At 36.8% G+C, this 266,797-nt stretch overlaps 12 protein-coding genes and 3 long non-coding RNA genes across 50 annotated transcripts; 4 read left to right on the top strand and 11 right to left on the bottom strand.

Moving 5' to 3' along the window:
• Window positions 1-3,297: 3,297 nt before the first annotated feature.
• Window positions 3,298-17,867, bottom strand: LOC111611209 (butyrophilin-like protein 8). The gene is made up of 9 exons (XM_023347074.1): window positions 17,792-17,867; window positions 16,477-16,544; window positions 11,825-11,880; window positions 11,350-11,712; window positions 5,801-5,842; window positions 5,208-5,318; window positions 4,719-4,772; window positions 3,700-3,824; window positions 3,298-3,338 (listed from the first exon to the last, which is right to left on the bottom strand). Exons 3-8 carry the CDS (start codon window positions 11,877-11,879, stop codon window positions 3,742-3,744), a joined length of 708 nt encoding a protein of 235 aa, XP_023202842.1. The 5' UTR covers window position 11,880; window positions 16,477-16,544; window positions 17,792-17,867; the 3' UTR covers window positions 3,298-3,338; window positions 3,700-3,741.
• Window positions 17,868-24,300: 6,433 nt separating this feature from the next.
• Window positions 24,301-64,868, bottom strand: LOC111611164 (zinc finger protein 883-like). 3 transcript variants are annotated; one of them, XM_023346888.1, is made up of 13 exons: window positions 64,753-64,868; window positions 64,545-64,655; window positions 62,454-62,543; window positions 62,234-62,356; window positions 60,014-60,136; window positions 52,298-52,387; window positions 52,042-52,200; window positions 49,875-49,909; window positions 49,763-49,838; window positions 47,696-47,785; window positions 47,476-47,598; window positions 32,348-32,458; window positions 24,301-26,717 (listed from the first exon to the last, which is right to left on the bottom strand). In XM_023346888.1, exons 2-13 carry the CDS (start codon window positions 64,630-64,632, stop codon window positions 24,385-24,387), a joined length of 3,441 nt encoding a protein of 1,146 aa, XP_023202656.1. In that variant the 5' UTR covers window positions 64,633-64,655; window positions 64,753-64,868; the 3' UTR covers window positions 24,301-24,384. The 3 variants fall into 3 exon arrangements, with proteins under 3 accessions (XP_023202656.1, XP_023202657.1, XP_023202658.1); XM_023346889.1 differs by lacking the exons at window positions 24,301-26,717; window positions 32,348-32,458 and adding an exon at window positions 34,316-38,929; XM_023346890.1 differs by lacking the exons at window positions 24,301-26,717; window positions 32,348-32,458; window positions 47,476-47,598; ... (3 more) ...; window positions 52,042-52,200; window positions 52,298-52,387 and adding an exon at window positions 55,767-57,605.
• Window positions 64,869-66,694: 1,826 nt separating this feature from the next.
• Window positions 66,695-73,398, bottom strand: LOC111611179 (zinc finger protein OZF-like). The gene is made up of 2 exons (XM_023346961.1): window positions 73,059-73,398; window positions 66,695-70,357 (listed from the first exon to the last, which is right to left on the bottom strand). The coding sequence occupies exons 1-2, from the start codon at window positions 73,120-73,122 to the stop codon at window positions 68,766-68,768; spliced, it is 1,656 nt and encodes a 551-aa protein (XP_023202729.1). The 5' UTR covers window positions 73,123-73,398; the 3' UTR covers window positions 66,695-68,765.
• Window positions 73,399-74,659: 1,261 nt separating this feature from the next.
• LOC106700307 lies at window positions 74,660-81,547 on the bottom strand. 2 transcript variants are annotated; one of them, XM_023347084.1, is made up of 11 exons: window positions 81,396-81,547; window positions 80,193-80,255; window positions 80,056-80,111; window positions 79,581-79,943; window positions 78,004-78,663; window positions 77,122-77,268; window positions 76,149-76,233; window positions 75,706-76,044; window positions 75,529-75,618; window positions 75,210-75,320; window positions 74,660-75,123 (listed from the first exon to the last, which is right to left on the bottom strand). In XM_023347084.1, the coding sequence occupies exons 7-11, from the start codon at window positions 76,192-76,194 to the stop codon at window positions 75,035-75,037; spliced, it is 675 nt and encodes a 224-aa protein (XP_023202852.1). In that variant the 5' UTR covers window positions 76,195-76,233; window positions 77,122-77,268; window positions 78,004-78,663; window positions 79,581-79,943; window positions 80,056-80,111; window positions 80,193-80,255; window positions 81,396-81,547; the 3' UTR covers window positions 74,660-75,034. The 2 variants fall into 2 exon arrangements, with proteins under 2 accessions (XP_023202852.1, XP_023202853.1); XM_023347085.1 differs by having other exon boundaries at window positions 79,581-79,940.
• A 3,331-nt stretch (window positions 81,548-84,878) lies between these two features.
• LOC111611213 lies at window positions 84,879-94,447 on the top strand. 2 transcript variants are annotated; one of them, XM_023347088.1, is made up of 7 exons: window positions 84,879-84,957; window positions 87,746-87,801; window positions 87,917-88,279; window positions 91,679-91,717; window positions 92,145-92,243; window positions 92,678-92,730; window positions 93,623-94,447. In XM_023347088.1, exons 1-7 carry the CDS (start codon window positions 84,929-84,931, stop codon window positions 93,647-93,649), a joined length of 666 nt encoding a protein of 221 aa, XP_023202856.1. In that variant the 5' UTR covers window positions 84,879-84,928; the 3' UTR covers window positions 93,650-94,447. The 2 variants fall into 2 exon arrangements, with proteins under 2 accessions (XP_023202856.1, XP_023202855.1); XM_023347087.1 differs by having other exon boundaries at window positions 87,914-88,279.
• Window positions 94,448-106,437: 11,990 nt separating this feature from the next.
• Window positions 106,438-205,806, top strand: LOC111611189. Of its 5 annotated transcripts, none has more exons than XM_023347008.1 (6): window positions 106,438-106,480; window positions 110,388-110,455; window positions 201,399-201,454; window positions 201,567-201,929; window positions 204,179-204,541; window positions 204,829-205,806. In XM_023347008.1, exons 3-6 carry the CDS (start codon window positions 201,400-201,402, stop codon window positions 204,990-204,992), a joined length of 945 nt encoding a protein of 314 aa, XP_023202776.1. In that variant the 5' UTR covers window positions 106,438-106,480; window positions 110,388-110,455; window position 201,399; the 3' UTR covers window positions 204,993-205,806. The 5 variants fall into 5 exon arrangements, with proteins under 5 accessions (XP_023202776.1, XP_023202775.1, XP_023202774.1 ...); XM_023347007.1 differs by lacking the exon at window positions 106,438-106,480 and adding an exon at window positions 108,985-109,074 and having other exon boundaries at window positions 201,570-201,929; XM_023347006.1 differs by lacking the exon at window positions 106,438-106,480 and adding an exon at window positions 108,985-109,074.
• LOC111611207 lies at window positions 116,854-122,870 on the bottom strand. Of its 9 annotated transcripts, none has more exons than XM_023347068.1 (5): window positions 119,094-119,202; window positions 118,914-119,026; window positions 117,854-117,909; window positions 117,379-117,741; window positions 116,854-117,221 (listed from the first exon to the last, which is right to left on the bottom strand). In XM_023347068.1, the coding sequence occupies exons 3-5, from the start codon at window positions 117,906-117,908 to the stop codon at window positions 116,989-116,991; spliced, it is 651 nt and encodes a 216-aa protein (XP_023202836.1). In that variant the 5' UTR covers window position 117,909; window positions 118,914-119,026; window positions 119,094-119,202; the 3' UTR covers window positions 116,854-116,988. The 9 variants fall into 9 exon arrangements, with proteins under 9 accessions (XP_023202836.1, XP_023202837.1, XP_023202839.1 ...); XM_023347069.1 differs by having other exon boundaries at window positions 118,914-119,021; XM_023347071.1 differs by lacking the exons at window positions 118,914-119,026; window positions 119,094-119,202 and adding an exon at window positions 122,111-122,870.
• On the bottom strand, window positions 151,783-156,824 carry LOC111611204 (programmed cell death 1 ligand 1-like). 10 transcript variants are annotated; one of them, XM_023347050.1, is made up of 5 exons: window positions 155,666-156,823; window positions 155,485-155,597; window positions 154,425-154,480; window positions 153,950-154,312; window positions 151,783-153,529 (listed from the first exon to the last, which is right to left on the bottom strand). In XM_023347050.1, exons 3-5 carry the CDS (start codon window positions 154,477-154,479, stop codon window positions 153,270-153,272), a joined length of 678 nt encoding a protein of 225 aa, XP_023202818.1. In that variant the 5' UTR covers window position 154,480; window positions 155,485-155,597; window positions 155,666-156,823; the 3' UTR covers window positions 151,783-153,269. The 10 variants fall into 10 exon arrangements, 8 of the variants coding, with proteins under 8 accessions (XP_023202818.1, XP_023202819.1, XP_023202820.1 ...); XM_023347051.1 differs by having other exon boundaries at window positions 155,485-155,592; XR_002753931.1 differs by lacking the exons at window positions 155,485-155,597; window positions 155,666-156,823 and having other exon boundaries at window positions 151,783-152,719; window positions 152,797-153,529; window positions 154,425-154,668.
• On the bottom strand, window positions 167,870-172,720 carry LOC111611217. The gene is made up of 3 exons (XR_002753936.1): window positions 172,630-172,720; window positions 168,094-168,149; window positions 167,870-167,981 (listed from the first exon to the last, which is right to left on the bottom strand). It is a non-coding gene; the product is annotated as an uncharacterized LOC111611217 (long non-coding RNA).
• Window positions 178,619-182,413, top strand: LOC111611215 (programmed cell death 1 ligand 1-like). Its single transcript, XM_023347090.1, has 3 exons — window positions 178,619-178,875; window positions 181,322-181,684; window positions 181,975-182,413. The coding sequence occupies exons 1-3, from the start codon at window positions 178,809-178,811 to the stop codon at window positions 182,145-182,147; spliced, it is 603 nt and encodes a 200-aa protein (XP_023202858.1). The 5' UTR covers window positions 178,619-178,808; the 3' UTR covers window positions 182,148-182,413.
• LOC111611205 lies at window positions 183,974-188,155 on the bottom strand. Of its 8 annotated transcripts, none has more exons than XR_002753932.1 (4): window positions 186,940-187,213; window positions 186,465-186,827; window positions 185,071-186,047; window positions 183,974-184,993 (listed from the first exon to the last, which is right to left on the bottom strand). XR_002753932.1 is itself a non-coding variant. In XM_023347059.1 (4 exons), the coding sequence occupies exons 2-4, from the start codon at window positions 186,992-186,994 to the stop codon at window positions 185,791-185,793; spliced, it is 672 nt and encodes a 223-aa protein (XP_023202827.1). In that variant the 5' UTR covers window position 186,995; window positions 188,000-188,155; the 3' UTR covers window positions 183,974-185,790. The 8 variants fall into 8 exon arrangements, 7 of the variants coding, with proteins under 7 accessions (XP_023202827.1, XP_023202823.1, XP_023202828.1 ...); XM_023347059.1 differs by adding an exon at window positions 188,000-188,155 and having other exon boundaries at window positions 183,974-186,047; window positions 186,465-186,824; window positions 186,940-186,995; XM_023347058.1 differs by adding an exon at window positions 188,000-188,155 and having other exon boundaries at window positions 183,975-186,047; window positions 186,940-186,995.
• LOC111611221 lies at window positions 191,292-192,637 on the bottom strand. Its single transcript, XR_002753940.1, has 4 exons — window positions 192,546-192,637; window positions 192,050-192,076; window positions 191,494-191,549; window positions 191,292-191,381 (listed from the first exon to the last, which is right to left on the bottom strand). It is a non-coding gene; the product is annotated as an uncharacterized LOC111611221 (long non-coding RNA).
• Window positions 205,807-211,082: 5,276 nt separating the features above from the next.
• On the bottom strand, window positions 211,083-212,631 carry LOC111611218. The gene is made up of 4 exons (XR_002753937.1): window positions 212,551-212,631; window positions 211,851-211,877; window positions 211,295-211,350; window positions 211,083-211,182 (listed from the first exon to the last, which is right to left on the bottom strand). It is a non-coding gene; the product is annotated as an uncharacterized LOC111611218 (long non-coding RNA).
• Window positions 212,632-224,434: 11,803 nt separating this feature from the next.
• On the bottom strand, window positions 224,435-245,380 carry LOC111611190. The gene is made up of 6 exons (XM_023347011.1): window positions 245,328-245,380; window positions 242,651-242,706; window positions 242,444-242,538; window positions 226,138-226,405; window positions 225,155-225,517; window positions 224,435-224,864 (listed from the first exon to the last, which is right to left on the bottom strand). The coding sequence occupies exons 2-6, from the start codon at window positions 242,703-242,705 to the stop codon at window positions 224,644-224,646; spliced, it is 1,002 nt and encodes a 333-aa protein (XP_023202779.1). The 5' UTR covers window position 242,706; window positions 245,328-245,380; the 3' UTR covers window positions 224,435-224,643.
• Window positions 245,381-250,947: 5,567 nt separating this feature from the next.
• On the top strand, window positions 250,948-256,103 carry LOC111611211 (butyrophilin-like protein 8). Of its 4 annotated transcripts, none has more exons than XM_023347081.1 (5): window positions 250,948-251,200; window positions 252,205-252,260; window positions 252,376-252,735; window positions 254,983-255,344; window positions 255,635-256,103. In XM_023347081.1, exons 2-4 carry the CDS (start codon window positions 252,206-252,208, stop codon window positions 255,183-255,185), a joined length of 618 nt encoding a protein of 205 aa, XP_023202849.1. In that variant the 5' UTR covers window positions 250,948-251,200; window position 252,205; the 3' UTR covers window positions 255,186-255,344; window positions 255,635-256,103. The 4 variants fall into 4 exon arrangements, with proteins under 4 accessions (XP_023202849.1, XP_023202848.1, XP_023202847.1 ...); XM_023347080.1 differs by having other exon boundaries at window positions 250,954-251,200; window positions 252,373-252,735; XM_023347079.1 differs by lacking the exon at window positions 250,948-251,200 and having other exon boundaries at window positions 252,111-252,260.
• The last annotated feature ends 10,694 nt before the right edge of the window (window positions 256,104-266,797 follow it).

Genomic DNA, 266,797 nt, shown 5'->3' with positions numbered 1-266,797 from the left:
AGAAACCGTCCTGGAGGATTTGGACAGTCTAGATACTAAAACCATGCAGGACGGTAAAAAGAAAAAGTCTAAAATTTCATTCTGGAAAAAAGTACGAAACTTTCTGCGATGGAAGAAGCCAAAAAGAAACAAACGAGTGAAAACAATCAAGAACGTGTCTAAAGTTCTTGATTTTGATATTTAGAGAAGGAGAAAGACGTGCAGGAGATGAACCGAGGACTGGAATCAAACACATGGAGGTTGTAGCCTCTGTGAACGGGCGCCATGCCACGCTCCTCAAGACCAAATTTAAAAAGTTTTTCCCCATCGCAACTAGAAAATAGATCCCTTCCCAACCAATTGGAAAAAACGTGGGCAGCACGGTGGTGCAGCGGTTAGCGCTGCGTCTTCACACAAACCATCTGTGTGGAGTTTGCATGTTCTCCCCGTGTTGCGTGGGTTTTCTCCGGGTGCTCCGGTTTCCCCCCCACATCTCCTAAAACAGTAGGTCAGGTCAGTTGGTCACTGTAATTGCCCCCAAAAGACTTAAGAAACTCCAAACACATGTGCAGCTTTAGTGTTAAACTTGTCAAATTAATTGGATTAGCCGTACGTTAGCCCTTTTCCCCTTCGCTGTTTTAGCGCCGCAGCACTGGGCTCAATTTTTATAGCAACGTATTGATTTAAGAATTAAAATGTTTTCTTTTAATAGTAATGATTTCTGTTCATTTTCACTGTACTTGTGCTTTTATGGTTTGTCCTTTAGTTTACCTTTTCTACACACTTTGTATATTAAATTGCACTGAATTGTAGCTTTTAAACTGTTTAAGCCTGTATTTTAAAAAGATTAGCAAAGGATCATGCAGTGGCTGTTTTAGTGCGACTGTGGCTCGGTGGTAGAGTGGTGTTTTTTTTAAAAACTACAAAGATACATTTCACCTCACAACTGGACCAAAGGTCAGAATTTGCTTCCCACCACATTGAGTTTGTTTCCTCATCTTAAAAAACAACTTTCTTCCTCTGTCTCATTTTCTCTCTGTCTTACATAATTAACATGTTACTTCATATTTACACACACACACACACCACACATTTACACGTCCCCTCCATGGGCTGCCACCTTATCGTGGTGGGGGGGGTTTGAGTGTCCCAGTGATCCTAGGAGTCTTGCTGTCGGGGCTTCATGCCTCTGGTTGGGCCACCCACTGCAGACAGGTCCAAGGTGAGGAACCAGACCAAGTGCAGCCCAAAGATCCCTTATGATGAAAACGACCATTGGAAACAGTGGTTCTGCTCGCCCGTACATGAGGTCCCACCCTGGAGCTAGGCCTGGGGGTGGGGCACGTTGGGGAGCCCCTGGTGGCCGGGCTTTAACCCATAGAGCCCGGCCGGGCTCAGCCCGAAAAGAGCCCATGGGTTCGGCTAGAAATAGTCGGACTCGGGGCGTGCTGTGGTGGCGCAGGGGGTTAGCATGCACCATGTTTGGAGGCCTTAGTCCTGGAAATGGACGTTGAGGGTTCGACGACCCTTGCTGCATGTCTTTCCCCCTCTCCTCGCCCTCATTTCCACTCAAAGGAGAAACCATTGAGTGGAAATGAGTCTGGATGGAAAATGTCTTTATGCCATCAGTTTGGAGCAAATGTCAGAGTTTCTCTGGATTCAGATTCTCTGATTCTTTCGTTGTTTATTCTGAACATCTTTACTGAACGTCTCTGAGGATTCAGTCACATTTAATCACAGGCTGACCTGAACATCCAACACTGTATTAACTCTTTATTTCCTCATCCTGGATCCAGATGTTGAACCTGAAGCTGCTTCGATTGGAGGAGAAATCCTCAGAAGAAGGAGAATAAAAAGTTTGATGTGAAGCGGCAGAGTGAAACACAGAGGAAGAGGAGGAGCTGCTGTGCTCAGGTGGAGACATATAATAAATAGATAATAATAATAATAAAATCTGGAGACAATTTAGAAACAAACATCAGAGATGTTTTATAATCCACCAGTATGAACCGCCTTCATGCTTCAGCTTTTTTATTCTCAACAGGATCTGAAAGGAGCAAAAACACAACTTAGAAGCTGAATGTGTGGTTTTGTCTACATGGTGGCGCTCTAAGCTCTGACTAAAAGCTGCTCAGCAGTGAAAGTTAGTATTTCTGTGGCACCCGAGTGGTGTACCTACGTGGTGAACGATTAGGACTGATCTGTGTCTCCTTGGGGCCAAACAAACTGGTCCAAGCAGTGACCTCTGTGGTACTCCATGTCTAGCTGTGGTTTGTGAGGAAATAATTTATTCAAACTGCAATTTTTCAAATATAAATATAAATTAAACTTGCCTGGTGCTGTTTGCTCGATCCCTACAGCACAAAGCATAAAGAGATTGTTGTGATATACTGGATCAAAACCAGTACACAAGTCTGTACTGGACAGTCACAAAGATCTAACAGAACCAGTACTGTCCATTATCTTGGGTCAGAGTATCATTGGTGTTTTTGTGTTCTGAAACGGGCCTACAGTGGCACAAAACTAGTGCAAGGAAAATTAAAATAGATTCACAGATAGATCAACACAAGTACATGCAGCTTCAGTGTTTTGGTTTGTTTTTTGTTTGGATCTGGCTGCAGGCTGGCTTTGACAAAATGGCCGCTCTGCTTCCTGCTTCATCTTAAACTCTGTGGTTACATTTGTACAGGCAAAGCATTTCAGATCTGTGAGAATATATTGAATTGGGTTTGAATAATATATTTGAAAGAAATGCAACAATATTTTTAAAGGGATTTTATTCTCAAGAATCAAAATTTCTCAGCTCATATTTTACAACATGCAAAAACATTTATTATCGTAATACAACAGACAATGTTTTAGTGTTTTAGAAAGCATTAGAAACAAAAAAGAAAAATACCAATCATTTCTCTAATATATATACTGTATATATACAGTATATGTATTGTTTTAGATGAACATGTGTGACGTAGTGTTACCTAGTGTGACGAAGCTACCAGTCAGTTTTCAGAAGCACATGCTCACACTGTGTTTCATACCACTATACAAACTTATTAATACTTGAACTAATTCTCAATTTATTTTCCTGGAAGATGATTATTTTACTAGTTTAGCATTTTAGTTAGTTAGTCTAACAAACTTAGAAAAAAGGAGCAGATTACATAAAGTGACTCTAAATTTAAATGTCCCAGATCAAACAGATCCAAATGTCCAGCGCGACCCACATTTGGAGGCCTTGAGTCCTCGATGCGACCGTTGCGGGTTCGACTCCCGGACCCGACGACGTTTGCCGCATGTCTTCCCCCCTCTCCTGTCAGCCTACTGTCATTTAAGGGACACTAGAGCCCACAAAAGACCCCCTGGAGGGGTAAAAAAAAAGAAAAAAAGTGTGGGCATTAAAAATAAGATTCACTGACAGAAATTAAATTAAAAACCTTTTGTAGGAACAAGCTGGGGATCCAGTCTGTCAACTTTTGAATATATTAAAAAATACTTTTCAAGACAAACCAGTTTTCAAAAGCTGAGTAAGAGACTCTAAACTACAGAAACAGTTATGGACATAAAATGTTCTTTTTTAACTTACATGATTCTTCATCCTGTTTTTATCTCAAGAAAAGATTATTAAATCTTTGATCTAATATGAAGATTTGCTTTTGGGTTTAATGCATACAGTTTTTTTCATTATTATTCACAGTTCTATACATGTAACAGTTTTCATACCAACAAGTGATATGAAGGAGATTTCAGGTCAGAATGATGAATTCAGACACTTTGGTTTGGTTGTTCCAGGTCCTGTAAAGGTTTTTCTTCAGCTTCATCTCCTTGGTTACCATTTCCTCTGCGATCTATGAAACACAAAACAAAATGTTTTCAATAAAATCATCTTCTTCTGACTGTTTGATATCCCAAAGTAACATTATTATTAAGATGGCTTGAATAAAAACAGAATTCTGTCATTTTTAGTTTTTCAAAAGAAAATTATCATCAATCAGCAAAAAATAAAGTAAAGCAGTAAAGTTTTGACTTTTTCTGAAATTATTTCTTTTATTTGTTTCCAGATGCTTGTTGACAAAAATGAGACAATCCAGAAACCAAAGCATATTAAAATAAAAATGTAAACATTGTCATATTAAATTGAATATGTAATGAATATTCAGATGAGGCTTGTCAGATTAAAAGAACCTTTTAAATAAAACTTTCATTAAGGTAGAAGAGACGTCTTTCATTAAGCTCTAGTTTCTTTTTTTAATTGGTCTGATGTAATTATAATATTAAACATGTTTTAATTGGCTATAAGCTTCTCTGTTGAAGAAAACACAACAAGGAAGAGAAAATCTGAGTTATGTGTTTGCAATTTTTAATAGATTTATTTATAGCATTTTATGGATGAATGTTGTTGGATTTTGTTTTCTTGATTCTTGGCTGTTTTTCTTTAGTGTTGTCCAGATCCGGGGCCACAGGTTGGTCACCTCTGGTCTAAACCTGCATATCACTGTTCAGGTCAGTGGGAAAGCTGGTGAGCCATGAGTAAACCAGTCAGGTCACCAGTTCATTGCTGCTACATCAAATTATCTAGTCAGTCAGATTCAGTCACCAACAAGGAAGTTCAGTTTCCTGGTTTGATGCTCAGCTGTGATGTTCAGTGACTGCAGTCCTGCTTAGTTTATCAATGAGCAGGAAAATAAAAAAGTAAATATTTAACATAAGTTAATTATTACATAATTGTTCCATTTCCATACCTCCATCATTTCTCCCTTGTTCATTTTGAGACTTGTTGTTCCAGCATGGAAAAACTGTACACAACAGAAATTAGACAACAGTGAATATTTAGCTTAACAATATAAATGAGTGACAATATTTAATTCTCCTTAACAGTTTTTGTCTGGTAAAAATGTTTCATCAACCTGGGCAGGCAGAAAGGCTACAATAAACAACAAAGACCTAAAACAGAAAAAAGTTACTCATAATAATTTGGTTTCTTGTTTTTCTTTTCTTTTCAGACAAACACCAACAGATATTGATAAATATGTGAAAACTGCATAACTTTTCTTATACATGTTTATCTAGACAGCTCCATGTTTCTGAGTTTTACTTCTCTTCAGCTTCAGATCAGTTTTTGCAAACTATTAAAAACTATAATTTTCTATCAATTGGAAATATGCATTTATGGAGAGAATCATTAATTCACCGAAATCCTGCAAGACTTACAAAGACAATGACTGACTTACTTTGTTCACCTCTGTAGCGACGTACAACACAGTATGTGATGAAGATGAGGATGATGAGTGCTCCAACAACAACACCAACAACAACACCACCAATAACTCCAGGATCAGGTCCTGTAACAAAAAAAACAGGTTTTTAAAATTCCGCTTTTGAATATTTTGAATTCAATTTTGCATATTTTTGTTTTATTAATGAGATCAAAGTTGTGATTTATCCACAAGTAAAATACTAATTTATTCAAGACAGTTATTCACTTATTGTCTGAGTAAAGATAGAAACATTGATTGACTGAAGTTATTTAAAGTATTTCCAGTCATGCTGACCTCTCAAAGCGCTCCACACTGCAGACACATTCACCCATTCTCTCTCTCTAACACACACACACACACACACACACAGTTATACACCAACATGCAGATCAAAAGGTATTTAGCAGTTATCTGCTTTGCCCAACTGCACATCAACATGTGACAATAGGAAAAGCTAGAAGACAAATATTCAACTCAAAGAGCCAAAATCGCTGCAGATAACAAAGAAAGTCTAAAACTAAGTCAGAGTTCCAGTAACCACTGGTTATCTAGTTAAACATATTTACCTCCAGGAACAGGAAAGTTGCCTTGGGCTCCATTTTTACCTGCTGAGGAATTACATTGAGTGTTATAGACATCAATACATTTATCTGGTTTGTCTTAAATTATCTTAAATTATCAAGGATTCTTGTTATTTGTTGATGAATGTATTTTATTCAGTTATTCAAACTTTTCAGTTGGTTTAAATCCTTTTATAATTTAATTATTTAATCATCTTAGAGATATAATATGTTTTTTCTAAAAAAAAAAAAGAAACATCTTATTTCTAAAAACTATCACTATGTCCTGACAGCATAACATGAGACACTCTGTGAAAACATCCAGCTCCACTGCTCTATGGTCCTACTACGATCTGCAGAAATACACTGCTCTGTCAGAAACAACCAATCAGAGCCATGAGGAAGGTTATAGCGCTAACAATCACTTTGTGTATACGCTGCACAAACCCTCCTACTTTCTCTCTGCTTTGTTACAGCTGGTTCACCACAGGGATGCTTGATATGAAAGCTCAGCTAGTTAGCATGACTATCGATGATGGTGGATAAACTGTTTCTGTAACAATAAGGATCGCACCAACCCACTACAGATCGGTGCTGCCTGTGGTGCTACTGTCACGACTTCCCACAGACAGACACCTGATGGATTCCAGTTTCACCAGTGGACTATAGGAACTGCATCCCCAGCATTCATAGCTTAATGTGGTTTAAGTGTCTGAATAACTTGATTCCTATCAAGTCATAAAACAGGCAGAAGACAAATGCTGTTGACTTTAATTAACAATTAATCAAAGTTTATGTTTGGCCTCATTTTTTCACCCATTTGGTGGAAAAATGTCACCACTAAAATTTTACATATTCCACCAAAAATGGGTAAAATCTTTGGGGACAAAATACCTTTGGATGTAGTTTTACTCTATCATGCTATTTACTTTTATTTGAGTAAAATGTCTTGCTACTCCACCCTTTGAGTAACTTCACTAAATGAAATCAAACATGTTTTAACCAAAAACACAACAGACAGACCTAAAGGCCTTAAGCCTGCATTAGTATAAAAGGTTTTTTTCTTTAAAATACTCAATACTTAATATATACATTTGAACATGGCCTCATATTCTTGTCTGTCTGATGACACTTTAAAAATATTAAAATCAGGTGGACAGTAACTTGGTACTTTAGTCGCATTGTTACAAAATACTGTTTAACTTTTACTTAATTAAAGCTTAATACATTTCTTGGACAGTTAATTTTTACTTCTACTTGAGTAAAGATTGGTGAGATGCACAAAACGAGCGCAAACACAAAAACTATAGCATGAAACTCATAGCATGAAATGTAGCAGTAATACAACAATAAAGATTATTTTATGCACTTTTACAAAGTAAACTTGCTATTTCCTTTAAATCTTTATTTGAAATGTTAAGATTTCTGTGTTGTACCACAGAAATCTTAACTTGCTTGAAAAGGAGTAGGAAGAAATAAGAAACTTATGAACTTCTACCCCAAAAACTCATACAATATTTTCAGATGGATCCTCATTAATAAATAAATAAAATAAACAGGTTAATTAATTTTTATTTGGGTTTAGATATGTCTAAATCCAAACATCCATAGCCACACATTCATATGTTTCAGCCTCAATGTACACATTAGTGCTAACTCTCTCTCATATTTCTACATCTTGTGAAAATGACCTACTTATTTACTTTTAAATTGTAATAAATTTTGACTTTGTTTTAACTCCTCATTTAACTTGTTCATAACTTTACCCCATGAATTGAAATAAAAAAGCTTTTTCTACAAATCCTTAAGTTTGAGTTCCCCCTTAAGTACCGGTAATATCCCCATCTCTTTCAGAAAACAGGCTCTCTATGAGCTCAGGCTGAACTTTATTAGATGTGTGAGGGACCAGTTGCTGGGGACTTTAGACCAAGGAATCCCCCAAAACCCTCTTCCATTAAAATATGATTCTATTTTCTTTCCTATGAATATTTTGTTTTGCTATTATAAAGCTCTGTGTTTCATTGTCCATGTTAAGCTGAACATTCATATATATGGTGGTAATTATTCTGGCTGAGAGTGAAAAGAGTTTAGAAAGGGATCAGTTTTGAACAGGCGCTTAGGGCAGCCTTGGGTCCTAAGTTTCTGTGCTGAAGAAGCTCAGTAGAACATAGCAGCCATAGTTTGACGCACGTCGGATTTATGAATGTTGTTTGTATTTTCAGTAAAAAATGAAACTAAAAAAAATTTACAAAAACCGCATGTCTCGACATCACTATTGTTTGAGTGGGCAACAGATGCCTTAAACATGATTTGAGTCATTTTAAATTAAAGCTCTTCAAATTTAAGGATTCTAGATTTTAATACTAACGGGTTTGTTTGCTCATAATAACCAACATTATGGATGATTCTAACGGCTCGTTTCTGTAGGATATTTAGTGGCTGTAAAGAGCTTTTGCAATAATTCCCCACACCTCTGAACAATATGTTAAATATGGCAAAATCAGACAGTTATATAGAATAACTCTACATTATATTATTCTGTTATTCAGAACATGTCTAGCTTTAGCCAGGATTGATTTGCTCCTGCTTAGTTTATTCTGTAAATGTTTAATATGATATTTAGACTTAGACTTAGACTTAGACTGACTTTATTGTCATTTTGCATGCACAGGGTTTATACAGAACGAAATTTCGTTGCATACGGCTCAGGACAATGTTTTGAGCTTCCAATGTTGTGAGGTTACTCCAGAATAAAATAAAATACAGTATAAAATATGAATATAAATATAAATATAGAATATAAAGTGCAGTAATGACAGTAAAATATAAGTTATTTAGCTCTGTACATGTGCAAGGTATAAAGTGGAGACCAGATTTTAAGTGCAGTCCAGTTAAGAGTTCAGCAGTCTGATGGCAAGTAGGAAAAAGCTGTTTCGGAACCTGGTGGACCTGCACCGGATGCTGCGGAACCTCTTTCTAGAGGGCAGCAGGGAGAACAGTCCATGGTGGGGGTGTGAGGGGTCACTGATGATGTTTCGGCCTCGGGACACGCAGCACTGGGATGAAATGTCCTGAATGGAGGGAAGGGGGGCCCCGATGATCCTCTCTGCTGTCCGCACCACTCTCCTCACGTTCTTCCAGTCGGAGGCGCTGCAGCCTCCACACCACACAGAGAGACAGCTGGTCAGAATGCTCTCTGTGGTGCTTCTGTAGAACGTCTTGAGGATGGGCGGGGGCAGGTGTGCTCTTCTCATCCTCCGCAGGAATACAAGCGTTTCTGTGCTCTCTTGACCAGAGACGTGGTGTTCACAGTCCAGGTGAGGTCGTTAGTGATGTGCACCCCCAGGAATTTGGTGCTGCTGACCACCTCCACAGCCAAGCTGTTGATGAGCAGCGGAGCGTGGCTGGGCCGGTTCTTCCTGAAGTCGACAATCATCTCCTTCGTCTTGTCAACGTTCAGGATCAGGCTGTTGTCTCTGCACCAGTCCACCAGCTGCTCCACCTCCTCTCTGTAGTCCAGGTCGTTGTCGTCTCTGATGAGGCCCACCACCGTTGTGTCGTCCGCGAACTTCACGATGTGGTTGGTGGCGAACCTGGGGGCACAGTCGTGTGTCATCAGAGTGAACAGCAGAGGGCTCAGGACGCAGCCCTGAGGGGAGCCTGTGCTGAGGGTGATGACATCGGAGGTGTGTTGTCCGATCCGGAGTGACTGAGGTCTGTCGGTGAGGAAGTCTAGCAGCCAGTTGCGCAGGGGGGTGCTGAAGCCCAGGTGTCCCAGTTTTCCTGCCTGTGGGATGATTGTGTTGAACGCTGAGCTGAAGTCCAGGAACAACATCCGCACATGAGTGTTCTTCTCCTCCAGGTGAGCCAGGCTCAGGTGTAGGGCGGAGGAGATAGCGTCCTCAGTGGAGCGGTTTCGGCGGTAGGCAAACTGGAACGGGTCGAATGTGGAGGGGAGTCTGGAGACGATGTGTTCTTTTACCAGCCTTTCAAAGCACTTCATCATGATGGGAGTCAGTGCCACAGGCCGGTAATCGTTGAAAGAGGTGACTTGAGGTTTCTTCGGCACCGGAATGATGGAGGCAGTTTTGAGACAGGCTGGCACTGTGGCTTGGTCCAGTGAGGTGTTAAAAATGTCTGTTAGGACACCAGCCAGCTGACCTGCACATTCCCTGAACACCCGCCCAGGTATGTTGTCGGGGCCTGGGGCCTTCCGTGGGTTGACTCTTTTCAGAGTCTTCAACACATCGGCTGTGTCCAGGCAGAGTGCCTCTTCTTCCTGGTGGGGAACAGTTTTCTTTGCCGGAGTACTGTTCAGTGCCTCGAACCTCCCAAAGAAGTTATTGAGTCCATTTAGAAAGTCAGCATCAACTTCACCCACTGGGGGGGAGGATGGATTGTAATCTGTGATCGCCTTTATGCCTTGCCACATACCTCTGGTGTTGCTGGTGTCGTGGAAGAACTCCTGTATTTTTCGACTGTGGGTTCGCTTTGCTAACCTGATAGCACGGTTCAAGTTGGCTCTCGCTGTCCTCAGTGCCTCCTTGTCGCCAGACTTGAAGGCTGAGTTCCGTGCTTTTAGCATTTCACGTACCTCCTTAGTCATCCAGGGTTTTTGGTTGGCCTGGGTGATAATGTTCTTAGTGATGCTGACGTCCTCTGTGCACTTGTTGATGTAGGCTGACACCGTCATGGCGTACTCATCGATGTTGATCTGGTCGTTGTAAGTCGTTCCAACTGACTTTGTCATCTATTATTACACTGAGAAACTTATTAACATAAAGCCTGTCTAGAGTTACACCTTCTATCTGAACTAGAATTTTAGTATTTTTGTAGCAGTTTCCAAAAACCATGATTTTAGTCTTGTCCAAATTTAGTGATAATTTGTTATTGTCAAACCATTTCTTTAATTTACTGATTTCTATGGAAAGAAGTTGTAAGTTTTCACCAGAGACTAGAATATTTGTGTCGTCAGCAAATTACACAAATTTAATACATTAGACATTTTGCTTATGTCATTTATATACAAATTAAATAAAACTGGTCTCAGTACTGACCCTTGAGGTACTCCACACAAAAAAGTAGTTCTGGACTGGACTACAATTTCTGGGTCCTCTAACCAGAGCTGGCCCGAGGTAATGGACCGAGAGGGTCAGAACCCTCATAGCTAAATATGTTTCTGATGATGACATATGCTGGCACAGAAACTGTAACTAATTTATCCCTTGAACCAATTAAATGTTTTAACTTCACAGTTTCACTTTAATAATGAAATAAAATTAAGATGTTGAACTTTTGTCTTCAGCAGTATTGTGATAGAATCACAGTTTTCATCTATTAGATCAGCTGACTTCCCAGGTGAATTTGATCTAGAATCACCACTCTATGGTGAGGTCAACTTACTGACCTCTAGTGCTTAGAGATGTGATCAAACATAAGCTTTAATAAAGAGAGGCTAAAGCATTTCACTAATAAACAGTTTCTATTTATACTCAACAAAGACCTAAAAAGTTAAAAGAAAGTTAAAAAAAAAAAACTCTGACCAAATAACTCACCAGTAACGTAAAGTCGACAGATAGCATTGTTGAATCCATCTTCAGTTTTTACTTCACACACATACAGACCAGAGTCTTCAGTCCTCAGTCTGGACACATGGAGTCTGATTCGTCCTTCTCTGATGATGTTTTTGTCAATCTGGACTCGTCCTGAAAACTGTTCATCCTGAGAATCTGGAATCTCAACACCTTCATGGACCTGATAGAGAACTAGTTCTTCATGAGAAGTTAACAAGCTGCAGTAGATGAACAGTTCCCTCCAGGATCCCTGAGTCTTGGTGGTGAAGGTCCACTCCAGAGTGATGCTGTGGTTCTCCTCTGCCTGATAGCTGCTCTGGGTCACACTGACTTCAAATGTTGCTGCTGAGGAGACAGAGAGGGAAAGAGAGGAGCAGACACACTGAGAACTGGAACATGGGAGTCTTTCAGCTCCATCTAGAGAGCTTTCTGTCACAAAGACAAGATGGAGACTGACCACAGAGACATGAGCTGAGGATGAGGAGCAGCAAGATCCTGGAGATCATCTTCATCCTGAGAGAGGAGGAGGAGGAGAGGCAGCAGAACATCAGGAACATCATCACTAACAATACAAGGAACAACTGGATTCATAACTCAGCCTGACTTCATTTAGATCATACTTATCTCATGGCATAAACAAATAAAGATCAGTAGCTGTTCTATTACAGGATTTTATCAATCACAGCACAGATCATCTCTCTCCTCTAAAACATTTGCTGGTCTTTCTTTTTGTCTTCTTGTCGATGCATTCCTCCTCTGGGATCCAGCAGGGTCAGCAGGGTCAGCAGAGGAACTGAGTAACGGTTTACATCAGGGGTGTCAAACTCAATTTCACCAAGGGCCACTTCAGCATATTGGCCACCCTCAACGGGCCACATTGACGGTATAAATCAGGAATGCCCAAGTGCAGTCCTCCAGACTGCAACTTTTAGATGCGTCCCTGCTAAAACATACCCCAGACAAAAAGTTGACTTCCCTCATTAGCAGCAACTCAGTTCTGTAGAGGCCTATGAATGAGTCAATGATCCAGGTGTGTTAGAGAAAGAACGCATCTAAAGTTGCAGAGTGATTGGTCTGGAAAACTAGACTTGGGCAACCCTAGCATAAATGTATGAAAATACAATGTTAAAAATAAATTAAACAACACCTTATATTGTTAAATAACTGATTTTATGTATTCAAGTTTTAAATATTACATTTGAGTTTACATGGATGTAAAATTACTGCTCAGTTTAAAAATTACAATATTTTTAAACTGCTCAGCTAAACTTCGCTCTTTAGCTTGTTAGCTTGTCGATGTTTCAGTTTTATTCGCTGGGAAAATTATTCTTTGTCTGCTTTAAAGATAAGCAGACAAAGAATAAAAACAAGTTTTGATATTAACTCTCAACTTCATTCACAAAACTTTTTCGTTATTTATTACACAACGAACATGTATTTCACATAAGAACCAAACAATGAGGTGATGTTGCCTGTAATTGAACACAAAGCTGATCCTCTTCACCCTGTCACCAACTCACACACATCCTCATTGTGTTGTGTTGTGTAAATAAACACAACACAAGCAAAATCAATAAACTATATGCATATTCCAGTATGCTGAGTTTTGGTTTTACATTCATTCTATTTAAATGTAGTTTGTTTGTGCTTACTAATGTTTTCTGGCCGGATGTCTGGCACCGTTTTCCCCTGGTCAGTTCGTCCATGTCCGGTTTTAGTTCTATTCTGTGGCAATCCGCAAAACGGCGTGTAGGTTTTCGTCAGTAATGCGCGATCTGTGCTTGGTCTTGTTTAAATTCATTATTGAAAACACAGATAGGTGCTTCCAGACATGGACAAAACACGAGCTGCGTGGAGTCGAAGCTGTGGCATCAAATCAGGGGCAGTAGACGGTAAAAATCCTCGATTGAAACATCACGGGACTTCGCTCTTTAGCTTGTTAGCTTGTCGATGTTTCAGTTTTATTCGCTGGGAAAATTAATAATCAGCTTGAGGTGACTCTGCTGCACTCTAGTGGCGAGAAGCCGTAATGTTGGCTGGTAAGAATCGGACGGCATTATGGGAGATGTAGTTTGTAGTCAATTCGTGCTCAAAACCTATTTTAAGTCAATCAATGGGGCTGTAAAACGGTGGTGGGGGGAGAGGGCCACATAAAATGACGTAGCGGGCCACATGTGGCCCGCGGGCCTTGAGATTGACACATGTGGTTTACATGAAGGCAATTCCTAACTCTCTTCATTGATGACGTGAGAGACGGGGCCTCCCTTTCTGTCTCCTCTCCAGGGGCCTCATGTATAAAAGTGCTCAGTTTTCACAAAACATTTGCGGACAAATTTAGAAAAGTGCAGCGCAGAAAATAATTCTGGTGTATAAAGCCATATGGACGCACATTCCTGCGGACCTTTCGTTTATAAATCCCAATTTGCGGAAAATAGAGCGCAGCTACTGCTCCGCCCTGTTGCCACCCATAAATACATATATAGATTAGTATAAATGCCCAGAAGGCTGTCACCATGTGTCCCAGTAACCGTGACAACAGTCCTTGCTTGTAGCAATATAAGCATTTATAATACTGATAATTATATATTTTATTTAATAGGTGCTGTCAAGGCACATAAGGCCACTTCACAAAAAATAAAAGTAATAAATTTTAAAGACAATATTCCAAATAGGAAAATATTTATGCAAACTTTCACACCACCTTCCTTTTTATACATGCTGACTTGTGCTTACATATGGTTTATTTATATATGAGGCCCCAGTTTCTAGAGTTTCAATGTTTCTAGAGGTCATCCAAGGTCAACCAGCCTCCCCACCTTCATAAAATCAAACAAAATTGGTGTCAATCAACTCGGCTACGTTTGTGCAGCAAAAACTGATATTCATTGACCTTTGATGACCTCTAGAAACATTTCTTTATATCTTTAAAATGATAGCAGCACAAATGAAAAATGTTGCTGCACAAACCAGCACAAACGTTTGACACCAATTTTTTCTGATTTGAAGAAGGTGGGGGGCCAACTTCAGGTCTGTGATGAAGTAGTTCTGTTAATCTGACGCATCATCACACCTCCACCACCGTGCCTCACACTGGGAGGGGTTGGGCTGCTGAGGATTTTTACTGCCTGTTTCCTTTAGGAAACTGTCAAGGAAACCAAGATCATCCCATTTCCCCATGCTGAAGATTTAAGTTTTACAGTAATAATAAATAAAGTTATCTTTAAAATGAATCACTTAAGTGACATCTAGGCCCAACAGTAGACTTAAATGTCAATAAAATAAATCTGCTTTGTGTTGTTTTTGTCTCCTGCAAACTTTGCTTTAATTCTACGTCTTTTTTCTATCTAATCATAATAAATCATAGTCAGTCAGAAAGAGTCATGAAACAGGAAGAGCAGGTTTCCTGGACAAAGAGGAAGTAACTTGAAATGGTGTAAAAAGCTGTAACTGCAATTAAACATCACTGATATGTTGGAGGTAGATGGTAGGTGAAAGGGTTAAGGGAAAAAGGGGAACTAACAGGAGAGCAGAAATGATCAACGCCTTATTTGGAAGCAGGTTATTGAACAACGTAAACGTTTCAGAGAAAAGGTTGTGCAGGCAATGGACATAGCAGGTTGATCAACCCTGAGACATTAGCACAGACATCAGGACATAATGTCTGTAAGACAGTGATGGATATGAGATCATCTGTCCAAGCAGACAGCCAATGAAACAAGCACAGCAACAGTACTAGCCAATGCAAACGCACCAAAAGGGGGATAAACCCTATAAAAGGTGGGAGCAAAAGAGGAATCTTTGGTAGGATCCTCCAGGCAGCTGCGAGCCAAGATCGAGATGGACAAAGAACTCTGCAGCTGAAGAAGAGCCGGGGCCACAGAGCTGAAGACTGTCCTGCACATGGGGACCAACCGGTCAGGCCCACAACCTGTGGCTTCAAATCGCACTTCTCTCATCAGCTGGGTTCAGACCCCAAAGACAAAGGCAAAGAAGAAGAACTGGTGCCTTCCTTCCTGCCAGCACCAAGTCCTGTGTGACCTCAGCATCCATGCGGAGAAGAAGCTCATCAGACCTACAGAGATCCCTGCCTTCATCGATCAACTTCCTCCTCCTGCTGCAGCACCTTCATCATCATCAGGCCAGGTCTGGGGTTCGAAATGCCAAACAAAGGTTCCCTTTTTTAGTTCTCAGTGTTTCTCAGTATTAGGGAAAGACAGACTAGATGATTGATTTTACTTATTTGATTATTTCTGAATTAAGCTGTAGTGACCCTTGCAAAAATGCCTTACTAATAAAATATTTAGCATAAAGAAAATCTAAAAGATGTTGTGGACATTCAGTTAATGAGTCACCTTAAAGTTCTTTGATTGTTGTAAAATATCTCTGATGTTTGATTCTGGAGAGGAAAAAGTGGAAAATGTTTTTAGGTTGCTGGTAGCCCAAATGTAAAACAACATCCTTGGGACTCGCCGAGTCACTAAAACCTACCTGGTTCAATAACAAGAGCAAGTTGTAATTTAGAGAAGGAGCGACCGTTAACAGGTGTGCTCTGTGAAACTAGTTGGCTGCAGGCTGATCAGTCTGGCTAATTCACAGGGGGAAGAAGGGTGGGACACCTGGATGTAGGCCGTCAGGAACCAGGCGAATCATTTCTCTAAACCAGTTTAAACAAAGTTTACTTCAGTTCTGGACAGGGTAAATCCCAGCAGATTTAGGAAACTCAATTAACCCGTTAGATGGAGAGCTGGTAGAATATGGCATGAGCAGCAGTGATGTGTCCAGTTCCTGTCCCCAGTGGACGGCTGTCCTGCATGTTTAGCTGGGTTTGGGTTCATCTTAAAATTAAACCTTAAATATCCAGGATTTGATGTTTCAGACGCTGACGGACGATTTAAAACATTTTCTCATGAAGCTTCAGGTAAAATTTTATTTCACGGCTCAGATGAAAAGTTCTGATCAAAAAACTGACAGGAAATAGATCCAGTGATATCAGATCTGCTAACTTAGAGTGTAATTATTCCTAAGGAAACCTGAGACGTCCTTCATGCTCTGAGTTAAAGTTCAGTTTAAAACATTCAGTCATATTTTCAGATAAAATCAGATTCTCACCCAGAGCAGCAGAACACAGAATCAGAACCAGCAGGAGAGAGGAGGTGGTCCAGTTCAGCATTGATGCTCTGTTAGAAATAATAAAACACATTAATTATAGACATTATTTCTCCAAGTCATCACATGCAGAGAACCGAAAATTGTACTCAAGTAGCAGTAGCACTACTTCAACATATTTTTACTCAAGAAAAAGTAAAATAGTATTTGGTAAAAACTCAACTCAAGTACTGAGAAACTGATCAAATTATCAATCATTTAATATTTTAAAATTACATCGTCAGACAGACCAAAATATAAAGTTTTGTGGAACTTTTGGTGTTTTAAGGACAAAAATGACAATAATTTATATAAGAAACAATAAAATAACAAAATTAGGTAATATATATATATATATATTTTTTCCAAATCAGTTTCTTTCCATAAAAAACTTATGAAACTTTAACAAAAACTGCAGGTGTGTGTCTGTGTTTGAATTCTTGGTTAAAACATGTTTGGTTTTCATTCAGTGGGTAGAAAATCCAGAGATTTTACTCAAGTTAGAAACATTTCAGAATAAAATTACTCAAGTAAAAATGATGGCGAAGTAATAAAAACTCCTAAAAGTACATTTGTTCTAAAAAGTTACTCAAGTTAATGTAACAAGTTACTATTCACTCTGATCACATGATAATTATAGAGGTGTAGTCATTTCAATATGGCATCCAGATGAAGAACAAAATGGAGGATTATAAAATGTTTCACTTAGACTGATCTGATCTGCAGATTCTTAATTAGTTTAGCTTAAAGTTTAGTTTTAGTTTAAAAACTCATGCAGAAAACAAACGAGAAGCTGGTAATTAGTATAAAACTTTTAGTTTCAGTTTAGTTTCAGACCGAAACATCTTTGTTAACTGGGCGTTTCTGTAATAATCGCTGTTACACAGAAACGGACGTTTTTTCAGCAAACATGACGCATAGAGAAGAAAATATGCATATATACATAGTAAATATTTAATAATTAAAAGCTGAAATGACCTTTGCACCGAAATCTTCATGAAAAAAAAGCAGCGCAGTCACGTAAAATAGGCCCGCATTACGAAAATCAACACATGGCGAGAAATTCAGCTTTTAGTCAAAACCTCTACAGAGTTTATAGCGTTGTTATTAATATAAAGACATGTTATGTAATAAGAAAAGAGCGAAACAAACTTGAACAGAAACATGAAGAATTGTACTAATATTGCTGCTAAAACTTTGTTCCACCGTCAACTAAACCTTCCTTTAATGTGTGAATTTTCTAAACTATTTAAATCTGCAAACATGAATAAAAACGGACCTTTTCAGATCTTCTGTGTTGAAGATCAGAGAAGAAAATGTTCCCGAAATTCCTGTTTCCGGAAGAGGTTGAGGAAACCAGTGATGGGATTTTCGGCTCCTTTCGAGATGCGGCTCTAATGGCTCTTCTTACTGTGGAGAGCCGGCTCTTTCGGCTCCCAAACGGCTCCCCATATATATTTTTGACATTATTAATTAATTAATTAATAGCTTAAACCTAATTTTATAATATTTTGTTTCATTATTGACATTGTTAAGCTCTTATGATGAGTAAAAATGCCGCATAACAATGCTTTATAAATAAACCTTTTATTATAACCAATTAAATGATCACAAAATAGCACCACTTCCACAAAAATAACTTAAAATAAATTAAATTTTAATAGGTATCATAGTAATATTATAGTAAAGTTCAATGAGATGATGTTTGAACACTGTACCTCTCTGCGCTGACCTCCACTGTGACCTGGTCCAAGGGCTCCAGGACACTGCAGGCCTCTTGCAGAGCCTCCCACTCCTCTTGGCTGAGAGGAGCCACAGGTGCATTGATCACTGCCAGTGTTGCGATAACCACATCCTTTGATTCAAGCATTCGCTGGATCATATGGAATGTAGAATTCCAGCAGGTGACACACTCCTGTTTGAGCTTAAGCTCTGCCATAGACATCTGCCGCTGGGTGGATTTAAGTTTTTGGGTGGCTGCTGTGCTTCGGTGGAAAAATTCCACTATTGCCTTCACTTTGTCCACAGTGGGCTTCATAGCCCTCAGAGCATTTCTCACAGATAGATTAATGGTGTGTGGCAGGCATGGATGGTGTGTCCATTTCAACAGCTGGATGGCTCTTGTAATGTTGGCTGCATTGTCTGTGACACAACACACAACTTTGTTTTCCACCCCCCACTCTCTTGCCACTCGGAGGAGCTCTTCTGCCAGGTTTTCGGATGTGTGCCCGTCACTAAACTCAAAACAGTCCAGCAGAGATGACACCATACTGTAGTTTTCAATGAAATGGCAGGTGACAGACATAAATGATGTGGTGGCGCGGGATGTCCAGCAGTCAGTGGTCAAGCATACAGCTGAGGCTCTCTTCACCCTTTCTTGCAGGGAGGCCCGTGCTGCATCATATACGCCTGGGATTATTTTCTGTGACAGGGTTTTTCGGCTGGGGAGGGCATACATGGGATTGAGGGCATGGCAGTAACTCCTAAATCCGACATCCTCTACTATGGAAAAGGGCTGGAAATCACGTGCCACCATCTTGGCAAGCTCCTCATCGATTGCGCTCTGTCTTGCTGGAGTTAGAGACTTCTGCAGGAACTGCTTCATAGAGCTCTGGGTTGTGGATGCAGGAAGGTGGGATCCAGGCTGGGATGTAGGAATGGGGGCAGACATTGTTGCCGAAGGAGCAGTTGATGTTCTTGCACCTGAAGAAGCAGCTGCAGTAGTTGTTGCACTCGCGCTGTCAGAAGGTTGCGGTTCCCTTTCTGGCCTCGACTCCTCCAGCAATACCGATGCGTGTGATGTCCGCATGTGCCTGTGCAGGTTGTTTGTCCAGCCTGCACAATAGGAAATGCTGTCTTTGCACAGTCTGCACTCTGCCCTGGAGCTTGATGTAGCATTAAAATGAGTCCAAATCTTGCTCCGTTTTCTGTCACTCATTTATTTTCACCTATTCAGTTTTCACACTGACTCCCCTTCTTTCTGTGCTTCTTGACCGCTGACTGAGTGTCTGTACATAAACACCTGCCGACGAACGCTATACAGCTTGGCCAACTGCCAGCCGTTTCCACAAAAAAAGTGGAGGTAAACTTTTTTTTTCAGTGTTTTCCCGCCACATTATTAATTGAAACTGTGTGTGATTGGTCAGATGTGTGGAGCACACGCTTGACAAGAGGGCAGTGGACCGACCGAGGGAAAAAACTCTCTGCTCTAGCAGAAGAGCAAAACACGCAAGGAGAGGGAGAAGGGGGGGAGAGACAGCGAGGCACCGCAGGACAAAAAAAAACGATGTGGGGAAAAACTATCGGCTCTGGCACTTGCAGAGCACAAGCACAACGACAGGGAGGCAGAGAGACAGCGATATACTGTAGGAAAAAACCCGGCTCCCAAACAGGATCCTAAAACGGCTCCCATTGTGGAGCCGGTTCCAATCGTTCACTTCAAAGAGCCGGCTCTTAGAGCCGGATCGTTAGCGACCGACACATCACTAGAGGAGACCATTGCTACGTCATCATTCCTCCTGTTTCTCTTAAAGGAGCCGTAGATGATCAACCACCTGTTTATTCCACGGAATCGGTTTCTGTAGTTCGCTGAATTATTTTTAATCATAACAAATTATTATACGTTGGGGAAGGGGGGGGGGGCACTAAAAGCGGGGAAACTCCATACATTTGCGCTTTGGCATGTTGTTGGCGTACTGACAGCCACGCTATTTATCTTCTGATAAAGAACATGGCTGCCCGCACTGACGCGGCTCAGGGATTACGTCACACGCAGCGCCGTGCCCTAGTGCCTGTAAATTTAATGGTCCAATGAAGGAAATTTAAAAAAACAGGACATTTCCTCACTTTCTAAAAAAAACCCGGGACGCCCGGGAAATACGGACGTTTGGTCACCCTAATATAAAATATATCAATAAAGCTGATCTTAAATAAAATACAGAACTTTATTAGATCCAAAGCCAACAGAATGCAGAATGTCTGTCTTGTAATCAGTAGTAAATACAACATGTAAAAATATCTAAATACAAAAGTAGCAATAAACCACAAACAGTTTATTATTCATTTAAAGATAAACTATATTAACAGATCATTGGCCTTTTCTGCAGAAAAAGTCATTCAGGACAGGATGGGGAGATATGTCTTGGTGCTGGGCCGGATGTGGGAGGAGGAGATATCTATTTTAAATCTTTTTGCTCCTAACGAATGTGACGAATCCTTATTTAAGGAAATAGCTAATATAATTGCAGAGAACGCTAAAGGCATTGAAATAATTGGAGGAGACTTTAACGCAGTACAGGATGGCAAAATGGATAGGAAGCCAGCAGAGATAGGGGGACAGAGCAGAAAAACAAAAATACTTAAAAATATGATAACTGAACTGGGACTGGGGGATCCATGGAGATCTAAAAACCCAAGCAAAAAGGATTTCACTTTCTTTTCGAAAATTCATAATAGCTATTCAAGGATCGACTTCTTCTGCACACCTCAAAAATACTTTTATAAAGTAATTGACTGTAGTATTGAATCAATAACTCTGAGTGATCATGCTCCAGTTACCCTACAATTAAACTTAAGTAAAGATACCCCCTTTAGATACTGGAGACTAAACGTATCATTGCTCACTAATACATCAGTGATTCAGGAACTGAAACAACATTTGACTGAATATTTAGAAATAAATGATAATGGATCAGTAACTCCACCTATGATGTGGAGTGGAGCTAAGGCAGTATTAAGAGGAAAAATGATACAGATATCTTCCAGACTTAAGAAACAACGCATGGAAGAACAAACAAGGCTTAAAAATAAAATAAAACAACTAGAAATTGAACATCAGCATAAAGGAGGAGATGACGTTCTAAAGGAACTAAAAGAGATTAGAAAAGAGCTTGATGAAGTTCTTACATACAAAGCGGAGGGAACACTGAGGTTCTCCAAACAAAAGTTCTATAAGATGGGAAATAGAGCCAGCAGATTGTTGTCCTTCCAGCTTCAAAAAACACAATCAGACAGAATAATACACAAAATTATAGATCCCTCACTTAAAACAACCTTATTCCGCCTGATAGAAATTGCCAACGCCTTTGCATCCTTTTATAAAAACTTATATCAGGAACCAAACCAAATCAACAACGAAGTAGAACACCAAATTGAGATGTATCTTACTAGGCTAACACTTCCTACTCTATCTGAAGAGGAAGCAGCTGATATGATATCAGATGTAAGAGAAACAGAAGTACAGGAAGCAATTAACAAATTGAAAAATAATAAATCTCCAGGGACTGATGGACTCCCGGGGGAATTCTATAAATGCTTCAAAAACATCCTATCACCAATACTAACTAAAATCTTTAACTATGCACTTAAAAAAGGTGAAATCTCAAACTCCTGGTCTGAGGCCATCATCTCAGTTATTCATAAGGAAGGGAAAGACGCAACAATTTGTGAGGGATACAGACCGATTAGCCTGTTATGCAGAGATCTAAAATTATTAACTAGTATTCTAAGTAAAAGGATACAGAAATATATTAAAAAATTAATTCATCCAGATCAGACGGGTTTCATCCCAAACCGACATAGTGTTAATAACATAAGAAGAACCCTGAATATTATAACACAAGCCAAAGAAACCAACCAAGAATCCATGCTAATTAGTTTTGATGAACAAAAAGCATTTGATACAGTTAACTGGCAATTCCTATATAATACATTGTTAATTATGGGTTTTCACCCACAATTCGTGGACTGGATTAAAATAATATATACGAATCCTAAATCACGGGTTAGAGTTAATGGATTTTGCTCCAATTTTTTTATGCCTGAGTTCGTCAAGGAGATTGCCTTAGCCCCCTACTCTTTGCATTAAACATTGAACCTCTGGCGGCAGCGATTAGAAGGAACAAGTATATTAACAAGTATATTAAAGACATGTGGGCCCCGATGACCACAGGCACCACTGTGGTCTTCACCTTCCAGGCCCTCTCCAGTTCCTCCCTGAGGCCCTGGTATTTCTCTAGTTTCTTGTGCTCCTTTTTCCTGATGTTGCAGTCGCTTGGTATTGCTACATCTACCACAACAGCTTTCCTCTGTTGTTTATCCACTATGACAATGTCTGGTTGGTTCGCCATTACCATTTTGTCTGTCTGGATCTGGAAGTCCCACAGGATCTTAGCACGCCCCACGTTTGGAGGCCTTGGTCCTCGACGCGGACGTCGCAGGTTCGACTCCTGGTCCCGACGACCTTTGCCGCATGTCTTCTCACCCTCCTTCCTGTCTGCATACTGTCTAAAAAATACGAGCCACTAGCGCCGCAAAAACTCTTCGGAGAAAAAAATTGAAAAAAAAAAAATTCACCACCTTTATTGTAGGTAACAGAATTTCTACCTGACAATGCAAAACATTTGTAGCTGATTTCAATTATGGAAGAATCTGTGGGCTGTATAATATCCTTATACACAAAAGTAATGTATTTTTAAAATAATACCCACTTGTCCCCTCTTTGTGTTCTGTTTTTGTAAATGGTAAAGAGGAGGAATTTTGTAATGGATCACAGACTGGAACTGTGACCTTGGGGTGAAATCAAGCTTTTGTAATCTTCTCAATGCTTCAAAAACAAAGAATTACAAATAAAAAACAAACAGTTTTTGCTAGTTACATCTATAACTGAAATTTAATCTATATAAGAAATACATTTACTAACATCATAAATACTAAACAAATTTTCAAATACAGATAAATAAAAAAACACAAATGGGTAAAAATACATTTATTTGTCATTATTTGTTATATGTGTCTAGAGCACATATAACAAGAATAAAGTTCATGCAGATCTTTCATAAAAAAGGAAAAACATCTCAGGTTTCATCATAACTTATCAAACCTTCTGCCTGCTTTGTTGTCATCATATAATCAACAGTATTTCCAAAATCAGAAACTGAAGAGTAAATACTGAAAAACTAAAGCATATATAGAAAAAAACAACAAAAAAACATCCTTTCTGACAGACAATTAAATTGCAACCTAACAGTGAATATAGAAACAGCAACAATAGACTTTGAGAAATATTTAATTTAGGTGTAAAAACAATACAGTAATAATACTGTAGACTGTTTAGGTTTTATACATTTTAATAAAAATATTGTCATGCCAAAGTCACCGTGTTGTTCACGCTGCAATGCATTCTGGGTAAATGATGTACAGTGGTCCAACTGCCCAGCTATGTCCAGCCAAAACAGCGATGAGCAACGTCTTTTTAAACCCATCAAACGAAAAAATGGCAAATTCCATGAAAAATATAACAAAAGATGAACATTTTTGAAGTAATTATGAATTTTGGCGTACAGCAAACAGGAATTTTTTAGTTAAAAGAAAAATTATTATATATTTAGGCCATGTTCAATTGATCGTGGATCTTTTTAAGAAACAAACCAATAATATCTCACTAGACAAAAACATTAAAAACTTTGTAAGACTTAACATGTCACTTAAAAACCCTTTTACATAAAAAAGATAAAACTGAAAGAATAAAGTGAAAGTTGCACATTTTAGATAAACGTCCTTTTTGAGATGCTTTCTTCTTTACGATGCTACGCTATAAAAATGTGATCCAGCTGTAATTACTCTGCTTCAAAACAATGAGTTACTGAAAATCTTGGTACGTGAGGTTCCGATTATGCAGTTCCATCTGCACGAGTCCCCATGTTAAAAGTTAACTGGCAATTTGGAAGGAAGCCATTTCCACAGGTTGGACATAAGAAACACCACATGTATGAGTTGTCATGTGAACAAATAAATTGTATTTTCGACAGAAACCTTTTCCATATATCCCACACAAGAAAAGCTTTTCACCTGTAAGATTCCTGATGTGACTAGTTAAATTGCTTTTCTGACTGAAACGTTTTCCACAAGTTCTACATGAGAAAGATTCTCACCTGTATGAGTCCTCATGTGTCTAGTTAAACTGCTGTTTTGACAGAAACTTTTTTCACAAGTCCTACATGAGAAAGGCTTCTCACCTGTATGAACCCTCATGTGTATAGTTAAATTTCTTAGTTGACGGAAACTTTTTCCACAAGTCTTACATGAGAAAGGCTTCACACCTGTGTGAGTGCTTAAGTGCCTAGTTAAATTGCCTTTATGATGGAAACTTTTTCCACAAGTTCTACATGAGAAAGGTTTCTCGCCTGTATGAACCCTCATGTGACTAGTTAAACTGCTTTTATGATGGAAACCTTTTCCACAAGTTCTACATGAGAAAGGTTTCTCACCTGTATGAACCCTCATGTGAATAGTTAAACTGCTTTGGTGACGGAATTCTTTCCCACAACTCCCACATGAAAAACTCTTCTCATCTGTATGAGACCACATGTGACTAATTAAACTGCTTTTTTGACAAAAACATTTTCCACAGGTCCCACAGGAGAAAGGCTTCTCATCTGTGTGTGTCCTCTTGTGACTAGTTAAATTGCTTTTATGACTGAAACATTTTCCACAAGTTCTACATGAGAAAGGCTTCTCACCTGTATGAACCCTCATGTGAATAAGTAAACTGCTTTTTTGACAGAAACTTTTTTCACAAGTTCTACATGAGAAAGGCTTCTCACCTGTATGAGTCCTCATGTGTCTAGTTAAAGCTGTTTTTTGACGGAAGGTTTTTCCACAAGTCCTACATGAGAAAGCCTTTTTACCTGTGTGAGTGCTCAAGTGACTAGTTAAATTGCTTTGTTGACTGAAACGTTTTCCACAAGTCCTGCATGAGAAAGGTTTCTCACCTGTATGAGTCCTCATGTGACTAGTTAAACTGCTTCCATCATGGAAACCTTTTCCACAAGTTCTACATGAGAAAGGGTTCTCACCAGTATGAACCCTCATGTGAATAGTTAAACTGCTTTGATGGCGGAAATTTTTTCCACAACTCCCACATGAGAATATCTCCTCATCTGTATGAGTCCACATGTGACTAATTAAACTGCTTTTTTGACGAAAACCTTTTCCACAGGTCCTACATGAGAAAGGTTTCTCATCTGTGTGAGTCCTCTTGTGACTAATTAAATTGCTTTTTTGACAAAAACTTTTCCCACAAGTCCCACATGAGAATGGTTTCTCATCTGTATGAATCCTTATGTGACTAATTAAATTGCTTTTTTGGTGGAAACTTTTTCCACAAGTCCCACATGAGAAAGGCTTCTCATTTGTATGAATCCTCATGTGAATAATTAAACTGCTTTTATGACAAAAACTTTTCCCACAACTCCAACATGTGAAAGGCTTCTCATGTGTATGAACCCTTTTGTGACTAGTTAAATTTCTTTTTTGAAAGAAACTTTTCCCACAAGTCTCACACGAGAAAGGTTTCTCACTTCTATGAATTTTCATGTGACTAGTTAAACTGCTTTTACATTGGAAACTTATTCTGCAGGTCACACATGAGAAAGGGTTCTTACTTGTGTGGATAATCATGTGACGAAGTAAGTTTGATCTGCGTGTGAAACTTTTTCCACAGGTTGAACATGCGAAAGGGTTCTTACTTGTGTGGATAATCATGTGACGAAGTAAGTTTGATCTGCGTGTGAAACATTTTCCACAGGTTGAACATGTGAAAGGGTTCTTGTCAGTGTGAGTTGTCATGTGTGTCATCAACAAACTGCTTTGAGAAAAGGTTTCATCACAGATTTTACAAGAATATAGTTTTTGTTGTGGGTGAGCCTTCTTGTATGTTTTTTGTTTTGAACTTTCAGTTTGACCTTTCTGCAGTTTGGTTTTCTCATATTTCTCCTTTTGTTTCTGTTCTTTGTTTCTCTTTTTCCCTAGATCGTCAGAATCGCTTCCTTCCTGATCTTGGTTCTCATCCTCAGCAGAGTCATGAGAGATGAGTTGGTTCCTCTGTGGTTCTGTTTCATTGTGGATTATTTGCACATTAAGAGGATTCACCAAAATGTCATCAGTCTCCTGTTTCAGCACAAGATGCTCTTCATCCTGACTGATGCAGAGTTGCTTCTCTTCCTCTTTGAGCTGTTGATGTTCTGGTTCTTGTAGCTCCTGTTTTATCTCCTGAGGTTCTGGTTCCTGTTTTATCTGCAGAGGTTCTGGTTCCTGTTTTATCTGCAGAGGTTCTGGTTCCTCTTGTTTTAAAGTGAAGATCCCCTCCTGGTTGCTGAGGTCATTGAAAATCCCGTCGTCTTCACACACAGAACAATGTCGGAGATCTGGACCAAAACACAAAACAAAAACTTTTAATATCGAGTCAAACAATGAACCCTTCACTTAAATCCCTTGATGCAACTAATCAGCTTTTTCTTAATTATTCTAAAATTATAAATTTTTATGTGTGAAAATCAGTCAAAACGTATTACGGACATTTTTTCCAATGTTGTCTGGCATTTAGCAAATAAATGATTTTGGTAATTCTGAGTTCAGGTCCAATTTATCTTCTGATCATGAGGAAAAAATTTTATTGTGTTTTTTTAAAAAAAAAATCCTATACATGTATCTCAATTTAACTCTACATTTGGAAAAATAACTTGATAAAAGTGATTCTTCTAATGAACTAGATGTCAGTCAAAACATGTCCTGGACATCCAGGTGAGCAAACAAAATGCCAATATGTTAACTGAGTGGCTCCCTGACAAATATTCACACAGCAGCTCGACTCAGTCCATATCAATCCTCCTTTGCATTAGCAGCAGTTCTTTGTTACTGGAACCTCAATCGACCTTCAGACCTCAGCATCGCTCTGCTGTACGTTGAGACCGCTGTGCACTGCAACCTCAACTCCAAACCGGTCCATCAGTTCTGCATGTGACCATCAGGCACATTATGTCCAGTCAGGCTCAGCTTATCTCCACTGAGAAGCAGGGTTTCCCCCACTGTCTTACCTTTAGCTGCCAGGCTAAGTGTTGCTGATTTATGTTCTTGGGAAAAAAAGTAAAAGAAAAATTGCTTAACTTTTTTTCCCCCTTCTTAATAAACCGGACTGCAAACGTCTCTGTTGTTTTGAGCGTTTCACTGGCGGAGCAGAAATATTCCTAAGATATTAGTTTATAGTTGGTGCATTTAAACTTCCACAAAGCCGGCTATCAGTCAAACTTCTCTCACAGCAGAGCAAAAGGGGACAGTGGCTAATTTTTAGACCTTTGCAAAGGTAGAGAGAACATTGGTGGATAAGATCAGCTTCACATTCAAGTATTGGCTGATCACCAATTCCCCACAATTAAGGAAATCAGGGCCGATTTATTGGTGCACTCTTATTTTCCAGACACCAAAAAACATTAACTTATTGCCAAAAACGGCTGGGTGGTTTTCTAAGCATTTGGGCTGCTTTGAGAGGCAAAAGAAACTCAAAAAGAAGCACAAAAAAAATATTCAAAATGTGAATTGTCCATCACAATTCCCATTTTAATACAATGTTTTGTTGCTCCAGGGAAACTCAGATCTATTCAGATTCTGACAGTGAGGACAACTTTTGCTGTGGCAGCTGAAGGAGGAACAGCTTGTCCTGCTCTCTTGTCCTTACTGATAACTTTGCCTGAGATATTTTTAAAATGACAGTTTTTATAGTTATATTTACATTTTCGACATCACAACTGGATTACTACAAACTTAAGGACTGGGGGATTTTCTTACTTTTATTTTTACCTTACTTTTCTTCAGCTCCAAGTTGAACCAGGACAAAATGCCTCCGGCCGACCCCAAGGACATTAGCAGTATTATACAACGACTTCAGCTTATAGAAATGAAGATTAAACTGCTGGAGGTGAACTTTGAGATGAATGCTACCTGTGAAAATGAGACAACTCTTCCTCAAATCAATGGGGAGGTCGTTCGCCCCGCATCTCCAAAACCAGAACCAAACGAGGAGAAGCAGCTTTCAGCTTCTATGCACCACAAATTTGGAACAAACTTCCAGAAAACTGTAAAACAGCTGAAACACTGACTTCCTTTAAATCTCCATTAAAAACCCACCTGTTTAGGATTTGTTGTGATTTAAACTCGACGGACCAAAAACGTGTGAGCGCACGAACAGGAAATCAGCCAACACAGAATAACCAGAGTTTACTTTTTTTTATTCTTTTTTAGCGCTAAAAAAGAATGAGACGCTTACCCTTACAGGCTAATTTGTTGTAAAATGAATATGACCGAATTTACACAGCATCTGATCAAAAACGGAAGAATCATTGCTTATATCTAAAAGTACGCCCAGTGGTTGCCTGATGTCGTACGTCAGCTAAAGTTGCTATTTCTACAAAGGCCTTTGTGTAAAAGTGAAGAATTCCATGTGTGTAACAAACTGTGTCCTTGATAAGGGTCTCAACAGACTGCAGATCCAATGAGGCGACTACAGGGAGAAGCCCTCACCTGGACGAATCAGCGTGGCCGGCTCTGAGCCGAAACCCACCTTCAACCTCAACACCTGCTCCACCAAAGAAAAACAAACAAGCAGCTGCAACCAAAACGGTTCCACCGACCCCGCTCCCAAGGACAGAGCGACCAGCCAGAGCCTCAAAACATTCTGACTCTGTGGGAATCCCACTGAAAAATAGATTTTCTGTTCTCCAGCCTGAGCCTCTGAGTGAAACCTCGCCTTCAAACATCAACAATGAGGCAAGACCAACACATCCACCCCCCAAAGCTCCAAAGGACAAAGCGGCTACCAGGAAAACGAAAGGTATGCCAAAAGTGCTTATTGTTGGAGATGAGGCAGTAAATGGAATCTGTCACGTTTGTAATCCCAAGAAAACAAGAGTGATTTCTTTTCCTGGTGACACTGTATCTGATTTAACTCGTAAAGTTCTTTCGCTAACCGCTGATCAGCCAGATATTGAGTCTTTAGTTGTGCATGTTGGAGCCAACGATGTGGCAAAGCAGAAATCTGAGATTCTGAAAAAGGACTTTAATATTCTTCTAAACACTATGGGAAAATTAAAAATGAAGTTATTTCTCAGTGGTCCAATTCCATCACCTCAATGGGGAGACGAAAAACACTCCAGGCTGGACATGATAAACAAACGGCTGATTAAAAGCTGCTCTGCCAGCTCAGTGACCTTCATCGATAACCTCTGGATCTATTGGCAGCGCTTTCACCTCTTTGGAAGAAGTGGACGCAATCTTAATAAACATGGGATAAAGTTGCTCACTGCAAATCTTTTTCATTTTATCAACAAGGACAGCAACGTGATCATCGCTTCAGAAGAACAGGCTCCAGGATTTCTGACTAGGAAGAAACCCTTTTCTCTTATCAGGAACAAAAACAAGCTGATACATCGACTGGAGACGGAGCGACTGGTTCCCTTCCTCCTCCTCCCCTCCCTCTCTGCTCACCCACTCATTCACAGGATTCACAAGATACACATGAAGAAATGTCTTCTGGACCGGAGTTTATTATATTTACAGATGGAATGAATCAACAGGTTGTACTTGGGACGTCTCTCCTTAGCGCTCACATAGCAGACCTCACTTCATTTAAGCCACCTGACTCTAACTTCCCAGAGGATCCATCACTCTGCGTTTCTGAGGTCTGAGGCCGGGGTCCAGACTTTATCTTTACACCCTTCTTGCTCCAGAATGTGTCTGGCCCCCGGCACTGCAGAACAGGACATTACCTGTCCGGATCACTACAAGAAAATTTACAAGAAACAGAAACATAAAATACAGCTGCTTTAATTCAAACATCAGACTGATCCCCTGCCTAAAGGAACCTCAGACTGAAGAACTCTTGGCCTCCAAGTCACTTAAACTCGCTCTTTTAAATACCAGATCTCTCTGTGCTAAAGCTCTATCAATTAATGATTTCATCACTGAGCATAATATCGATGTTATGTTTCTGACAGAAACATGGTTGAATGATAATAATGAATCGATCGTACTAATTGAATCTGCGCCTCCTAAGTACAATTTCTTCAGTGAGAATAGAAAACACAAAAAAGGAGGAGGCGTGGCTTCAATATTTAAGAAAACCATAAACTGTAGTAAAATCTCTTTGGGTCACTTCACCTCTTTTGAGTATCTTGGAATTGAGGTTAAAGGCCACAAACGAACTTTGACTGTAACTTTAAACAAAACTCCAACATTTGTGGAAAATTTCTTTACTGACTTGAATGAACTTCTATCTCTTATATGTATTGATTATGATTGTTTAATAATTGTTGGTGATTTCAACATTCATGTTGACAACCCCCAAGACAGAGGGGCAAAAAAAGCTTGCTAATATTTTAGAGACTTTTGGTCTAACACAACATGTCAAACAAGCAACACACACTCAAGAACACTGTTGACCATGAGGAACGATCTAGAGTTATAGATCTAGAGTCAATGCACAGCTTCAGTTATTACAACTAAAAACCAGCGATCAGCCCGAAACCTGGGAGTAGTGATGGACTCTGACCTGAACCTCCAGAGCCACATAAAGACAGTTACAAAGTCGGCCTTCTATCACCTGAAGAACATTTCCAGGATTAAAGGACTAATGTCTCAGCAAGATCTAGAGAAACTCATCCATGCGTTCATCTTCAGTCGTATTGATTATTGCAACAGCGTCTTCACAGGTCTGTCCAACAAATCAATCAAACAGCTGCAGCTGATCCAGAATGCTGCTGCTGGCATTCTGACTAAAACCAGGAAGATAGAGCACATAACACCAGTTTTAAAGTCCCTCCACTGGCTCCCTGTAGCTCAAAGAATAGACTTTAAAATACTGTTGTTAGTTTATAAATCACTGAATGGCTTAGCACCACAATACATTAAAGATCTGCTGTTGTTGTATCAACCTTCCAGAACCTCTCAGGTCTTCTGGTTCTGCTCTGCATCCCCAGAACCAGAACCAAACGAGGAGAAGCAGCTTTCAGCATCTATGCACCACAAATTTGGAACAAACTTCCAGAAAACTGTAAAACAGCTGAAACACTGACTTCTTTTAAATCTAGACTAAAAACTCACCTGTTTAGGATTGTATTTGAAACGTAATCAATAACAAATTTATTGATGGAACTTTATTTAATGTCGTGTTTTGATTGTTGATTCTATGTTGCTTTGTGTTTCTGTGTTTGATATGATGTAAAGCACTTTGAAATGCTTTGATAGTGAAATGTGCTATACAAATAAAATGTGATTGATTGATTGATTGATTGATTGACAAGAAAAGCCACAGATCCAGAAAAATAAATTCTCTGGAGACTTTATGTCTCCATTTACTTGTAAAATGTTTATCTGCTGGTTTCTCAGCTCTGCAAACCCCATAGACAGAACAATGGTGTTGCTTATCGTTTGGGTTTGAATTGTGAGTAGTCGGAAACAAAAAGTGGGATAACTCAACTTTACTTTGACTAGTCATAATTTGATTATATGAAGTATGTGCTTTAGATAGTAATACACTATAGATATCTTGAATTGAAACCACCATATACATTAATGGTAAATCTGATGTCATTTATTCTAGTCAGGATGTAATTAAATATACCTCAAAGACATATTATGTCTGGTCAAAAACATAATTATATTTTTTAAACATTTCTAGTCAGAAACTAATTTCAGATATACAGAATGAAAGTTTGGTAAACCCATTTATTAACAGAACGGCCTGCCATAGAAACGCTGATGCATTTATGGAATAATAATATTAATAATAATAATAATAATATTTTTTGGAATCGACCTGCTCTCCCGAACCTCCCGAAGTCCAACCAGCGCTCTGTTTCTGTCTTATCAGTTAATTTATTTCTGTAAAACATTCATCCTAATTCGGTTTCAAACATTGTTTCCTTTAATCTGTCTCCTGTATTTCCTCCAGCTTTTGTCCGTTTCGCGCCTCATGTCATCAGTAAACCGTGAAGGCGTTTCGTACCTGTCCGGTGTAAGATGATCCTCGGTATCCGGCTGAAATCCATCAGTCTGCGCTGATCCTCCATCTCTTCCTCCATCTCTTCCTCCATCTTGACGTTGATTTCTTTCCACTCTGTGAATGTTTTTTCAGCAGGAGTTAACATTTCGTTAATAAAATCTCTCTGATGCGGAACTGACGACATTTTTACTTTAAACACTCAGATATTTACCTAAAACTAGCGACGTTCTTTCTGTGCCTAGGCTTCGAAGCGTGTCAGGAGAAAACCAGGATTTTTGTGAAGAGTGAATCGAGGCTTTTGCTGTTGGAGCAGGATGTGACGTTTGAAGCTGTACCACGTGACTGAGTCTTCTTCTTCTTGGATTTATTGGCAGTTGGCAACAAACTTTTAGTAGCTTTACCGCCACTTACTGGTATGGAGTGTGGTTCGTAATGGTCTATATATATATATATATATATATATATATATATATATATATATATATATATATATATATATATATATATATATATATATATATATATATATATATATATATATATAAACTACTACTACTACTGTTAATAATAATAAATAAATAAATCAATCCTACCTATACATATAAATATTTATACCTATCTATACTCATACACACACATGCATACATACTTATATATAACTTTATATTCTACCCACCTATATCATGCACAGATTCACAAACACACCTGCCATAATCAAATTCTATGAATTAATTTAGTTTTCTTTAGAAATTGAATAACTATTTTTATATGTTTACTCCCCAAATTCTTCCTCAGAATATCTAATAAATTAATCTTTCCTTTAATACATTCAAACTCTCTCCTCATATTTGTTCTCTCTCTTTCATACTTATGGCATTCCAATATAACATGTTCTATTGTTTCATATTTTTCACAGTAATCACATTTGCCAGTAGTATGCTTTTGTATTTTAAATAGTGTATAATTAAGTCCTGTATGTCCAAGTCTTAACCTTGTTATCACTCTTTCCTCCTTTCTATTTCATCTTCCATTTCTTCTTTCTCCTACCATCTTCTGAATTTTATAAAACCATCTTCCTGTTTTTCCTTCATCCCACCTTTTTTGCCATTTTTCCATCAGTTTTTCTTTAACAACGCTCTTTCCCTCGGATTTACTTGTTTTAACTGTAAAACTAATATTATTCTGACTTGCCCAATCCAAAAAACTTATTAAATCACGGCTCTATATAAAGGAACTATGACTACAAAATACAGTAAACTTCATATGTGAAAACAAAATAGGAAAAGTAAAATGAAACCGCAGAAGAAGAATGGCATGGTTATTGCTCGACTGCTTGGAAATGTATAAATTTATATTCATGGAGAATTTAACTTGATTATATTTTTCATAACACCAAAACAAAAAAATGTGTTGAACCAGGAGAAGCCGAAGTCCTGGAGACAATGTGGAAACACAGAACACAACCACTGGCATATACTTTGGGACTGTACAGTTATAAGACAATATTGGACAGAAATACACACAAATATTGAAAATATCTCTAATACAAGAATATCTTTTAAATTCACCACCTTTATTGTGGGTAACAGAATTTCTACCTGACAATGCAAAACATCTGTATCAGATTTCAATTATGGAAGAGTCTGTGGGCTGTATAATTTCCTTATACATAAAAGTAATGTATTTTCAAAATAATACCCACTTGTCCCCTATTTGTGTTCTGTTTTTGTAAATGGTAAAGAGGAGGAATTTTGTAATGGATCACAGACTGGAACTGTGACCTTGAGGTAAAATCAAGCTTTTGTAATCTTCTCAATGCTTCAAAAACATAAAATTACAAATAAAAAACAAACAGTTTTTGCTAGTTACATTTATAACTGAAATTTAATCTATATAACCAATACATTTACTAACACCATAAATACTAAACAAATTCTCAAATACGGATAAATAAAAAAACACAAATGGGTAAAAATACATTTATTTGTCATTATTTGTTGTCATTATATGAGCACATATAACAAGAATAAAGTTCATGCAGATCTTTCATAAAAAAAGGAAAAACATCTCAGGTTTCATCATAACTTATCAAACCTTCTGCCTGCTTTGTTGTCATCATATAATCAACAGTATTTCCAAAATCAGAACCTGAAGAGTAAATACTGAAAAACTAAAGCATATGTAACGGTTGTGGAACAGGGAGTCAGGACCACCTCGGAACCAGGTTTCAGGATAATTTTATTCCTGTTCAAAACAAGAACATTTTAATCACAGCAGCTCCTGGGCTCCGGCTTCTCCAAACACCCTCTCCCCAGCGCAGCTTGGCGCGAATTGAGGAGGGCAGCGGGAACACACAGGATGTAGCGCACAAACAGGAAGTAAGAAAATAAAAGCTTCCCCACCAAAACAAAATACAATTAAAAACAAAGGAAAACCAATATTCATAGATGAGGATGGCCTTTTATACACTAGGGGCCAAAAATGAAAGCAAGATAAAACAGAAATAATATATTACAGACATGTCAATTCAAAGAAAATTAGTTTTGAGAAGGTTCATAAAGAAAAATAAAATAAATAGATAAAATTAATTCTGCTACATAATTACATTACATGCTACACATATATAGATAAAAAAAAAAAAAAAACATCCTTTCTGACACAATTAAATTGCAACCTAACAGTGAATATAGAAACAGCAACAATAGACTTTGAGAAATATTTATTTTAGGTGTAAAAACAATACAGTAATAATACTGTAGACCGGCGGTTTTCAAAGTGTGAGGCGCGCCTCCCCTAGGGGGCGCCAGAGCACTTTAGGGGAGGCGCGGTGCAAGGGAAAAAATAAACCGGAAAAGAAGCTTAACCGGATTCGCGCATCAAAAGCACAAGCACATTGTTCCCACTAAAACTAAGGTGAGCTGAACAGTAATGTTGCCAATGTGTTGCCATGTCGCCAATTTAGTTAAAATCATAAATAAAATGAGTTACACATGATTCAGGACCGTGATAGAAAAAGAAAGGGTGCGCATAGCGTGCGTAATTGTTTTTTCTTTTGTATGCCTCCGCTCTTTCATACTGCACGCTCTTTTAGCTCGAGATAAATTGTTTAGATGAGCCACAAAAAGAGCTCCACGATTTTGCAACTGTTTAGGTTTTTGATTTATTTTTTAATTTCAAGGAAATGTGCAACATTTACAGATGTGTTCCAAAGAACACATCTGTACACTGTTGGTATCTCAAACATTAAACTCAGAATCTCAGATGTAACGTTTGTTTGAGAAAACGGTTGAAACATGAGTTTGGGGTTGTTCTTATCATTGGAAAAATGAAAAAAGGGCGTATTTGCCATACAAAGGCCCTGATAAAATAATTAAAATGGGAGGAAATGTTTTAAAATGTTCATGTGTTAAATTTCATTCAGATAAAGTGTCATTTTAAAAGATGAGATGGTTCTAAAATAAAAGCAATTAGAAGGTGTTTTGTAGTGGCATTTGTTTGTCTGTGGGTTGATTATTGGGGGAGGGGGGCGCGCAGCAGGCATTGTGCTCCTTGGAGGGGGGCTCACCCTTTCATACTTTGAAAACCCCTGCTGTAGACTGTTTAGGTTTTATACATTTTAATAAAAATATTGTCACGCCAAAGTCACCATGTTGTTCATGCTGCAATGCATTCTGGGTAAATGATGTACAGTGGTCCAACTGCCCAGCTATGTCCAGCCAAAACAGCGATGAGCAACGTCTTTTTAAACCCATCAAACGAAAAAATGGCAAATTCCATGAAAAATATAACAAAAGATGAACATTTTTGAAGTAATTATGAGTTTTGGCGTACAGCAAACAGGAATTTTTTAGTTAAAAGGAAATTTATTATATATTTAGGCCATGTTCAATTGATCGTGGATCCTTTTAAGAAACAAACCAATAATATCTCACTAGACAAAAACATTAAAAACTTTGTAAGACTTAATATGTCACTTAAAAACCCTTTTACATAAAAAAGATAAAACTGAAAGAATAAAGTGAAAGTTGCACATTTTAGATAAACGTCCTTTTTGAGATGCTTTCTTCTTTACGCTGCTACGCTATAAAAATGTGATCCAGCTGTAATTACTCTGCTTCAAAACAATGAGTTACTGAAAATCTTGGTACGTGAGGTTCCGATTATGCAGTTCCATCTGCACGAGTCCCCATGTTAAAAGTTAACTGGCAATTTGGAAGGAAGCCATTTCCACAGGTTGGACATAAGAAACACCACATGTATGAGTTGTCATGTGAACAAATAAATTGTCTTTTCGACAGAAACCTTTTCCACATATCCCACACAAGTAAAGCTTTTCACCTGTATGAGTCCTCATGTGACTAGTTAAATTGCCTTTTTGACTGAAACGTTTTCCACAAGTTCTACATGAGAAAGGCTTCACAACTGCGTGAGTGCTCATGTGATTAGTTAAACTGCTTTTTTGACAGAAACTTTTTCCACAAGTTCTACATGAGAAAGATTTCTCACTTGTATGAGTCCTCATGTGACTAGTTAAACTGCTGTTTTGACAGAAACTTTTTCCACAAGTCCTACATGAGAAAGGCTTCACTACTGCGTGAGTGCTCAAGTGCTTAGTTAAATTGCCTTTTTGACGGAAACTTTTACCACAAGTTCTACATGAGAAAGGCTTCTCACCTGTATGAACCGTCATGTGACTAGTTAAACTGCTTTTTTGACAGAAACTTTTTTCACAAGTCCTACATGAGAAAGGCTTCTCACCTGTATGAGCCCTCATGTGACTAGTTAAACTGATTTTATGACGGAAACTTTTTCCACAAGTTCTACATGAGAAAGGTTTCTCATCTGTGTGAATATTCGTGTGCCTAGTTAAATTGCTTTTATGACTGAAACCTTTTCCACAAGTTCTACATGAGAAAGGCTTCTCACCTGTATGAACCGTCATGTGAATAGTTAAACTGTTTTTTTGACAGAAACTTCTTTCACAAGTCCTACATGAGAAAGGCTTCTCACCTGTATGAATCCTGATGTGTCGAGTTAAATATCTTTTTTGACGGAAATTTTTTCCACAAGTTCTACATGAGAAAGGTTTCTCACCAGTATGAACCCTCATGTGAATAGTTAAACTGCTTTGGTGACGGAAATTTTTTCCACAACTCCCACATGAAAAGCTCTTCTCATCTGTATGAGACCACATGTGATGAACTAAACTGCTTTTTTGACAAAAACCTTTTCCACAGGTCCCACATGAGAAAGGCTTCTCATCTGTGTGAGACCACATGTGACAAATTAAACTGCTTTTATGACGAAAACTTTTTCCACAGGTCCCACATGAGAAAGGCTTCTCATCTGTGTGAGACCACATGTGACAAATTAAACTGCTTTTATGACGAAAACTTTTTCCACAAGTCCCACATGAGAATGGTTTCTCATCTGTATGAGTCCTTATGTGACTAATTAAACTGCTTTTTTGACAGAAACTTTTTTCACAAGTCCTACATGAGAAAGGCTTCTCACCTGTATGAATCATCATGTGTCTAGTTAAATTGCTTTTTTGACAAAAACTTTTTCCACAAGTCCTACATGAGAAATCCTTTTTACCTGTGTGAGTGCTCAAGTGACTAATTAAACTGCGTTTCTGACGAAAAACTTTTCCACAAGTCCCACATGAGAAAGGCTTCTCATTTATATGAATCCTCATGTGAATAATTAAACTGCTTTTATGACAAAAACTTTTCCCACAACTCCAACATGTGAAAGGCTTCTCATGTGTATGAACCCTTTTGTGACTAGTTAAATTTCTTTTTTGAAAGAAACTTTTCCCACAAGTCCCACACGAGAAAGGTTTCTCACTTCTATGAATTTTCATGTGACTAGTTAAACTGCTTTTACATTGGAAACTTATTCCGCAGGTCACACATGAGAAAGGGTTCTTACTTGTGTGGATAATCATGTGACGAAGTAAGTTTGACCTGCGTGTGAAACTTTTTCCACAGGTTGAACATGTGAAAGGGTTCTTGTCAGTGTGAGTTGTCATGTGTGTCATCAACAAACTGCTTTGAGAAAAGGCTTCATCACAGATTTTACAAGAATATAGTTTTTGTTGTGTGTGAGCTTTCTTGTATGTTTTTTGTTTTGAACTTTCAGTTTGACCTTTCTGCAGTTTGGTTTTCTCATATTTCTCCTTTTGTTTCTGTTCTTTGTTTCTCTTTTTCCCTAGATCGTCAGAATTGCTTCCATCCCCATCTTGGTTCTCATCCTCAGCAGAGTCATGAGAGATGAGTTGGTTCCTCTGTGGTTCTGTTTCATTGTGGATTATTTGCACATTATAAGGAATCACCAAAATGTCATCAGTCTCCTGTTTCAGCACAAGATGCTCTTCATCCTGACTGATGCAGAGTTGCTTCTCTTCCTCTTTGTACTCTTGATGTTGTGGTTCTTCTTGCTCCTGTTTTATCTCCAGAGGTTCTGGTTCCTGTTTTATCTGCAGAGGTTCTGGTTCCTCTTGTTTTAAAGTGAAGATCCCCTCCTGGTTGCTGAGTTCATTGAAAATCCCGTCGTCTTCACACACAGAACAATGTCGAAGATCTGGACCAAAACACAAAACAAAAACTTTAAATTTTGAGACAAACAATGAACCCTTCACTTAAATCCCTTGATGCAACTAATCAGCTTTTTCTTAATTATTCTAAAATTATAAATTTTTATGTGTGAAAATCAGTCAAAACGTATTACGGACATTTTTTCCAATGTTGTCTGGCATTTAGCAAATAAATGATTTTGGTAATTCTGAGTTCAGGTCCAATTTATCTTCTGATCATGAGGAAAAAATTTTATTGTGTTTTAAAAAAAAAAAATCCTACACATGTATCTCAATTTAACTCTACATTTGGAAAAATAACTTGATAAAAGTGATTCTTCTAATGAACTAGATGTCAGTCAAAACATGTCATGGACATCCAGGTGAGCAAACAAAATGCCAATATGTTAACTGAGTGGCTCCCTGACAGATATTCACACAGCAGCTCGACTCAGTCCATATCAATCCTCCTTTGCATTAGCAGCAGTTCTTTGTTACTGGAACCTCAATCGACCTTCAGACCTCAGCATCGCTCTGCTGTACGTTGAGACCGCTGTGCACTGCAACCTCAACTCCAAACCGGTCCATCAGTTCTGCATGTGACCATCAGGCACATTATGTCCAGTCAGGATCAGCTTATCTCCACTGAGAAGCAGGGTTTCCCCCACTGTCTTACCTTTAGCTGCCAGGCTAAGTGTTGCTGATTTATGTTCTTGGGAAAAAAAGTAAAAGAAAAATTGCTTAACTTTTTTTCCCCCTTCTTAATAAACCGGACTGCAAACGTCTCTGTTGTTTTGAGCGTTTCACTGGCGGAGCAGAAATATTCCTAAGATATTAGTTTATAGTTGGTGCATTTAAACTTCCACAAAGCCGGCTATCAGTCAAACTTCTCTCACAGCAGAGCAAAAGGGGACAGTGGCTAATTTTTAGACCTTTGCAAAGGTAGAGAGAACATTGGTGGATAAGATCAGCTTCACATTCAAGTATTGGCTGATCACCAATTCCCCACAATTAAGGAAATCAGGGCCGATTTATTGGTGCACTCTTATTTTCCAGACACCAAAAAACATTAACTTATTGCCAAAAACGGCTGGGTGGTTTTCTAAGCATTTGGGCTGCTTTGAGAGGCAAAAGAAACTCAAAAAGAAGCACAAAAAAAATATTCAAAATGTGAATCGTCCATCACAATTCCCATTTTAATAAAATGTTTTGTTGCTCCAGGGAAACTCAGATCTATTCAGATTCTGACAGTGAGGACAACTTTTGCTGTGGCAGCTGAAGGAGGAACAGCTTGTCCTGCTCTCTTGTCCTTACTGATAACTTTGCCTGAGATATTTTTAAAATGACAGTTTTTATAGTTATATTTACATTTTCGACATCACAACTGGATTACTACAAACTTAAGGACTGGGGGATTTTCTTACTTTTATTTTTACCTTACTTTTCTTCATCTCCAAGTTGAACCAGGACAAAATGCCTCCAGCCGACCCCAAGGACATTAGCAGTATTATACAACGACTTCAGCTTATAGAAATGAAGATTAAACTGCTGGAGGTGAACTTTGAGATCAATGCTACCTGTGAAAATGAAACAACTCTTCCTCAAATCAATGGGGAGGTCGTTCGCCCCGCATCTCCAAAACCCAGAACCAAACGAGGAGAAGCAGCTTTCAGCTTCTATGCACCACAAATTTGGAACAAACTTCCAGAAAACTGTAAAACAGCTGAAACACTGACTTCCTTTAAATCTCGATTAAAAACCCACCTGTTTAGGATTTGTTGTGATTTAAACTCGACGGACCAAAAACATGTGAGCGCACGAACAGGAAATCAGCCAACACAGAATAACCAGAGTTTACTTTTTTTATTCTTTTTTAGCGCTAAAAAAGAAAGAGACGCTTACCCTTACAGGCTAATTTGTTGTAAAATGAATATGACCGAATTTACACAGCATCTGATCAAAAACGGAAGAATCATTGCTTATATCTAAAAATACGCCCAGTGGTTGCCTGATGACGTACGTCAGCTAAAGTTGCTATTTCTACAAAGGCCTTTGTGTAAAAGTGAAGAATTCCATGTGTGTAACAAACTGTGTCCTTGATAAGGGTCTCAACAGACTGCAGATCCAATGAGGCGACTGACAGGGAGAAGCCCTCACCTGGACGAATCAGCGTGGCCGGCTCTGAGCCGAAACCCACCTTCAACCTCAACACCTGCTCCACCAAAGAAAAACAAACAAGCAGCTGCAACCAAAACGGTTCCACCGACCCCGCTCCCAAGGACAGAGCGACCAGCCCGGGCCTCAAAACATTCTGACTCTGTGGGAATCCCACTGAAAAATAGATTTTCTGTTCTCCAGCCTGAGCCTCTGAGTGAAACCTCGCCTTCAAACATCAACAATGAGGCAAGTCTAACACATCCACCCCCCAAAGCTCCAAAGGACAAAGCGGCTACCAGGAAAATGAAAGATATGCCAGAAGTGCTTATTGTTGGAGATGAGGCAGTAAATGGAATCTGTCACGTTTGTAATCCCAAGAAAACGAGAGTGATTTCTTTTCCTGGTGACACTGTATCTGATTTAACTCGTAAAGTTCTTTCGCTAACCGCTGATCAGCCAGATATTGAGTCCTTAGTTGTGCATGTTGGAGCCAATGATGTGGCAAAGCAGAAATCTGAGATTCTGAAAAAGGACTTTAATATTCTTCTAAACACTATGGGAAAATTAAAAATGAAGTTATTTCTCAGTGGTCCAATTCCATCACCTCAATGGGGAGACGAAAAACACTCCAGGCTGGACATGATAAACAAACGGCTGATTAAAAGCTGCTCTGCCAGCTCAGTGACCTTCATCGATAACCTCTGGATCTATTGGCAGCGCTTTCACCTCTTTGGAAGAGGCGGACGCAATCTTAATAAACATGGGATAAAGTTGCTCACTGCAAATCTTTTTCACTTTATCAACAAGGACAGCAACGTGAACATCGCTTCAGAAGAACAGGCTCCAGGATTTCTGACTAGGAAGAAACCCTTTTCTCTTATCAGGCAAAAACAGCTGATATAACATCGACTGGAGACGGAGCGACTGGTTCCCTTCCTCCTCCTCCCCTCCCTCTCTGCTCACCCACTCATTCACAGGATTCACAAGATACACATGGAGAAATGTCTTCTGGACCGGAGTTTCTTAAATTTACAGATGGAATGAATCAACAGGTTGTACTTGGGACGTCTCTCCTTAGCGCTCACATAGCAGACCTCACTTCATTTAAGCCACCTAACTAACGTCCCAGAGGATCCATCACTCTGCGTTTCTGAGGTCTGAGGCCGGGGTCCAGACTTTATCTTTACACCCTTCTTGCTCCAGAATGTGTCTGGCCCCCGGCACTGCAGAACAGGACATTACCTGTCCGGATCACTACAAGAAAATTTACAAGAAACAGAAACATAAAATATAGGGGACCTAATTCAAACATCAGACTGATCCCCTGCCTAAAGGAACCTCAGACTGAAGAACTCTTGGCCTCCAAGTCACTTAAACTAGCTCTTTTAAATACCAGATCTCTCTGTGCTAAAGCTCTATTAATTAATGATTTCATCACTGAGCATAATATCGATGTTATGTTTCTGACAGAAACATGGTTGAATGATAATAATGAATCGATCGTACTAATTGAATCTGCGCCTCCTAAGTACAATTTCTTCAGTGAGAATAGAAAACACAAAAAAGGAGGAGGCGTGGCTTCAATATTTAAGAAAACCATAAACTGTAGTAAAATCTCTTTGGGTCACTTCACCTCTTTTGAGTATCTTGGAATTGAGGTTAAAGGCCACAAACGAACTTTGACTGTAACTCTATACAAAACTCCAACATTTGTGGAAAATTTCTTTACTGACTTTTGGTCTAACACAACATGTCAAACAAGCAACACACACTCAAGGACACACACTGGACCTGGTTATCAGTAAGGGTGTGAATATTGCCAATGTCTCTGTAACTGATGTCGCCCTGTCGGATCACTTCCTGTTATCTTTGAAAGTTCTTTATCTTTAACCCACTTGGACAAACAGCAACCATCACAAAACGTTCTCTCACTGAAAACACAGCAGAAACTTTTAATCAAATCTACTCTTCTTCCTCACCCTTAAGCTGTAATGATGTAGATAAGTTGGTAAATGATTTTCAGTCTAAAGTTTCAGATATTATTGATTCCATTGTCCCAATTAAAATGAAGGTTGTGTCTGATAAAAAGAAATCTCCATGGAGAAATGCACAAACAGTTAGATCTGCAAGACAACTCTGCCGTAGGGCAGAACGAAAACGGCGTAAAACTCAACTCCACGTTCATTGTGACATCTATAAAGAAAAACTACGTAACTGTCATTTAACACTAAAACATGCAAGAGAGGCTTTCTTTGCAGATGTCACAAACAAAAACATTAACAATGCTCGAGCTTTATTTGCAACAGTTGACAGAATCACAAACCCTCCTGTGACATTACCGCCTGAATTCCAATGTATTGCCGCCTGCAACCAGTTTTCCAGCTTCTTTTCAGAGAAAATTGAAAAAATCAGATTATTAATCTGTACATCCACTATAAAGTCAGTACCAATGCTGAGCCCAAACAAAACAAATACAGGAAAAATGACCCAATTCCAACTACTTAATTATAAAACCTTAGAGGAAATTATAAGTCAACTAAGCTCCAGTTCCTGCTGTCTGGATGTCCTAGATCTATAACTCTAGAATATTTCTTTAAGAAAGTCCTGCCTGTTATTGCTGCTGATCTGATCCAGATAGTAAACTCATCGCTCTCATCAGGCGTTTTCCCCCAGGCTTTGAAAACAGCAGTAATCAAACCACTGATAAAAAAGAACATTCTGGACAAATCACTAATGCAGAATTACAGGCCGACCTTTGACCTCTGATTCATCAGCAAATTATTGAAAAAGCTGTTAAAACAATTAACTAGCTTCCTAATGATAACCAACCTCTTTGACTCCTTCCAGTCTGGTTTCCATGGTTTCCACAGCACAGAGACCGCCCTCGTAAAAATGTTCAATGACATCCATATAAATACAGACTGTGGCAGAACCACAGTGCTGGTTCTGTTGGACCTCAGTGCAGTTTTTGACACTGTTGACCATGACATATTACTGAATCGACTGGAGAGTTGGGTCAGACTCTCCGGTCCAGTGCTTAACTGGTTTAAATCCTACATAAAGAACAGGGATTTCTTTGTTTCAATTGGAAACTTCTCATCAAAGAGGTCAAAGGTCACATGTGGGGTACCCCAAGGTTCAATCCTAGGACCCCTTTTATTCAATATTTATCTGCTCCCACTAGCTCAGGTTATAACAGGAAATAATATTAGCTACCATAACTATGCAGATGACACACAGCTCTACATTACGATGTCACCAGGTGACCTTTGACCCCATCCAATCACTGAACAGATGCTTAGAGCAGATAAATGTGTGGATGTGCCAAAACTTTCTCCAGCTGAACAGAAACAAAGCTGAAGTTATTATTTTTGGACCTAAAGAGGAACGATCTAGAGTTATAGATCTAGAGTTGTAGAGCTAGAGTTATAGATCTAGAGTCAATGCACAGCTTCAGTTATTACAACTGAAAACCAGCGATCAGGCCCAAAACCTGGGAGTAGTGATGGACTCTGACCTGAACCTCCAGAGCCACATAAAGACAGTTACAAAGTCGGCCTTCTATCACCTGAAGAACATTTCCAGGATTAAAGGACTAATGTCTCAGCCAGATCTAGAGAAACTCATCCATGCGTTCATCTTCAGTCGTATTGATTATTGCAACAGCGTCTTCACAGGTCTGTCCAACAAATCAATCAAACAGCTGCAGCTGATCCAGAATGCTGCTGCTGGCGTTCTGACTAAAACCAGGAAGATAGAGCACATAACACCAGTTTTAAAGTCCCTCCACTGGCTCCCTGTAGCTCAAAGAATAGACTTTAAAATACTGTTGTTAGTTTATAAATCACTGAACGGCTTAGCACCACAATACATTAAACATCTGCTGTTGTTGTATCAACCTTCCAGAACCTCTCAGGTTCTGGTTCTGCTCTGCATCCCCAGAACCAGAACCAAACGAGGAGAAGCAGCTTTCAGCATCTATGCACCACAAATTTGGAACAAACTTCCAGAAAACTGTAAAACAGCTGAAACACTGACTTCTTTTAAATCTAGACTAAAAACTCACCTGTTTAGGATTGTATTTGAAACGTAATCAATAACAAATTTATTGATGGAACTTTATTTAATGTCGTGTTTTGATTGTTGATTCTATGTTGCTTTGTGTTTCTGTGTTTGATATGATGTAAAGCACTTTGAAATGCTTTGATAGTGAAATGTGCTATACAAATAAAATGTGATTGATTGATTGATTGACAAGAAAAGCCACAGATCCAGAAAAATAAATTCTCTGGAGACTTTGTGTCTCCATTTACTTGTAACATGTTTATCTGCTGGTTTCTCAGCTCTGCAAACCCCATAGACGGAACAATGGTGTTGCTTATCGTTTGGGTTTGAATTGTGAGTAGTCGGAAACAAAAAGTGGGATAACTCAACTTTACTTTGGCTAGTCATAATTTGATTATATGAAATATGTGCTTTAGATAGTAAAACACTATATATATCTTGACTTGAAACCACCATATACATTAATGGTAAATCTGATGTCATTTATTCTAGTCAGGATGTAATTAAATATACTAGGGCTGAAACGATTCATCGAGTAACACGATTACAAAAAATCCTCGAGGAAATTTATCTGCCTCAAAGCTTCGCTAAATTTATTGTATTGTAATAAGCAATGCTGTTAAATACGCAGCACACTGGTCTAGCCGGAGGGTTTTTGTGTTGCACAACGCTACCACTTCCGTTAGCGCCTGGAGCACATGTGCTAAGTTTGTAGCTATGGAGGGAACCGGAGAATGCTCAGAAGGAGAACCCCGAAAGCGACAAAAAATGTCAAAAGTTTGGGAACATTTTAGGCTAAACAGAAAGGACAACACAGCGCAATGCATCCACTGCAAAGTAGAATTGGCGTACCACAACAGCACGACATCAATGTTGCAGCATCTGAAGAGAAAACACTTGCTACATGCATCCAACTCGTACACGGTTGCCAACAGGTAACGTTTATGTTCTCTTTGCTAACTACGTTGTGTGATAATCTGCCATGTTATAGATGTAAATTGAAGCACATTATTTTGCTAACGTTACATCAAAACATAGCGGTTACTTAACCGGGTGTAGTGTAAATTGTATGTGAGGGTGGAACTGAGAGAAATTATGCAGCACTTAATGTAAGTTTGTTAATAAAAATACGCAGCAACAGATTACAGGCATAAGCTGAAAAGCATTTATTTATTGGTGTCTTTCCATCCTGAAAAGTTACAGTCTTTTCTTCTTGCTACTGTTATGTATGAATTAGAAATTTTTGATTAATATTTTTGTAGTAATTCTATATTTGTTTATACCTAAGCAATCAAGAATAAATAATAGCATCGTTTTAATAAAAATAGCAACATTTTTGCATTTTATCATGACTAGTTAAAGCTGCAGAACTCTGTACAAACTCAAACCTTTACATTTTGAGTAAGTTTATTTTTTTCCTAACATATAGATTACATTCTGTTTTCCAATACATAAAAAAACATTTCACTGCATTTAGATTTTTCTGTGATGGTTAAAAATAATGCTTTTAATTAAAGCATCCTCAAAATTGCGTTATCAATAAAATGTTAGAGTTAAATGAGTTGTTTACTTAGTTCTTTTACGTGTATGTGTATTACTCACTGAAGATAAATACATAAACTAAAAGCTGGAGTATAGACATTTTGATAAGCATATTTGTGAGCCTGCCACTTTATTATTTGAATATAATTTAATATCTTAGTATAACTTTTCTTCAGGTTAAAGCAAACTACTGTTACAAGTAAACTTTCTAAACTACAAACATTTAACTGTTAGGGATGCTCAAAAAGGAGATATTGGACTGATCTGGACTAACTGGTGTTATTGCAGATTTGTCAATAGTTTATTTTATAAATTTTTTTTATCCGATTACTAGATTAATCGTAAGAATAATCGATAGATTACTCGATTACTAAAATATTCATTTACAACAGCCCCAAAATATACCTCAAAGACATATTTTGTCTGGTCAAAAACATAATTATATTGTTTAAACATTTCTAGTCGGAAACTAATTTCAGATATACAGAATGAAAGTTTGGTAAACTCATTTATTAACAGAACGGCCTGCCATAGAAAACGCTGATGCATTTATGGAATAATAATATTAATAATAATAATAATAATATTTTTTGGAATCGACCTGCTCTCCCGAACCTCCCGAAGTCCAACCAGCGCTCTGTTTCTGTCTTATCAGTTAATTTATTTCTGTAAAACATTCATCCTAATTCGGTTTCAAACATTGTTTCCTTTAATCTGTCTCCTGTATTTCCTCCAGCTTTTGTCCGTTTCGCGCCTCATGTCATCAGTAAACCGTGAAGGTGTTTCGTACCTGTCCGGTGTAAGATGATCCTCGGTATCCGGCTGAAATCCATCAGTCTGCGCTGATCCTCCTTCTCTTCCTCCATCTCTTCCTCCATCTCTTCCTCCATCTTGACGTTGATTTCTTTCCACTCTGTGAATGTTTTTTCAGCAGGAGTTAACATCTCGTTAATAAAATCTCTCTGATGCGGAACTGACGACATTTTTACTTTAAACACTCAGATATTTACCTAAAACTAGCGACGTTCTTTCTGTGCTGAGGTTTCGAAGCGTGTCAGGAGAAAACCAGGATTTTTGTGAAGAGTGAATCGAGGCTTTTGCTGTTGGAGCAGGATGTGACGTTTGAAGCTGTACCACGTGACTGAGTCTTCTTCTTCTAGGATTTATTGGCGGTTGGCAACAAACTTTTAGTAGCATTACCGCCACTTACTGGTATGGAGTGTGGTTCGTAATGGTCTATCTATTTATGTATATAAAAACTACTACTATTACTACCAATAATAATAATAAATAAATCAATCCTACCTATACATATAAATATTTATACCTATCTATACTCACACACACACACACATGCATACATACTTATATATAACTTTATATTCTACCCACCTATATCATGCACAGATTCACAAACACACCTACCATAATCAAATTCTATGAATTAATTTAGTTTTCTTTAGAAATTGAATAACTATTTTTATATGTTTACTCCACAAATTCTTCCTCAGAATATCTAATAAATTAATCTTTCCTTTAATACATTCAAACTCTCTCCTCATATTTGTTCTCTCTCTTTCATACTTATGGCATTCCAATATAACATGTTCTATTGTTTCATATTTTTCACAGTAATCACATTTGCCAGTAGTATGCTGTTGTATTTTAAATAGTGTATAACTAAGTCCTGTATGTCCAAGTCTTAACCTTGTTATCACTCTTTCCTCCTTTCTAGTTCGTCTTCCATTTCTTCTTTCTCCTACCATCCTCTGAATTTTATAAAACCATCTTCCGGTTTTTTCTTCATCCCACCTTTTTTGCCATTTTTCCATCAGTTTTTCTTTAACAACGCTCTTTCCCTCGGATTTACTTGTTTTAACTGTAAAACTAATATTATTCTGAATTGCCCTCTTTGCCATTTTATCTGCCTTCTGGTTTCCTTCTACTCCAGTCTGTGCTGGAACCCATATAAATATAACTATCAAACCCATATTTTTTATTCTGAATAATGTATGAAGTATTTCTAATAAAATGTCCATCCTACTATCTGATTGATTATATTTTAAACTTAATAAAGCAGATTTTGAATCTGAACAAATTACTGTTTTAATGGTTTTATGTCTTCTACCCATTGTAAAGCTAATAATAAACTGATAATCCATCTGTAATTTGTTTTCCTATTTTTATATTGAATTCTGGTACTACAAAAGCTATTCCTATTTTTCCAGTTATTTTTGATGTAAAGCACTTTGAAATGCCTTGATAGTGAAATGTGCTATACAAATAAAATGTGATTGATTGATTGATTGATTGATTGATTGATTGATTGATTGATTGATTGATTGATTGATTGATTGATTGACAAGAAAAGCCACAGATCCAGAAAAATAAATTCTCTGGAGACTTTGTGTCTCCATTTACTTGTAAAATGTTTATTTGCTGGTTTCTCAGCTCTGCAAACCCCATAGACAGAACAATGGTGTTGCTTATCGTTTGGGTTTGAATTGTGAGTAGTTGGAAACAAAAAGTGGGATAACTCAACTTTACTTTGACTAGTCATAATTTGATTATATGAAGTATGTGCTTCAGATAGTAAAACACTATAGATATCTTGAATTGAAACCACCATATATATTAATGGTAAATCTGATGTCATTTATTCTAGTCAGGATGTAATTAAATATACCTCAAAGACATATTTTGTCTGGTCAAAAACATAATTATATTGTTTAAACATTTCTAGTCGGAAACTAATTTCAGATATACAGAATGAAAGTTTGGTAAACCCATTTATTAACAGAACGGCCTGCCATAGAAAACGCTGATGCATTTATGGAATAATAATATTAATAATAATGATAATAATAATAATATTTTTTGGAATCGACCTGCTCTCCCGAACCTCCCGAAGTCCAACCAGCGCTCTGTTTCTGTCTTATCAGTTAATTTATTTCTGTAAAACATTCATCCTAATTCGGTTTCAAACATTGTTTCCTTTAATCTGTCTCCTGTATTTCCTCCAGCTTTTGTCCGTTTCGCGTCTCATATCATCAGTAAACCGTGAAGGTGTTTCGTACCTGTCCGGTGTAAGATGATCCTCGGTATCTGGCTGAAATCCATCAGTCTGCGCTGATCCTCCATCTCTTCCTCCATCTCTTCCTCCTTCTCTTCCTTCATCTCTTCCTCCATCTCTTCCTCCATCTTGACGTTGATTTCTTTCCACTCTGTGAATGTTTTTTCATCAGGAGTTAACATCTCGTTAATAAAATCTCTCTGATGCGGAACTGACGACATTTTTACTGTAAACACTCAGATATTTACCTAAAACTAGCGACGTTCTTTCTGTGCTGAGGTTTCGAAGCGTGTGAGGAGAAAACCAGGATTTTTGTGAAGAGTGAATCGAGGCTTTTGTTGTTGGAGCAGGATGTGACGTTTGAAGCTGTACCACGTGACTGAGTCTTCTTCTTCTAGGATTTATTGGCGGTTGTCAACAAACTTTTAGTAGCATTACCGCCACTTACTGGTATGGAGTGTGGTTCGTAATGGTCTATCTATTTATATATATAAAAACTACTACTACTAATAATAATAAATAAATCAATCCTACCTATACATATAAATATTTATACCTATCTATACTCACACACACACACACATACATACTTATATATAACTTTATATTCTACCCACCTATATCATGCACAGATTCACAAACACACCTACCATAATCAAATTCTATGAATTAATTTAGTTTTCTTTAGAAATTGAATAACTATTTTTTTTGTTTACTCCCCAAATTCTTCCTCAGAATATCTAATAAATTAATCTTTCCTTTAATACATTCAAACTCTCTCCTCATATTTGTTCTCTCTCTTTCATACTTATGGCATTCCAATATAACATGTTCTATTGTTTCATATTTTTCACAGTAATCACATTTGCCAGTAGTATGCTTTTGTATTTTAAATAGTGTATAACTAAGTCCTGTATGTCCAAGTCTTAACCTTGTTATCACTCTTTCCTCCTTTCTAGTTCGTCTTCCATTTCTTCTTTCTCCTACCATCCTCTGAATTTTATAAAACCATCTTCCGGTTTTTCCTTCATCCCACCTTTTTTGCCATTTTTCCATCAGTTTTTCTTTAACAACGCTCTTTCCCTCGGATTTACTTGTTTTAACTGTAAAACTGATATTTTTCTGAATTGCCCTCTTTGCCATTTTATCTGCCTTCTGGTTTCCTTCTACTCCAGTCTGTGCTGGAACCCATATAAATATAACTATCAAACCCATATTTTTTATTCTGAATAATGTATGAAGTATTTCTAATAAAATGTCCATCCTACTATCTGATTGATTATATTTTAAACTTAATAAAGCAGATTTTGAATCTGAACAAATTACTGTTTTTAATGGTTTTATGTCTTCTACCCATTGTAAAGCTAATAAACTGATAATCCATCTGTAATTCGTTTTCCTATTTTTATATTGAATTCTGGTACTACAAAAGCTATTCCTATTTTTCCAGTTATTTTTGATGTAAAGCACTTTGAAATGCCTTGATAGTGAAATGTGCTATACAAATAAAATGTGATTGATTGATTGATTGATTGATTGATTGATTGATTGATTGATTGATTGATTGACAAGAAAAGCCACAGATCCAGAAAAATAAATTCTCTGGAGACTTTGTGTCTCCATTTACTTGTAAAATGTTTATCTGCTGGTTTCTCAGCTCTGCAAACCCCATAGACAGAACAATGGTGTTGCTTATCGTTTGGGTTTGAATTGTGAGTAGTTGGAAACAAAAAGTGGGATAACTCAACTTTACTTTGACTAGTCATAATTTGATTATATGAAATATGTGCTTCAGATAGTAATACACTATAGATATCTTGAATTGAAACCGCCATATATATTAATGGTAAATCTGATGTCATTTATTCTAGTCAGGATGTAATTAAATATACCTCAAAGACATATTTTGTCTGGTCAAAACCATAATTATATTGTTTAAACATTTCTAGTCGGAAACTAATTTCAGATATACAGAATGAAAGTTTGGTAAACCCATTTATTAACAGAACGGCCTGCCATAGAAAACGCTGATGCATTTATGGAATAATAATATTAATAATAATAATAATAATAATAATATTTTTTGGAATCGACCTGCTCTCCCGAACCTCCCGAAGTCCAACCAGCGCTCTGTTTCTGTCTTATCAGTTAATTTATTTCTGTAAAACATTCATCCTAATTCGGTTTCAAACATTGTTTCCTTTAATCTGTCTCCTGTATTTCCTCCAGCTTTTGTCCGTTTCGCGCCTCATATCATCAGTAAAACGCGAAGGTGTTTCGTACCTGTCCGGTGTAAGATGATCCTCGGTATCCGGCTGAAATCCATCAGTCTGCGCTGATCCTCCATCTCTTCCTCCATCTCTTCCTCCATCTCTTCCTCCTTCTCTTCCTCCATCTCTTCCTCCATCTCTTCCTCCATCTTGACGTTGATTTCTTTCCACTCTGTGAATGTTTTTTCATCAGGAGTTAACATCTCGTTAATAAAATCTCTCTGATGCTGAACTGACGACATTTTTACTGTAAACACTCAGATATTTACCTAAAACTAGCGACGTTCTTTCTGTGCTGAGGTTTCGAAGCGTGTGAGGAGAAAACCAGGATTTTTGTGAAGAGTGAATCGAGGCTTTTGCTGTTGGAGCAGGATGTGACGTTTGAAGCTGTACCACGTGACTGAGTCTTCTTCTTCTAGGATTTATTGGCGGTTGTCAACAAACTTTTAGTAGCATTACCGCCACTTACTGGTATGGAGTGTGGTTCGTAATGGTCTATCTATTTATATATATAAAAACTACTACTACTATTACTACCAATAATAATAATAAATCAATCAATCCTACCTATACATATAAATATTTATACCTATCTATACTCATACACACACATACATACTTATATATACAGTAACTTTATATTCTACCCACCTATATCATGCACAGATTCACAAACACACCTACCATAATCAAATTCTATGAATTAATTTAGTTTTCTTTAGAAATTGAATAACTATTTTTATATTTTTACTCCCCAAATTCTTCCTCAGAATATCTAATAAATTAATTCTTTTCTTTAATACATTCAAACTCTCTCCTCATATTTGTTCTCTCTCTTTCATACTTATGGCATTCCAATATAACATGTTCTATTGTTTCATATTTTTCACAGTAATCACATTTGCCAGTAGTATGCTTTTGTATTTTAAAAAGTGTATAATTAAGTCCTGTATGTCCAAGTCTTAACCTTGTTATCACTCTTTCCTCCTTTCTATTTCATCTTCCTCCTACCATCCTCTGAATTTTATAAAACCATCTTCCTGTTTTTCCTTCATCCCACCTTTTTTGCCATTTTTCCATCAGTTTTTCTTTAACAACGCTCTTTCCCTCGGATTTACTTGTTTTAACTGTAAAACTAATATTTTTCTGAATTGCCCTCTTTGCCATTTTATCTGCCTTCTGGTTTCCTTCTACTCCAGTATGTGCTGGAACCCATATAAATATAATTATCAAACCCATATTTTTTATTCTGAATAATGTATGAAGTATTTCTAATAAAATGTCTATCCTACTATCTGATTGATTATATTTTAAACTTAATAAAGCAGATTTTGAATCTGAACAAATTACTGTTTTTAATGGTTTTATGTCTTCTACCCATTGTAAAGCTAATAAACTGATAATCCATCTGTAATTCGTTTTCCTATTTTTATATTGAATTCTGGTACTACAAAAGCTAAAGAGAGCAGAAAGTGCCACATTTAAAGAGTCATTTCTAATCTGCACACATTAAAGCCTTGATAAACATCTGTAATAAAAACTCTAATGCTCGATGGAAGGACATTGAATTAGCTCTTCTGCAGACAATCTCCTGGAATAAAGATTTAGTACAGATTCAACTCAAAACTGAAAATCTTTGGATAAAATCCCAATTAAAAATATGGATAGAAGTTAAACAGGAATATAAACTACATGATAACCTGATAATTATAAGATGTTGTGCTTATAACCTCAATTTTAAACCAAATTAAACAGATACCGGATTCCCTAATTGGTCATCCCAAGGTATAGCAATACATTTATCAATAATGGATAAAACAAGTTATAACTAGGAAAAACAGGATTTTTATCACAAAACTATTAGCAGGAGTCAGTGCTTAATGAAATACTAATGGCATATCAGGCAAAATCCAAAAAACTTATTAAATCACGGCTTTATATAAAGGAACTATGACTACAAAATACAGTAAACTTCATATGTGAAAACAAAATGGGAAAATTAAAATGAAAACCGCAGAAGAAGAATGGCATGGCTTTTGCTCGACTGCTTGGAAATGTATAAATTTATATTCATGGAGAATTTAACTTGATTATATTTTTCATAACACCAAAACAAAAAAATGTGTTGAACCAGGAGAAGCCGAAGTCCTGGAGACAATGTGGAAACACAGAACACAACCACTGGCATATACTTTGGGACTGTACAGTTATAAGACAATATTGGACAGAAATACACACAAATATTGAAAATATCTCTAATACAAGAATATCTTTTAAATTCACCACCTTTATTGTGGGTAACAGAATTTCTACCTGACAATGAAAAACATCTGTATCAGATTTCAATTATGGAAGAGTCTGTGGGCTGTATAATATCCTTATACATAAAAGTAATGTATTTTCAAAATAATACCCACTTGTCCCCTCTTTGTATTCTGTTTTTGTAAATGGTAAAGAGGAGGAATTTTGTAATTGATCACAGACTGGAACTGTGACCTTGAGGTGAAATCAAGCTTTTGTAATCTTCTCAATGCTTCAAAAACAAAGAATTACAAATAAAAAACAAACAGTTTTTGCTAGTTACATCTATAACTGAAATTTAATCTATATAACCAATACATTTACTAACATCATAAATACTAAACAAATTTTCAAATACAGATAAATAAAAAAACACAAATGGGTAAAAATACATTTACTCATATGTGTAAATCAGTAAATTTACACATATGAGTTTGTTATATGTGTCTAGAGCACATATAAGAAGAATAAAGTTCATGTAGATCTTTCATAAAAAAAGGAAAAACATCTCAGGTTTCATCATAACTTATCAAACCTTCTGCCTGCTTTGTTGTCATCATATAATCAACAGTATTTCCAAAATCAGAACCTGAAGAGTAAATACTGAAAAACTAAAGCATATATAGATAAAAATAATAATAAAAAAAAAACATCATTCCTGACAGACAATTAAATTGCAACCTAACAGTGAATATAGAAACAGCAACAATAGACTTTGAGAAATATTTAATTTAGGTGTAAAAACAATACAGTAATGATACTGTAGACTGTTTAGGTTTTATACATTTTAATAAAAATATTGTCACGCCAAAGTCACTGTGTTGTTCATGCTGCAATGCATTCTGGGTAAATGATGTACAGTGGTCCAACTGCCCAGCTATGTCCAGCCAAAACAGCGATGAGCAACGTCTTTTTAAACCCATCAAACAAAAAAATGGCAAATTCAATGAAAAATATAACAAAAGATAAAAATTTTTGAAGTAATTATGAGTTTTGGCGTACAACAGAGGAATTTTTTAGTTAAAAGGAAAATTATTATATATTTAGGCCATGTTCAATTGATCGTGGATCCTTTTAAGAAACAAACCAATAATATCTCACTAGACAAAAACATTAAAAGCTTTGTAAGACTTAATATGTCACTTAAAAACCCTTCTACATAAAAAAGATAAAACTGAAAGAATAAAGTGAAAGTTGCACATTTTAGATAAACGTCCTTTTTGAGATGCTTTCTTCTTTACGCTGCTGCGCTATAAAAATGTGATCCAGCTGTAATTACTCTGCTTCCAAACAATGAGTTACTGAAAATCTTGGTACTTGAGGTTCCGATTATGCAGTTCCATCTGCACGAGTCCCCATGTTAAAAGTTAACTGGCAATTTGGAAGGAAGCCTTTTCCACAGGTTGGACATAAGAAACACCACATGTATGAGTTGTCATGTGAACAGATAAATTGTCTTTTCGACAGAAACCTTTTCCACATATCCCACACAAGAAAAGCTTTTCACCTGTATGAGTGCTCAAGTGCGTAGTTAAATTGCTTTTTTGACTGAAACGTTTTCCACAAGTTCTACATGAGAAAGATTCTCACCTGTATGAACCCTCATGTGTCTAGTTAAACTATTTAGATGACGGAAACTTTTTCCACAAGTTCTACATGAGAAAGATTTCTCATCTGTATGAGTCCTCATGTGACTAGTTAAACTGCTTTTATGACGGAAACTTTTTCCACAAGTTCTACATGAAAAAGGTTTCTCATCTGTGTGAGTCCTCTTGTGCCTAATTAAAGCGCTTATATGACTGAAACGTTTTCCACAAGTTCTACATGAGAAAGGCTTCTCACCTGTATGAACCCTCATGTGAATAAGTAAACTGCTTTGGTGACAGAAACTTCTTTCACAAGTCCTACATGAGAAAGGCTTCTCACCTGTATGAATCCTCATGTGTCTAGTTAAATAGCTTTTTTGACAAAAACTTTTTCCACAGGTCCTACATGAGAAATCCTTTTTACCTGTGTGAATCCTCATGTGACTAGTTAAATTGCTTGTTTGACGGAAACTTTTTCCACAAGTCCTGCATGAGAAAGGCTTCTCACCTGTATGAGTCCTCATGTGACTAATTAAAGTGCTTTTTTGACAGAAACTTTTTTCACAAGTCCTACATGAGAAAGGCTTCTCACCTGTATGAATCCTCATGTGTCTAGTTAAATTGCTTTTTTGACAAAAACTTTTTCCACAAGTCCTACATGAGAAATCCTTTTTACCTGTGTGAATCCTCAAGTGACTAATTAAACTGCTTTTAGGACAAAAACTATTTCCACAAGTCCCACATGAGAAAGGTTTCTCACTTCTATGAATTTTCATGTGACTAGTTAAACTGCTTTTATGACAAAAACTTTTTCCACAACTCCAACATGTGAAAGGCTTCTCATGTGTATAAACCCTTTTGTGACTAGTTAAATTTCTTTTTTGATAGAAACTTTTCCCACAAGTCCCACACGAGAAAGGTTTCTCACTTCTATGAATTTTCATGTGACTAGTTAAACTGCTTTTACATTGGAAACTTATTCTGCAGGTCACACATGAGAAAGGGTTCTTACTTGTGTGGATAATCATGTGACGAAGTAAGTTTGACCTGCGTGTGAAACTTTTTCCACAGGTTGAACATGTGAAAGGGTTCTTGTCAGTGTGAGTTGTCATGTGTGTCATCAACAAACTGCTTTGAGAAAAGGCTTCATCACAGATTTTACAAGAATATAGTTTTTGTTGTGTGTGAGCTTTCTTGTATGTTTTTTGTTTGGAACTTTCAGTTTGACCTTTCTGCAGTTTGGTTTTCTCATATTTCTCCTTTTGTTTCTGTTCTTTGTTTCTCTTTTTCCCTAGATCGTCAGAATTGCTTCCTTCCCCATCTTGGCTCTCATCCTCAGCAGAGTCATGAGAGATGAGGTGGTTCCTCTGTGGTTCTGTTTCATTGTGGATTATTTGCACATTAAAAGGAATCACCAAAATGTCATCAGTCTCCTGTTTCAGCACAAGATGCTCTTCATCCTGACTGATGCAGAGTTGCTTCTCTTCCTCTTTGAGCTGTTGATGTTCTGGTTCTTGTAGCTCCTGTTTTATCTCCAGAGGATCTGGTTCCTGTTTTATCTGCAGAGGTTCTGGTTCCTGTTTTATCTGCAGAGGTTCTGGTTCCTCTTGTTTTAAAGTGAAGTTCCCCTCCTGGTTGCTGAGGTCATTGAAAATCCCGTCGTCTTTACACACAGAACAATGTCGGAGATCTGGACCAAAACACAAAACAAAAACTTTAAATTTTGAGTCAAACAATGAACCCTTCACTTAAATCCCTTGATGCAACTAATCAGCTTTTTCTTAATTATTCTAAAATTATACATTTTTATGTGTGAAAATCAGTCAAACGTATTACGGACATTTTTTCCAATGTTGTCTGGCATTTAGCAAATAAATGATTTTGGTAATTCTGAGTTCAGGTCCAATTTATCTTCTGATCATGAGGAAAAAAATTTATTGTGTTTTTAAAAAGAAATCCTACACATGTATCTCAATTTAACTCTACGTTTGGAAAAATAACTTAACAAAAGTGATTCTTCTAATGAACTAGATATCAGTCAAAACATGTCATGGACATCCAGGTGAGCAAACAAAATGCCAATATGTTAACTGAGTGGCTCCCTGACAAATATTCACACAGCAGCTCGACTCAGTCCATATCAATCCTCCTTTGCATTAGCAGCAGTTCTTTGTTACTGGAACCTCAATCGACCTTCAGACCTCAGCATCGCTCTGCTGTACGTTGAGACCGCTGTGCACTGCAACCTCAACTCCAAACCGGTCCATCAGTTCTGCATGTGACCATCAGGCACATTATGTCCAGTCAGGCTCAGCTTATCTCCACTGAGAAGCAGGGTTTCCCCCACTGTATTACCTTTAGCTGCCAGGCTAAGTGTTGCTGATTTATGTTCTTGGGAAAAAAAGTAAAAGAAAAATTGCTTAACTTTTTTTCCCCATTCTTAAACCGGACTGCAAACGTCTCTGTTGTTTTGAGCGTTTCACTGGCGGAGCAGAAATATTCCTAAGATATTAGTTTATAGTTGGTGCATTTAAACTTCCACAAAGCCGGCAGTCAGTCAAACTTCTCTCACAGCAGAGCAAAAGGGGACAATGGCTAATTTTTAGACCTTTGCAAAGGTAGAGAGAACATTGGTGGATAAGATCAGCTTCATATTCAAGTATTGGCTGATCACCAATTCCCCATAATTAAGGAAATCAGGGCCGATTTATTGGTGCACTCTTATTTTCCAGACACCAAAAAACATTAACTTATTGCCAAAAATGGCTGGGTGGTTTTCTAAACATTTGGGCTGCTTACATGTTTACATTTTCGACATCACTACTGGATTACTACAAACTTAAGGACTGGGGGATTTTCTTACTTTTATTTTTACCTTACTTTTCTTCATCTCCAAGTTGAACCAGGGCAAAATGCCTCCGGCCGACCCCAAGGACATTAGCAGTATTATACAACGACTTCAGCTTACAGAAATGAAGATTAAACTGCTGGAGGTGAACTTTGAGATCAATGCTACCTGTGGAAATGAGACAACTCTTCCTCAAATCAATGGAGAGGTCGTTCGCCCCGCATCCCCAGAACCAGAACCAAACGAGGAAAAGCAGCTTTCAGCATCTATGCACCACAAATTTGGAACAAACTTCCAGAAAACTGTGAAACAGCTGAAACACTGACTTTTTTAAAATCTCGACTAAAAACCCACCTGTTTAGAATTGTATTTGAAACGTAATCAATTATAAATTTATTGATGGAACTTTATTAATGTTGTGTTTTGATTGTTGATTCTATGTTGCTTTGTGTTTCTGTGTTTGATATGATGTAAAGCACTTTGAAATGTCTTGATGCTGAAATGTGCTATACAAATAAAATGTGATTGATTGATTGATTGACAAGAAAAGCCACAGATCCAGAAAAATAAATTCTCTGGAGACTTTGTGTCTCCATTTACTTGTAAAATGTTTATCTGCTGGTTTCTCAGCTCTGCAAACCCCATAGACAGAACAATGGTGTTGCTTATCGTTTGGGTTTGAATTGTGAGTAGTTGGAAACAAAAAGTGGGATAACTCAACTTTACTTTGACTAGTCATAATTTGATTATATGAAATATGTGCTTCAGATAGTAATACACTATAGATATCTTGAATTGAAACCACCATATATATTAATGGTAAATCTGATGTCATTTATTCTAGTCAGGATGTAATTAAATATACCTCAAAGACATATTTTGTCTGGTCAAAAACATAATTATATTGTTTAAACATTTCTAGTCGGAAACTAATTTCAGATATACAGAATGAAAGTTTGGTAAACCCATTTATTAACAGAACGGCCTGCCATAGAAAACGCTGATGCATTTATGGAATAATAATATTAATATTAATAATAATAATATTTTTTGGAATCGACCTGCTCTCCCGAACCTCCCGAAGTCCAACCAGCGCTCTGTTTCTGTCTTATCAGTTAATTTATTTCTGTAAAACATTCATCCTAATTCGGTTTCAAACATTGTTTCCTTTAATCTGTCTCCTGTATTTCCTCCAGCTTTTGTCCGTTTCGCGCCTCATGTCATCAGTAAACCGTGAAGGTGTTTCGTACCTGTCCGGTGTAAGATGATCCTCGGTATCTGGCTGAAATCCATCAGTCTGCGCTGATCCTCCATCTCTTCCTCCATCTCTTCCTCCATCTCTTCCTCCATCTTGACGTTGATTTCTTTCCACCCTGTGAATGTTTTTTCAGCAGGAGTTAACATCTCGTTAATAAAATCTCTCTGATGCGGAACTGACGACATTTTTACTTTAAACACTCAGATATTTACGTAAAACTAGCGACGTTCTTTCTGTGCCGAGGCTTCGAAGCGTGTCAGGAGAAAACCAGGATTTTTGTGAAGAGTGAATCGAGGCTTTTGCTGTTGGAGCAGGATGTGACGTTTGAAGCTGTACCACGTGACTGAGTCTTCTTCTTCTTGGATTTATTGGCGGTTGGCAACAAACTTTTAGTAGCATTACCGCCACTTACTGGTATGGAGTGTGGTTCGTAATGGTCTATCTATTTATATATATAAAAACTACTACTACTATTACTACCAATAATAATAATAAATAAATCAATCCTACCTATACATATAAATATTTATACCTATCTATACTCATACACACACATACATACTTATATATAACTTTATATTCTACCCACCTATATCATGCACAGATTCACAAACACACCTACCATAATCAAATTCTATGAATTAATTTAGTTTTCTTTAGAAATTGAATAACTATTTTTATATGTTTACTCCCCACATTCTTCCTCAGAATATCTAATAAATTAATCTTTCCTTTAATACATTCAAACTCTCTCCTCATATTTGTTCTCTCTCTTTCATACTTATGGCATTCCAATATAACATGTTCTATTGTTTCATATTTTTCACAGTAATCACATTTGCCAGTAGTATGCTTTTGTATTTTAAATAGTGTATAATTAAGTCCTGTATGTCCAAGTCTTAACCTTGTTATCACTCTTTCCTCCTTTCTATTTCATCTTCCTCCTACCATCCTCTGAATTTTATAAAACCATCTTCCTGTTTTTTCTTCATCCCACCTTTTTTGCCATTTTTCCATCAGTTTTTCTTTAACAACGCTCTTTCCCTCGGATTTACTTGTTTTAACTGTAAAACTAATATTATTCTGAATTGCCCTCTTTGCCATTTTATCTGCCTTCTCGTTTCCTTCTACTCCAGTATGTGCTGGAACCCATATAAATATAACTATCAAACCCATATTTTTTATTCTGAATAATGTATGAAGTATTTCTAATAAAATGTCCATCCTACTATCTGATTGATTATATTTTAAACTTAATAAAGCAGATTTTGAATCTGAACAAATTACTGTTTTTAATGGTTTTATGTCTTCTACCCATTGTAAAGCTAATAAACTGATAATCCATCTGTAATTCGTTTTCCTATTTTTATATTGAATTCTGGTACTACAAAAGCTATTCCTATTTTTCCAGTTATTTTTGATGTAAAGCACTTTGAAATGCCTTGATAGTGAAATGTGCTATACAAATAAAATGTGATTGATTGATTGATTGATTGACAAGAAAAGCCACAGATCCAGAAAAATAAATTCTCTGGAGACTTTGTGTCTCCATTTACTTGTAAAATGTTTATCTGCTGGTTTCTCAGCTCTGCAAACCCCATAGACAGAACAATGGTGTTGCTTATCGTTTGGGTTTGAATTGTGAGTAGTTGGAAACAAAAAGTGGGATAACTCAACTTTACTTTGACTAGTCATAATTTGATTATATGAAATATGTGCTTCAGATAGTAATACACTATAGATATCTTGAATTGAAACCGCCATATATATTAATGGTAAATCTGATGTCATTTATTCTAGTCAGGATGTAATTAAATATACCTCAAAGACATATTTTGTCTGGTCAAAACCATAATTATATTGTTTAAACATTTCTAGTCGGAAACTAATTTCAGATATACAGAATGAAAGTTTGGTAAACCCATTTATTAACAGAACGGCCTGCCATAGAAAACGCTGATGCATTTATGGAATAATAATATTAATAATAATAATAATAATAATAATATTTTTTGGAATCGACCTGCTCTCCCGAACCTCCCGAAGTCCAACCAGCGCTCTGTTTCTGTCTTATCAGTTAATTTATTTCTGTAAAACATTCATCCTAATTCGGTTTCAAACATTGTTTCCTTTAATCTGTCTCCTGTATTTCCTCCAGCTTTTGTCCGTTTCGCGCCTCATATCATCAGTAAACCGTGAAGGTGTTTCGTACCTATCCGGTGTAAGATGATCCTCGGTATCCGGCTGAAATCCATCAGTCTGCGCTGATCCTCCTTCTCTTCCTCCATCTCTTCCTCCATCTCTTCCTCCATCTTGACGTTGATTTCTTTCCACTCTGTGAATGTTTTTTCATCAGGAGTTAACATCTCGTTAATAAAATCTCTCTGATGCAGAACTGACGACATTTTTACTTTAAACACTCAGATATTTACCTAAAACTAGCGACGTTCTTTCTGTGCCGAGGCTTCGAAGCGTGTCAGGAGAAAACCAGGATTTTTGTGAAGAGTGAATCGAGGCTTTTGCTGTTGGAGCAGGATGTGACGTTTGAAGCTGTACCACGTGACTGAGTCTTCTTCTTCTAGGATTTATTGGCGGTTGGCAACAAACTTTTAGTTTACCGCCACTTACTGGTATGGAGTGTGGTTCGTAATGGTCTATATATATATATATATATATATATATATAAACTCCTACTACTACTACTAATAACAATAAATAAAATAAATAAATAAATAAATCCCACCTATACATATAAATATTTATACCTATCTATACTCACACACACACATGCATACATACTTATATATAACTTTATATTCTACCCACCTATATCATGCACAGATTCACAAACACACCTACCATAATCAAATTCTATGAATTAATTTAGTTTTCTTTAGAAATTGAATAACTATTTTTATATGTTTACTCCACAAATTCTTCCTCAGAATATCTAATAAATTAATCTTTTCTTTAATACATTCAAACTCTCTCCTCATATTTGTTCTCTCTCTTTCATACTTATGGCATTCCAATATAACATGTTCTATTGTTTCATATTTTTCACAGTAATCACATTTGCCAGTAGTATGCTTTTGTATTTTAAGAAGTGTATAATTAAGTCCTGTATGTCCAAGTCTTAACCTTGTTATCACTCTTTCCTCCTTTCTATTTCGTCTTCCATTTCTTCTTTCTCCTACCATCCTCTGAATTTTATAAAACCATCTTCCTGTTTTTTCTTCATCCCACCTTTTTTGCCATTTTTCCATCAGTTTTTCTTTAACAACGCTCTTTCCCTCGGATTTACTTGTTTTAACTGTAAATCTAATATTATTCTGACTTGCCCTCTTTGCCATTTTATCTGCCTTCTCGTTTCCTTCTACTCCAGTCTGTGCTGGAACCCATATAAATATAACTATCAAACCCATATTTTTTATTCTGAATAATGTATGAAGTATTTCTAATAAAATGTCCATCCTACTATCTGATTGATTATATTTTAAACTTAATAAAGCAGATTTTGAATCTGAACAAATTACTGTTTTTAATGGTTTTATGTCTTCTACCCATTGTAAAGCTAATAAACTGATAATCCATCTGTAATTCGTTTTCCTATTTTTATATTGAATTCTGGTACTACAAAAGCTATTCCTATTTTTCCAGTTATTTTTGATGTAAAGCACTTTGAAATGCCTTGATAGTGAAATGTGCTATACAAATAAAATGTGATTGATTGATTGATTGATTGATTGATTGATTGATTGATTGATTGATTGACAAGAAAAGCCACAGATTCCGGAAAAATAAATTCTCTGGAGACTTTGTGTCTCCATTTACTTGTAAAATGTTTATCTGCTGGTTTCTCAGCTCTGCAAACCCCATAGACAGAACAATGGTGTTGCTTATCGTTTGGGTTTGAATTGTGAGTAGTTGGAAACAAAAAGTGGGATAACTCAACTTTACTTTGACTAGTCATAATTTGATTATATGAAATATGTGCTTCAGATAGTAAAACACTATAGATATCTTGAATTGAAACCACCATATACATTAATGGTAAATCTGATGTCATTTATTCTAGTCAGGATGTAATTAAATATACCTCAAAGACATATTTTGTCTGATCAAAAACATAATTATATTGTTTAAACATTTCTAGTCGGAAACTAATTTCAGATATACAGAATGAAAGTTTGGTAAACTCATTTATTAACAGAACGGCCTGCCATAGAAAACGCTGATGCATTTATGGAATAATAATATTAATAATAATAATAATAATAATAATAATAATAATAATAATAATAATAATAATAATAATATTTTTTGGAATCGACCTGCTCTCCCGAACCTCCCGAAGTCCAACCAGCGCTCTGTTTCTGTCTTATCAGTTAATTTATTTCTGTAAAACATTCATCCTAATTCGGTTTCAAACATTGTTTCCTTTAATCTGTCTCCTGTATTTCCTCCAGCTTTTGTCCGTTTCGCGCCTCATATCATCAGTAAAACGCGAAGGTGTTTCGTACCTGTCCGGTGTAAGATGATCCTCGGTATCTGGCTGAAATCCATCAGTCTGCGCTGATCCTCCATCTCTTCCTCCATCTCTTCCTCCATCTTGACGTTGATTTCTTTCCACTCTGTGAATGTTTTTTCATCAGGAGTTAACATCTCGTTAATAAAAGCTCTCTGATGCTGAACTGACGACATTTTTACTTTAAACACTCAGATATTTACCTAAAACTAGCGACGTTCTTTCTGTGCCGAGGCTTCGAAGCGTGTGAGGAGAAAACCAGGATTTTTGTGAAGAGTGAATCGAGGCTTTTGTTGTTGGAGCAGGATGTGACGTTTGAAGCTGTACCACGTGACTGAGTCTTCTTCTTCTAGGATTTATTGGCGGTTGGCAACAAACGTTTAGTAGCATTACCGCCACTTACTGGTATGGAGTGTGGTTCGTAATGGTCTATATATATATATATATATATATATATATATATATATATATATATATATATATATATATATATATATATATATATATATATATATATATATATATATACATATATATATATATATAAACTACTACTAATACTACTACTAATTATAATAATAATAAATAAATAAATAAATCCTACCTATACATATAAATATTTATACCTATCTATACTCACACACACACATGCATACATACTTATATATAACTTTATATTCTACCCACCTATATCATGCACAGATTCACAAACACACCTACCATAATCAAATTCTGTGAATTAATTTTGTTTTCTTTAGAAACTGAATAACTATTTTTATATGTTTACTCCCCAAATTCTTCCTCAGAATATCTAATAAATTAATCTTTCCTTTAATACATTCAAACTCTCTCCTCATATTTGTTCTCTCTCTTTCATACTTATGGCATTCCAATATAACATGTTCTATTGTTTCATATTTTTCACAGTAATCACATTTGCCAGTAGTATGCTTTTGTATTTTAAATTGTGTATAACTAAGTCCTGTATGTCCAAGTCTTAACCTTGTTATCACTCTTTCCTCCTTTCTAGTTCGTCTTCCATTTCTTCTTTCTCCCACCATCCTCTGAATTTTATAAAACCATCTTCCGGTTTTTCCTTCATCCCACCTTTTTTGCCATTTTTCATCAGTTTTTCTTTAACAACGCTCTTTCCCTCGGATTTACTTGTTTTAACTGTAAAACTAATATTATTCTGAATTGCCCTCTTTGCCATTTTATCTGCCTTCTCGTTTCCTTCTACTCCAGTATGTGCTGGAACCCATATAAATATAACTATCAAACCCATATTTTTTATTCTGAATAATGTATGAAGTATTTCTAATAAAATGTCCATCCTACTAACTTATTGATTATATTTTAAACTGAATAATGCAGAACTTGAATCTGAACAAATTACTGTTTTTAATGGTTTTATGTCTTCTACTCATTGTAAAGCTAATAAACTGATAATCCATCTGTAATTCGTTTTCCTATTTTTATATTGAATTCTGGTACTACAAAAGCTATTCCTATTTTTCCAGTTATTTTTGATGCATCTGGATAAATTTGAATATATTGATAATTATTTAAATGTAACTGTACTGAACAATTATCTACAATGTAAGATTTATCTTGCTTCTTTTCCAGTATTGACATATCTACTGTTGCTTAGGCTGCATTTTGCTGACATGTTAGTTTTCTGGACCTTTCAACATTTGTTTGGATACATGTTTAGTCATTGTTGTTCCATCTCTCCAAATCTGAATTCCTTCCTGACTTCTAGGTCAGAGTCTGTGAAAATGAACCTATTACCAAGATTCATCTTCTTGTTCCAAACCCTAATGGTAGAAATTACAAAAAACAAAACAATTAATATAGCAGGATACAATGCTTTCCAGATTTATATGTTTAGGGAAAACGCTCAGAACTAGATTTAAAATACTACAGCTCTCAAAAGAAAAAGGGAGCAGAAAGTACCACATTTAAAGAGTCATTTCTAATCTGCACACATTAAAGCCTTGATAAACATCTGTAATAAAAACTCTAATGCTCAATGGAAGGACATTGAATTAGCTCTTCTGCAGACAATCTCCTGGAATAAAGATTTAGTACAGATTCAACTCAAAACTGAAAATCTTTGGATAAAATCCCAATTAAAAATATGGATAGAAGTTAAACAGGAATATAAACTACATGATAACCTGATAATTATAAGATGTTGTGCTTATAACCTCAAATTTAAACCAAATTAAACAGATACCGGATTCCCTAATTGGTCACCCCAAGGTATAGCAATACATTTCTCAATAATGGATAAAACAAGCTATAACTAGGAAAAACAGGATTTTTATAGATATCTAAAGGTAAAATCATTATCTTAATCACAAAACTATTAGCAGGAGTCAGTGCTTAATGAAATACTAATGGCATATCAGGCAAAATCCTAAAAACTTATTATATCACGGCTCTATATAAAGGATCTATGACTACAAAATACAGTAAACTTCATATGTGAAAACAAAATGGGAAAAGTAAAATGAAAACCGCAGAAGAAGAATGGCATGGTTATTGCTCGACTGCTTGGAAATGTATAAATTTATATTCATGGAGAATTTAACTTGATTATATTTTTCATAACATCAAAACAAAAAATGTGTTGAACCAGGAGAAGCCGAAGTCCTGGAGACAATGTGGAAACACAGAACACAACCACTGGCATATACTTCGGGACTGTACAGTTATAAGACAATATTGGACAGAAATACACACAAATATTGAAAATATCTCTAATACAAGAATATCTTTTAAATTCACCACCTTTATTGTGGGTAACAGAATTTCTACCTGACAATGAAAAACATTTGTATCAGATTTCAATTATGGAAGAGTCTGTGGGCTGTATAATATCCTTATACATAAAAGTAATGTATTTTCAAAATAATACCCACTTGTCCCCTATTTGTGTTCTGTTTTTGTAAATGGTAAAGAGGAGGAATTTTGTAATTGATCACAGACTGGAACTGTGACCTTGAGGTGAAATCAAGCTTGTGTAATCTTCTCAATGCTTCAAAAACAAAGAATTACAAATAAAAAACAAACAGTTTTTGCTAGTTACATTTATGACGGAAATGTAATTTATATAACCAATACATTTACTAACATCATAAATACTAAACAAATTCTCAACCAAATACAGATACATAAACAAACACAAATGGGTTAAAATAAATTTTCAGTTTAGAGTAAATATAACGAGAATAAAGTAATGCAGATCTCATCTCAGGTTTCATCATAACTTATCAAACCTTCTGCCTGCTTTGTTGTCATCATATAATCAACAGTATTTCCCCCAAAATCATAACCTGAAGAGTAAATAATGAAAAACTAAAGCATACATAGATTAAAAAAACATAATTCCCAACAGGCAATTAAATTGTAACCTAACAGTGTATATAGTAACAGCTAATATGCATCATGTAACCACAATTAATGGAGTAAAAGTAAAAGTACAACAAAGAATAGACATATAATGATTCCAACAGCTTTACGAGTTTAAATCTTAAAGCTTTCAAATCCATTGTTTCTTTAAAAGGATAAATGATTAGTTGTAATAATAAACTTTGAGAAATATTCATTTTAGATGTAGAAACAATACAGTAATAATACTGTAGGCTGTTTAGTTCTTATACATTTTAATAAAAATATTGTCACGCCAAAGTCACCGTGTTGTTCACGCTGCAATGCATTCTGGGTAAATGATGTACAGTGGTCCAACTGCCCAGCTATGTCCAGCCAAAACAGCGATGAGCAACGTCTTTTTAAATTGAACAGGTGTTCTAGCCATCTGTGCTACCCATGAATCCGTCCTACCTTGTGGTAATGCGCACATCGATGCTACGTCACATACTGCTTACTCGGCAGATTTATTATCAATACATCCTACCTGTGGAAGTTTTGTTTCGTCTGTTTTATTTCGTCAAAGATTATGGTGTCGCATTATGTAAAATTACACCAGACAAATGCAACATGATAAAGTACTCAGGTAAAGTTAGCCTTCTTGTGTTTACGCCGTAGATTCCAGTACAGAATGGACCATTATGCACCATCAACCCATCAAGCGAAAAAATGGCAACTTCCATGGATGAAAAATATAACAGATGAACATTTTTGAAGTAATTATGAATTTTGGCGTACAGCAAACAAGAATTTTTTCCCATGTTAAAAGTTAACTGGCAATTTAGAAGGACGCCTTTTCCACAGGTTGCACATAAGAAACACCACTTGTATGAGTTGTCATGTGAACAGATAAATAGTCTTTTCGACAGAAACCTTTTCCACATATCCCACACCAGAAAGGCTTTTCACCTGTATGAATACTCATATGACTAGTTAAATTGCTTTTTTGAAAGAAACCTTTTCCACAAGTCCTGCATGAGAAAGATTTCTCACCTGTATGAGTCTTCATGTGTCTAGTTAAACTTCTTTTATGATGGAAACTTTTTCCACAAGTCCTACATGAGAAAGGATTCTCATCTGCATGAATCCTCATGTGACAAGTTAAACTGCTTTGCTGATGGAAATTTTTTCCACAACTCCCACATAAGAAATTCTTCTTATCTGTATGAATCCACATGTGAGTGACTAAACTGCTATTATGATGGAAACTTTTTCCACAGGTCCCACATAAGAAAGGTTTCTCACCTGTATGAGTCCTGATGTGACTAGTTAAATTGCTTTTATAATGGAAACATTTTCCACAAGTCCTACATGAGAATGGTTTCTCACCTGTATGCGTCCTCATGTGACCATTTAAACTGCTTTTATGACCAAAACTTTTTCCACAAGTCCCACATGAGAATGGTTTCTCACCTGTATGAATCCTCATGTGACTAATTAAACTGGTTTTTTGACCAAAACCTTTCCCACAACTCCTACATGAGAATGGTTTCTCATGTGTATGAATCCTGTTGTGAGTAGTTAAATATTTTTTTTGATAGAAACTTTTTCCACAAGTCCCACATAAGAAAGGTTTCTCACCTGTATGAGTCCTGATGTGACTAGTTAAATTGCTTTTATAACGGAAACATTTTCCACAAGTCCTACATAAGAAAGGCTTCACACCTGTATGAATTATCGTGTGTCTAGTTAAATTGCTTTTACGTTGGAAGCTTTTTCCACAGGTCACACAAGAGAAAGGCTTCTCACCTGTGTGAATCATCATGTGACCAAGTAACGATGATCTACATGTGAAACTTTTTCCACAGGTTGAACATGTGAAAGGGTTCTTGTCAGTGTGAGTTGTCATGTGTGTCGTCAACAAACTGCTTTGAGAAAAGGCTTCATCACAGATTTTACAAGAATATAGTTTTTGTTGTGGGTGAGCTTTCTTGTATGTTTTTTGTTTTGAACTTTCAGTTTGACCTTTCTGCAGTTTGGTTTTCTCATATTTCTCCTTTTGTTTCTGTTCTTCATCTCTCTTTTTTCCTGGGTCTTCAGAATTGCTTCCTTCCTGATCCTGGTTCTCATCCTCAGCAGAGCCATGAGAGATGAGTTGGTTCCTCTGTGGTTCTGTTTCATTGTGGATTATTTGCACATTAAGAGGAATCACCAAAATGTCATCAGTCTCCTGTTTCAGCACAAGATGCTCTTCATCCTGACTGATGCAGAGTTGCTTCTTTTCCTCTTTGAGCTGTTGATGTTCTGGTTCTTCTTGCTCCTGTTTTATCTGCAGAGGTTCTGGTTCCTCTTGTTTTAAAGTGAACTTCCCCTCCTGGTTGCTGAGGTCATTGAAAATCCCGTCGTCTTTACACACAGAACAATGTTGGAGATCTGGACCAAAACACAAAACAAAAACTTTTAATTTTGAGTCAAACAATGAACCCTTCACTTTAATCCCTTGATGAATCTAAACAGTCTTTTCTTAGATTATACTAAAATTACAATTTTTTATGTATGAAAATCATACCACAAATTTAACACTCATATGGGCATAAGCCCATATGAATGCATAGAAATTATTTTGGTAATTCTAAAATAATTTCAGGCCAGTTCAGATTTATCATCAGACCATATTGAAAAAAAATGTGCTTGTGTTTTTTTGTGTGTGTTTTTCCTGTACGTTTGAATATTAATTCAACAAGAGTGGTTCTTCTAACCAGAATGAACTAGATGTCACTCAAAACATATCATGTCATCCGGGTGAGCAAACTAAATGGCAATATCTTAACCTGGTGGCTCCCAGACACATATTCCACACAGCAGCAGGACTTGGGCCTGTTGCAGTTACTTTAGAGTCTCAAATGGCCTTTGCAGTACGTCGTGACAGCTGTGCACTCCTCAACTCCAACTCCGGGTAAGTACCTGCAATAACGCTCTTTCCACTGAGGCATAGGAGAGAACGCGTACTGGTCACTTCCCATCATCAAATGTCCTTTTCAGAATATTTCTTTACCAAAGCAACACCATCCATCCATCCATTTTCAGGTGCTGGTGTCTATCTCCAGCTATTGTTCCGGGTGAGAGGCGGGGTCACCCTGGACAGGTCACCAGTCTGTCACAGGGCAACACAGAGACTGACAGGACAAACAACCATGCACACACACACACTCACACCAATTAACCTAACAATCATGTTTATGGGCTGTGGGAGAGGCCGGAGTACCCAGAGAAAACCCAAGCATGCGCAGGGAGAACATGCAAGCTCCGTGCAGAAAGACCCCGGGGCGGGAATCGAACCCAGGACCTTCTTGCTGCAAGGCAACAGTGTTGGTAGCACAACTGCACCGTTGACTAATTTTCCTTTCCAATAATACCCATTTTATGTACGTTGAAGCAAATAAAACACTTAAAATTGTTTTTATAATTTTTCTCAAAAGCCTGATTAAAAAGCATCATTTATGCTAATTTGAACACTCCTTGTGATAAAGCGCCGAGGCACTGTCCAACAAAATCGGATCGGGCGTCACGAACAAATGACCGACTGGGTCAACACTAATATCATATTCAACCCTAAATCAAAGACATACCCAGTTTGTCAAGGGTTATTTTTTAAATCATAAAAGTATAAAAATCTCTGATCAGATTGTCAAATAGCGAATGAATTATGAAAAATAAACCCCACAAAATGGGTATCAAAATAAAGATTAGTTTGTGAGCTTCAATATTATATTGGCTCCATACCTGCAGAATCAATGTGCGTGGCGCCCCAGGCTTATCAATACACGAAAGGACCACACTTTCTGTAAATTAAATGTGGCTACGTAGCGAAGCTAGCAAAAAATAAATGTTTTGTTTTTATCTGATGCAGCAACCTAACTGATATTTAGCAAGGAAGTTTCAATAAAATGCATAAAAAACCCCAAACATTTTGGAGCAAGTCATAAATTCTCTAAAATATGATTTCTTTAAAAAAATAAAAATAAAAAAAAGTCCTATGTCCTACCAGCAATATCCAAGAAACTATTGTGGATGGCCTAAAATGGATGCCTTTCTGTTATTCAGCAGCCTAAATTACCTGTGGTAAAGAAGTTCACCATTAACCTATTTATACAGATTTTTCCAAAATCTTTAATAATTTCACTGCAAAGGTGATGAGTTGTGTATGTTTAGACCTTCAAACAGCTAATTTACTTCCTGGAAGTTTAATAAAAACTACAGATACGATAGGACTTAACAGCGTTGTCACTGTTTGGGCATCAAAGTAAAATATTTGACCGATGGTGTTGAAAGAGCCTAACCTGGCGATTATGATTGTGGATTTTATTTTTGGGTGACTTATTTAGTGCAGACATGACCTGATGGGTTTGTTTGTCCATCAAACCTCTCTCAGGGCAGAGCAATAGGGGACAGTGACTCATTTCTAAACCTTTGCAAAGGTAGTTAAGATTCTACCTTTGCTTCACATTAAAGAATCGGCTGATCACCGATTTCCCAAATCTGAGCAAATCAAGACCAATTTTATAGTCTCTACTGTTTTCCAGGCACCAAAAAACATCAACTTATTGCCAAAAAATGGCTGGGTGGTTTTTATTAGTTGCTTTAATAGAAACTCCAAGTGAAGCACAACAAAAATGTGCAAAATGGAAATTATCCACAATAGGTTCCCTTTAATAAAATGTTTTGTTGATCCAGGAAAACTCAGATCTATTCCGATTCTGACAGTGAGGACAAGAAAAGCCAAAGATCCAGAGAAAAAAATCTCTCAAGACTGGGTGGCTCCACACAGCCACATCTTTTACTAATTTCAGATACATAGAACTAAGTGTGGTGAAGCCCATTAAATGATAGAACGGCTTGCCAAAGAATAAAATAAAAAAACGCAGACGCACTTTATCGTTCGGGAAATCTCCAGAACCTCGATGGCCAACCAGTCCTATATTTCAGTCGTATTCATCAATTTATCTTATTTTGTAAAATATTTATCCTAATTCGGTCTCACACATTGTTTCCTTTCATCTGTCTCGTGTATTTCCTCCAGCTTTTGTCTGCTTCGCGCTTCACATCATCAGTAAAACGTGAAGGTGTTTCGTACCTATCCGGTGTAAGATGATCTTCGGTATCCGGGTAAAATCCACCAGTCTGAGCTGATCCTCCATCTCTTTCTCAATCTTGACATTAATTTCTTTCAACTCTGTGAATGTTTCTTCAAACTGAAGAGATTTTTACTGAAAACATTCAAACATTTGCCTAAAACTAGCGATGTGTTTTCTGTGCCGAGGTTTCAGAGCGTGTGTTGAGTAATCCAGGAAGATTTTTATGAAGGTTTTATCGAGGCTTTTCCTGGAGCAGGATGTGAGGTTTGAAGCCGCGTGAGCGAGACGCACCGCGTGACTAAGTCAGGGCCTGGTTCCTCAGTTTGCTTCCAGTGTTGCATCATTTTCTGTGATGCTTCCTTTTAGTTGAGTAAAGTTGAGTAAAGTTGGCCCCCCACCTTCTTCAAATCAGACAAAACTGGTGTCAAACGTTTGTGCTGCTGTTGTGCAGCTAAATTTTTCGTCTGTGCTGCTATCATTTTAAAGATATAAAGAAATGTTTTTAGAGGTCATCAAAGGTCAACCAGCCCCCCCTTCTTCAAATCAGACGAAGAAGTCGAGTCAATTAACTCGACTACGTTCGTGCTTTGAAGATATTAATGAAAGGTTAAAGGTCAACCAGCCCCGCCCCACTTAAAATGATTGCGGCATAAACAAAAATGTTTGCTGCACAAACGTAGCCGAGTTGATTGGCACCTATTTTGTTTGATTTTATAATAGTGGGGAGGCTGGTTGACCTTTTGACCTTTCATTAATATCTTCAAAGCCAAAGCAGCAAAACGTTTCGACACCAATTTTGTCTGATTTGAAGACGGTGGGGGCGCAACTTCACTCAGGTTTCGTACAGGCTCTGCCCGCTTTGGTACTTCATGTTATCAGTAAAAAGTGAAGGTTTTTCGTACCTATTCGGTGTAAAATGATCACTGGTGTCCTGGCGGAGTCCAGCTGTCTGTGTTGATCGCTCATCTCTTCGTCGGAAATGACGTTACAATCGTTAAACTCTGTGAATGTTTCGTCAGCAGGAGTTACCTGCCCGTTGGCAAAAGAGGATGAACGGATTTCCACCGACTGAAATCACTCAAATATTTACACAAAACGCCAAACCGTCCTTCAAACTACAGCAGAAAAGCTAACAGCACAATCTGTCCTTTGTCTTTATCTTCCGTGCGTGTCACGGTGGCTCGGATTTTTGGTTCCGCTTTGACTTTTCCACTTCAATATTCAGTACTATTGAATATTGTAATAAAATAAATTAGAATGTTATTGAGAGGTTCGTTGTTAGTGGAGTTTTAGAAATGTGCTATTTTTAGTAGTTTGTATAATTTTATATTTTCACCCTACTGGATCTCAGGGAGGGGTTTTGATGGTCTTTGTCAACACTCTGATGATTAGCCAGAAATGTTGGTTCGCAGTGAGTGACTGTAAGAGAACAAATCTGACTGAAACACTGAGCATGTCTTCTTACTGTTCTTGCAATAGAAAGTGCTGAGAGTGAAAATCACCGTCCTTTTCTTGATTACTGACTTTTCATTCAGAAAGATGATTTTTTTTTCTTCATTTTAATTTTTAAAGCAAACCATAAAACATAACATACATCAAATATGAGCAGTAACATAAAATATAACTTTGCTATTAAAAATAAAACAAACCCTAAAAGTTCATAAATGAAACCCTAAGAACATTAATGTTTGGTTAAATGATTCAATGCCATAAATATATTAACACATTGTTGCTTTGATGGATTGTGTAGATACACTTCAGTTTTGCAAAATTCCACTTAATGTCAGAAACGGCGACAAAGTTGATCAGAGAAGAAGGAAATAGTCAGGATGTACCATTTGGGGGTTAATAAATACACTTAGACAGTTTCTATTCTATAAGCTGATGGTAATTTGTTAGAAGAATCTCTGGAGGCAAAAATCGAAGAGATGAAATGATGAACATCTGGAGCAGATGCGGATGGAAGATGATCTGCTCAGTAGTTGATCATAAGGTTCATCTCTTCAAAATCATTCCCGTTTATTTCTATGTCCTCTAATTCATCCATATTTCCGGTTAGACAACCTGTAGGATTGGAAACACACTGAAGTCAAAATGGACCAACAACGAAACACAGAACAGATCCAATAAAGACAGTAAATAAAACCCACCTGTGCATTGTATTCCAGAAAGTCTACAAGCCAGAATTGCAACACCAAGTAGGAAGAAAACTAGTATAACTGTGCCAAATGTAACCATGATTATTTGAAGCTTTTGTTTTTCTGAAAGGAGACACATATTTCTGTTATTTCATACAACATATGCTGCACATGAAATATTGCTAACAAGATGAACATTGACTGTGATGCAGATGATGAAATTTTAACCTGATTAATAATAAAGTTCCTTGAAGTTATTGTTTTTGCAAAAAACGCTTTTGCAAGAACAATACGGGGACAATCGTGATTGCCACGGTAACAGCCGACCCACCTGCAGTAGCGCTGAGGCGAGGCTTTGGTGTGTTCAGAGACGCAGACGTGTCTCCGCGAGAGGTTTTGGTCACGTTCAGGACAAACGTCACTGTGGGAGAAAACAGTTTTATCCACGACGAACAACAGAGATCAGGTTTAATGAGCTGCAAGCAGAGAGTGAAATCTGCTGAATTACCTGAAGTCTGCAGCTCCCATTTCCTCAACACCTGGTTATAAGCAGCCAGGTCACAGCGGTAACTTCCAGAGTCTTCAGTCCTCAGTCTGAACAGGTGGAGTCTGAGTCGCCCTTCTCTCCCTTCACTCTGAACTCGTCCTGAAAACTGTCCATCCTGAGACTCTGGGGCCTCAGCTCCACTTATCTTTCGATACAGGACTTTAGGAGGACTCAGCAGGAGAAAACACATCACACTGGTGAGGGTCGTGTTGGTTTGGGTCAGGCTGTCCCAGCCGAGGGTGAAGTTGTCGTCTTCTTCTGTTTCGTGAACAGCTGGAGGCGTTTCACCTGTAAATATTCCTGCAGAGAAACGTCAACCATGTCAACCGTGTCGCCACAAGGAAGATGCGACGCTTGCAGCAGCAACAACAAACCCAGAGTTTGCATGAAATGTAGAAACTCACCCTGAACAGAGCAGGTCAGGTGAAGAAGGAGGAAGAACAAACTCATTTTCTCAAGGTCAGAAGAACAAAAACCAAAGAGACGTTTCTGCAAAACAAAGAGGAACATTTCAGTGTTTTAGTAACAGAAAAGTTTTATTTATAGTTGACGAATAACTGTTAGGGAGTTGTCAGTCTTTCAGAAATAATAGCTAAAATTAATCATTAGATAATTAACATTTCATTATGTTAAAGTCATGAAATTAACCAGAAATTATGTAATGTCAGCAGATTAATAAATAATGTAAAATTTCACAGCTTTTCCCACATAAAGTTCAGTTTAGCGTAAGCAATAAGCTCAATAATACGTTTAATAAAAAGAAACAGGAAAGTCTTTTACCAAATTTCTGTAAATTAAAGAAGTAAAAACAAGTCTAAACACAGAATTAATTTTTAAAAGTAAAAAATCGGATTAGTTTCTAAATATTTTAATTATTACAGTCGGTACAGCATTACTAGTTGTTATTCTCACACCTTGCTGTGTTTTGAAAGGAGAATCTTTAGTTTAAGATTTTATTTATTTCCAATAAACTGATGAAAACAGGAAATTTTTTCATCATTGGTTCTGTTGAGTCCAGTGTTACTGAAACTGTGAGGAAAGGAATATTTATCGATGCCAATAGTGAGACATTTAAAGAATAAGCAACATTTCAGCTCAAATTATTGCACTTTGCAGGATATTACTTACTTCATTAAAGTAGAATAGATTACAGGGAAATTAAATTTCAAAATTGACTGTTTTGTTTGGATATTATGAAAACAACCTCACAGAAAATGCAGCAACAAATAAAAGCCAGAGAAGTTTCTCTCAGCAGCTCAGTAAAGCAGGAACAAACCCAGAACATTTGTTCTTATAGTGACTCGAATAAAAAAACTTTCTACTCTGAGTTGGAAGATGACAGTGAAATGTTGTTGTCAGATGTTTTTAATTTCCCACCTGCAGTTTTTCCAGGAGCCGTCAGACCTTTTGATTTCTGTTTGTCAGCCACAGCCGGGATCCAAGAGCTCGTCGTAACGTGAACCAATGTAGAAAAAGATGTGTGACTGAAGCTCTTCTTCCGGATTCATCTCTCTCAGGTGTGACCTGAAATGATACCAGAACATTTCTGAACTTTAAACCTGACTCAGCTTAACATTTGTTAAACATAAAAATTCAGTGAACATAAAAATGACCTTCTCAGCTTTTTACACAGATAGCAAAACCTGCTAATCAGGTTGTTGTGAAAGAATAACAAGGGAGAGAAAAATTAAACTTTAGTTCAATAAAAACTATGTCAGAATGTTTTGTTTAATGTGTTATAGCAATCACATTAACATGTTGGAGATGTTAATGATTTGGCTGCATGATTATGAATTTCTGTAAATGTAGAACAGATTCCAGAGACATTAAACTTAAAAAACTGAATGCCTGTGTAAACAAAGAACATTTTCATAGAGCGCTTAAAGAAAACTAAAAGCTTATATTCTTTGTAAGCTCAGCTTTTATTTACACATTTCCATCCTAATTTTATTTTTACAACATACAGAAGTAATTTCTGTTTAGATGTAGAAACTTCTTTCAGTATTTGTGTCAAACAATTTTGTTTGTTAAACATTCAATTCATAAAAACATAAAAAGAAGCATCTGAAAATAACCAGGTTTGTTTTCTACTAAACAGAAATAGCAGCAACTTTATTCACTTTAAATCTATTTTAAAGTAAAAAATAAAGTGATATTGAATCAGTCACTGCTTGTAAACAATAAGAGTGTATGACAATTTAAAATTAAAAATATTAAGACACAGACTGTAAAACTGATATATTAGTTTCAGATTCTTACTTTGTAGTGGAGTATTGAGCCGATTCTCCTCACTGTGATTATTAATATTTTCAGCAGGAGAGACGATCAGACAGTGACTGAAGCTTCGTTGTGAGTGAGGAAAGTCCAGTAGATGAAGTTATTATCTGCATTTGTTGCATCAGATTCACTCGTGATTGGAAACAGGAAGGAGGCGTATTTATGTCAGCAACATGAAGGTTTAACTCTCAGGTTACAAACTGGTTTTTCTGCTCAAGTTAAATTAAACAAAGACTTGAACCTTTCAGCTAAAAAGTATTAAAACATAAGAATCAGCCGTAAAATTAAATAGGTATGTATTATATTCTCCTGGGCTTGTATTCTGATCATCAGTTTTAATTTATTAAGATGTAGAAAAGTAGAGGAATAACAGCCGCCTGTTTCAGCCAAACCCTGAAGAGTCTTGGGCTTAAACTTGTGTTGGTTCAGATTAAAACTGATGTCAAACAGAATTAAAGTCCTCAAGGTTTGTGGATCTGACGTTTTGTATCCTCATCAGATTTTTTCATTTCCTCTTTCTGATTAATAAAATAATACCAAAGATCAGAGCAGATAGAACCACAGGAATAAATATCAGTCCAAGGTTGGTGGTTTGTTTTTTCTCTGGTTCTGTTCTCACTGTGGGTCCGACAGTCTGAGGTTCTGAAAGAAGTCAGGAAAAGGTTCAGTTACAGTTTGTACTAATTTGGTGGTACATTTAAATAATATATGCCTTTTTCTAAATCCAATTTTAATATTTTCTTTCAATTTTTTGTCTAAAAAGAAATAAATGACAGAAAACATTTCCAGAAACTGGTTTTGTTGACCTGAATTCAAAGTCCAAATAACTAAGCGGTGAAACTTGCTCATGGTAAACCCGATACATGCTAACATTATCAATGCACTGGTGAAAAAAAAATCCAGATTTTTCACAAATTAAATGTTCAGAAAAAGAAAATCAATAATCCAAATTGATTTATCACCCAGTTGAAATTGAATATAACAGGAAACATAAAATAAATAAAATAATCTTATGGTTTCTCTAGTATGATTCAAATACTTTTTGGCAATGTTTTCATAAACCTTAAAGATCTTAAAAGTTCCTTCAAACTAAACATGCTCCACAAATAGTAAATAAGGACAAACTAAATGTTTCTCCAATCCTTGACTCTTCTGCTTGGCTTGTAGAGCCGTCATGGTTTTGACCAAAAATGTCCCCTTAATAAGAGCAAAACAGCCTGACAGAAAAGGAGATAAAACATCATGTTGTGATTTAAATTTTGTTTTGAAGTTAACTTTTAGAAACAATGTTTCTGTTATCCAGTTGCATTATAACTCTTGGCACAAAGTTGGTCCTGGGAGAGGTTTGTCCTGGTTTCTGGTTTGACAAATTAAAGTTTGAACAAACATCGTCATTTCTGGAGTTTAACTTCCTAAATTCCTGGTGATTTTGTTGTTGGTGAGTCAGGAAGTTAAAGGATATTTGTGCTCGAAGCGTTGTTGGACGTCTGCAGCTCATTGAGTGTTACTGTGATAAATCTTTTAAAAACACTGAGTATTGCACTTTGAGTTAAATTTACCTTTAACGTTCAGTTGAAGGCTGGCAGAGCCCTGTCCATATTCTGTGTTGACCTGACATTGGTACAGACCAGAGTCTTCAGTCCTCAGTCTGGACACATTTAATCTGATTCGTCCTTCTCTGAGGACGTCTTTGTCAATCTGGACTCATCCTGTAAATCTTTTGTCCAGGTATAAAGAAGCTTCCACGCCCATAAATACATGGTAGATGACAAAATCCGTCTGATTCTGCCTTAATTTACAGTAGATGAAGAGGGAGGAAGGAGAGGAATTAGTCTTGGTGGTGAAGGTCCACTCCAGAGTGATGCTGTGGTTCTCCTCTGCCTGATAGCTGCTCTGTGTCACATTCACTACAAATGTTGCTGCTGAGGAGACAGAGAGGGAAAGAGAGGAGCAGACACACTGAGAACTGGAACATGGGAGTCTTTCAGCTCCATCTAGAGAGCTTTCTGTCACAAAGACAAGATGGAGACTGACCACAGAGACATGAGCTGAGGATGAGGAGCAGCAGGATCCTGGAGATCATCTTCATCCTGAATCAGGAACAAAGTCACTACATTAAACTTAAACTGATTTTATGAGTAAAATAAACATCTTGATTAAATTCTTCCCACCTTAAACCTTCATTCATTTTTTCTGTCCTCCTCTTGATTGTTAGTTGTATTTTACAAAAAGTGCTGCAGATTAAAAAACAATAAAAAGATTCATGTTAGACAGCTACAAAACTAAACCAGACATTTATATATGACAGTTATCCTTTTCAGTGTCAATGTCTCATTACACAGAGATATTAGAACATGTTATATTTGAGGATTGAGAATATTTATCCTTCCAAAATAAAAGCTGTTGCAAACATGAATGTAAATGGAAGAATCTGAGTGGCACTTTGGGTGAAGCGTCACTGAGATGCAGTTAGAAACAGATCGTCCACATTCTGATGTGGTTTAGTTAATACAGCATCTGATCCTCCAAATTATTCTGATTATCAGACTTCAGTGACAGAAATACACTGTGTGCACAATAATTGGGCAAGTTTTAGTTTTGAGCATTAAGTTATTAATCAGAAACTACAGACTTTCATTTAATCTTAAATATTATTTAATCTCAAACATGAATGTTCAAGATTGAATGTTTAGAGTCATGATTTGAGGAATATCTATATGTTCACAATGATTCTCCTCTTCAGGCCACAGCCACACATCACCTGCTATTAAGATTCAGCTTGGAGTTAGAAAATATGCCTAAAATAATGTTATGGTCAAAAATACTCACTTGCCTAATATTTATGAAAAAATTATCATTTATCATCACGAACTAAAGTCTCTACGACGGGAATAAAAGTTAAACCGAAAGTTTGTTTTTCTCTGCAACATGCAGGAACATGTTTCTGTCACCAGGTGGCGCCAGCTGTCCGATATTTGATCTTTGTCGATTGTTTTGTTTTATTCCTAAACTTTCTTACCCAGTGAATTAATAATGTTCATGTTGAATCAACTAGAAGTCATTTGGTTCAGATTCTGAATTAAGCAGCAAAATATCATCATTTCTGATATTAAATAGGAAAAATATTTTTGTTCATCATGATCATATTTGCATTTCCTGTTTTCCTGTAGAAACCGTCTGTTACATAATCTTTAACTTTCTGTCTGAACACGATTCAAATGCAAAATGTGCATTAAATAAAGTATTTATTTTAGCATTTTAGTTTCTGAACACAAAGAAACTCATTTTAATCGTCATGGCGACTTTTCATCGTCAGTACGAAACGTAACAAAAACATTAAACCAAGAGAATATGATTATATTTGAACTGCTCACCTTTTCCTTCATTGGTTATTTGGACGAAATTATGGTTTCAGAAAACAAAACAAAACAAAAAAAAAAACAACGGAATCAAAAGTTAAAGCTTCTGTCCAGCCTGTGCCTGACAAAAAAAGGAAGATTGAAAATGAAACCAAACAGGGTGCAAATAAAACCAGAGTGAAGGGCGGAGCTGCTTGACAACCTGATGAAACCTTGTATTTAGAATATTTTAGTGAGATTCTTCGTTTTGTTTCCCTCTGAATGTTTGGGAAATCATTAAAATTTCTAAAATTATTGGATTCACATGACATCATGTAAAACAAAAGATCTTTTCCAAGATGATTAAAGGAAAATGAAGCACAAACAGAAACTGTTTCAAATCCCCAAACTGACTGGATTAAAATTAAAATCACTTTATTTTATACAGGCATCAGACAACATGGCGGTAAATATGGATTTATTAACAATATTGAAATATTATTTACAGCTCATGAAAATGATAAAGTACTTTCTAACAATATGATTGAGTTTAATCATCAGGAAATAACAGGAAAAGACAAAACAATCCTGCAAATTTCCTTCAAGTTGTTGGATTTCACCTGAGAAAATTAATGCCACATTTTACAGGTTTAATATAAAAAACTGTCAGAAATGCAAAGCAGCAAATGAAATCACTTAATATGTGGAACAGAAGTGTTGAAAAATCATCTTTGAATAAGTTCAAAGTCATCATTAAATAGATCCACCTCTGAACATATTTAAACCTGATTGGTCCCAGCAAATTCACTAGAAGTTCAGAGAAATATCAGATGAATAATTTTCACTTTTTGCTCCTCAGGCCTCAGTAAACATGAGAAATGTTATGAGAGGACAAGCCTGAACAAGTGCAGTAAATGTAGTCGTGTGAAGCAACACATAAATGAAACTCTTCTGCTTCTCCACGGAGATTATTTTGTCTCAATCTGAACTATCAGACAAGCTAACTAATCCTTATTAAAAGAAATGACACTGCTGTGAGACAAGAGGGCAACCCCACCACTTTTAAAAAAACATTTTGTATTTATGTTTCAAACTGAGGCAGAGGAATGAACAACAATTCAACATGAAACTGATTTCCTGTCAGCGTTTATCATTAAGCCCAGTAATGTTTTGTTTACAGTGAAGTTTAGCAGAAACCGTCTGATTTGATAACAGTTAGTTTCTCAGAGACATGAACTGAACATGCAACTCCGTCCAAACTGTGAACACACTCTATAAAATGAGGTGGACACTTTAACTTACAATTATTTAGTTAATCCAACAATTTAAGCTAACACACTAATGTAAAACACAGCAGAGTGCTCTATTGTTTTATTGAGTGTCTGATCCAGAGAGATCTGAATATTAGGAATAGATCCAGACTGTGGTGAAGTCAGGGTGAACCAGAATGAAGACGACCAGAATGAGGGAACATTTTGTACCAACTGTTTATGTAGTTTATACAGTAAATTAAAGTATACCAGTTACTCATATAATGTAGATTTAATGGAGCTCAGCAGTGATGAGTCCATCAGTTTCTGTCACGTCTGTCAGGTGTCACTTCAAACCTGGATTAAAATATTCTGCTCTAATAGCAGAATATTTTAATCCAGGTTTGGGATTTGTGAAACTTCACTAAAGCTTAGATTACTATTCATACTTGTTCAATGCAGTTTTTTTCAAATTCAAATTCAATTCTAATTCAAAACCACTTTATTAATCACAATGCGAAGTTAAATGCTGGCGTAACTCATTAATTCTTCCAAGAGTTATTGTAGATGGTGATGGCTGTTGGAAGGAAAGATATTCTTCAGCAGTTTGTTATGTCAAGATTCACAAATCAGAAAAAACGTTTCACGAATCCCAAACATGGTTTTAAATATTCTACTATTAAAGCAGAATAATCCAGTCCAGGTTTAGAAGAGTCTAGGTGTTGTAGTTTTTAAACTAGAGTTGATTAAAGATGAGGAAAGTAGTGAAAAATTAGGTGGAATCGCCCTTTAGCCATTTCCCGAATCAGAAGCTAGAATTGGAAACCAGCTTCAGCTTCATATCAGGCTATTCCAGTAACTAAAAGCAGCACCGCCTAAACATGTAGGTAGCAGTTTCACCAAATTATCATTAGTGGTATCAGGATCAATACGGCAAGCCGTATTAACATACATTTGGTTTGGCCGCCCTTACATTCCAGATATCTCAAATTGTTTTATGACTAGACGTTTTAGCGATTTAAGATATCTCTAATTATATCTTGACTAGTCAAAATGATGTCAGATTTACCATTGATTTGTATGGAGACATCAAATCAAGATATCTACAATAAATTACTGACTATCTGAAATACACATTTAAGATATCTACAATTAAATTATGACTAGTCATAAAGTAAATTCAAGATATCTCAATTTTAGTTTTGACTAGTCATAATTCTAACTAAAGGTATCTCGAATGACAACATAATTCAAGATATTGTAAATGTATTTTTGGACAGGAGAAATGTATTTTTGTCTAGTGAAAACTAAATTATAGATATCTTGAATTATAATTTTAACTAGTCAAAATTCCTTTTAGGATATCTTTGAATGAATTAGAGATATCTTGAATTACTCAGCTTTTCTATTCAAGATATCTTAAATTAACATGCTGACTAGTCAGAATGACATTACTGATATCTTTAATATTTATTCTGTATAGTCAAAACGTCAAACATCCCTGACTTACGTAGCATTTTGAACGTTTATTAAAACAATGAAAAAATGAAAAAGGATGTTTGAAAATGCACAACTTTCATGTTGAAAATAGTTTGACAATAGCAATTTTAGCTTTTCAAATCTGTTTTTAAGTGCATTCAGTTTGTCGGAAATTAATAAACAGGAAATTCTTTGCAGATTTGAGAAGCAGTCTTATAGTTGATGAAGTTTTGCATTCTCCGCATATCCAATATTGCTGAGCTCTTTCTACGTTGTGGCATTTACTGACAATTTTGTGCAGGAAACATAAAATTCTGCAGGCAACTGTTTGGACAGTACAGAGGGTCTTCCATGCAATTCATAATAATTCATATCTAAAATTGTAATTTTGACTAGTCATAAGTTCAAGATATTTAAATTGTTATTACGGATGTGTCCAGTCAATTGACGGATCTAGTGTCGTAATTTGAGATATCTTGAAAGGAATTTTGATTCGTCAAAATGTAATTGAAGATATCTTGAATTATTATTCTTACTAGTCAGAATGTAAATGCAGATATCTTAAACTACCATTGCGGATAGTCAGAATGTAGTTTTGTCTAGTCAAAATGCATTTTAGATATCTAGAATGTACGGATAGTCAGACGAAACCAAATTTATATTAAAATGGCTTGCCACAGTTACGACTAGTTGTAAAATGAAAAGGTAGCCAGTAGAAAGTGAGAAGAAAGAGGGAGGGAAAAAAGTCTTCAGCAGCCGCTGAGAAGCTGTGCTGTAAGGAGGAAGTGCTCTTCAGGAGGAGCTAAAGTGCTATTTCCTCCATTTGAAGAAACGGTAGTGATGCAGATAAAGGAGGGAAAACTAACCGAGTAAGTTTCTTATATTTTATGTTGGTTCATTGTTTAATTTAGATAGTAGGATAAAACGTTTTACTTAAGTACGTTTCTTGTGAATAAGTGTAAAACACAATAATTAAGTCCTAAATCTGTATGCAGTATACAGTGAAACCTTGCTATAACAGAACGCAACCCCTGCAAAGAAGAAGGTTCACTGTATCTCTAATAATAACTTTAAACCTCTGTAAGTTGTTTTCCGGTTTGAACCACTCTGGTATCTGAATGTTTTATGTTTCTACTGTCAGTATTAAGCGCGTTTATCCAACTTTTCTCCACTTCACCTCAGACAAGCATGTGGTGGTTCAACAGAAGAAATAAATAAATAAGTCATTCATTTTGTGTGGTGACTATCTGTCCAAAATCTCAAATTCAAAAATCAAAAAACTTAAAACTTAAACGTGATCAAAACAAAAAGTGAATTCAATTCAAATAGTCACTGATGCACCGTGGGTTCTGGCTTACGCAGTATAAAAGGTCAAAAAGGGTCAAAATGCAGTTCTTTCTTTGTTTTATTTCACTGTTCAGACAAAAGAGGTTACAGGTTTCACAGGATTTTGCTACTTCTGTTCTGATTCCTCAACCTGTTCTTTTACCGATTGACTGACAACTGATGACAAACTTGCTGACTGTGACTGAAACTGCGACTGGTTAAAAAGACCTTATGACTACACACATGCATAATGATCTACCTAAGACCTACCTATTTATACCGTGAAACACCCACATCCCAAACTGAAATTGACTAATTAAGTGAATCACTAGCCAAAACCCTACTCTAAATAACAAATTAAAAAAAACAAATAAACTAAATCTAAATTCTAAGATTTAACTGAAAATGGAGAAATAGCTCCTACATTTTGAGTGTTTATTATGAAAAACATTATGTCAGATATTGTAATTATTGTCTTTACATTTAACAATAAGGTGAAAATGTAAAGATAAATCTTTCTGCTTTCAAAAGTTTTTAAAGCAGGAAGGTGAAATAGAAACTGCGATAGAAAAGCTGCTTTGATCAACGAGTCTGCAAAGACGAAATGTGTTTCATATTCCACAGTCAGAAAATGTTTCATTTGTTTATCCAGGTGTAATTTATAACAAAGCTATTTCTGAAAATATAAGAGTAGAAACACTGAAGAATGACAAAGGTTCAGAAACAGGAAGCTGATCTCCTGGGGGTGGAGTTAAACACGTGACTCCACCCAAAGCTCAATGTGCAATTTGTTTCCTCCCAACAGTTTTACTAAATCTAAAATGTCAGGCTCCAAAATAATTGAATATACCCATTCAACACAGTCATAATTCATTGAGTGGAGATAAATGTGTGTTGAGACATTAAATTAACGTTTTCTCAGCAACAACTATGTTCATATTTTCTTTATATTACATTGTAGAAATAAATAAGAGCACATTTTTTAAAAAATTTTGTTAAATAGTTTTTGTCACTAATTCCAGAAGGTGAAGCTAACATACATTATATAGATTCACACAGAGTCAAATATTCTAAGCCTTTAGTTTTTACAACATTTCTTATGGTTTACAGATAATAAACCCAACATCCAGTGTCTCTGGAAATGTTAATATTGTAGAATATATTGTAAAATATTAGAAAATCATGGTGTAACACTAATCAGTGAATTACCTCTAAATGGTTTCTCAGTCTGAGACTATTTAGAAGACTGCAGATTGAACATGTTGACTCTACATAATGAAATGTTTACTTATATTGAACACTTGTCCCCATGCAAGGAAGAAAGAAAAGTTATTGTGTAAGAAGCTGGTTGTTCAGAGTGTTTATCAAAAGTTGAGTGGAAGGAAAAGCTGTGCTAAATTACGTTGCAACAGGGATAACTGCATCCTTATTAAAAAGCCCACTGACAATTTTCAAGGAGTTTCACAAGGAGGAAGGAGAAACCTGAGGCTGGATTCAGAGCAGACTCAGTTCACTCAGATGAATCCTAGTTACAAGCATTTTACCTGGACTGAGGAGAAGTCCTGCTTTCAGATGAAAGGAAAGTTTGTATTTAATTCTTATATCAAGACCCCTGAGTCTCCAGAGTGAAACTATTTTGAAATGAACAGATTTCTCAGAAATCTGATTTCTCTGTTTAGCATAAATTGAGGCAATTTTCTAATTGACTGTAAATTATAATCAACGTTACAAGAAGGTTTACAGAAAACAACTCTGTGTGATGAATCTATATAAAATGTATCTAACAGTGAAACTGACAAGCAATGCTGTACTTGTACATTGTTTGTCATTGACTTAATATTCTTTTCATTATTTAGCAATAAAAAAAGCAAAACTTACTCACTGGTGTGTTTTTCTTCATGATTATAACAAACTGATTTCACCCAGAAAAAGTTTTATAATAAAAGGTTCAGCAGCTGCAGAGAAAGAAAACATGTCCTGTTGACTGAGAGTTGCTGTATGAGCTTATAACCACAAGGTGGCAGTAATGATCTCTTTCTACACCTTCAGGTGTCAAACTCTAGTCCTCCAGGGCCGCTGTCCTGCAGGTTTTAGATGTGCTACGGGTACAAAACACTAGAATGAAATGGCTTCATTACCTCCTCCTTGTGCAGATCAGTTCTCCAGAACCTTAATGACCTGATTATTCTACTCAGGTGCAGCAGCGACACATTTAAAAGTTGCAGGACAGCGGCCCTTGAGGACTAGAGTTTGACACCCCTGTTCTACACCATAGGTCCAGTTGTTCCTTGTATTGATGTTCTGCTGCCTCTCCTCCTCTTCCTCTCTCAGGATGAAGATGATCTCCAGGATCCTGCTGCTCCTCATCCTCAGCTCATGTCTCTGTGGTCAGTCTCCATCTTGTCTTTGTGACAGAAAGCTCTCTAGATGGAGCTGAAAGACTCCCATGTTCCAGTTCTCAGTGTGTCTGCTCCTCTCTTTCCCTCTCTGTCTCCTCAGCAGCAACATTTGTAGTGAATGTGAAACAGAGCAGCTATCAGGCAGAGGAGAACCACAGCATCACTCTGGAGTGGACCTTCACCACCAAGACTCAGGGATCCTGGAAGAATCTGTTCATCATCTGTGATTTTAGATCATCAGTAAAGTCAGGGGTAACAATATATGTTCATCATGATGGTGATGAGTTTCCAGAGTCTCAGCATGAACAGTTTTCAGGACGAGTCCAGATTGACAAAGACGTCCTCAGAGAAGGACGAATCAGATTCCATGTGTCCAGACTGAGGACTGAAGACTCTGGTCTGTATCTGTGTGACGTGAAAACTGAAGATGGATCCAGTAATGCAGAATGTCGACTCAACGTTACTGGTGAGTTATTTGGTCAGTTTTTTTTTACTTTCTTTGAACTTTTTAGGTCTTTGTTGAGTATAAATAGAAACTGTTAATTAGTGAAATGCTTTAGCCTCTCTTTATTAAAGCTTATGTTTGATCACATCTCTAAGCACTAGAGGTCAGTAAGTTGACCTCACCATAGAGTGGTGATTCTAGATCAAATTCACCTGGGAAGTCAGCTGATCTAATAGATGAAAACTGTGATTCTATCACAATACTGCTGAAGACAAAAGTTCAACATCTTAATTTTATTTCATTATTAAAGTGAAACTGTGAAGGTAAAACATTTAATTGGTTCAAGGAATAAATTAGTTACAGTTTCTGTGCCAGCATATATCATCATCAGAAACATATTTAGCTATGAGGGTTCTGACCCTCTCGGTCCATTACCTCGGGCCAGCTCTGGTTAGAGGACCCAGAAATTGTAGTCCAGTCCAGAACTACTTTTTTGTGTGGAGTACCTCAAGGGTCAGTACTGAGACCAGTTTTATTTAATTTGTATATAAATGACATAAGCAAAATGTCTAATGTATTAAATTTGTGTAATTTGTTGACGACACAAATATTCTAGTCTCTGGTGAAAACTTACAACTTCTTTCCATAGAAATCAGTAAATTAAAGAAATGGTTTGACAATAACAAATTATCACTAAATTTGGACAAGACTAAAATCATGGTTTTTGGAAATTGCTACAAAAATACTAAAATTCAAGTTCAGATAGAGGCTGTAACTCTAGACAGGCTTTATGTTAATAAGTTTCTCAGTGTAATAATAGATGACAAAGTCAGTTGGAAATATCATATTAAACATTTACAGAATAAACTAAGCAGGAGCAAATCAATCCTGGCTAAAGCTAGACATGTTCTGAATAACAGAATAATATAATGTAGAGTTATTCTATATAACTCTCTGATTTTGCCATATTTAACATATTGTTCAGAGGTGTGGGGAATTATTGCAAAAGCTCTTTACAGCCACTAAATATCCTACAGAAACGAGCCGTTAGAATCATCCATAATGTTGGTTATTATGAGCAAACAAACCCGTTAGTATTAAAATCTAGAATCCTTACATTTGAAGAGCTTTAATTTAAAATGACTCAAATCATGTTTAAGGCATCTGTTGCCCACTCAAACAATAGTGATGTCGAGACATGCGGTGGTTGTAAATTTTCTTTAGTTTCATTTTTTACTGAAAATACAAACAACATTCATAAATCCGACGTGAGTCAAACTATGGCTGCTATGTTCTACTGAGCTTCTTCAGCACAGAAACTTAGGACCCAAGGCTGCCCTAAGCGCCTGTTCAAAACTGATCCCTTTCTAAACTCTTTTCACTCTCAGCCAGAATAATTACCAACATATATATGAATGTTCAGCTTAACATGGACAATGAAACACAGAGCTTTATAATAGCAAAACAAAATATTCATAGGAAAGAAAATAGAATCATATTTTAATGGAAGAGGGTTTTGGGGGATTCCTTGGTCTAAAGTCCCCAGCAACTGGTCCCTCACACATCTAATAAAGTTCAGCCTGAGCTCATAGAGAGCCTGTTTTCTGAAAGAGATGGGGATATTACCGGTACTTAAGGGGAAACGCAAACTTAAGGATTTGTAGAAAAACGTTTTTATTTCAATTCATGGGGTAAAGTTATGAACAAGTTAAATGAGGAGTTAAAACAAAGTCTAAATTTATTACAATTTAAAAGTAAATAAGTAGGTCATGTTCACAAGATGTAGAAATATGAGAGAGAGTTAGCACTAATGTGTACATTGAGGCTGAAACATATGAATGTGTGGCTATGGATGTTTGGATTTAGACATATCTAAACCCAAATAAAAATTAATTAACCTGTTTATTTTTTTAATGTATTTATTAATGAGGATCCATCTGAAAATATTGTATGATATTTTGGGGTAGAAGTTCATAAGTTTCTTATTTCTTCCTACTCCTTTTCAAGCAAGTTAAGATTTCTGTGGTACAACAAAGAAATCTTAACATTTCAAATAAAGATTTAAAGGAAATAGCAAGTTTACTTTGTAAAAGTGCATAAAATAATCTTTATTGTTGTATTACTGCTAAATTTCATGCTATGAGTTTCATGCTATAGTTTTTGTGTTTGCGCTCGTTTTGTGCATCTCATCAATCTTTACTCAAGTAGAAGTAAAAATTAACTGTCCAAGAAATGTATTAAGCTTTAATTAAGTAAAAGTAAAACAGTATTTTGTAACAAGGCGACTAAAGTACCAAGTTACTGTCCACCTGATTTTAATATTTTTAAAGTGTCATCAGACAGACAAGAATATGAGGCCATGTTCAAATGTATATATTAAGTATTGAGTATTTTAAAGAAAAAAGCCTTTTATACTAATGCAGGCTTAAGGCCTTTAGGTCTGTCTGTTGTGTTTTTGGTTAAAACATGTTTGTTTTTCATTTAGTGAAGTTACTCAAAGGGTGGAGTAGCAAGACATTTTACTCAAATAAAAGTAAATAGCATGATAGAGTAAAACTACATCCAAAGGTATTTTGTCCCCCAAAGATTTTTACCCATTTTTGGTGGAATATGTAAAATTTTAGTGGTGACATTTTTCCACCAAATGGGTGAAAAAATGAGGCCAAACATAAACTTTGATTAATTGTTAATTAAAGTCAAGAGCTTTTGTCTTCTGCATGTTTTATGACTTGATAGAAATCAAGTTATTCAGACACTTAAACCACATTAAGCTATGAATGCTGGGGATGCACTTCCTATAGTCCACTGGTGAAACTGGAATCCATCAGGTGTCTGTCTGTGGGAAGTCGTGACAGTAGCACCACAGGCAGCACCGATCTGTAGTGGGTTGGTGCGATCCTTATTGTTACAGAAACAGTTTATCCACCGTCATCGATAGTCATGCTAACTAGCTGAGCTTTCATATCAAGCATCCCTGTGGTGAACCAGCTGTAACAAAGCAGAGAGGAAGTAGGAGGGTTTGTGCAGCATATACATAAAGTGATTGTTAGCGCTATAACCTTCCTCATGGCTCTGATTGGTTGTTTCTGACAGAACAGTGTATTTCTGCAGATCGTAGTAGGACCATAGAGCAGTGGAGCTGGATGTTTTCACAGAGTGTCTCATGTTATGCTGTCAGGACATAGTGATAGTTTTTAGAAATAAGATGTTTCTTTTTTTTTTTTAGAAAAAAACATCTTATATCTCTAATATGATTAAATAATTTAATTATAAAAGGATTTAAACCAACTGAAAAGTTTGAATAACTGAATAAAATACATTCATCAACAAATAACAAGAATCCTTGATAATTTAAGTTAATTTAAGACAAACCAGATAAATGTATTGATGTCTATAACACTCAATGTAATTCCTCAACAGGTAAAAATGGAGCCCAAGGCAACTTGACTGGTCCTGGAGGTAAATATGTTTAACTAGATAACCAGTGGTTACTGGAACTCTGACTTAGTTTTAGACTTTCTTTGTTACCTGCAGTGATTTTGGCTCTTTGGGTTGAATATTTGTCTTCCAGCTTTTCCTATTGTCACATGTTGATGTGCAGTTGGGCAAAGCAGATAAATCCTAAATACCTTTTGATCTGCATATTGGTGTATAACTGTGTGTGTGTGTGTGTGTGTGTGTGTGTGTGTGCGTGGGTGTGTGTGTGTGTGTGTGTGTGTGTGTGCGTGTGTGTGTGTGTGTGTGTGTGGTGCAGTAAATCTTGACCCCTGAATGATGAGGTGACTGTTGGTTCACAACTTTTATCTCATTAATAAAACAAAAATATGCAAAATTGAATTCAAAATATTCAAAAGCAGAATTTTAAAAACCTGTTTTTTTGTAACAGGACCTGATCCTGGAGTTACTGTTGGTGTTGGTGTTTTAGCACTCATCATCCTCATCTTCATCATAATCTATGTTGTACGTCGCCACAGAGTTAAAAAATGTAAGTCAGTCATTGTCTTTGTAAGTCTTGCAGGATTTTGGTGAATTAATGATTCTCTCCATAAATGCATATTTCCAATTGATAGAAATTATAGTTTTTAATAGTTTTCAAAAACTGATCTGAAGCTGAAGAGAAGTAAAACTCAGAAACATGGAGCTGTCTGGATAAACATGTATAAGAAAAGTTTTGCAGTTTTCACATATTTATCAATATCTGTTGGTGTTTGTCTGAAAAGAAAAGAAAATCAAGAAACCAAATTATTATGAGTAACTTTTTTCTCTTTTAGGTCTTTGTTGTTTATTGTAGCCTTTCTGCCTGCCCAGGTTGATGAAACATTTTTACCAGACAAAAACTGTTAAGGAGAATTAAATATTGTCACTCATTTATATTGTTAAGCTAAATATTCACTGTTGTTTACTTTCTGTTGTGTACAGTTTTCCATGCTGGAACAACAAGTCTCAAAACGACAATGGGAGAAATGATGAAGGTATGGAAATGGAACAATTTATAATAATTAACTTATATTAATTATTTACTTTTTTATTTTCCTGCTCATTGATAAACTAAGCAGGACTGCAGTCACTGAACATCACAGCTGAGCATCAAACCAGGAAACTGAACTTCCTTGTTGGTGACTGAATCTGACTGACTAGATAATTTGATGTAGCAGCAATGAACTGGTGACCTGACTGGTTTACTCATGGCTCACCAGCTTTCCCACTGACCTGAACAGTGATATGCAGGTTTAGACCAGAGGTGACCAACCTGTGGCCCCGGATCTGGACAACACTAAAGAAAAACAGCCAAGAATCAAGAAAACAAAATCCAACAACATTCATTCATAAAATGCTATAAATAAATCTATTAAAAATTGCAAACACATAACTCAGATTTTCTCTTCTTTGTTGTGTTTTCTTCAACAGAGAAGCTTATAGCCAATTAAAACATGTTTAATATTATAATTACATCAGACCAATTAAAAAAAGAAACTAGAGCTTAATGAAAGACGTCTCTTCTACCTTAATGAAAGTTTTATTTAAAAGGTTCTTTTAATCTGACAAGCCTCATCTGAATATACATTACATATTCAATTTAATATGACTATGTTTACATTTTTATTTTAATATGCTTTGGTTTCTGGATTGTCTTATTTTTGTCAACAAGCATCTGGAAACAAATGAAAGACAAATAATTTTAGAAAAAGTCAAAACTTTACTGCTTTACTTTATTTGTTGCTGATTGATGATAATTTTCTTTTGAAAAACTAAAAATGACAGAATTCTGTTTTTATTCAAGCCATCTTAATAATAATGTTACTTTGGGATATCAAACAATCAGAAGATGATTTTATTGAAAACATTTTGTTTTGTGTTTCATAGATCACAAAGAAAATGGCAAAGATTTGAAGCTGAACTAATATCTTTTCGGGACCTGGAACAACCAAACCAAAGTGTCTGAATTCATCATTCTGACCTGAAATCTCCTTCATATCACTTGTTGGTATAAAAACTGTTACATGTATCGAACTGTGAATAATAATGAAAAAAACTGTCTGACTTAAACCCAAAAGCAAATCTTCATATTAGATCAAAGATTTAATAATCTTTTCTTGAGATAAAAAAAGGATGAAGAATCATGTAAATTAAAAAAGAACATTTTATGTCCATAACTGTTTCTGTAGTTTAGAGTCTCTTACTCAGCTTTTGAAAACTGATTTTTCTTGAAAAGTATTTTTTAATACATGCAAAAGTTGACAGACTTGATCTCCAGCTTGTTCCTACAAAAGGTTTTTAATTTAATTTCTGTCAGTGAATCTTATTTTTAATGCTCACACTCTTTTTACATAACCAAATATTTATGGATGTTATTATGACCTGCTGTCTAGTTTTTCAGTTTTTTAAAATCTTCTAGTTGGAAGTTGTTCATTTGTCCTAGACACTATTGTTAGAGCCATAAATAGGAAATATTTAAGTTATTTGTATGATGATTTGTTTTTTATTTTATTATATTTAGTAAGAAGACTGATATTTGTTCAGGCCATTTTTATTGTGAAATTTAGATTTATTTTGAAAGGCTTGCTTCTTGTCAGGCCATATATTGTATTAGAAAAACTTGACGGATTACCAAGACATGGAGCAATACAGTTTTGACCGTGTAATCTGTGTATATTTTGGAAAAGGAAAAAGAGAAATTGTAAAACTGATGTATCGTCATTTTTGTATTTGCATTTTTTCGTTACTTTTTACTGATAAAGATTTTTTGTTAAATTCACGGTTTGCACGCGTCCTTTACTGCCAGTGTCTAAGGAATGACACAGATATTTATCTGTTGCCATAACAACTATTAAACTGTTGTTGTCACAAGAAATATGTAAAAGTCAAACAACAAGTTATTATGATTACTATTAACATTATTCAAAGTGCTAAACAATAAGGAGCTCAAATGGAAAATGGAAAAAACATTCTCTCCAGATGTTTTTCCTCTGGTTTTAGGAGTTTTGAAAAGGTCAGTGTCTTAAGATGGGAGAACATGAGGTAGAACATAAAGCTGCAGAAGATTAGAAAACTTTAAGTTTTGTAAATGAGCAGCAAAACATTAAAGTCTGTTTGAACCTAAAGCAACCGGTGAAAAGATTACAGAAGTAGAAATGTGAGCATATTTCCTGGTTTTGGTAAAATGCAAGCAGCCACGTTTTGGACCATCTGCAGATCCGTAAAACTTTTCCTCAGTAACCCAGAAAACAGAGAATTGCAGGAGTCAATGCATGAAGACACTAATGGGTGGATATGAACCCTGCATTTTTAAATGATAAAACTTTTAAATTCACCTAAAAACATTTAAGTTTAGAGATGGTCAAAGCCTTGTTACCTCTTAAATGAGAAGGATCGAACCACAAACCCAAATTATTTACCTTATCCATACATATTATGACATAGTCGTCAATTTTTATAGTAAAATTTTGCAATTTATTTATTTACTTTGAATGAAAGTCTTGAAAAAACATCTGAGATGTTGATGCTTTCCAACATTCATCATCCAACACTAAATACAAACATAACAATCTTTCTACTAAACCGACAGCAGAAACTCACATCAGATAAATATGTGACTGTTTCTAGCCTGAAAACAAAAAACAGGGCAGCTCTGTGATGAGGGACAAATCCTCTAATAGAGGCAGAAAAAATGTTTCTTTCTGTTTTATCACAAATATTCTGACAGAATGTTTGTTTCTGACTTCAGGTCCAGGTTATGCATAACAGGAGGATGTTCACAGCAGCTTTATTTTATCTTTACAATATCATAAGAATCTACAGAATTGTGAAATGTGCAAAGACCTGATGCTGCAGTGACTGGTTAAAAATCACAGAATAAAAAATCAGCAGCAGATCTGTAATTTGAATACAGTTTAGAATTAGAGAAAATTCTGAATGTCATAAAAGAAAAGAAAAGAGGATGTAATAAACCTCTACAGTATTTCTGCAGACTGATGTAAAACCAAGACAAAAGCACCGCAGCACATATTCAGTCATATTATTCTCATAGGTTATAATCCACATCTTATTTATGATTGTTTTGTCATGAGGAGGTTAGTAACTAAAGGTCATTACAAGGTCAGAGTTTTGCATCCATCATATAGTAACGTGTTTCCATTACACACAGGCTGATCTCCTCCATGTCACGATGCATTGATGCAGTAATTTATACTAGAGCTACATGTTTAAAACAAACATCTAGTGTTAAAAAAAGTAAATTTTATGTTTTAATACTTTTTAGTTGAAAGGTTCAAGTCTTTGTTTAATTTAACTTGAGCAGAAAAACCAGTTTGTAACCTGAAAGTTAAACCTTCATGTTGCTAAAATAAACACCTCCTTCCTGTTTCCAGTCATGAGTGAATCTGATGCAACAATGTTTGTGTTCAGATTAGAGCAAAAACATTGCAGATAATAACTTCATCTACTGGACTTTCCTCACTCACAACGAAGCCTCAGTCACTGTCTGATCGTCTCTCCTGCTGAAAATATTAATAATCACAGTGAGGAGAATCGGCTCAATACTCCACTACAAAGTAAGTATCTGAAACTAATATATCAGTTTTACAGTCTGTGTCTTTATATTTTTAATTTTAAATTGTCATACACTCTTATTGTTTACAAGCAGTGACTGATTCAATATCACTTTATTTTTTAATTTAAAATAGATTTAAAGTTTATAAAGTTGCTGCTATTTCTGTTTAGTAGAAAACAAACCTGGTTATTTTCAGATGCTTCTTTTTATATTTTTATGAATTGAGTTTTTAACAAACAAGATTTTTTGACACAAATACTGAAAGAAGTTTTTACATCTTAACAGAAATTACTTCTGTATGTTTTAAAAAGAAAATTAGGATGGAAATGTGTAAATAAAAGCTGAGCTTACAAAGAATTTAAGCTTTTAGTTTTCTTTAAGCGCTCTACGAAAATGTTCTTTGTTTACACAGGCATTCAGTTTTTTAAGTTTAATGTCTCTGAGAGAAGATCATTTTTATGTTGACTGAAGCATTTTTTAAAACAAAAGTTAAACTGAATCAGGTTTAAAGTTCAGAAATGTTCTGGTGTCATTTCAGGTCATTTCCTGAGAGAGATGAATCCAGAGAAACAGCTTCAGTCACACATCTTTTTCTGTTTTGGTTCACGTAGGCCTGTCACGATAAACGGTAAATCAATTAATCGTTCGATAAATTAAAACTATCGACGTCATTTTAATTATCGGCATTATAGTCTCTTCCGGCCTTTTTCTCTTTCTGTTGATGACACCGAATGAAAAAAGGCTCTGCTCCGGTGCTCTCCACTGACCCTCCCTTCCTCATTTCATTAGTGTAAAGCCTTCAAGTTGTTGGATTTCACCTGAGAAAATTAATGCCACATTTTACAGGTTTAATATAAAAAACTGTCAGAAATGCAAAGCAGCAAATGAAATCACTTAATATGTGGAACAGAAGTGTTGAAAAATCATCTTTGAATAAGTTCAAAGTCATCATTAAATAGATCCACCTCTGAACATATTTAAACCTGATTGGTCCCAGCAAATTCACTAGAAGTTCAGAGAAATATCAGATGAATAATTTTCACTTTTTGCTCCTCAGGCCTCAGTAAACATGAGAAATGTTATGAGAAGACAAGCCTGAACAAGTGCAGTAAATGTAGTCGTGTGAAGCAACACATAAATGAAACTCCTCTGCTTCTCCATGGAGATTATTTTGTCTCAATCTCAACTATCAGACAAGCTAACTAAGAAATATTTTACAAATGGTTTCTCAACAGAAATTTCATGCATATTTTTAGTTTAATAACTCTGTACAGTTTAGACATTCAATAAATTATTACTGACACTAATAGACGTGATTGTTTAACAGAAGAAAAAGAAAACTAAAAAACTGTTTCGCTGAATTTCCAGATTTCACTAATTGTTTAAACATCAAGAATTATAACATTTTATAACATTATAACTGATTTAACTCAGAAGAGTCAATAATCTGAAACATCTTCTGTTTTACTGCTGCTGTGTTTATTTATCACCACAAGGTGGCAGTAATGATCCGTTTCAACATGAATCTTTTCTCGTTTGTCTTTCCGTATTAAACAGAAAGACAAAAGTATATTATTGTTGAAGACGCAATGAAGAAATGTTTGAGTAAACAAATATCTGGTTTGATTTTAAAGGTTAAGTTTGAATGTAACTGTTACAACTTTCCTCTGAAAACTGTGGATAGTTTTATTTATGTTTTCTAAACTCTTTGCTAATTGAAGCTTAAATGTTGTACATAGTTGTAAATAAATGTCAACACATTATAAACAAGACAGCATATTTTTTGTTAAATTACGGAAATAAACATTTTCACTTATAAATCTGTCTCGTTTAGAGTTTTAATTTTTTCACATTTTCTCAGCAGTTGATCAAAACTGCATAATAGATCCATATAGTTCAGTTTAGTTGATCTAAAGTTTCATTTGCTCAAAGGAACAAAGTCAGTTTTAGTGACTGAAACTCTGCAGCTGAACCTGAAACATGTGAAGAGACACAATCTGCCTGGAAACAAGGAAAACTGATATCAGAGGAGAAATGATTGAGTGGAAATGAGTCTGGATGGAAAAATGTCTTTATGCCATCAGTTTGGAGCAAATGTCAGAGTTTCTCTGGATTCAGATTCTCTGATTCTTTTGTTGTTTATTCTGAACATCTTTACTGAACGTCTCTGAGGATTCAGTCACATTTAATCACAGGCTGACCTGAACATCCAACACTGTATTAACTCTTTATTTCCTCATCCTGGATCCAGATGTTAAACCTGAAGCTGCTTCGATTGGAGGAGAAATCCTCAGAAGAAGAAGATGGAGGAACTGATGGTATCAATAATTCACCAATATTGACTTTCTCATTTATTAGAGCCACTTCAGCTTTGAACGGTTTTACACGTTAGAGGAAGTTAAAACTGGAGGGAAAAGAACTGAGAAATATTCTGTTTTCCTCCAGGACTCTGAGTCTGTTTTTCTCTCTGAGTCTCTTTTATAAAAACTTGATTTTATCAAACAGCTTCTATGAACACATGAAAGGTCATTGATTCATTAAAAGCGGCAAAATGTTCCCCTGACTTCTCTTGTTTCCGTACAGGAGAAAAAGGACAGAGAGCCGTACATCTTTAATCATGCAGGAATGATGCGTTCAGGTAACCTCGGACGTTTATTTTATTAGAGACAAATGGAACAGATTATAATAAAAATCTCCAATCAGAAATAAAAAGGTTTATTGTTAATATCAGATGTATCTCATCAAGCATATTCTTAAAAACCGCAGTAAGAAGTTCAGTCTGTGTGTTTCTCATTAAATCGGTCTAACCGAGGCGTCCTTAAACGCAACATCGCTCTGGAGGAATCAGATGAATTAAGTTTCTCGTCACTTTCTCGCAGTCAGACCTCTGGACTGCAGCAGCCAGCAGATGGATGGACTTCGTGTCTCAGAGCTTCTGGGTATGTCTGATTTATTTTAGTTTTTATCTTCCAGTTTTTCTGTGTGACGTTGTTTTGTTGAGGAACATCAATAACTCAGCAGAAAAACAGAGTTTCTACAACAGAAAACCATCCTGGCTCTGATCAAACCTGCAGCCTCTGTTTCTAAATGCAGCATAGAGGTTAGAATATTAGAACAACATGATCATAGATCTGCCGCTTCTTGTTTTCTTCCTCAAACCGATCAGCGGACTCGGATGATGAAGATGATCAAACTTCTTTCTACAGAAGTTTCTTTTTAGTCTGAAGGTTTTTGTTCAGAGAGACAATGAGCTGAAAAATAACATTTCATTCATTCACTGGTAGAGCTTTGCTACACGTGGAGCTGAGTTTTAATTTACATATTCTGTACATAAAGGAAGCGGAAATGCGTAACCGTTGATGTGTGGGCGGGAAAATCTACAAAGTGATTGGTTGGTTTTCTTTAGACCGCAGGAAATGTTGCCCGCCTCACCTTTCAGCAGGTTTCAGATTAACTAGTGAATTCAGTAAAGACTAGAAACAGACTGAACAAGGTTCATTCACATGTTTTTATTTAGAACAAATACGAGCCAAAAACCAAAGCAAAGCAAAGAACAAAGTTTATTGTGATCAATTTGGCGAGTTAACAACCAAACACAGGAACTGTATTGGTCACGTGGTTTTCCTTAAAGTGATACGCACACAGACACGTGGTTTCATCTTGTTTGCTCGGCGCATGTGCAGAGGTTTGTGTGTCGTCTGGCCCGTCACTACTTTCTTCACCTTCACCAAGTTAAACTCATGGCCACAGTCTGAGCTGATTTAATAAATATTATTTTATTAAAAAAATATAAAAACAATCAGTGACACATAAAGTCCATATAATCCAGACTGAAGCTCTGAGTGAAGAATTAAAACAAAGATAAACAGTAAAATGTTAATTAGACTGAATATGTTTAATGAACAGGTTCATTAATTTCATTCAGGTTTTATTTAATAAATCATTTAGTCTCCTCTATGATCAATGTCCAGATATGTGGCTGAACAGATAGAAATTAAGTTTTAGCTAAATTATCAATATCTGCATTTTATCTGAAATTGGTTTAACTTTGAAAACAGTTTAATTTCTTTTATATAAAGAAAAATAAATGAACACATTAAAGCTTCCAGCACAAAGTAACATAATTAGTTCTGCAAAAATGGAATAACTAAACAGAACTTTTCTTCTGTGAGCCTCATGAGTATTGTAATTTATGTGAACCATTTTTCCATCTGAGTCAAAATCTGAAATATGAGACATTTAATTCATTTCAGTTGGTAACTTTGTCTTTAATAGAGAGAATAAAATCTCAAACTCCTGCAGGTGTTCAGATTGATAATTCACCTCCTGAATCCTGACAGATGGATTTAACCTCAATAAAAATGAACTAAATTAAAACTTTCTGCTCTGACATCACAGGAAGTTGAACCTGGAATCAGATTTAAATGTTCGCAGCATCACAGACCAGAAACCTGCTGCTGTATTTATTTATGGCCACAAGGTGGCAGTGTCACAGTTTTAATTTTATTTATTTATTTTACTTATTTTGCCATAGCATAGTTAAAACATATTTGAATCAGAAAGTTCAGGAGTTTCCATATGAAGGAGTTGAGGTCAAAGGTCAGACTGAGTTGTTATGAATCCAGATGTTCCTTGTATTGTTAGTGATGATGTTCCTGATGTTCTGCTGCCTCTCCTCCTCTTCCTCTCTCAGGATGAAGATGATCTCCAGGATCCTGCTGCTCCTCATCCTCAGCTCATGTCTCTGTGGTCAGTCTCCATCTTGTCTTTGTGACAGAAAGCTCTCTAGATGGAGCTGAAAGACTCCCATGTTCCAGTTCTCAGTGTGTCTGCTCCTCTCTTTCCCTCTCTGTCTCCTCAGCAGCAACATTTGTAGTGAATGTGACACAGAGCAGCTATCAGGCAGAGGAGAACCACAGCATCACTCTGGAGTGGACCTTCCCCACCAGACCCGACTCCTCTCTGTCCTCCATGTTTATCCTCTGTGAATTTCTAGCTCCCCCTAGAGGATTGGTTCTGTATCAGGTCCATGAAGGTGTTGAGATTCCAGAATCTCAGCATGAACATTTTTCAGGACGAGTCCAGATTGACAAAGACGTCCTCAGAGAAGGACGAATCAGACTAAATGTGTCCAGACTGAGGACTGAAGACTCTGGTCTGTATCTGTGTGATGTGAAAACTGATTATGGATTCAACTCTGGAAGATGTCGACTCAACGTTACTGGTGAGTTCATGTTGCAACATCTGAACTTTATAAAGTCTAAATGCTGAAAAAGTGAAATTGAACTGAAGAAACGCAGCAAAGTTTTTCTGATTTAAAAAAAACAGAAGTAACTTTTGTGTTTTTCTGTGAAATTATTTCTTCCTGTTTCTCTTGGTTTTTATTTATTTAGATTATTTTTTTTCCTTTGATTTAGTTTGAGGAAACTCAGACTGAGGTAAAAGTCCTAACTGGTTTCATCCAGAGAGTCGGAGAAAAATGAAAAGTCTTCATGTTTCTGTAGGTGTGTGATCAGAACCGACCCGGTTTATAAACGTTAAAACAGAACCAAATGTTTCTGGGTTGTTTATATGGTTTCATGTTTAATTGTTTCCCATTAAACTTTATTCTTCTAAAGGTTTCTGTAATATTCAAACCTCTATTCTATCTTTCCAGCAGCTGCTGATGTCTCTCCAACCCAGAGAACGACCTTGGATCCAGAACCAGAAGGTCGAGGAAGGATCGGCCTCCATGTTTCTCTGTTACTGACAGCAGCAGCAGCAGCAGCTCTGATGGTCAAACTTTTCCTGACTCTCAGTTCAAAGGGTTGATATGGATGATGATCCTGTGGGCAGGAAGGAGCTCCAGTAGCAGTCTGTGTTGGACTGAATATGAAGAAGCCTCTGACTGAAGACTGTTGCTGTTTGACCAATTCATGGCTGCATGACAAGCAAACAGGTCAAATATCAGACAGCAGAGAAAATAATTCACTGAAACACTGGATGACATCATCAGGCTCTGCTAATCCACCTCATCAGCTTTTGCTTCTCCTTTGTAGAGAGAGAGTAAGTTGTAAAACAATACATTGTTGTCATGGTTACGTATCACTACAACTGTCTGAAAGTAAAAAGTGTAAGAGCAAAAATCCTTCTAGTGTCAGAGCATCCAGAACCAGAGGGAAACCAGAACCAGAACCAATCAGAGCCGACGTAGCTGAGCTGCTCCAACATGGCGCCTCCATGTTTTCTCTGTTTATTGAGATCAAACTTCTGGACTTTGGTCTCATCGGTCCAGAGGATTTTGTTCCAGGAGTCGTTTGGTTCAGTTCTGATGACTTTGTCCAGTTCAGTCCAGATTAATGGACGTTTTTACACAAGTTTATAATTTAAGTAAAAACCAGCTGGTGAAACGTTTATAATAAATGTTATTTTTTTAAACAACTGATTTTTTTATAAATGTTTTTATATGTAAAATATTTTAATTTAGTGACTGAATGAATCGTAGTAAAAAATGAACAGAGTCTTTCCATCTGTTGTTTTGAATCAACTTTAAAAAGTTTTGTTGAAGCAAATTTATTGAAGTCATTTTTCTCAGAGCTTTGATTCAGAAAGTATTAAAATTCAGTCATTTCAAATGAATCAACATGAATCTCAATGAAAAGCTGCCAGTGAGTCGTTTTCTCAGCTTTCAGCTCCAAAAGGTTCTGTGGATCAGAACCATCCAGTTATTAAAGCTGAACAGCTGAGAGGTTTTGTTACTGTGATCAGTTTATCTGCTTTGTTTTCTGTTTCTGCTGTTAAAATGTAAATAAATCAGTTTTATAGAAAGATGCTGTCAGGACTCTAATTCCATGTTAATAGAATAAATTTCATTATTTTATCATATTTATTTTATCTGCAGCGTCTCATTAAACCGTCAGATGATCAACATTTAGCTCCAGATCAACTGGTTCAGAGCAGCTGGTTAAACTGGAGCTTTGATCAGGAACCAGAACATCTGGACCCAGATGTTGTGAATAACAGAGTTTTAATCTATAAATAATAATAATAATAATCACTAAAATCCGTCAAACCTATTAAGATCCAACCAGGAAGTAAATGATGTTACCTCAGCAGAGATCATCTGCAATGTGTGGTTTTGTCCACATGGTGGCGCTCTAAGCTCTGACTAAAAGCTGCTCAGCAGTGAAAGTTAGTATTTCTCCTCCTTTCTGTCTTTATTCAGTTCTGATGTGAAAACACAGATTTAGAAATGTTTCTTTAATGAAATGTGTTTATTTCTAACAGCTTTAAGACGTGATTATTAAATATTGATCTGATCAGTCGATCAGCAGCTTCATCCTGATGCTTCACTCTGTGATCTTCACTTCAGGTTGAGTTCAGATCAGGTAACATGATCCTCAGATTCTGGATCAGAACCAAGAACCCGTCCTCACCAGATATTCAGACGACCAGCTGCAGAATGGCAGCAACTCCAGCCTCATGCAGGTCAAAGGTCAGGCTGTGGTGTGCAGAGGAAACCAGAATCCAAAAAGAAAGAAATGATGAGCAATTAGAAACCAGAAGAGAGAGAGGTGAATTCCAGAGAGTTTAGTTTTTAGGGAGGAAACTGAAATCTGTTTCCAGGACACAGTTTGCTGTGTGAGAGTCACATTGACAATGTTGTTTGTCCAGGAATCAGTCACTGATGTTTTTCAGTGCATAGTGATGTGTTGCTAACCCTGACCCTGTTGCAGCATCTATTCAGTCAAATATCATACATAAGATATTATTCACATCTTATTTATGATATTTTGCCACAAGGAGAGTCAGCAACAAAAGGTCACTGCTGAAGAAGTTGGTTGTTCACAGAACTCTGTATTAAAGCATATTGTAAATGAGCTTCCATTCCACTTAGTGCCACAGGCTGATCTCCTCCATGCCACGATGCATTGATGCAGTAATTCAAGCAGGAGGAAGTTCAGCCAATTACTGAAGGCATAGAAATGTACGAACCTTACAGACGCCGACATTTGTGCTCAAAATATCTGTTTTTGGTCCAATTACATATTCTCATTTCCTCAGATCCTGGATTTTGAGGTTTCTTTGCCTGAAAGCCATAGTTATAAACATTTCCAAAAATAAAAGCTCTAAATATTTTTACTCTGTGTATCAAATCTCTACAAAATGAGAGTTTACTTTATGAAATTACTGGCAAGAAATATTGAATTTTTATTCAACATTCTAGTTTTTGTGCATGTTAAATAAATATTGAATAAATTATGGATGAATTGATTCATGATAAAGTTTGTTGGTTTAGTTATAAGCAGATTAAGTTGATATTTATGTTTCTAGATCTTCACACAGTAAATCATGAATTAATCGATGAGTAATAAATGATGCAAAATTATTTTCTACCAAAACATTACATAAATAAAATGTTGAATTTAAATTACTGTTTAGTTTTTCAGGATTAAATTATTTATCAGTAAAATATGAATCTACAAAGCTGCTGAACCAGAACAGAGCTGAGCTTTTATTTTTATATTCTTCACAGGTAGTTTGATTTCCTGTAAGCTGAGTAACTCAAGGTAACAAGAAGTTTCTAAACAAACACCTGCAGAACAAAATGCTTCTACTAAAGTCAAACTGTTTAGTCTGAAGAGAGACTGAATTAAAGAATGATTTCCTTCTGTAACAAGAGAGAAACCACTGATGAGCTGTTTGACTTTGTCTCACCATGAATGAGGAAAATCTGATGAACATGAAAATATTTTTGGAGATGAGTTGTTCATAAAGACAGAACTGAATCTTGAATGGAAACTTTATGTAACATACCTAATATTAGGCATTAGGTTTGTGAAATTTAGTTTGCAGACTAAATGTTACAACTGTTTCAGTGAGGAAGCTTCACTGTAGGAAATTGTTTCCCAGCGTCTGAACAAAGATGTTTGTTATGTCATGATGTTTCCCAACTTGCTCTTTAAAGCACATTACTATGCTTGTTTTAGTTTTGCTGATTCAGATGAGTTCAGTTGAAGCAAAGTGTGTTACTGCTGGAAATCACCTAAAGCCTGCAGGCAATAGACATATAATAAATATGTCTATTTATTATAATAGACATAATAAACTCAGAAGGGACAGAACTAAAGTAAAGACAGAAACAGGGCTGATAATCAAACAAAGAGACAATGGAACAAGGATTAATAATGGAGCTGGAGTCAAATAATCAAAACCCAGACAAACTTGTCAAACTGGTTTTTAATGTATTTTGGTGCTAAGCCGTTTAGTTTGATTTTGTTTTGTCTTTTCAAAATATTTTATTGTACGTGGGACATTTTTAAAACCAGGGCATTGTGCAGTTATACAGACGTTTTTTCACTTTTCCTTTAAATAAATACAACTCTTAAATTAAATTAAACTAAAAGAAGATAAGAACAAAGATATTAAAAAAAAATAATTGAAAAATTAAAAAAATCTCTGTATATTAAAAGTTGAGCAGGACCGGGGTGACTCCTTACAAGGTTCGGATCCGTCCGGTTCTTCCGAACAGCGCTGGTTCTCAGAGAGGATCCCCGCCCTGAAGCTCCTTCCCTCCTGCCTCACCCGGAGAGCCAGGCCGCCGCTGCTGGGTCCTCCGTCCGCGGAGCTCCGGCTCCTTCGTCCAATGGATTTAACTATTATCGGATGTTTGGTTTGACAAACAGTCGCCGCTACAATGACGATGATGATCTGAACGCATTTAACTTATCTGACGACGTTCCTGTGTTTATTTACTAGGTTGTTATTCTAACTCCTGGTCCTTAAAGTTTCTGTCCTGTTATGTAGCAGATTGTCTCAATAAATGACCGAAAATTAAATAAAACAGGTTTATGCTGCTCACATGATCGGATGTGGACGCACCGTCTGCTAAACACTGATGTCGACTGGCAAAAACAGGGAACTAAATTTCCGGGTTCTTTCTCTTTCTGACAGAATCCTTCTCTTTCTGAGAAAGAGAGGTGTCCGCCTCTGATGAAATCATATTCATGATTTCATGAAAATCATGACACCGATGATGTCGGTGATCATGAATATGATTTCATGACACCGACTCTAGAGGCGTGTTGCAACCCGTCTACAGTATATAAGGTTTTTGACGCTCGCTGTTCTGAGACAGTGTGAGCGGAGCAGCAGCGGACCTCAGTGCAGGCGGTGCATTCACAGCCGATCAGGTGAGCATCATAATGTTTACAGTTAATATGTTGTAAAATAAAAGTATAGATCTTCAGCAGTGCAGAAAAACGAATAGAAACTAAGTAAAGCAAAAAATATATATACACTGTTAGACCTTTTATTGTAATTTTACCATTCTGTAATTACCATTCTACAGTACCCTTAACTGTTATGATATTTCACAGTTAATTTTTACTGTGAGTGTGCTTTACAGTTATAACTGCTTTACTGTAAATGGAGTTTAAAGTATAATACTGTAATTGTATTTTATAGTAAAGCTGGTCTACTGTAAACTTGTTTCACAACATAATGTCAGGTTTACTGTAAATTAAAGTTTACATTTTTTTAATATAAGAATATTTTACCATAAACCGAAAAATTTCATAAAAGAAATTTTAGTCCAACTACTGTGAATAACAGGTATTTATTTTCAGCAGATTTGTAGAAATAAAATCCATTTACATATTCGCAATGTCATATAGAACAATGTCACAATACAATATAATGTGCTGTAAAACAACAAAACCATAGAACACATTTCCTACACCAGAAGAACTTTTATTCCATTCGTCAAACAAAATCAGTGGGATCCATCTTGTGGAAGCTGAACTGTAAAGAATAAGACAGACAATGTGGGAGGTCATGAGATGGTCAGGAAGTTATCTACATTTTCAAATCAACAGGAAGGCTGACAAATTAAGCTGAAGTGACAATGTTCACATGCATAAAATCTTTGTCATAAAGCAGCATTAAGTTGATAATTTGTTTTAAAAAAAAATCAATTGGACTGAAGTGATAATAGAAGCTGCATAAAGAATGAGCAGAACTGGCTTCACTTCAGGTTTTTGGATTGTTTATGGCAAAAGCAGTTAGTCAGTCTTCAGTAATTCAAAAGATTGCGTACTACAAATGTCCCCAAGGGGACGATGAAGTACAACAATCTTTTTAGTCGTTTTGTTGGTGCTGACGGATTACTGCAAAGGTGTGCCTAATAAACTGAAAACTGCATAGTATAAAAATACACCACACTTAAACGACTACACACTTATACATTTCTGTGATTTATTAAGAGATGCAGCGACATCCACTTTTTACCACGGACACAGAAAAGATGCAGGCTACTCTAAAGGGCTATTGTGTAGGAATCACATGCCATTTATAAATAATCATTAAAATCATATTAAAAAAGCTAAAGTAAAGTCAGAGCATGCAAGACAACAAAATAATAAACATTTGGTAAAATACTAACCTAGTTGGAAGTCCTCCATTCAAATTCAGCGAGTCGTTGGAAGAAGGTGGTGATCTGGGAGTTGACACTGACTACTTTCCTCTTGACAAGACTTCCCGTCTTGTGGCTTGTACCGACTTTGGCTGTGCATTTGGTACCAACATCTGGATTGATCCTCACAAAGAATCTTTTAACAGAAATAAAATATATTAATTGTATTTTTTAATGAAGACGTACAATACAGCAATCAGCTATGGTTCTTCACCATCAGTCAAACTGTCATTAAATTTAATTCATAAGTGGCTTGGTGTAGTGTACTTGCCGTTGTATCATCTCCAGCGTGGTGGATGCTGACTCCTGATACTCCAGATTGAAGACAGAATATGACCCAAAAAAGACAGCAAGGACGCTGGCAAAGTCATGTAGTTGCTCAGGCTGGAAAAATACCTTCTCCTCCATACTGACCATCCACCGGGTTGCAGACATCAAGCTATTTCCTAAAATAGACAAACCCTTGTCAGGCTAACGCTAGTGAGTAAAAGTACAGACTACCATAACAATTACATACATTGCTACAAAAAAATTATAGTGATAGAAAATATTCCTCTTACCAAGCATGATTACCCTTGGTGTAGTGGGTAAGGTCATTTCCATTTCAACAGACATCTTGGTGGAAGATACCTTTAAAACATAAAAGGAAAACTCTCTTAAATATGAATTACTGGTAGTAATTTATATTTAAAGGGCCAGTTCACCCAGATTACAACAGGTTTTTGAGAACCTCATCCCGGAGACTAGACTAGACTTTACCCCTACATCCTGCTACCACTCTGAAACAGCAGATGTGAATGACAGTTTGTGGGGCTAAATGCATTTTTTAAAGCATTACATTCCACAAGTACAGTATTTTTACATGTTGTATTTACTACTGATTACAAGACAGACATTCTGCATTCTGTTGGCTTTGGATCTAATAAAGTTCTGTATTTTATTTAAGATCAGCTTTATTGATATATTTTATATATCAGAAACAAACTAGGTCAAACTAAGCCTGCCCCCTATTGGCGACAGATGGTTCTGTAGGTTAGAAACATTCTGTTGGTTTATTTGCTCTTCTTGTCTGAAAACTGTCTGAAAGTTGCTTTTAATTAACGTATAATAATTTGTTATGATTGAAAATAATTCAGCGAACTACAGAAACCGATTCCGTGGAATAAACAGGTGGTTGATCATCTAACGGCTCCTTTAAGAGAAACAGGAGGAATGATGACATAACAAGGTGCTCTGGTTTCCTCAACGTTTCCCTGAAACAGGAAGTTAGGAATCATTTTCTTCTCTGATCTTCAACACGGAACATGTGAAATGGTCAGTTTTAATTCATGTTTGCAGATTTAAAGAGTTTAGAAAATTCACACATTAAAGGAAGGTTTAGTTGATGTTGGAACAAAGTTTTAGCAGCAATATTAGTACAATTCTTCATGTTTCTGTTCAAGTTTGTTTCGCTCTTTTCTTATTACATAACATATCTTTATATTAATAATAATGGTATAAACTCTGTAGAGGTTTTGACTAAAAGCTGAATTTCTCGCCATGTGTTGATTTTCGTAATACGGGCCTATTTTACGTGACTGCGCTGCTTTTTTCATGAAAATTTCTGTGCAAAGGTCATTTCAGCTTTTAATTATTAAATATTTACTATATATATATGCATATTTTCTTTCTATGCTTCATGTTTGCAGAGAAACGTCCGTTTCTGTATAACAGCAATTATTACAGAAACACCCAGTTAACAAAGATGTTTAGTTTCAGTTTGATCAAACAAGTTTTTGACACTTTTATAATAATAACCAGCTTCTCGTTTGTTTTCTGCATGAGTTTTTAAACTAAAACTAAACTTTAAGCTAAACTAAATAAGCGTCTGCAGATCTGATAAGTCTAAGTGAAACATTTTATAATCCTCCATTTTGTTCTTCACCTGGACGCCATATTGAAATGACTACACCTCTATAATTATCATGTGATCAGAGTGAATAGTAACTTGTTACATTAAGTTGAGTAACTTTTTAGAACAAATGTACTTTTAGGAGTTTTTATTACTTCACCATCATTTTTACTTGAGTAATTTTATTCTGAAATGTTTCTAACTTGAGTAAAATCTCTGGATTTTCTACCCACTGAATGAAAACCAAACATGTTTTAACCAAGAATTCAAACACAGACACACACCTGCAGTTTTTGTTAAAGTTTCATAAGTTTTTTATGGAAAAAAACTGATTTGGAAAATATATATATATATATATATATATATATATATATATATATATATATATATATATATATATATATATATATATATATATATATATATTACCTAATTTTGTTATTTTATTGTTACTTATATAAATTATTGTCATTTTTGTCCTTAAAATACCAAAAGTTCCACAAAACTTTATATTTTGGTCTGTCTGACGATGTAATTTTAAAATATTAAATGATTGATAATTTGATCAGTTTCTCGGTACTTGAGTTGAGTTTTTACCAAATACTATTTTACTTTTTCTTGAGTAAAAATATGTTGAAGTAGTGCTACTGCTACTTGAGTACAATTTTCGGTTCTCTGCATGTGATGACTTGGAGAAATAATGTCTATAATTAATGTGTTTTATTATTTCTAACAGAGCAACAATGCTGAACTGGACCACCTCCTCTCTCCTGCTGGTTCTGATTCTGTGTTCTGCTGCTCTGGGTGAGAATCTGATTTTATCTGAAAATATGACTGAATGTTTTAAACTGAACTTTAACTCAGAGCATGAAGGACGTCTCAGGTTTCTTTAGGAATAATTACACTCTAAGTTAGCAGATCTGATATCACTGGATCTATTTGCTGTCAGGTTTTTGATCAGAACTTTTCATCCGAGCCGTGAAATAAAATTTTACCTGAAGCTTCATGAGAAAATGTTTTAAATCGTCCGTCACCGTCTGAAACATCAAATCCTGGATATTTAAGGTTTAATTTTAAGATGAACCCAAACCCAGCTAAACATGCAGGACAGCCGTCCACTGGGGACAGGAACTGGACACATCACTGCTGCTCATCCTGCTGCAGGCAGAGAATTAAACTTCCTCTGGTTGATTTAATCTTAAAATAACTAATTCCACTTTTCAGACAAAAAAAAAAAACTTTTAGGAGTTTTACTGCACTGTAGTTTTTACTTGAGTAATATTATTATGAACTATTGCTGCTCTTGAGTAAAACCTCTGGACTCTTGCAAATAAAAACAACTTTAATGAATAAAGAAGTAAAAAGTTATTTTAATTATTTGAGACACGTCCTTTTTAAACTAATTAGTCAACAGCCAATCAGGAGGCATCGTGTAATAAACTTAACTTGCAATTCCATATTTTTATCTTCTTCAAATAGCAGAATAAGAACTCAAGCAACAACAGTAATTTTTTATATGAAGTTTCAATTATCTATATGTTTCCTAAAGGAAGTAAAAAGCCTCAGCAGCCCAACCCCTCCCAGTGTGAGGCACGGTGGTGGAGGTGTGATGATGCGTCAGATTAACAGAACTTCTTCATCACAGTGTTTCTGAGGATTTGTGTTGTGATTTCTTCCTTCTGTCTCTTTCTGACTCCTGCAGGAAAATCTCTGCCCACCTTGAATGAAACTCTGGACGTCTACGAGGCAGAGGAGCACTCGAACGCCACACTGACATGGATCCATCCGGATCCGAACGCCACGCCGTCTGACTGGCTCTACATCGATTTGAGGAGCATAAAGCCGCTGAGGAGGATTTATCGGTTCGACGGCAGAGTTCAGCATGAGCCGTACACAGATGATGAGTTCAAAGGTCGACTGCACTGTGACCCCCAGCTGGTCAGGAATGGACGGGTCCGGTGTCTCCTGACTGAAGTGAGGCTCAGCGACGCGGGTCGGTATCAGTGGTACATCGTCACTGACGGAGGAAGAGACCTTAGAGACTGGGAGCTTGTAGTAAGAGGTGAGCTTTTACTGATAAAAATGGTTTCATCTTTATTTTCTGGTCTTTTTTATGTTTTCCACTTTATTTTTTGGTCTGAAAAGCTGCGTTTTCATTACAAATGTTTCCAAAACTGACTTTGATATTTACCAAATGTAAAAAAAGATTTTAAAAACCCCACAATTTTGCAGTTGCAGTGTTTCCATTAAATAAGAAATGCAATTAAAATCACATGTGGATAAGTTTGTTCATGCGATAAGTCATTAAAAATCATGGATGAGTCAAATGTAAAGACTTATATACAGATATATTAATAATCCAGCCGTGATGCTCATCATGTTTTTGCACAACTTTTAGGGTCAGTGGAAATGCAGCTGTGATCTGAAGATCTGCAGAGGAGAGAAAACCGCAAAAAATTAGCTAAAAATGTGCACAAAACTTTGTTGATATTCTAAAAAACACAATTTTGTAGTTGCGGTGTTTCGATTAAACAAGAAACTTAATTAAAAATGCCGTGAAAAAGTTTGTTCATGTGATAAGTATTTAAAACACCATCATTCTCCTACCACTTCCTGACAACTTCTTACTTGTTTCCTCATCCTGAAGAAAAAACTTCTTCTTAAAACGTCCGTTTTTCCAAACTAGGCAAATTCACTTTCCTAATTCCAATTTGCAGTTTTAACATCAATGGAGACGCAGCGACTGGTTTATTCTTGATTCTTTTCTTTGCAGCTTCCATTCCTCAAACTCAGGAGGAAATCCAAGAGCCGGTGGATCCCGGGAGGTTTGGACTTTATGTTGGTTTGGGTTTGTTTCTGCTGGCAACAGGAGGACTCGCCCTGCAGTGTGCTGCTGGTTCAGGTTTCAGGTTAAGCTCATTCATCTCCAGGTTTAAAGGGTAGTAAGACAAAAATTCACCAAAAATCCACAATAAGAATCATTCCCAACATTTTTTATTTTTATCATGACCCGGTCTTCTGTTGGAGGAGACCTTATGACCTTATGACCTCCCCAAAGATTGTCCCGTCTTCAGTCCGTATTGGACTTGAAGCTCAGGCAGTTGTGTGTTTTTTGGTTTCCAGAAACTGAGAAATAAGTTCTGGAGAATGAACAGAACTTGTTCTGGAAATGTTTTGGTTCATTACAAATGCACTTTGCACTTTGCACTTTGACGGCAGCATTACAGAAACGGTGCTGCTATCAGTGGAATCATGGGTGGGAAATGTTACACTGAGAAAACAGTTTCTACCTCATAGAAGTAGCGCATAAACATGGCCGACCATAGTTTTTCCTTTAACTAAAAGGTTGGTGGAACAATTTCCGGCCATGACACAGGTTGCGGTGTCCTTGAGCCAGACGCCGAATCCCTGAACTAGCTACCTCAATGGCTCGGCTGAAGACTAAGGTCTTATTTTAGCCACAAATAAGCTTGTTTACAATAGTGTATTGCACTGAACGAGGTCAGTTGTTGCTGATGTTTAACTATGAGCTGATTAGTCTAATTTTGAGAGACGTCACTCAACAAAGTGTCAATGAGCAACAAACTGAATCCTTGAATGAGCTATCTCCATGGAGGAAAAGGTATTAACTGGTTTCCATGACTGTGAAGCAGTAAACATGGCGGACCATGTACGGCTCATCCTTCAGTTCAGCGGTTTGAGGCAGATCCGCTGAATGAGTCAAAGTCTCTTTGGCCGGAGACAGAAAACTAGATCACGTCTGATAGGCTTTAAGCTGTTAGATTGATCGTAGAGGAGAAGTGCATCGTGGGAAATGGTGTTTAGAGGAACAAAAGTATTGTGTCGAAATGCCAGAAATGCATAAACTACTGACCATCTGAGTCTGAAAGAAGACTGCCGCCCCCTGTTGGTCAGAAAGTGTAGAATGAGTTTCAGAGAAGGAATGAAACTTATTCGGAAAGTTCAACGATGTTGAATTACCCACAAATACACATTAATAACCTGATGGTGCTCCTCGAGTTGGTTTTAGGGAGGAACGATTGAAGGAAATCTTCCTTTGACCGAAAACTAACATAAAATGATCCGGTTTCCATGACTGTGAAGCAGTAAACATGGCGGACCATGTACGGCTCATCCTTCAGTTCAGCGGTTTGAGGCAGAACCGCTGAATGAGTCAACGTCTCTTTGGCCGGAGACAGAAAACTAGATCACGTCTGATAGGCTTTAAGCTGTTAGATTGATCGTAGAGAAGAAGTGCATTGTGGGAAATGGTGTTTTGTAGAAGAAAACTCAAAATGCCAGGAATGCAAAGATGCATTAAGTGCTGATCATTTGAGTAAAGAAGACTGCTGCCCCCTGGTGGTCATAAACTGGAAAATGAACAAAACTGGAAACACACAGCTGTAAATAAGATATTTAGTTCAGCCTCAGTTTGAAGAACAGAACTGCAGATGTTACAGTTTCTTTGCACGTTATTATCTGTAATATTGAGACAATAATTATAGATGATGTTGTTTCAAGTCACTGAAACGACGACTCAGCTGCCATGATGTTCAGTTTCAGTTCAAAGCAGCAGAACAGATAAAAATGCTGAATTAACTTGAGACGATGAATGTTTCTAAATCAAAGAATCTCATCTTTAAATCTTTAAACTGAGTTTTCAACATGATGACGACCTGCTGGCTTGATGCACAACTGGCTTCATAAAAATGAACAAAAACAAACAAATTATCATTTCTGGCTCTTAAAACATAAAAAATATTCATTAGGATCAAATTTTGACCTGAATGGTTTCATTATTCTGTATAATCTGTGTTAGTGGTTCAATCCAATGACTTTAATTCTCCAGATTCTCTCATTAAACTTTATTGATCACTGATGTGAGAGACAGTCTGAGCATCAAACCAGCAGCTTTGCTCTCATATTGAATGAAACATTTTCTCTTTCTGTAAATTTCTCTCATGTTCCAGTTCATATACTAGAAGAAAACTTTCAGGGTAAAAAAAGGACGTTTCCAAAGTCATCATTATATCCATATTTTTTTAAACACACAAACCACATCTGATCTATATGACAAGTTCAAAGAAACTTTCCCAAATTGAAAAGATTTCCTTGATGTTTTTCTGTAACTTTAATGTCTGTAAATCAATAAACTGATTGCAAACATCTGTCTGTGTGAACTTGTGTTGTTTTAAAGTTAAAGTTGTACATAAATCTCAGAGGAAAATATTTTAGTTTCTGATATCAGTTTTGAAAAAAGGTTAGAAGATTAAGAAGTAAATATTTACTGAGGTATTTGCTTTTCATTTATTAGAAAATTATAGAAATAAATAAATTTAAACAGTTTAATTCTTGAAACAGGTGGTGATGTCATGATATGGGCTGATAATAATCAAGGCTGACTTGTTAAGATTCACACAGCTTGTATGTTAAAGTTTATATTGAAAAGAAACGAAAAGCAGAATTAATCATTTGAACATGTTTATTAACAGAAACTTTATGAAGCCGCAACATTTCCCAGTAAAATCGTTGATCAGCTGATCGATCTCCAGATATTAAGATGATCATTTCTGCTGGTTTTTGAGCTGCAGCTCCTCTTCATCGTTTTCTATAAATAAGTTGATTTGATGTAAACTAAAGTAACGTGGGGTTTACTTTTTGTTTTTGTTGTAATATGATCAACATGTCAATAAAACAAACTGGCTCATTGTAATTAAGACTAATATTGGTGATGGCAGCAATCGCTGTAGTGTCGGATCAGACACTTAGAAAATTCAGACGACAGAACAAAAGCAGGCAGAGTCCAAAAATAAAGTTTCTCTTTCTATTGAAAGTTGAGACATTTGTCAGTGTTGTGAAGATGTGATGGTATATATAATCCAGTGAGATCGCTCAAATGGTTTGGAGCATTTATTTTTCTGCAGAAGAGATTAAAACATTAATCCAGCTCTGTCCACCTTTCTCCCAGCGTTCTGGTCCTAAACAAGTTAATAAAAGGAGTGTTTAAACAAGCTGTGCTGTAAAATTAATAAAACCGAAAATAAAAACAGCTCAATGAGATAAAATTCACAAATACTCAATTTAACATGAATTGGAAATAATATTTAATAAAGTATATTTTAAGCTCTGTTACACCAGAATGTGTATGATTTCTGCAGACATAATAAAACAAAAATAATTAAAGCCCAAGTTACACCATAAACAGAAACAAAGCTGCAAAGAAAGTGAAGCTGCAGTAAAATAATATACAGTTGGCATGTAACCTGAGACTGGTTATTAAAACTTAACGTTAGATATTACAGCATGTAGCTTTACAACAAAGCTTGTCGTCTATTAGGAGCATAGAAGCAGCAACACAATAACAGATGTCTCTGCTAAAAACGAGTCGGTAATAAAATCTTTATTCTAACCGACCGCCACTTATGCACAGCTTCATTTAGACGGAATGAGATAAACTCCTAATAAGTCAGCAAAATACAGTTTAACAGAAACATAACTGAGAGCATCACAGCATCAAACATTCAGTTTTACTAACACACCGAGGGAGGCTGCAGAGCGGCACACCTATGTTGCATTCAGGGTGCAAAGGAAACTCCATACACAACCAAAACCTCTTCTACAAAACTTTAATAAAGAATTGAAAAGGTTCTGATGGTAAAAACATGAAAACAGAACAAATCAAACTGAACTGATCCAGTCAGTCCATCACTCAGACCTTCAGCTCTATACGCTCACAGTTCCTAACTCCACCACCAGGTGGCGCTCCAGTATAACCCTTGATGGTAGAACTGGTCTGAGGTCAGATCCAGCAGCTGGATTGTTTCTGCTGAGGTCCAAACAGCTGCAGCTCATGTTGGAGGTTAAAAGCTTCTGCAGTGAATCAGGTTCTGACAACATGAGGGAAGAAATCTGGATTGATTTCCTGCAGAACCATCAGAACCAGAACCAGTGGAGCAGATCCAGAGCTTCACTGATTCATCAGCTGCTGCAGCTTAAAGCAGCTCAGATCAGGGTTCTGGTTCCAGGTTCTGGTTCCGGGTTCTGCTTGAGTCCAGAACGTTTGTTTCCAGCAGCCAGCGGGTCAGAACCAGCTGCAACTGGACTGGTCAGAACCAGAACATCACTATGCTGCTGGTTCATGAACAGAAGGAAGAAAATCAGATCAAACCTGAAACACTGAACATAAAAAATAAACAACAATCTTAGATTAAATTATCTTTATTGAGGCTCATTTATGTCGAGTTTCAGTTTTAAAATCTTTCAGCTGCTGAAAATAATCAACCAAATAAATGAGTTTGTTGTGTTGATGCTACAAATCTACATTCCTCTCATTCTGATCAAAGTGTTTCTAACGATGAAGTGACTGAACTCTCTCTTGTCTCTTTATCATTACTAAAATAAACATCTGCTGGTAGAAAACATTTCACTAAAAAATAAGAAAGAAGAAACATCAGAGCTGCTGCTGTCAGTCCCACAGTGATGAAGATGATGATGATGATGAAGATGTTCGATCTTTGTTCTGGTTCTGGAGTCAAAGTTGGGCTCTGAGTTTGGATCTGATCAGCAGCTGCTGGGAGAGAAATCAGAAATATTTATTAATATTTGATGAAAACTGAGATCCAGGAGGATTCATGTAGAAGATGAAGATGTTGGTTCATCAACACAAGAATCAGAATTTATCAAAGTTTGTAAAAATGTTTGTTTATATTCTGATTATTTCTTCTCACCAGTAACGTTGAGTCGACATCTTCCAGAGTTGAATCCATCTTCAGTTTTCACGTCACACAGATACTGACCAGAGTCTTCAGTCCTCAGTCTGGACACATTTAATCTGATTCGTCCTTCACTGAGGACGTCTTTGTCAATCTGGACTCGTCCTGAAAACTGTTCATCCTGAGACTCTGGAAACTCATCACCATCATGATGAAGATATATTACCCCTGACTTTACTGATGATCTGAATTCACAGTAGATGAACAGATTCTTCCAGGATCCCTGAGTCTTGGTGGTGAAGGTCCACTCCAGAGTGATGCTGTGGTTCTCCTCTGCCTGATAGCTGCTCTGTGTCACATTCACTACAAATGTTGCTGCTGAGGAGACAGAGAGGGAAAGAGAGGAGCAGACACACTGAGAACTGGAACATGGGAGTCTTTCAGCTCCATCTAGAGAGCTTTCTGTCACAAAGACAAGATGGAGACTGACCACAGAGACATGAGCTGAGGATGAGGAGCAGCAGGATCCTGGAGATCATCTTCATCCTGAGAGAGGAAGAGGAGGAGAGGCAGCAGGACATCAGGAACATCATCACTAACAATACAAGGAACATCTGGATTCCTGCTACAGAATTAACTTTATTTAGAAACAGATCAATACTGCCACCTTGTGGTAATAAAACTATACAGCCGTCAGACAACAGAACATGTTTTTATTCTCTGCTCCTTCTGAAACTTTTATTATGAAATATTTTATTTAGATTGTTTATATCTAAATAAAATATTTAGATTATATTCTCTGAGCCTTCTTGTAATTTTGGTGATTATTATTTACAGACAATTAGAAAACTGCATAAGACCAATAAAAACATAAATATCCTAAACAGAGATATCAGGTTTCTGAAAAGACTTTTAATTTCTATCCAGTCAGTTTCACTTTGGACTTTAATCAACTTGGTTTCTGGTTCTCTTCATTCTTCCTCCAAACTCTGGAACCTTCATTTCTGAATGAAATACAAACTTTACTTTCATCTGAAAACAGGACTTTGACCCACTGAGCAACGGTCCAGTTCTTCTCTTCAGGTAAGATGTTTGTATCCAGGATTGTCTCTGGTGAATCCTGTGTGAAGGAGTGAACTGAGTCTGCTCTGAATCCAGCATCAGTTCACTCCTTCATCCTTGTGAAACGCATCGAAATGTGAGAGAGGTTTTTAGACAATCCTCTCCAGGCTGCAGTTTTCCCTGCTGAACATTTTCCACATGTCGTGGTGTGGAGAACAGGATGGAGACAAATCCTGTCTGAGTTTGAAACCTGAGACATGTTGGACAAAAGTGTCAAACCAGAGACACTAAACTTTCAGCTGCAAGAAATAATAACAAGTTACAGAAGATTAAAAGTTATTATTACAGATATATGAACTGGAAAACATGGTTTCAGGACTTAACTGTCGTGTTTTACACTTATTCACAAGAAACGTGTATTTAACTAAAAGGTTTTATCCAACTAACTCTAAATTATAGACAAACAGATCCACATAGAATAAACTTACTCTGTTAGTTTTCTTCTTTATCAGCCTCCATATTTTGTTGCTTTGTCAACTTTTGTGTCCAGGTCTCTGCATAACGTTGCTACTGATCTCTAAAGCTACAGACCAGATCTAAACTAACAGACAGACAAATAATTTCAGTTATGCTTTTAGAGGCTGTCGAGGGATCAAACTCCTACTCACTTTAAGAACTCCTCCTCCTAATGCCGGACATTCATTACATTCATTACGTTCATTACTGTCTCCATGTTGCAGGGCATAAAGCCGGACTCGTCCTGAATCAGGGAGTTTCCCTTCCTGCTCCGTTAGATTCTGAGGAATGAGTTGCAGTAGGAGGAGCAAAGCAAAGCAAAGCGAGCTGAAGCGGTGGAGCTGAAAGATGTCAGTCGTGAAAGCTGCCAACAAACTGATTTGATTCCTCAACCCTCTGTTACTGGAAGCGCATAGCAGAAATAATTTGTCGATCTGTTAATTCAGGCCTGCAGAGATCAGCAGCAAAGCTGTGCAGAGACCTGGACACAAGGTCAGTGATGACGCTGATGAAGAAGAAAAACTAACCGAGTAAGTTTATTATATTTAATGTGGATCCGTTTGTCTGATCCGTTTAGAGTTAGTTGGATAAAACCTTTTACTAAACTACACGTTTCTTGTGAGTGTAAAACACAATCAGTAAATAATAACATTGTGTTTCCCAGTTCATATATTGTAAAATAACTTTTAATCTCCTGTAACTTGTTTTTAAAAGGGTAACATTTTACAATGTTACCCTTTTAAAGCTCGTCTTAAAACCCATCTATTTTATTTGGCTTTTAACTCTAGCGGGATCTAGTTTTAAATTGTATGTTTTTTTTTTTTGTTTTTGTTTTTAAACTGTAAGTTTTTATTTTATGTTTTTTTTTATTGTTATGTTGTGTTTTGATGTACAGCACTTTGTATCAGCTGTGGTTGTTTTAAAGTGCTTTATAAATAAAGTTGGTATGGTATGGTATGGTTTTTCTTTCTGAACTCTCTGAATGTTTTGTGTCTCCTATCAGTATTAACCCTCTATGGCATGGCGTTGCCCTCAGGCAACAAACCACATAGCTGTACCTCACATTGCTCCTTTATTTTATTTTTTGGGGGGCATGATTTTTGACATATTTTTGTCCAAAAAAAAGTTTTTTTATGAATATAGTTTTTGTTTGATTTGTATTTCATTTCTCATAATCAGTGTAGACAATCTTGGTGTTCTAGACCAATGTTACCCTGAGGCAACAAACCCAAATCTGGTTCCAGGAGGTGTCAGAGTCCGATTTTATGATTGACATGTAATTAGGGACCACCAAGCTCCCAAAGAATGCAGGAAAATATTTCTTCCCCACAAAAATAAAAAGTCATGCCATAGAGGGTTAAACGTGTTTGTCCAACATGTTTCAGCTCTTAAACTCAGGGTTTCCCACCAACGCTGACAACACAATCAGTCCCGTTTACGTTCATAGATTCGTTTCTGTTCTTTCTTTCAACAGAATAAAGACGAATAAAAAAGTCTGAAGTGCTTCACAGATCAATATGTCTGCAGTGACGAAATGTGTTTGATATTTCACACTCAGAAAATGTTTCATTTGTTTACAGTTTATAATGAAACTGTCTCTGAAATGATAAGATTTCAACACTGGAGAATCACGAAGGTTCAGAGGCAGAAAAAGTTTCTACGGTTTGCTCCGAGCAGAGCTTCACTGCGGCGGCGTGGGAGGAGTTAAACACGTGACTCCGCCCACAGCTCAAATCACACCAGCAGTTTTACTAAATATAAACTGGAAGGTCAAGTTCCTGAAATAATTCATTTTAAACAGTAATAATTCACTGAATGGTGATGAATGTATGTTGAGACATTAAATGAAGGTTTTCTCATCAGCAACTGTGTTTATATATTATTTTTATTCCACTGTAGAAATAAACAAGAGCACAAAAAATTATAATTTTGTTAAAAAGTTCAAGACTTAATTCAGAAAGTAAAACTAGCATATATTATATAGACTCACATATTCTAAACTTTTTTTTTTCTTGTAACTTTGATTATGGCTTATAGATAATAAACTCAACCTCCAGAGTCTCTGAAAAATTACAAATATTCTAGAATATACTGTAAAATATTGATTCAAAGTTTTCTGGACTCATTGATCTGTTCTGATGTTTGGTCTTAAAGCTGTTTAATTGATGCTCTTTGTTACTGAGCATAAAGTTTTTTATCTGCTCCAGTTGGTCTGTTCATAATGTTCTCATGTTATTAATAAATCCATATTTATGCAGACTTTCTGTCAGGATGGTTGTTCACTGTTGAGATGTTTGTTTCCAGAACTGAGATCAGCTCTATTTGAGCTTTTTACTAAACGTTGCTTCTCCCTCTAGTGCTGAAAAGTCGCCACTACAACAATCTAATAAATTGTCTCCAAATAATCGAAGCAAATAGAAAAAAAAAACTCTTGAAACGATTGAAAATGTGAAATCTGAATTCTCTGTTTCATTGTGGCTTCAAAGAACAAAACCAATCAATCAATCAATAAATCAATCAATCAATCAATCATCTACACCCACTCAGAGGATGAATCAGACTCCATGTGTTCAGACTGAAGACGGTTTCGTCTCTGGAAGATGCCGACTCAGCGTCTGATGATTTCAGCCGAAGGTAAAATATTGACAGGATTTTCTGTGAAATGATTCCTGCTGCAGTTTGAACCATAAGAACTGATGTTGTTGTTTAACTGCAACATGAACAGCAGCTGGACTGAGAAAATGATTCAGGTGGGATTTTAATCCTCATGTTTCTGCCAACATTAAGAACCAAAACATGAAGAGGAGAAATTAAAAGTCCAGATCAGGATGAGCAAAAACAGCCTGGAAAACATTTGAGTTTCTAAAAACAGTGTTTGAATAATAATGAGTAAATATGCACTGAGATATTTGCTAATGTTTTTGTGATTCTGGACATTTTAAAGAAGAAGCAGACTGAAATTACTGCCAGCTGCAGCTGGACGGGTCAGCAGCAACAGAACCAGGATTTATGGAAATACTAAATATTTCCCTCATTGGAGCTGTAAGTCATCCTCTATTGATCCTCATCATTTTCTTTAGGATTTTACATCAGAAAAAAGCAAAACGCTGCAGGAATAGAAACTTTAAATATAAATGATTAAAAATGACAAATATTTTACTGAACCTACCAGAGATGCTGAGTCGACACCTTGCAGAGTGGAAGCCATCTTGGATCTGATGGAGGACTGGTTCTCTGTGGTCATTTCTTTATTCAATCATTTAACAAGAACATTATCGTACAGAAACGTGAAGAAACATTCAAACATCTGGGAAACTTCCTGACTCACCTCGTTTAGTTTAGAAAAGTTATCAGGAAAACTTCACATGAAGTCAAATAATTTTACAGTAAATTCATAAATATTCATGAATAAACATTGTAGGAAGAGCAGATGATAATGACAATGAGCATCAAAACATTAAAACATAACAGTACAGGACTTTGAATCTTTTAAAAAGATCTGGAAACAAGAATTTAATTATCTTTAAATACAGTAATGAATAAAAATCAGTTTTTCCTTCATTAAATGTTGTTATTGTAAAGTTGAGCCCAAATTTATTCTTTAGGTTTAAAGTTCATCATTTCATTGACTATTAACTCTAACTTAATTAGAAATAATTATCTTGGAAACATTTATACATATATAATATTATTTCTAAAGTGAACTACAAAACTACAGCAACAGGGAAAAATAAAACCAGTGGGGAAGTTTTAGCTTTAAACAACAACAACATGTTTACAGACTTAGTAATAAATGAGCAGAAAAGATTCAACAGCAGCTGTAAAGCACGGTGGTGCTTTACAGCACCACAGAGGATCCATCACTCTGCGTTTCTGAGGTCTGAGGCCGGGGTCCAGACTTTATCTTTACGCCCTTCTTGCTCCAGAATGTGTCTGGCCCCTCGGCACTGCAGAACAGGACACTACCTGTCCGGATCACTACAAGAAAATCTACAAGAAACAGAAACATAAAATATAGGGGACCTAATTCAAACGTCAGACTGTTCCCCTGCCTAAAGGAACCTCAGACTGAAGATTTCTTGGCCTCCAAGTCACTTAAACTAGCTCTTTTAAATACCAGATCTCTCTGTGCTAAAGCTCTATTAATTAATGATTTCATCACTGAGCATAATATCGATGTTATGTTTCTGACAGAAACATGGTTGAATGATAATAATGAATCGATCGTACTAATTGAATCTGCGCCTCCTAACTACAATTTCTTCAGTGAGAATAGAAAACATAAAAAAGGAGGAGGCGTGGCTTCAATATTTAAGAATACCATAAACTGTAGTAAAATCTCTTTGGGTCACTTCACCTCTTTTGAGTATCTTGGAATTGAGGTTAAAGGCCACAAACAAACTTTGACTGTAACTTTATACAAAACTCCAACTTTTGTGGAAAATTTCTTTACTGACTTGAATGAACTTCTATCTCTTATATGTATTGATTACGATTGTTTAATAATTGTCGGTGATTTCAACATTCATGTTGACAACCCCCAAGACAGAGGGGCAAAAAAGCTCGCTAATATTTTAGAGACTTTTTGTCTAACACAACATGTCAAACAAGCAACACACACTCAAGGACACACACTGGACCTGGTTATCAGTAAGGGTGTGAATATTTCCAATGTCTCTGTAACTGATGTCGCCTGTCGCATCACTTCCTGTTATCTTTGAAAGTTCTTTATCTTTTAACCCACTTGGACAAACAGCAACCATCACAAAACGTTCTCTCACTGAAAACACAGCAGAAACTTTTAATCAGATCTACTCTTCTTCCTCACCCTTAAGCTGTAATGATGTAGATAAGTTGGTAAATGATTTTCAGTCTAAAGTCTCAGATATTATTGATTCCATTGCCCCAATTAAAATGAAGGTTGTGTCTGGTAGGAAGAAATCTCCATGGAGAAATGCACAAACAGTTAGATCTGCAAGACAACTCTGCCGTAGGGCAGAATGAAAATGGCGTAAAACTCAACTCCACGTTCACTGTGACATCTATAAAGAAAGACTACGTAACTATCATTTAACACTAAAACATGCAAGAGAGGCTTTCTTTGCAGATGTCATAAACAAAAACATTAACAATGCTCGAGCTTTATTTGCAACAGTTGACAGAATCACAAACCCTCCTGCGACGTTACCGCCTGAATTCCAATGTATTGCCGCCTGCAACCAGTTTTCCAGCTTCTTTTCAGAGAAAATTCAAAAAATCAGAGGATTAATCTGTACATCCACTATAAAGTCAGTACCAGTGCTGTGCCCAAACAAAACAAATACAGGAAAAATGACCCAATTTCAACTACTTAATTATAAAACCCTACAGGAAATTATAAGTCAAATAAGCTCCAGTTCCTGCTGTCTGGATGTCCTAGATCTATAACTCTAGAACATTTCTTTAAGAAAGTCCTGCCTGTTATTGCTGCTGATCTGATCCAAATAGTAAACTCATCGCTCTCATCAGGCGTTTTTCCCCAGGCTCTGAAAACAGCAGTAATCAAACCACTTATAAAAAAGAACAATCTGGACAAATCACTAATGCAGAATTACAGGCTGACCTTTGACCTCCCATTCATCAGCAAAGTTATTGAAAAAGCTGTGTGTAAACAATTAACTAGCTTCCTAACTACAACCAACCTCTTTGACTCCTTCCAGTCTGGTTTTTGTGCTCACCACAGCACAGAGACCGCCCTCGTAAAAGTGTTCAATGACATCCATATAAATACGGACTGTGGCAGAACCACAGTGCTGGTTCTGTTGGATCTCAGTGCAGTTTTTGACACTGTTGACCATGACATATTACTGAATCGACTGGAGAGTTGGGTCGGACTCTCCGGTCCAGTGCTTAACTGGTTTAAATCCTACATAAAGAACAGGGATTTCTTTGTTTCAATTGGAAACTTCTCATCAAAGAGGTCAAAGGTCACATGTGGGGTACCCCAAGGTTCAATCCTAGGGCCCCTTTTATTCAATATTTATATGCTCCCACTAGCTCAGGTTATAACAGGAAATAATATTAGCTACCATAACTATGCAGATGACACACAGCTCTACATTACGATGTCACCAGGTGACTCAGAGCCCATCCAATCACTGAACAGATGCTTAGAACAGATAAATGTGTGGATGTGCCAAAACTTTCTCCAGCTGAACAGAAACAAAACTGAAGTTATTATTTTTGGACCTAAAGAGGAACGATCTAGAGTTATAGATCTAGAGTTATAGATCTAGAGTCAATGCACAGCTTCAGTTATTACAACTGAAAACTAGCGATCAGGCCCGAAACCTGGGAGTAGTGATGGACTCTGACCTGAACCTCCAGAGCCACATAAAGACAGTCACAAAGTCGGCCTTCTATCACCTGAAGAACATTTCCAGGATTAAAGGACTAATGTCTCAGCCAGATCTAGAGAAACTCATCCATGCGTTCATCTTCAGTCGTATTGATTATTGCAACAGCGTCTTCACAGGTCTGTCCAACAAATCAATCAAACAGCTGCAGCTGATCCAGAATGCTGCTGCTCGCGTTCTCACTAAAACCAGGAAGATAGAGCACATAACACCAGTTTTAAAGTCCCTCCACTGGCTCCCTGTAGCTCAAAGAATAGACTTTAAAATACTGTTGTTAGTTTATAAATCACTGAACGGCTTAGCACCACAATACATTAAAGATATGCTTTTATTGTATCAACCTTCCAGACCTCTCAGGTCTTCCGGTTCTGGTCTGCTCTGCATCCCCAGAACCAGAACCAAACGAGGAGAAGCAGCTTTCAGCATCTATGCACCACGAATTTGGAACAAACTTCCAGAAAACTGTAAAACAGCTGAAACACTGACTTCTTTTAAATCTCAACTGAAAACCCACCTGTTTAGAATTGTATTTGAAATGTAATCAATTACAAATTTATTGATGTAACTTGACTTAATGATTGATTCTATATTGCATTGTGATTCTGTGTTTGTTATGATGTAAAGCACTTTGAAATGCCTTGCTGCTGAAATGTGCTATACAAATAAAATTTGATTGATTGATTGATTGATTGGTGGAGGAGTAATGATGTGGGATTGTTTTGCTGTCAGGACTGGAGATCATGATCTCTCCTGTTTACCAAAGTAGAATCCAAAATGAGTTCAGGATCCATCAGCTGCTTCCTGAAGCTTCAGAGTTAAACAACTGAATTAAAGTTCATCATCAGCCGATTCACTAAAGAGTTCTGGATCCATGTTTGATCAGTAAAACTATGATTGCTGCTGCTGTCAGTCCCAGTGAAACATAAAGGCCGACCCGTCCTCGACTGTCTGACGCTGAATCTTCTTTATGATGATGGAAAATTCCAGAAGAAGCTGGAAAGAACCAAAAGATAAAAACTGAATTTGTGCCTCATTAGAGACGTTTGGTCAGAGAAACTGATGTTTGCTTTATATTGACTTTGGCTTTAAATTTTAGAGAAACCAACAGACAGACAAGATGCCGTGAAAACACAATAAACATAAAAACATGTTAACAGAAATTAAAAGAGAAAATACTTCTGAGCTAAACGACACAAGAGCAACAAATTCTTGGCTGATTAACAGAAAAACTTTAAAGTTTTTTTGAAGCTCAAACTCACCAGTAACGCTGAGTCGACATCTTCCAGAGTTGAATCCATAATCTGTCATCACGTCACACAGATACAGACCAGAGTCTTCAGTCCTCAGTCTGGACACATGGAGTCTGATTCGTCCTTCTCTGAGGACGTCTTTGTCACTCTGGACTCGTCCTGAAAACTGTTCATGCTGAGACTTTGAAATCTCAACACCTTCATGGACCTGATAGAGAACTAAAACTCCATGATCAGTGTTTGCTTCACAGTAGATGAACAGATTCTTCCAGGTTCCCTGAGTCTTGGTGGTGAAGGTCCACTCCAGAGTGATGCTGTGGTTCTCCTCTGCCTGATAGCTGCTCTGTGTCACATTCACTACAAATGTTGCTGCTGAGGAGACAGAGAGGGAAAGAGAGGAGCAGACACACTGAGAACTGGAACATGGGAGTCTTTCAGCTCCATCTAGAGAGCTTTCTGTCACAAAGACAAGATGGAGACTGACCACAGAGACATGAGCTGAGGATGAGGAGCAGCAGGAGACTGGAGATCATCTTCATCCTGAGAGAGGAAGAGGAGGAGAGGCAGCAGAACATCAGGAACATCATCACTAACAATACAAGGAACATCTGGACTCATAACAGTGAATTATGGATTTCCTTCTTGCAATCTAAAATATTCCCACATGTTAAATCAATAAACTTTCACTGAGTTTCACATGATAAATAATCTGCATCAAACTGTTCTGGTATCTCGTCTGTTTAATCTCTAATTTACTGAATTAGTTCAGTCAGGATATCAGATGTTTGTCACCAACATTTCCTGCTGATGGGAAAAAGAAAAACAAAGTGAAGCAGAGAAATGGCTCCACCTGCTGGAGAACTAGAAGAACTACATCTCCTCACCAGTATTTACATTGTGACGCCCCTGCGGTGCTGTTGTATGTGTGTGCTGTATAGTGCAGGCTGCTTTTCCGTTAGGTCCTTGATTGTGGGAGGTGCCTCCCAGACCTGGATGGTATATAAGGAGCGCCGTTCCATCAATCGGGGTGTGTGGCTGGCTGACAACAGAAGCAGACGATCTGGACTCAGAGGCGGCGCTGACACCTTGTGTTTTTTAATAAATGCCTCGCAAGAGGTTAAAAACCGTTGGGTTTGCCGTGTCCTCCCTACTTTTTGTTGTGGCCATCCGAGCCGGGCCGTAACAACATTTAACCTGCATTTCTGACCATTTATGACGAGCAGCTTAAATTCATTGTTCAAACTTTACTGAGATAAAGTGTTGATCATATTTGTGTGGACTCTTAGTGTTTATACTTTTAAAACTAAAGGAGACAGAAAATCAGCTGATTTACCTTTAAGTTGTGACTGAAATTTGAATCCTGTGGAGGAAAAACAGGTTTAAGGCTTTTATTCTGACAGAATGACACGACTTTCACATTAAACGGTTGATGGACTAAGATTTTTTTTTTTAATCTAACACAACAGTAGAATAATCATCTGGATTAAGAAAGAAAATGTATTTAATCTAAATAAAGACCAAACACCAAGTTTACCAAGTTTGACTTTAGTTTAATTTAGAAAGAAAAGTTGTTTAGATCTTTAGTTTTCAACAACCAGATATAGATTTGTTTTTCTGAAACCAATGAGATTAGACTAAATATTAATTTATTTTTTATTAATTGGTCCAGCACTTGAACATTTTACAATTCAAGAATGAAACAGGAATGAAAATAATTTGTTGTAGATTAAAATCACTTTGATTCCACTGATTTATTGATCTGTTCTCAGATACATTAACATTTATTACTTATGTTATTGTCTTAGTTAACAGGCAAATTTACAAAAATATCAATATAACTATTGATAACTAGTAACTATTGACTGAACTGAAGTCTAAACAAATGTAAACCAAACTAATATATACTTACTTATCTGGTTGGATTGTTTTCATTGTTTCTCAGAGTTTGTAGAGCCGTTTTGTTATAGCATGATCCATGTTGCAATGTGAAGGAAAGACCGATAAAACACTCTGCTCTTCAGTTTCAGTTCCTGATGTTTTTGCTCTCAGTTCCCTGTAAACCAACTTCTACCATAAACTCACGACCAGCTTGTTCCTGTTTCTAACATGTTGTGTTTATCAATGTTTAAAATTTTAAGGTTAAACCTGAGTTTTATCTAATTTTTTGAAATTCTCTGATCATTGAAAACTGAATCTGGATTCTGATTAGAATCAGTTTGATTCACTTCAGTTCAATAAAATCTATTCCAGAGGTTTATAGATCTAGAATCAGTAGATGTGCTGCTATAAACCAGATGTTTGCTCTAGTTGTTGTTTCATTTAACAGATTTCTTTCTCACAGAGTTCAGTTGATCTGTTGATTCTCAGAGGAATCAGTTTTTCTGATTCATTGAACTGAATGAGTTCATTCAGATCCTCCATGTTTTCATGTTTGCTGACCAAATATATTTATTGCATTTGTTTGTAACAGAAAAATACAGTTTTCTCTCATTTCTCCAATTAAAATAAATAATTCACTTTTATGTTGATTAACATAAAAAGTAGATTGTTCACACAGTTAGTGAATCTATAGATCTATAGATCTATTATCAGTGACAACCAGAGTTAAATCATCCATATATGTGATGAACTTCTTTCTCTGACTTTATAACCAGGAAAAGTTAATACTTTGGTATTTCTATTTTATGCTGAAAGGAATACAACCAAACAAAGAAATAAGAAACAATATTATCTAACTTTTGGTTTTACATTAAAAGCTTGTGAATCTCCAAGATGAAACATTTATCATGAGGTTTGGGAGACGATACACTTCCCCTCATGTTTTCACCACAGGTAGTTTCGTTCCCAGTGTCATAAGTGACACAAACAAAGTTTATGTAGAACAAAGAAAACTCAGCTCTGACTCGGCTGAGTCAGGAACCTCAACAAAGGAGAAGAGAAACTGTCTCTATTTATCACGTCTCTTTTACAGTTTATGTGGCTGAAGAACCTTAATTCTACACAAAAGCAGAATCTTAATATGATGATCTCATTTTTTTCATCACTGCAGACCAAGTTCAGTTCAGTTCAGTTCAGTTCAGTTCAGTTCAGTTTTGTCACTATATTTCCCAGCATGCCTCTGGTTCATTTTCTACACTTTAACAATGAAAAACTGAGATCTGGAGAGTTTCTCTGAATATATTCAGTGCAGAGCTCAGAAAATACATTCAGTTGACAGAAAATCATAAAATAATCATCATCTTCACATCATTTATTATAAACAGTCTGAATTCACAACAACATCAAGGCTTTTATTTAGATAATAAAACTTAGAAACTGTAGTTCTGTCTGCAGTATTTCTAGGATGAAAACTGTCCAGATCCTTTCAGAAAGTGAAACATTTATTTTCTTCACATTCAGGACGTCCCAGTTTCAGACAGAGAGACTGAACTGGTGGAACTGGGAGGATTTATTTAAACTGAAATGAACCAACAGAGTTTAAATATCAAAATGAATCCATCCAGATTCTGGGACAAAGTCTGTCAGAGACTCTGAGGTCCAGATGTTCTAGAAATGTTACTGAAACTCTTTTCCTGTCAGACTGACTCTGGTTCTGAATGTGGTTCTGGTAGAGATCAGAGTCTCTGGGTCGTCAGGAGGAAACAGAACAGAACCTGATTCTATCAGACTGTTGGACTTTAGATGACAGGAGAACAGATCCGTCCGTCTGTCTGTTCATCGTCTGTTTCTGTCGTTTCCTCCTTCAGTCTCTCCTCTGTCAGGATTTCAGTTTGGTTTCATGTTGTTGTTGATCTGCTGTCACTAAAACCAGCTGGTTTAAATATCAGAGGATTCAATCTTCACATCACAACTAATCAGAGAAAGTTTTCATTTCTTTGGAGGTTTTGGATGATAATATTCACCCAAACAGCAACTGGGACCTGATGGGACTTGTTGTCTTTTAATAATCAACAGGCAATAATAATATAATAATCAGGTTGTTACGGCTACTCCACACTATACATGTGGGCTCTAGTGGGACACTAGAGCCCACTAATGCTGTTCTAAACATGTACCTCGCTCCGCCTCGCTCACATTTCTAGGCCCTTGACTTGTCAGCCTACTATGTGATAGTAGGCTGACAGGAAACTGGGAAGGAGAGGGGGGAAGACATGCGGCAAATATCGTCGGGTCCGGGAGTCGAACCCGCGACGGCCGCGTCGAGGACTCAAGGCCTCCAAATACGGGTCGCACTAACCACTACGCCACCACGGCACGCCCGGGAGCAAAGCATTTTACTGAGGCGCTATGAAGGATGATTTATTCTTACAGTTATTAACACTCACAGAAGCACAAACAGAGGAGCATCTATAAATAAGACATCTACAACAGTCACTAATAAATTGGATAGTGAACATGTAGTATTTTACAATGTAATTAAAGTACAAATAGGCTGAGAAATGTATCACAATATAAGCATTTTATATCAGTCAATAGATAATTGATTAGTTTTTTGTATTACATATCTGATATACTATCTAACTGGTGATATGGTTGTTTCTATTTTATTCAGTTTCCTCTTGAATTGTTGACTCCATCCTTTTAAACCTGGGTAGCAGAAAACAATTACATTTTTGTATTTGCTGCTCCTTACAATTGATACCAGAAGTGAAAACAGGCTTACAAGTTCATTTCCTGTTGAGAGATAGATGTTTTTTTCTACTCAGTACATAATCATGAGTTGTTTTTTTAAGTAGTTGTATTTTGTTATAAAATGATCACAGCGACCACATATTAAAGAATATTAACTTAAATGAAAAAGAAAATAATTGCAATGTTTTCTATGGGTTGCCATGTCTTCTCCAGGGGGCACTATAGCGCCCCCTGGGTGCCACTGTTCTCTTAGTGTGTAAATAAATAATTATATTAGTCCTCGTAAGTTAGAGTTTCTACAGCCCCGGCTGCAGACGAGTTTAACATTATTATCCCAGAAACAAGCAGGGATGAGATCATCTCTGTTTGTTTCTGGGATAATTTGACACAAAAGTGATTTTCTGTTCTAGTTCTACAAGTGTACCAAATTTCATGCCTCTAAAGTAAAGTTAATGCACAGGGTGTTTTGAAAGTTGGTAGGTGGCGCTCTTGCACCGTTTCTGTTGTGATTTTTGTGACAATCTTAAAATCCGTAAATTTCCCGAAGGCTTGATGGATCCACCAAGTTTGGTGAGTTTTCCGATACAGTAACACCATATCAACTAAAGGGTTAAGACTGTTAAGGGGTAGGATGTCCTAACTTTTTTCTCCAGTAGGAAATCAGGTTTTGTTATTTTTATTGAGTTAAACATGAGTAATTTTACAGAAGTAAATAAAAAAGTAGATATACATAATATCAGAACCAAACTAGGTCAAACTAAGCCTGCCCCCTATTTCCGACAGATGGTTCTGTAGGTTAGAAACATTCTGTTGGTTTATTTGCTTTTCTTGTCTGAAACCTGTCTGAAAGTTGCTTTTAATCAAAGTATAATAATTTGTTATGATTGAAAATAATTCAGCTACAGAAACCGATTCTGTGGAATAAGCAGGTGGTTGATCATCTACGGCTCCTTTAAGAGAAACAGGAGGAATGATGACGTAACAATGTGCTCTGCAACGTTACCCTGAAACAGGAAGTTAAGAATCATTTTCTTCTTCAACCCGGAACATCTGAAATGGTCCGTTTTAATTCATGTTTGCAGATTTAATGGTTTCAAATAAACTTATTTTGCATTATTCATTTGTAAGCATTTCCAGGCCAAAAACGTATGAAGAAATTTGAATAAAGCTGTTAGTGTACAGTCTATTACCCTTTTAATGAGATGTACCCTGAACAACTGAGCTAAAAACAAACTGCTGTTAAAGGGAGGCGTATAAAATAAACAAATAAAAAACAATTGCTTCCCTTTAATGGATGCTTTGTTTAAACACTATTTAATCCAGTGCTTTCTGTGTTTTGTTTGATACATATCTAACATCAAATATGGCAACCTTATTAACCAGAAATAAATTTAAACTACCCTAGCAGAATTAAATGATTTTAATAATATTTGCCTGATTTTGCTAAAACATAGTTTGCACTAAGGTCACGTAGAATCAAACTATTCTCATGACAGAAGGATAAGTCGGGAAAGGGTAAAAAAATAAGAAATTATACACAAAACCTGATGTTTACATACATTAAATAAGACACTTTCCAGATCTTTTGCGTTAAATCAGGCTAAATTGGCCCCGTTTTAAGTTTGTGGGAAAAAACTACCAAATAATTAGATAATTTTTTTTAACCATATTCTATAAGTTTACATATACTTCTACATGCTTAGCTTGGTTTTATTTAGAAGTAAATTGTGTTTTTGTCAAGGTTCATAGTTTTTATGAGCAGTTTAAATGAAATTTTCTTGCAGGAGTCTTGTCTTAAACATGATAGGAATATTTGTGGTCAATTGAAGTTTCAATTTGTCACAATCTGTTGAACGTAAATAACTTTTTCAAGGTTAGATGCTGAAATTAAAGATCAACAGTTACTTTGATTTTTTTATTTTGTTCAATTGTATTCGATATGTCACATTAAATATATCATATTAAATGTTGATTAAGTTTTTTTTCTTCATTATCATTTGTCAATGTATCACTTTCAGTTTTTTTGAAGATTTTGATTTTGCGTTAAAGGGTTATAAATTTTATAGCGTAAATTTTTTTTTTAAGATGGTAAAAATAATGTCTGTGTTTTTTATGTGGGTTTTGTTTGCGATTTAAACAAAATGTAAAAGTAATTCAAAACGAGACTAAAGAGCAACGTAAATCGTCCAAAGAAGGTCAAACATACAGGGAAATAAGCCTCCATGTTTTGTTAAGTTGGTTTGACGTCGACGTGAATGACGTCATCAACGTTATAAAAAAAGAAAAGCCACTCACGTACGTTGCAGTTGGTCAGTTGAAGTCGGAGGACGAGAAGAGGACTTTTTATTGCTCGAGAACTGTAAGTACTTTGGCTTTCGGCATCCTTGGGGTTTTTTTAAAATTAGGTTTTATCATTTATAACGAGACTTAAATACGTTTTTGGTTTAATTTCACCGTAAAAAGTTAAACCTCCGCGAAAGCTGACCGTAATATGCAGAGGTGGGGACTCGAGTCACATGACTTGGACTCGAGTCAGACTCGAGTCGTTAAAATCACGACTTGAGACTTGACTTGAAAAAATGCTCAAAGACTCGGACTTGACTTTGACTTTCATGCCATTGACTTGGGACTTGACTCGACTTGAAGCTGTTTACTTGAAAAGACTTGATATTTTTTACTCAAAGTCTTAAAATTTAAAACACATTATTTATAAAGTGGCGTCATTAATTAATGTCACTCATTCCGTATCAATATGCGCAGACCGTCACTATGGTTTTCCTCTCTCCTTATGTATGTATGTGTACGTAGCTGCAGCACAACCAATCAAATTAACAGGATTTGGACGTTTAAAAAAACGCGGCAAAGCTACAGAGCTCAGGGAACGAAATACGAAATAACCGCTGGAATATGCTAATTTCTTTTGGCTACGTAGGTTATGAACTTTCGACTAAAAAACGAAGTGCAACTTGTAAAACATGCAAGAAGAGAATATCGGATGGAGATGCCACGACGTCCAACTTTGTCCGGCATTTGAAGCTTCACAAAGATCGGTAGGTGGCGCTTTTCTTTTGCTGTAAGATAGCTGACTTTAGCTAACTTCGTGTTAGCATGTGTACTCCGGGTTAAATTGGTGATGATTTACCATAAATCCGGTCCTTCAAATGCCTCCACAAATAATGTGCACCGTGTTAGCTCAGGAAGCCGGTGGATAGTGAGCGGGGCTCCGGAACAGAAAGCAGATTCTGGACCTGAACACAGGGAACAGAGTCTCTCTGTCCCATCATGATGATGAGCCGGGTCTAGTATCATCTAAGGATGGTTGGTGTATTTGAAGACATCTACGTTGGGAAATTATATTGACAATATATTGTTTACTGCAGTCAGTGCATTAAGTCAACTGTTTTTGACTTAATGCACTGACCAGCGTGACTGTCACATGTCGCACAGAACCCATTTCCAAGTAGTATAGCTTTGCTGGGAAAAAAAAAAAAGACCAAATACAGTGACTGTCCCAAATAAATTTTGTGTTTAGAATATCTGTCCCATATTTACGGAGGACTGAAACTAACATACTTAGAAATAAAAGCAGAAAAATAAATGCACCAGACCTTCCTGAGTTTACTTGTGATAACTTCATTTATACTTATTTCATTTTTTGAAAACTATGATTGTTGTAGTGTTGATGTTTATTTATGAATAGAAGGAGTAAACTGAAGTCAAATGTAATTCATGAATGGCTGTAATTTATTTTCTGACATCTGTTTACTTCTGACAGATTTGAAGAATACCAGATGAATAAGAGGATCACAAATGAACCTCAAATACATATTTTAAAAAGAACAAATGGTCTATTATTTGAATTTTATGTATAATTGCAAATTATAAAAAATAAATAAAATAAAAACGACTCGAAATGACTTGAAATTAAAGGTTCCTGACTTGAGACTTGACTCGACTTTTGCCTGTCTTTACTTGAGACTTGACTCGGACTTGAGGACAGAGACTTGAGACTTACTTGAGACTTGGACACACAGTGACTTGGTCACACCTCTGCTGATCAGATCTGCAGATTCTTAATTAGTTTAACTTAAAGTTTAGTTTTAGTTTAAAAACTCATCCATAAAACAGACGAGAAGCTGGTAATTATTATAAAATTAACATTTAAATCAAACTGATTTGCCATGGCTCTTCCAAAGTTATGGTTTATCAACCCCGCCTTGAGACGGTGTAGTATTTCAACGCCAGTCATGTAACTGTAGGGGGCCCCTACATTAAATCCACAGCGTCATAACTTGTTTTGACGCAAAGTGTTTTTGCGCAAATGAGGTGACTTTACTGCATTTTATATTGATGTGTGAATTAGAGAAACGTTATGATAAGATATAATTTACCAACATAATTTTATTCCTTATTTCCTTAACAGATCAGGCTGATTAGAGCCGGTTTTATTTTTCTTCTATCGAAAAGCACATGAAATGTTAACCCTGAATGTAAAAACCAACACAGTTGCTAATAGTTACTTATAAGGCCTGAAATGTTAATTAAATATTACCGAGGAAAAAAGGAGAACTCACCTCGCTTGGAGCTGGAACTTCTGACGCAGAGACAGAATCAACTTTCGGTTCTCCCTTAAAGCCACACTTCAGTGTTACGGTCCAAGGGCTTCAGGGGCGGCTGTTAGAGATTTTTTGGTATTATCATTTTATTCTTACTTTAGTTCACATTAAGTCTATAGATCTTTGTGATTTTCTGTTTAAAGTGTTCTCTTTTTTAAATGACCTGGAGGTCACTACTGTCTGTTCAACTTTACGAGAAATAGATAACACTGAGTTTCTCAGACTTTAAACCCTTTTGCAAGAACACCTCCTAATTTAGTAACCACCTGTGAGCAGTCGTATTTTGTTTTCTTGACAGTATTGACCGAGATTTGAACCGGGCTCAGACCTTTGATCAGATATCACATCTGGACCTGGGTTGTTAGATGTTTGGGTTAGAAGCTTTACGACCTCTGTTGTTTTTCCTGACTGTCCCCTTGCCTGTTCTTCTTTGACAATAAAAACAGGAGCCGTTGTGAGGGAAGCCCAGAACGCTCTGTGGAACTGATCGGAGGAGAAGTTTGATAGAGCCTTCCCTTTTGCAAAAGCTCCACGTAAAATTCATATACGTTGTCTGTGGTTCTTTCTTTTATTTAGGTTCGAAAGGAAAAATACCTATCAGCGGCAACATGAAGATAAGTCCAGAGGGAACAAGTGGAATGTAAAAAACTTTATTACAAAAGATGGTTTCACAAAACCAAAACACAATATAACTTAACCCAATTAAAACAAAAGGACTAACAAATTCAATAATTGTTAAGTGCAAATTAAATGACAAAATGTTCAAACAAGTCAGTCTAAAGCAGGGGTGGGCAATTAATTTCTTCAGGGGGTTAAAATCTGAAATATGTTGGAGGGCCCAACCAGCAATGACTCAAATTTAATCTTGACTCATATTGCATTTTCTCATACCTCTTGTTGTAATAAAATATTTTAATCAGATTCTTTTGGTAATAAGAATATTCAGTAAATATTAATAAACAATCATTTGTGGTTTGGTTGAAGTGAGAATTAATACTAATTATATAAAATTAATAGTTTAAAACAAATACAGTCATCACATCTGAATTTATTTTTAACTTTTTAATCTCTCCACAACTAAAATGGTGTTTATTATATTAATCAACTGATCAACTGCATATATGAGCAATAAATGGTTTTGAGTATTAGAAAGGCCTGACGGACCTGCAGTGCTGCAACTTGAAGGACTGAGTAACACAAAAGTATCTCCAATCAGATTCAAATGAATGGAAAAAGTACCACAAAGTACTTTAAATACAGCAGAAACTTAAAGAGGTACACACACAAAAGTAATATCACTTTAGGTAACAATATAATAACTAATTACAAGATGAAATTGACTTGAAAACCTGTAAAAACTGACAAAAATAAAGTACTCCAAAACTGAAGTACTACAAGGAATAGAAAGCTTCAAGTATTATGTCCAGTTTACTTTCATTGAGAAAAGTCCAGTCTGTCTTGGGCTTCAACAAATGCACTGAAGTCTTCCTGAATGTCTGATGTAGCGGCTGCGAGGTGATGATCAGTTATGGAAGAACTGTATCTGGATTTGTAGAACTTCATCACTGAAAATGTCTGCTCACATATGTAGATCCAAACAGCACAAGGATCTTTTGAGCATGTGTGGAAAGTTTTTCTGTTCAAGTGAAGAGTAAAACTAGAGCAGTGGGACTGAGCCAAAGCGCTCTGCCAGAAGTGTGTCAGACTTCAAGTCAATGAGCTCCCATCTGAACATCACTGGATGCATTATCTACACTGCAAGTGAAGGGAGAAGACACCATCTGCACTTCACTCTCAACAGCTTTGAAGTCTTGAAATCACCTTGAAAACTCAGCCTGCAGTGCTTCTCACGTGGATGAGAACCTCTGGAGCTGATCTGCCGCTGGGGTGGCAGATGAGTGAGATTATTATCCTTGATTTGGCTTGACAGAAGCTGCAACTTCCTACTGAAGGCTTTGACTGCACTGTACATTTCATACAAAAAAAGACCCTTGCTCTGCAGTTTGACATTTAGTTCATTCATCTGAGCAGTCACATCAACAGTAAAACCAAGATCTGCCAGCCAGTCTGACTCTGAAAGCTGAGGGATGGCGTGTCCCTTCCTCACAGAGAACTCCTGACTCTAACTCTCTCAGGTCCCAGAAGCTTTTCAGCACTTTTCCCAGACTGAGCCGCCTGACTGCTGTATGGTAGCTTAGGTCCTTGTGGTCAGTCTCAGTTTCCTCTAAAAGTGAAACAAACTGTCTATGTTGGGGGTTTTTTATGACGTAAGCACTAACTAGTTTCTTTTCCACATTATTGATTCAACCAAAAACAACAATTTTATTTTTACCAGTAGCAGAGAAAGTTACAGATGTTCTGTGTCTGAATCTAAATGTCAAAATTCATTATTTATGTATTAATGCATTTTGTTACTCAGCATAAATCACTTTATCAGATGATGTTCATAATGTTTAATGTAAATTAATCCTAATTTGTTCTCAGACCTTCATTCGCTGTCAAAATGCTTTCATATTGTTAATGTTTCTGTAATTATACAAGCATTGTGCTTATCTCAAGGCTACTGATTAAATTAATAAGTTAATAGGAAACTAATTAGGAAATAAATCAAAGAACTTCAACAATAAACTCTAAAGCTGAAACTTGGAGCCAGTTAGATTGTTAACCTCTGAATGAAAGTGTAGTTAGTACAACTTTATTCACAGGTGGAGCTGCAATAAATCCAACAACAACAGTATTGAAAAGTGTTTTTCCTTATTTTACATGACGACATGATCTGCAGGCAGGCCTGTCATGATAATGAATTTTGCTGGATGATAAATTATCCCAGACGGTATTGCAATAAATGTTAATATCATTGTTTTGAGACCATCTTCAATGTAATACAAAGGTAATGGCATAAAATGCAGGAACATATTCTCAAAGGTCAATAAACTTTAAATTATAATCAACATTTAACACTATAACTGGGAGATATTTTAAACAGTGTTGTATAAAGTACTGAAATCTCAGAGTCAAGTAAAAGTATAAGTACCTCTCCAAAATATGACTTTGGTAAAAGTCCAAGTCACTGACTGAAATGTTACTTGAGTTAAAGTCTTAAAGTATCTGAAACTTCTTGTACTTAAGTATGGAAATTACTGTAAAAATGGATGTACTCAAGTAATGTAATGAAAAGTACAAGTAAAAAGTAAAACAAAGCAAATGCAGTTTGAATGACATTTTTTATATTTTGGTAAACTTGTCAAATACACTTAAAATAATGTACACAACCAAGTGCAGGCAAAATTAAACCTGCTAATAAATTGTTCCAGTTTTAAAGAGTAGCACATGTTAATGGTTTGTGGTTTTGAACTTGCATGCCTTTCCTATATTCGTTAAATTCAGTCTAAATTGCTATCGCTATGGCTTCTGTCCCCCCTTGAACAGAGGAGTCTAGGTAGCCTGCTACAGTCAACATTAGGCCTAAGCTAAATACACCACGTGTGGAACTGAAACAATGCCAAACAAAGTTCATTTATGGTCAAGATTTCACAATAGTGCCTAGTGACCAAGCTATAGTTACTGAAACAGGAAGATTATAACCATTTCATAAGACGTTGCCTCGATGTGTTTCTTCAAGTTGGACGGGGAGTTTTTGTAAGATAGAATTTCCACATCTTCGGGCAGGAATAACATAAACTGCATGCGCTACGACAAAATCTTTAACACCCACGAAAGAGTATATTGTGTTTAAATAAGGCCATGGGCTCTCATCACCAGCTGGTGGTTCCCCTGGAGCCGTGTCCGACGTAGTTGCAGTCGTTGTGGTCTCCGTCTCCTCCTCCATGTGGCTGCTGCTGATTGCGAGACTTGCTTTGTGTTTAATGGGAGAAGCGAAACAGGTGTATCCTATTGGTGGTGATGAACAAGCCCAGGCAAGTAAGGCTACCGACTTTGTTCGGTAGCCTACTTGCTACTTGCTAATCAGTAGGTGGGGTCAAAACACTTGCGTTTCTCTCTCTCGCTTTTTTGTAACGAGTAACTAAACCACACATTGAAAATGTATCGGAGTAAAAGTAAGCAATTAAGTTCGGAAATATAGTGAAGTAAAAGTGAAAGTCATCAAAAATTTTCATACTCGAGGAAAGTATGAAGTACTCCAAAATATACTTAAGTAAAGTAGTGAAGTATTTTTACTTCGTTACTATACAACACTGATTTTAAATATCCAAAACAAATAAACAAAACAACAGAAACAAGAAATAAATGAATTATAAAGTGTCTGTGAACCAGTGCTTGTCAATGCCAGGCCCAGAGGGCGTGAGGACAGAAACATGCTGTAAACAAACTTGAGTGAGGTTGTGGATTTCTGTGTTTGTTTTTGGTTAATTTAGTCCAGTGTTTCCCAACCCTTGTCCTCAAGACACACTGCCCTGCATGTTTTAGGTATTTCCTTGCTTCAGTCCAGCTGATTTCAAAGGATGACTGATTAACAGGCGTTTGTTGAACTGCAATCAGTTGAATCAGGCACATTAAAGCAGGGAAACCTCTAAAACATGTAGGACAGTGAGCCTTGAGGACCAGAGATGGGAAACATTAACGTGTCTTGCCCTTCATTGTCCCCACCTGTGTCTGTTTCCCATCGGATCCTTGTCTTTGCTGTTGTATGTTGTGTTGTCAAGTTTTCCAGTTGCTACCAGAGTTTGAGTTCCTAAGCCTTTTGTTCACCTGTGCTGCCTGGACTTTTGTAATCTCTCTAAAGTAAACTATCAAACTCAGTTGCTTCCTTTACGTCTCTACGTTTTGTAACAAACCACAACCACAAATCATGACAAGTTGTCCTTCAAAAAAGGCTGGGTGAGACCAAAGCACCAGACTGAAGAGTTTAGTCATCCAGTTTTTAGTAGAAAGAGAGAAAAGAGGAAAACAATAAATTATGCAAATGGAAATTTTTCAGCTTGTTTTAATTTATCATGTGATTCATTGATTTATTACTCATTGTAACAGGCCTAACTGGAGGCTTCTTGTAACAAAGAATGTTTTCTACATCTTCACTGAATCAAACAGATTTTTTTTCTCTAAATGAAAGCATTTAGAGAAAAGATAAAGTCTCCTGACTTTGCTTTCTGTTCCTTCCTGTTCCTGTTTGTTGAAAAGCCAGGTGTTTGTGTTTTTATAGCTAACCTTGTTAAAAGGCCTGTTGTTGTTTTAAAGTTTTTAACTGAATTAGCTTTGCAGCCAACAAAAACACATGAGTCAGATTGAAATAATAACTAAGATTCAAATATAAAGTCAAAAATACTTTATTGGTCCCAAAGGGCAATTAAACAGATACAATAAATTAAGATACTATTAACTTTCTCATCAAATTTGAACCATGACCTTCACTCATCAGAGAAACCAGTTCTGTTCTTTCTGCAGGCTGGTGAACACAGTGATCTTATTTGCCATTAGTTGTTACACTGTTTTCTTTTCATAAACATGCTTATGGAAAACAACGTGTTTGAACATTACAACCTTTCTTAAAGGTTTGTCATGATTTCAAAGAATTTCACTCATTTCGTTCTTTGCAACCACTGAAGCTACGACTCAGTTTTAAGGTTTTAACCTTTCACTGTGTGACTGTTGATCTGCTCCTCAACACACACACACTGTCCGAAGGCTTTAGGTGTTTTCCTGCTATAACACACTTCACTTCAGCTGAACTCATCTGAATCAGCACAACTAAAACATGCATAGGAATGAGCTTTATGGAGCAGGTTGGAAACATCATAACAACATCACATTCTTCATCTGACCTCACTATAACGTTTGTGACGTTTAGTCTGCAGCTTTTAGTCAGAGAGCTTAGAGCGCCAAACTAACTCTCTCTTGTCTTTTCCTTGTGTCTGAATTTGATGTTCTAGGTACATAAACTTGACATTGCCTTCATCTTGTTCAGACACCGGGTCCATGGTGAGGAGGAGGGGGGCAGATCTGCACCCTCCAACTATCAAATTATGGGCAAGAATATTTTTCATACACTGGTTTGTGAATATATTTATATTTTCGTAATTGTCCTCGGGGAAAAATCCGCCTTTCCCCTAAACACAGAAAAGCTTCGGCTGCAGAGAAACTTCTGACTTTAACTTCATCATTCTGCTAAAAGCCCGGTCCACTACAGTCAGTCTGAGTCGGTCCACCGACAGATATAAAGAATATCTGATTTATATCAGACATCCTGATATAAGACACGGTACCGACTGTCACCGCAAGTCGCAACACAGCTCAAAGCCCTGGTACCACCTGGTACCACCTGGTACCACCTGGTACCATCTGTCTCTGTTCGCTCTGCTTCTCCTTAACGTTTCTACCAGGCAGGTTAAAGCCGCCGCTGACGGGATCTGGGCTGGAGTTGAGCGGCTATAAAGAATAGAAATTACTGCAGAACCTCAAGTGTTAAAGGAAGATTCGGCCCATTTAGAGTCACAAAATAAACATCAAATATTGTAGCGATAATTAGAACCGCAGCAAAAAGCCGTAGCGTTCTGCGGTCCTTTAGCTCCCGACACGAGAATTTAGCTGACCTTAATATTTCCTGTGTTTTATTTTGGTCATTATTGTTAAACTTAGTGTTGATGTGTGTATGATAGGCGTTTCTATCGGACAGTTATGTATCGGTTCAATACAGGACGAACATTTAACGGCCAATTATGGGACGACTCCTATTTTACAGCGAGGGTGGCAACCTGATTTCCTCTTTCTGATAAATAAAATAATACCAAAGATCAGAATCACAGGAATAGCTGTCAGTCCAAGGTTGGCGGTTTGTTTCCTCTCTGGTTCTGTTCTCGCTGTGGGTCCGACAGCCGGAGTTTCTGAAAGAAGTCAGGAAAAGGTTCAGTTACAGTTTGTACTAATTTGGTGGTATATTTGAATAAATGACAGAAAATATTTCCAGAAACCGGTTTGGTTGACCTGAATTCAAAGTCCAAATAACTAAGCGGTGAAACTTGCTCATGGTAAACCCGATACATGCTAACATTATCAATGCACTGGTGAAAAAAAAATCCAGATTTTTCACAAATTAAATGTTCAGAAAAAGAAAATCAATAATCCAAATTGATTTATCACCCAGTTGAAACAGAATATAACAGGAAACATAAAATAAATAAAATAATCTTATGGTTTCTCTAGTATGATTCAAATACTTTTTGGCAATGTTTTCATAAACCTTAAAGATCTTAAAAGTTCCTTCAAACTAAACATGCTCCACAAATAGTAAATAAGGACAAACTAAATGTTTCTCCAATCCATGACTCTTCTGCTTGGCTTGTAGAGCCGTCATGGTTTTGACCAAAAATGTCCCCTTAATAAGAGCAAAACAGCCTGACAGAAAAGGAGATAAAACATCATGTTGTGATTTAAATTTTGTTTTGAAGTTAAGTTTTAGAAACAATGTTTCTGTTATCCAGTTGCATTATAACTCTTGGCACAAAGTTGGTCCTGGGAGAGGTTTGTCCTGGTTTCTGGTTTGACAAATTAAAGTTTGAACAAACATCGTCATTTCTGGAGTTTAACTTCCTAAATTTCTGGTGATTTTGTTGTTGGTGAGTCAGGAAGTTAAAGGATATTTGTGCTCGAAGCGTTGTTGGACGTCTGCAGCTCATTGAGTGTTACTGTGATAAATCTTTTAAAAACACTGAGTATTGCACTTTGAGTTAAATTTACCTTTAACGTTCAGTTGAAGGCTGGCAGAGCCCTGTCCATATTCTGTGTTGACCTGACATTGGTACAGACCAGAGTCTTCAGTCCTCAGTCTGGACACATGGAGTCTGATTCGTCCTTCTCTGAGGACGTCTTTGTCACTCTGGACTCGTCCTGAAAACTGATCATCCTGAGATTCTGGAATCTCAACACCTTCATGGACCTGATAGAAGATCAATTCTTTATGAGGAGCCAACAAGCTGCAGTAGATGAACAGTTCCCTCCAGGATCCCTGAGTCTTGGTGGTGAAGGTCCACTCCAGAGTGATGCTGTGGTTCTCCTCTGCCTGATAGCTGCTCTGTGTCACATTCACTACAAATGTTGCTGCTGAGGAGACAGAGAGGGAAAGAGAGGAGCAGACACACTGAGAACTGGAACATGGGAGTCTTTCAGCTCCATCTAGAGAGCTTTCTGTCACAAAGACAAGATGGAGACTGACCACAGAGACATGAGCTGAGGATGAGGAGCAGCAGGATCCTGGAGATCCTCTTCATCCTGAATCAGGAATAAAGTCACTACATTAAACTTAAACTGATTTTATGAGTAAAATTAACAACCTAATTAAATTCTTCAAGCTTTAAACCTTCATTCATTTTCCTCCTTTAGATTGTTAGTTGTATTTTACAAAAAGTGCTGCAGATTAAAAAACAATAAAAAGATTCATGTTAGACAGCTACAAAACTAAACCAGACATTTATATATGACAGTTATCCTTTTCAGTGTCAATGTCTCATTACACAGAGATAATAAAACATGTTATATTTGAGGATTGAGAATATTTATCCTTCCAAAATAAAAGCTGTTACAAACATGAATGTAAATGGAAGAATCTGAGTGGCACTTTGGGTGAAGCGTCACTGAGATGCAGTTAGAAACAGATCGTCCACATTCTGATGTGGTTTAGTTAATACAGCATCTGATCCTCCAAATTATTCTGATTATCAGACTTCAGTGACAGAAATACACTGTGTGCACAATAATTGGGCAAGTTTTAGTTTTGAGCATTAAGTTATTAATCAGAAACTACAGACTTTCATTTAATCTTAAATATTATTTAACCTCAAACATGAATGTTCAAGATTGAATGTTTAGAGTCATGATTTGAGGAATATCTATATGTTCACAATGATTCTCCTCTTCAGGCCACAGCCACACATCACCTGCTATTAAGATTCAGCTTGGAGTTAGAAAATATGCCTAAAATAATGTTATGGTCAAAAATACTCACTTCCCTAATATTTATGAAAAAATATTTCTGTCACAAGTCTCATTTATCATCACAAACTAAAGTCTCTACGACGGGAATAAAAGTTAAAACAGAAAGTTTGTTTTTCTCTGCAACATGCAGGAACATGTTTCTGTCACCAGGTGGCGCCAGCTGTCCGATATTTGATCTTTGTCGATTGTTTTGTTTTATTCCTAAACTTTCTTACCCAGCGAATTAATAATGTTCATATTGGATCAACTAGAAGTCATTTGGTTCAGATTCTGAATTAAGCAGCAAAATATCATCATTTCTGATATTAAATAGGAAAAATATTTTTGTTCATCATGATCATATTTGCATTTCCTGTTTTCCTGTAGAAACCGTCTGTTACATAATCTTTAACTTTCTGTCTGAACACGATTCAAATGCAAAATGTGCATTAAATAAAGTATTTATTTTAGCATTTTAGTTTCTGAACACAAAGAAACTCATTTTAATCGTCATGGCGACTTTTCATCGTCAGTACGAAACGTAACAAAAACATTAAACCAAGAGAATATGATTATATTTGAACTGCTCACCTTTTCCTTCATTGATTATTTGGACGAAATTATGGTTTAAAAAAAACAAACAAAAAAAAAAACAACGGAATCAAAAGTAAAAGCTTCTGTCCAGCCTGTGCCTGATAAAAAGAGGGAAATTTAAAATGAATGCAAATAAAACCAGAGTGAAGGGCGGAGCTGCTTGACAACCTGATGAAACCTTGTATTTAGAATATTTTAGTGAGACATTCTTCGTTTTGTTTCCCTCTGAATGTTTGGGAAATCATTAAAATTTCTAAAATTATTGGATTCACATGACATCATGTAAAACAAAAGATCTTTTCCAAGATGATTAAAGGAAAATGAAGCACAAACAGAAACTGTTTCAAATCCCCAAACTGACTGGATTAAAATTGAAATCACGTTATTTTATACAGGCATCAGACAACATGGCTGTAAATATGGATTTATTAACAATATTGAAATATTATTTACAGCTCATGAAAATGATAAAGTATTTTCTAACAATATGAATGAATTTAATCATCAGGAAATAACAGAAAAAGACAAAATAATCCTGCAAATTTCCTTCAAGTTGTTGGATTTCACCTGAGAAAATTAATGCCACATTTTACAGGTTTAATATAAAAAACTGCCAGAAATGCAAAGCAGCAAATGAAATCACTTAATATGTGGAACAGAAGTGTTGAAAAATCATCTTTGAATAAGTTCAAAGTCATCATTAAATAGATCCACCTCTGAACATATTTAAACCTGATTGGTCCCAGCAAATTCACTAGAAGTTCAGAGAAATATCAGATGAATAATTTTCACTTTTTGCTCCTCAGGCCTCAGTAAACATGAGATAAATGTTATGAGAGGACAAACCTGAACAAGTGCAGTAAATGTAGTCGTGTGAAGCAACACATAAATGAAACTCTTCTGCTTCTCCATGGAGATTATTTTGTCTCAATCTGAACTATCAGACAAGCTAACTAATCCTTATTAAAAGAAATGACACTGCTGTGAGACAAGAGGGCAACCCCACCACTTTTAAAAAAACATTTTGTATTTATGTTTCAAACTGAGGCAGAGGAATGAACAACAATTCAACATGAAACTGATTTCCTGTCAGCGTTTATCATTAAGCCCAGTAATGTTTTGTTTACAGTGAAGTTTAGCAGAAACCGTCTGATTTGATAACAGTTAGTTTCTCAGAGACATGAACTGAACATGCAACTCCGTCCAAACTGTGAACACACTCTATAAAATGAGGTGGACACTTTAACTTACAATTATTTAGTTAATCCAACAATTTAAGCTAACACACTAATGTAAAACACAGCAGAGTGCTCTATTGTTTTATTGAGTGTCTGATCCAGAGAGATCTGAATATTAGGAATAGATCCAGACTGTGGTGAAGTCAGGGTGAACCAGAATGAAGACGACCAGAATGAGGGAACATTTTGTACCAACTGTTTATGTAGTTTATACAGTAAATTAAAGTATACCAGTTACTCATATAATGTAGATTTAATGGAGCTCAGCAGTGATGAGTCCATCAGTTTCTGTCACGTCTGTCATGTGATGAGTTTTTACTATCAAAAATAAACTTTATATAAATAAATATACAGTTTCTAAAAACAAACACATTTCGGTTTTTCTAGTTGTTCAGGAAAATAACGTCCAACCCAAGAGCTCCATCGGTTGCTCTCCAGGCCTCAGCTTGTTAAAGGTTAAAGGTCATAACAGAACAATGAGGTAAAGGCTGAACCAAAATGGATGATTAGGAGAGTCAACAGTAGATGAACTCTTCTCTTTAAACAGATCAGCAGCAGAACTTTGGTTTTTACAGATGCATCTGAATGAAGAACCAAACTTCTGGTCTTCAATTCACCAAAGCGACTGTAAAGCTCGGTGGAGGAGGAATAATGATCTGGGTTTATTGCTGATTTGACCAAATCCTCTCCAGGTCACAAAAATGATTTAGAATCCAACATGAGGTTAACGGCTACATGGCTGAAATAACTTTTGAACATCTCTGATTGTTTCCAAAACAGCGACGTAGGAGACATTTGGTCGGCTGAGTTAATGCAAAACATCCTACTGCTGAAAACAATGCGAGAAAAATCTGGAGGCAGATGTTTAGCGGACGCTTAGCTTCTGGATCTACAGTCGGTTCCTGAGGTTCGGTGGTTTAAGCAGCTTCTGGAAGGACAGAACAGTGAAGAGGATTTACGGCAGACACACTGAGAACTGGAACATGGGAGTCTTTCAGCTCCATCTAGAGAGCTTTCTGTCACAAAGACAAGATGGAGACTGACCACAGAGACATGAGCTGAGGATGAGGAGCAGCAGGATCCTGGAGATCATCTTCATCCTGAGAGAGGAAGAGGATGAGAGGCAGCAGAACATCAGCAACAATACAAGGAACAACTGGACTCATCACAACTCAGTCTGACCTTTGACCTCAGTTTCTTCAGATGGAAACTCCTAAACTGCAGGTTTGAATCTGAAGCAGTAAAATGTTCAGAGCAGAAATCAGCAACAAGACATTTTTAAATCGTAAAGGTGCTAATGACCCTTCAATAAAAAATTGCTTTTCAAAGTATCTAAATTATATGTTATAAAAATTTCTCTATTTTAAAATAAATTAATCAGTTTAATTTCTATTAACCACAAGTCAGACATCAAACTTATAGAAAGTTTCATTTATATTAAACTCAAATGAAGGGGAAAAGCACAAGGTTTGAGGCCTAATCACAAAAATCAATCTACTGCCTGATCAATAATTATGTTTTGCAAATTCTGCAGATTTTCATTGAGAGCAGGCAGAAAAATGACTAAATAACCTTTAAACACGAATTTATATTTAAAACACCATCAATTTCCACACAACTTAACTGATTAGGAGCCAACAGGAGAACAGAATGAGCCACAGGTCTGTTTATTTCTTTCATTCACAAACCTGTTGATATTTTTATATAAATGATGTTGAACTGGAATGAAAACTTGAACAAAATTATTTATTGCTTTAACTCAGTGAGTTAATCCGATGCTGATATCAGTGGGTTAAACATGTGGAAATATGTCAATAAAAAATGACCAGGATTATCGTTGCTCAGAAATATATTGTTTTAAAAACAAAGCTAGAAAGAAGCAGAGCAGACTTTTGAAGATGCTTATGTTCCTCATTCTCATTTACAACCAGTCACTGGTTTGATCATTTCAAGCAACCCAACTTTTAATTTCATTGAGGTTTTATTTTTCTGAAAGTGATAAAAGAGTTGAAGTTTCTTCATGTAAAAGCAGGGAGACGCAGGGAAGTCAGTCTCAGGTGAGACGCAGGAGAGGTTTAGTCGTTTCTCCACCAGCGAGTTGAAACAAGTTTTGTAGGAAGTTTCATTTAACCTTTCAGCTTTCAGCTGCAGACTGGCTGCACAGCAAACATTTTTCGCACTGAAACAACCCAACAAACCTGTACAGTCCTGCAGGATCGTACTGCAGATTCTGCACAGCCAATCACCACACAGAATCCTGAACACACAGGAATCTGTGTACTGCTTCCTCTGACTGTTACCTCAAACAATACATTTCAACAGTTACTTTTTCCTCACTTGCAGGAAGTCAAAACTGTAAAGAATATAATAATAACAGCTCAGTTCTGCTCTGGTTCAGCATTTTACTGAAAAATAATTTAATCATGGAAAAATAAACATTAAGATCAGTTCAGCATTTTATTTATTTTATTTTATTTGTTTGGTGGAAAATAATTTTGCATCATTTATTACTCATCGATTAATTCATGATTTACTGTGTGAAGATCTAGAAACATAAATATCAACTCAATCTGCTTATTACTAAACCAACAAACTTTATCATGAATCAATTCATCCATAATTTATTCAATATTGATTTAACAAACTCAAAAACTAGAATATTGAATAAAAATTCAATATTTCTTGCCAGTAATTTCAGAAAGTAAACTCTCATTTTGTAGAGATTTGATACACATAGTAAAATATTTAGAGCTTTTATTTTTGGAAATGTTTATAACTATGGCTTTCAGGCAAAGAAACCTCAAAATCCAGGATCTGAGGAAATGAGAATATGTAATTGGACCAAAAACAGATATTTTGAGCACAAATGTCAGCGTCTGTAAGGTTTGTACATTTCTATGCCTCCAGTAATTGGCTGAACTTCCTCCTGCTTGAATTACTGCATCAATGCATCGTGGCATGGAGGAGATCAGCCTGTGGCACTAAGAGGAATGGAAGCTCATTTACAATATGCTTTAATACAGAGTTCTGTGAACAACCAACTTCTTCAGCAGTGACCTTTTGTTGCTGACTCTCCTTGTGGCAAAATATCATGAATAAGATGTGGATTACATAAACCATGAATAATATGACTATAGATGCTGCCATGTTTTTTTTCTCTTGATTTCTGTCTGTAGAAATAGATCATATAGAAGTTTATTACATCCTTTTTTTCTTTTACACACATTTTCCTCACATGGAAATTGTCTTCAAAAGACAGATGAGCTGCTCACAGATCTGCTGTTGACTTTTATCCTCACTAAACGTCAGACTTTTACTGCTGCTTCCACCATGCAGTTACCAGGTGAGACACTCTGGTAAAACTGAAGGTTAAAAAAAAAAACTGAATTTTGAAACCTTCATGCTTTATGTCACTTTGACAAAAACATGAAGTGTTTGCAAAGGAAGCTTACTGAGTTAACAGGAAATAAATATCTCACCTGCTGATTCACCTGCAGCAGTTTGTTACAAAGCCAACAATCATTTCTGAACATTTATTTATCTTTTTCTCTGTTCAGTTCAACTTTCAAAACTCTAATGAAGTTCCTCATTCTGAATTTTCCAGTCAGAGCCACTGATCTGATCATTCAAAGGAAAACATGTTTTCATTTCACTGAGTATTTTATTAAATGATAAATGAGCTGAAGTTTCTTCTTCAGAAGCTTCTGTGCCTGAAATTATGGCAGGTTGAAAAATCATGAACACTGAGGTGTTAAAGTTGATGAATTGGTAAGAATGTTGGAGCAAATAAGATCAAATATGTTATAATTTAATCTCTATCATATTCCTCAGTTTTACAGAAGAAGCCTCACAGAGATACATCTGGTCACATGTAGAAAACAGTTTTAATAGAACAAACCTGAAAATCAGCTTTCAGAAACAAATGGAGGATCTATGCTTGCTTTTCTCAAACACTGAGAAACATTGACTCTATTTCTCCTGACAACACATTTTATCATCATTCAGTCAGTGCAGCACTGATTTCCTGTCTGATAACAGACAGTGTAAGAGATGATTGTCAGACAGGAAACACCTTTAACAGGATTATTTATTTCATCATTAGAACCCTGCTCATTTCTGTGGTTCATTAATCCTTAATTTAGTTTAATTGCTTCAGATTCAGTTCTGCAAACCTTTTGTTTCTGACAGAAAAGAACAGCTTCCTCATTCGTGAACCATTTCTGAAACTCAAACAGTTCATCAGTGGTTCCTCTAACCTCGGTTCTGATTCTCTGCTCAAAACTTTCCCAGTTGCTGCACCACTAAGCTTTTCTTTAATTCAGTCTCTCTTCTGACTGAACAGTTTGACCTTTATAGATGCATTTTGTTCTGCAGGTATTTGTTTAGAACCGTCTTGATGTTGGAGGATTCTGGTTTCCTCTGCACACGCAGCCTGACCTTTGACCTGCATGAGGCTGGAGTTGCTGCTGATCTGCAGCTGGTCGTCTGAATATCTGGTGAGGACGGGTTCTTGGTTCTGATCCAGAATCTCAGGATCATGTTACCTGATCTGAACTCAACCTGAAGTGAAGATCACAGAGTGAAGCATCAGGATGAAGCTGCTGATCAACTGATCAGATCAATATTCAATAATCACGTCTTAAAGCTGTTAGAAATAAACACATTTCATTAAAGAAACATTTCTAAATCTGTGTTTTCACATCAGAACTGAATATAGACAGAAAGGAGGAGAAATACTAACTTTCACTGCTGAGCAGCTTTTAGTCAGAGCTTAGAGCGCCACCATGTGGACAAAACCACACATTGCAGCTGATCTCTGCTGAGGTAACGTCATTTTACTTCCTGGTTGGATCTTTATAGATTTGACTGATTTTAGTGATTATTATTATTATTATTATTATTATTATTATTATTATTATTATTATTATTATTATTATAATAATAATAATAATAATTATTATTATTATTATTATTATTATTATTATTATTATTCAGAGTTTTATAGATTAAAACTCTGTTACTCAGAACATCTGGGTCCAGATGTTCTGGTTCCTGATCAAAGCTCCAGTTTAACCAGCTGCTCTGAACCAGTTGATCTGGAGCTAAATGTTGATCATCTGACGGTTTAATGAGACGCTGCAGAAAAATAAATATGATAAAATAATGAAATTTATTCTATTAACATGGAATTAGAGTCCTGACAGCATCTTTCTATAAAACTGATTTATTTACATTTTAACAGCAGAAACAGAAAACAAAGCAGATAAACTGATCACAGTAACAAAACCTCTCAGCTGTTCAGCTTTAATAACTGGATGGTTCTGATCCACAGAACCTTTTGGAGCTGAAAGCTGAGAAAACGACTCACTGGCAGCTTTTCATTGAGATTCATGTTGATTCATTTGAAATGACTGAATTTTAATACTTTCTGAATCAAAGCTCTGAGAAAAATGACTTCAATAAATTTGCTTCAACAAAACTTTTTAAAGTTGATTCAAAACAACAGATGGAAAGACTCTGTTCATTTTTTTACTACGATTCATTCATTCACTAAATTAAAATATTTTACATATAAAAACATTTATAAAAATCAGTTGTTTATAAAAATAACATTTATTATAAACGTTTCACCAGCTGGTTTTTACTTCAATTATAAACTTGTGTAAAAACATCCATTAATCTGGACTGAACTGGACAAAGTCATCAGAACTGAACCAAACGACTCCTGGAACAAAATCCTCTGGACCGATGAGACCAAAGTCCAGAAGTTTGATCTCAATAAACAGAGAAAACATGGAGGCGCCATCGTAATAGAAAATGTTATAAGGTTCTCCTCACCTCTCTTCTGCTTTAGGTTGTCTGCATGATCTTATCATGATTTTGGTCAAGCTGCTCTCAGATGGGCCTCTGCTGTACCAAAGAACAGCAGGAGCTCCTTGATCCTGGAGACGATCTAAAAGTTTCTTCCCAACGTAGAATTTATCCTTTAGCATCAGAGAATCATCTCCTTTCCTTAACAACAGACAAATGGCCAGACTATCTGTGTTGGTCTCCACAGAATCTCTGGTACATCACAATCAGGGATTCACACCTATAGTCCAATCAAGTCTCTCTTCTCTGACCAGAACCTATAAAAGGAAACCAGATCCACTGTTGGTCAGAGCAGACTTGACAGATTCCTACGACTCTGTATTTCTGTTCTCACCTTGCAAGGTTTTAATAAATTCCTTATTTCTTCTCATCCAGACTCTTGCTAAAGTAATTTCTTCCATGACAGCCATGTTGGAGCAGCTCAGCTACGTCGGCTCTGATTGGTTCTGGTTCTGGTTTCCCTCTGGTTCTGGTTGCTCTGCCACTAGAAGGATTTTTGCTCTTACACTTTTTACTTTCAGACAGTTGTAGTGATACGTAACCATGACAACAATGTATTGTTTTACAACTTACTCTCTCTCTACAGAGGAGAAGCAGAAGCTGATGAGGTGGATTAGCAGAGCCTGATGATGTCATCCAGTGTTTCAGTGAATTATTTTCTCTGCTGTCTGATATTTGACCTGTTTGCTTGTCATGCAGCCATGATTTGGTCAAACAGCAACAGTCTTCAGTCAGAGGCTTCTTCATATTCAGTCCAACACAGACTGCTACTGGAGCTCCTTCCTGCCCACAGGATCATCATCCATATCAACCCTTTGAACGGAGAGTCAGGAAAAGTTTGACCATCAGAGCTGCTGCTGCTGCTGCTGTCAGTAACAGAGAAACATGGAGGCCGATCCTTCCTCGACCTTCTGGTTCTGGATCCAAGGTCGTTTTCTGGGTTGGAGAGACATCAGCAGCAGCTGCTGCTGTTGTCAGTCCGAGAGAATCATGGGGGCCGTTCCTTCCTCGACCTTCTGGTTCTGGATCCAAGGTCGTTCTCCGGACTGCACAAACATCAGCAGCTGCTGGAAAGATAGAAGAGAGTTTTGAATATTACAGAAACCTTTAGAAGAATAAAGTTTAATGGGAAACAATTAAACATGAAACCATATAAACAACACAGAAACATTTTATTCTGTTTTAACCTTTATAAACCGGGTCGGTTCTGATCACAAAGAAACATGAAAACTTTTCATTTTTCTCCGACTCTCTGGATGAAACCAGTTAGGACTTTTACCTCAGTCTGAGTTTCCTCAAACTAAATCAGAGGAAAAAATAATCTAAATAAATAAAAACCAAGAGAAACAGGAAGAAATAATTTCACAGAAAAACACAAAAGTTTTTTTTTTTATATATCAGAAAAACTTTGCTGCATTTTTTCAGTTCAATTTCACTTTTTCAGCATTTAGACTTTATAAAGTTCATATGTTGCAACATGAACTCACCAGTAACGTTGAGTCGACATGCAGCATTGTTGGATCCATCTTCAGTTTTCACTTCACACCGATACAGACCAGAGTCTTCAGTCCTCAGTCTGGACACATGGAGTCTGATTCGTCCTTCTCTGAGGACGTCTTTGTCAATCTGGACTCGTCCTGAAAAATGTTCATGCTGAGACTTTGAAATCTCAACACCTTTATGGACCTGATAGTGGAATAATCTTCTGCGAGGATCCAACAAGCTGCAGTCAATGAACAGTTCCCTCCAGGATCCCTGAGTCTTGGTGGGGAAGGTCCACTCCAGAGTGATGCTGTGGTTCTCCTCTGCCTGATAGCTGCTCTGTGTCACATTCACTACAAATGTTGCTGCTGAGGAGACAGAGAGGGAAAGAGAGGAGCAGACACACTGAGAACTGGAACATGGGAGTCTTTCAGCTCCATCTAGAGAGCTTTCTGTCACAAAGACAAGATGGAGACTGACCACAGAGACATGAGCTGAGGATGAGGAGCAGCAGGATCCTGGAGATCATCTTCATCCTGAGAGAGGAAGAGGAGGAGAGGCAGCAGAACATCAGGAACATCATCACTAACAATACAAGGAACATCTGGATTCCTGCTACAGAATTAACTTTATTTAGAAACAGATCAATACTGCCACCTTGTGGTAATAAAACTATACAGCCGTCAGACAACAGAACATGTTTTTATTCTCTGCTCCTTCTGAAACTTTTATTCTGAAATATTTTATTTAGATTGTTTATATCTAAATAAAATATTTAGATTATATTCTCTGAGCCTTCTTGTAATTTTGATGATTATTATTTACAGACAATTAGAAAACTGTATAAGACCAATAAAAACATAAATATCCTAAACAGAGATATCAGGTTTCTGAAAAGACTTTTAATTTCTATCCAGTCAGTTTCACTTTGGACTTTAATCAACTTGGTTTCTGGTTCTCTTCATTCTTCCTCCAAACTCTGGAACCTTCATTTCTGAATGAAATACAAACTTTACTTTCATCTGAAAACAGGACTTTGACCCACTGAGCAACGGTCCAGTTCTTCTCTTCAGGTAAGATGTTTGTATCTAGGATTGTCTCTGGTGAATCCTGTGTGAAGGAGTGAACTGAGTCTGCTCTGAATCCAGCATCAGTTCACTCCTTCATCCTTGTGAAACGCATCGAAATGTGAGAGAGGTTTTTAGACAATCCTCTCCAGGCTGCAGTTTTCCCTGCTGAACATTTTCCACATGTCGTGGTGTGGAGAACAGGATGGAGACACATCCTGTCTGAGTTTGAAACCTGAGACATGTTGGACAAAAGTGTCAAACCAGAGACACTAAACTTTCAGCTGCAAGAAATAATAACAAGTTACAGAAGATTAAAAGTTATTATTACAGATAGATGAACTGGAAAACATGGTTTCAGGACTTAACTGTCGTGTTTTACATTTATTCACAAGAAACGTGTATTTAACTAAAAGGTTTTATCCAACTAACTCTAAATTATAGACAAACAGATCCACATAGAATAAACTTACTCTGTTAGTTTTCTTCTTTATCAGCCTCCATATTTTGTTGCTTTGTCAACTTTTGTGTCCAGGTCTCTGCATAACGTTGCTACTGATCTCTAAAGCTACAGACCAGATCTAAACTAACAGACAGACAAATAATTTCAGTTATGCTTTTTAGAGGCGGTCGAGGGATCAAACTCCTACTCACTTTAAGAACTCCTCCTCCTAATGCCGGACATTCTTTACATTCATCTCCCTGTTGCAGGGCATAACACCGGACTCGTCCTGAATCAGGGAGTTTCCCCTCCTGCTCCGTTAGACTCTGAGGAATGAGTTGCAGTACAAGAACAAAGCAAAGCAAAGCAAAGCGGAAACTGTGGAGCTGAATGATGTCAGTCGTGAAAGCTGCCAACAAACTTTGGTTTGATTCCTCAACCATCTGTTATTGGAAGCGCATAGCAGAAATAATTAGTCGATCTGTTAATTCAGGCCTGTAGATCAGCAGCAAAGCTGTGCAGAGACCTGGACACAAGGTCAGTGATGACGCTGATGAAGAAGAAAAACTAACCGAGTAAGTTTATTATATTTAATGTGGATCCGTTTAGAGTTAGTTGGATAAAACCTTTTACTAAACTACACGTTTCTTGTGAGTGTAAAACACAATCAGTAAATAATAACATTGTGTTTCCCAGTTCATATATTGTAAAATAACTTTTAATCTCCTGTAACTTGTTTTTCTTTCTGAACTCTCTGAATGTTTTGTGTCTCCTATCAGTATTAAACGTGTTTGTCCAACATGTTTCAGCTCTTAAACTCAGGGTTTCCCACCAACGCTGACAACACAATCAGTCCCGTTTACGTTCATAGATTCGTTTCTGTTCTTTCTTTCAACAGAATAAAGACGAATAAAAAAGTCTGAAGTGCTTCACAGATCAATATGTCTGCAGTGACGAAATGTGTTTGATATTTCACACTCAGAAAATGTTTCATTTGTTTACAGTTTATAATGAAACTGTCTCTGAAATGATAAGATTTCAACACTGGAGAATCACGAAGGTTCAGAGGCAGAAAAAGTTTCTACGGTTTGCTCCGAGCAGAGCTTCACTGCGGCGGCGTGGGAGGAGTTAAACACGTGACTCCGCCCACAGCTCAAATCACACCAGCAGTTTTACTAAATATAAACTGGAAGGTCAAGTTCCTGAAATAATTCATTTTAAACAGTAATAATTCACTGAATGGTGATGAATGTATGTTGAGACATTAAATGAAGGTTTTCTCATCAGCAACTGTGTTTATATATTATTTTTATTCCACTGTAGAAATAAACAAGAGCACAAAAAGTTATAATTTTGTTAAAAAGTTCAACACTTAATTCAGAAAGTAAAACTAGCATATATTATATAGACTCACATATTCTAAACCTTTTTTTTTCTTGTAACTTTGATTATGGCTTATAGATAATAAACTCAACCTCCAGAGTCTCTGAAAAATTACAAATATTCTAGAATATACTGTAAAATATTGATTCAAAGTTTTCTGGACTCATTGATCTGTTCTGATGTTTGGTCTTAAAGCTGTTTAATTGATGCTCTTTGTTACTGAGCATAAAGTTTTTTATCTGCTCCAGTTGGTCTGTTCATAATGTTCTCATGTTATTAATAAATCCATATTTATGCAGACTTTCTGTCAGGATGGTTGTTCACTGTTGAGATGTTTGTTTCCAGAACTGAGATCAGCTCTATTTGAGCTTTTTACTAAACGTTGCTTCTCCCTCTAGTGCTGAAAAGTCGCCACTACAACAATCTAATAAATTGTCTCCAAATAATCGAAGCAAATAGAAAAAAAAACTCTTGAAACGATTGAAAATGTGAAATCTGAATTCTCTGTTTCATTGTGGCTTCAAAGAACAAAACAAATCAATCAATCAACCAATCAATCAATCATCTACACCCACTCAGAGGATGAATCAGACTCCATGTGTTCAGACTGAAGACGGTTTCGTCTCTGGAAGATGCCGACTCAGCGTCTGATGATTTCAGCCGAAGGTAAAATATTGACAGGATTTTCTGTGAAATGATTCCTGCTGCAGTTTGAACCATAAGAACTGATGTTGTTGTTTAACTGCAACATGAACAGCAGCTGGACTGAGAAAATGATTCAGGTGGGATTTTAATCCTCATGTTTCTGCCAACATTAAGAACCAAAACATGAAGAGGAGAAATTAAAAGTCCAGATCAGGATGAGCAAAAACAGCCTGGAAAACATTTGAGTTTCTAAAAACAGTGTTTGAATAATAATGAGTAAATATGCACTGAGATATTTGCTAATATTTTTGTGATTCTGGACATTTTAAAGAAGAAGCAGACTGAAATTACTGCCAGCTGCAGCTGGACGGGTCAGCAGCAACAGAACCAGGATTTATGGAAACACTAAATATTTCCCTCATTGGAGCTGTAAGTCATCCTCTATTGATCCTCATCATTTTCTTTAGGATTTTACATCAGAATAAAGCAAAACGCTGCAGGAATAGAAACTTTAAATATAAATGATTAAAAATGACAAATATTTTACTGAACCTACCAGAGATGCTGAGTCGACACCTTGCAGAGTGGAAGCCATCTTGGATCTGATGGAGGACTGGTTCTCTGTGGTCATTTCTTTATTCAATCATTTAACAAGAACATTATCGTACAGAAACGTGAAGAAACATTCAAACATCTGGGAAACTTCCTGACTCACCTCGTTTAGTTTAGAAAAGTTATCAGGAAAACTTCACATGAAGTCAAATAATTTTACAGTAAATTCATAAATATTCATGAATAAACATTGTAGGAAGAGCAGATGATAATGACAATGAGCATCAAAACATTAAAACATAACAGTACAGGACTTTGAATCTTTTAAAAAGATTTGGAAACAAGAATTTAATTATCTTTAAATACAGTAATGAATAAAAATCAGTTTTTCCTTCATTAAATGTTGTTATTGTAAAGTTGAGCCCAAATTTATTCTTTAGGTTTAAAGTTCATCATTTCATTGACTATTAACTCTAACTTAATTAGAAATAATTATCTTGGAAACATTTATACATATATAATATTATTTCTAAAGTTACGTCAAAGTGAACTACAAAACTACAGCAACAGGGAAAAATAAAACCAGTGGGGAAGTTTTAGCTTTAAACAACAACAACATGTTTACAGACTTAGTAATAAATGAGCAGAAAAGATTCAACAGCAGCTGTAAAGCACAGTGGTGGAGGAGTAATGATGTGGGATTGTTTTGCTGTCAGGACTGGAGATCATGATCTCTCCTGTTTACCAAAGTAGAATCCAAAATGAGTTCAGGATCCATCAGCTGCTTCCTGAAGCTTCAGAGTTAAACAACTGAATTAAAGTTCATCATCAGCCGATTCACTAAAGAGTTCTGGATCCATGTTTGATCAGTAAAACTATGATTGCTGCTGCTGTCGGTCCCAGTAAAACATAAAGGCCGACCCGTCCTCGACTGTCTGACACTGAATCTTCTTTATGATGATGGAAAATTCCAGAAGAAGCTGGAAAGAACCAAAAGATAAAAACTGATTTTGTGCCTCATTAGAGACGTTTGGTCAGAGAAACTGATGTTTGCTTTATATTGACTTTGGCTTTAAATTTTAGGGAAACCAACAGACAGACAAGATGCCGTGAAAACACAATAAACATAAAAACATGTTAAAAGAAATGAAAAGAGAAAATACTTCTGAGCTAAACGACACAAGAGCAACAAATTCTTGGCTGATTAACAGAAAAACTTTAAAGTTTTTTTGAAGCTTAAAATCACCAGTAACGTTGAGTCGACATCTTCCAGAGTTGAATCCATAATCTGTCATCACGTCACACAGATACAGACCAGAGTCTTCAGTCCTCAGTCTGGACACATTTAATCTGATTCGTCCTTCTCTGAGGACGTCTCTGTCACTCTGGACTCGTCCTGAAAACTGTTCATCCTGAGACTTTGAAATCTCAACACCTTCATGGACCTGATAGAGAACTAAAACTCCATGATCAGTGTTTGCTTCACAGTAGATGAACAGATTCTTCCAGGATCCCTGAGTCTTGGTGGTGAAGGTCCACTCCAGAGTGATGCTGTGGTTCTCCTCTGCCTGATAGCTGCTCTGTGTCACATTCACTACAAATGTTGCTGCTGAGGAGACAGAGAGGGAAAGAGAGGAGCAGACACACTGAGAACTGGAACATGGGAGTCTTTCAGCTCCATCTAGAGAGCTTTCTGTCACAAAGACAAGATGGAGACTGACCACAGAGACATGAGCTGAGGATGAGGAGCAGCAGGATCCTGGAGATCATCTTCATCCTGAGAGAGGAAGAGGAGGAGAGGCAGCAGAACATCAGGAACATCATCACTAACAATACAAGGAACATCTGGATTCATAACAACTCAATCTGACTTCATTCAGAAAAAAAAATCTCAGGATCTTCAATTAGAGACTCAGAAAAATAAAACAAATTTTCTGCTTTCTAGTTTTACAGACTTTAAGAGATTTTATCAATAACAGTAAATAGTAAATAAACATCTTTTTGTCCACTGCATGTTCATAGTACCACAGAGTACTATTATAGATCAATAAAAATAAACATATAGAAATAGAGGAATACATTGCTACTATAAAACTCAGAAACATCTTGATTAACTTCCCATATTTACTACAAACAAAACATAAACATTTTCTGTCATAAATTAGTTGCTTTTGTTCCTTAACCTGCAATGACTTTAATATTCTGTCAAATTACACAAAGTATTAAAGTCAAAAAAGAAAAACTAGAAACAAATATGATAAACTTACTAATAAAATCCATCACAACATAAAATCCAACCGTGTTCCTGATCCAGATCTGCAGATCACAAGAGTTCACACTGATCATGTCTCTAAGGTTTGTCTTTGCTTTTCATTATAAGTGTTGATGCAACAATAGAAAGTCAACAAAGTGACTTTCTGTTAGCTTGTTTCTGTCGTTTCTTGTTTTGATCCAAGGTTATGCTGTTGGTAGATTTATTGTTTCTTATGTACTTTGACTAGACCCTCGTCCTTGTCAGTCAGCCTCCTGCTGGGATTAACAAGCTGCTGTGGTTGATCTGATAGTTTGGTGAAGGAGTGAAACAGTTTTCAAAACAAAATTAATGTTTAAACCAGAGAAGTTTCTCTCAGTCAAGCAGGAACAAACCCAGAACATTTGTTCTTATAGTGACTCGAATAAAAACTTTTAACTCTGAGTTGTAAAATGACAGTGAAATGTTGTTGTCAGATGTTTTTAATTCCCCACCTTCAGTTTTTTCAGGAACCGACAAACCTTTTGATTGATGTTTGTCAGCCACAGCCAGGATCCAAGAGCTCGATAAAACGTGAACCAAAGCAGAAGAACAGGTGTGACTGACTGAAGCTGTTTCTCTGGATTCATCTCTCTCAGGAAATGACCTGAAATGACACCAGAACATTTCTGAACTTTAAACCTGATTCAGTTTAACTTTTGTTTTAAAAAATGCTTCAGTCAACATAAAAATGATCTTCTCTCAGAGACATTAAACCTAAAAAACTGAATGCCTGTGTAAACAAAGAACATTTTCATAGAGCGCTTAAAGAAAACTAAAAGCTTATATTCTTTGTAAGCTCAGCTTTTATTTACACATTTCCATCCTAATTTTCTTTTTACAACATACAGAAGTAATTTCTGTTAAGATGTAAAAACTTCTTTCAGTATTTGTGTCAAACAATCTTGTTTGTTAAAAATTCAATTCATAAAAATATAAAAAGAAGCATCTGAAAATAACCAGGTTTGTTTTCTACTAAACAGAAATAGCAGCAACTTTATTAACTTTAAATCTATTTTAAAGTAAAAAATAAAGTGATATTGAATCAGTCACTGCTTGTAAACAATAAGAGTGTATGACAATTTAAAATTAAAAATATAAAGACACAGACTGTAAAACTGATATATTAGTTTCAGATACTTACTTTGTAGTGGAGTATTGAGTCGATTCTCCTCACTGTGATTATTAATATTTTCAGCAGGAGAGACGATCAGACAGTGACTGAGGCTTCGTTGTGAGTGAGGAAAGTCCAGTAGATGAAGTTATTATCTGCAATGTTTTTGCTCTAATCTGAACACAAACATTGTTGCATCAGATTCACTCATGACTGGAAACAGGAAGGAGGTGTTTATTTTAGCAACATGAAGGTTTAACTTTCAGGTTACAAACTGGTTTTTCTGCTCAAGTTAAATTAAACAAAGACTTGAACCTTTCAACTAAAAATTATTAAAACATAAAATTAACATTTTTTAACACTAGATGTTTGTTGTAAACATGTAGCTCTAGTATAAATTACTGCATCAATGCATCGTGACATGGACGAGATCAGCCTGTGTGGAATGGAAACACGTTACTATATGATGGATGCAAAACTCTGACCTTGTAATGACCTTTAGTTACTAACATCCTCATGACAAAACAATCATAAATAAGATGTGGATTATAACCTATGAGAATAACATGACTGAATATGTGCTGCGGTGCTTTTGTCTTGGTTTTACATCAGTCTGCAGAAATACTGTAGAGGTTTATTACATCCTCTTTTCTTTTCTTTTATGACATTCAGAATTTTCTCTAATTCTAAACTGTATTCAAATTACAGATCTGCTGCTGATTTTTTATTCTGTGATTTTTAACCAGTCCCTGCAGCATCAGGTCCTTGCACATTTCACAGTTCTGTAGATTCTTATGATATTGTAAAGATAAAATAAAGCTGCTGTAAACATCCTCCTGTTATGCATAACCTGGACCTGAAGTCAGAAACAAACATTCTGTCAGAATATTTCTGACAAAACAGAAAGAAACATTTTTTCTGCCTCTGTTAGAGGATTTGTCCCTCATCACAGAGCTGCCTTGTTTTCTGAAAACAGAAAAAAGTTTGACATGGACTGACATGGTCAACCAGAACAGAGCTGAGCTGTTACCATTATATTCTTCACAGGTAGTTTGATTTCCTGTAAGCTGAGTAACTCAAGGTAACAAGAAGTTTCTAAACAAACACCTGCAGAACAAAATGCTTCTACTAAAGTCAAACTGTTTAGTCTGAAGAGAGACTGAATTAAAGAATGATTTCCTTCTGTAACAAGAGAGAAACCACTGATGAGATGTTTGACTTTGTCTCACCATGAATGAGGAAAATCTGATGAACATGAAAATATTTTTGGAGATGAGTTGTTAATAAAGACAGAACTGCAGATGTTACCGTTTCTTTGCATGTTATTATCTGTAATATTGAGACAATAATTATAGATGATGTTGTTTCAAGTCACTGAAACGACGACTCAGCTGCCATGATGTTCAGTTTCAGTTCAAAGCAGCAGAACAGATAAAAATGCAGAATTAACTTGAGACGATGAATGTTTCTAAATCAAAGAATCTCATCTTTAAATCTTTAAACTGAGTTTTCAACATGATGACGACCTGCTGGCTTGATGCACAACTGGCTTCATAAAAATGAACAAAAACAAACAAATTATCATTTCTGGCTCTTAAAACAAACAAATATTCATTAGGATCCAATTTTGACCTGAATGGTTTCATTATTCTATATAATCTGTGTTAGTGGTTCAATCCAATGACTTTAATTCTCCAGATTCTCTCATTAAACTTTATTGATCACTGATGTGAGAGACAGTCTGAGCATCAAACCAGCAGCTTTGCTCTCATATTGAATGAAACATTTTCTCTTTCTGTAATTTACTCTCATGTTTCAGTTCATATACTAGAAGAAAACTTTCAGGGTAAAAAAAGGACGTTTCCAAAGTCATCATTATATCCATTATTTCATTATATCCTGTCTAGGGTGACACCTAGTGGAGACAGGCAGCAGCAGCCTCAAAACCCCACTAGGGACCAGCAAGTTCATATAAATATTAATTATTCATGCAGCCATAATATCTGCCATCTGATCAGCCTGATCACCTTAAACATTCACTCATTAATGCACTTTTTCTACAAAATGTCCACAGATGAACCAGACATTGTGTTTCTTCACTTCAAGCTGCTTCAGTCAGTTGGTTAAACCAGCAGTTGGTTTAACAAGTTGGTTAAAATGATTATTTTCCTGCTGCTTGTTTCATCTTATTGTAAGTAAATCTGTTTACACGAAATAAATCAATAAAGTTGAGAAGACGAGGATGCAGAATAATAATATTCACTAAAATCAGTCAAATCTATAAAGATCCAACCAGGAAGTAAAATGTTACCTCAGCAGAGATCAGCTGCAATGTGTGGTTTTGTCCACATGGTGGCGCTCTAAGCTCTGACTAAAAGCTGCTCAGCAGTGAAAGTTAGTATTTCTCCTCCTTTCTGTCTTTATTCAGTTCTGATGTGAAAACACAGATTTAGAAATGTTTCCTTTAATGAAATGTGTTTATTTCTAACAGCTTTAAGACGTGATTATTAAATATTGATCTGATCAGATGATCAGCAGCTTCATCCTGATGCTTCACTCTGTGATCTTCACTTCAGTTTACATGAAACAGAATCAGGAAACAACATGAAATAATTTAGTAACATTTGTTGATTTAATTTATTTTTATGCATTAATTGAACATCTTTCATCAGATTCTCTGTTTCTACTTCCTGTTTATTTATTTAACTATAAAGATAAAAATTTAACTGAGAAAAGTTTGAAAAACACTGAAAACAAAGAAACAAGAAAAGTTGAATATTTTATTAGCTCAGCAACAAAATATCAACATACATAAATTAAATTATTGAAGTTTAAATGTTTTTGTGATCAGTAATTCAACAATCCAATTAGGACTGAAGACACAAACTAGACCTGAGTTTTAACAGAAATAATTTCTAAATATACCTGAATAAAACAAAGTTTATACTGTTTGGAAGGAATAATGTACAATTTAATGTAGAACTCATAATTAAAAATAAACATTTTGAAAGAGTGAATGAAATAAAATCTGCTGGAAACCTCATATAAACTGTCAGATCAAATCTGATCATATTTACTGCAGTTCTTGGAAGAATAAATTTATATTTTAGATCTGAAATTCCTGCATATTCTATATTCATCAATGTCTTTACTTTAACTATTCTACTTTGTTTAGGTCTGAGAAAAAGCTATAAAAATACTCTGCAGTTGATAATCATACTTTAGAAAAAAACAATAAGGATATTTAATACAGTAAGATTAAAAACACACTTTATACAAAATCATGTACATTAAATTTCCATTGAAAATAAACCCAAAAGATAACATTCACACATAATTACTATGCAAAAATATTCAATAATAATTAGCAGAAAGAGAAGGAGGGCACAATGCAGATATGAACAAAAATAAGAATAACATTGAAATGCATGTGAACATTAACATGTGAAGTGACTTTGTGAAACATCAAGGCTAAAGAAAGGAAACAATATACAAGCATAAATATATTTATATGACAATATAATCAAAGTTATATGAAGATTTAACTATTTTTAAATAGTTATGGAGGAAATAAAGAAACTAAAATAATATGGGATATGAAGCCTAGGCGCAAATTCAAACTGGAAGACTCTTTTATCCCCACTGGGACCCGTTAATTGAAGCGACCTGCCCACAATCGTCGACCTATCAACGCCGGACCAAGCCACGTCACGTCCAATCATCGACCAAGTCCCAGCTGATAAGGACCTTCATTCATGGCGTCCTTCGCTCTCCAGCCGAGCTCAACCCACCACCACCCCTTCTCCTCCATTCGCCCGGTCCTGAGGCCCGCACCCTTCTTCAACCTCCACCACCAGTGCCGGGCCCCGGGGGATGACGTTCCTAACAGCATCGGGGATGCTCATCTGAAGCCTATCGCTAACGCTGCGATAACCGTTATCCCCAGCCGGGGCCCGAGCGCCAAAGACTTTAAATTCTGTTTGTCAATAAACTCTTCTAATTGTCTTCTCATCTCCGTCTGAGTCTCTCCAGATTGAAGTATATATATATTGAAGAATAATAACAGTTTAAATTTCTTCTCACTCCTTTTTGAACAAATTCAGGAAAAAAAAATATTGATTCTTAAGCTGCAAAACTGTTTTTTGTGCATACATTTTTAATAAATGTGTTCCTGCTTCTTAAAATTGATTTGTTCAAAATACAAAATTTCACTTTCACTGCATCAAGATATCGGCTGTAACAGCTGAAGAAACCAATCTTGGGTCAACTGGAGCAGTGATCCCAACCCTGGTCCTCAGAGCCCAAAGTCCTGCAGGCTTTAGGACTTTCCCTGTAGCCACATAAATGATTCAATGATTAAAACTCCTCAGCAGAACCTGATGGCCTGCAGAGGAGCTGATGCAATCATTGCAATCAAGTTGTTAGAGCAAAGTCACATTCAAGTCATGGAGGATGTTGAACTCTGAGGATCAAGGTTGGGGATCTGAACTAGAACCGTCCTTAACCCTCACTATGAGTTCGGTGATCTGTTCATCTTCTGCTTCCTCTTCTTTTGTTTTAATAACATAATGATGAAGAATCAAACCAATAATCAGTGCAGCGATCAGAACGGCTACAAAAATCAGTCCAACATGTTTGTTTCTGCTTCCATCTTCTTTTCTTTCCTCCTCGTTTTCTGTAAAACAGAATCAGAGATTCACTGATCTGAACATTAAAACACTTTATGCAGCTTCCTTCTTTCACTGGAATATAGAAACCATGAAAACTCACCTGTAGGAGGCGCTACATCCAGGAAGACGATCCCAATGGGGTCAGAGGTCAAAGCGCGTCTCTTCCTGCCAGATGATTCTCTCTGGAAAACTCGACACTCGTATTTTCCCGAGTCGCTGGTCGTCACGTTGCTCAGAAGCAAAGACACGTCTCCGTCCTTCATCCGTCTGTCCTGCAGCTCCACCCGCTTCCTAAAAGATGGATGCTGGTTCTCTGGGTCAGGCTGCTCATCTCTGAACAGGAGGACATCTTCTGGTTCCAGGTCCGGTCGGGTCCATTTCACAGCCACAGCAGGTTTGTTGTTGGGGAGTCGGCATGGCAGAGAGACGTTCTGTCCAGGAACAGCTGAGATGTTTTTATGAACTACAGGACAGAGAAAACAGAACAAAAAGGTCAGAGGTCAAAGTGAACCGGCCCACTTCCACAGCAGCAGCTGAGACCAAGGAGAGACACTGGACTCTGACCTGGACTGGAACAACAGATCTGGGGCCTCATGTTTAAAGGAGTGCACAGTTTTCACACTAAAACGGAGAAATTTAGAAAAGTGCGGCGCACAAAAAGTTCAGATGCATAAAGCCCCATAAACTAAAATGTACCGGTGCTGCGAGTACCAAACCCTGTGAGAGTCAGGAGACTCGGACCGTGGAGATCATGGCCCTGAGAAGCTGTGGTAGTCGTCCTTCATTTACATTTCTAAAATTTATGCACTCACAGCGCTTCACTGTGGAGGAGGAGCTGTAGCCAAGAGCAGGGAAAAGGTGTGAGCAGCACGTACAAGATGGTGATTGTCAGCACCAAGAGCCTTCTCCTGACTCTGGTTGGTTGTTTGGCTGAGAGTTTTATTTGCTTACAGATGCACATAGAAGTGCTGCATGTTTTGCTGTCAGCAGAAAATCCACTTAACCCTTTACTTTCATCAGCCTGTGGAAATGTATTCTTCCATCAGTCCAGTCCTTTACATGGCCGAACTCAGGGATGAATCTAAAGGGGCCCGTGTCCCTATAGACCTGGAACTGGCCCAAGTATTGAAGAGATACTAAATATGTTTCTGATGATGATATATGCTGGCACAGAAACTGTAACTAATTTATCCCTTGAACCAATTTAATGTTTTACCTTCACAGTTTCACTTTAATAATGAAATAAAATTAAGATGTTGAACTTTTGTCTTCAGCAGTATTGTGATAGAATCACAGTTTTCATCTATTAGATCAGCTGACTTCCCAGGTGAATTTGATCTAGAATCACCACTCTATGGTGAGGTCAACTTACTGACCTCTAGTGCTTAGAGATGGGATCAAACATAAGTTTTAATAAAGAGAGGCTAAAGCATTTCACTAAAAAACAGTTTCTATTTATGCTCAACAAAGACCTAAAAAGTTAAAAGTAAAAAAAAAACTCTGACCAAATAACTCACCGTTGAGTCGACATTCTGTAGAGTTGAATCCATCTTCAGTTTTCACGTCACACAGATACAGACCAGAGTCTTCAGTCCTCAGTCTGGACACATGGAGTCTGATTCGTCCTTCTCTGAGGACGTCTTTGTCAATCTGGACTCGTCCTGAAAACTGTTCATCCTGAGAATCTCGAATCTCAACACCTTCATGGACCTGATACAGAACCAGTTCTTTATGAGGAGCCACCAAGCTGCAGTAGATGAACAGTTCCCTCCAGGATCCCCGAGTCTTGGTGGTGAAGGTCCACTCCAGAGTGATGCTGTGGTTCTCCTCTGCCTGATAGCTGCTCTGTGTCACATTCACTACAAATGTTGCTGCTGAGGAGACAGAGAGGGAAAGAGAGGAGCAGACACACTGAGAACTGGAACATGGGAGTCTTTCAGCTCCATCTAGAGAGCTTTCTGTCACAAAGACAAGATGGAGACTGACCACAGAGACATGAGCTGAGGATGAGGAGCAGCAGGATCCTGGAGATCATCTTCATCCTGAGAGAGGAAGAGGAGGAGAGGCAGCAGGACATCAGAAACATCATCAAGTCCAAGAGTCCAGTTGTTCCTTATAATAACTGGACTTCTGGTTAGGAAAAGAAAAACAATGTTGTAAAAGGAGTGAAATTATTCTGTTATAATTCATGAGGAGAAAACACCAGAGAGTGAAATCTGGGAATAGTTTGTTGAGTTTTTTCTAAGTTTTTCACATATTTTTCACACTTTTCAAATAAAATGTGACAATAATGTTTATTTTTGAAAACAACATTGCAAACGAACCATAAAGAAACTAAAGCTGAAGCTGTGAAGAGAATCATTCCTCTATAAGGAAATCTGCTGTGCTGCATTTGTGTTTGTGTGATTCTCAGCAAATATCCAGTTGGTCGAAACACAAAGAGACAAAAAGATTTAATCCTAAAGACTAATCTCTAGGATTAAATTTAATATGAATCATTTTACTAAACTAAACTAATGAGACATCTTCATCCTGAGAGAGGAAGAGGAGAGGAGGCAGCAGAACATCAGGAACAACTAAAATATCTGGTCTTTCCTCAGACACGTTTTTTTTTCTGTACTTAGTTTCTATTAGTTTTTCTGCACTGCTGAAGATCTATACTTTTATTTTACAAGATATTAACTGTAAACATTATGATGCTCACCTGATCGGCTGTGAATGCACCGCCTGCACTGAGGTCCGCTGCTGCTCCGCTCACACTGCCTCAGAACAGCGCCGTCAAAAACTTATACAGGCGGTTACTTCACTGACGTCACTGACCCTTTCCGCCTCTTAGCAGACGGTGCGTCCACATCCGATCATGTGAGCAGCATAAACCTGTTTTATTTAATTTTCGGTCATTTATTGAGACAATCTGCTACATAACAAGACAGAAACTTTAAGGACCAGGAGTTAGAATAACAACCTAGTAAATAAACACAGGAACGTCGTCAGATAAGTTAAATATGAGTGAGTGAATTCTACAAATTACTAATTTCTGCGTGTCTTCTTTTAACACGCTTCTGTTAGAGGCAGACGCGCGTCCGCCACCAACAGAAACTCTAACAGTCTCTGTTAGAGTCTAACTCTGTTAAAGGCCTTTAACAGAGGCAGAATCGCGCCTCAGCCTCCGATGCAGAAGCGCGATTCTGCCACTAACAGAGTCATATTTTCATTTAGTGAAGTTACTCAAAGGGTGGAGTAGCAAGACATTTTACTCAAATAAAAGTAAATAGCATGATAGAGTAAAACTACATCCAAAGGTATTTTGTCCCCAAAGATTTTTACTCATTTTTGGTGGAATATGTAAAATTTTAGTGGTGGAAAAAATGAAGCCAAACATAAACTTTGATTAATTGTTAATTAAAGTCAACAGCATTTGTCGTCTGCCTGTTTTATGGCTTGATAGGAATCAAGTTATTCAGACACTTAAACCACATTAAGCTATGAATGCTGGGGATGCAGTTCCTATAGTCCACTGGTGAAACTGGAATCCATCAGGTGTCTGTCTGTGGGAAGTCGTGACAGTAGCACCACAGGCAGCACCGATCTGTAGTGGGTTGGTGCGATCCTTATTGTTACAGAAACAGTTTATCCACCATCATCGATAGTCATGCTAACTAGCTGAGCTTTCATATCAAGCATCCCTGTGGTGAACCAGCTGTAACAAAGCAGAGACAAAGTAGGAGGGTTTGTGCAGCACATACACAAAGTGATTGTTAGCGCTATAACCTTCCTCATGGCTCTGATTGGTTGTTTCTGACAGAGCAGTGTATTTCTGCAGATCGTAGTAGGACCATAGAGCAGTGGAGCTGGATGTTTTCACAGAGTGTCTCATGTTATGCTGTCAGGACATAGTGATAGTTTTTAGAAATAAGATGTTTCTTTTTTTTAGAAAAAACATCTTATAGCTCTAAGATGATTAAATAATTAAATCATAAAAGGATTTAAACCAACTGAAAAGTTTGAATAACTGAATAAAATACATTCATCAACAAATAACAAGAATCTTTGTTAGATAATTTAAAGCAAATTATTTCTGATTCTAACAACAGTTCTTGTTTTAAGGTCCAGGGGCCTCATGTAGAGCGTCCGTGCACACAAAAAATGGCGGCATATTTTACGCACAAGTCGGCATCTATAAAAATTAATTTTGCATCAAAGTTTGAGTAAATATTCGCACACATCTTCATCAAACTATAAAGTGTCAAAACTCAACTAAATCCACTGAAATCTGACTACAGTCAGTTAGTTAGACCAAGAAGCATCAAACATGATGTTAATTTCATTTTTAAAATATTTTATTGTTTAAACGTAAACGATAAAACTGATCAACTGATCAAACTGATCGCATTTATTGCTTTTAGGAACCCTCTCACACTGAGCGCTGCAACTCTCAAAGGGCGGGGTAAACAATTCGTCACATGGTTGCAGCGCTAATAACATTCACTATCTAGACACATGTTATCTACACTCTAAATCCTTCTTGCTCCAGGCACGACGTCGAATAGGACACGTTGTATAGCTTCAAAGCAACGGCTTTGTAGCACAAAGAAGAACAGAGCAGAGTTTATTGCAGGACTGTAAAACTCTGCTGGAAGCAACTAACACCTCCATCTCCCAGGGAGTCCTGCAGGGTAACAAATTCTGCTGGGAGTATTTGTCACCTCTATTTCCCAGGGAGGTCTTAGGAAGGAATCAAAGTTATTTAACACACAGAAACATTACTTATACTAAGAGTAAAAGAGAAAAAGCATATAAGTAAACATTATCTAAATGTAACTACAAAGCTACATGATACAACGAATATTTGATAATACTAGTAATACAATTTACCCAACAACCAACAAAGCTAAAGCAGGTCAAGTGTAACTTAATTAAATGACCAAAAATAACCAAACATGTTCATTTAAACTCAAAACAACTCAAAAGAAAAAAATAAATACTAAAGAAGTACCAAACTCCTCAAGCACAATCTTCTAGCAGAACAAAGTGGGTCAGCTGAACAAAAGACTTCAAATCTGCCCAAAACAGTCTTCAAAAAGGCTAACAAGCAAGCAAAGTGGTCAGCTCCATAAAAGCTGCCCCACTGGAGGAATGGTTGCAGAGTCTTTTATAGGTGGGCCAATATTGATTGGTACGGTCATCATCTGCTGGTCCAATGTGGTTGCTGCTCCACAGCCAATCAGCAAAGTGTGCTCCCACATCTGAACCTGCATAAGAGAGACTGGACAGCCTCTAGAGACCGGGCCGAATCAGACCCACTGCAGCTGTATCATCTGCAAACTTTGGATCCCTGTCAGAGAAGTGGATGGCTGCACAGTCATGGGTGAACAGTGTAAACAGAGCCAGACTGAGCACACAGCCCTGTGTTGTGCCTGCACTGAGAACCAGGGTGGAGAACCATTATCACCACCTGAGAATGGTTGGTGGGAAACACCAACACACATTGATGTTGAAAGTCCCATGTACGTCTGACATATAAAGAAAAAGGGACTCACTACAACAACTAGATAAAAAGGTCAAAGAGCATCACATTTCACAGGTCAGGAAAAAGTTTTAATTTAGAGAAAAGGGAGCGGGAAGTAGGCTAGTTATGCTAGCTTGACTTTGACAACCTTAACATGTAGATGTGCTGAGGAATTTGGTGTATCCGGTTCTGTTAAAAACAAAGGCAACTCTCTGACAGTTCATCAGTAGTGCAGGTGTTTAAATTGGCTAATCAACCACTGCTGTGTTCAGATAGCCACTTATTAATAATCGTAAATAAAACATCAAGCCTGAAAATGTAATACTTCATGTATGGGAATAGTTTGCACGTTTTTTGGTGTTGATTTCTGACACACTAGTGAAGCTATTGTCGGTCAGTTGCTATGACAATGGGTCTGTATCTAGCGTAGCCAATAGATGAACAAGAAAAAAAGAATATGAGTCTTTTTGAGTTGTTCTTCAACAGTTCTGCGTCATTTGGGCTTTCTGGGCTTCCATACAAAGGTAAAATAGTACAACATGCTGGGGTTCTATTGACCCAGAAAACCTGATCAGGTTATTCATTTGTTCACGAGATATTGACAAGTTTGACTTAATAATTCCTGATTCAACTAAAGAAAGTTGAACATTGTAAATAATCTCATTAATAATATTGTAATTTTTGATAATTACATAAGCCAACTATTGATACAAATTCTGATTCTCAAGAAACAGAAAATGTTTCAGAAAACAAAACAACACAAAGACAGAATAAACCGTAAAAGTTTTATTTTGCTTGGCCAAAGAATAGAAGAAAGTTTTGCATAGATGATTCTTTCTTATGACTCATTCAGTCTGATCTTATTACAGAGAGACAATCCAGTTGCTGTTTGCTTGTCGCTTCATTCCTTAGGTTGCATTAAAGAGAGAAATTATAGGAAGTAAAGAAGCAGAAATATCTTTGGGTTTTCTGAAGGTTAAAAAGGCAGGAAAACAGAAACAAAAATCACTGACCCTCCACTGGTTCTGTTTTAAATCTGGCCTCTTTGGGAACCTCACAGTTTTCAGGGTTTCTTGGCGCAGACAGAAGGCAGATTGTGATTAGACCCCAAGTCATCCCAGCACTTTGCACCTAGGAACAAGAAAAGAAATCACACATCACATCATAAAAACCCTTTTGCCACAAGAAAAATAATATAAGCTCCAGCTGTAAATTCAGTAAATGTTTATGCAGGTCAACTAAAAAGTTCACATGCACAGTAAATTAGTTTTACCCATGAGTCATCTTACCAACCAAAAAAACAGAGTGGGTTGATATTTTCTTATACCTGAATAGTTTATCTGTAAACAGCGCTGGTTGCCTCCATCTTTATTATTCTGTCCAGAACACCAGTGTGTGTAGTCGAAACGGCTTCCATTGCTACACAACCAAATGCTCTCCTGGAAGACAACATACAGCAGATGACACTTTTTATTCAATGTTTCACAAAATACACAACAAATAAAATGTACTGGCAACAATACCTCCTGTGCATTAGTGCCTCCAATCCATGCTTGTTTGGCCCCGTGACCTGCTGCAGTTACTATAATCTGAATCTGATTGTACTCGTTCAAGTCCTGAACTGATGCAAGGTTTGCCCCCATGGACAGACAGTTTCTCTACAGACACAAAAGTTAGAAGTAGCTGGATTTCTTCAGCAAAGAACAAAAGAAATTAAGAGCACAATGTTATTGGAAATCACCTCGGCTCTTGCCCAAGTTATGCTTTTTTGAACATATTGAAAGCAGCGACTATTGATCAGAGTCCAGCCAGAAGGACAAGAAAGAGATCTCTGGAGCAAGTCAGTTTGTTCTGATGGCAAACAAATTCAGATCAAGAGGTGCATGTGGAATTACTCTAAAAATTTCTTATTTTGTCAACATTATACTGTATACTCTCTCACATATATATATTTATATAGCTATCCAGTCAGTTATATAGCTGACTGGATAGCTCAATAGATAAGGCATCAGTATATCACCCGAGAGGGCGGGGGTTCAAATCCAGTCTGGGTCCTTAGGCAAGACCCTTCAAGCTACTGCCTACCTCATACCATGAGAGATACTAAGATGCATAACATGACGGCTCAGACAAGGTCTGCATCAGGTGTTGGGGAATCAGAGCACCTTGATGACAAATGGGTTACTGGAACAAGACGGAAATGTGGATCTGTTGGAATGCTACTACTCAAGTAACCCTAATCAGAGAGGTTACATGCAAAGACTGGTGAAGGAATGGTTACTTCGACGAGATACAACACAAATGCTACGGCAAAACTACAACCACACCCAGAAGTTTCTGTGGTTTCTCACTCAGAGTGTCGGACTCAGTCAGTCGGAAGTTGTGAAAACGGCTGGAAAAAGCACAGTGCATCAGTGCAAGTGCATCTCACACAGTTGTACAAAAGTGAAACCACAGTGTGACCACTGTTACAGTTACGGACTCTCACTGTGCATTGTGAAAACGGCTGGAAAAAGCCTGATGCTTTGGTCTCACCCAGCCTTATTCTGAAGAACAACCACAGGTGAACAAAAACTTGACAAAACAGCACGACTGTAACAAGGCAGCATTTGTGGGTGGAGTTACAGTGAGGATGAAAGTGGAGGCAGACTAAGGTGGAAGCAGCAGTGGTTTATTCTTCAATCAGCATCAAGAACAAGTCCACAGGTGAAACTGCTGCCTTAAATATTCCCAGCTGTGAAGAACCAAACCACCTTTAAATCTCAGAGGATCTCAATTCACCAACCTCCACCTATTTGAATAAAATACCTTTTACCAAATACAAACATCTCTATTTACTTTTTTATAAATATTTCATGTTTTATCCTTACACCATAAGAACGATTATGAAACACCACAAAAACCCACAAACAATCCCCTCCCCTTTTTTCCATGACCTCATTGCACCCCTATTGCAGTATTTATCCAAACTCCCTGGAGACGACACAGAAAAGAAATGCTAGTTTCAGCTCCTCCACACTTAACAGTTTATGTACAAACATAGACTCAAGCTTCACCCACCAGCAGCTGTTTGCTCTGAGTAAATATTATCCTCCCTCCACAGGAAACCACCTCACTTCTCTTTCTGTTAGAAAGAAGGCTACATTCTTTCTAACATGGGAGGTGATGAGGCCTTGTCCCTCAACACCTCCCATGTTTTACTGATGTGTGAAGATGATATTTTACCTGATCTTCTGTAATTTTCATTTACTTTTATTCATGTTAAGTTTTATTTTATCTTATTTATAATTAAAAATGGTATGCTCTTTACAATAGTATCTTAGAATCCATCATAAATGAAATATAATTGTGTGTTTTTATCTCTTTTCTGTCTCATTATTAAACAAAGAATTCAGGATTTTTTTTGTTTGCCTCCTTTGTTTGTTACAGATGTATGAAGCTGTCTGACTTTTAGTTGTTTTATTTTAAAATATATATTATTTTATAACTCTTGAGATAATCCCATAGACTTATAACTCTGCTATAGTGATGGAAAGTTTGACTCTTTTCAGAGAGACGGATCTTGTCCCACGGCTCCCAAATGGCTCTTAATTTATTATCAACTGGAGACACAATTTGCTCAACTTAGCAAATATGAATGTTTTCTATATTATAATTCTTCTGCTGTGTCCATCTTGATCTTAACCTCCTGAGACCCTGCATCCTCATATGAGGACATTACATTTTTGTAAACACAGATGTAAATAATAACATTGATTGAATGGTCTTATCGTCACACAGATAGACCCAATGTCCTCGTCTGAGGACATTGGGTTTTGAGAAAACCACTTATTGTAGAAAGCTGAAATTTCATTTTTAGGCCAATTGGGTCCTTATGATCCCAAATGACAAGGAGAAATGTATATGCAAAAACAGACCCATTGTCCTCATATGAGGGCATTGGTTTTGACATAGTTCAAGAGCACATAGAAAGCTAAAATTTAATTTCAACTAAAATTAGGTCATACTAATCCCAAATAGTAAGGAGACATAAAAAATGCACATCAAACAAAAGCCCGGGTCTCAGGAGGTTAATCTTAATGTCAGCCTGGAGGATTTGACCAACTTCATCTGTCAAACTGTGTTTCTGAACACAGGTTTGTGTTGAAAGTGTTTGTTTGACTGCATGGTTTAAAACCATATGTCATATTTCTGCTGGGAGTGAGCAGTTCTCTTTTATTTCTTTATGGAGCAGCTGGTTCCTGCCCGGTTCACCTTCCCATTGTCAGCTTGATGTTTAGTGATTAGTCCGATTGATAGTTAGATTACCTTTCTTGACATTCTTGTCCTCAGAACTGAAAACATTTTGGTTTTGAAAACATATGTCCAACCTGAACATCACTGGTCCTGCAGACTTTTTGCTGCAACTGATAAAGTTTCAGTTCTTCCTCTTACTAACAGCTCCTGCCTCAAAAAACAAGCTGGTCTCTAATTTGTATCATTTAGACTCATAAAGCTGACATTTCAATGATCACCTACCTAATTTTATTACAGTTACATAAAATAATTACATATTATTTTATCTGTAATACATTAAATAATCATTAGATTCTTTAATGTATTTGTTCTCTGATGAATGTGAGGTTGAAGTCTTGCACTAATTCTGTCTGTTTTTCCTTGAAGTATTGAAATGATGAGGATTGTTTTCTTTTGTACAAATATAATCACTAAATCAAACTGTAACTTCTGACTTGTTGGATCAGGAATGCTAACTGATTAAGTGTTAAATAAAAAGTCAAATGAATTAGGATTTTTTTTCCATGATTCCGTCCAAAAGTTAAAGGAAACTAAGATCATCAGAAGAACTTGAATGTAAAGTTTCTGTTTCTGCTCCTTTATCTAGAAATAATGAACTTTTATGGTTTAATTTTCTGTTCATTTGTCTGTTTTTCTCTCCGTCACCATGAAAACTTCCAGCCTTCACTGACAAGCAATAAAAATGTTTCTGTTGTTTAATGATTAATTACAAGATTTCACTCTCCTGGTTACAAACTTTTATTTTCGGAGGAAATATTTGCTTTTGTTTCATGTTTTAAATGTTTTTGGTACAGTTGGTGCCTTTAGTAAATGAAATATGTCACTTTGGCCGCTATATAAGTTTATGTGATAACTGTTACCACATAACTGCATGAAAGCTATAAAGAAAGACTGTAAATATGTTCAGCCTTTGTAGGCAGGAAATATTTAACAAATGCCTGCAGTAAGACACGGTCAGCATGAGCTGGTTTCAGGTTTCAGAGTCGTTTGTTTGCAGTAAACATCAGCCAATGGTAATGTGAGGTGTGGCTTTAAGCTTTGGGAACTGAAAGCTGATTCTGTCTCTGCATTAGAAGCTTCAGCTCCAAGCGAGGTGAGTCTCTGTTTTTTCCTCTGTAAAATTTACATAATATATAAATATTATGTTATAAATAACTATTAGCACCGTGTAGATTTTTAACTTCAGGTTTAACATTTCATGTATTTTTCGATAGAAGAAAAATTATCTGCTTCTAATCAGCCTTATCAGTTCCAGGAAATAAGGAATAAAATTATGTTGGTAAATTATATCTTATTAAATCTTTTCTCTAATTCACACGTCGGTATAAAATGAAGTAAAATCACCTCAATTTCGCAAAAACTCTTTCAGTCACATATCAGATTATTGTTTGTAAAGAGAATGAAGTCAAACTGGATTTAATGCCTGGTGACTCTGTTGCTGCTGTTGGTGGTGGTGAGATGTAACCCTACGGTTACATATCTGAAAAAGGTGGAGCGATCTACCTAAGGCAGGGGTGTCCAAACTTTTTGCAAAGAGGGCCAGATTTGATAAAGTCAAGATGCGCGGGGGCCAATAGTTTGTTCGGACATTTTTTAACTACAAAAGTTTCATGCAAATACACACCGTTATAAAACAATTTTCATTGTCACAATTATCTTTATTTTTCAAATGACAAAATAACCAAATATAAACCACTCAGGCAGATGAGAACAACTCTAAAAACACAAATTCTGCTTTTCTTTCATATCTGGAGAGTCAGATAACATTGAACAAACTGTATAAAATACCTTAAATTTACATGAGTTTAAAAATATCTTTGCCTCAAGAACATTTTAAACAGGAGTTATAAGTAACGCAAAGTTGTCTGTTATTATTAAATCTTAAAACAAGTGAATTTTGCTCGTCATTTACAATATCTTTCAGAAAGTAATAGTTTGTATCACATCTACAGGTTCATAACCAAATCTTACTCAAGAGTTTAATAAAAATAAGTGCCATAAATCCAAGTGCATAAATGTTCTTTTGGCTCTTCACTGCTGATAGTGACAGACGTTGCCGTTCAAAACACTCAGTTTCATGTCCTCAACTCTCAGTGCCACACTGTTACTGCCAGGCAAACATTTGCAAATTCTTGCTTCTTCTCAGGGCAAATGTTCTCCACCATTTTCATAACACAGTTTTGATAAATGTATCTTCAGTAAAAGGTTTGCCATGTTTAGCTATTAACATTAACATCGTAGCTTGCTTTGGTGGTATTTTCTTTTGACTCAGGCCCAAAGAAATCGCTGTTGTGATGCCAGTGCAGCTTGGAGCTGCTTCAGTTTTTCAGCACGGTCACTTCCTGTTAGCTTGTTGTATGTGTTAGCATGTTTAGTCTGGTAGTGTCTCTTTACGTCAAAATCCTTAAACAAGGCAACCATCTCATTACAAATTAGACAAGCATAATTGCCTTGATTTTCAGAAAAGAAGTATTGTAATTCCCATCTCTCTTGAAAGCAGCGGCCCTCACTGTAAACTTTCCTCGTTTTCTTTGCAGTGGCCATGGCAGAAATGAGTGGAGAGCGGTTCGCTGCACGGAGGCAGAGACTGATAGTATTAAAGTGGTGCTGCCACCATTTGGTGAAAGGAGGAATTACAGTTTCAAGTTTTATGATTTATTTATTCTGTTTGACAGTGCAGGCGGGCCATAAATAATACATTATAAGACCGAAGCTGCGGGCCGTATGAAATCTGGCCGCGGGCCGTGATTGGCCCCCGGGCCGGACTTTGGACATGCCTGACTAAGGGGAGGTGCAACAGATGAGGAAGTTCTTTGCCCTGCTCTCTGCTCTCTTGCCTTATAAATGCCCGTCTAAATGTCTCTGTCCCTCATTTTTAATCCTCCACCTGTAAGAGATGGACGCTTTCTTGTTTTTCACTGGTCTTTGCCTTTTTACATTGGGATCTGCATTAACAGATACAGGTTAGTCTCTATTGTCATTTGCTTCAGATATATTGTTATTGCTAAGAATGTATGAAATTATTTATTGAATGAATCTAAAAATACTGAATGAAATTCTGGTTAAATGAAATAATATTTCTGAAGTTATCATGCTTGTTCAGGTGTTCAGTTGTCTATTTGAAAATCAGTCGGTTTTCTGTAAAGTTAACGCAGCGCTGAGAATAGTTACAGCAGAAAAGTTACAAGTTTTTATGAGGTTTATTAGAAGAGAATGAATGAATGATTGTGGTAAAACGTGAAGCCAGATGGGTAATAGGGTCGAGTTCTGCTAAAAAGAAAAGGAAACAAAAAAGAATATGTAAGAAAACATTGTAAGTGACAATTTAGTCTCGAAAGGTTTAAGAGTTACAGTGAAAGTGATTATGTTGATTATATTTTTCTACTTTGTTTAGAATATGACATGTGGAGCCTTGAGCACCATTACATGTGAAAGGTTATTTGATTTGTTTTTACTTTTGAAAGTGTGTGTGCATGGATGTGTATGATTTGCTATTTGATTTGTAAGTAAATCATATATCTTAGTTTATTAGTAAATAAAGTAAGCTGACCGAATCTAAAACTGATTGATAGCAATAAGTTGTCTGGAGATTTTCACAGTTTAGTGGCTCTGCAGATTGATCAGGATGTTGGTTTTTGTTTGTATTTATTGGTTTCTTTAGTCTCTGTGTTGTGTGTCAGAAACTCTGATTGGTTTCAACTCATGAATCCATCCTGTATTTAACCTCATCTGTGTCTCCTGCTCCCTGCTATAGAGCCTCGTCTTTGTCGTGTCACTGTTAGCATACTTAGCATAGCTTCTCATCCTCTTCTGTGATTTGTCTACCTTTTGGGACTTCCTTAAACTCATTTCTGCTCTTTACCCTGAGTCTGATTGCATTCATCTTCATCATTTACCAAACACTTCATGAAGCTGCATGAGATTTATAAAGAAAATATATTTATTGGACCATTTTGTGTTAATAGTATAACCCCCAATTCTAATAAAGTTTGGATATTGCATAAGTCATAAATAAAATAAAAATCTGATGATTCTCTAATCTTTTTAAACTTATAATCAAAGGAAAACACAATAAAGAGAAGACATTTGATGTTTAGACAGATAAACTTTGTTGTGTTTTTGCAAATAATCTCATTTTGAATTTGATTCCTGGAACACGATCCAAAAAAATTTAAGACAGGCCAAGAAAAGACTGGAAAGTTTAGGAATGATGAGAAAACATTTGTTAATGTCGCGACTGGGTATAAAGAGACATTCCCCCAAATAGTCAATTATTAACATCCTTAGGTGGGGCGAGGTTCATAACTTTGTGAAGAGCTGCATGAGCAAATCTTCCCACTGTTTAGGAACAATGTTTCTCCATGTAAATTAGCAAGAATTTAGGGATTCTATCATCTGCAGTTCATAATATTATCAAAAAGATTCAGAGAATCTGGAGAAATCTCTGCAAGTAAACAGCAAAGCTGCAAAGCAACACTGAATACTCTTGACCTTCAACCCCTTAGGCAGCACTGCATTAAAAACAGACATCACTCTGTAACAAATATTACCATATAGTTGCTTTACTTCATCTCTACAGAAGAAAGGCTCATTTGCATTTTAGTATCTGCTAATTACAGGATCATCTCCACAGACTACCTCACTCTGCAGCGCCTCATTGGCTGACGGGCTCAGGTAACTGTCTGTTGGTCTGAAGTCAGTCTGTCTCTCTGACTGAGACAACAAACTTCTGACTTGATTTGTTCTCCAGAGGAGGAAAAGGACTGTCTTATTTTAGTGACATCTCTGCTTAGTCCAGACAGACAATGCTAAGCTGCATTTTCTCGTTACAACAACACGGCTTCATCATAAAAGAATCCAGGTACCAAACTGGCCTGTCTGCAGTCCAGACCTGCACATGTTTGGCACATTATGAAGAGCAAAATGCAATAATGGAAACCTCAGACAGTTATCAACTGAAGTTGAGCATCAAGCAAGAATGGAAAATATCTCCACCTGAAGACTGTCAGTCTCAAACCTCAGTTTGAGGAAACTAATGACAGTTTCCTCAACTCTGTTGACAGGAAGTAGAAACTCAAGCAGAAACAGTTTAACTCTACATGTCAGCCTTGTGTTTGTGTTCATTCATTATGATGATTAAAATATATTAAATCATAAAAGGATTAAATCAGCAGAAAAGTTTGAATAACTGAATAAAATACATTCATCAACAAATAACAAAAATCCTTGTTAGATAATTTGAAGCAGATTATTTCTGATTCTAACAACAGTTCTTGTTTTAAGGTCCAGATCTGTTGTTCCAGTCCAGGTCAGAGTCCAGTGTCTCTCCTTGGTCTCTGCTGCTGCTGTGGAAGTGGACCGCTTCACTTTGACCTCTGACCTTTCTGCTCTGTTTTCTCTGTCCTGTAGTTTCTAAAATGATCTCAGCTGTTCCTGGACAGAGCGTCTCTCTGCCATGCCGACTCCCCAACAACAAACCTGCTGTGGCTGTGAAGTGGACCCGACCGGACCTGGAACCAGAATATGTCCTCCTGTTCAGAGATGAGCAGCCTGACCCCGAGAACCAGCATCCATCTTTTAGGAAGCGGGTGGAGCTGCAGGACAGACGGATGAAGGACGGAGACGTGTCTTTGCTTCTGAGCAACGTGACGACCAGCGACTCGGGAAAATACGAGTGTCGAGTTTTCCAGAGAGAAGCAACCGGCAGGAAGAGACGCACTTTGACCTCTGACCCCATCGGGATCGTCTTCCTGGATGTAGCTCCTCCTCCAGGTGAGTTTTCATGGTTTCTATATTCCAGTGAAAGAAGGAAGCTGCATAAAGTGTTTTAATGTTCAGATCAGTGAATCTTCTTAAAGGTGAAAATGTCTTTAGAGTCTCTGTGGGGGCTGTGGCTAATCTAAGGGGGAATATCCCTTTAAGGCCAGATGTGGTTCTGGTTCTGCAGTGAACCTGTCAGACCAGATGTTTGTTTTCTAAAGCTGCTGCAGAAAGCAGCTGGTCTGAGAGCAGCAGATGAAGAGAAATGGATTCTGACCTTCAGCTCTGATTCTGTTTTACAGAAAACGAGGAGGAAAGAAAAGAAGATGGAAGCAGAAACAAACATGTTGGACTGATTATTGGAGCCGTTCTGATGGTTTCACTAATTATTGGTTTGATTATTCGTCATTATGTTATTAAAACAAAAGAAGAGGAAACAGAAGATGAACAGATCACCGAACTCAGTGAGTGTTAAGGACGGTTCTAGTTCAGATCCCCAACCTTGATCCTCAGAGCTCAACATCCTCCATGACTTGAATGTGACTTTGCTCTAACAACTTGATTGCAATGATTGCATCAGCTCCTCTGCAGGCCATCAGGTTCTGCTGAGGAGTTTTAATCATTGAATCATTTATGTGGCTACAGGGAAAGTCCTAAAGCCTGCAGGACTTTGGGCTCTGAGGACCAGGGTTGGGATCACTGCTCCAGTTGACCCAAGATTGGTTTCTTCAGCTGTTACAGTCGATATCTTGATGCAGTGAAAGTGAAATTTTGAACAAATCAATTTAAAGAAGCAGGAACACATTTATTAAACATGTATGCACAAACATAAAACATGTATATATGATCTAAGAATAATATATTCCATTTTATTTTATTTATTTCCTCAATAACTATTTAAAACTAGTTATATATTTATATAACTTTCATTATACTGTTATATAAATATATTTATGCTTGTATATTGTTTCCGTTCTTTAGCCGTTGTGTTTCAGAAAGTCACTTCACATGTTGATGTTCACATGTGTTTCGATGATGTTCTTATTTTTATTCATATTTACCTTTAAATCACGCCCTCCTTCTCTTTCTGCAAATTATTCTTGAATATTTTTGTGTTGTAGATTATGTGTGTACATTATCCAATGGAAATTTTAATGTACATGATTTTGTATAAAGTGTGTTTTTAATCTTACTGTATTAAATATCCTTATTGTTTTTTTCTAAAGTGTGATTATCAACTGCAGAGAATTTTTTATATCTTTTTCTCAGACCTAAACAAAGTAGAATAGTTAAAGTAAAGACATTGAGGAATATAGAATATGCAGGAATTTCAGATCTAAAATATAAAGTTATTCTTCCAAGAACTGCAGTAAATATGATCAGATTTAATCTGATTAAATGAGATTCAGAGAAATTTTATTTCATTCACTCTTTTATGTTTATTTTTAGTTATGAGTTCTACATTAAATTCTACATTATTCCTTCCAGACAGTATAAACTTTGTTTTATTCAGGTATATTTAGAAATTATTTCTGTTAAAACTCAGGTCTAGTTTGTGTCTTCAGTCCTAATTGGATTGTTGAATTACTGATCACAAAAACATTTAAACTTCAATCATTTAATTTATGTATGTTGATATTTTGTTGCTGAGCTAATAAAATATTCAACTTTTCTTGTTTCTTTGTTTTCAGTGTTTTTCAAACTTTTCTCAGTTAAATTTTTATTTTTATAGTTAAATAAATAAACAGGAAGTAGAAACATAGAATCTGATGAAAGATGTTCAATTAATGCATCAAAATAAATTAAATCAACAAATGTTACTAAATTATTTTATGTTGTTTCCTGATTCTGTTTCATGTAAACTGAAGTGAAGCATCAGGATGAAGCTGCTGATCAACTGATCAGATCAATATTTAATAATCACGTCTTAAAGCTGTTAGAAATAAACACATTTCATTAAAGAAACATTTCTAAATCTGTGTTTTCACATCAGAACTGAATAAAGACAGAAAGGAGGAGAAATACTAACTTTCACTGCTGAGCAGCTTTTAGTCAGAGCTTAGAGCGCCACCATGTGGACAAAACCACACATTGCAGCTGATCTCTGCTGAGGTAACATCATTTACTTCCTGGTTGGATCTTTATAGATTTGACTGATTTTAGTGATTATTATTATTATTATTATTATTATTAATAGATTAAAACTCTGTTACTCAGAACATCTGGGCCCAGATGTTCTGGTTCCTGATCAAAGCTCCAGTTTAACCAGCTGCTCTGAACCAGTTGATCTGGAGCTAAATGTTGATCATCTGACGGTTTAATGAGACGCTGCAGATAAAATAAATATGATAAAATAATGAAATTTATTCTATTAAACATGGAATTAGAGTCCTGACAGCATCTTTCTATAAAACTGATTTATTCACATTTTAACAGCAGAAACAGAAAACAAAGCAGATAAACTGATCACAGTAACAAAACCTCTCAGCTGTTCAGCTTTAATAACTGGATGGTTCTGATCCACAGAACCTTTTGGAGCTGAAAGCTGAGAAAACGACTCACTGGCAGCTTTTCATTGAGATTCATGTTGATTCATTTGAAATGACTGAATTTTAATACTTTCTGAATCAAAGCTCTGAGAAAAATGACTTCAATAAATTTGCTTCAACAAAACTTTTTAAAGTTGATTCAAAACAACAGATGGAAAGACTCTGTTCATTTTTTACTACGATTCATTCATTCACTAAATTAAAATATTTTACATATAAAAACATTTATAAAAATCAGTTGTTTATAAAAATAACATTTATTATAAACGTTTCACCAGCTGGTTTTTACTTAAATTATAAACTTGTGTAAAAACGTCCATTAATCTGGACTGAACTGGACAAAGTCATCAGAACTGAACCAAACGACTCCTGGAACAAAATCCTCTGGACCGATGAGACCAAAGTCCAGAAGTTTGATCTCAATAAACAGAGAAAACATGGAGGCGCCATCGTAATAGAAAATGTTATAAGGTTCTCCTCACCTCTCTTCTGCTTTAGGTTGTCTGCATGATCTTATCATGATTTTGGTCAAGCTGCTCTCAGATGGGCCTCTGCTGTACCAAAGAACAGCAGGAGCTCCTTGATCCTGGAGACGATCTAAAAGTTTCTTCCCAACGTAGAATTTATCCTTTAGCATCAGAGAATCATCTCCTTTCCTTAACAACAGACAAATGGCCAGACTATCTGTGTTGGTCTCCACAGAATCTCTGGTACATCACAATCAGGGATTCACACCTATAGTCCAATCAAGTCTCTCTTCTCTGACCAGAACCTATAAAAGGAAACCAGATCCACTGTTGGTCAGAGCAGACTTGACAGATTCCTACGACTCTGTATTTCTGTTCTCACCTTGCAAGGTTTTAATAAATTCCTTATTTCTTCTCATCCAGACTCTTGCTAAAGTAATTTCTTCCATGACAGCCATGTTGGAGCAGCTCAGCTACGTCAGCTCTGATTGGTTCTTGTTCTGGTTTCCCTCTGGGTTTGTCGTTGCAGGGATCTTTCTTCTTACATTTTTTACTTTTGGACTTTTGTAGTGTTGCGTAACCATAACAATGTTTTGTTTTTAGAACGGGGAAATTGTAAACGACCTTTACTTGTATAGTTCTGCTCAAAGATAATCCAACAGAAACAGAAATTTAAATTAAATATTTGTTGCTTTTTATCAGCAGCTTCCTGAGATGTTTTGGGTTTTCTGGATTCTTAGTTCTGGTTCTGATCAGATCAGCCTGGATTCTGGTTTAATTTAGTTCAGTCATTTGTTTAGTAGCTCATTAGCAGTTAGATTAATGTTCCTAGTTTTCTAGTTAGTGTTCTCTCTCTCCTTCCCTCTACTCTCTCTCTACAGAGGAGAAGCAAAAGCTGATGAGGTGGATTAGCAGAGCCTGATGATGTCATCCAGTGTTTCAGTGAACTATTTTCTCTTCTCTCTGATATTTGACCTGTTTGCTTGTCATGCAGCCATGATTTGGTCAAACAGCAACAGTCTTCAGTCAGAGGCTTCTTCATATTCAGTCCAACACAGACTGCTACTGGAGCTCCTTCCTGCCCACAGGATCATCATCCATATCAACCCTTTGAACGGAGAGTCAGGAAAAGTTTGACCATCAGAGCTGCTGCTGCTGCTGCTGTCAGTAACAGAGAAACATGGAGGCCGATCCTTCCTCGACCTTCTGGTTCTGGATCCAAGGTCGTTCTCTGGGTTGGAGAGACATCAGCAGCTGCTGCTGTTGTCAGTCCGAGAGAATCATGGGGGCCGTTCAATCCTTGACCTTCTGGATCTGGATCCAAGGTCGTTCTCTGGACTGCACAAACATCAGCAGCTGCTGGAAAGATAGAAGAGAGTTTTGAATATTACAGAAACCTTTAGAAGAATAAAGTTTAATGGGAAACAATTAAACATGAAACCATATAAACAACACAGAAACATTTGGTTCTGTTTTAACCTTTATAAACCGGGTCGGTTCTGATCACAAAGAAACATGAAAACGTTTCATTTTTCTCCGACTCTCTGGATGAAACCAGTTAGGACTTTTACCTCAGTCTGAGTTTCCTCAAACTAAATCAGAGGAAAAAATAATCTAAATAAATAAAAACCAAGAGAAACAGGAAGAAATAATTTCACAGGAAAACACAAAAGTTTTTTTTATATATCAGAAAAACTTTGCTGCATTTTTTCAGTTTCATTTCACTTTTTCAGCATTTAGACTTTATAAAGTTCAGATGTTGCAACATGAACTCACCAGTAACGTTGAGTCGACATGCAGCATTGTTGGATCCATCTTCAGTTTTCACTTCACACCGATACAGACCAGAGTCTTCAGTCCTCAGTCTGGACACATTTAGTCTGATTCGTCCTTCTCTGAGGACGTCTTTGTCACTCTGGACTCGTCCTGAAAAATGTTCATGCTGAGAATCTGGAAACTCAACACCTTCATGGAACTGAAAGCTGAATAATCTTCTGTGAGGAGTTAACAAGCTGCAATCGATGAGCAGTTTGCTCCAGGTTCCCTGAGTGTTGGTGGTGAAGGTCCACTCCAGAGTGATGCTGTGGTTCTCCTCTGCCTGATAGCTGCTCTGTGTCACATTCACTACAAATGTTGCTGCTGAGGAGACAGAGAGGGAAAGAGAGGAGCAGACACACTGAGAACTGGAACATGGGAGTCTTTCAGCTCCATCTAGAGAGCTTTCTGTCACAAAGACAAGATGGAGACTGACCACAGAGACATGAGCTGAGGATGAGGAGCAGCAGGATCCTGGAGATCATCTTCATCCTGAGAGAGGAAGAGGAGGAGAGGCAGCAGAACATCAGGAACATCATCACTAACAATACAAGGAACATCTGGATTCCTGCTGCAGATTTAACTTTATTTAGAAACAGATCAATACTGCCACCTTGTGGTAATAAAACTATACAGCCGTCAGACAACAGAACATGTTTTTATTCTCTGCTCCTTCTGAAACTTTTATTATGAAATATTTTATTTAGATTGTTTATATCTAAATAAAATATTTAGATTATATTCTCTGAGCCTTCTTGTAATTTTGATGATTATTATTTACAGACAATTAGAAAACTGCATAAGACCAATAAAAACATAAATATCCTAAACAGAGATATCAGGTTTCTGAAAAGACTTTTAATTTCTATCCAGTCAGTTTCACTTTGGACTTTAATCAACTTGGTTTCTGGTTCTCTTCATTCTTCCTCCAAACTCTGGAACCTTCATTTCTGAATGAAATACAAACTTTACTTTCATCTGAAAACAGGACTTTGACCCACTGAGCAACGGTCCAGTTCTTCTCTTCAGGTAAGATGTTTGTATCTAGGATTGTCTCTGGTGAATCCTGTGTGAAGGAGTGAACTGAGTCTGCTCTGAATCCAGCATCAGTTCACTCCTTCATCCTTGTGAAACGCATCGAAATGTGAGAGAGGTTTTTAGACAATCCTCTCCAGGCTGCAGTTTTCCCTGCTGAACATTTTCCACATGTCGTGGTGTGGAGAACAGGATGGAGACACATCCTGTCTGAGTTTGAAACCTGAGACATGTTGGACAAAAGTGTCAAACCAGAGACACTAAACTTTCAGCTGCAAGAAATAATAACAAGTTACAGAAGATTAAAAGTTATTATTACAGATATATGAACTGGAAAACATGGTTTCAGGACTGAACTGTCGTGTTTTACATTTATTCACAAGAAACGTGTATTTAACTAAAAGGTTTTATCCAACTAACTCGAAATTATAGACAAACAGATCCACATAGAATAAACTTACTCTGTTAGTTTTCTTCTTTATCAGCCTCCATATTTTGTTCCTTTGTCAACTTTTGTGTTCAGGTCTCTGCATAACGTTGCTACTGATCTCTAAAGCTACAGTTTAGATCTAAAGCTAAACTTTAGCCGGACTGAATCAGGGAGTTTCCCTTTTTGCTCCGTTAGACTCTGAGGAATAAGTTGCAGTAGGAGGAGCAAAGCAAAGCGAGCGGAAGCGGTGGAGCTGAATGATGTCAGTCGTGAAAGCTGCCAACAAACTTTGATTTGATTCCTCAACCATCTGTTACTGGAAGCGGAGCTTCCCTCCGGCGGCGTGGGAGGAGTTAAACACGTGACTCCGCCCACAACTCAAATCACACCAGCAGTTTTACTAAATATAAACTGGAAGGTCAAGTTCCTGAAATAATTCATTTTAAACAGTAATAATTCACTGAATGGTGATGAATGTATGTTGAGACATTAAATGAAGGTTTTCTCATCAGCAACTGTGTTTATATATTATTTTTATTCCACTGTAGAAATAAACAAGAGCACAAAAAGTTATAATTTTGTTAAAAAGTTCAACATTTAATTCAGAAAGTAAAACTAGCATATATTATATAGACTCACATATTCTGAACCTTTTTTTTCTTGTAACTTTGATTATGGCTTATAGATAATAAACTCAACCTCCAGTGTCTCTGAAAAATTACAAATATTCTAGAATATACTGTAAAATATTGATTCAAAGTTTTCTGGACTCATTGATCTGTTCTGATGTTTGGTCTTAAAGCTGTTTAATTGATGCTCTTTGTTACTGAGCATAAAGTTTTTTATCTGCTCCAGTTGGTCTGTTCATAATGTTCTCATGTTATTAATAAATCCATATTTATGCAGACTTTCTGTCAGGATGGTTGTTCACTGTTGAGATGTTTGTTTCCAGAACTGAGATCAGCTCTATTTGAGCTTTTTACTAAGCGTTGCTTCTCCCTCTAGTGCTGAAAAGTCGCCACTACAACAATCTAATAAATTGTCTCCAAATAATCGAAGCAAATAGAAAAAAAAAACTCTTGAAACGATTGAAAATGTGAAATCTGAATTCTCTGTTTCATTGTGGCTTCAAAGAACAAAACAAATCAATCAATCAATCAATCAATCAATCATCTAAACCCACTCAGAGGATGAATCAGACTCCATGTGTTCAGACTGAAGACGGTTTCGTCTCTGGAAGATGCCGACTCAGCGTCTGATGATTTCAGCCGAAGGTAAAATATTGACAGGATTTTCTGTGAAATGATTCCTGCTGCAGTTTGAACCATAAGAACTGATGTTGCTATTTAACTGCAACATGAACAGCAGCTGGACTGAGAAAATGATTCAGGTGGGATTTTAATCCTCATGTTTCTGCCAACATTAAGAACCAAAACATGAAGAGGAGAAATTAAAAGTTCAGATCAGGATGAGCAAAAACAGCCTGGAAAACATTTGAGTTTCTAAAAACAGTGTTTGAATAATAATGAGTAAATATGCACTGAGATATTTGCTAATGTTTTTGTGATTCTGGACATTTTAAAGAAGAAGCAGACTGAAATTACTGCCAGCTGCAGCTGGACGGGTCAGCAGCAACAGAACCAGGATTTATGGAAACACTAAATATTTCCCTCATTGGAGCTGTAAGTCATCCTCTATTGATCCTCATCATTTTCTTTAGGATTTTACAGCAGAAAAAAGCAAAACGCTGCAGGAATAGAAACTTTAAATATAAATGATTAAAAATGACAAATATTTTACTGAACCTACCAGAGATGCTGAGTCGACACCTTGCAGAGTGGAAGCCATCTTGGATCTGATGGAGGACTGGTTCTCTGTGGTCATTTCTTTATTCAATCATTTAACAAGAACATTATCGTACAGAAACGTGAAGAAACATTCAAACATCTGGGAAACTTCCTGACTCACCTCGTTTAGTTTAGAAAAGTTATCAGGAAACTTCACATGAAGTCAAATAATGTTACAGTAAATTCATAAATATTCATGAATAAACATTGTAGGAAGAGCAGATGATAATGACAATGAGCATCAAAACATTAAAACATAACAGTACAGGACTTTGAATCTTTTTAAAAGATTTGGAAACAAGAATTTAATTATCTTTAAATACAGTAATGAATAAAAATCATTTTTTCCTTCATTAAATGTTGTTATTGTAAAGTTGAGCCCAAATTTATTCTTCAGGTTTAAAGTTCATCATTTCATTGACTATTAACTCTAACTTAATTAAAAATAATTATCTTGGAAACATTTATACATATATAATATTATTTCTAAAGTTACGTCAAAGTGAACTAGAAAACTACAGCAACAGGGAAAAATAAAACCAGTGGGGAAGTTTTAGCTTTAAACAACAACAACATGTTTACAGACTTAGTAATAAATGAGCAGAAAAGATTCAACAGCAGCTGTAAAGCACAGTGGTGGAGGAGTAATGATGTGGGATTGTTTTGCTGTCAGGACTGGAGATCATGATCTCTCCTGTTTACCAAAGTAGAATCCAAAATGAGTTCAGGATCCATCAGCTGCTTCCTGAAGCTTCAGAGTTAAACAACTGAATTAAAGTTCATCATCAGCCGATTCACTAAAGAGTTCTGGATCCATGTTTGATCAGTAAAACTATGATTGCTGCTGCTGTCAGTCCCAGTAAAACATAAAGGCCGACCCGTCCTCGACTGTCTGACGCTGAATCTTCTTTATGATGATGGAAAATTCCAGAAGAAGCTGGAAAGAACCAAAAGATAAAAACTGAATTTGTGCCTCATTAGAGACGTTTGGTCAGAGAAACTGATGTTTGCTTTATATTGACTTTGGCTTTAAATTTTAGGGAAACCAACAGACAGACAAGATGCCGTGAAAACGCAATAAACATAAAAACATGTTAACAGAAATTAAAAAAGAAAATACTTTGGAACAAAACGACACAAGAGCAAGAAATTCTTAGCTGAATAACAGAAAAACTTGAAAGTTTTTTTGAAGCTTAAACTCACCAGTAACGCTGAGTCGACATCTTCCAGAGTTGAATCCATAATCTGTCATCACGTCACACAGATACAGACCAGAGTCTTCAGTCCTCAGTCTGGACACATGGAGTCTGATTCGTCCTTCTCTGAGGACGTCTTTGTCAATCTGGACTCGTCCTGAAAACTGTTCATCCTGAGAATCTGGAATCTCAACACCTTCATGGACCTGATAGAGAACTAAAACTCCATGATCAGTGTTTGCTTCACAGTAGATGAACAGATTCTTCCAGGTTCCCTGAGTCTTGGTGGGGAAGGTCCACTCCAGAGTGATGCTGTGGTTCTCCTCTGCCTGATAGCTGCTCTGTGTCACATTCACTACAAATGTTGCTGCTGAGGAGACAGAGAGGGAAAGAGAGGAGCAGACACACTGAGAACTGGAACATGGGAGTCTTTCAGCTCCATCTAGAGAGCTTTCTGTCACAAAGACAAGATGGAGACTGACCACAGAGACATGAGCTGAGGATGAGGAGCAGCAGGATCCTGGAGATCATCTTCATCCTGAGAGAGGAAGAGGAGGAGAGGCAGCAGAACATCAGGAACATCATCACTAACAATACAAGGAACAACTGGACTCATAACAGTGAATTATGGATTTCCTTCTTGCAATCTAAAATATTCCCACATGTTAAATCAATAAACTTTCACTGAGTTTCACATGATAAATAATCTGCATCAAACTGTTCTGGTATCTCGTCTGTTTAATCTCTAATTTACTGAATTAGTTCAGTCAGGATATCAGATGTTTGTCACCAACATTTCCTGCTGATGGGAAAAAGAAAAACAAAGTGAAGCAGAGAAATGGCTCCACCTGCTGGAGAACTAGAAGAACTACAGCTCCTCACCAGTATTTACATTTAACCTGCATTTCTGACAATTTATGACGAGCAGCTTAAATTCATTATTCAAACTTTACTGAGATAAAGTGTTGATCATATTTGTGTGGACTCTTAGTGTTTATACTTTTAAAACTAAAGGAGACAGAAAATCAGCTGATTTACCTTTAAGTTGTGACTGAAATTTGAATCCTGTGGAGGAAAAACAGGTTTAAGGCTTTTATTCTGACAGAATGACACGACTTTCACATTAAACGGTTGATGGACTAAGATTAGTTTTCAACTCACATTTGATCAAATAAAACATATTTATCTGATCTGTTGAGATTTTAAGTCCAAACATCTTCAAAATTCTGAGATCTCTGGATTAAATCAATGAGATTAGACTAAATATTAATTTATTTTTCATTAATTGGTCCAGCACTTGAACATTTTACAATTCAAGAATTGGACAGGAATGAAAATAATTTGTTGCAGATTAAAATCACTTTGATTCCACTGATTTATTGATCTGTTCTCAGATACATTAACATTTATTACTTATGTTATTGTCTTAGTTAACAGGAAAATTTACAAAAATATCAATATGACTATTGATAACTAGTAACTATTGACTGAACTGAAGTCTAAACAAATGTAAACCAAAGTAATATATACTTACTTATCTGGTTGGATTGTTTTCATTGTTTCTCAGAGTTTGTAGAGCCGTTTTGTTATAGTGTGATTCATGTTGCAATGTGAAGGAAAGACCAGTAAAACACTCTGCTGCTCTACCGTTTCAGTTTCTGAATGTTTCTGCTCTCAGATTCATGAACAGCAAACTTGTGACATAAACTCACCACCAGCTTGTTCCTGTTTTCTAACATGTTTGTTTAACATTTTAAACTGAAACCTGAGTTTTATCTAATTTTTAGAAATTCTCTGATCATTGAAAACTGAATCTGGATTCTGATTAGAATCAGTTTGATTCACTTCAGTTCAATAAAATCTATTCCAGAGGTTTATAGATCTAGAATCAGTAGATCAGCTGCTATAAACCAGATGTTTGCTCTAGTTGTTGTTTCATTTAACAGACTTCTTTCTCACAGAGTTCAGTTGATCTGTTGATTCTCAGAGGAATCAGTTTTTCTGATTCATTGAACTGAATGAGTTCATTCAGATCCTCCATGTTTCCATGTTTGCTGACCAAATATATTTATTGCATCTGTTTGTAACAGAAAAATACAGTTTTCTCTCATTTCTCCAATTAAAACAAATAATTCACTTTCATGTTGATTAACATAAAAAATAGATTGTTCACACAGTTAGTGAATCTATAGATCTATAGATCTATTATCAGTGACAACCAGAGTTAAATCATCCATATATGTGATGAAATTCTTTCTCTGACTTTATAACCAGGAAAAGTTAATACTTTGGTATTTCTATTTTATGCTGAAAGTAATACGACCAAATAAATAAATAAATAAGAAACAATATTATCTAACTTTTGGTTTTATATTAAAGGCTTGTTAATCTCCAACCTACAGATGAAACATTTATCATGAGGTTTGGGAGATGATACACTTCACCTCATGTTTTCACCACAGGGACATTAGGTTCCCAGTGTCATCAAGTGACATAAACAAAGTTTATGTAGCACAAAGAGAACTCAGCTCTGACTCGGCTGAGTCAGAAACCTCAACAAAGGAGAAGAGAAACTGTCTCTATTCATCATTTCTCTTTTACAGTTTATGTGGCTGAAGAACCTTAATTCTACACTAAATCAGATGATCTCATTTCCTTCATCACTGCAGGCCAAGTTTACTCAGCAACATCTCAAGTTCAGTTCAGTTTTGTCACTATATTTCCCAGCATGCCTCTGGTTCATTTTCAGAGAGACGATATGGGCACCCTTCTGTCAAAATTTAATCGGAGTTTGATGGATGAGTGATTTATGACCCTAATCATTAATTGCTATTAATATCCACCCCTCCCCCACCTTTCCCACCCATCCCCCACACACACCTGTTACGACAACTGTTATTCCCACTATGTGTTTTAAAAATAGTACAAGTATGAAAAAACATTATGAGTTTTAAGAATAATACAATGAAAGTATGAAAAACAATAAGTGTTAGATAATTGAGAATAATATAATAATATAGTATATTTAAATAGAATGTTGTAGTTACCTCCGGTTTTTCTCACTAAGCCATTTGGTGTTTGTGCGTGTGTGTCCGGCTCTCTCATGCTGACTATGAGTTTGTGACTGAATACGGGACAAGCCTCACCTGTCATCTGTGTGCGGGCTAAAAAAAAAACCCTAGGTAGGCGATTCTCTTGACCTGAGGGTCAACACAGATGGCCTGCAAGGAAACTCTATGTCTCCGGAAAACAGATTTTCAAACCGTCATCGATTATCAGCTCGGGATCTGCGCGGGAAAAGGGTTCCTGCCATCTGTCCGACTCTCTCATGCTGACTATGAGTTTGTGACAGAATACCGGACAGGCCTCACCTGTCATCTGTGTGTGTGTGTGTGTGTGTGTGTGTGTGTGTGCGTGTGTGTGTGTGTGTGTGTGTGTGTGTGTGTGTGTGTGTGTGCACCCGTAAGACTGAACACATACCTCTACAGAAAGCCTAGAGTTTTAACTGTTTTACTGCTTTATTTTATGGTAGCATGATTAGTCAGAGCTGACTATGAGTTTGTGATTTCCTTCATCACTTAAATTTTAAACTCTTATAGATTTTGTTTTCTGTAACACTTGCTAGTGTGAAACATGTCAGTAAATGTTCCTCATTTGTACACGTACTTCTTAAGAATATGTGACAGACAGTATACAGACCTACGTGAGGCTGCTCAAATTTAACTTTTATCTTTCCGCAGTTAGAGAATTTGTCCAGACTTTTCCAGAATTTGGCCCGGCATCATTGTAAATGATTTTGTTCTGTTTTTTTTTCTTGCTGTTGAATCAACACTGATCTTCCCACTGCTTCATGTTTTCTCCAAAATAGTAAATCTTGGTTTAAATACATTTAAACTCAGATTTTTTTTCTGTAACACTTGCTAGTGTAATACATGTCAGGAAATGTTCCTCATCTGTACACGTACTTCTGAACAATATCTGACAGGGACTAAACAGGCCAGGTGAGGTTGCTCATATGTATCTTTCAGCTTTCCCTCCACACATTATCTTACACACTTTAGTGTGTTCACTAACAAAATATAATACACCTCTAATTTTTTAAATTTTTCATTATTAAAACTTTTAAATGATCAATGTGAACCATCAGTCTGCATTAAAATAGTTAATATAATTCATATTATTTATTTAGATTTGATGTTTTAATGTGTGCCCTTGGATTTATATTGATTTATTCAATATAATGTATTGATTTATTTATCAAACTGAATAGCCATTCAGTTTTTATATAGTATCTTTTTCTTTTGGTGTTTGTTGCACAAATTCAAATATATGCTGGCTATCAACCAACAATTAAATCAGTGAATTTGTATTTTTTCTTAAATACTCCCTCTCACCGAGACTTACTTACATCTTCTGACAACTAGCCCCACTTATAATAACATTGACTAAGTTTGCTATTGGTACACTTTACCTAAAAATTAAAATTAAACATACTCACTACACAACCATGCTCCAAGAGTTGCTCACAAAATGGTAAATTGTTTTGTTACCTTAAAAATGATCTGCAGCTTTTGTTCCTTGGTCCTAATGATGCTGTTCACTAATGTTCACTAAGAGACAGTAAACCTCTTGTAATTGATAAGCTTATAAATGATCGATGTGAAGCATCAGTATGTGCTAAAGAAGATCATATCAGTCAGATTAAGTAAAATATCATTAAACTCAAAGCAATCAAAATTATATTTCTCTGAAAGGTCTTTTTTTTCGGGGAGTTTAGACTGTATGAAAGGAATCAGTGAAATATACTATGAAATATTTAATCTGCTGCATCCCGATAATAAAACTTCAATTGTGAATTGAATGATTACGTTGCATCTAGACACAAAAGAATCAACCGTTAATTAGTAATCATACTGACTAACAAGATCTGATCAAACAAGAAACCTGACTAGCTCAAGGGATTTCTCACATTGGAGAATAAACCGTCTGACTTTCTTTAGCCACTAAATTTAACCTTACCAAAGTTTTGCCTTGGAGCAAACAGGTACTGAGTTTGAAGCGGATCAGACGCCTTCAGCCATTTGCTAAAGCTAGACTCCGGCCTTCCTCACTGTAAAATAAAACATTAGACTTAAAAACAGTTCAAGCGAACATCACTTAATTATCATCGACTTGTTGTTTGTACTCATCTTAAACAAGTAGCAGGAACATTTGGATATATAAAAAAAAGCTTTATAAGTTAATCTATTTAAATTGAGTCCATGCAACAAGTAAAATAAAATTAAAAAAGTGAACTATTTGAAAGTAGTGAGGATTTAGGGTGGTAAAAGTTGAACATTTTAACATGCCCAGACACTACGCCATTTCTGCTCAAGCAAACCAAAAGGTTTTGAACAGAACAACCCTGTCAAATAATGAGACCGTGAATCTTTAATCTATGTAGCAAATATATTGCTGCTGCTGCTGTAAGCAGAAAATAAAATAAGTTTTATGGAGAATAATATTTCGGATGAGTTTAAGAATATTGTTTGCCAAAATCACACGGTGTAACTACACTTGTCTTTTATATGTAGCAGTAATTGAATCTTTTCAGGCAATTGGTTTGCATAAATTAAAGTAAATACGACCTATTTTCCTGCTCCACATACTTAGTTAGCAATTTGCCAGTTAGCTTCCCAGTCTGAACTTCTGGGCAATGTCTTGATTCAGTCAAATTTTCTATCTTGTATCTCCTGAACTCTGATATTTTGCTTGCTGGTCTTCATCATGCTCTGAATGCAGTATCTGGTTTCTCTTACTTTAACCCGCCCAACTTGCACCTGGTTGGCATGTTAGCCTTTTGATTCCCTCCCAGCGAGGCGGTGCTTCACAAAGCAAACTGTTTGTCAAACTGTTGATCTGCCTCATGGCTGTTTTAGAAGATATGGTGACTGAGGTTTAGACAGTACTAGCCAGCTCATGCAGCTTGTTTTTACTAGATGGCTGTCCTAAAAGTACATATCTTTAAAATATGAATAAATACGTACAATTCCATAATTATTCGATCCAACGGTTTATAAGTTTTGTAATAATGCAATTCAGGTATTTTACATTTTCTGGACTAAAAGAGGATTTCAGTTCAACACCTGTGGTTTCTTAATGTAAGTGTTTCTGCTACTGGACAAGAAACAGGGTTAAAAGAGGATTTAGAAAGCAAAATACAAAGATGACAGTTGTTTTTACCGAGAGCAAGGCTGTGACTAGTTATCAGGACAGAACGAAACCTGTAAAACTATTGGGCATCTGCTCCAATAATTTATTAGCCTTTAGGAAATATTTTTGGACACAGCCATCCGCAGGAGCAAGATGAAGCAAGAACATCACAACATCGGATGTATTTTTTCATCCCTATATCCGTGATTTAAAACTATTTTTAATTTTGTGTCATCTTAAAGATGGAAAGAGTCAATTATTTTTTCACCCATGGAAAAGTGTAATGTGTTTATTATGAGTAGGATTAACCACGCTGAAGGAAAACGAAGAAAAAGGATAAATAAATATTCATTGATACAGAACCGAATCAGCAAATATGAACTTATGAAACTATTGAAACCTTCAAGAATTTTATGTTGTGTAAGATATTTAAGAAACTAATAATGAATCTGCGCTCATGAATTTCTTTATTTGGTCATTATCTCTAAAATACGTTTACCTTTTGTTTTGTTGAACACCAGACATCTCATCTCTTTTCCACAGTTTTTTTCCACTTAGTTCCACTACTGCTGTGGATTTTATAGTCAATGTTTAAAGCCAACAGAGTCTGAAGCGATGGAGGAAATTTACGTCAATATGGAACCTGTTGGAAAAACTGCATCTAATCACACAGGTAAGAACAAAGTTACAGAGAAATTTAGCATGTATTGAATTCAATTTTGCTAAGGTTGAGGTTTTTGTTAAGGTTGGAGCAGCTCCAGAGAGGCTCTGCCTCCGTGCGGCTGTCTGTTTGGGAATCCTGAATGTCTTACTTTTGGCTGAACTCATCGCCCTCAGTGTACACAGTGAGTCTTGTTCTAGTCATCTTAAAGATGTAAAAAGAGTAAATTTTATGTTTCTGTTATATAAAAAATGTCATTGTTCCCCTTCTAAAATCAAACTGATCAAATAGCAAGGGTTTAAAAAGAATAAAGCTTAGTGACGCAAAAGTTTTGCAGAGAGGTGAAACATTACACTAAGTTACATGAGTTTGATTCATTTTCAGCAATGGTTGCATTTGTAGCCATTTAGGTTAGCGTGTCTTTAATATCTTCTCTTTTTCAAACTATTTACCCAACGATTTATTGTTCAGTGTTACCTCAGTTTAAATTCTACAGGCATAACCAAAATCATGAAACTATTTTGTAAGTCTTAAGTGAAAATTCGGTGTTGCCACTTCTTTTTGCAAACATGGTTGTTAATTTTATTTTATTTTTTCAGCTCATGACATGACAGCAGATTTTTCTGACATCAGCAACATTCTGACCGAGCAGAACAGCAGCAGCAAGTTTCCCTCCATGATCGCTAACGTCACTGAAACGACTCCACGAGCTGAAGACACTTTAAGGTTGGTCAAAACTTTAAAAATATTTGGATCTCGTTAAAAATTGAATTCTACTCTGAATTCTAGAGTATAACTAATAACTTTCCTTTTTGGTCTAAATGAATATAATGTAAATGAACAACTTTTATTTTAATGTATTAAGCGCTCTATCATTTGCGTGTGCTGAAAAACAACAATGTAAAACAAACTAAACTTTGACTTTTTTTCTCCTTAAAGGGAAATTGTGTCCTACAGAACGAACAAACATCAATTGTTCCTGTTCATCCAGGGGCTGCGGAACAAGAGAAGAGCAGATCCACTAGTGATGGATGATTAGGATCAGTGTTCACTGTGATATTATTCACCAACAATAATGTAGCTTACGGTGTTACATAAAACCCTAAAGATAAAATGTACACTCCCAACTGTTGTGACCTGCATCTAATAACACAACAATTTTACCGGTTGTACTCTGTGTTTTTCTTTCTTGTTAAAATTCTGACGTGATAAACAAACGTTAGAGGATGGTTTTGTGCGGAGGATCGGTTTAGCATGATGCGCTCTGAATGTGTCTTAATGTGACTTTTGCTACGAGACTTTATGGAGTTCCAGTTGTGTCCGGTAATAGAGGATTAAATTCTATCTTGGTAGAATTATATTTCTACATTTCCAATTATTTACTATCATTTGTAATAAAGTGATGCCAACACCACGGATTCAACAGTGAGGAGTTTGTTCAAGTCATCTTAAAGATGGAAAGAGTCAATGTTGTGCTGATTCTGAGTAACTGAATGATTAACTGAATGACTTTTTATTCATTTCAGAGTTCAATCAGCGAGGTTATTCATTATGTGGTGCTCCTAGTCTAAGAAAGAAAGAAACAAGAAAGAAAGCAGCAAATGTACATGTTGGTTCCACCAGCTTCCCCCTGAAAATATGGATAAATTCAGTCATTGTAGGGTTAAAGTAATTTGAAGAGGGAGAAGCGTATAAACAAGTCAAGTCAATGACGAGTCAATGACTTGATGCATTCTGCATTTTTAACTCGGTTAACTTAACTTTTTGTTTTTTTTACTGACTTTAATACATTTAAATTGCTACGTTGTTTGATAAGTAGAATGGAAATGACTTTTTTGTAAATGGTCTTGTAAATTAGCGTTTTATAAATCAACTGAATTGAATTAAGAAATTTGACCTTCGGATTGGACTGAAGAGAAATGATGAGCAATGTTTTATGGGTTTGGGTTTAATAAAGCAAAGATTGGTATTTTTAATTTTTAATTTTTTTTGTAACATCAAAAGTAAAAGTAAAACTGCTGGTGTGATTTGAGCTGTGGGCAGAGTCACGTGTTTAACTCCTCCCACGCCGCCGGAGTGAAGCTCCGCTTCCAGTAACAGAGGGTTGAGGAATCAAATCAAAGTTTGTTGGCAGCTTTCACGACTGACATCATTCAGCTCCACCGCTTCCGCTCGCATTGCTTTGCTTTGCTTGGCTTTGCTTTCCTCCTCCTACTGCAACTCATTCCTCAGAGTCTAACGGAGCAGGAATTGACACTCCCTGATTCAGGACGAGTCCGGCTTTATGCTCTGCAACAGGGAGACAGTAATGAATGTAAAGAATGTCCGGCATTAGGAGGGGTTCTTAAAATGAGTAGGAGTTTGATCCCTCGACCGCCTCTAAAAAGCATAACTGAAATTATTTGTCTGTCTGTTAGTTTAGATCTGGTCTGTAGCTTTAGAGATCAGCAGCAACGTTATGCAGAGACCTGGACACAAAAGTTGACAAAGCAACAAAATATGGAGGCTGATAAAGAAGAAAACTAACAGAGTAAGTTTATTCTATGTGGATCTGTTTGTCTATAATTTAGAGTTAGTTGGATAAAACCTTTTAGTTAAATACACGTTTCTTGTGAATAAGTGTAAAACACGACAGTTCAGTCCTGAAACCATGTTTTCCAGTTCATATATCTGTAATAATAACTTTTAATCTTCTGTAACTTGTTATTATTTCTTGCAGCTGAAAGTTTAGTGTCTCTGGTTTGACACTTTTGTCCAACATGTCTCAGGTTTCAAACTCAGACAGGATGTGTCTCCATCCTGTTCTCCACACCACGACATGTGGAAAATGTTCAGCAGGGAAAACTGCAGCCTGGAGAGGATTGTCTAAAAACCTCTCTCACATTTCGATGCGTTTCACAAGGATGAAGGAGTGAACTGATGCTGGATTCAGAGCAGACTCAGTTCACTCCTTCACACAGGATTCACCAGAGACAATCCTAGATACAAACATCTTACCTGAAGAGAAGAACTGGACCGTTGCTCAGTGGGTCAAAGTCCTGTTTTCAGATGAAAGTAAAGTTTGTATTTCATTCAGAAATGAAGGTTCCAGAGTTTGGAGGAAGAATGAAGAGAACCAGAAACCAAGTTGATTAAAGTCCAAAGTGAAACTGACTGGATAGAAATTAAAAGTCTTTTCAGAAACCTGATATCTCTGTTTAGGATATTTATGTTTTTATTGGTCTTATGCAGTTTTCTAATTGTCTGTAAATAATAATCATCAAAATTACAAGAAGGCTCAGAGAATATAATCTAAATATTTTATTTAGATATAAACAATCTAAATAAAATATTTCATAATAAAAGTTTCAGAAGGAGCAGAGAATAAAAACATGTTCTGTTGTCTGACGGCTGTATAGTTTTATTACCACAAGGTGGCAGTATTGATCTGTTTCTAAATAAAGTTAATTCTGTAGCAGGAATCCAGATGTTCCTTGTATTGTTAGTGATGATGTTCCTGATGTTCTGCTGCCTCTCCTCCTCTTCCTCTCTCAGGATGAAGATGATCTCCAGGATCCTGCTGCTCCTCATCCTCAGCTCATGTCTCTGTGGTCAGTCTCCATCTTGTCTTTGTGACAGAAAGCTCTCTAGATGGAGCTGAAAGACTCCCATGTTCCAGTTCTCAGTGTGTCTGCTCCTCTCTTTCCCTCTCTGTCTCCTCAGCAGCAACATTTGTAGTGAATGTGACACAGAGCAGCTATCAGGCAGAGGAGAACCACAGCATCACTCTGGAGTGGACCTTCACCACCAAGACTCAGGGAACCTGGAGGGAACTGTTCATCATCTGTGAATTTAGATCATCAGTAAAGTCAGGGGTAATATATGTTCATCAAGATGGTGATGAGATTCCAGATTCTCAGCATGAACAGTTTTCAGGACGAGTCCAGATTGACAAAGACGTCCTCAGAGAAGGACGAATCAGACTCCATGTGTCCAGACTGAGGACTGAAGACTCTGGTCTGTATCTGTGTGACGTGACAACTGAAGATGGATTCAACTCTGGAAGATGTCGACTCAACGTTACTGGTGAGTTCATGGTGCGACATACAAACATTTAAAGGGGCGGTATTATGTAAAATCAACTTTTTTGAGCTTAACATCATGTTATAATGTTATACTCTGATCAAAAACATACCTGGAGTGTTGTTTTGATTCTTTCATGCATGACTGAGAAATCATTTAATCTCTATGGCATCCATACAGCTGTTGAAAATGCCTGGGTGGACCTAGCCCCGCCTTTGAGGCACAGCTCCTCCTCAGAGCTGCAGCTTCCAAACTGAGCAGCCCACTCAGCTCCTTCAGAGGCAGCAATTAGCAAACATCTGGTGGAACATCAGCTGATCTCATTATAGGAGCTACTACTCAGTGCAACACTGGTAAAAATAGTTAAAGTTTAATAGAGGAGTGCTATTCTGATGACTTCCTGAAGGTGGAGTTTCAGGAAGAGGAGGAATTTTTAAAGAGACAGAGGCCTAATTTCAAGGTGCTTCATTACAAAGTCAAATTTCTTTTAAGGCATATTTGATATATTTATAGATTTTTATGACAACTGAAGATAACATGGGAGGAGAGGGGCAAGCGGGGGGGGGTGGGGGGGTTGTTAGATATGTTGGTATGTAAGCTAAAGCCTAGTTCCTATGGCACAATTTTACATTTTTTACTCTGGTTTCCCTAACTGGGAGCGAAAAGGCAACCTGCTGAATGTTGAATGTGACAGGTAGCCAATCAGAAAGCGCCGTGACGTAAGGAGGAGAATCCCAAACAGCTGACATGGCGCAACCGGATAACGGAGATGATATGTGGAAACTATCATGTGCTTAATAAACATGGATGTTTATTCAATTAAAAATGTTAACTATGAAAAAACATAGTTATTTTAAATCATAGAGCAGCAAATAGAGCTGCTGCTCCCGCCATCTTTTATCAAACGCCTTTTCATTTTGTTTCGTTTTTTATCTCTTAAAATGAGCCACAAACTATCACTGCTGCTTCTACATCGTCATCCATGTTTGATTATTCTAAATTCATGTGTGGTATGTTGGGGGTTTTACTGGATTTTCTTCTGGAACCGGTTAGTGTGGTGTGTTGCTCCTGCCGTGTGGCTGGACACACGAACCGACCGAACCTGTTGGACTTTTATCGGCTCTGTGGTCACAGAGGTTTGGAAAATTGGCCAACAATCCTAAAATCGTGCCGTGTGAACCAGACCTAAAGCTCTACTCCTCTCCTCGTCTCGGCCGCTGCCCTAACGGTTTCTGTCTCTGGTCGCTATGGTAACGTTTACGTATCCTTTCAAAATAAGATACAGATGTGCCACAAAAACAAACATTTTACTTTCGTGAAAATTTTAACTCACAATAACGACTAATAGGAGCCCTGAGCTCGTTTCTCTGCAGCCAGACGGTCCATCTGGGAGAGATGAGAGACAATAACACCGGAAGTGTTGCTGATGCTCAGGGTTCTTGGTCTCTAGTGGCGAAGCAGTTTGAAGCTTCATTGCCTCATTAACATCCGGTCACCAAATCATGCAGAGCTTGGACTGTGGGAATCACCTGCCGGGATAAATCCATCCTCCTGTCTCTTCTCTGGGCCTTTTCCCTTCATAAAGAAACTTTCCAAAGAATCTGATCTGTTTCTGACTCATTTTGCTGCTTGTGGCTCAACGTTGGCGCGCAAGACGCAACCGAGAGAATCCGGTTAAAGTATTTTCAAAATAAAAGATCCTCCAGACTCAAATAATACATAAAACGCAAATATTTATTTCTTGTGCGGCCCGGTACCAATTGGTCCACGGACCGGGGTTTGGGGATCACTGATGTAAAGGACTGGACTTTTGTCAGAAATATTCCTGTTATGTGAAAAGTTACTGAATGTAAATCCTGATGCTTCTGTTCTCATCATGAGGAAAATCAAACTGTCAGCAGGACAGAAAGTAGAAACTCAAGCAGAAACATTTTAACTCTACATGTCAGCCTTGTGTTTGAGTTCATTCATTATGATGATTAAAATATATTAAATCATAAAAGGATTAAACCAACAGAAAAGTTTGAATAATTGAATAAAATACATTCATCAACAAATAACAAGAATCCTTGTTAGATAATTTGAAGCAGATTATTTCTGATTCTAACAACAGTTCTTGTTTTAAGGTCCAGATCTGTTGTTCCAGTCCAGGTCAGAGTCCAGTGTCTCCCCTTGGTCTCTGCTGCTGCTGTGGAAGTGGACCGGTTCACTTTGACCTCTGACCTTTCTGCTCTGTTTTCTCTGTCCTGTAGTTCATAAAAACATCTCAGCTGTTCCTGGACAGAACGTCTCTCTGCCATGCCGACTCCCCAACAACAAACCTGCTGTGGTTGTGAAGTGGACCCGACCGGACCTGGAACCAGATTATGTCCTCCTGTTCAGAGATGAGCAGCCTGACCCAGAGAACCAGCATCCATCTTTTAGGAACCGGGTGGAGCTGCAGGACAGACGGATGAAGGACGGAGACGTGTCTTTGCTTCTGAGCAACGTGACGACCAGCGACTCGGGAAAATACGAGTGTCGAGTTTTCCAGAGAGAAGCAACTGGCAGGAAGAGACGCGCTTTGATCTCTGACCCCATCTGGATCGTCTTCCTGGATGTAGCGCCTCCTCCAGGTGAGTTTTCATAGTTTCTATATTCCAGTGAAAGAAGGAAGCTGCATAAAGTGTTTTAATGTTCAGATCAGTGAATCTTCTTAAAGGTGAAAATGTCTTTAGAGTCTCTGTGGGGGCTGTGGCTAATCTAAGGGGGAATATCCCTTTAAGGCCAGATGTGGTTCTGGTTCTGCAGTGAACCTGTCAGACCAGATGTTTTTCTAAAGCTGCTGCAGAAAGCAGCTGGTCTGAGAGCAGCAGATGAAGAGAAATGGATTCTGACCTTCAGCTCTGATTCTGTTTTACAGAAAACGAGGAGGAAAGAAAAGAAGATGGAAGCAGAAACAAACATGTTGGACTGATTGTTGTAGCATTTCTGATTATTGTAGCCGTTCTGATCGCTGCACTGATTATTGGTTGGTGTCTCTATTTAACAAAGCAGAAGATGAACAGATCACCGAACTCACAGTGAGTGTTAAGGACGGTTCTAGTTCAGAGATCCCAACCTTGATCCTCAGAGCTCAACAACCTCCATGACTTGAATGTGACTTTGCTCTAACAACTTGATTGCAATGATTGCATCAGCTCCTCTGCAGGCCATCAGGTTCTGCTGAGGAGTTTTAATCATTGAATCATTTATGTGGCTACAGGAAAATTGATTGTTATGTATGTTTATGCTTGTATATTGTTTCCTTTCTTTAGCCTTACTGTTTCACAAAGTCACTTCACAGGTTGAAGTTCACAAGCATTTCAATGTTCTTATTTTTATTCATATCTACCCTTAAATCACACCCTTCTCTCTCTGTTAATTATTCTTGAATATTTTTACATAGTAATTATGTGTGAATGTTATCTTTTGGGTTTATTTACAATGGAAATGTTAATGTACATAATTTTGTAAAAAGTGTATTTTGAATCTTACTGTCTTAATTATCCTTATTGCTTTTTTCTAAAGTGTGATTATCAGCTGCAGAGTATTTTTATAGCTTTTATTCCCAGAAATAAACACAGTAGAATGGATAGTAAAAACATAGAGGAATCACAATTATAAATGAAGTGTCATTTTAACACCTATAGAGTTGAATTTAACAGTTTCAGATAATTTTTGGTCCCACTCGAAAATAGTGTAAAATGTACTCTATAGCAAGTGTCAAATTTTCAGAGTTAATTTTATTCATTTCAGTGTCAAAATCAACAAGTCAGTGAGTCAAATTATTTAACACTATTGTTTGTTTACACTCTTCAGAGTAATATTGTTTTTTTACACTAAATTTACTTAAAAAGTACTTTATTGTGTTGTTTTTTTCCTTTCTCCAGTTTTTTTTTTACACATATACATTCATAAAAATCTACCAATCACAATAATCAAAGTTTTAAGTTCACAGTGACAACATTTATTCAACTTTATGATCCAGTGACATAATTACTGTAACAGTGTCAGTTTAACCATCTTCAAAACAATGTTCACCAAAGACAGCAATACGGGACAACAAAAAGAGCAGTGTCATTTGCTTCATATGACATTTGTATGTCAAAGGGCTTCAGATAACATAGATGGTTGACATCAAACACAACAAAACCTTGCAGCATTTTAGTAACTTCATAAGCATGAAAATGTTCATGAAATGTTACTGTACATAAAGGCAATGTAAGCAGCAACAATTTGTCTTTAACTATGAACACAGACTTGATCTGGCATTTCAGATTCAACTTTAGCACAAATAACCAGAAGAGGAGGGTAAATAAATTCACTGTGTTTTGCCCAGTTCACTTTCATAACTTGAACCGCAAGAGACACTTGCACTGCCTCAGAAATGTCAGAACCTCCTTTCACCATGTTTAAAGATACCATTTTCCCTGGTCCAATGTCCAATCGATTAAAAGTTGATGAAGCTTCCCAAACATGTGCCATATAATTTGGATGTTTTTTAGCGAGTGTTTTGGTAATGTTTTTAAATGACTTTAACTGTTTCTTAAAAAAATTGTGTTTACCTTCATAGCGCATGCACCAACTATGAAGTACAGGGCCAATTTTCCGAATGCACCTAGGATAATGGATGAGAAAATGGTGCTTTGGTAAAAGTTTTTTCTGTGGATACAACTTTTTAAACAGTTTGTGATGATCCACAATCAAATGTTTTAAATATACACACAGACATTGGAGAAAGAACAATATTTACAATTTGTAGTAGTAAAAGGAGGAGGCCCCAGTGTGGATTATCAGATGTTACCAGATCTCCAAACATGAGAGGAACATTCTTCAGCAAGCACCCTGATTGAACTGCATTTAGTCCCAGATCATTCGATTCTCCACATAAATTCACAGCCACTGGCCTGCTGTTCCTTTCCATGAATCCATAGTCAAAAGTTAATATTCTCAAATTCAGTTCCTCCAATGTAATGTGTTCTTTAAAAAACTTGTACTGGCCAAAACCTTCAAAAATGTCCTGCATCACATCAACTGAGAAGTTTTCAGTTGTGTGAAAAAACATAACACAACAACTGTTTGGAGAAAAGTGAAGAAGTTGGTCAAGGGAGCACTGTATGACGTACCAAACACATAATGGGCCTTGAAGAGCTCATCAAGAGCTCCAACTGAACATGTTGCCTTACATGGAATAGCACAGTTGTCAATCACAATTAAGAATGTGTGAATACTGCTTTGGATGGATCCCTGGGCAAGGAGGTAGGGCTGGGAATGTTGCATGATTTTGTCAAGATGCCTCTGTACACTGGTTCCAACCTACATTAAAAAAATAAATAAACACATGACAAAAGTATTTAGTGACAAATTTCTGAATGAAGATCAGACAGAATAAAATTTTGAATTGTAAAAATGAAGAGACTGAATTATGCTTTGTTTAATCTTTAAACAACTGTTTAGCAGTACCTTAAGAAATCTGATGAGGTGATCCACTGCTTGAGATGTAGACATCTTACCCGGCCTCTTCGTCCTTGTGCAGATGGTGGTAGCAGATGCAGCAGAAGCAAAATAGCAGACATGTCACTATCCCAACCTACAGACCAACAGCTACAGGTTACCATCATCCCACTAACATGTGAATTTGTCACAATTATCTAGAGGACCAACATACCATTCTCAGCCTCAGCAGCCAACTCGGCATTCCGCAATAAATCCAAGAGCTCAGTGGTAGGTACCAGGCCATGGCTTTCCTTTATAACCTTGGATTTGAGACTGGTGGGCCACTTCTCCAAAAATCTGTTGGCAGTGTCTTCGCCAAACAGGAATCTTAAATCTTGTTCTATCTGAAATTCATAAATAAAAGCATTTCACACAGCGATAAGACAGTAAATGGCCTGTACTTGTACAGTGCTTTATGATGTCCAGAGGACCCCAAAGTGATTTACACCACATTTAGTCATTGTTATGGTCTGGCTCTGGTACCATAACAAATGAAAGGGAAGCAACGCGTGGGATAACTTAAAATAGGATTTATTTAACAAAAGTCATAACTGGTTGGAGAGGAAAGGGGAAAAAAGAGGAGAGGTTGACAGACAAAAAGAAAAGGGCTGTCCTGGTGAGAAAAAGGTGGTGCATTTTAAGCTGATCTGATGTCATTCATGGAGACACTGGCCAGCTGCCTCCACTTCCAATCAGCACCAATCACAAGATCTGGAGCAGGGATGCTAAACCCCAAAGGAATAGCCTTGGGCCGTAACACCCCCCCCTCTTCAAAACAGGGTCCCCACCGGAAGCCTGGGCAACCTATGTATCAACATCTGAAAAAAAAAATAAAAATAGAAAAACTAGTGTTAAATACACTCAATATCTCAGACAAGCTGAGACGGAACAGAAAACAAAACTTAGATCCTTTTAAACAAATCAACTTGATTGATTGAAACGGTATTGATTCAGATAAACAAAATTCATAAACTGCATTAAGGCATTAAACAGTGGTTCAATAGTGAGGAGAATTGTTAGACATATTAGACAATGGCTACAAAACCTGAATAAAAATAAAATCAGAGCTCTGCTGGATTCTCTTCAGCTTCTCTGATGTCTCTGACAGAGATCTGTCACCTGTTAAAATTGTTTTTGTTCTTAAACTTTCAAACAAGTCAGAATAATTCAGAAGAAATGAAGTATCTGTTTTTCAAAATTCACAAATTTAATATTTACATAATTGAATTTATATATTTTAAAATTAAATATTAAAACCCAGCATCAAAATGGGTGCAAACACACAAAAATCCAGATTTTCCTGTTTTTGTATTAAAAATTAATTTTTTCTTTTTCCACCAAAACAAATATTTTCTAATCTGTCTCTATTATTTAAAACAATGTATGATGCTGTTGTTGTGGTGACTTTTCACCAATAGAGGGCGTAGTGTCAAAACAAAACTTATATTTCATGTTGTCAGTATAAAACATGCTGACAACATTAAACTTGATGGAAGTTTTAATATGAACACAGGTGAACTTGAAACAATCTGACATTAATGTCTATAAGGTGAAAACCAGACGGAACCAAATGCAGGTAAAATGTGAATCCTTGTTTAAAGTGGAAACCAGGAAACAGTGAGAGATTCTGACAAGTTGAAGCAAGATGGAAGAAAAATAAATGTTTTATTAAGAGCTTCAGATTCTGAACTTCACAATATTTTATTTATTCCAAAAGACAAATTCAGTTTAGCAGCTTATTGTAACACATTCACACACATTATGTGGTGTGAAACCACAACCATTCACAGCTACACACCAGAAACGCAGCTTATCAAAAATATAAACTCATCAGAAGATTTGAGTTGAAACATTAAGTTTAAAGAGAAAACTTTGAAAGTAATAACAATTCTATAATGAAACATTTACGTTTATAACTTTTCAACAAAGAAACAACAAACTAGCAGTGAAGGTAAAATGTATGTTAAAGAAAAGCAAAAGAATTTTATGTCATAATGTTTTATGTTCATCTCTGAAATTGATGAAATGTATAGAAATTGTCACTTTAAAATTAATTATTTGATTTCACCTGAAATTAGGGAAATATTGATTTTTATAAAACCTCTTAAAACGTCTTAATGTGTTCTGTTTCACGACATATTAATAAAAATATTTGTTTAAATATACCTGTGAAAATAATAAATTGGACATTTTTATATCTACATAATTCAACAAAAGAGTATTTAAAGATATGACTGTAAACATAAGTTGTGCATCAGATAAATATCTTTGGTTTCAGTAACAATCAGCTGATTCGGCATTTTGACACAATAACTGATCAATGGTTCTGGTTTAAATAATTTTATAAATTATTTAAAACAGGAACTGAAACAATATAATAAATGACTCAATGTCATCATTATTGCAATATGGAGAATATACATTATCATATATTCTCCAGGCACATAGTGACATTTTATAGCACAATCAAGTAACTATGTTGTCTTCAGTTATAAAAACGCTGACATGACGTAAAATAAATTTGACTTTGCATTTTAAAACCTTGAAATTGGGCCTCTGTCTCTTTAAAAGTCCCTACTCCTTCTGACACTCTGCCTTCAGCATGTCATCACAACAATGCGCCTTCATTATGCCATTTAAAGCAGGTCTTAGGAGTGTTGCACTGAAAAGTAGCTCATATAATGAGTTCAACAGATGTGCAGTTCCAACAGGTGTTTGCTAATTGCTGCTGGCTAGTCTGAAGGAGCTGAGATGGGGAGTGGAGGGATGCTCTGTGTGCTGGAAGCTTGAAAACTGCAGCTCTGAGGAGAATCTTTGGAAAAATAGGAGGCACTTAGTGTGAGTAAGCATTTTTCACAGCTCAATGGTTGCCATGGAGATAAAAATATTTCTCCACTATTAATTAAGCGAATAAATTAAGTCATGATAATCTAACATGTTAAGCATTAGAATAGATTGAAACAAATCTGATATTTTTGTGAGGGCAAAATTAATTTTAAACAATTGTAAAGTGAACAACATTGTTATCTATTTGTTGTTGTTTTTTTAAATCTACTCTTGTCAAGTGATTAGTTTTCATTGTCTTTCTCCTCTTCCTAAAACAAATAATCAATATTAATAGAGCCATCAGAGCTATTGATCCTAGACTGATGAAGACGATGTTCCTTCCTCGTCTCTCCAGTTCTGGAGTCAAAGTTGGTCTCTGAGTTTGGATCTGATCAGCAGCTGCTGGGAGAGAAATCAGAAATATTTATTAATATTTGATGAAAACTGAGATCCAGGAGGATTCATGCAGAAGATGAAGATGTTGGTTCATCAAGACAGGATTAGAATTTGAACTGAGTGGAAAAAAATTATTTACATGATTTCTTCTCACCAGTAACGTTGAGTCGACATCTTCCAGAGTTGAATCCATCTTCAGTTTTCACTTCACACAGATACAGACCAGAGTCTTCAGTCCTCAGTCTGGACACATGGAGTCTGATTCGTCCTTCTCTGAGGACGTCTTTGTCACTCTGGACTCGTCCTGAAAACTGTTCATCCTGAGAATCTGGAAACTCAACACCTTCATGGACCTGATAGAGAACCAGTTCTTTATGAGGAGCCACTAGGCTGCAGAGGACAAAGAGTCGTCTCCAGGTTCCCTGAGTCTTGGTGGTGAAGGTCCACTCCAGAGTGATGCTGTGGTTCTCCTCTGCCTGATAGCTGCTCTGTGTCACATTCACTACAAATGTTGCTGCTGAGGAGACAGAGAGGGAAAGAGAGGAGCAGACACACTGAGAACTGGAACATGGGAGTCTTTCAGCTCCATCTAGAGAGCTTTCTGTCACAAAGACAAGATGGAGACTGACCACAGAGACATGAGCTGAGGATGAGGAGCAGCAGGATCCTGGAGATCATCTTCATCCTGAGAGAGGAAGAGGAGGAGAGGCAGCAGAACATCAGGAACATCATCACTAACAATACAAGGAACATCTGGACTCATAACAGTGAATTATGGATTTCCTTCTTCCAATCTAAAATAATCCCACATGTTAAATCAATAAACTTTCACTGAGTTTCACATGATAAATAATCTGCATCAAACTGTTCTGGTATCTCGTCTGTTTAATCTCTAATTTACTGAATTAGTTCAGTCAGGATATCAGATGTTTGTCACCATCATTTCCTGCTGATGGGAAAAAGAAAAACAAAGTGAAGCAGAGAAATAGCTCCACCTGCTGGAGAACTAGAAGAACTACAGCTCCTCACCAGTATTTACATTTAACCTGCATTTCTGACCATTTATGACGAGCAGCTTAAATTCATTATTCAAACTTTACTGAGATAAAGTGTTGATCATATTTGTGTGGACTCTTAGTGTTTATACTTTTAAAACTAAAGGAGACAGAAAATCAGCTGATTTACCTTTAAGTTGTGACTGAAATTTGAATCCTGTGGAGGAAAAACAGGTTTAAGGCTTTTATTCTGACAGAATGACACGACTTTCACATTAAACGGTTGAAGGACTAAGATTAGTTTTTTTATCTAACACAACAATAGAATAATCACCTGGATTAAGAAAGAAAATGAATTTAATCTAAATAAAGACAAACACCAAGTTTACCAAGTTTGACTTTAGTTTAATTTAGAAAGAAAAGTTGTTTAGATCTTTAGTTTTCAACAACCAGACATAGATTTGTTTTTCTGAAACTTTCTTTAAACAGAAGAACCTCAAACAGATTAAAAACTCACATTTGATCAAATAAAACATATTTATCTGATCTGTTGATATTTTAAGTCCAAACATCTTCAAAATTCAGAGATCTCTGGATTAAATCAATGAGATTAGACTAAATATTAATTTATTTTTTATTAATTGGTCCAGCACTTGAATATTTTACAATTCAAGAATGAAACAGGAATGAAAATAATTTGTTGTAGATTAAAATCACTTTGATTCCACTGATTTATTGATCTGTTCTCAGATACATTAACATTTATTACTTATGTTATTGTCTTAGTTAACAGGCCAATTTACAAAAATATCAATATAACTATTGATAACTAGTAACTAGTGACTGAACTGAAGTCTAAACAAATGTAAACCAAACTAATATATACTTACTTATCTGGTTGGATTGTTTTCATTGTTTCTCAGAGTTTGTAGAGCCGTTTTGTTATAGTATGATCCATGTTGCAATGTGAAGGAAAGATCCTAAACACGCTGCTGCTCTACAGTTTCAGTTCCTAAATGTTTTTGCTCTCAGATTCATGAATAACCAACTTGTGACATAAACTCACCACCAGCTTGTTCTTCTTTCCAAACATGTTTGTTTAACATTTTAAGGTTAAACCTGAGTTTTATCTAATTTTTAGAAATTCTCTGATCATTGAAAACTGAATCTGGATTCTGATTAGAATCAGTTTGATTCATTTCAGTTCAATAAAATCTATTCCAGAGGTTTATAGATCTAGAATCAGTAGATCAGCTGCTATAAACCAGATGTTTGCTCTAGTTGTTGTTTCATTTAACAGATTTCTTTCTCACAGAGATCAGTTGATCTGTTGATTCTCAGAGGAATCAGTTTTTCTGATTCATTGAACTGAATGAGTTCATTCAGATCCTCCATGTTTTCATGTTTGCTGAGCAAATATATTTATTGCATCTGTTTGTAGCAGAAAAATACAGTTTTCTCTCATTTCTCCAATTAAAATAAATAATTCACTTTTATGTTGATTAACATAAAAAATAGATTGTTCACACAGTTAGTGAATCTATAGATCTATAGATCTATTATCAGTGACAACCAGAGTTAAATTATCCATATATGTGACGAAATTCTCTCTCTGACTTTATAACCAGGAAAAGTTAATACTTTGGTATTTCTATTTTATGCTGAAAGTAATACGACCAAAAAAATAAATAAGAAACAATATTATCTAACTTTTGGTTTTACGTTAAAAGCTTGTGAATCTCCAAGATGAAACATTTATCATGAGGTTTGGGAGACGATACACTTCACCTGATGTTTTCACCACAGGTAGTTTTGTTCCCAGTGTCATCAAGTGACATAAACAAAGTTTATGTAGCATAAAGAAAACTCAGCTCTGACTCGGCTGAGTCAGAAACCTCAACAAAGGAGAAGTGAAAATGTCTATTTTTAACATTTCTCTTTTACAGTTTATGCGGCTGAAGAACCTTAATTCTACACAAAAGCAGAATCTTAATATGATGATCTCATTTCCTTCATCACTGCAGACCAAGTTCAGTTCAGTTCAGTTCAGTTCAGTTCAGTTCAGTTCAGTTTTGTCACTAAATTTCCCAGCATGCCTCTGGTTCATTTTCTACACTTTAACAATGAAAAACTGAGATCTGGAGAGTTTCTCTGAATATATTCAGTGCAGAGCTCAGAAAATACATTCAGTTGATAGAAAATCATAAAATAATCATCATCTTCACATCATTTATTATAAACAGTCTGAATTCACAACAACATCAAGGCTTTTATTTAGATCCTAAAACTTAGAAACTGTAGTTCTGTCTGCAGTATTTCTAGGATGAAAACTGTCCAGATCCTTTCAGAAAGTGAAACATTTATTTTCTTCACATTCAGGACGTCCCAGTTTCAGACAGAGAGACTGAACTGGTGGAACTGGGAGGATTTATTTAAACTGAAATGAACCATCAGAGTTTAAATATCAAAATGAATCCATCCAGATTCTGGGACAAAGAGACTCTGAGGTCCAGATGTTCTAGAAATGTTACTGAAACTCTTTTCCTGTCAGACTGACTCTGGTTCTGAATATGGTTCTGGTAGAGATCAGAGTCTCTGGGTCGTCAGGAGGAAGCAGAACAGAACCTGATTCTATCAGACTGTTGGACTTTAGATGACAGGAGAACAGATCCGTCCGTCTGTCTGTTCATCGTCTGTTTCTGTCGTTTCCTCCTTCAGTCTCTCCTCTGTCAGGATTTCAGTTTGGTTTCATGTTGTTGTTGATCTGCTGTCACTAAAACCAGCTGGTTTAAATATCAGAGGATTCAATCTTCACATCACAACTAATCAGAGAAAGTTTTCATTTCTTTGGAGGTTTTGGATGATAATATTCACCCAAACAGCAACTGGGACCTGATGGGACTTGTTGTCTTTTAATAATCAATAGGCAATAATAATATAATAATCAGGTTTTGCCTGATTGGAGGAAATCAGGCAAAATGACAGTTTCTGAGTTTTAGGATTCAAAATGTTTTGTAGAGACAAAGAGAAGAGAAAAGCTGAGGAAAAGATCCTTGATGATGTTGTGAATTCAGACTGTTAAGGAGGAAGGAGTTTCATTCCAGACCTTCTGATTCTCTCAACCTGACCAGAGAGAAACTTCTGGACCAGCAGCTGCAGCAGCAGCAGCAGCAGCAGCAGCAGCAGCAGCAGCAGCAGCAGCAGCAGCAGCTGCAGCTGCAGCAGCAGCAGCAGCAGCAGGTTGCCAGTGATTTCTATTGTACCAACACATCAGGGTTTCTGTACTATTGAACTATTTAGATAGAGTAAACAATATATTCCCCTTCTATATTGCTATTATCTACTGTGGAGGTGAAATTTATACCACAACCCAGAACAAGCAGGAAACTCCATAAAGTTTCTAAATTCACAAATGAGCTGAAATAAACAAGCATCCATCTCAGATCTTATGCAGGAGAAACAAAACTGATCTTAGTTAACCGGTGCATCGCTTTTAAATTGTTTTGTATTTGTTCTAATCTTCATTAAATTATGTATTAATTAGTTTTACTTTTGTGTCACCAGGTTGTTGTGTTGCAGATTTCTGCCCAGGTCCCTCTTGAAAATCAGATCTAGATCTCAACGGGGTTTACCTGGTTAAATAAAAATATATAAAAATATATTGTTGACCAAACAACCAACACTCACACTGAAGTGTCACCATGTCAGAGCAGGAAGAGGAAGTGAAGGAGCCTCCTTTTATCCTCACAGCGCCCCTGCTGGCTGGTAATGGAAGCACAGGTGATCTCTAAAAACTCAAAGAACAGTTTTTAGTTTTTGTAGGAACCATTTGTCCTTTCTTGTTTTTATCGCCACCAGGGGGCGTATTTCATTTTGAGTTCTGAGTGTCTGATGGGGGATGGGGTTATTTAAGGTCAACCATGATTCTGCTCAGGTGTTGTTAATGGGAAGAGGCAACAGTTTTCTGCTGTGTTTGGTTCAGATTAATGTCAAATTTATGTGTATCTAAATGGAAGCAGTAAAACAATGGACATTGTTCTGTTAATAAACAACTTTATTATAAGTCAAACTAAGTATCAACATGATAAATCTTAACTGAGGACACGTAAAACCAAAACCTTTCAGGAACAGAAACCAGTAGAATAAAAATAGGATTTTAGCCGCTACAGTTTTTATACTTTTAGATCAACATTATTAGATTATTTTTCCTTTGGTTTGTTGTTTTGTTGTATTTCCTTTCTAAATCAATAACAATAAATGACTCAATGTCATCATTATTACTATACATTCATTCATGATGATCTAACATGTAAATCAGAATAGATTGAAACAAATCTGATATTTTTCTGTGGAGGCAAAATTAGTTTTAAACTAAACTATAGCAAACAAACTTGTTATATTTGTTGGGTTTTTTCTCATCCACACTTGATTCAAAATGATTCTTTCTTTCCTTCCTAAACCAAATAATCAACATTATTATTAGAATCATTAGAGCTGCTGTAAGTCCCTGAGTGATGAAGAGGATGTTCCTTCCTCGTCTCTCTGGTTCTGGAGTCAAAGTTGGTCTCTGAGTTTGGATCTGATCAGCAGCTGCTGGGAGAGAAATCAGAAATATTTATTAATATTTGATGAAAACTGAGATCCAGGAGGATTCATGTAGAAGATGAAGAAATTCAACAACTCAGGTCTCAGGATTTTATCTGAGTAAAATATTTCTTCTCACCAGTAACGTTGAGTCGACATCTTCCAGAGTTGAATCCATCTTCAGTTTTCACGTCACACAGATACAGACCAGAGTCTTCAGTCCTCAGTCTGGACACATGGAGTCTGATTCGTCCTTCTCTGAGGACGTCTTTGTCACTCTGGACTCGTCCTGAAAACTGTTCATGCTGAGATTCTGGAATCTCAACACCTTCATGGACCTGATACAGAACCAATCTTCTAGGGGGAGCTAGAAGTTCACAGAGGATAAACATGGAGGACAGAGAGGAGTCGGGTCTGGTGATGAAGGTCCACTCCAGAGTGATGCTGTGGTTCTCCTCTGCCTGATAGCTGCTCTGTGTCACATTCACTACAAATGTTGCTGCTGAGGAGACAGAGAGGGAAAGAGAGGAGCAGACACACTGAGAACTGGAACATGGGAGTCTTTCAGCTCCATCTAGAGAGCTTTCTGTCACAAAGACAAGATGGAGACTGACCACAGAGACATGAGCTGAGGATGAGGAGCAGCAGGATCCTGGAGATCATCTTCATCTGGAGAGAGGAAGAGGAGGAGAGGCAGCAGAACATCAGGAACATCATCACTAACAATACAAGGAACAACTGGATTCATAACAACTCAGCCTGACTTCATTCAGAAAAAAAAATCTCAGGATCTTCAATTAGAGACTCAGAAAAATAAAACAAATTTTCTGCTTTCTAGTTTTAGAGACTTTAAGAGATTTTATCAATAACAGTAAATAGTAAATAAACATCTTTTTGTCCACTGCATGTTCATAGTACCACAGAGTACTATTGTAGATCAATAAAAATAAACATATAGAAATAGAGGAATACATTGCTACTATAAAACTCAGAAACATCTTGATTAACTTCACATATTTACTACAAACAAACATAAACATTTTATGACATAAATTAGTTGCTTTTGTTCCTTAACCTGCAATGACTTTAATATTCTGTCAAATTACACAAAGTATTAAAGTCAAAAAATAAAAACTAGAAACAAATATGATAAACTTACTAATAAAATCCATCACAACATAAAATCCAACCGTGTTCCTGATCCAGATCTGCAGTTCACAAGAGTTCACACTGATCATGTCTCTAAGGTTTGTCTTTGCTTTTCATTATAAGTGTTGATGCAACAACAGGAAGTCAGCAAAGTGACTTTCTGTTAGCTTGTTTCTGTTGTTTCTTGTTTTGATCCAAGGTTATGCTGTTGGTAGATTTATTGTTATTTACTTTGACTAGACCCTCGTCCTTGTCAGTCAGCCTCCTGCTGGGATTAACAAGCTGCTGTGGTTGATCTGATTGTTTGGTGAAGGAGTGAAACAGTTTTCAAAACAAAATTAATGTTTAAACCAGAGAAGTTTCTCTCAGCAGCTCAGTAAAGCAGGAACAAACCCAGAACATTTGTTCTTATAGACTTGAATAAAAACTTTTAACTCTGAGTTGGAAGATGACAGTGAAATGTTGTTGTCAGATGTTTTTAATTCTTCACCTGCAGGTTTTTCAGGAACCATCAAACCTTTTGATTTCTGTTTGTCAGCCACAGCCAGGATCCAAGAGCTCGATAAAACGTGAACCAAAGCAGAAAAAGATGTGTGACTGACTGAAGCTGTTTCTCTGGATTCATCTCTCTCAGGAAATGACCTGAAATGACACCAGAACATTTCTGAACTTTAAACCTGATTCAGTTTAACTTTTGTTTTAAAAAATGCTTCAGTCAACATAAAAATGATCTTCTCTCAGAGACATTAAACTTAAAAAACTGAATGCCTGTGTAAACAAAGAACATTTTCGTAGAGCGCTTAAAGAAAAATAAAAGCTTATATTCTTTGTAAGATCAGCTTTTATTTACACATTTCCATCCTAATTTTATTTTTAAAACATACAGAAGTAATTTCAGTTTAGATGTAAAAACTTCTTTCAGTATTTGTGTCAAACAATTTTGTTTGTTAAAAATTCAATTCATAAAAATATAAAAAGAAGCATCTGAAAATAACCAGGTTTGTTTTCTACTAAACAGAAATAGCAGCAACTTTATTAACTTTAAATCTATTTTAAAGTAAAAAATAAAGTGATATTGAATCAGTCACTGCTTGTAAACAATAAGAGTGTATGACAATTTAAAATTAAAAATATAAAGACACAGACTGTAAAACTGATATATTAGTTTCAGATTCTTACTTTGTAGTGGAGTATTGAGCCGATTCTCCTCACTGTGATTATTAATATTTTCAGCAGGAGAGACGATCAGACAGTGACTGAGGCTTCGTTGTGAGTGAGGAAACTCCAGCAGATGAAGTTATTATCTGCAATGTTTTTGCTCTAATCTGAACACAAACATTGTTGCATCAGATTCACTCATGACTGGAAACAGGAAGGAGGTGTTTATTTTAGCAACATGAAGGTTTAACTTTCAGGTTACAAACTGGTTTTTCTGCTCAAGTTAAATTAAACAAAGACTTGAACCTTTCAACTAAAAATTATTAAAACATAAAATTAACATTTTTTAACACTTGATGTTTGTTTTAAACATGTAGCTCTAGTATAAATTACTGCATCAATGCATCGTGACATGGAGGAGATCAGCCTGTGTGGAATGGAAACACGTTACTATATGATGGATGCAAAACTCTGACCTTGTAATGACCTTTAGTTACTAACCTCCTCATGACAAAACAATCATAAATAAGATGTGGATTATAACCTATGAGAATAATATGACTGAATATGTGCTGCGGTGCTTTTGTCTTGGTTTTACATCAGTCTGCAGAAATACTGTAGAGGTTTATTACATCCTCTTTTCTTCACTTTTATGACATTCAGAATTTTCTCTAATTCTAAACTGTATTCAAATTACAGATCTGCTGCTGATTTTTTATTCTGTGATTTTTAACCAGTCACTGCAGCATCAGGTCTTTGCACATTTCACAGTTCTGTAGATTCTTATGATATTGTAAAGATAAAATAAAGCTGCTGTAAACATCCTCCTGTTATGCATAACCTGGACCTGAAGTCAGAAACAAACATTCTGTCAGAATGTTTGTGATAAAACAGAAAGAAACATTTTTTCTGCCTCTATTAGAGGATTTGTCCCTCATCACAGAGCTGCCTTGTTTTCTGAAAACAGAAAAGAGTTTGACACGGACTGACATGGTCAACCAGAACAGAGCTGAGCTGTTACCATTATATTCTTCACAGGTAGTTTGATTTTCTGTAAACTGAGTAACTCAAGGTAACAAGAAGTTTCTAAACAAACACCTGCAGAACAAAATGCTTCTACTAAAGTCAAACTGTTTAGTCTGAAGAGAGACTGAATTAAAGAATGATTTCCTTCTGTAACTAGAGAGAAACCACTGATGAGCTGTTTGACTTTGTCTCACCATGAATGAGGAAAATCTGATGAACATGAAAATATTTTTGGAGATGAGTTGTTCATAAAGACAGAACTGCAGATGTTACAGTTTCTTTGCATGTTATTATCTGTAATATTGAGACAATAATTATAGATGATGTTGTTTCAAGTCACTGAAACGACGACTCAGCTGCCATGATGTTCAGTTTCAGTTCAAAGCAGCAGAACAGATAAAAATGCTGAATTAACTTGAGACGATGAATGTTTCTAAATCAAAGAATCTCATCTTTAAATCTTTAAACTGAGTTTTCAACATGATGACGACCTGCTGGCTTGATACACAACTGGCTTCATAAAAATGAACAAAAACAAACAAATTATCATTTCTGGCTGTTAAAACAAACAAATATTCATTAGGATCCAATTTTGACCTGAATGGTTTCATTATTCTATATAATCTGTGTTAGTGGTTCAATCCAATGACTTTAATTCTCCAGATTCTCTCATTAAACTTTATTGATCACTGATGTGAGAGACAGTCTGAGCATCAAACCAGCAGCTTTGCTCTCATATTGAATGAAACATTTTCTCTTTCTGTAAATTTCTCTCATGTTTCAGTTCATATACTAGAAGAAAACTTTCAGGGTAAAAAAAGGACGTTTCCAAAGTCATCATTATATCCATTATTTCATTATATCCTGTCTAGGGTGACACCACCTCACACCTAGTGGAGACAGGCAGCAGCAGCCCTCAAAACCCCACTAGGGACCAGCATGTTCATATAAATACTAATTATTCATGCAGCCATAATATCTGCCATCTGATCAGCCTGATCACCTTAAACATTCACTCATTAATGCACTTTTTCTACAAAATGTCCACAGATGAACCAGACATTGTGTTTCTTCACTTCAAGCTGCTTCAGTCAGTTGGTTAAACCAACAGTTGGTTTAACAAGTTGGTTAAAATGATTATTTTCCTGCTGCTTGTTTCATCTTATTGTAAGTAAATCTGTTTACACAAAATAAATCAATAAAGTTGAGAAGACGAGGATGCAGAATAATAATATTCACCAAAATCAGTCAAATCTATAAAGATCCAACCAGGAAGTAAATGATGTTACCTCAGCAGAGATCAGCTGCAATGTGTGGTTTTGTCCACATGGTGGCGCTCTAAGCTCTGACTAAAAGCTGCTCAGCAGTGAAAGTTAGTATTTCTCCTCCTTTCTGTCTTTATTCAGTTCTGATGTGAAAACACAGATTTAGAAATGTTTCTTTAATGAAATGTGTTTATTTCTAACAGCTTTAAGACGTGATTATTGAATATTGATCTGATCAGTCGATCAGCAGCTTCATCCTGATGCTTCACTCTGTGATCTTCACTTCAGTTTACATGAAACAAAATCAGGAAACAACATGAAATAATTTAGTAACATTTGTTGATTTAATTTATTTTTATGCATTAATTGAAAACTTTCATCAGATTCTATGTTTCTACTTCCTGTTTATTTATTTAACTATAAAGATAAAAATTTAACTGAGAAAAGTTTGAAAAACACTGAAAACAAAGAAACAAGAAAAGTTGAATATTTTATTAGCTCAGTAACAAAATATCAACATACATAAATTAAATGATTGAAGTTTAAATGTTTTTGTGATCAGTAATTCAACAATCCAATTAGGACTGAAGACACAAACTAGACCTGAGTTTTAACAGAAATAATTTCTAAATATACCTGAATAAAACAAAGTTTATACTGTTTGGAAGGAATAATGTACAATTTAATGTAGAACTCATAATTAAATATAAACATTTTGAAAGAGTGAATGAAATAAAATCTGCTGGAAACCTCATATAAACTGTCAGATTAAATCTGATCATATTTACTGCAGTTCTTGGAAGAATAAATTTATATTTTAGATCTGAAATTCCTGCATATTCTATATTCCTCAATGTCTTTACTTTAACTATTCTACTTTGCATAGATCTGGGAATAAAAGATATAAAAATACTCTTCAGCTGATAATCACACTTTAGAAAAAAACAATAAGGATATTTAATACAGTAAGATTAAAAACACACTTTATACAAAATCATATACATTAAATTCCTGTCAGGTCTAAATACCTATTAGAGACAATTTAAACAAACACAGGAAAGACAAGAGAGTTAGATTCTTTTGTACTTGCGAGGAGAGCAGACAGAGATGTGCTTTCAGTTACAAATCTCTAAACGCTCTGAAACACATCTGTCCGCTCCTCTCTTTTTATTACTCTCAGAAACCCTCGTACATTGGGCGCTTGCAACTTCTCAAAGGGAGGGGCAAGAACAATTTATCACATAGTTGCAGCGCTAATGACTTTTACTATTTAGACACATGTTATCTACAATCTAAATCCTTCTTGCTCCAGTCGAGTACCAGACACGGCCGGCGTTGAGTAAAACAAGTTGTATATCACACAGGAGAGCAGAGTTTATTGCTGGGCAATAAACTCTGCTAGAAGAGTTGTCTCCGCTATCTCCCAGGCTTTGCTGATGGCATCTCAAGGAAGTCACAGGAAGGAATCAAAGTTATTTAACACACAGAAACATTACTTAAAATAGAAGAAAAAGAGAAAAAGCATATAATTAAACATTATCTAAATGTAACTACAAGGCTACATGATACAACGAATATTTGATCATTACTAAAAATACAATTTATCCAACAATTCCTATTGAAAATAAACCCAAAAGATAACATTCACACATAATTACTATGCAAAAATATTCAATAATAATTAGCAGAAAGAGAAGGAGGGCACAATGCAGATATGAATAAAAATAAGAATAATATTCTTATGTTGTTGTAAGGTTGTGTTGGTTGATGCGACTCTGCAATATTGCATGGACATCGGGGGCAGTTCCCCTGGACTGGCAGACCGGGGTGGTGGTCCCCCTGTTCAAAAAGGGGGACCGGAGGGTGTGCTCCAATTATAGAGGGGTCACACTCTTAAGCCTCCCTGGCAAGGTCTATTCAGGGGTCCTGGAGAGGAGGGTCCGTCGGATAGTCGAACCTCGGATCCAGGAAGAGCAGTGTGGTTTTCGTCCTGGTCGTGGAACACTGGACCAGCTCTACACCCTCGGCAGGGTCCTGGAGGGTGCATGGGAGTTCGCCCAACCAGTCTACATGTGTTTTGTGGACTTGGAGAAGGCGTTCGACCGTGTCCCTCGGGGAGCCCTGTGGGGGGTTCTCCGGGAGTATGGGGTACCGGTCCCTTTGATACGGGCTGTCAGGTCCCTGTATGACCGGTGTCAGAGTCTGGTCCGCATTGCCGGCAGTAAGTCGGGCTCATTTCCGGTGAGAGTTGGACTCCGCCAGGGCTGCCCTTTGTCACCGATTCTGTTCATTACTTTCATGGACAGAATTTCTAGGCGCAGCCAAGGTGTTGAGGGGATCCGATTTGGTGGCCTTAGGATCTCATCTCTGCTTTTTGCGGATGATGTGGTCCTACTGGCCTCATCAGATCGTGATCTGCAGCTCTCGCTGGAGCGGTTCGCAGCCGAGTGTGAAGCGGCCGGGATGGGGATCAGTGCCTCCAAATCCGAGGCCATGGTCTTGAGCCGGAAAAGGGTAGAGTGCCTTCTCCGGGTCGGGGGGGTGTCCTGCCCCAGGTGGAGGAGTTCAAGTATCTCGGGATCTTGTTCACGAATGAGGGAAGAAGGGAGCGGGAGATCGACAGGCGGATTGGCGCAGCGTCTGCTGTCAAGCGGGCGCTGTACCGGTCCGTCGTGGTGAAGAAAGAGCTGAGCCAAAAAGCGAAGCTCTCGATTTACCGGTCGATCTACGTTCCCACCCTCATCTATGGTCATGAGCTTTGGGTCATGACCGAAAGAACGAGATTGCGGGTACAAGCGGCCGAAATGGGTTTTCTCCGTAGGGTGGCTGGGCTCTCCCTTAGAGATAGGGTGAGAAGCTCAGTCATCCGGGAGGGACTCAGAGTAGAGCCGCTGCTCCTTCACATCGAGAGGAGCCAGTTGAGGCTCGGGCATCTGGTCAGGATGCCTCCTGGACGCCTCCCTGGTGAGGCGTTCCGGGCACGTCCCACCGGGAGGAGGCCCCGGGGAAGACCCAGGACACGCTGGAGAGACTATGTCTCTCGGCTGGCCTGGGAACGCCTCGGGATTCACCCGGAAGAGCTAGAAGAAGTGGCTGGGGAGAGGGAAGTCTGGGCCTCCCTTCTGAAGTTGCTACCCCCGCGACCCGACCTCGGATAAGCAGAAGAAGATGGATGGATGGATGGATGGATGGATGGAATAACATTGAAATGCATGTGAACATTAACATGTGAAGTGACTTTGTGAAACATCAAGGCTAAAGAAAGGAAACAATATACAAGCATAAATATATTTATATGACAATATAATCAAAGTTATATGAAGATATAACTATCTTGAAATAGTTATGGAGGAAATAAAGAAACTAAAATAATATGGAATATATTATTCTTAGATCATATATACATGTTTTATATTGAAGAATAATAACAGTTTAAATTTCTTCTCACTCAGTTTTGAACAAAGTCAGGAGATAAAATTATTGATTCTTAAGCTGCAAAACTGTTTTTTGTGCATACATGTTTAATAAATGTGTTCCTGCTTCTTTAAACTGATTTGTTCACAATTTCACTTTCACTGCATCAAGATATCGACTGTAACAGCTGAAGAAACCAATCTTGGGTCAACTGGAGCAGTGATCCCAACCCTGGTCCTCAGAGCCCAAAGTCCTGCAGGCTTTAGGACTTTCCCTGTAGCCACATAAATGATTCAATGATTAAAACTCCTCAGCAGAACCTGATGGCCTGCAGAGGAGCTGATACAATCATTGCAATCAAGTTGTTAGAGCAAAGTCACATTCAAATCATGGAGGATGTTGAGCTCTGAGGATCAAGGTTGGGATCTCTGAACTAGAACCGTCCTTAACCCTCACTGTGAGTTCAGTGATCTGTTCATCTTCTGCTTCCTCTTCTTTTGTTTTAATAACATAATGATGAATAATCAAACCAATAATCAGAACGGCTCCAACAATCAGTCCAACACGTTTGTTTCTGCTTCCATCTTTGTTTCTTTCCTCCTCGTTTTCTGTAAAACAGAATCAGAGCTGAAGGTCAGAATCCATTTCTCTTCATCTGCTGCTCTCAGACCAGCTGCTTTCTGCAGCAGCTTTAGAAAACAAACATCTGGTCTGACAGGTTCACTGCAGAACCAGAACCACATCTGGCCTTAAAGGGATATTCCCCCTTAGATTAGCCACAGCCCCCACAGAGACTCTAAAGACATTTTCACCTTTAAGAAGATTCACTGATCTGAACATTAAAACACTTTATGCAGCTTCCTTCTTTCACTGGAATATAGAAACCATGAAAACTGACCTGTAGGAGGCGCCACATCCAGGAAGACGATCCAGATGGGGTCAAAGGTCAAAGCTCGTCTCTTCCTGCCGGTTGCTTCTCTCTGGAAAACTCGACACTCGTATTTTCCCGAGTCGCTGGTCCTCACGTTGCTCAGAAGCAAAGACACGTCTCCGTCCTTCATCCGTCTGTCCTGCAGCTCCACCCGCTTCCTAAAAGATGGATGCTGGTTCTCTGGGTCAGGCTGCTCATCTCTGAACAGGAGGACATCTTCTGGTTCCAGGTCCGGTCGGGTCCACTGCACAACCACAGCAGGTTTGATGTTGGGGAGTCGGCATGGCAGAGAGACGCTCTGTGCAGGAACAGCTGAGATGTTTTTATGAACTGCAGGACAGAGAAAACAGAGCAGAAAGGTCAGAGGTCAAAGTGAACCGGTCCACTTCCACAGCAGCAGGAGAGACCAAGGAGAGACACTGGACTCTGACCTGGACTGGAACAACAGATCTGGGGCCTCATGTATAAAGGAGTGCACAGTTTTCACACTAAAACGGAGAAATTTAGAAAAGTGCGGCGCACAAAAAGTTCAGATGCATAAAGCCCCATAAACTAAAATGTACCGTTGCTGCGAGTACCAAACCCTGTGAGAGTCAGGAGACTCGGACCGTGGAGATCATGGCCCTGAGAAGCTGTGGTAGTCGTCCTTCATTTACATTTCTAAAATTTATGCACTCACAGCGCTTCACTGTGGAGGAGGAGCTGTAGCCAAGAGCAGGGAAAAGGTGTGAGCAGCACGTACAAGATGGTGATTCCCAGGTGAATTTGATCTAGAATCACCACTCTATGGTGAGGTCAACTTGCTGACCTCTAGTGCTTAGAGATGTGATCAAACATAAGCTTTAATAAAGAGAGGCTAAAGCATTTCACTAATAAACAGTTTCTATTTATACTCAACAAAGACCTAAAAAGTTCAAAGTAAAAAATAAAAATCTAACCAAATGACTCACCAGTAACGTTGAGTCGACATCTTCCAGAGTTGAATCCATCTTCAGTTTTCACGTAACACACATACAGACCAGAGTCTTCAGTCCTCAGTCTGGACACATGGAGTCTGATTCGTCCTTCTCTGAGGACGTCTTTGTCAATCTGGACTCGTCCTGAAAACTGTTCATGCTGAGAATCTGGAATCTCAACACCTTCATGGATGTGATAGAAGATCAATTCTTTATGAGGAGCCAACAAGCTGCAGTAGATGAACAGATTCTTCCAGGATCCCTGAGTCTTGGTGGTGAAGGTCCACTCCAGAGTGATGCTGTGGTTCTCCTCTGCCTGATAGCTGCTCTGTGTCACATTCACTACAAATGTTGCTGCTGAGGAGACAGAGAGGGAAAGAGAGGAGCAGACACACTGAGAACTGGAACATGGGAGTCTTTCAGCTCCATCTAGAGAGCTTTCTGTCACAAAGACAAGATGGAGACTGACCACAGAGACATGAGCTGAGGATGAGGAGCAGCAGGATCCTGGAGATCATCTTCATCCTGAGAGAGGAAGAGGAGGAGAGGCAGCAGAACATCAGGAACATCATCAAGTCCAAGAGTCCAGTTGTTCCTTAAAATAACTGGACTTCTGGTTAGGAAAAGAAAAACAATGTTGTAAAAGGAGTGAAATTATTCTGTTATAATTCCTGAGGAGAAAACACCAGAGAGTGAAATCTGGTAATAGTTTGTTGAGTTTTTTCTAAGTTTTTCACATATTTTTCACACTTTTCAAATAAAATGTGACAATAAAATGTATTTTAAATAACAACATTGCAAATGAACCACAAAGAAAATAAAGCTGAAGCTGTGAAGAGAATCATTCCTCTATAAGGAAATCTGCTGTGCTGCATTTGTGTTTGTGTGATTCTCAGCAAATATCCAGTTGGTCGAAACACAAAGAGACAAAAATATTTAATCCTAAAGACTAATCTCTAGGATTAAATTTAATATGAATCATTTTACTAAACTAAACTAATGAGACATCTTCATCCTGAGAGAGGAAGAGGAGAGGAGGCAGCAGAACATCAGGAACAACTAAAATATCTGGTCTTTACTCAGACACGTTTTTTTTTCTGTACTTAGTTTCTATTAGTTTTTCTGCACTGCTGAAAATCTATACTTTTATTTTACAACATATTAACTGTAAACATTATGATGCTCACCTGATCGGCTGTGAATGCACCGCCTGCACTGAGGTCCGCTGCTGCTCCGCTCACACGACCAGTCGGCTGGCCGAAGTAATGAACTGAACTGACAGGCGGAGACTTTATCTACTGGTCCTGCACACCTTTGTCTGGGCATTCTGTGTAATGATCTCCTATTGGCTCACGAACCAATAGGCGTTTACTACACAGAATGCCATCCAATAGGCAATCTTTACACAGAATCCAATCATTTGCATTCTCTAGTCTGCACAGAACGCAAATGATGGCATTCTGTGTAAAGAACATCTATTGGTCCAATAGGCATGTGAGGCCAACGCCACCTGCTCATGTAATACTCGTACCTGGCTGGCTGGCTGACTGCAGCAACCATGTCTTTAGTAGCCTCAACAACAACAACAGTTCGCCTCTGTCAGAAACCCACGTACACCTGGAAATTTAGTTCCCTGTTTTTGCCAGTCGACATCAGTGTTTAGCAGACGGTGCGTCCACATCCGATCATGTGAGCAGCATAAACCTGTTTTATTTAATTTTCGGTCATTTATTGAGACAATCTGCTACATAACAGGACAGAAACTTTAAGGACCAGGAGTTAGAATAACAACCTAGTAAATAAACACAGGAACGTCGTCAGATAAGTTAAATGCGTTCAGATCATCATCGTCATTGTAGCGGCGACTGTTTGTCAAACCAAACATCCGATAATAGTTAAATCCATTGGACGAAGGAGCCGGAGCTCCACGGACGGAGGACCCAGCAGCGGCGGCCTGGCTCTCCGGGTGAGGCAGGAGGGAAGGAGCTTCAGGGCGGGGATCCTCTCTGAGAACCAGCGCTGTTCGGAAGAACCGGACGGATCCGAACCTTGTAAGGAGTCACTCCGGTCCTGCTCAGCTTTTAATATACAGAGATTTTGTTTTAATATCCTTGTTTTTATCTTCTTTTAATTTAATTTAATTGAGAAATTGTATGTATTAAAAGAAAAGTGAACAATGTCTGTATAACTGTACAACGCCATGTTTTAAAAATGTCCCAAGTAACAATAAAAATATTTCAAAAGAAAAAAAAAAGGTTAAATTCATGCGCCATTACTGCACTGAGGTGATGTTTCGTACGCAGGAAAAGAAATTCAATTTCCAAAACTTGAAGGTTGTTTTTTATAGTTTATTTTCCCATTTACTGTAAAAGCAAATGTTTCCTGCCTCTTCTCCTGCTCTGGTGAAAATAAAATAAATAAAATAAAAATCCACAGGTAAACCCAATGTTTGCGTGTTTAGAGAAAATATGAGTGAGTGAATTCTACAAATTACTAATGTCTGCGTGTCTTCTTTTAACACGCAGACACGCTTCTGTTGGAGGCAGACGCGCGTCCGCCTCCAACAGAAACTCTAACAGAGTCTCTGTTAGAGTCTAACTCTGTTAAAGCCCTTTAACAGAGGCAGAATCGCGCCAGAGTCTTTTATAGGTGGGCCAATATTGATTGGTACGGTCATCATCTGCTGGTCCAATGTGGTTGCTGCTCCACAGCCAATCAGCAAAGTGTGCTCCCACATCTGAACGTGCATAAGAGAGACTGGACAGCCTCTAGAGACCGGGCCGAATCAGACCCACTGCAGCTGTATCATCTGCAAACTTTGGATCCCTGTCAGAGAAGTGGATGGCTGCAGAGTCATGGGTGAACAGTGTAAACAGAACCAGACTGAGCTCACAGCCCTGTGGTGTGCCTGCACTGAGAACCAGGGTGGAGAACCATTATCACCACCTGAGAATGGTTGGTGGGAAAGTCCCGGATCCAAACGCACATTGATGTTGAAAGTCCCATGTACGTCTGACATATAAAGAAAAAGGGACTCACTACAACAACTAGATAAAAAGGTCAAAGAGTGTCACATTTCACAGGTCAGGAAAAAGTTTTAATTTAGAGAAAAGGGAGCAGGAAGTAGGCTAGTTATGCTAGCTTGACTTTGACAACCTTAACATGTAGATGTCCTGAGGAATTTGGTGTATCCGGTTCTGTTAACAACAAAGGCAGTTCTGACAGTTCATCAGTAGTGCAGGTGTTTAAATTGGCTAATCAACCACTGCTGTGTTCAGATAGCCACTTATTAATAATCGTAAATAAAACATCAAGCCTGAAAATGTAATACTCCATGTATGGGAATAGTTTGCACGTTTTCTGGTGTTGATTTCTGACACACTAATGAAGCTATTGTCGGTCAGTTGCTATGACAATGGGTCTGTATCTAGCATAGCCAATAGATGAACAAGAAAAAGAATATGAGTCTTTTTGAGTTGTTCTTCAACGGTTGGTCTGCGTCATTTTCCCCTTTGCTGTGGCGCACTGCACTAATTTAATAATACCCACATTTCCCGGTTAAAGTTTTTTAACAGAGTCTTTATACTGCAGCAGCGCAGCTATGGATGGCAGGTCAAAGAATCGTCTTTCTGCCATCCAGCTTTGGGCACATCTGCAAAAGTTGATAATAATATGCATCGTGTCTGTAGGCAAACTGATGCTTTTATCAATTCAGTCAGTACTTTGAGGACATTCATGATCTTGATATTGCCCTAAATGAAAATGAGTTTGATACCCATGTTATAAGATGATTTTATCTTTTTCATTTGGGCTTTCTGGGCTTCCATACAAAGGTAAAATAGTACAACATGCTGGGGTTCTATTGACCCAGAAAACCTGATCAGGTTATTCATTTGTTCACGAGATATTGACAAGTTTGACTTAATAATTCCTGATTCAACTAAAGAAAGTTGAACATTATTAATAATCTCATTAATAATGTTGTAATTTTTAATAATTACATAAGCCAACTATTGATACAAATTCTGATTCTCCAGAAACAGAAAATGTTTCAGAAAACAAAACAACACAAAGACAGAATAAACCATAAAAGTTTTATTTTTGCTTTGCCAAAGAATAGAAGAAAGTTTTGCATAGATGATTCTTTCTTATGACTCATTCAGTCTGATCTTATTACAGAGAGACAATCCAGCTGCTGTTTGCTTGTCGCTTCATTCCTTAGGTTGCATTAAAGAGAGAAATTATAGGAAGTAAAGAAGCAGAAATATCTTTGGATTTTCTGAAGGTTAAAAAGGCAGGAAAACAGAAACAAAAAGCACTGACCCTCCACTGGTTCTGTTTTAAATCTGGCCTCTTTGGGAACCTCACAGTTTTCAGGGTTTCTTGGCGCAGACAGAAGGCAGATTGTGATTAGACCCCAGGTCATCCCAGCACTTTGCACCTAGGAACAAGAAAAGAAATCACACATCACATCATAAAAACCCTTTTGCCACAAGAAAAATAATATAAGCTCCTTCTGTAAATTCAGTAAATGTTTATGCAGGTCAACTAAAATGTTCACATGCACAGTAAATTAGTTTTACCCATGAGTCATCTTACCAACCGATAAAACAGAGTGGGTTGATATTTTCTTATACCTGAATAGTTTATCTGTAAACAGCGCTGGTTGCCTCCATCATTATTATTCTGTCCAGAACACCAGTGTGTGTAGTTGAAACGGCTTCCATCGCTCCACAACCAAATGCTCTCCTGGAAGACAACATACAGCAGATGACACATTTTATTCAATGTTTCACAAAATATACAACAAATAAAATGTACTGGCAACAATACCTCCTGTGCATTAGTGCCTCCAATCCATGCTTGTTTGGCCCCGTGACCTGCTGCAGTTATTATAATCTGAATCTGATTGTACTCGTTCAAGTCCTGAACTGATGCAAGGTTTGCCCCCATGGACAGACAGTTTCTCTACAGACACAAAAGTTAGAAGTAGCTGGATTTCCTCAGAAAAGAACAAAAGAAATTAAGAGCACAATGTTATTGGAAATCACCTCGGCTCTTGCCCAAGTCATGCTTTTTTGAACATATTGAAGCAGCGACTATTGATCAGAGTCCAGCCAGAAGGACAAGAAAGAGATCTCTGGAGCAAGTCAGTTTGTTCTGATGGCAAACAAATTCAGATCAAGAGGTGCATGTGGAATTACTCTAAAAATTTCTTATTTTGCCAACATTATACTGTATACTCTCTCACATATATATATTTATATAGCTATCCAGTCAGTTATATAGCTGACTGGATAGCTCAATAGATAAGGCATCAGTATATCACCCGAGAGGGCGGGGGTTCAAATCCAGTCTACCTCATAGATGCTCTAAGATGCTCAGTCGTCGCCCGGCCTGCATCAGGTGTTGGGGAACCAGAGCACCTTGATGACAAATGGGCTACTGGAACAAGACGGAAATGTGGATCTGTTGGAATGCTACTACTCAAGTAACCCTAATCAGAGAGGTTACATGCAAAGACTGGTGAAGGAATGGTTACTTCGACGAGATTGACGAGATACAACACAAATGCTACGGCAAAAAGGAGGAACCTGGATGTCAGAACTGTGGGGACTTAACTACAAGTCCACACCCAGTCAACGAAAAATCAGAAAGAAGTTGGCCACACCCACACCCACTGACAATGCCATGACTTGCATTACTAATCACTACCACAAATCACTAATGCAGAATCACAGGCCGACCTTTGGAATGCTTTGGCCATCAGCAAATTATTGAAAAAGCTGTTTAAACAATTAACTAGCTTCCTAATGATAACCAACCGCTTTTCATCAAAGGTCACATGTGGGGTACCCCAAGGTTCAATCCCAGGACCCCTTTTATTCAATATTTATATGCTCCCACTAGCTCAGGTTATAACAGGAAATAATATTAGCTACCATAACTATGCAGATGACACACAGCTCTACATTATGATGTCACCAGGTGACTCAGAGCCCATCCAATTACTGAACAGATGCTTAGAACAGATAAATGTGTGGATGTGCCAAAACTTTCTCCAGTTGAACAGAAACAAAACTGAAGTTATTATTTTTGGACCTAAAGAGGAACGATCTAGAGTTATAGATCTAGAGTTGTAGATCTAGAGTCAATGCACAGCTTCAGTTATTACAACTGAAAACCAGCGATCAGCCAGAAACCTGGGAGTAGTGATGGACTCTGACCTGAACCTCCAGAGCCACATAAAGACAGTTACAAAGTCGGCCTTCTATCACCTGAAGAACATTTCCAGGATTAAAGGACTAATGTCTCAGCCAGATCTAGAGAAACTCATCCATGCGTTCATCTTCAGTCGTATTGATTATTGCAACAGCGTCTTCACATGTCTGTCCAACAAATCAATCAAACAGCTGCAGCTGATCCAGAATGCTGCTGCTGGCGTTCTGACTAAAACCAGGAAGATAGAGCACATAACACCAGTTTTAAAGTCCCTCCACTGGCTCCCTGTAGCTCAAAGAATAGACTTTAAAATACTGTTGTTAGTTTATAAATCACTGAACGGCTTAGCACCACAATACATTAAAGATCTGCTGTTGTTGTATCAACCTTCCAGAACCTCTCAGGTCTTCCGGTTCTGGTCTGCTCTGCATCCCCAGAACCAGAACCAAACAAGGAGAAGCAGCTTTCAGCATCTATGCACCACAAATTTGGAACAAACTTCCAGAAAACTGTAAAACAGCTGAAACACTGACTTCTTTTAAATCTCAACTAAAAACCCACCTGTTTAGAATTGTATTTGAAATGTAATCAATTACAAATTTATGGATGGAACTTGACTTAATGCTTTGTTTTGATTATTGATTCTATATTGCTTTGTGTTTCTGTATTTGTAATGATGTAAAGCACTTTGAAATGTCTTGCTGCTGAAATGTGCTATACAAATAAAATTTGATTGATTGATTGATTGATTGATTAACTTCACATACTTACTACAAACAAACATAAACATTTTATGACATAAATTAGTTGCTTTTGTTCCTTAACCTGCAATGACTTTAATATTCTGTCATATTACACAAAGTATTAAAGTCAAAAGAGAAAAACTAGAAACAATTATTATAAACTTACTAATAAAATCCATCACAACATAAAATCCAACCGTGTTCCTGATCCAGATCTCCACACTGCTACTGTCTCTGCTGTTCCTTGTTGCTTATCGTTGAAAGTGGTAATGCTTTGGTTCTGCAATGCCTTTTTCCAGGCTCAGCAGGTTCCAACACGAATCGTCTTACAAGACTAATCTGGTTGTCAAACAGGCTCCACCCTAACCAACATGTTTTAACTTGACAGAATATCTTGATCTACTTCAAACTGACTTTATGAACAGCTTTTCTAAACAACAAACCATTTACTATACTCATGATAATCAATAAAACTACAGACTTTTTCCACATCGATCAATAAATTTGGTAAAATTCATACAGTTTACACAATTCTAGACATTTTCAGTCAAAGTAGATTTTACACATTGATAATCCTGCAGATATGGACCACACAAGGTCAAAGGTGAACATGATTAAAGACCAGATGGCAGAGATTAAACACAGCGACTCAGAATTAATAAACCTTCAGTGGATGTTAGTAGTAAACAACTAACAACATCCAGAAACCGTCTAAAGGTGAAGTGGACGATTATTTTCTGCTGAATCTGAATCTCTGACATCCCTGTTCTCTGATATCAGATTTTTCCAATAATTAAGTGATTTTTATAATATTTGTTGAAATTATTTTTACAATGTGGTATTAAAATAATAAAACATTTTCATCAATTTCCAAAATGTTTCATTCAGTAAAGAGTCTGCAGAGTTCAGAGTTTGAGTTTGTGCTGATTATGGGGATAAATGATCTGATTGAAGAAGTTTGCCAAAATAATCATAAAAAGCTGTAATATTATATTTTAATAAAGAAAAAAACATGGAACAATGTTCAGTTAATAAACGTGAAAAGCCACAAACAAGCTGTTTTATCTCTGCTGGTGCTGATCTATAGGAGGGAAGCTGACATTCCTAAAACATAGTATGATATGGTGACACATTTCAATGCTGGTTCTGACATTTGTCCTGGTTCTGCTTTATCATTTTAACCAGTATGGAGATAGTCTTTGGTTTATATAAATCATTTCCATTTATAAAACCTCCACTGAAGCCATTTGATCTTCATTTTGCTGAAAACTCCTAAATAAAAGATTCTGATTGTAAACTGGAGCCATCAGAAGATTTAAAATCAGAGTTAAATCCAGAAGTCTTTGCTCTTCTCAGCTTCCTTTAAAATAAAACATTTCTGTTGGCCGGACCAAAATCTGCCATTTCTTATCTGGACCAGAGTTTTTCTCTGGACAACAAATACCACTTAATATCAGCTGCATGTTTTTCTTTACCAAAATAAAGAAACTGATGCATCCTGACTTTCTGTTGTTGCATCACTCAAACGTGTCAGAGCTTGTTTCTGTCGTTTCTTGTTTAGGTCCAAGGTTATGCTGTTGGTAGATCTATTGTTATTTATTTACTTTGACTAGACTCTCCTCCTGGTCAGTCAGCCTCCTGCTGTCATTAACAAGCTGCTGTGGTTGATCTGATTGTTTGGTGAAGGAGTGAAACAGTTTTCAAAACAAAATTAATGTTTATATTTTAACTTTTGTATGAAGTCCACTAGGAGAATATTTCTGTTATTTTTATGAGTAAAGAAAACGCTCATTTTTGAAACCAGAAAACTCTCCATGAGTGCTTTTCATTTTGAGTGAGTCGAAAACATCCTCCTGAGAATCTCTGGGAATTTTTTTCCTGGATATTAATATGATACAAGATCAGTCAACACATTCGCTGATGCATCTGGGAACTGTGCCAGAAATATGTGCTTAGACTTGCCCTTTGACTTCCGCTGCATTATGCACAACCACAACTTCTCTCAACTTGTCTCAAACTAAAACGTGGAAAAACACAAAACTGAAAGCAAAAATGTTTTAAGATGAAAATGTTTCTTGCTCTGGTCTCTTCCCTCTCTGTCTCCAGCGTTCATCAGGAGACACTCAGGGTATGAAAAGTGTTGGTTCTGATCCAACGAAGCTTCAACATCTTAAAAAAAAAACATTAATATCCAACAACAAAAAGAAGCCAAATGATTTACAAATAAAAAAATATCAGAACTTCTCAATTTCAATATCAAAACTGTTTTTTTTTTAAATCTTTCATCAAAACTTCGCTAATATGTCTCTTTTATTTAGAAACAATTTCTGATTATGTTGTTGTGTTTACGTGTCACCACCAGAGGGCGCAGTAACAACTGTAACCCATATAATGCTGGTTCAATGGAGCTCAGCAGTGTTGAGGACAAAGTCCATCAGTTTCTGGATCAACGTGAATGAACGACTTTCATCATGGAGCATCAGATAAAGTTTTTGGATCTTTATGGACTTTTACTGAAGTGACATCAGAACCAGAGGAAAGTATTTAATGGTCACCATGGAAACTGGAGGAATAAATAAACCACTGATTTGATATAAATGGTGAATGGCCGCCAATGTTTGCAGCTGTCATCTCTTCCTGCCGTCTGGTTGGCCTTGGACTGATGAAGTTTGGGAATGCACCTTTAATTTCAGATCTGCTGTTCATCTGATATTACCTGTAGCTGCAAACTGCACCAGAGGTTGGAGTGATGATGACTTTCCACTGATTCCTGCAGACTCCAGTGGACCAAAGTGTTTGACCTCCTTTGAGTTTCATGACTTTGAACCTGGAGATCATTCTGGCAGGAAGCTGCGGTACGTTTGACACAAAACCAGAGCTGAGATGAACAAAGCGCCTTTCTGCCAGTACAGCAGCTCAGGATGGAGATAACAGCTAATTAAATCCACAAATGTTACTAAATTATTTCATGTTGTTTCCTGATTCTGTTTCATGTAAACTGAAGTGAAGATCACAGAGTGAAGCATCAGGATGAAGCTGCTGATCAACTGATCAGATCAATATTTAATAATCACGTCTTAAAGCTGTTAGAAATAAACACATTTCATTAAAGAAAACATTTCTAAATCTGTTTTTAGTCAGAACTTAGAGCGCCACCATGTGGACAAAACCACACATTGCAGCTTCTAAGTTGTGTTTTTGCTCCTTTCAGATCCTGCTGAAGCATGAAGGCGGTTCATACTGGTGGATTATAAACCATCTCTGATGTTTGTTTCTAAAATGTCTCCAGATTTTATTATTATTATTATGTATCTATTTATTATATGTCTCCAGCTGAGCACAGCAGCTCCTCCTCTTCCTCTGTGTTTCTCTCTGCAGCTTCACATCAAACTTTTTATCCTCCTTCTTCTGAGGATTTCTCCTCCAATCGAAGCAGCTTCAGGTTTAACATCTGGATCCAGGATGAGGAAATAAAGAGTTAATACAGTGTTGGATGTTCAGGTCAGCCTGTGATTAAATGTGACTGAATCCTCAGAGACGTTCAGTAAAGATGTTCAGAATAAACAACTAAAGAATCAGAGAATCTGAATCCAGAGAAACTCTGACATTTGCTCCAAACTGATGGCATAAAGACATTTTTCCATCCAGACTCATTTCCACTCAATCATTTCTGCTCTGATATCAGTTTTCCTTGTTTCCAGGCAGATTGTGTCTCTTCACATGTTTCAGGTTCAGCTGCAGAGTTTCAGTCACTAAAACTGACTTTGTTCCTTTGAGCAAATGAAACTTTAGATCAACTAAACTGAACTGGAAAAGATCTGATTCTGTTTACTGGTTCTGACTTGTTCTACCATTTATATCTGATTAAACAATAAATGTGTTGATGTGCAGATTATTGTTGCCTAAACTGTGGCTCAGGTTAAACTTTACGGCTCTTGAAATGATTTTGTTTGGCCCCTGGTCTTTGTTTAAGGATGGTTTAAATCTGCTGCAGTAATTCAGGTATTAGATGCTTTAAAAAATAAACATAAAAAATATCTGAAAACTAGAATAACATCAAACTCTTTGAGAAAAGATGAAACTGTGAACTGGATGAATTAATTTTAGAGTTTTGATCGACTCTGCTGACAAAATGATGACTTAAAAGTATAAATGAAAATCTTTTTAAGTAAAGATTCTTATTTTCATGATAAAATTTAAAAAATGTCAGAAAAACTCTGAAACAAACAATGAAAGAATACATATTTATTTATGTCTTATTTATAAAGTGTTGGCATTTATTTACAGCTATTAATCTACACATTTATTGAAACATTTACACTTTATAGGACATAAAGAGAATTAAAAACAAAAATGAAAACAAGCAGCAGATTTCAATGAAAAGTTTTAACAGCTACATTCAAACTTATATCTTCTTTAAAATCAAACCTGACAGATCTGTTTACACAGAAATATTATTTCCACATTATTGCTTTAATAATAAACTGTTAATAAATAAATTTAATGGATGTTTTTTTTTTTCATTAGTCCTTCATATCAGTGTTTTCAGAGTTCTGGTGTCATTTCTCAGAGAAACTAAACATGTGTTGGGTTGTAAACTGATTTCCTTCTAGTTTGCTTTTTAAAAACATAAAAGTGATATAAAAAAATAAATGACGATGAGCGCAAACAATCCCAGTGAAACATAAAGACCGATCCTTCTTCGACTGTCTGGTTGTAGTTTCTCAGTCGGAGGTTGAAGCTGATCAGCAGCTGCTGGAGAGAAAAGGAGAAACTTCAGATTAAATCACGCCCTCCTTCTCTTTCTGTAAATTATTCTTGAATATTTTTGTGTTGTACATTATGTGTGTACATTATCCAATGGAAATTTTAATGTACATGATTTTGCAAAAAAGTGTTTTTAATCTTAATATATTAATTATCCTTACTGCTTTTTTCTGAAGTGTGGTTATTATTCCCAGATCTTTACAAAGTAGAATAGATACAGTAAAGACATTGAGGAATATAGAATATGCAGGAATTTCAGATCTAAAATCTAAACTTATTCTTCCAAGAACTGCAGTAAATATGATCAGATTTGTTCTGATTAAATGAAATTTCAAGCTAATTTTATTTAATTCACTCTTTTATATGTTTATATTTAATTATGAGTTCAACATTAAATTGTACATCATTCCTTCCAAACAGTATAAACTTTGTTTTACTCAGTTTTACTTAATGAAAAATTATTTCTGTTAAAACTCAGGTCTAGTTTGTGTCTTCAGTCCTAATTGGATTGTTGAATTACTGATCACAAAAACATTTAAACTTCAATCATTTAATTTATGTATGTTGATATTTTGTTGCTGAGCTAATAAAATATTCAACTTTTCTTGTTTCTTTGTTTTCAGTGTTTTTCAAACTTTTTTGTTGGATTTTTATCTTTAAAGTTAAATAAATAAACAGGAAGTAGAAACATAGAATCTGATGAAAGATGTTCAATTAATGCATCAAAATAAATTAAATCAACAAATGTTACTAAATTATTTCATGTTGTTTTCTGATTTTGTTTCATTTAAACTGAAGTGAGCAGGGAGATCGACAGGCGGATTGGCACAGCGTCTGCTGTCAAGCGGGCGCTGTACCGGTCCGTCGTGGTGAAGAAAGAGCTGAGCCAAAAAGCGGAGCTCTCGATTTACCGGTCGATCTACGTTCCCACCCTCATCTATGGTCATGAGCTTTGGGTCATGACCGAAAGAACGAGATCGCGGATACAAGCGGCCGAAATGGGTTTTCTCCGTAGGGTGGCTGGGCTCTCCCTTAGAGATAGGGTGAGAAGCTCAGTCATCCGGGAGGGACTCAGAGTAGAGCCGCTGCTCCTTCACATCGAGAGGAGCCAGTTGAGGTGGCTCGGGCATCTGGTCAGGATGCCTCCTGGACGCCTCCCTGGTGAGGTGTTCCGGGCACGTCCCACCGGGAGGAGGCCCCGGGGAAGACCCAGGACACGCTGGAGGGACTATGTCTCTCGGCTGGCCTGGGAACGCCTCGGGATTCCCCCGGAAGAGCTAGAAGAAGTGGCTGGGGAGAGGGAAGTCTGGGCCTCCCTTCTGAAGCTGCTACCCCCGCGACCCGACCCCGGATAAGCGGAAGAAGATGGATGGATGGATGGATGGATGGATAAACTGAAGTGAAGATCACAGAGTGAAGCATCAGGATGAAGCTGCTGATCAACTGATCAGATCAATATTTAATAATCACGTCTTAAAGCTGTTAGAAATAAACACATTTCATTAAAGAAACATTTCTAAATCTGTGTTTTCACATCAGAACTGAATAAAGACAGAAAGGAGGAGAAATACTAACTTTCACTGCTGAGCAGCTTTTAGTCAGAGCTTAGAGCGCCACCATGTGGACAAAACCACACATTGCAGCTGATCTCTGCTGAGGTAACATCATTTACTTCCTGGTTGGATCTTTATAGGTTTGACTGATTTTAGTGAATATTATTATTATCATTATTATTATTATTATTATTATTATTATTATTAATAGATTAAAACTCTGTTATTCACAACATCTGGGTCCAGATGTTCTGGTTCCTGATCAAAGCTCCAGTTTAACCAGCTGCTCTGAACCAGTTGATCTGGTGCTAAATGTTGATCATCTGACGGTTTAATGAGACGCTGCAGATAAAATAAATATGATAAAATAATGAAATTTATTCTATTAAACATGGAATTAGAGTCCTGACAGCATCTTTCTATAAAACTGATTTATTTACATTTTAACAGCAGAAACAGAAAACAAAGCAGATAAACTGATCACAGTAACAAAACCTCTCAGCTGTTCAGCTTTAATAACTGGATGGTTCTGATCCACAGAACCTTTTGGAGCTGAAAGCTGAGAAAACGACTCACTGGCAGCTTTTCATTGAGATTCATGTTGATTCATTTGAAATGACTGAATTTTAATACTTTCTGAATCAAAGCTCTGAGAAAAATGACTTCAATAAATTTGCTTCAACAAAACTTTTTAAAGTTGATTCAAAGCAACAGATGGAAAGACTCTGTTCATTTTTTACTGAGATTCATTCATTCACTAAATTTAAATATTTTACATATAAAAACATTTATAAAATTCAGTTGTTTAAAAAAATAACATTTATTATAAACGTTTCACCAGCTGGTTTTTACTTAAATTATAAACTTGTGTAAAAACGTCCATTAATCTGGACTGAACTGGACAAAGTCATCAGAACTGAACCAAACGACTCCTGGAACAAAATCCTCTGGACCGATGAGACCAAAGTCCAGAAGTTTGATCTCAATAAACAGAGAAAACATGGAGGCGCCATCGTAATAGAAAATGTTATAAGGTTCTCCTCACCTCTCTTCTGCTTTAGGTTGTCTGCATGATCTTATCATGATTTTGGTCAAGCTGCTCTCAGATGGGCCTCTGCTGTACCAAAGAACAGCAGGAGCTCCTTGATCCTGGAGACGATCTAAAAGTTTCTTCCCCAACATAGAATTTATCCTTTAGCATCAGAGAATCATCTCCTTTCCTTAACAACAGACAAATGGCCAGACTATCTGTGTTGGTCTCCACAGAATCTCTGGTGCATCACAATCAGGGATTCACACCTATAGTCCAATCAAGTCTCTCTTCTCTGACCAGAACCTATAAAAGGAAACCAGATCCACTGTTGGTCAGAGCAGACTTGACAGATTCCTACGACTCTGTATTTCTGTTCTCACCTTGCAAGGTTTTAATAAATTCCTTATTTCTTCTCATCCAGACTCTTGCTAAAGTAATTTCTTCCATGACAGCCATGTTGGAGCAGCTCAGCTACGTCAGCTCTGATTGGTTCTTGTTTTGGTTTCCCTCTGGGTTTGTCGTTGCAGGAATCTTTCTTCTTACATTTTTTACTTTTGGACTTTTGTAGCGTTGCGTAACCATAACAATGTTTTGTTTTTAGAACGGGGAAATTGTAAACGACCTTTACTTGTATAGTTCTGCTCAAAGATAATCCAACAGAAACAGAAATTTAAATTAAATATTTGTTGCTTTTTATCAGCAGCTTCCTGAGATGTTTTGGGTTTTCTGGATTCTTAGTTCTGGTTCTGATCAGATCAGCCTGGATTCTGGTTTAATTTAGTTCAGTCATTTTCTACTTTATGTTCATTCATTACTTGTGTTTAGTAGCTCATTAGCAGTTAGATTAATGTTCCTAGTTTTCTAGTTAGTGTTCTCTCTCTCCTTCCCTCTACTCTCTCTCTACAGAGGAGAAGCAAAAGCTGATGAGGTGGATTAGCAGAGCCTGATGATGTCATCCAGTGTTTCAGTGAACTATTTTCTCTGCTGTCTGATATTTGACCTGTTTGCTTGTCATGCAGCCATGATTTGGTCAAACAGCAACAGTCTTCAGTCAGAGGCTTCTTCATATTCAGTCCAACACAGACTGCTACTGGAGCTCCTTCCTGCCCACAGGATCATCATCCATATCAACCCTTTGAACTGAGAGTCAGGAAAAGTTTGACCATCAGAGCTGCTGCTGCTGCTGCTGTCAGTAACAGAGAAACATGGAGGCCGATCCTTCCTCGACCTTCTGGTTCTGGATCCAAGGTCGTTCTCTGGGTTGGAGAGACATCAGCAGCTGCTGGAAAGATAGAAGAGATGTTTGAATATTACAGAAACCTTTAGAAGAATAAAGTTTAATGGGAAACAATTAAACATGAAACCATATAAATAACACATAAACATTTGGTTCTGTTTTAACCTTTATAAACCGGGTCGGTTCTGGTCACAAACCTACAGAAACATGAAAACTTTTCATTTTTCTCCGACTCTCTGGATGAAACCAGTTAGGACTTTTACCTCAATCTGAGTTTCCTCAAACTAAATCAGAGGAAAAAATAATCTAAGTAAATAAAAACCAAGAGAAACAGGAAGAAATAATTTCACAGAAAAACACAAAAGTTTAAATATTTATTTCTTTATATCAGAAAAACTTTGCTGCATCTTTTCAGTTTCATTTCACTTTTTCAGCATTTAGACTTTATAAAGTTCAGATGTTGCAAAATGAACTCACCAGTAACGTTGAGTCGACATCTTCCAGAGTTGAATCCATCTTCAGTTTTCACGTCACACAGATACAGACCAGAGTCTTCAGTCCTCAGTCTGGACACATGGAGTCTGATTCGTCCTTCTCTGAGGACGTCTTTGTCAATCTGGACTCGTCCTGAAAACTGTTTATCCTGAGACTTTGAAATCTCAACACCTTCATGGACCTGATAGAGAACTAAAACTCCATGATCAGTGTTTGCTTCACAGTAGATGAACAGATTCTTCCAGGTTCCCTGAGTCTTGGTGGTGAAGGTCCACTCCAGAGTGATGCTGTGGTTCTCCTCTGCCTGATAGCTGCTCTGTGTCACATTCACTACAAATGTTGCTGCTGAGGAGACAGAGAGGGAAAGAGAGGAGCAGACACACTGAGAACTGGAACATGGGAGTCTTTCAGCTCCATCTAGAGAGCTTTCTGTCACAAAGACAAGATGGAGACTGACCACAGAGACATGAGCTGAGGATGAGGAGCAGCAGGATCCTGGAGATCATCTTCATCCTGAGAGAGGAAGAGGAGGAGAGGCAGCAGGACATCAGGAACATCATCACTAACAATACAAGGAACAACTGGATTCATAACTCAGCCTGACTTCATTTAGATCATACTTGTCTCATGGCATAAACAAATAAAGATCAGTAGCTGTTCTATTACAGGATTTTATCAATCACAGCACAGATCATCTCTCTCCTCTAAAACATTTGCTGGTCTTTCTTTTTGTCTTCTTGTCGATGCATTCCTCCTCTGGGAGCCAGCAGGGTCAGCAGGGTCAGCAGAGTAACTGAGTAACGGTTTACATGAAGGCAATTCCTAACTCTCTTCATGGATGACGTGAGAGACGGGGCCTCCCTTTCTGTCTCCTCTCCAGGGGCCTCATGTATAAAAGTGCTCAGTTTTCACAAGTTTCAAACGCTGACGGACGATTTAAAACATTTTCTCATAAAGCTTCTGGTAAAAGTTTATGGCTTCCAGGTGAAGCACAAAATGGAGGATTATAAAATGTTTCACTTAGACTGATCAGATCTGAAGCTTAATTTGTTTAGCTTAAAGTTTAGTTTTAGTTTAAAAGTTAATGCAAAAAACAAACGAGAAGCTGGTAATTATTATAAAACTGCTAAAAACTTGTTTGATCAAATTGAAACTAAACATCTTTGTTAACTGAGTGTTTCTATAATAATCGCTGTTACACAGAAACGGACGTTTCTCTGCAAACATGATGCATAGAAAGAAAATATGCATATATAGCAAATATTTAATAACTAAAAGCTGAAATGACCTTTGCATCAAAATCTTCATGCAAAAAGCAGCGCAGTCACGTAAAATAGGCCCGTATTATGAAAATAAACACATGGCGAGAAATTCAGCTTTATTTAGTCTGTTTAGTCAAAACCTCTACAGAGTTTATACTGTTGTTATTAATATAAAAATATTTTATGTAATAAGAGCGAAACAAACTTGAGCAGAAACATGAAGAATTGTACTAAAATTGCTGCTAAAACTTTGTTCCAACATCAACTAAACCTTCCTTTAATGTGTGAATTTTCTAAACTCTTTAAAAGCAACTTTCAGACAGTTTTCAGACAAGAAGAGCAAATAAACCAACAGAATGTTTCTAACCTACAGAACCATCTGTCGCCAATAGGGGGCAGGCTTAGTTTGACCTAGTTTGGTTCAGATAAATAAAAAAAATCAATAAAGCTGATCTTAAATAAAATACAGAACTTTATTAGATACAAAGCCAACAGAATGCAGAATGTCTGTCTTGTAATCAGTAGTAAATACAGCATGTAAAATATCTAAATACAACAGTAACAACAAACAACAAACAGTTTTTTTATTCATTTAAAGATAAACTATATTTTTCCTGTTTACTGACAGTTTCAGAAGTTTGACCTACAGCACAAATAAAGAGCAGATTGACTCATAATTAGACATTAAAGTGGAAACAAGTAAACAGAGTGAGAGATTCACTGAGGCTCATTAAATACACAAAGATGAAGAAAAACTGTCATGTTCCGTGTTTTTGTGTGTGTTTATTTTGAGTTTCCTGTGTCTCTGAGTCTCCGTGTTGTCCTGTCTCCCTTTGATTAGTTTCCAGGTGTGTCTAGTTTCTGTGATTACCCTCTGAGTATTTAATGCCACCTGTGCGTCTGCGTCCTCGTCTCGTTTGGCGTCTTGTCTGATGTTGTGTCAGTCCGTTCGTTTCTCCTCGTCGCTACCTGTGAAGAGCCCTGGTTTCCGCTCTGCAGTGCTGCCTTGGTTGTTGGACTACATTTCTGGATCAGTTCTGTCATTAAATATTCTTTATTTCACTTATCTGGATCTCCTGGCGTCTACCTCACCACCTCACACCACCGCAATTCATGACAAAAACACATTGAATCAAAAATATAAACTTACACAAAACTAAGTTTAAAGAAACAAGCTTGGATACTTTGAAGAAATAACAGTTCTCTAATAAACCTCAATATATACATTTATAACTTTTCTACAAACAATGACCCCAAACACACTGATTATGAGATCTATGATGAAAAAGCAAAAACACAAAGGTCAAAATTACAAGACTGTTTAAATATATTTGTGAAATAATAAATTAGAGCTCTAATTTACCATTTGCATAAAAAATTATAAATGGCTTGTACATGTATGGCTCTTTATCAAGACCAGTTGACTCTAAAGTGCTTCACACTAAAGTGCATTCAGTCACTCATCCATTCACACATTCACACACTGATGGTGACAAATACTGGATAATAGCCACAGCTGCCCTGGAGAAATTTGGCAGAGGCAAGGCTACTATGGACCGGAGCCACTTTCTTTAACTATCATGTTTATGGTTCAAAGTTCAGTTTGGCTCATCTTAAAATCTCCACCATATTCTTCAGCAGATCGTCTCAATAAATGATTTAAAATCTTTGTTTCTATTATTATCTGTGGTTCTCAAACAGATTCTCTAGTTGTTTGTTAGAACAACAGAAAGCAAGATTTTAACCATTTTAACAGGTTCTAGTGCATTAAGAAAACCAGTCATTATCAAGCTGCTAAATGTTTTGACAGAGTTCCTCTTCATTTAAACTGATAAAAACTGACCAATAATAAAATAGAACAGACTGACTCACCTGGAGCCTGCATGGATAAAACCTGTGGAGTCTTGATGTATTTCCAGATCTATTCCTTGTTGTTCACTGGAGAGTTTTGGAGATATTTTTATACTAATAGGTGGAGTCACCATAAAGCAAACATGTGGATATTCTCTCAGGTTACATGGTTCTTCCCAGACCTGTCCGCCTCCCTTATGAACAAACAAACTCTACATTTCTTTATACATCGTTTCTCTCTCTGGTTGATCAAACAGCCTCGTGCAAAATCCAGCTTTTCATATTTAATCCACTTATTCACAGTTTTTGTCAAATCCTCAGACTCTTTTACTTAATGCATTTAAGAATTAATCGTTTTTACAAAATTCTAAAAATACATTGTCACCCAATAAAGCAGATTTTCACTTTGATTTTTCTCTGAACTTTAATATGAAACACTGAATGATTAAAGCCCAGGTGTCAGAAATTAAAAATCACTCAGAATTAATAACTTTTGCCCTAAAATTATGACCAAAAACCAGTAAAACGTGAAAACAAGTTTATTAGATTCCCATCAACAACAAACAGAAATAATCCAAACTGAGAGAATAATAACTGATAGATTATTAATACATGAAAATTTCATGCATTGTAGCAGATTTTCCACTTACTCAGACCTTTGTCAAAGTCTCAGACTATTTTTAGACCAACATAGAAATGAAAAATCCTTTAAACTTTAACTGATACAAATAAATAGAAATAAAACATCTAATATTTTATTAGTGATGGAAAATAAAATAATGCTGTAGAGCATCGGAGAGAATATTTAAAAAGAGAAAATAAAATTGAATAAAGAAAACAAAATTAACACAAATTAAAGATAATTACTGAAGTTCAGGTAAAAGTCCAGCCTGTGTGCTGCTGCATCAGTTATCAACACATTTATCTGTTTCTGTATTTTTAAAAAAACAGAGAAATATTCTCTCTTTCACACTGATAATGTGACTCAGTTCAAAGTCTAAAACAGAACCAACATCCTGCTGTCATGTTGACAGAGCAGCCAGTTCTAAGAGTCAATATAACTATTCATGATGAGCAGAACCGGTCCTTAAATAAATACATTTATTTCTTGTTCAGAGCAACCCAGCTGCCTCCTCTCATTGTTTACTTGAACTATTCAGCTACAGGAAGTCAAACTGTCTGTAAGGAATATAATAACAGTTCAGCTCTGTTCTGGTTCAGCAGCTCTGAAGATTCTCATTTTACTGATAAATAATTTAACCCTGGAAACTTAAACATTAAAATCAATCCAGCGTTTTATTTAAAAAAAAAACTTTTTGATAGTGGCAGAACCACAGTGCTGGTTCTGTTGGACCTCAGTGCAGTTTTTGACACTGTTGACCATGACATATTACTGAATCGACTGGAGAGTTGGGTCGGACTCTCCGGTCCAGGGCTTAACTGGTTTGAATCTTACATAAAGAACAGGGATTTCTTTGTTTCAATTGAAAACTTCTCATCAAAGAGGTCAAAGGTCACATGTGGGGTACCCCAAGGTTCAATCCTAGGACCCCTCTTATTCAATATTTATATGCTCCCACCACAAATTTGGAACAAACTTCCAGAAAACTGTAAAACAGCTGAAACATTGACTTCCTTTAAATCTAGACTAAAAACCCACCTGTTTAGAATTGTATTTGAAATGTAATCAATTACAAATTTATTGATGGAACTTGACTATTATTGATTCTATATTGCTTTGTGTTTTTGTGTTTGTTATGATGTAAAGCACTTTGAAATGCTTTGCTGCTGAAATGTGCTATACAAATAAAATTTGATTGATTGATTGATTGATTGATATTTCACTATTCTCGGGTGATGATTTTTATAAATTTAATACATTTAAAAGATGAACTTGAAACATTAAAGTTGTTTTTTAACAGATTTTCATCATTGTTTGTTTTTGTAGAAAATTTTATGAATGTAAATGTTGATGTTTCATTTCAGAACCTTTAATTCTTCAATATGTCCAAAGTTTTCTCAGTGTTTCAGCTCAAAGACTCTTATGAGTTTTATTTCTCATAACATGTTTTATTGTAGTTTTCTGTTATTTTTATCAATAAACAGAAACTGAAGCTTTTATTAAAACCTGTTCCTTTTTCTACCAGCTGTGTCTCCATCTTGTTCTTCCTGAATGAATCTGTCTCTGTTTGCTTGTTTCCTCTTTAATGTCTCATTATGACTCAATCTGATATTATCAGATATTTAACATTTCTGAAGCAGCAGCTCCTCTTCATCACTTTCTATAAATAAACTCATTCAGCCTTAATGTGGGTTTTACCTTTTAGGTTTTTGTCCAATAAATTGTTATATAATCAACAACATATAGATTGTTGATTATATAACAAATTATTACATGTTATTATATAAACAAAATAAAACAATTTATCATAAATTTTAGAAGATAAAACTTAACGTTGAATCTTAATGATGGAAAAAGTATAAAAACAGAACAAATCAAACTGAACTGATCCAGTCAGTCCATCACTCAGACCTTCAGCTCTATACGCTCACAGTTCCTAACTCCACCACCAGGTGGCGCTCCAGTATAACCCTTGATGGTAGAACTGGTCTGAGGTCAGATCCAGCAGCTGGATTGTTTCTGCTGAGGTCCAAACAGCTGCAGCTCATGTTGGAGGTTAAAAGTTTCTGCAGTGAATCAGATTCTGACAACATGAGGGAAGAAATCTGGATTGATTTCCAGCAGAACCATCAGAACCAGAACCAGTGGAGCAGATCCAGAGCTTCACTGGTTCATCAGCTGCTGCAGCTTAAAGCAGCTCAGATCAGGGTTCTGGTTCCAGGTTCTGCTTGAGTCCAGAACGTTTGTTTCCAGGAGCCAGCAGGTCAGAACCAGCTGCAGCTGGACGGGTCAGAACCAGAACATCACTATGCTGCTGGTTCATGAACAGAAGGAAGAAAATCAGTGTAGGAGCCATTTATCCTTTTCTGTGTTTATCACCACCAGGGGGCGAATTTCATTTTGGGTTCTGTGTGTCTGATGGGGGATGGGTATTTAAGGTCAATGGTGATTCTGTTCAGGTGTTGTTAGTGGGAAGAGGCAACAGTTTTCCACTGTGTTTGGTTTAGGTTTTGAGGTCGAATTTACGTGTAGCTACATTGAAGTAGCAAACAATGGACATTGTTCTGTTCAATAAATGACCTTTTTATAAGTCAAACTAAAGATCGGCCTGATGAATCTCTACTGAACGCACGTAAGAACAACGCCTTCAAGCACAACAACCAGTAGCCTAAAATATAGGATTTTAGCCGCTACAATCAGATCAAACCTGAAACACTGAGCGTAAAAAATAAACGACAATCTTAGATTAAATTATCTTTATTGAGGCTCATTTATGTCGAGTTTCAGTTTTAAAATCTTTCAGCTGCTGAAAATAATCGACCAAATAAATGAGTTTGTTGTGTTGATGCTACAAATCTACATTCCTCTCATTCTGATCCAAGTGTTTTTAACGATAAAGTGACTGAAGTCTCTCTTGTCTCTTTATCATTACTAAAATAAACATCTGCTGGTAGAAAACATTTCACTAAAAAATAAGAAAGAAGAAACATCAGAGCTGCTGCTGTCAGTCCCACAGTGAAGATGATGATGATGAAGATGTTCCATCTTTGTTCTGGTTCTGGAGTCAAAGTTGGTCTCTGAGTTTGGATCTGATCAGCAGCTGCTGGGAGAGAAATCAGAAATATTTATTAATATTTGATGAAAACTGAGATCCAGAAGGATTCATGTAGAGGATGAAGATGTTGGTTCGTCAATACAACTTCTACCATAGTCTGTGGGAACTATACAACATTAACTATGTTACACAGGCATCATTTAGTTAAGAAAACTAAATGATGGTGCTTTACCTATAGCACAAGGTTAACTTAACCTGCTTTACAACTGAACCAGCTTCTTAGTAAACCCTCCAGGACAGAAAATACAAAGTTTTTGTAAGCCTTAAGTTTTCCCTTCAAGTAAGGTCAGTGCTGAAAATGAGAAAAATAAATAGTACAGAAAATGCAGCCAACATGAAGAAAAAGAGCTGTTACGATTACTCTACTTCACAAATCAGTGAATCAGTCAATCCTACAGTCAGTAGGTGGTGCACACAACTGGTCATTATGCAAAAGAAAAAAAGAATTGGGAGGGAAATGCAGCTTATTGGCATCTGTAAACCTGGTTTTGAACTTGCATGCCTTTCCTATATTCGTTAAATTGAGTCTAAATTGCTATCGCTATGGCTTCTGCCCCCTTGAACAGAGGAGTCTAGGTAGCCTGCTACAGTCAACATTAGGCCTAAGCTAAATACACCACGTATGGAACTGAAACAATGCCAAACAAAGTTCATTTATACAGGTAACGTTATGCTCAAGATTTCTCAATAGTGTCTAGTGACCAAGCTATACTTACTGAAACAGGAGGATTATAACCATTTCATAAGACGTTACCTCGATGTGTTTCTTCAAGTTAGACGGGGAGTTTTTGTAAGATAGAATTTCCACATCTTCGGGCAGGAATAACATAAACTGCATGCGGTACGACGAATCTTTAACACCCACGAAAGAATGTATTGTGTTTAAATAAGGCCATGGGCTCTCATCACCAGCTGGTGGTTCCCCTGGAGCCGTGTCCGACGTAGTTGCAGTCGTTGTGGTCTCTGTCTCCTCCTCCATGTGGATGCTGCTGATTGCGAGACTTTTGTGTTTAATGGGAGAAGCGAAACAGGTGTATCCTAGTGGTGGTGATGAACAAGCCCAGGCAAGCAGGCTACGGACTTTGTTCGGTAGCCTGCTTGCTACTTGCTAATCAGTAGGTGGGGTCAAAACACTTGCGTTTCTCTCTCTTGCTTTTTGTAACGAGTAACTAAACCACACATTGAAAATGTATCGGAGTAAAAGTATGCAATTAAGTTCGGAAATATAGTGAAGTAAAAGTGAAAGTTATCAAAAATTTTCATACTCGAGGAAAGTATGAAGTACTCCAAGATATACTTAAGTAAAGTAGTGAAGTATTTTTACTTCGTTACTATACAACACTGACAAATACAAATAACCATATGGACCCCAGCAGAACTAAAACACAGAATCGTTACAATATGTGAGTCTATATAATATATGCTAGTTTTACTTTCTGAATTAAATGTTGAATTTCTTAACAAAATTATAATTTTTTGTGCTCTTGTTTATTTCTACAGTGGAATAAAAATAATATATAAACACAGTTGCTGATGAGAAAACCTTCATTTAATGTCTCAACATACATTCATCACCATTCAGTGAATTATTACTGTTGAAGGGGTAAAATTAATTATTTCAGGAACTTGACTTTCCAGTTTATATTTAGTAAAACTGCTGGTGTGATTTGAGCTGTGGGCGGAGTCACGTGTTTAACTCCTCCCACGCCGCCGCAGTGAAGCTCCGATTCCAATAACAGAGGGTTGAGGAATCAAATCAAAGTTTGTTGGCAGCTTTCACGACTGACATCATTCAGCTCCACCGCTTCCGCTCGCTTTGCTTTGCTTTGCTCCTCCTGCTGCAACTCATTCCTCTGAGTCTAACGGAGCAGGAAGGGACACTTCCTGATTCAGGACAAGTCCGGCTTTATGCCCTGCAACAGGGAGACAGTAATGAACGTAATGAATGTCCGGCATTAGGAGGAGGAGTTCTTAAAATGAGTAGGAGTTTGATCCCTCGACCGCCTCTAAAAAGTATAACTGAAATTATTTGTCAGTCTGTTAGTTTAGATCTAAACTGTAGCTTTAGAGATCAGTAGCAACGTTATGCAGAGACCTGAACACAAAAGTTGACAAAGCAACAAAATATGGAGGCTGATAAAGAAGAAAACTAACAGAGTAAGTTTATTCTATGTGGATCTGTTTGTCTATAATTTAGAGTTAGTTGGATAAAACCTTTTAGTTAAATACACGTTTCTTGTGAATAAATGTAAAACACGACAGTTAAATCCTGAAACCATGTTTTCCAGTTCATATATCTGTAATAATAACTTTTAATCTTCTGTAACTTGTTATTATTTCTTGCAGCTGAAAGTTTAGTGTCTCTGGTTTGACACTTTTGTCCAACATGTCTCAGGTTTCAAACTCAGACAGGATGTGTCTCCATCCTGTTCTCCACACCACGACATGTGGAAAATGTTCAGCAGGGAAAACTGCAGCCTGGAGAGGATTGTCTAAAAACCTCTCTCACATTTCGATGCGTTTCACAAGGATGAAGGAGTGAACTGATGCTGGATTCAGAGCAGACTCAGTTCACTCCTTCACACAGGATTCACCAGAGACAATCCTAGATACAAACATCTTACCTGAAGAGAAGAACTGGACCGTTGCTCAGTGGGTCAAAGTCCTGTTTTCAGATGAAAGTAAAGTTTGTATTTCATTCAGAAATGAAGGTTCCAGAGTTTGGAGGAAGAATGAAGAGAACCAGAAACCAAGTTGATTAAAGTCCAAAGTGAAACTGACTGGATAGAAATTAAAAGTCTTTTCAGAAACCTGATATCTCTGTTTAGGATATTTATGTTTTTATTGGTCTTCTGCAGTTTTCTAATTGTCTGTAAATAATAATCATCAAAATTACAAGAAGGCTCAGAGAATATAATCTAAATATTTTATTTAGATATAAACAATCTAAATAAAATATTTCATAATAAAAGTTTCAGAAGGAGCAGAGAATAAAAACATGTTCTGTTGTCTGATGGCTGTATAGTTTTATTACCACAAGGTGGCAGTATTGAGCTGTTTCTAAATAAAGTTAATTCTGCAGCAAGAATCCTGATGTTCCTTGTATTGTTAGTGATGATGTTCCTGATGTTCTGCTGCCTCTCCTCCTCTTCCTCTCTCAGGATGAAGATGATCTCCAGGATCCTGCTGCTCCTCATCCTCAGCTCATGTCTCTGTGGTCAGTCTCCATCTTGTCTTTGTGACAGAAAGCTCTCTAGATGGAGCTGAAAGACTCCCATGTTCCAGTTCTCAGTGTGTCTGCTCCTCTCTTTCCCTCTCTGTCTCCTCAGCAGCAACATTTGTAGTGAATGTGACACAGAGCAGCTATCAGGCAGAGGAGAACCACAGCATCACTCTGGAGTGGACCTTCACCACCAAGACTCAGGGATTCTGGAGGGAACTGTTCATCATCTGTGATTTTAGATCATCAGTAAAGTCAGGGGTAATATATGTTCATCATGATGGTGTTGAGATTCCAGATTCTCAGCATGAACAGTTTTCAGGACGAGTCCAGAGTGACAAAGACGTCCTCAGAGAAGGACGAATCAGACTCCATGTGTCCAGACTGAGGACTGAAGACTCTGGTCTGTATCTGTGTGACGTGAAAACTGAAGATGGATTCAACTCTGGAAGATGTCGACTCAACGTATTTGGTGAGTTTATGGTGCGACATACAAACATTTAAAGGGGCGGTATTATGTAAAATCAACTTTTTTGAGCTTAACATCATGTTATAATGTTATACTCTGATCAAAAACATACCTGGAGTGTTGCTTTGATTCTTTCATGCATGACTGAGAAATCATTTAATCTCTATGGCATCCATACAGCTGTTGAAAATGCCTGGGTGGACCTAGCCCCGCCTTTGAGGCGCAGCTCCTCCTCAGAGCTGCAGCTTCCAAACTGAGCAGCCCACTCAGCTCTTTCAGAGGCAGCAATTAGCAAACATCTGGTGGAACATCAGCTGATCTCATTATAGGAGCTACTTCTCAGTGCAACGCTGGTAAAAACATTAAAAGTTTAATAGAGGAGTGCTATTCTGATGACTTCCTGAAGGTGGAGTTTCAGGAAGAGGAGGAATTTTTAAAGAGACAGAGGCCTAATTTCAAGGTGCTTCAATTTCTTTTAAGTCATATTTGATATATTTATAGATTTTTATGACAACTGAAGTTAACATGGGGGGAGCGGGGGGGAGGGTGGGTTGTTAGATATGTTGGTATGTAAGCTAAAGCCTAGTTCCCATGGCACAATTTTACATTTTTTACTCTGGTTTCCCTAACTGGGAGAGAAAACGCAACCTGCTGAATGTTGAATGTGACAGGCAGCCAATCAGAAAGCGCAGTGACGTAAGAATGGAGGAGAATCCCAAACAGCTGACATGGCAACCGAGAGTCCGGTGGACAACGGAGATGATATGTGGAAACTATCATGTGCTTAATAAACATGGATGTTTATTCAATTAAAAATGTTAACTATGAAAAAACATAGTTATGTTAAATCATAGAGCAGCAAATAGAGCGGCTGCTCCCGCCATCTTTTATCAAACGCCTTTTCTTTTTGTTACGTCTTTTATCTCTTAAAATGAGCCACAAACTATCACTGCTGCTTCTACATCGTCATCCATGTTTGATTATTCTAAATTCATGTTTGGGTATGTTGGGGGTTTTACTGGATTTTCTTCTGGAACCGGGATGTTCGTGAGTGGAACCGGTTCGTGTGGTGTGTTGCTCCTGCCGTGTGGCTGGACACACGAACCGACCGAACCTGTTGGACTTTTATCGGCTCTGTGGTCACAGAGGTTTGGAAAACCGACAATCCTAAAATCGTGCCGTGTGAACCAGACCTAAAGCTCTACTCCTCTCCTCGTCTCCGCCGCTGCCCTAACGGTTTCTGTCTCTGGTCGCTATGGTAACGTTTACATATCCCTTCAAAATAAGATACAGATGCGCCACAAAAACGAACATTTTACTTTCGTGAAAATTTTAACTCACAATAACGACTAATAGGAGCCCTGAGCTCGTTTCTCTGCAACCAGACTGGGAGAGATGAGAGACAATGACACCGGAAGTGTTGCTGATGCTCAGGGTTCTTGGTCTCTAGTGGCGAAGCAGTTTGAAGCTTCATTGCCTCATTAACATCCGGTCACCAAATCATGCAGAGCTTGGACTGTGGGAATCACCTGCCGGGATAAATCCATCCTCCTGTCTCTTCTCTGGGCCTTTTCCCTTCATAAAGAAACTTTCCAAAAACATCTGATCTGTTTCTGACTCATTTTGCTGTTTGTGGCTCAATGTTGGCGCGCAAGACGTAACCGAGAGAATCCGGTTAAAGGATTTTCAAAATAAAAGATCCTCCAGACTCAAATAATACATAAAACGCAAATATTTATTTCTGGTTCGGCCCGGTACCAATTGGTCTACGGACCAGGGTTTGGGGATCACTGATGTAAAGGACTGGACTTTTGTCAGAAATATTCCTGTTATGTGAAAAGTTACTGAATGTAAATCCTGATGCTTCTGTTCTCATCATGAGAATCAAACTGTCAGCAGAACAGAAAGTAGAAACTCAAGCAGAAACAGTTTAACTCTACATGTCAGCCTTGTGTTTGAGTTCATTCATTATGATGATTAAAATATATTAAATCATAAAAGGATTAAACCAACAGAAAAGTTTGAATAACTGAATAAAATACATTCATCAACAAATAACAAAAATCCTTGTTAGATAATTTGAAGCAGATTGTTTCTGATTCTAACAACACTTCTTGTTTTAAGGTCCAGATCTGTTGTTCCAGTCCAGGTCAGAGTCCAGTGTCTCTCCTTGGTCTCTGCTGCTGCTGTGGAAGTGGACCGGTTCACTTTGACCTCTGACCTTTCTGCTCTGTTTTCTCTGTCCTGTAGTTCATAAAAACATCTCAGCTGTTCCTGGACAGAGCGTCTCTCTGCCATGCCGACTCCCCAACATCAAACCTGTTGTGGCTGTGAAGTGGACCCGACCGGACCTGGAACCAGAATATGTCCTCCTGTTCAGAGATGAGGAGCCTGACCCAGAGAACCAGCATCCATCTTTTAGGAACCGGGTGGAGCTGCAGGACAGACGGTGAAGGACGGAGACGTGTCTTTGCTTCTGAGCAACGTAACGACCAGCGACTCGGGAAAATACGAGTGTCGAGTTTTCCAGAGAGAAGCAACCGGCAGGAAGAATCGCGCTTTGACCTCTGACCCCATCGGGATCGTCTTTCTGGATGTAGCGCCTCCTACAGGTGAGTTTTCATGGTTTCTATATTCCAGTGAAAGAAGGAAGCTGCATAAAGTGTTTTAATGTTCAGATCAGTGAATCTTCTTAAAGGTGAAAATGTCTTTAGAGTCTCTGTGGGGCCTGTGGCTAATCTAAGGGGGAATATCCCTTTAAGGCCAGATGTGGTTCTGGTTCTGCAGTGAACCTGTCAGACCAGATGTTTGTTTTCTAAAGCTGCTGCAGAAAGCAGCTGGTCTGAGAGCAGCAGATGAAGAGAAATGGATTCTGACCTTCAGCTCTGATTCTGTTTTACAGAAAACGAGGAGGAAAGAAAAGAAGATGGAAGCAGAAACAAACATGTTGGACTGATTATTGTAGCATTTCTGATCGCTGCACTGATTATTGGTTGGTTTCTTCGTCTCTATTTAATAAAGCAGAAGATGAACAGATCACCGAACTCACAGTGAGGGTTAAGGACGGTTCTAGTTCAGATCCCAACCTTGATCCTCAGAGTTCAACATCCTCCATGATTTGAATGTGACTTTGCTCTAACAACTTGATTGCAATGATTGCATCAGCTCCTCTGCAGGCCATCAGGTTCTGCTGAGGAGTTTTAATCATTGAATCATGTATGTGGCTACAGGAAAATTGATTATGTTGTTATATATATTCATGCTTGTATATTGTTTCCTTTCTTTAGCCTTACTGTTTCACAAAGTCACTTCACAGGTTGAAGTTCACAAGCATTTCAATGTTCTTATTTTTATTCATATCTACCCTTAAATCACGCCCTCCTTCTCTCTCTGTTAATTATTCTTGAATATTTTTACATAGTAATTATGTGTGAATATTATATTTTGGGTTTATTTCCAATGGAAATTTTAATGTACATAATTTTGTATAAAGTGTGTTTTTAATCTTACTGTCTTAATTATCCTTATTGCTTTTTTCTAAAGTGTGATTATCAGCTGCAGAGTATTTTTATAGCTTTTATTCCCAGAAATAAACACAGTAGAATGGATAGTAAAAACATAGAGGAATCACAATTATAAATGAAGTGTCATTTTAACACCTATAGAGTTGAATTTAACAGTTTCAGATAATTTTTGGTCCCACTCGAAAATAGTGTAAAATGTACTCTATAGCAAGTGTCAAATTTTCAGAGTTAATTTTATTCATTTCAGTGTCAAAATCAACAAGTCAGTGAGTCAAATTATTTAACACTATTGTTTGTTTACACTCTTCAGAGTAATATTGTTTTTTTTTACACTAAATTTGCTTAAAAAGTACTTTATTGTGTTGTTTTTTTCCCCTTTCTCCAGTTTTTTTTTTACACATATACATTTATCAAATCTACCAATCACAATAGTCACAAAGTTTTAAGTTCACAGTGACAACATTTATTCAACTTTATGATCCAGTGACATAATTACTGCAACAGTGTCTGTTTAACCATCTTCAAAACAATGTTCACCAAAGACAGCAATACGGGGCAACAAAAAGAGCAGTGTCATTTGCTTCATATGACATTTGTATGTCAAAGGGCTTCAGATAACATAGATGGTTGACATCAAACACAACAAAACCTTGCAGCATTTTAGTAACTTCATAAGCATGAAAATGTTCATGAAATGTTACTGTACATAAAGGCAATGTAAGCAGCAACAATTTGTCTTTAACTATGAACACAGACTTGATCTGGCATTTCAGATTCAACTTTAGCACAAATAACCAGAAGAGGACGGTAAATAAATTCACTGTGTTTTGCCCAGTTCACTTTCATAACTTGAACCGCAAGAGACACTTGCACTGCCTCAGAAATGTCAGAACCTCCTTTCACCATGTTTAAAGATACTATTTTCCCTGGTCCAATGTCCAATCGATTAAAAGTTGATGAAGCTTCCCAAACATGTGCCATATAATTTTGATGTTTTTCAGTGAGTGGTTTGGTAATGTTTTTAAATGACTTTAACTGTTTATTAAAAAATTGTGTTTACCTTCATAGCGCATGCACCAACTATGAAGTACAGGGCCAATTTTCTGAATGCACCTAGGATAATGGATGAGAAAATGGTGCTTTAGTAAAAGTTTTTTCTGTGGATACAACTTTTTAAACAGTTTGTGATGATCCACAATCAAGTGTTTTAAATATACACACAGACATTGGAGAAAGAACAATATTTACAATTTGTAGTAGTAAAAGGAGGAGGCCCCAGTGTGGATTATCAGATGTTACCAGATCTCCAAACATGAGAGGAACATTCTTCAGAAAGCACCATGATTGAACTGCATTTAGTCCCAGATCATTCGATTCTCCACATAAATTCACGGCCACTGGCCTGTTGTTCCTTTCCATGAATCCATAGTCAAAAGTTAATATTCTCAAATTCAGTTCCTCCAATGTAATGTGTTCTTTAAAAAACTTGTACTGGCCAAAACCTTCAAAAATGTCCTGCATCACATCAACTGAGAAGTTTTCAGTTGTGTGAAAAAACATAACACAACAACTGTTTGGAGAAAAGTGAAGAAGTTGGTCAAGGGAGCACTGTATGACGTACCAAACACATAATGGGCCTTGAAGAGCTCATCAAGAGCTCCAACTGAACATGTTGCCTTACATGGAATAGCACAGTTGTCAATCACAATTAAGAATGTGTGAATACTGCTTTGGATGGATCCCTGGGCAAGGAGGTAGGGCTGGGAATGTTGCATGATTTTGTCAAGATGCCTCTGTACACTGGTTCCAACCTACATTAAAAAAATAAATAAACACATGACAAAAGTATTTAGTGACAAATTTCTGAATGAAGATCAGACAGAATAAAATTTTGAATTGTAAAAATGAAGAGACTGAATTATGCTTTGTTTAATCTTTAAACAACTGTTTAGCAGTACCTTAAGAAATCTGATGAGGTGATCCACTGCTTGAGATGCAGACATCTTACCCGGCCTCTTCGTCCTTGTGCAGATGGTGGTAGCAGATGCAGCAGAAGCAAAATAGCAGACATGTCACTATCCCAACCTACAGACCAACAGCTTCAGGTTACCATCATCCCACTAACATGTGAATTTGTCACAATTCTCTAGAGGACCAACATACCATTCTCAGCCTCAGCAGCCAACTCGGCATTCCGCAATAAATCCAAGAGCTCAGTGGTAGGTACCAGGCCATGGCTTTCCTTTATAACCTTGGATTTGAGACTGGTGGGCCACTTCTCCAAAAATCTGTTGGCAGTGTCTTCGCCAAACAGGAATCTTAAATCTTGTTCTATCTGAAATTCATAAATAAAAGCATTTCACACAGCGATAAGACAGTAAATGGCCTGTACTTGTACAGTGCTTTATGATGTCCAGAGGACCCCAAAGTGATTTACACCACATTTAGTCATTGTTATGGTCTGGCTCTAGTACCATAACAAATGAAAGGGAAGCAACGCGTGGGATAACTTAAAATAGGATTTATTTAACAAAAGTCATAACTGGTTGGAGAGGAAAGGGGAAAAAAGAGGAGAGGTTGACAGACAAAAAGAAAAGGGCTGTCCTGGTGAGAAAAAGGTGGTGCATTTTAAGCTGATCTGATGTCATTCATGGAGACACTGGCCAGCTGCCTCCACTTCCAATCAGCACCAATCAGAAGATCTGGAGCAGGGATGCTAAACCCCAAAGGAATAGCCTTGGGCCGTAACACCCCCCCCTCTTCAAAACAGGGTCCCCACCGGAAGCCTGGGCAACCTATGTATCAACATCTGAAAAAAAAAATAAAAATAGAAAAACTAGTGTTAAATACACTCAATATCTCAGACAAGCTGAGACGGAACAGAAAACAAAACTTAGATCCTTTTAAACAAATCAACTTGATTGATTGAAACGGTATTGATTCAGATAAACAAAATTCATAAACTGCATTAAGGCATTAAACAGTGGTTCAATAGTGAGGAGAATTGTTAGACATATTAGACAATGGCTACAAAACCTGAATAAAAATAAAATCAGAGCTCTGCTGGATTCTCTTCAGCTTCTCTGATGTCTCTGACAGAGATCTGTCATCACTGCAGGTTTAATAAAACTATTGATCTGGAAAACTGTTCAGATTGAACACCTGTTAAAATTGTTTTTGTTCTGAAACTTTCAAACAAGTCAGAATAATTCAGAAGAAATGAAGTATCTGTTTTTCAAAATTCACAAATTTAATATTTACATAATTGAATTTATATATTTTAAAATTAAATATTAAAACCCAGCATCAAAATGGGTGCAAACACACAAAAATCCAGATTTTCCTGTTTTTGTATTAAAAATTTATTTTTTCTTTTTCCACCAAAACAAATATTTTCTAATCTGTCTCTATTATTTAAAACAATGTATGATGTTGTTGTTGTGGTGACGTTTCACCAATAGAGGGCGTAGTGTCAAAACAAAACTTATATTTCATGTTGTCAGTATAAAACATGCTGACAACATTAAACTTGATGGAAGTTTTAATATGAACACAGGTGAACTTGAAACAATCTGACATTAATGTCTATAAGGTGAAAACCAGACGGAACCAAATGCAGGTAAAATGTGAATCCTTGTTTAAAGTGGAAACCAGGAAACAGTGAGAGATTCTGACAAGTTGAAGCAAGATGGAGACGCCGCTGGAAGAAAAATAAATGTTTTATTAAGAGCTTCAGATTCTGAACTTCACAATATTTTATTTATTCCAAAAGACAAATTCAGTTTAGCAGCTTATTGTAACACATTCACACACATTACGTGGTGTGAAACCACAACCATTCACAGCTACACACCAGAAGCGCAGCTTATCAAAAATATAAACTCATCAGAAGATTTGAGTTGAAACATTAAGTTTAAAGAGAAAACTTTGAAAGTAATAACAATTCTATAATGAAACATTTACATTTATAACTTTTCAACAAAGAAACAACAAACTAGCACTGAAGGTAAAATGTATGTTAAAGAAAAGCAAAAGACTTTTATGTCATAATGTTTTATGTTCATCTCTGAAATTGATGAAATGTATAGAAATTGTCACTTTAAAATTAATTATTTGATTTCACCTGAAATTAGGGAAATATTGATTTTTATAACAACCTCTTAAAACGTCTTAATGTGTTCTGTTTTACGACATATTAATAAAAATATTTGTTTAAATATACCTGTGAAAATAATAAATTGGACATTTTTATATCTACATAATTCAACAAAAGAGTATTTAAAAGATATGACTGTAAACATAAGTTGTGCATCAGATAAATATCTTTGGTTTCAGTAACAATCAGCTGATTCGGCATTTTGACACAATAACTCAATAACTGATCAATGGTTCTGGTTTAAATAATTTTATAAATTATTTAAAACAGGAACTGAAACAATATAATAAATGACTCAATGTCATCATTATTGCAATATGGAGAATATACATTATCATATATTCTCCAGGCACATAGTGACATTTTATAGCACAATCAAGTAACTATGTTGTCTTCAGTTATGAAAACGCTGACATGACTTAAAATAAATTTGACTTTGCATTTTAAAACCTTGAAATTGGGCCTCTGTCTCTTTAAAAGTCCCTACTCCTTCTGACACTCTGCCTTCAGCATGTCATCACAACAATGCGCCTTCATTATGCCATTTATAGCAGGTCTTAGGAGTGTTGCACTGAAAAGTAGCTCATATAATGAGTTCAACAGATGTGCAGTTCCAACAGGTGTTTGCTAATTGCTGCTGGCTAGTCTGAAGGAGCTGAGATGGGGAGTGGAGGGATGCTCTGTGTGCTGGAAGCTTGGAAACTGCAGCTCTGAGGAGAATCTTTGGAAAAATAGGAGGCACTTAGTGTGAGTAAACATTTTTCACAGCTCAATGGTTGCCATGGAGATAAAAATATTTCTCCACTATTAATTAAGCGAATAAATTAAGTCATGATAATCTAACATGTTAAGCATTAGAATAGATTGAAACAAATCTGATATTTTTGTGAGGGCAAAATTAATTTTAAACAATTGTAAAGTGAACAACATTGTTATCTATTTGTTGTTGTTTTTTTAAATCTACTCTTGTCAAATGATTAGTTTTCATTGTCTTTCTCCTCTTCCTAAAACAAATAATCAATATTATTAGAGCCATCAGAGCTACTATTGATCCTAGACTGATGAAGACGATGTTCCTTCCTCGTCTCTCTGGTTCTGGAGTCAAAGTTGGTCTCTGAGTTTGGATCTGATCAGCAGCTGCAGGGAGAGAAATCAGAAATATTTATTAATATTTGATGAAAACTGAGATCCAGGAGGATTCATGTAGAAGATGAAGATGTTGGTTCATCAATACAGGATCAGAATTTGAACTGAGTGGAAAAAAATTAATTACATGATTTCTTTTCACCAGTAACGTTGAGTCGACATCTTCCAGAGTTGAATCCATCTTCAGTTTTCACGTAACACAGATACAGACCAGAGTCTTCAGTCCTCAGTCTGGACACATGGAGTCTGATTCGTCCTTCTCTGAGGTGTTTGGCCTTCTTGATTCCCTTCTTCAGCTCAGCCCTGGCTGCACTGTAAGTCTGTGCATCCCCTGACCTGAAGGCGATGTTGCGGGCCTTCAGCTGGAGACGAACGTCTCAGTTCATCCAGGGTTTCTGGTTGGGGTACATGGTAATGCGTTTGCAGGTGGTGACACGTTCTATGGTGGTGGAAATATGGTTCAGTACAGATGAGGCGTACTGATCCAAGTCTGTATGGTGGAAAATAGTCCAATCTGTATTCCTGAACCGGTCCTGGAGCACAGCGTCTGAGCCCTCTGGCCACACCTTTACTGTCCTCACGGTAGGTTTCACACGTTGGATGAGTGGTAGGTACCGAGGTGTGAGGAACAGGGAGAGATGGTCTGATTGTCCGATGTTGGGGAGGGGTGTCACATTGTAGGCTCCAGCCAGATTGGAGTAGACTTGGTCCAGGGTCTTGTCTCCTCTGGTGTGGCAGGAGACATGTTGGTGGAATCTGGGAAGAACTGTCTTCAAGTTGGAGTGATTGAAATCACCCGCAACAATAAAAGCAGCCTCGGGGTATTTGGTTTGGTGTTTTCTAATAGCCGCATAGAGTTCTTTCATGGCTAGCTTGGCATTAGCATCCGTGGGGTGTACACGGCAGTGAGGATGATCGAGGTGAATTCCCTTGGGAGGTAATCAGGTCTGCATTTGACCATTAAAAACTCCACATTCTGTGAGCAGTGACTCTCGGTAGTAGCAGAGTCTGTGCACCAAGCTTTGTTAATATAAATGCACAAACCTCCACCTCTGGTCTTGCCGGAGTCATCTGCTATATAATACAGTAAGGTACGGCAACATCATGAAACTTATTGGAGATAAAAGAAAAAAACACCTTTATCATCATGTGATGAAAGACTTTAATTAGTTTAAACTAGAATAATGAAACAACTCAGTCTTTGTCAGATTTTCTAATTTTAATACATTTTATTTTCAGATAAAAAAAAGTAAATTTCTAACATGTTTTCATATTCTACTGTTAAAATGAGCTTAAATAACTTTAATAAATTATTTTTCATCTGGAGAAAGTCGCTCACATAAAGACCAGAGTGAATTTCTTAGATTTTATCTCCTGCAGCAGAACAATGACACAGACAGGCTCTTATTTTCTTGCACTAAATTAATCTTCTTTAAGTCACATTAGTTATATTTATAAAACTTCAGCTTCTGCACGTCACAATACTTAATTTATCCCAAAGCGTAAACTCGGTTGAGCAGCTCATAGCAACGGAATAACACATATTACATGATATAAAACCACAAACATTCACAGATTCACAAAAATACATTTGATCAAAATATATGAGACACTTTGAGTTGAAATATTAAGTTTAAAGAAAAAAACTTTGAACCCATTGAAAATGTAACAATTTTGTAATGAAATTCCAACATTCATATTTATAACGTTTCAATAAAGAAACAACAAACTAGCACTGAGTAAAGATTTATGTTAAAGAAAAGCAAAACACTTTTATGTTGTGTTGATTTCTAAAATAAATTTAATGTATAAAAATCATCACTTTAAAGATAATCCTTTGATTTCACCTAAAAACAGGGAAAAATTTTGTTTTATAACAACATCGTCAAAATATTTAGATGTTTTGTTTCACAACATATTTATAAAAGTGTTTGTTAAAAATATTTCTGTGAAAATAACAGATTTTAAATCTTCATAACTCAACAATAAAACAGTATTTAAAAAACATGAATGTAAATGTAACAAATTCATCACTTTGGTCACAGTGATGGTGTGAACAACCACAAAATGACTGATGGTCAATAAACCAATGTCTGATCAATCAGTAAGATTCAGTTATCATCTGATAACTGAATCATTGATCAGTTATCAGACACAATAATTGATCAATACTTCTGTCTGAGTCCAGAAACCTTTAAAAATTATTTAAAATTTCTAAAACAATAACAATAAATGACTCAATGTCATCATTATTACTATACATTCATTCATGATGATCTAACATGTTAATCAGAATAGATGGAAACAAATCTGATATTTTTCTGTGGAGGCAAAATTAGTTTTAAACTAAACTATAGCAAACAAACCCATGATCTGTACTGGGGTTTTTTTTCATCTACACTTGATTCAAAATGATTCTTCCTTTTCATCCTAAACCAAATAATCAACATTATTATTATTATTATTAATATTATTATTAGAACCAGTAAAGCTGCTGTCAGTCCCAGAGTGATGATGAAGATGTTCCTTCCTCGTCTCTCTGGTTCTGGAGTCAAAGTTGGTCTCTGAGTTTGGATCTGATCAGCAGCTGCTGGGAGAGAAATCAGAAATATTTATTAATATTTGATGAAAACTGAGATCCAGGAGGATTCATGTAGAAGATGAAGAAATTCAACAACTCAGGTCTCAGGATTTTATCTGAGTAAAATATTTCTTCTCACCAGTAACGTTGAGTCGACAGAATGCCTTGTTGAATCCATCTTCAGTTTTCACGTCACACAGATACAGACCAGAGTCTTCAGTCCTCAGTCTGGACACATGGAGTCTGATTCGTCCTTCTCTGAGGACGTCTTTGTCAATCTGGACTCGTCCTGAAAACTGTTTATCCTGAGACTCTGGAATCTCAACACCTTCATGGACCTGATAGAGAACCAATTCTTTATGAGGAGCCAACAAGCTGCAGTAGATGAACAGATTCTTCCAGGATCCCTGAGTCTTGGTGGTGAAGGTCCACTCCAGAGTGATGCTGTGGTTCTCCTCTGCCTGATAGCTGCTCTGTGTCACATTCACTACAAATGTTGCTGCTGAGGAGACAGAGAGGGAAAGAGAGGAGCAGACACACTGAGAACTGGAACATGGGAGTCTTTCAGCTCCATCTAGAGAGCTTTCTGTCACAAAGACAAGATGGAGACTGACCACAGAGACATGAGCTGAGGATGAGGAGCAGCAGGATCAGAAACATCTGGCTTGAAATAATCAGGATCAATAAACTTCAGTGAAGTGATGAAGATCATCAGGACAGATGTTTGATATGTTGGTTCATAAACTTTATGTCGTATTTCATCAACATGGAAGAAAAGTTGAGTTTAATACTGAAAGACAAAACAGAGAGAAAAGATTAATAAAAAACACTACTACCACCATAGGCGTAAATCCTGGGTGGGTCAGGGGGGTCTGGACCCTCAGAATCTTTTAAAAGTCTAGAAAATCCCCCCACCCAAAAAAAAATGATTGAAGAAACATTTGCAATTAAACAAGATCAATATAAAAAGGAAAAAGAAACAAAGAAATAAATAAACCTGTGATTCATCTAAGAAAAACCTAAGAGTAATTTTAGGTCCCCTTCCATTATTAGAACAATAATAAAGTCCAAAGTGTGAGAGAAGCAACAGCAGCTGAACGGCACTGGCTGGCAGAGCCACTGAAGTGAGGAGCTAACTGTTAGCTGTTAGCTTTTAGCTGTTAGCTGTTAGCTCTGCAGCACAAACAAAAAACCCTCAAGTTAATAAAAACTCAAAGCAAAAGACATGTAACACTTTTGATTTACTTTCACTGCTCAATAGGAAGAAACACATTAACAATAAAAATCAGACTGAAGTTTGTTATTTCATTACTTTGGCTGAATCATGATAAACTGCCTTATTAACAAAACTAACTACACTGCTTTCATAGACTTAAGCTTTTTTGTTAAAGGTGACAAACATCTCATTCATATTTAACTCTTTAACTTTCAGTTAATTATAAGAGTTTTAAACTGGAGGGACAGGCTGAGCAAGTGGACGCAGCTCAGAGTCTGGGAGCCGAGAACAGAAGAGAGAAAAGATAGAAATTTACAAATTTATGCTTTTATTTCTTACTGTTTTCAAAGAGCCTTTGAAACCACAAAATAAAATCTGGATATTTTTCTACATAAACCCTGGTGCTTTAAGTGTTTTAAGTTATGATTCTCCCCAGATATTAATTTCTATCTACTTGTTTGTTCTCAGTCATCCAGGAGATGACAAAACTAAAAAGGATTTTAAAATAAAGCATCTGAACAAGTTATAATTTAAATATTCCATAAATTGTATTGGGAACCATTATAATAAATAATGTTTATGAGGAATTTTATTAAGAGGAAATTTGTTTTTATTTAGAACCTGACATTTTTGTAAAGGTGCAGCAGAGATTATATCAGTCAGACTGAACAAAACTCGTATCTAAGCAACATTTGCATTTTAGTTTTACTTCTCTGCAGGCTGTTTACTGAGAATAAAACATGTTTGATGTGTATTATTAGTCATTTTTGCTCCTGCAGCTTGAATGTGGTTTAAAACTTTTTAAACCACATTTTATGTTACATTTCAATGTAACTTTGCCGACTCCCCAAAATTGCTCTTAAGAAATGTTCCTGTTTATGGTTCCCCCCAATAATGAGATGGGATTTATGCCCTTGACTCCCACTGCCATCCTGCAGTAAAACATCAGAACATGTTTCAGATTGTTTTTCATTTTGTCACCATTCTTATGGATCATTGAGTTCAGGTTTGTTAAAACTGTTATTCAGGAAATAAACTGTTATTTGACCTGTAATACAGTTTATTAAACTGTAATAAACTGCAATTTTAAATATTTGACTCTAATATAGTTAAATATTTACCTTCATCAACGTTAATTTTAAAGTTTCACTCTCTTTAAGTTGTTATTCTTCATTACTTGATCATCCAAAGTGCAGAAAGTGTTCAGAAATTAATTCATATTAAATTACAGCTGAATTAAGAAAACTAATATTTTCTGATTGTCAAAAGATTAAATTTCATCATCATGACAAACATATTTATACTGTCTAATATGTGGAAATAGTTGATTGTTGAACCTTCCTGCATTAAGCCTTTTATTGTTTAATATGAAGTCAGATTTCCATTAAGTCAGTTTTGTGCAAAATAAATGACATCATGATTCAGAGATTTTATTTTCATCT

This window comes from Xiphophorus maculatus, chromosome 14 (assembly GCF_002775205.1).
Source record: "Xiphophorus maculatus strain JP 163 A chromosome 14, X_maculatus-5.0-male, whole genome shotgun sequence".
In the NCBI taxonomy this organism is placed as follows: domain Eukaryota; kingdom Metazoa; phylum Chordata; class Actinopteri; order Cyprinodontiformes; family Poeciliidae; genus Xiphophorus; species Xiphophorus maculatus.
Note: the sequence above shows the minus strand (reverse complement) of the source record. Positions and strands in the feature narration are given on the sequence as shown.

Coding starts and splice junctions, on each gene's coding strand:
- LOC111611179 (XM_023346961.1), bottom strand. CDS start 73,122: ATGGAGGATCAGCTCAGACTGGTGGATTTTACCCGGATACCGAAGATC. Junction 70,358..73,058: donor GATCATCTTACACCGGATAG/GTACGAAACACC, acceptor GTTTTGGTCCAG/ATCTCCAACATTGTTCTGTG.
- LOC111611190 (XM_023347011.1), bottom strand. CDS start 242,705: ATGAAGATGATCTCCAGGATCCTGCTGCTCCTCATCCTCAGCTCATGT. Junction 226,406..242,443: donor CCTTCACCACCAAGACTCAG/GGAACCTGGAAG, acceptor ACCAAGACTCAG/GGATCCTGGAAGAATCTGTT. Junction 225,518..226,137: donor ATGTCGACTCAACGTTACTG/GTGAGTCATTTG, acceptor TCTGTCCTGCAG/TTCATAAAAACATCTCAGCT.
- LOC111611204 (XM_023347045.1), bottom strand. CDS start 154,548: ATGTTCCTTGTATTGTTAGTGATGATGTTCCTGATGTTCTGCTGCCTC. Junction 154,313..154,424: donor CCTCAGCTCATGTCTCTGTG/GTCAGTCTCCAT, acceptor CTGTCTCCTCAG/CAGCAACATTTGTAGTGAAT. Junction 153,530..153,949: donor ATGTCGACTCAACGTTACTG/GTGAGTTCATGT, acceptor CTATCTTTCCAG/CAGCTGCTGATGTTTGTGCA.
- LOC111611205 (XM_023347054.1), bottom strand. CDS start 187,063: ATGTTCCTTGTATTGTTAGTGATGATGTTCCTGATGTTCTGCTGCCTC. Junction 186,828..186,939: donor CCTCAGCTCATGTCTCTGTG/GTCAGTCTCCAT, acceptor CTGTCTCCTCAG/CAGCAACATTTGTAGTGAAT. Junction 186,048..186,464: donor ATGTCGACTCAACGTTACTG/GTGAGTTCATGT, acceptor CTATCTTTCCAG/CAGCTGCTGATGTTTGTGCA.
- LOC111611189 (XM_023347006.1), top strand. Junction 110,456..201,398: donor TCTGTGTTCTGCTGCTCTGG/GTGAGAATCTGA, acceptor TTCCTCTCTCAG/GATGAAGATGATCTCCAGGA. Junction 204,542..204,828: donor GGATGTAGCGCCTCCTCCAG/GTGAGTTTTCAT, acceptor TCTGTTTTACAG/AAAACGAGGAGGAAAGAAAA.
- LOC111611164 (XM_023346888.1), bottom strand. CDS start 64,632: ATGGAGGAAGAGATGGAGGAAGAGATGGAGGATCAGCGCAGACTGATG. Junction 49,910..52,041: donor GATCATCTTACACCGGACAG/GTACGAAACACC, acceptor AAACATTCACAG/AGTGGAAAGAAATCAACGTC. Junction 32,459..47,475: donor GATCATCTTACACCGGACAG/GTACGAAACACC, acceptor AAACATTCACAG/AGTGGAAAGAAATCAACGTC.
- LOC106700307 (XM_023347084.1), bottom strand. CDS start 76,194: ATGAGTTTGTTCTTCCTCCTTCTTCACCTGACCTGCTCTGTTCAGG. Junction 75,619..75,705: donor ATGGGAGCTGCAGACTTCAG/GTAATTCAGCAG, acceptor TTTCTCCCACAG/TGACGTTTGTCCTGAACGTG. Junction 75,321..75,528: donor TCGCCTCAGCGCTACTGCAG/GTGGGTCGGCTG, acceptor GTCTCCTTTCAG/AAAAACAAAAGCTTCAAATA.
- LOC111611215 (XM_023347090.1), top strand. CDS start 178,809: ATGGACGCTTTCTTGTTTTTCACTGGTCTTTGCCTTTTTACATTGGGA. Junction 178,876..181,321: donor ATCTGCATTAACAGATACAG/GTTAGTCTCTAT, acceptor TCTGTCCTGTAG/TTTCTAAAATGATCTCAGCT. Junction 181,685..181,974: donor GGATGTAGCTCCTCCTCCAG/GTGAGTTTTCAT, acceptor TCTGTTTTACAG/AAAACGAGGAGGAAAGAAAA.
- LOC111611207 (XM_023347063.1), bottom strand. CDS start 117,977: ATGTTCCTTGTATTGTTAGTGATGATGTTCCTGATGTCCTGCTGCCTC. Junction 117,742..117,853: donor CCTCAGCTCATGTCTCTGTG/GTCAGTCTCCAT, acceptor CTGTCTCCTCAG/CAGCAACATTTGTAGTGAAT. Junction 117,222..117,378: donor ATGTCGACTCAACGTTACTG/GTGAGAAGAAAT, acceptor TTTCTCTCCCAG/CAGCTGCTGATCAGATCCAA.
- LOC111611211 (XM_023347078.1), top strand. CDS start 252,137: ATGTTCCTTGTATTGTTAGTGATGATGTTCCTGATGTTCTGCTGCCTC. Junction 252,261..252,372: donor CCTCAGCTCATGTCTCTGTG/GTCAGTCTCCAT, acceptor CTGTCTCCTCAG/CAGCAACATTTGTAGTGAAT. Junction 252,736..254,982: donor ATGTCGACTCAACGTATTTG/GTGAGTTTATGG, acceptor TCTGTCCTGTAG/TTCATAAAAACATCTCAGCT.
- LOC111611213 (XM_023347087.1), top strand. CDS start 84,929: ATGCAGATAAAGGAGGGAAAACTAACCGA. Junction 88,280..91,678: donor ATGTCGACTCAACGTTACTG/GTGAGTTATTTG, acceptor ATTCCTCAACAG/GTAAAAATGGAGCCCAAGGC. Junction 92,731..93,622: donor CAATGGGAGAAATGATGAAG/GTATGGAAATGG, acceptor TGTGTTTCATAG/ATCACAAAGAAAATGGCAAA.
- LOC111611209 (XM_023347074.1), bottom strand. CDS start 11,879: ATGAAGATGATCTCCAGGATCTTGCTGCTCCTCATCCTCAGCTCATGT. Junction 5,843..11,349: donor CTGTCGACTTTACGTTACTG/GTGAGTTATTTG, acceptor GTAATTCCTCAG/CAGGTAAAAATGGAGCCCAA. Junction 4,773..5,207: donor TCGCTACAGAGGTGAACAAA/GTAAGTCAGTCA, acceptor TGTTGTGTACAG/TTTTTCCATGCTGGAACAAC.